The sequence below is a fragment of the Narcine bancroftii genome, chromosome 1 (assembly GCF_036971445.1).
Source record: "Narcine bancroftii isolate sNarBan1 chromosome 1, sNarBan1.hap1, whole genome shotgun sequence".
NCBI classification, from domain to species: Eukaryota; Metazoa; Chordata; class Chondrichthyes; order Torpediniformes; family Narcinidae; genus Narcine; species Narcine bancroftii.
Genome location: NC_091469.1, coordinates 213,772,565 through 214,000,465, shown reverse-complemented (window position 1 = coordinate 214,000,465; position 227,901 = coordinate 213,772,565). Strand labels below are relative to the sequence as shown.

The 227,901-nt window shown below is 41.8% G+C and overlaps 2 protein-coding genes and 1 long non-coding RNA gene across 5 annotated transcripts; 2 read left to right on the top strand and 1 right to left on the bottom strand.

The window, feature by feature from the left end:
* Window positions 1-27,173: 27,173 nt before the first annotated feature.
* Window positions 27,174-106,271, top strand: LOC138739008 (UDP-glucuronosyltransferase 2A1-like). Of its 3 annotated transcripts, XM_069890339.1 has the most exons (7): window positions 27,175-27,900; window positions 38,527-39,172; window positions 64,801-64,949; window positions 69,812-69,943; window positions 71,327-71,414; window positions 100,022-100,241; window positions 105,221-106,271. In XM_069890339.1, the coding sequence occupies exons 1-7, from the start codon at window positions 27,202-27,204 to the stop codon at window positions 105,501-105,503; spliced, it is 2,217 nt and encodes a 738-aa protein (XP_069746440.1). In that variant the 5' UTR covers window positions 27,175-27,201; the 3' UTR covers window positions 105,504-106,271. The 3 variants fall into 3 exon arrangements, with proteins under 3 accessions (XP_069746449.1, XP_069746440.1, XP_069746431.1); XM_069890348.1 differs by lacking the exon at window positions 69,812-69,943 and having other exon boundaries at window positions 27,174-27,900; XM_069890330.1 differs by lacking the exon at window positions 38,527-39,172 and having other exon boundaries at window positions 27,175-27,907.
* Window positions 106,272-112,138: 5,867 nt separating this feature from the next.
* Window positions 112,139-115,002, top strand: LOC138739005 (uncharacterized). Its single transcript, XR_011341946.1, has 2 exons — window positions 112,139-112,663; window positions 114,798-115,002. It is a non-coding gene; the product is annotated as an uncharacterized lncRNA (long non-coding RNA).
* Window positions 115,003-129,743: 14,741 nt separating this feature from the next.
* On the bottom strand, window positions 129,744-172,197 carry LOC138738996 (UDP-glucuronosyltransferase 2A1-like). Its single transcript, XM_069890316.1, has 6 exons — window positions 171,448-172,197; window positions 161,800-161,948; window positions 154,164-154,295; window positions 152,366-152,453; window positions 141,317-141,536; window positions 129,744-130,431 (listed from the first exon to the last, which is right to left on the bottom strand). The coding sequence occupies exons 1-6, from the start codon at window positions 172,151-172,153 to the stop codon at window positions 130,149-130,151; spliced, it is 1,578 nt and encodes a 525-aa protein (XP_069746417.1). The 5' UTR covers window positions 172,154-172,197; the 3' UTR covers window positions 129,744-130,148.
* Window positions 172,198-227,901: the final 55,704 nt, after the last annotated feature.

Genomic DNA, 227,901 nt, shown 5'->3' with positions numbered 1-227,901 from the left:
AATCATCCTCTGGGATATAAGCCTGTGCTGGTCTCCCAAAGCTCACTCAGAGTTACTGCTGCTACAGCCAGCCTGGTTCTGTGGAAGTCTTTGTGGATTAAAGCCTGCTGTACAATCTTTACCTTGTGTGTGTCTGATTCTGGCTAAGAGCGCTCCACAGCCAACCTCGAAGAAGGATCCTGCAGCTCTCCAGAAGGCAAGTGCACATGGTGCTTGAGAATATTTCAGAAAAAGAAGCTTATGAGACCTTAATGTCTCTACAGAATAATAAGGCACCAGGTGAAGCTGCTTTCCCATCAGAAATTTATAAAGAGTTTAAGGATCTATTAATACTTGTATTGATGGAGGTATTGGGTCAAATCAAAGAGATTTATGATCTACCTGAATCTTTTAAAACAGCATTAATAAATGTAATTCCAAAAAAAGGGAAAGATTGTTTACAGACTTCTCCATATAGACCTATACCATTATTGAATACATACTCTAAAATTGAACTGAAATTTTTAGCTAATAGGCTAGTTGAATTATTAATCAAAATTAATAAATTTAGATCAAACTGGTCTTATTAAAAATAGAAAGGCAGCAGATAATATAGTTGGAGATAATTATGAAAAGGATATAAAATTGAAATTGGACAAATACCAAGAAAAACTTTAAAGTATTGCAATAGCAACTGCAAAGAAATGTCTAGCAACATCATGGAAAGACGATAGAGGAGTGTAAGTAAGTAGATGCTATAATAAGATGCAAAACTGTAGACCTTTGGGAAAAATTACGTATAGTTTAAGGAATCAAGTTGAAAAGTTTGATAGTATTTGGAAACCTTTTGTGGATAATTTTCCGTCAACCTCTTCAATCTTATCCACTTATCTTAATTAGTAATTTTTGATAACTATTATGATTGTCTATGCTAATATTATTGTATATAAAATGGTAGGTCTTTCTTTTCTTTCCTTTTTTTACTTTTGGATGGGAGGGGATGAGTAGAAAAATATAAAAGTATTGTTTTTACATCATTGGTTATGGATATTTGATTAATGTTTTATTCATTTTTTTCTGTAATGATGCAAACAATTAAATAAAATTTATTTTAAAAAATGAATGTCCGCACTGTGATGCTGCCAGAAAACAATGAATTTCATCACTTGTTTGTGACAATAAATTCTGATTCTGATTCTTGTTCATTGTCCCTTCAGAAATCTGATGACAGAGGGAAAGAAGCTGCCTTTGTGCCACTGGGTGTTCGTCTTCAGACTCCTGTACCTCCTTCCCAATGGTAGCTGTGTGAAGAGGACATTGCTTGGCTTGGAGAGGGTCCTTGAGGATTGAGACTACTTACTGAAGACACTGCTCTTGTAGATGTCCTCAATGGAGTAAAGACTGGAGGGGGCATGGCAAGATGGCGTAGAATCTAGACGTGTAATCTCGACCTCTCTGGCCAGACTTTTAAGAACCCGTTTTCAACTTTTTGTTTTCAAGTTTAAACTTTTTAAAACTTAGTTTAAAGTATCAAGGAACTGTTATGGCCATTAATGGTAAAAAGATTATACCTCAAGTGCAGAAGAAACTACATTTTCGGAGTGTTGAACATTTAGGGCCTAAACAGCCTGCTGCAGCCTCAGGTTTACTTTCTTCCTTGCCTAAACCACAAAGATTGCCTGTGGGAGCTGAAAAAAATAACTACTACTCACCAGGAGAAGGACATTGCTGGCATTACCCATTCTCAGGAGGAAGGTGCATGTGCCCCCAAAGTGGATCCTGATTCTGGCAGCCTGCCGACTTTAATGGATGGAGCATGCAAGAAGATGACTCCATTGCTTGAAATGTCTCAGGAAGTTCTCCAACCTGAATATCTTAATCTCTTCCGTGAGTTTTTGAAACAACAATGGGTTGCGGGGGGAGACCAGCGTCGATCCCCTGAGGAAGTCGGGGTGCCGTCGCTGGGAGTCCAGACCTGCAGTAAAACTGTTAAATTGCCTGTTGTTGAGATGCAGCAGGAGCTGCAGTTACCTGGTTCTGCCACTACGTTAGAGAAAACAGGGCTGAGATTTTCTGAATTACAATGTAAACAGTTAAACGTTATCATCCAGCCTATGTTGAATGAAATGACTCAAAGGCTCAATTTAGAACTGAAAACAGTTAAAATACGTGTGGAAGCATCTTGTGAAGATTTAAAAAAATTTCAGGCTGCTTTTTTGGAATGTCAACAACAAGTGGCTTCTAATACAGAAAAAATGTTGGAGGTGGAAAAATCTGTTAAAGAATTGCGAGAACGTGAGAAGGAGTTAGAGAGGAAAGTAGATTATTTGGAGAATCAAAGTAGAAGGAATAATGTGAAGGTTGTTGGTTTGCCAGAAGATATGGAAGAACAAGATCCTCTTTGTTTTTTTACCGAATGGATTCCATAAATATTGGGGCAAGAATTTTTCTCTGGAGGCCTGGTATTGGAAAGAGCTCATAGAGCCTTAAGAAGAAGACCTCTGCCTGGTCAATCACCAAGACCCGTGATAATTCGATGCTTGAATTACTTGGACAGAGAAACAATATTTCATCTAGCAGTGCAAAATGCGAGACAACGACAAGCTCCGTTAATGATTCAGAATAGTAGAGTTTTTTTTCTATCCTGATTTGAGTCAAGAGGTTATTCAGCGTTGGCGTCAATTTTATCTAGTTAAAGAAGTTTTGTGGCGTAAAGGCTAGAAGTCTACTTTTCGCTCTCTGGCAGTGTTGAAGGTATTTTGTGGAGACTTTCAATCTCGTTTTTTTGAGAATGAGCATGAAGCAATGATTTTTGCTGGTTCATTGCCAGATGTAAGAGGACAAAGACGTAGTCCACCATTGTCTCCTTAAGAAAAATCTGGTTGTTCTGGAAATGGAAGAAATGGTAAAAATGGGAGAAATGGGAATGGAAAGAGTCCATTTCCTTGAAATGGAGTTTGGGATCTCTTGAATGAATAGAAGAACTTTCTTATTCTTACTTTATTTTTATGTCATTATGATATCTTGTTGTTATTCTTTGTTTGGCTGGGGAGGGAGAGATTTGCTCTATGTTAAGATTTTTAGTGAATTTTGGACTTTACTTAATATTTATGCCCCAAATGAAGATGATGAAACATTTATTTCTTTTTTTTTAAATTTTTTATTTTTCACACCATAAATCACATTAGCCATGATACACACTTTTTCTTTTTCACACATATACAGTGACTTTTTCTCCCCCCCCCTCCTCCCAAGCCACCCCCCCACCACCCCCCCCCCTCTCTCATCCATTTTAGGTATACAATCTAGGTTACATTAAACCAGTCAGACAATGTTGTCATTCAACAAAAATACACCAGAAATTCTACTGAGTCCATTCTTTTCTTTCCTTCTCCTTCCACCAACTTAGGTAATGCTTGTCCCCGGTAGGTTTTCGCTATTGTATTTAATGTAAGGCTCCCATATTTGTTCAAATATTTCAATATTATTTCTAAAACTATATGTTATTTTTTCTAATGGAATACATTTATTCATTTCTATATACCATTGTTGTATTTTCAAATTATCTTCCAATTTCCAGGTTGACATAATACATTTTTTTGCTACGGCTAGAGCTATCTTAACAAATCTTTTTTGTGCATCCTCCAAATCAATTCCAAATTCTTTGTTTTTTATGTTACTTAGGAGGAAGATCTCTGGATTCTTTGGTATATTGTTTTCTGTTATTTTATTTAATATCTGATTGAGATCTTCCCAAAATTTTTCTACTCTCTCACATGTCCAGATTGCATGAATTGTTGTTCCCATTTCTTTTTTACATCGAAAACATCTATCAGATACTGTTGGGTCCCATTTATTTAACTTTTGAAGTGTAATGTATAGTCTGTGTAACCAGTTATATTGTATCATACGTAGCCTCGTATTTATTGTATTTCTCATCGTTCCAGACCATAATTTCTCCCATGTTTCCTTTTTTATCTTTATATTTAAATCTTGTTCCCATTTTTGTTTAGTTTTACCATTTGTTTCCTCATTCTCCTTTTCTTGCAGTTTAATATACATATTTGTTATAAATCTTTTGATTAACATTGTATCTGTAATCACATATTCAAGGTTACTTCCCTCTGGCAAACTCAAATTGCTTCCTAATTTATCCTTCAAGTAGGATCTCAGTTGGTAATATGCCAGCACTGTATCTCCAGTTATATTGTACTTATCTCTCATTTTTTCAAAGGATAAGAATCTACTTCCTGAAAAACAATTTTCTATTCTTTTAATCCCTTTTTTTCCCCATTCTCTAAAGGAAAGGTTATCTATTGTAAAAGGGAGTAACTTATTTTGCATCAATATTAGTTTTGGTAATTGATAATTTGTTTTATTTCTTTCTACATGAATCTTCTTCCAAATATTGAGGAGATGATGTAATACTGGAGAAGTTCTATGTTGTACCAATTTTTCAATCCATTTATATTATATGTGTTCAGGTATCTTTTCCCCTATTTTATCTAATTCTAATCTCGTCCAGTCTGGTTTTTCCCTTGTTTGATAAAAATCTGATAGGTATCTTAATTGTGTGGCTCTATAATAATTTTTAAAGTTTGGCAATTGTTTATACCATTCTGTTAATTTATCTAGTGCTATCCTCAGTTTCCCCCCTCTCCATAAAAATTTCCTTATTATTTTCTTTAACTTTTTGAAGAATTTTTCTGTCAGTTGTATTGGCAATGCCTGAAATAAGTATAATATCCTTGGAAAAATGTTCATTTTAATACAGTTTATCCTTCCTATTAGTGTTAGTGGTAAATCTTTCCAATGCTCTAAATCGTCCTGTAATTTTTCCATTAGTGGATAATAATTGAGTTTATATAATTGGCCGAGATTTTTGTTTATTTGTACACCTAGGTATCTTATTGCCTGCATTTGTCATCTAAATGGAGATTCCTTCTTAAATTTTGAGAAATCCGCATTATTCATAGGCATTGCTTCACTTTTATTTACGTTTATCTTGTAACCCGACACTTCTCCATATTCCTTCAATTTCTTATATAATTCTTTTATTGATAGTTCTGGTTCTGTTAAGTACACTATAACATCATCCGCAAATAGACTGATTTTATATTCCTTGTCTTTTATTTTTATTCCTTTTATATTATTATCTATTCTTATCAATTCTGCTAGTGGTTCTATAGCTAATGCAAACAATAAAGGTGATAGTGGGCATCCCTGCCACGTTGACCTCCTTAAGTTAAATTGCTTTGATACATGTCCATTTACTGTTGCTTTCGCTAACGGTCCCTTATATAATGCTTTAATCCAATTAATATACTTCTCCGGTAAACTGAATTTTTGCAATACTTTGAACAAATAATTCCATTCTACTCTGTCGAAGGCCTTCTCTGCGTCTAAAGCAACTGCTACTGCAGGTGCTTTATTTCCTTCTACTGCATGAATTAAGTTAATAAATTTACAAATATTGTCTGTTGTGCGTCTTTTTTTGATAAATCCAGTTTGGTCTAAATTTACCATTTTCGGTACCTGCTCTGCTAATCTGTTTGCTAATAGTTTAGCTATTATCTTATAAACTGTGTTTAGCAAAGATATTGGTCTATATGACGCTGGTGAGAGTGGATCTTTCCCTTGTTTTAGTATTACTGTAATTATTGCTGTTTTACATGAATCTGGTAAGCTTTGTGTTTCATCAATCTGGTTGATTACATCCAGGAGGGGCAGAATTAATAAGTCTTTAAATGTTTTGTAGAATTCTATTGGAAATCCATCCTCTCCTGGTGTCTTATTATTTGGTAATTTTTTTATTATCTCTTGTATTTCTACTGTTCCAAATGGTTCCGCTAATTTATTTTGTTCCTCTATTTGTAGTTTTGGTAGTTCAATTTTAGTCAAAAATTCCTCTATTTTCCCTTCTTTCCCTTCGTTTTCAGTTCGGTATAATTGTTCATAGAATTCTCTAACGTTTTCCTTAATTTCTTTCGGATTATATGTAATTTGTTTGTCTTTTTTCCTTGATGCCAATACCATTTTCTTAGCTTGTTCTGTCTTAAGCTGCCATGCTAGGATTTTGTGCGTTTTTTCACCCAGTTCATAATATTTCTGTTTTGTCTTCATTATATTCTTCTCTACCTTATATGTTTGTAATGTTTCATATTTTATTTTTTTTATCCGACAATTCTCTTCTTTTAGTTGTATCTTCCTTCATTGCTAATTTTTTTTCTATATTTACTATTTCTCTTTCCAACTGCTCTGTTTCCTGATTATAGTCCTTCTTCATCTTGGTTACATAACTTATTATTTGCCCTCTAATGAATGCTTTCATTGCATCCCATAGTATAAACTTATCTTCCACTGATTCCGTATTTATTTCAAAATACATTTTTAATTGTTTTTCAATAAATTCTCTAAAATCCTGCCTTTTAAGAAGCATGGGGTTTAATCTCCATCTATAGATTCTTGGAGGGATGTCCTCTAGCTTTACTGTCAATATTAAGGGTGAATGGTCCGATAGTATTCTAGCTTTATATTCTGTTTTTCTTACTCTATCTTGCATACTAGCTGATAACAAAAATAGGTCTATTCTTGAGTATGTTTTATGTCTAGCCGAGTAATATGAATATTCCTTTTCTTTTGGGTTTTGTTTCCTCCATATATCCAAAAGTTGCATTTCTTGCATTGATTTAATTATAAATTTGGTTACTTTGTTCTTTCTGTTAATTTTTTTCCCAGTTTTACCCATATTTGAATCCAAATTCAGGTTGAAATCCCCTCCTATTAGTATGTTCCCTTGCGTATTAGCTACCTTCAAAAAGATATCTTGCATAAACTTTTGATCTTCTTCGTTAGGTGAATATACATTAAGTAGATTCCAAAACTCCGAATATATCTGACATTTTATCATTACATATCTCCCTGCTGGATCTATTATTTCCTCTTCTATTTTAAATGGCACATTTTTACTAATTAATATAGCCACTCCTCTTGCTTTTGAATTATATGATGCTGCTGTTACATGTCCTACCCAATCTCTCTTTAATTTCTTGTGCTCCAATTAAGTTAAGTGTGTTTCTTGGACAAATGCTATATCAATTTTTTCTTTTTTCAGTAAATTTAGTAGTTTCTTCCTTTTAATTTGGTTATGTATTCCATTAATATTTAAAGTCCTATAGTTCAACGTAGCCATTTTATACTTTGTTTATCTTCCCTTTCCGTTTTTCCATCATTACCTTTCCTCCTTTTCCATTTCTGTTTTCTTATTTTAAACCCTTTATAAGACAACATTCCTAAAACATCAAACATTTTCCTTATTCTCCTATTTATACCTTCTTTAGCCCCAATCTCCCCTTCCCCTCCTGAGTTGTCCTTTATCCCTTGTCGGACAACCACATCTCCCCTCTCCATTTGGGTTTGCGAATTCACTCGCAAGCTCAACTGATTTTGTAGTGACCGTAACACCCCCCCACCCAGCCCCCCCCAGAAAAGATTTCACTTTTCATATGTGACAAAGGTCACTCTTTTAATTCCCTCCTTATTCTCTCTATTACATTACCTTCCCCTATTAATTCTTGTCTATACTATCTATATTTTCCTCTAAATACAGATACATTCACGTATGCACATTATACCTATACACTCTTATACCTCTTTACCCACATACATATCAATCGTGATCATTTTTACTCTCATTACACGTCTTCATCCCTCAGTCTATTTTGTAATTGTTCTGCAAATTTTCGTGCTTCTTCTGGATCCGAGAATAGTCTGTTTTGTTGTCCTGGAATAAATATTTTCAATACCGCTGGATGCTTTAGTATAAATTTATACCCTTCTTCCATAAAATCGCCTTTGCTGTATTGAACTCCTTTCTCTTCTTTAGGAGTTCAAAACTTATATCTGGATAAATGAAGATTTTTTTGCCCTTTATACTCCAGTGGCTTGTTGCCCACTCTTACTTTTTCCATTGTCTTCTCCAGTACCTTTTCTCTTGTAGTATATCTTAGGAATTTTACTAAGATAGATCTTGGTTTTTGTTGTGGTTGTGGTTTAAAGGCCAATGTTCTATGTGCCCTTTCTATTTCCATTTCTTGCTGTAGTTCTGGACATCCTAGGATCCTAGGGATCCAATCTTTTATAAACTCCCTCATATTCTTGCCTTCTTCATCTTCCTTAAGGCCCACTATCTTTATGTTATTTCTTCTGTTATAATTTTCCATTATATCTATTTTTTGAGCTAACAGTTCTTGTGTCTCTATAGCTTTTTTATTAGATTCCTCTAATTTCTTTTTTAAGTCCTCTACCTCCATTTCTACTGCTGCTTCTCGTTCTTGCACCTTGTCCATTCTTTTTCCCATTTCTGATAAGGTCATATCTATTTTATTCATTTTCTCTTCTGTGTTGTTTATTCTTCTTCTTAAATCATTAAATTCCTGTGTTTGCCATTCATTAAATGACTCCATGTATTCTCTAACAAGAGAAAGTATATCATTTACCTTGCCTTTCCCTTCATCTATTTCACTTTATTCTTCCTCTTCTTCTTCCTCTGGGTTGGCCATCTGTTGTTTCTTTGTTGCCCTTTTCTTCTCTTCTTTCTTGTTTCCATTGTCTTCTGTGTTCTCTTCTTGCTGCAGGTGTTCTGCAGCTATCGTTGCCGGCTGTGGAGATCGACTCCCCAGCTGGTCCCCCCTCCCGTCGGTGTGTTTTTTTTCATGCGCATCCTCGCGCATGCGCGGTTGCGCACTTTTACTCGGCTCAACGAGCCATTTTTGTAGTCCAATTTCTACCGACCTGAGGGAGCGGGTTTCTCTCTCCACCGCGGTCCTCTTCGAACAGGTAAGGCCTTTTCCTTCTTCCTCCGTTGTCTTCTCTTCCTCTCTTCTTACCGTTGATTTCAATTTTTCTTTTTTTGTCGCCATCTTCTTTCCACCTTTATATTCACTTTTCTTTAACTTTTATTTCTGTGCCTTTGTGTTTTCCTTTGTTTTTTCTGACTTTTCTGGAGAGGGCTGGAGTTCACCGTCCGGCCACTACTCCATCACGTGACTCCTCATGAAACATTTATTTCTGATGCATTTTTATATCTGGGTCAGGCTAATGAGAATGTTTTAGTTGGTGGTGATTTTAATTGTGTTTTGGAACCTTTATTGGATAAGTCCCCGAAGAAAGTTAAGAAATCTAAAATGGCAGTTCAGGTTCAAGCGTTGATGAAAGATCTCAATTTAGTGGATATTTGGAGACATCTTAATCTGACAGAGAAGGATTTCTCCTTTTATTCAGCAAGACATGAATCATTTTCAAGGATTGACTGTTTTTTAGTATCGGCACATTTACAGGGGAAAATACAACAAGCGGAATATAAAAGTAGGGTGATTTCAGATCATTCTCTGTTATACTTTACACATATAACTTCTGAGAAAGTTCAAGTGGCTTATCGTTGGAGGTTTAATATAATGTTGTTAAAAATACGGAATTTATTGATTTTTTGAAAGAACAAATTAATTTCTTTTTGAAAGAAAATTCTAATTCTGTTCAAAGTAAGTTTGTAGTATGGGATGCTATGAAAGCTTATTTGAGAGGACAAATAATTAGTTATACTTCTAAAATAAAAAAAGAATCGATTAAATCAGAGTCTTGAGTTAGAGAAATGGATTAGTGAGTTAGAAAAGGAATTTCAGAGAGACGGTACAGAAAATCAGAAAATAGAATTGTCTAGGTTGAAACTGGAATATAATACTTTGCAGTCTTATCAATTTGAGTGTATGATTAACAAGACTAAACAACAATATTATGAATGGGGATTGAAAGCACATAATGTATTGGCATGGCAATTAAAGAAAGAACAGGTTTCGAGGACTATTAATGCTGTTAGACGGAATTCGCTTATTACGTATAAACCTCGTGAGATTAATGATGAATTTTCTTCATTTTATAAAAAGTTATATACATCTGATGGAAAACAAGAAAACAGATCGATTGATCTTTTTTTATCACAGTTGAACTTACAGACATTAGAGGATGAAGATATACAGGAGTTGGAAGCACCATTTACTGACTCGGAAATTAAAATGGCTATGATGGAAATGCCAAACGGTAAATCGCCTGGTGATGATGGATTTTCGGTCGAATTTTATAAAATTTTTTACAATGACCTCTCTACAGAGTTTGGAGATGTATTACATCAGGTTGGAGAACATTATGAATTGCCTGAGTCTTGTTCTCGTGCTTTAATTACAGTAATTCCAAAGAAAGATAGAGATCCTTTGAAAATATCTTCATATAGACCGATTTCCTTGTTGAATGTAGATTATAAAATTATAGCTAAATTTTTAGCGAATAGATTGGCTAAATTTTTACCTAAGTGGATTCATATGAATCAAACAGGTTTCATAAAGAATTAATATGCCTTGGATAATGTTTTACGTGTGATTAGTTTGATTAATAGATTTTGACAATCTTCAGACCATCCGATGGTGATATCTTTAGATGCCGAAAAAGCGTTTGATAGAGTTGAGTGCAATTTTCTGTTCAAAATTTTGGAGAAATTTGTTTGGTCCTTTTTTTACTGGTTGGATTAAGGCTTGATATAGTAAACTGGTAGCTAGAGGACTGATGAATGGTTTGATTTTGGAACCATTTAAACTGACCCGATCTACTCATCAAGGTTGTCCTTTATCACCAGCTTTGTTTGTGTTAGTGATCAAACCTTTGGCACAGTTGATAAGACAGAATACACATGTACAGGGTATGAAAGTTTTAGATGAGGAATATAAAATTAATTTATTTGCTGATGATGTATTGTGTATTTAATAAACCCAGCTCAGTCATTTTTGCATTTGAAGGAGTGTTTGATGCAATATGGACGTCTTTCTGGATATAAAGTTAATTGGGAAAAAAGTGAAATATTACCGGTTAAGAATATTCTTAATTTGAAATGGACGGATCAAATTAAGTATTTGGGTATAATTATGGATGTCAATTATCAATCTTTATATAAATTAAATTATGTTCCGTTAATAAAAAAAATTAAAACTGATTTGATTAAATGGAAAGGTTTACCTATTTATTTATTGGGTAGAATAAATACAATTAAGATGAATATTTTTCCATGTATACAATATTTATTTCAATCTGTTCCGTATTTACTTGATAATATTTTTTTTCGAGATTTGAATAAAATGGTTAGGGAGTTTTTATGGAGAGGTAAATTTTCAAGAGTAGCCTTGAATAAATTAACTTGGAAATATGACCTAGGGGGACTACGTTTACCACATTTTCAAAATTATTATGAAGCAGCCCAACTTAAATTTATTAGTTCATTGATGGATTTGGAACGGCCCCTGAGCTGGGGAAAAATTGAGATGGAAAATATCTTTGAATTTAAAATACATCAATTTTTGTTTAGATGGAATGTAAATTTGTTACAGCAACATAATGTGCTGTAATGGAAGATTCTAACTTGTTTTTTTAATTTGCAGCACTTGGTTCTGCAGAGCTGAGAACCTATTATTTTTAATTTGCAGCTCTGGGTTCTGCAAGGCTGAGAACCTGCTTGTTTTTAGAATCAGCAGACATAAGCTAAATTCCACCGAGGGGCCAGAGATGCTGTTATCTGTGTACAAGAACATTTAATCTTCCTGCTTGTTTTGGTCACAGACTGTCAGAAGCCTGGCCTTGATGCAAAATAAACCATTATGTTCAAAGTGATAAGCTGAAAATTGTTATTCGTTAGAAGCCTAGCATGCTAGCTTGCTAGCTTATCTTTCTTGCTGTACTGGGAATAGGTGCTTGGGTAAGCAGTTTTTGAGTAATATAAGCCATGGTCCCACTCCTGAAGTTTGAGACTCTCCGAGAAGTAACAACATCTCTCAGCAAGAAGAAGAAGAACTTCTGGAGTCCAGCCAATGTCCCGGTCAGGGGAGGTGGAGAAGCTGATACCAGCGCCCTGACAACCTACTACAAGTGTGCAGTCGTTGCCTTGCTTCGGCAGTTGGGACCAGTCCAAGTGTTGATAAGTATAGTTGGGAAAGGCTTGCATATTGTAGTGTGAAATCAGCTTTTGAATTTGTAATAAACATTTATATAATCCGAACTGCTCTCGGTGTGTGTGTCTATTTTCTTTTGTTAGCTCAAACACTGTGACCAATCTAAAACGAACAAAGTGAGAGGTACAAGTTTACCCAAGACAATTGGTGCAACAAGCAGGGTTGGTCTCAAGATGTTTCGCCAAAAGAAATAGGTGAGCGCTGAGCAGTTCTTGATTCCAGGATGGACTTACGATGGGTTTGGTATGTTGGCCAATACCCTGTCTTTGTTGGGACCACCCCTCAGTTGGGATGAGAAGTTAGATCCATCAAGTGCACCTCTGGGAGAGCGGGTTGCCACTCTCCTTCGAGAAAGTAAATTTCCTGATAAAAAGAGGACGCTGACGAATGGTTTTTGGCTGCTGGCGACAGCCTTATGCCACTCTGTTCAGTGTGAAGCAGAATCATTTAAAAAAGAAGTAGAATCTCAGCGCAAGAGAAAGCAATTAGAGGAGGAACTAGAAGCCATGCGACAACGCTGTTCCATGATGAGCGAGATTGTTCGCACCAGTCAGGACAGAGCCAAAGAATGGGAAGATAAGCATGTCCAAACGATCTGCCATAATATTAAACTCCGACAGCAGCTCTATGCAGATAAGGAAAGGCATGGCATAGAACCCAATCCATATCGTATTCATGCCTTGATAAGGAATGGTGACGATCCTGATGTAATTGAGGATTGGGATGGGAATATCTGGAATGACAATGGTAATAATGCAGATACCCTTCAGCATGTGTCTAACATACTACCCTCTCCACCTGCTGTTCACGCCCGCCCCATAAGGCAGCAGACTTCCCAAACAGACGGAAGGGGGGGATGATGTAAGGGTAGAGATTGAAGGGATAGATATCCCGGTCTCCCAAGTGGACCCAGGGGAAAATACCCAAACCCCTGCTTATGCTCAATGGCCCACCCCCTCCATGGGATGGCCTAGGCCTCGTCCTGTCCACTGGGCAAAGGACCCTGTGGGCCAAAGTGGGAGCAGAGGTCAAGAGCCGTCAATGATCCGTGACTTCTCTGTAAAAGAGCTGGCTGCCATTGGAGATCGATTTAGGCAAAAGGCGGGAGAAACTCTGGCAGCCTGGCTCCTGTGTGTTTGGGAACAAGGAGGGGGTAATGTATATTTAACCCTTGAGGAATTGTTGGGATTAGGAACATTGTCTACTGATATCCGGGTCACTGCTGAGCTGTGGGGTAGAGGGAGAGAGATGGATTACTTACTTGCCAATCTAGGGAATGCCCTGCTACGAGTATACCCATCACCAGTAGATTGGGATTTACATTTGCAGAACAATTGGGGAACCCCAGAGGAGGGTATAGCATTAATTCATCAACAGGCCCTGGCCTCTGCCTTGTATGCAGGGCGTTTGAGGCTTTGGGTACATGGGGGAGCCCTGATGAAGAGATATTCATGGCCAGAATGCATACCAGATTGGTTCGTTCCGCCCACCCACCACACGGGGACTGGTTCTGTCCGTAACTAGTCCACTAATTGGGCATCCTGTGTCTGAGGCCTTATCTGGGCTTCGAGAATTAGAATTGGGAGGTAAAATCCACTCACGTACAGCCCAGGTTAAATCAGACAAGCAGGATGAAAAGAGAGGGGCTGCTGGTAATAACGGACTGACAAGAAAGGACCTTTTTCTAACCTTGTTAAAGTTAGGCGTACCTAAAAGTGATATTGATGGGAAACCTACTGCAGTCCTTTATAAGAGAAAAGCAGGGGAACATCATCCCCAGCTGCTGAGTCCTCCTGGCCCAGCTGTGCCCTCTGTTCCCCAGTGCTGCTTATATCGAGTCGGCTTCTCCTGCTATAGTTACCCATGATGAGGTACAACAAATGGTTAACAAGGCTCTTATGGATAATAGTAGCATGTGGGCCTGGAAGCCCCCGAACCCTACTAAATCATGAAGGTGTGGGCAGGGCTCCCGTGTCTACACCATTGAGATACGGCGGATACACGGGGACCCACGGCCCTACATACTGTTAACAATCCATTGAGGTGGGGGTAATGACCGCCAATATTTGGCCTTGGTTGATACTGGTGCGGAGCACTCGGTGATTCCGGGTAACCCCGACCTCTGGACTGGACTGACCTTTCAAATAGAGGGGTTGGGAGGAGCGGTCACCCTTCCAATAATGAATTGGGTCCTGGCTAATGATGCTAATCTAAAGATCGGGCAGGCTCAGCAGTCTTCTATTGTTAAATGGAAGTGGTATATTCAGAGTTGTGCGACCAGAGGGCCTGAAGGGATGGGCCGCATACACGAACAGGTGGCTGATCTTCCGTCTCGTCATGAGGACGTTGAACCCACCTTGCCCCCTCCTTTACCCCTTCACCAGTTCAGTGGGGTAAACCATATGATTTGCTCACTCCAGCAGAACAAGAGGATGCCTGGTTTACTGATGGTAGCAGTGGGTGGGTGCAAGGAAAGCAAAAGTGGAAGGCAGTGGCTTACCATCCCAAGTCAGGAACTCACTTATCAGATGAGGGGGAATGGTGGCTCCAGTCAGTATGCTGAGTTGAAGGCAGTCACTTTACCACTAGATCCCCATGATCACCCTCTTCGCCTGTTTACTGATTCCTGGGCTGTGGCTAATGGACTTGTGGTATGGATGCCCGATTGGCAAAAGAACGACTGGATGATACATGACCGCCCAGTGTGGGGCACAGAGTTGTGGCAGCTGTTGTGGGATGCTTCCCACCACTGTGAGATAACCGTATATCACGTTGATGCCCATACCAATATGGCGACTAACATGGCACAACATAATGCAGTAGCAGATCAGCTTGCCACTATCAGCCGCGCCAATATCGTCCCCCTGGCTCGATGGGCACATGAACAGAGTGGTCATTTGGGGGAGAAGGGATCAGCTATGTGGGCCCGTACACATGCTTTACCCGTCCATCAGGATGATGTCCACAGGGTTGTGTGTACATGCCCAGAATGTCAGCTTGTGAAGTCCGTGTCATTCCTTCTGGTCCACATGGCTGAATAAAATGGGGTGCTCGCCCAGCTGTGGTTTGGCAAATTGATTGCATAGGCCCTAAGCCAGATGTATGGATAAATGTTTCGTCCTAGTAATGGTTGACACCTTTTCGGGCCTGGTTTTTGCTTTTCCCACCAAGACGGCTGACCAAGCTAGTACTATCCAAGGACTAAACCATTTAATTTCCCGTTGTGATGTTCCAGAGGAGATTCAGTCTGATAATGGCTCGCACTTCTCCGGGAAGGCAATCTGTGATTGGGCAAATGACAGTGGTATCTTATGGGTTCACCATATTCCTTATTACCCACAAGCTGCTGGGTTAGTTGAACGAATGAACGGCTTACTGAAGGAACATATTTGTTTGTTAACACCACTGGGGACCCTGAAGGGGTGGTGTCATGTGCTGCAGCAGGCAGTCGACAATTTGAATCATCGCCCTTTAAAAGGAGGTACACCTTTCCACCGACTTCTTCACGCTTCTGAACTACAGCCTATTCCAGAGGAAAACAATCATTGCCTCCCACTCCCGAACTAGAGAATGCCGGACAAAAGGTATGGGTGGCACCACCAGGTAGTGGCCCTCCTGTAAAAGGAGAAATAGTGACACCTGCCCAAGGTAACACTCAGTGGGTAGCTATTGAGGGACAGGATGATTTAGTCTGTTTAAACACTGAACGCTTATGGTATCGTGAGTGACATGTGTCAGGCTTCTTTGTTCCAGGTTCTCCGTTTTACGCTCCTGGTGATCTGGCTTAACAGCTGCTTTGCTGCCAACAATCGGATTTGTTATAACGAGGACGTTCCGAGGGAGTTGTCGTGGGAGACACAGTCTGGTGCATTACATCAAGGAAGTCCTCGGTCACCCACCTCAAGTGCAGCTTATATAGATATGTTATTGCCATTGTTGGTTCTTATATTTTGTTTGTAGATGGACCAACTGAAGGGGTCGCCCCCTACTTCTGTGATGGTCGTTTTTGTACTCGCTTCGTATCTTGTAATAACTCTGCTCCACCTGTTGCTAAGTGGCAGAAGGATTCCAGTTCTATGGAGGATTGGTGGTCTACCTCGCCATCAAACATTCCTTCAAATTTGTCTGACAATTCCTTTCTCCATGTTTCCTATGCATACGCTCACCGATTAAATCTTTCTGATTGTTGGGTTTGTACTATAGGCCCTTTGCATGCTGGTACAGGCATTCCCATGATCCCCATTCCTTTCACCCGAAAGGAAGTTGCTGCCTGGAAATATTTTGACCCCCTCCAAAGGCAGAATTTTCATTGATGTTGATCAGCCTGTGCCTGAGGAGGCTCGTTTCTTTAATTTGAGTGATATTTTGGGTATTTTCCGAGGATGGCATATTTCTACCTCCCCTTATAATATCACACCCCCCACTATTTTATTGTTTCCCAATATGTGAAGGGCTCTGTCTGTTTTTGTAAGTTCTCTGCCAAACCTACTAATGCACTGGGATTCAGTGATTGTCTGACATATTCCCTTTTTATTTCCAAGCCCCCTGTGAACAGGACTTATTGGGTTTGTGGGTCTCGCACCTATGCCTGGCTGCCCCTTACCTGGGGTGGTTGCTGCTATTTAGCATATGCCGTCCCCTACCTGCATCATATTTCCCGTTTGCAGGATCATCCCTTGCTTATGCGTATGTCACCTGTCCTTCAGCATAGACATGACCTCTCAGGTGCCGAGATTTTCTTTGGCGCTTTGATCCCAGGTTATGGCGATATTCGCATTTTCCTAGAGGTTCACAAGTTATATGATCTGATGAACTCTATTGCCAACGAGACATCTTTGCCCTTTTGTCTATCAATCAGGACCTTAGTGACCTTAATCATGAACTCTCTGCTGTTAGGACAGTGGCTTTACAGAATCGTATGGCCTTGGATTTTCTGTTAGCAAAACAGGGTGGCACGTGTGCCATTGTCGGTTCTGAATGTTGCTCGTATGTTCTCGATGTATCCACTAATATTTCTGTTATTATTCAGCATGTTTCGAATTCTGTTCGTGAGCTCCAGCGTCTGGGTGTTGTGGCCAACAAGGATAGATTGAGCCTTGGTTGGAATCCTTTTTCATGGTTAGCTGGTACATTTGGGGGGTTGGGCCACACTATTCTCCGTTGGGTGCTCCCTTTATTGCTTGTTTTTGTGATTATTGTAGTTTTGATTTCTCTTTTACGCTCTTTTTGTACTCTTATGCTTGTCAAGTCTCGTGTCTGACAGACTGTGACCAAGGGGTGGAATGTAATGGAATATTCTAACCTGTTTTTTTTAAATTTGCAGCTCTGGGTTCTGCAAGGCTGAAAACCTGCTTGTTTTTAGAATCAGCAGACAAAAGCTAAATTCCACCGAGTGGTCAGAGATGCTGTTATCTGAAGAAAGGACATCTGTGTACCAAGAACATTTAATCTTCCTGCTTGTTTTGGTCACCGACTGTCAGAAGCCTGGCCTTGATACAAAATAAACCATTATATTCAAAGTGATAAGCTGAAAATTGTTATTTGTTAGAAGCCTAGCATGCTAGCTTGCTTGCTTATCTTTCTTGCTGTGCTGGGAATAGGTGCTTGGGTAAGCAGTTTTTGGGTAATATAAGCCATGGTCCCACTCCTGAAGTTTGAGACTCTCCGAGAGGTGACAACATCTCTCAGCAAGAAGAAGAAGAACTTCTGGAGTCCAGCCAACGTCCCGGTCAGGGGAGGTGGAGAAAATGCTACCGGCGCCCTGACAACCTACTACAAGTGTGCAGTCGTTGCCTTGCTTCGGCAGTTGGGACCAGTCCAGGCGTTGATAAGTATAGTTGGGAAAGGCTTGCATATTGTAGTGTGAAATCAGCTTTTGAATTTGTAATAAACATTTGTATAATCTGAACTGCTCTCGGTGTGTGTGTCTATTTTCTTTCGGTAGCTCAAACACTGTGACCAATCTAAAACGAACAAAATGAGAGGTATAAGTTTACCCAAGACATGCGCCTATACTAAAACATTTAATGAAGTTATGGACAAAGAAAAAGAAAATGATAGGTTCTAGTGGTGAACTGTCGGCTTTGACTCCGTTGAATAATAATAATCAACTTATTTCTTTCTCAATACATAATTGAAGTTTATTACATTGGAGATTTAAAGGTGTGGAAAATTTCAGAGATTGTTTTAAAGAAGGTAAATTTTTATCTTTTGATCAGATGAGAGACAGTTATGGTATTGATAAGAATTATTTATTTCTTTATTATCAAATTCGATCTTTGGTAAAGCATGTGTTTGATAGAGATATGATTTTACCTGAAATGACTAAATTTGAGACTTTTCTTATGAAGGTACCAGAGAAGGGTTATTTTTCAGTTATGTATCAAATATTACAGGATGGTATGGACAAAAAGGGTTGGGATAAATCCAAAAGCAAATGGGAAGTGGATATTGGTTTTATTTTTTCCGAGGATGATTGTTTAGATATTTGTTACAATAGTGTAACTAAACTGATAAATGCATGCTATGCAATGCTTAATTATAATTTTAAAAAATCAATGATACTTAACACCTGGAAAACTAGAAAAATATGGTTTTCATGAATCAGATTTGTGTTTTAGATGTGGTAACGCTGTTGGAACATTTTTTCATGTGGTTTGGTCATGTATCTTTTTGGAAGAAAATACAATTGTTTCTGGAATACCTGTATAAGATTACCTTTAGCTCCGACAGTGTTTTTATTGGGTAGTTTGCAACCTCTGAAAGGTCTGGTATTAGATAAATTTTAACTTGCTTTTGTATATTTAGCATTATCTGTAGCTAAAAAATGTATTGCTAGTACGTGGAAAGATACAAATATGATTGATATTAATAGATGGCATAATGAGATGAAATATTGTTTAATAATGGAAAAAATCACATGTTTCGCATGACAATAGTTTTTTTAATTAATAAGTGGTTGCTATATTAAGAATATTTACATTTTGATTTACATTGATTAGATCTTAATATGTATGCTTAATTTTTCTTTAATTTTTTTTCTCTTTATGGCTCTCCTTAGGAGAGTTGGCTGAAAAGGGAGATGGTTTCCTTTTTTTTCTCTTTTTCTTTCTTTTTTTTATATATATATTAAGTATAACGTTCATGTTTAGTTTATTGTTATATATGTTACTTATTATCTGTATTTTGAATGAATAAATAAAGTTAAAAAAAAAATGGAGTGAAGACTGATGCCCATCATGCCACTGGCTGAGTTCACAACTGTCTGAAGCCTTTTCCTTTCCTGTGGATTGGCAACTCCGTGGCAGACAGTGATGTAACCAGTCAGAATACTCTCCGGGGTACACCCCTGTAGAAATTTGCAAGAGTCTTTGGCGAAATACCAGAACCCATCAAACTCCTCACCCAGGATGTTGATAGCCAAGAATCTGAAATTCTAAACCCTTTCCACTCGATGAGGACTGGTTTGCATTCTCTTGATTCCCCCCTAATTAAATTCCTTTGTTTTGCTAAGGTTGATTGCAAGGTTGGACTTGTTGTGACACCACTCAGCAAGCTGAACTATTTCCCTCCTGAACACTTCCTCATTCCTATCTGTAATTCTGCCAATAACTGTGGCATCATCGGCAAAGCTATGGACAGCATTTGAATTGTGCTTAGTGAGTAGAGCAGTGGGGTGCCTATGTTAATTGTCAGTGAGGGGAAGATGTTGTTTCCGATTCGTACTGACTGTGGTCTTCCAATGAGGAATTCAAGAACCAGTTGCAGAGGTGGGGAGGGTGGGGTGCAGACGCTCAGATTTTAGAGCTTGTTGAGCAGCACAAATGGCAAGGATGATGTTGAAAGCTGAGCTATAGTCAATGAAGAGTAGCTGATGTATGTGTTGCTATTGTCTAAGTGATTGAGAGCTGAGTGGAGAGCTAGCGATATTGCATCTGCTGTCGAGCAATTGTGACAATAGGCAAATTGCAGTGGGGCCAGATATATACTTCGGTATGAGTTAATTCTGGCCATGACCACCCTCTCAAATCATTTCATTGCAGTTAATGTGAGTGCTATTGGGCAATAGTCTTTGACGAAGCTCACTCCATTGCTCTGGGGCACTGGTATGATTGATGTTCTTTTGAAGCAGGTAGAGAGGGCATGGTGTGATGGCATAGGGAGAAGATTTGGGAAAACACCTACCGCTGGCAGAACTATTCAAAACCCGCTTTAAAGTTTTAAATTATCTTTCGAAAGTTTCAAAAATACTGTTGAAGTATCCTAGAAGCAGCTACGAAGAAAACAACAGGTCAACCAGCAATGAAAATGACTACTAAACAGTTAACAAGTGCTGAAGAATTTGGGCCTACCTTTGAAGTGGAGCTTCCAGAGTCGATTCCTCCTCATCCCCGTCCACAGCACCAGTCCTCCAGTAGGATCCAATCTACACCGGCGCTGACTTCACGAAGTGCTGAGGAAGTTGGCGCTGGCACCCAACGACGTCTTCCTCTGGACAAGAGGAATAATCATGCATGCGCGTTATACTGAGTGCGGCCCAGGCTGTGGGGGGACCTGACCTCTCTCAGTCCAGTGACCCTGGACTGGCGGGAGGAGGGTTCCGCACCCATAGTTGAGCTGAAGCGACTTCAGTATCAACGGAGGAGGAGGAAGCAGCCACAGGAAGAAGAAATGGAGAAGAAATGGGACTGGAAGAAGAAGAAGACCAAGGTATGGAGGAGCAGGAAACTGTTATATACAAGGGTAGGCCCATGGTTAAGCAGGCTTTAAAGTTTAAGTCTGATTCTCATCATTCAGATTCAACTTTACATATTAACTTATGCAGATGGAGAATTTGGCAATTCAGATGGGTCAAGGGTTTTCATCTGTGAAGGAACAGCTTGCTGATACGAAGGGGGAAATATCCTCTATTAAATTGGACATGGCTAAATGCTTGAAAGTGGTGGATAAGGTCAAGGATAAATTTAAGGAAATTGAAGAAGAATTTATTGATTGTAAAGATGATGTGGAACAATGTAAAGAAAAGATAGGACAGATGGAGGATTCCTTTACTGGCTGGGAAATTCAGAAAAGTGATTTGTTGAAGAAAATCAAAGGCAGAGAAATAATGTTAAGATTGTTGGTCTTCTAGAGGATTTTGAAGGTCCGGACCTGATTCATTTTTTTAAGAAGTGGAATCCCAAGGTTTTGGGAACAGAATATTGTACAAATGGTCTGGAACTGGACATAGAAATATAGAAACATAGAAGATAGGAGCAGGAGTAGGTCATTTGGCCCTTCGAGCCTGCTCCGCCATTCAATGAGATCATGACTGATCTTAAAGTTCAGTATCCCGTCCCCGCCTTCTCTCCGTAACCCCTAATTCCCTTATACTGAAGAAATATATCTAATTCCTTCTTAAATATATTCAATGAACCTGCATCTATTGCTCTCTGTGGCAATGAATTCCACAGATTCACCACCCTCTGGGTAAAGAAATTCCTCCTCATCTCAGTTCTAAATGGTTTACCTATTATCCTCGCACTATGGCCCCGGGTTCTGGACTCCCCTACCATTGGAAACATCCCTTCCGCATCCATTCTGTCCAGTCTTGTCAGAATTTTATATATCTTTATGAGATCCCCTCTCAATCTTCTAAACTCCAGTGAGTACAATCCCAAATTGCGCAATCTTTCCTCATAAGTTATTCCTGCCATTCCAGGTATCAGCCTGGTGAATCGCCCTTGCACTCCCTCCATTACAAGAACATCCTTCTTCAGATAAGGTGACCAAAACTGCACAAAATACTCCAGGTGTGGTCTCACCAAGGCTCTGTACAGCTGCAGTAAGGTATCCTTATTCCTATACTCAAACCCTCTTGATATGAAGGCCAACATACCATTTGCCTTTTTAACTGCCTGCTGTAACTGCATGCTCGCCTTCAGTGACTGGTGCACAAGAACCCTTAGGTCTCTCTGCATTTCCCCATCTCCCAATCTATTGCCATTCAAATAGTAATTTGCCCTCCGGTTTGTATTACCAAAAGTGGATAACCTCACATTTATCCACATTGTAGTGCATTTGTCATGTATCTGCCCAGTCCCCTAATTTATCCAAATCACACTGGAACTTCCTGACCCCCTCTTCCGTGCACACAACCCCTCCTAGCTTAGTGTCATCTGCAAATTTGGAGATATTACATCCAATCCCCTCATCTAGATCATTAATGTAAATTGTGAACAGCTGGGGTCCCAGTACAGATCCCTGTGGCACCCCACTGGTCACCGCCTGCCGTTTATCCCAATTCTCTGTTTTCTATCTGCCAGCCAGTTCTCAATCCACATCAATACCTTGCCCCCAATCCCATGAGTCTTGATTTTACATGCCAGTCGTTTATGTGGGACCTTATCAAAGGCCTTTGGAAATACAGGTACACCACATCCACTGGCTCTCCCCCATCTATTTTACCTGTCACCATCTCAAAGAATTCCAATAGATTTGTCAAGCATGATTTACCTTTTGTAAATCCATGTTGACTCTGTCCGATCCCTTCTCTGCTAGTCATATGCTCCGCCATTACATCCTTAATAATGGATTCCATCATTTTGCCCACTACTGATGTAAGGCTCACCGGCCTATAATTCCCCACTTTTCTCTACCCTCCTTTTTAAATAGTGGGGTAACATTAGCTACCCTCCAATCCATGAGTACTGATCCTGAGTCTATCGAAATCTGGAAAATAATTCTTAAAGCATCTGCTATCTGAATGTCCACTTCTTTAAGTACCCTAGGATGTAGATTATCAAACCCCTGGGATTTATCGGCCTTCAATCCCTTCAATTTCCCCAAAACCATGTCCTTAGAGATACTGATTTCTTTCAGCTCCTCCCTTGCATTAGTCTCTATGTTTAGCCAAATTAAATTCTTTACAACATTTAATAACTGCTTGACTCAAATCAGCGTTAAAAAAAGACTATTATTTTTAACTACTAAAGGACCCCGATTACTTCTTGCATTTTGATCAGCAAGTCTTAAAATCAACCCTCAATCTTGATAATGCAGACATCTAATAAACATAGAATGTGGAGCTTGACTAGGAAGAGATTCCCTTCTTATTGCTCAGTAAGCTCTGTCCAGTTCCAGACCATTTGTACAATATTCTGTTCCAGAAACCTCAGGAATCCACTTCTTAAAAAAATGAATCGGGTCCGGACCTTCAAAATCTTCCAGAAGACAAACAATCTTAACATTATTTCTCTGCCTTTGATTCTCCAAAGCCTCAATTTTCTTCAACAAATCACTTTTCTGAATTTCCCAGCCAGTAAATGAATCCTCCATCTGTCCTATCTTTTCTTTACATTGTTCAACATCATTTTTACAATCAATAAATTCTTCTTCAATCTCCTTAAATTCATCCTTGACCTTATCCACCACTTTCAAGCATTTAGCCATGTCCAATTTAATAGAGGATATTTCCCCCTTCGTATCAGCAAACTGTTCCTTCACAGATGAAAACCCTTGACCCATCTGAATTGCCAAATTCTCCATCTGCATAAGTTAATATGTAAAGTTGAATCTGAATGATGAGAATCAGACTTAAACTTTAAAGCCTGCTTAACCATGGGCCTACCCTTGTATATAACAGTTTCCTGCTCCTCCATACCTTGGTCTTCTTCTTCTTCCAGTCCCATTTCTTCTCCATTTCTTCTTCCTGTGGCTGCTTCCTCCTCCTCCGTTGATACTGAAGTCGCTTCAGCTCAACTATGGGTGCGGAACCCTCCTCCCGCCAGTCCAGGGTCACTGGACTGAGAGAGGTCAGGTCCCCCCACAGCCTGGGCCGCACTCAGTATAACGCGCATGCATGATTATTCTTCTTGTCCAGAGGAGGTCGTCGTTGGGTGCCAGCGCCAACTTCCTCAGCACTTCGTGAAGTCAGCGCCGGTGTAGATTGGATCCTATTGGAGGACTGGTGATGTGGACGGGGATGAGGAGGAATCGACTCTGGAGGCTCCACTTCAAAGGTAGGCCCAAATTCTTCAGCACTTGTTAACTGTTTAGTAGTCATTTTCATTGCTGGTTGACCTGTTGTTTTCTTCGTAGCTGCTTCTAGGATACTTCAACAGTATTTTTGAAACTTTCGAAAGATAATTTAAAACTTTAAAGCGGGTTTTGAATAGTTCTGCCAGCGGGATGTGTTTTCCCACATCTTCTCCCTCTGCCATCACACCATGCCCTCTCTACCTGCTTCAAAAGAACATCAATCATGCCAGTGACCCAGAGCAATGGAGTGAGCTTCGTCAAAGACTATTGCCCAATAGCACTCACATTAACTGCAATGAAATGATTTGAGAGGGTGGTCATGGCCAGAATTAACTCATACCAAAGTATATATCTGGCCCCACTGCAATTTGCCTACTGTCACAATTGCTCGACAGCAGATGCAATATCGCTAGCTCTCCACTCAGCTCTCAATCACTTAGACAATAGCAACACATACATCAGCTACTCTTCATTGACTATAGCTCAGCTTTCAACATCATCCTTGCCATTTGTGCTGCTCAACAAGCTCTAAAATCTGAGCGTCGGCACCCTACCCTCCCCACCTCTGCAACTGGTTCTTGAATTCCTCATTGGAAGACCACAGTCAGTATGAATTGGAAACAACATCTTCCCCTCACTGACAATTAACACAGGCACCCCACTGCTCTACTCATTAACACAATTCAAATGCTGTCCACAGCTTTGCCGATGATGCCACAGTTATTGGCAGAATCACAGATAGGAATGAGGAAGTGTTCAGGAGGGAAATAGTTCAGCTTGCTGAGTGGTGAAACAACAAGTCCAACCTTGCATTCAACCTTAGCAAAACAAAGGAATTTAATTAGGGGGGAATCAAGAGAATGCAAACCAGTCCTCATCGAGTGGAAAGGGTTTAGAATTTCAGATTCTTGGCTATCAACATCCTGGGTGAGGAGTTTGATGGGTTCTGGTATTTCACCAAAGACTCTTGCAAATTTCTACAGGGGTGTACCCCGGAGAGTATTCTGACTGGTTACATCACTGTCTGCCACGGAGTTGCCAATCCACAGGAAAGGAAAAGGCTTCAGACAGTTGTGAACTCAGCCAGTGGCATGATGGGCATCAGTCTTTATTTCATTGAGGACATCTACAAGAGCAGTGTCTTCAGAAAGTAGTCTCTATCCTCAAGGACCCTCACCAAGCCAAGCAATGCCCTCTTCACACAGCTACAATTGGGAAGGAGGAACAGGAGTCTGAAGACGAACACACAGTGACTCAAGGGCAGCTTCTTTCCCTCTGTCATCAGATTTTTGAAGGGACAATGAACAACAATCAGAATCAGAATTTATCGTCACAAACAAGTCACAAAATTCATTGTTTTCTGGCAGCATCACAGTGCCGACATTCATTTTTAAAATGAATTTTATTTAATTGTTTGCATCATTACAGAAAAAAATGAATAAAACATTAATCAAATATCCATAGCCCAATGATGCAAAAACAATACTTTTATATTTTTCTACTCATCCCCTCCCATCCAAAAGTAAAAAAAAGGAAAGAAAAGAAAGACCTACCATTTTATATACAATAATATTAGCATAGACAATCATAATAGTTATCAAAAATTACTAATTAAGATAAGTGGATAAGATTGAAGAGGTTGACGGAAAATTATCCACAAAAGGTTTCCAAATACTATCAAACTTTTCAACTTGATTCCTTAAACTATACGTAATTTTTCCCAAAGGTCTACAGTTTTGCATCTTATTATAGCATCTACTTATTAACACTTCTCTATCGTCTTTCCATGATGTCGCTAGACATTTCTTTGCAGTTGCTATTGCAATACTTTAAAGTTTTTCTTAGTATTTGTCCAATTTCAATTTTATATCCTTTTCATAATTATCTCCAACTATATTATCTGCTGCCTTTCTATTTTTAATAATACCAGTTTGATCTAAATTTATTAATTTTGGCAAAAATTCAACTAGCCTATTAGCTAACAATTTCAGTTCAATTTTAGGGTCTGTATTCAATAATGGTATAGGTCTATATGAAGAAGTCTATAAACAATCTTTCCCTTTTTTTGGAATTACTCCACCCCTTAATGCTGTTTTAAAAGATTCAGGTAGATCATAAATCTCTTTGATTTGACCCAATACCTCCATCAATATAGGTATTAATAGCTCCTTATAATCTTTATAAATTTCTGGTGGGAAACCATCTTCACCTGGTGCCTTATTATTTTGTAGAGAAATTAAGGTCTTATAAGCTTATTTTTCTAAAATATTCTCAGGCACCATGGGCACTTGCCTTCTGGAGAGCTGCAGGATCCTTCTTCGAGGTTGGTTGTGGTGCTCTCTTAGCAAGAATCAGACACACACAAGGTAAAGACTGTACAGCAGGCTTTAATCCACAAAGACTTCCACAGAGCCAGGCTGGCTGTAGCTGCAGTAAATCTGAGTGAGCTTTTGGAGGCCGGCACAGACTTATATCCTGGAGGGTGATTGACACCCAACCGTGTGGGGCTTGATCCCTTCAGGCCGACTGATTGATAGCCGGCCAGGTGTTGTCCTGTCCCCTTACACTCCTGCATACACAGGTGTTTTCCCCTGCAGTAAGCCGGTGGTGTACCACCACATTGGCCTCTCTTCTTTAGCAGCTTGTTTCTCTTGTTCAAGCTCTTGAAAAGTAACAGTTAGTTTATCTTTCTTAGGAGGCATTGTTTATTTCTCTAAAACCTTCCTATACCTTCCGCTTCTATTTTCTTTCAGTCAGTTCAGGCTTCTTAAAACTTTTTAAAAACTTTTTCAGAGAGAGCATGGAATTCAAGTGTAATACCCCCCACCCCACAACCCTCCCCCCCACCCACACAAAGTGCAAACATTGATATCAACCACCTTATAGCAATAAATAAATAAAAATAGCACTGCACAAAAAGTAAGGGGTATCTTTGGTTCATTGATTATTCAGGAATCTGTGGATGGTACAATGTACCGGACAATAAACTCATGATCTGATCGCAGCTCCTATGTTCTTCCACACACCCTTTTCATCCTTCCAATCCCTAAGTTCACGATCCACTCCATGATTTCTATGAGAAAAGATGTGATTTGTCTTACTTGTAAGGTGCGGTCATAAATTTGATGACTACAGCAGAGCACTCCTATTGACAAACATGAAGCTGATTTGGTTGCTTATGGCGTTCTGCTCCTTGCATAGATTCAAAGCGGGGAAGGTGCTGATCTGGTCTGCTGAGGGAAGCCACTGGATTAACTTAAAATACATTATCCACAAACTGCTGGCGAGAGGCCATGATGTTACGGTGGCCGTTCATTCAGCGACTGTTTACATCAACTTGACTGAACCCTCACTGATAAAGTATGAAGTGATTCAAGTGCCATTCACTCGAGAAAGGTTTGACAATTTTATGAATACTCTTCTGGACTTCTGGGTCTACGAGAAACCACAACTATCCCATTGGAGTTCATACAGAAGGTTCTCTGAAATCGTAGAGGACATGAAAGTGTTGAACAAACAGCATTGTGATGGGCTATTCAGGAACAGGACGCTGATGCAGAAGCTGCGAGACAGCAGGTTTGAAGTGGTGCTGATCGACCCTATGTTTCCCTGTGGGGACCTCCTGGCGCTGAAGCTGGGGGTGCCTTTCATCCTCACTCTGCGATTCACCCCAGCCTTCACTGCAGAGAGACTCTGTGGACAGTTGCCAGCTCCCCCTTCCTATGTACCGGCCACTCTGTCAGAGCTTTCCAATGACATGTCCTTTACTGAGAGAATTCAAAATGTTCTTTACATGATCATGTACGATTGGGTAATAAAACAGATGTGGCGTCACTGGGACTCCTATTACAGCGAAGTTTTAGGTAAGGTTTACCTAGTGTTAAATAGATCGAACATAAACTTGAAAATGAACATGTAGGTATTAAAATCTGTAATATGTTGAATAGACAGGGTACTGAGATGCGGTGTCTAAGGGACAGAGTTAGGGAACGAGCTGCAGCTCGGACAGGGAAGTGGTTGCATAGGGACCATGGGAGGAGGGGCAGTGGGTTACTGTTAGGAAGAGGAAAGGGAGGGGTCAGGTTCATGTGCATCTGAGTCTGAAATCCTCAGAAATTGGTATTCCACCTTGAGTACTGAGGAGGGGGAGAGTCAGACTATGGTGGGCAGAGGTGTGGTGTCAACCTCTGTGCCCCAGAAAGGTAAGGATAAAAGGAAAAGGGCGAGAGTCATAGGGGACTTAATGGTTAGGAGGACAGACAGAAATTTTTGTGGACACGATAAGGAAAACCAGATGGTGGTTTGCCTCCCTGGTGCCAGGGTCCAAGATGTGACTATGCGTGTTCAGAACATCCTAAAAGGAGCCTGAGGTCGTGGTACATGTTGGTACCAATGATGTTGGAAGGAAGGAGGAAGTGGTCATGCAGAATGAGTATAGGGAGTTTGGTAGGGAGCTTAAAAGGAGGACCATGAAGGGTGTAATCTCTGGACTGCTTCCTGTGCCACGTGACAATGAGGGCAGAAATAGAATCAGGTGGAGGTTAAACATGCAGTTAAAGGGGTGGAGTGAGAGACAGGGTTTCAAGTTCTTGGACCACTGGGACCTATACCGTAATGATAGGTTACATCTTAATCCCATTTGCTAGGGCTGTCTGGGGGTGGGGGGGGGGGGTGGTGTGGGTTAAACTAGTATGGTGGGGGACAGGGTTTCAAGTTCGGCAAGACAGCAGGGAGAGGGTTTGTAGGCTAAAGAAAGAGGTATGTTTAAATAATTTGAGGGTGGAACTGCAGGAAGTAAAAAGATGTTGTAGTGACAATTGTGAGAATGGTAGAGAGGAGGATAGGCAGAAGGTAGGATGTAGGAGATTCCTGAGATGTATTTATCTTAATGCGAGAGATGTGGATTGACACGTGGCATTATGATGTTGTGGCCATTAGCGATACGTGGTTGAAGGAAGTTTGTGACTGGCAGTTAAATATTCGAGGATTTTGCTGCTTTAGATGTGACAGAGTTGGTGGAGTAAGAGGGGGAGTTGTGGCATTACTTGTCAGGGAAGATATTACAGCAGTGCTGAGGCAAGATAGACTGGAGGTCTCATCGAGGGAGGCAGTGTGTGTAGAACTGAAAAATAAGAAGGATGAGGTTACTATTATAGGGGTATATTATAGGCCCTCCAAATGGGGAAAGTGAACTAGAAGAGCAAATGTGCAAGGAAATAGCTGAGATGTGCAATAGGAATAGGGTGGTGTTGGTTGGGGATTTCAATTTTCCAAACATAGATTGTGAAACGCAGTCAGTAAGAGGGCAGGATGGCTTAGTATTTATGCATTGTGTTCAGGATTGCTTTTTGCAGCAATATGTTGAGACACCCACTAGAGGGAGAGCAGTGTTAGATCTGTTATTTGGGAATGAAATGGGGCAGGTGACGGAGGTGAGCGTTGGAGCGAAATTCAGATCCAGTGATCACGGGTCCATTAGCTTTAGCTAATGATGGAAAGGGAGAGGTCAGGTCTGAGGTTGAAGGTCTTTGAGTGGGAGAGGGTCAGATTTGGAGAAATGAGAAGGGATTTGCAGAGAGTTGTGTGGGCTGATCTTTTAGCTGGAAAGGATGTAGAGGAAATTTGGAGGGCATTTAGGGGTGAGATTTTGAGAGTACATGATTTCTATATTCCAGTCAGCCTGAAAGGGAAAACCAAAGGTTCGAGGGACCCGTGGTTTTCTGGTAAAATTAAGAAATTAGTTTGGGAAAAGAGGGAGGCCTATACTAAATATAAAAAACAAGGGATTGAGGAGATGTATGATTGTTACTTAGATTGCAGGAAGTACCTTAAGAGGGAAATTAGAAAGGCAAAATAAAAGTATGAGGAATCCACAGCTAATAAGGTGAAGGTGAATCCTAAGGGTTTTTACAGATATGTGAACAGTAAAAGGTGGGTTAAGGATAGAATAGATTCACTGGATGATGGGACTGGGGGTGACCTATGTAAGGAACCATATGAAATGGGAGAAATATTGAACAATTTTTTCTCCTCTGAATTCACGAGGGAAAGGACCATTGGGCTATATGAGATAAGAGAGGCAAAGGGCTTAGTTATTGAGAGGATAGGGATTAGTAAAGCGAGGGTTTTGGAGCTTCTACGGTCAATAAAGGTGGATAAGTCTCCTGGTCCTGATGGGATTTTCCCCAGGACTTTAAGGGAGGCCAGTGAAAAAATACTGGGGACACTGACAGTGATTTTTCAGAGAGGGTTGCGAACATAGTTCCGTTGTTTAAAAAAGGCATTAGTTGTAGGCCAAGTAATTATTGACCAGTAAGATTGACTTTGGTGATGGAGAAGGTTATGGAGTGTATTCTACGAGATAGTATATATGCACATCTGGATAGACAGGGAATGATTAGGGGCACCCAGTATGGGTTTGTAAAAAGAAAGTCATGTTTGATGAACCTTGTTGAGTTTTTTGAGGAAGTGACAAAAAAAAAGTGAATGAAGGTAGAGCGGTGGATGTGATCTATTTGGATTTTAGTAAGGCTTTTGATAAAGTTCCGCATGGAAGATTAATAAGGAAGGTTCAGTCACGAGGAATTAGTGGAGAGATTGTGACATGCATTCAGAGGTGGCTAGGAGATAGACAGCAGAGAGTCATGGTGGACAACAGTCTGTCAGGTTGGAAGCCTGTGACAAGCGGGCTGCCTCAGGGATTGGTGCTGGATCCCTTGTTGTTTATCATTTATATTAATGATTTAGAGGAGGGTGTGGTTAACTGGATAAGCAAATATTCGGATGATAGTGAGGAAGGTTTCTTGGATTACAGAAGGATTTGGTTTGTTTGGAAGAGTGGGCTGAAAGATGGCAGATGGAATTCAATGTAGACAAGTGCAAGGTGCTGCATTTCGGTAAAAATAACCAGGATAGGACATATGCAGTTAAGGGGAGGGCATTGAGGCAAGCAGAGGAACAGAGGGACCTGTGGGTTATGGGACAGAATTCCGTGAGGATTCCCTTGTAGACAAGGTGGTTAAGAAGGCATATGGTATGCTGGCCTTCATAAATCATAGAATAGAGTATAGGAGCTGGGAAGTGATGCTGTGGCTGTTTAAGGCATTGGTGAGGCCAAGGTTTGGAGTACTGTGCTCAGTTCTGCTCTCCAAATTATAGAAAGGATATAGATAAGGTGGAGAGTGTTCAAAGGAGGTTTACAAGGATGTTGCCTGGCTTACAGCATCTGGATTACAGGGAGAGATTAAGGAGATTGGAACTTTATTCATTGGAACGTAGAAGGCTGAGAGGAGACTTGATAGATGTATTTAAAATTATGAAAGGAATAGATAGACTAGACATGAGTAGATGCTTTCCCCTGAGGGCAGAAGAGGTTGGAAAAAGAGGACATGAGTTAAGGGTAAGGGGGAAAAACTTTAGGAGAAATATTAGAGGATGCTTTTTCACTCAGCGAGTGGTGGCAGAATGGAATGATCTTCCAAAAGAGATAGTCGTGGCAGGGTCCCTTCTGTCATTTAAGAGAAGGTTGGATGTGTACATGGAGATGAGGGGATTGGAGGGTTATGGGCAGAGAGTGGGAGGGTAGAGTTAGTGGAGTTGTTCAATTTAACCGGTGCGGACTTGAAGGGCCGACATGACCTGTTTCCGTGCCGTAAACTGTTATATGGTTATATGGTTATTTTCATGCATATCTTTCACTATATCCCCTCAGTCAAGGCCAATTTTAATTTTTAAAACATTTAAATTTAGGCATACAGAACGGTAACAGGCCCTTTTGCCCCACTAGCCCAATTACACCCAAATGACCTGTGCCCTCCTGGTACACCTCCCTCATGTTAAGAAACTAATTAAATAAGCCTTTTCCATTTTGAATGCATCTGTGCAGGTACGTAAAATGCCATAAATAAACAAGAGATTTGTGTCAGCATAAATTCAAAATTAAAGAAGAAACATTAATGAAATCACAAGAATAAGAGAATGTGGGTTGAAGGTGAAATACTCAAAGGAAACATCAGGGGAAAGTTCTTCATACTGAGAGTTGCAAGAGTGTGGCATGAGCTGCAGGCTCCATATTAAACTCTGAAAAATTAGAACAGGTACATGGATAGGAGGGGTATGGAGGGATTTGTTCTGGGTGCAGGTCAATAAGGCAAGGCAGAATTATAGTTCCATACAGAGAAGTTGGGCTGAAGTATTTCTGTGCTGTTGTGGCAAAGCAAATTCTTGTAGTGTTGAACCTGCCCTGCTTGTCGTGCGTGGTCAGCGGGACAGCCGTGGCAAGGATGGCGTCGCGTGACCATCTCTTCTGGATGAAGCTGGAAAGTCGCATACGCGCTTGTGTCATCAGGATGCAACCGTCAGGACATAAGGGTGGGACTGAGATGGGGCGAGATTCAAATTAAAGCAGTTATGATACCAGAGCTCACAGTCTGTTGTTTCAGTCTCTTCGCTTCGCTGCGCTCGCTCACAACCCGCTGCATTGGTGACCCCTGGCGAGTCTCCATGTCCTGAAGACTCAAAACAATGGAACAAGCAGCTGTAGGTGCTGTTGCATGGAAGCTGCCAACTTCCTCGATAATCAGGCCCCACACTTGGTTCGGCCAATCAGAGGCCCAGTTCCAGATCAAACAGATAACCTCCGATTCGACGAGATACATCTACATCGTCAGCTCGCTCGACCAGGAAGCCGCCTCTCGAGTCAATTAACTCACTTAAGCACAGCTGGAGGAAGGTAAATACATGGGTCTGAAAAACCTCCTCATTAGCATGCATAGCCTCTCACAACACAAATGAGCAGCCTGGATCCTGAGCTTCTATGGCCTAGGTTATAGAACCCCCCTCTGCCCAAATGGACAAGATGCTCATGCTGGCAGAAGGGCACAAGCCCTGCCTCATGTTCAAGCAAGCTTCCTTTGAACAGATGCCCGAGGATATAAGACTCCTCTTGGCTGACACGGACTTCAGCGACCCCCGCAAAGTTGCAGCAGGGGCAGATGTTCTCTACTGTTGTAAATGCGAAGCCGTAGACTCCGTCAACTGTGTTTTGCGGCCACCACCGAGGACAATGCCCAAATCTAGTCCAACATGTGAGCAGGCCCCACCCCATCAAAGGACGGAGAGGCCCAATCCCAAATGGTGTTTCTATCACCAACATTTGGGGGACCTCTGCCCGCAGAAGACGTCATCCATGTTTGTTCCTGGGAAATGATGTGGCCAGCCGCCATTAGTGGCTGCAGTGGCTGGCCAACCAAATAGCCTTCTCAATGTCTGGCACAGCATCTCAGGCCGCAAGTTTCTAGTGGACAAGGGAGTAATTTGATAGATCGGTAAATTCTTTACTTGTGTATTATCAACTCAGTGTTGATAAGGGATATTTATGGCAAAGAGATGAGTTTACCTAAGCTAACGAAATTTGAATCTTTGATTTCCTTTATGCCAAAGAAAGGTTTTATTTCAAATATGTATCGAATGTTACAGGAAAGTATGGAAAAAGCAAATTTGGAGAAATCTAGAAATAAATGGGAACGTGATTTAATGTATATCTCAAGAGGATTGGGAGGTTATGTGTTATGCAGGGTTAACTAAATTGACTAATGTAAGATATGGTTTGGTTAATTATAATTGTTTGCATCAGTTATATTTGACTCCTGAGAAATTGAAAAAAAATATGGATTTAGTAATTCGCATTCTTGTTTTAGATATGGATTAAGTACTGGAACCTTTTTGCATGCAGTTTGGTCCTGTGATAAGGTACAACCATTTTGGGAAAAAAATTAGGTTGGTTTTGGAGAAATTGTTTAAAATTAAATTACCATTAGATCCAGTGATTTTTTTTTGTTGGGTTACCCAGTTTCTTTTACTGGATTGGGGTTGGATAAACTTTAAATTGCAGTTGTTTGTCTGGTGTTATCTGTGGCATGAAAATGTGTAGCAATTACTTGGAAAGATAATGTAGAGATTAATATAGTACGTTGGCATAATGAAGTGAGATCTTGTGTATACATATATATATATGGAGAAAATAACATACAATTTACATGATAATTACTCTTTTTTTAAAAAAATGTTGTCATCTTATTTAGAATATATGTGTTTGGAAATATCTTAAAACATTGTATATGTTTTATGATTTTTTTTTGGTTCTCCTTATGGGGACTGGCTGAGGAGGAGGGAGAGAGGGTGGTTTATTATATTGTATTTAGAACGCTTCCACCAGCGTTGTCTCCGCTCCATCCTCAACATCCATTGGAGCGCTTACATCCCTAACGTCGAAGTACTCGAGATGGCAGAGGTCGACAGCATCGAGTCCACGCTGCTGAAGATCCAGCTGCGCTGGATGGGTCACGTCTCCAGAATGGAGGACCATCGCCTTCCCAAGATCGTGTTATATGGCGAGCTCTCCACTGGCCACCGTGACAGAGGTGCACCAAAGAAAAGGTACAAGGACTGCCTAAAGAAATCTCTTGGTGCCTGCCACATTGACCACCGCCAGTGGGCTGATAACGCCTCAAACCGTGCATCTTGGCGCCTCACAGTTTGGCGGGCAGCAACCTCCTTTGAAGAAGACCGCAGAGCCCACCTCACTGACAAAAGGCAAAGGAGGAAAAACCCAACACCCAACCCCAACCAACTAATTTTCCCCTGCAACCGCTGCAATCGTGTCTGCCTGTCCCGCATCGGACTTGTCAGCCACAAACGAGCCTGCAGCTGACGTGGACTTTTTACCCCCTCCATAAATCTTCGTCCGCGAAGCCAAGCCAAAGAAGAATTTAGAATATATGGGTTTGGAAATATCTTAAAATATTGTATATGTTTTATGACTTTTTTTGGCTCTCCTTACGGGGACTGGCTGAGGAGGAGGGAGAAAGGGGGGTTTATTATACTGTATAAAAATCTTTTTCCTATTGTTATTGATTTTACGTTGTTTGATAAGTTTTTTTAAATAAAGTTTTTAAAAAAAAAGTTCCTGGTGGACACGGGGGCAAAGATTAGTGTCAAACTGCCTTGGTGCTCGAGATAAGCACTAGACCCCACGGTCCTTCCCATCAGACTTCCAATATGACTGCCATCCGAACCTTTGGATAAAGGCTTATTCCTGTACGCTTCAGTGACAGCACGTTCCAATGGTCCTTCACTCTTGATTCGGTGTACAAACCCCTGTTTGATGCAGATTTCCTCTGGGCCCACTCCCTACACATCGATCTCCAGGGCAAGTGCCTAGTCCACACTCAGACTTGCCACACGGTGCCCCTCGGCAGATCAAACAAACCGTACACTCAGTTTGCTTCCGTGGAGTCCAAGCACGACCAAAACGGCCAACTCCTTACAGACTTTCCCTCCGTCCTGAGCTCACAGTTCATGGCAGCCATGCTCAAACATGGCGTCCAATATCGTATCGCTACCACTGGTCCACCATGGCATTCACGTACCCACCGCCTGGCCCCAGACAAACAGGAGCTGGGCATTGTCTATCGTTTTGATAGCCCATGGGCCTCATCCCTCCACTTGGTGCCTAAGTCCAATGGCAACTGGAGATCCTGTGGTGTTTACAATGTCACAACGATGAAATGACACCGGACCACTACCTAATTCTCCATATCCAGGATTTCACAGCAAATCTTCACAGCACAAAATTTTTCTCCAATGTCAACTTAATTCGGGGATAACATCAGATTCCCGTACACCCAGATGATGTCCAAAAGACCACTATCATCACCCTGTTCAGCCTCTTCGAGTTCCTACGCATGCCATTAGGTTTAAAAACTACAGTGCAGACCTTTCAGTGCCTCATGGACGAATTCAGAAGAGACTTGCCTTTCCTTTTCATCTATCTTGACGACATCCTGGTAGACTGCAGTTCGCTTGCAGAACACATGACGCCCCTTCATCAGCTGTTCACTTGCCTTGCACAGTATGGCCTCACCGTTAATCCAGAGAAGTGCCAGTTTGGCTTCACGGAGATAGACTTTTTGGGCCACAAGATCACCCCAGCTGGTGCTACCACCCCTTTATCAGACAAAGTTGATGCCATCCGGCAGTTCACCAAACCAATGACACTGAAAAGCCTTCAGAAATTTGTGGGCATGGTGAATTTCTACAACAGGTTCATTCCTGCAGCGGGTAAGGTTATGCACTCTCTCTTCACATTAATGCCGGGCTTGTGGAAGGAGTTTGAATGGACAGAGGAGGCACACAGACTAAAGAATCCCTGGCCCACACTACGATACTGGTTCACCCATGGATAGATGTACCGACAATCCTCACTGTCGACACATCCAACACGGCCATGGTTGCTGTCCTGAAACAGTTCATTGATGACTCATGGCAACTCATCGTTTTCTTCAGTCAACACCTGCAATCACCTGAATTGAAGTAGAGTGCATTTGACAGAGAACTATTCGCCCTCCACCTGGCACCACTTCTGATACCTCCTTGAAGGTCGCCTCTTCACAGTCTACACCAACCACAAGCCACTTACTTTTACCTTTGCAAAGTCCTCCGACCTGTGGTCGGATAATTAGTTGTAGCCACTAAAGGGAATGGGTGATGAGGGTGGGGCTTAAATGGAGCAACCGCTGTGGGTGCAGCCAGCCAAGGATTTTATGAGGCTTTGGCTTAGCAGGCTTCCACAAACAGAGGTAGTAGGACAACCTTTTTGAGCAAATAAAACATTCAACAAGGAGGCACAGGAAAGAATAAGTTTTACTAATTTTTTTCTCTGTTTCATAGACAGCCAGGGGAGGTTCATGCTCCCCTTGCAGAATGTGGGTCATCAGGGAAGGCAACAGTATCCTTGGTGGCTTAATCTTTGAGAAGTGCATCTGTTACAAGCCCAGAGGACCCCAAAACCCAGCAGCAACAGAAATTCACCAAGACAAATGGTTACTTAAACAAAAACCGCTTTTAATGATCTTTAAACATGAAAACACGATCAAACTATAATTTATTACTATTAACTAATCGAACATAACTTATCCCCCTTCTAATTTGAAGTACATGTGTATGTAATGTAAGTTCAGTAAAGTTCTTTGATTCACAGTCTCACTTCTCAATTCTCCAAGTTCACTGGTTGTGGGCAATTCTTATACTGTGCACAGAATTTAACATTTATAAAGTTCACCGGGCTTTGGTGCTTAAAAGGTAAATAGTGACATCTCAGCAAGCTTCTTGTCAGTTTTCAGAGAGAGATTTGTTGTTCGCTGAACACCCACAATTGATTCCTTGTAACCAGCCACTTCAGTGTCTTGCTAAAGAAACTTGCCCCATCAGGGTTCCCAGGTGATAACCACTTTCTTTCAGGTCACCACGGAATTCCTTTTTGTTTCTCTTGTTTCATGTGAAACATTAGGCAGCCAGTCCTCTCCTCTCGTATGAACCACAAGGGCTTTGACCAGGCTGAACTAAGCACTCACAACCCATCTTCCCAATGGGGTTTTTCCACAAGCTTTCCAGCTTGTCCTGTTCCAGTCCCAGCTGGTGCTGCTGACTGTCGAACTGCAGAACTGAATTCTCCCTCCACCTCTCTCACCCAGAGCTCTCATCCAAACTCCTCCTCTGATCTCCTTCAACAGTTGTTTTTCAAAACAACAATCCATTAGTAAAGTCTCTTGGGCACTCCCCAAAGTTTTTGCAAAGGCCCCGCAGGATCCACCCTGTCTGGCTTGAGCAGAGCTCCAGTATTTTAAATGAGATCTGTTTTTAAGTGTTAATGTGTGATCTACACTAAGTAAAAACCTGCCCCAATTTATCTCCACAAAACATATCTATGGACAATACAAACTCAACATAATCTGTCACTCATTTAACATCAGATTGTAACAAACTATGCAAGGGAATTGCCCCTGGGGCGTAATCACACCTCGGAGGCACAAGGAAGGTAGACAAGAGAGAAAGGTCAGTGCAGTATATTTATGTGGCTGTTCCCTTCGATAACACCTGTACCTTTTTGGATATTGTTGAGCGGGATGACCTACCAGGTTGAAATCTGCAGGTCATTCTTGAGGTTGAATTCTCTGGGAAAACATTATTTTTGTTCCGAATGGTGCATTATGCTAAATTTAAACATTATTAATTCACATCCGATGGATTTTTAAACAGAGAAATTATAAGGAATAATACGTGATATCTGAAGTTCTGCATGTTGGTGGATTAAATTGGGACAGGTGTTTGACCAGGTTCACAGCCCACAGACAGTCACCCCAGCAATGGAAACATTCTGCCCAATTCGTTGGCTGGATGTTAATATTGACGTGAACCAAAAGAATTCAAGTACCTGAGGTCCAGTCCGGGATTTTTTAATTCCTTTTCCCTTTCGTGCCAAGATGAGCTTTGATTTCTGTACTAACTTATGTTGCGGCAACAGGAACTGGAGTGATTAAGGGGGTGGGGGTGGGTGGGGTCAGAGTCTGGGCTGGTGGGAGCCATGCAGCTCAGATGTCTGCTGGTAGCGATCCTCTCCCTGCCCTGTGTCGGTGCAGGGAAGGTGCTGATCTGGTCCGCCGATGCAAGCCACTGGATTAATTTAAAATCCATTATCCACAAACTGATAGAGAGGGGCCACAACGTCACGGTGGCCGTTCGGTCAGCGACACCTTTCATCAACTTTTCGGAACCCTCACCGATAACTTTCGAAATATTTCAAGTCCCATTTACCGCGAAGATGTATAATGATGTACTGATGGCAAATCTGGACTTCTGGCTCTACGAGAAACCACAACTATCCCACTGGAGTTCATACAGAAGGTTCTCTGCAGTGGTGGGGGAGATGGAAAAACTCAGCAAAGAGCAATGTGATGGGCTACTCAGGAACAGGACACTGATGCAGAAGCTGCGAGCCAGCAGGTTTGAAGTGGTGCTGATCGACCCTGTGTTTCCCTGTGGGGACCTCCTGGCGCTGAAGCTGGGGGTGCCTTTCATCTTCACTCTGCGATTCACCCCAGCCTTCACAGCAGAGAGACTCTGTGGACAGTTGCCAGCTCCCCCTTCCTATGTACCGGCCACTCTGTCAGAGCTTTCCAATGACATGACCTTTACTGAGAGAATTCAAAATGTTCTTTACACGATCATGTACGATTGGATAATGAAACAGATGTGGCGTCACTGGGACTCCTATTACAGTGAAGTTTTAGGTAAGGTTTCTTCTTTGGCTTGGCTTCGCGGACGAAGATTTATGGAGGGGGTAAAAAGTCCACGTCAGCTGCAGGCTCGGTAAGGTTTACCTAGTGTTAAATGGATCGAACATAAACTTGGTATTAAAATCAGTTGAATAGATCATGTCATTTTCATAGGTGCCCTTCATCATATCCCCTGAGACAGGAATCATGTTGAGAAACTCATCCAAATAATCCTTTTCCATTTTGAATACCTTAGTGCAGGTGCATAAAATGCTGTAAATAAACAAGAGATTTATGTCAGGATAAATGAGAAATTAAAGAACAAACTTCAATGAATATGCAAGAATAAGAATGTGGATTAAGGGTGAAATACTTAAAGGGAACATCAGGTGGAACCTCTTTACGCTGAGAGTGGCGAGACGATGGAATGAGAAGTGGTCACTGCAAGCTCCATTGTCACATTTTAGAAAAAAATTGGTCGGGTACATAAATGGGAGGGGCATGGAGGGTTATGTTCTGGGTGCAGGTCGATAAGGCAAGGTAGAATAAGAATTCTGCACAGACAAGATGGGCTGAAGGGACTATTTCTGTACTGTCGTGTTTCTTGGCGGGAATTGCAAGAGCGGGAATTGGAATGAGAAGAGGAGCATTTAAAAAAAAGCACTGGAAAATCTTGTTCAAATTTCTCCATTGGCTAATTAGCTGGAGCCACTAAAGAGCTTCACTGGAGTGACCATTGTGGTAGTGGCCAGTGTGAGAGTGGCACTTTGACGCTTTGCGTTGAGAAGCCTCGATGACTGGTGGTGCAGGAGTTGGGGTAAGTACAACCTTGTCGCGGAACAAAGGGATCTGCAAGGAACCCCAGGTAAGGATAGGTTAATCCCATGTATTTTTCTCTATTTAGGAATGGCAACCAGCAGGGCCATGCTTCTCTGGCAGAATGTGGATTGTCGGGGAAGCTAACATCATCCCTGAACACTTCATCTCTGAGAGGTGCATCCATCTGCAGGCCCTAACAAACCATTGGGGAATTGGAGCTGGTGTTGGATGAATTCTAGATCAATCGGGAGGACGATAGGGAGGAGTTACAGGGACACAATCACACCAAGGAGGCAGGAGGAAGGTAGATGGGTGGCAGGAGAGGGAAAGGGAACAGACAGGCAGTGTAGGATTCTCCTGTGGCGGTTACCTTCAGTAGTACATATCCCATTTCAATCTTTTCAATCTTCTTCAGCATGATGCTGAACCAAGCCATGAAAAACCTCAACAATGAAGACGCTGTTTACATCCGGTACCGCACGGATGGCAGTCTCTTCAATCTGAGGCACCTGCAAGCTCACACCAAGACACAAGAGAAACTTGTCCGTGAACTACTCTTTGCAGATGATGCTGCTTTAATTGCGCATTCAGAGCCAGCTCTTCAGTGCTTGACGTCCTGTTTTGCGGAAACTGCCAAAATGTTTGGCCTGGAAGTCAGCCTAAAGAAAACGGAGGTCCTCCATCAGCCAGCTCCCCACCATGACTACCAGCCCCCCCACATCTCCATCGGGCACACAAAACTCAAAATGGTCAACCAGTTTACCTATCTCGGCTGCACCATTTCATCAGATGCAAGGATCGACAACGAGATAGACAACAGACTCGCCAAGGCAAATAGCGCCTTTGGAAGACTACACAAAAGAGTCTGGAAAAACAACCAACTGAAAAACCTCACAAAGATAAGCGTATACAGAGCCGTTGTCATACCCACACTCCTGTTCGGCTCCGAATCATGGGTCCTCTACCGGCATCACCTACGGCTCCTAGAACGCTTCCACCAGCGTTGTCTCCACTCCATCCTCAACATCCATTGGAGCGCTTTCATCCCTAACGTCGAAGTACTCGAGATGGCAGAGGTCGACAGCATCGAGTCCACGCTGCTGAAGATCCAGCTGCGCTGGATGGGTCACGTCTCCAGAATGGAGGACCATCGCCTTCCCAAGATCGTATTATATGGCGAGCTCTCCACTGGCCACCGTGACAGAGGTGCACCAAAGAAAAGGTACAAGTACTGCCTAAAGAAATCTCTTGGTGCCTGCCACATTGACCACCGCCAGTGGGCTGATATCTCCTCAAACCGTGCATCTTGGCGCCTCACAGTTTGGCGGGCAGCAACCTCCTTTGAAGAAGACCGCAGAGCCCACCTCACTGACAAAAGGCAAAGGAGGAAAAACCCAACACCCAACCCCAACCAACCAATTTTCCCCTGCAACCGCTGCAACCGTGTCTGCCTGACCCGCATCGGACTTGTCAGCCACAATCGAGCCTGCAGCTGACGTGGACATTTACCCCCTCCATAAATCTTCGTCCGCGAAGCCAAGCCAAAAAAAAAGACATATCCCATTATGGATACTGTTGATGGGGATGATCTTCCTGGCAGTCAGGTCTCTCGCATAGAGTCTGGCCCTGTGATTGAGATAGAGAGGGAGGAGAGGGAGCAAGCAGCACTGAGAGGGGATTCCATAGAAAGGGGAACAGATAGAGGTTCTGTGGTAGGCTTTGAGATTCCCGGATGGTATGCTGCCTCCCAGGTACCAGGGTCTTGGGATATTTCAGATAGAGTTCATGGCATTCTCAAGAGGGAGGGTGAGAAGCCAGATGTAGGGACCAATGATGCAGGTTGGAAGGCTGATGAGTTCCTGCAAGGAGAGTTTAGAGTGGTTAGGTCTGAAGTTGAAGGACAAGATCACCAGGGTTTTGATGCACCATCAATTGCACAAAGACTGAAGTGATCGAAACTGAAGGCTTTTGTTAGCAAGTGATGGACAGCATCCCTGTGTTAGTCACTCACACTGACCCAGTCTCAAACTGGGGGCAGGCTTGTGGCAAGACAGCCTTTATGGGGAAGAAAGGGGAGGAGTCATGAGCTGGCCAGTGAGAGCAGGGTCAACCAGGAAAGGACATGTAAGTCACATATGACAAATATGTACAATAGTGGTTTCACCACATTCACCCACTCTTTTTAAAAAATCCCACGGTGTGTGATATGGTCAGCTGTCCCTCATAAGTTCAGTCTGTCTGGCAGTCTTCTTTGGCATTGTGACCAGTGAGACCCCATCCAGGGGCCTGCTGTGGTCTCTGTCAGTTTCAGCTGATCCATCCCTATAGGCTCTCAGGGGTACTTGGCTGAGCTGGGGGGTAGGGTGTGTGTGTCAACTGTCAGGTTGGCAAAGGTGGTAGGGGTTGGGAAGTTGGGGCCTGGAGAGCTAAGTGGGTGTGTGCCTGTTGGCTGGTTGTGGAGGGGAAGAGTCCAGATTTCTCTGTGTGTGCCAGGTCCTGGATAGATACCATGTCCTTGCACCCATCTGGGTATGCCATGTAGGCATACTGTGTGTTCGTATGGAGCAGCTGGATCCTCTTGACCAGAGGGTCAGACTTGTGTGTCCACACGTGTCTGTGGAGTAGGACCAGCCCGGTAATTAGCAGCCAGGTAAGTAAGGTGGTTCCTGACAATGATCTCCTGGGGAATGTAAAGAGTTTCTCATGAGGTGTTCCAATTGTGGCTAGAGACAGGAGAGACCGGGTAGCAAGGAGCGCCTCTGAGAGAACCTCTTGCCAGTGGGGGACAAGGAGTCCTTTGGACTTTAAGGCCAGTAGTACTGCCATCTTGACCCTGCCGTTTTCCCACTCTATCTGGCCATTCCCTTTAGGGTTATAGTTGGTGGTCCGACTAGAGGCAATGCCCTTGGATAGCAAATATTGATGCAGCTCGTCACTCATGAAGAACAAACTCCTGTCACTGTGGATGTAGCAGGGGTATCTGTAGAGGGTGAAGAGGTTGTTCAGTGCCTTATTGACAGTAGCTGCAGTCATGTCCAGGCAGGGATGGCAAAAGGGAACCACGAGTACTCATCGATGATTATGATAAAATACATATTGCAGTTTGTGGAGAGTAGGGGCCCTTTGAAGTCCATGCTCTGATGTTCAAAGGGGCAAGCGGGCTTAATCATGTGTGACTGGTCGGGCTGGTAGAAATGTGGTTTGCCCTCTGCACAGATCTGGAAATTTTTGGTCAGAGTCCTGATGTCTTCGATGGAGCATTGCGGGACTTGATAAAGTGGGGAAAAAAAGGGTAATCACTGGGTGGCAGAGGACGTCATGCAGTGCCTGCAATTGATCCATCTGTGCACTGATACAAGTCCATCAAGACAGGGCATCCGATGGCTCATTGTGCTTTCAGGGCTGATGCAGTATGTTATAATTGTAGGTGGAGAGCTTGATTCTCCACCTCAGAATTTTATCATTTTTGATTTTACCCCACTGCTGATTGTTAAAGATAAAGGTGACTGTCCATTGGTCAGTCAGCAGCAGAAAATGCTTTCTGGTGAGATAATGTCTCCAGTGCCTTATTTCTTCAACGATGGCCTGGGCCTATTTCTCGATGGAGGAGTGCCAGATCTGGGCTCTCTAGTGGGTGCGTGAAAAAAACACTGCAGGCCTGCCCACTAGTTAAGTGGCCAGGGAAATGTCTGATGCATCGTTCTCCACCTGGAATGAGGTGGATTCATCCAGTGCGTGCATCGTGGCCTTTTCAATGTCAGCTTTGATCTGGTCGAATGCCTCACGGGCATTTGCCGACAGCGGGAGAATGGTAGCCCTGATGAGGGGTCGGGCCTCCTCCACATAGCTGGGGACCCATTGAGCGCAACAAGAGAAAAACCCCAGGCCCCTTTTCAGGGCCCTGAGGCAGTGGGGAAGTGGAAATTCTAACAGGTGGCGCATGCGGTCGGGATCGGGGCTGATGACTCCATTCTCCACAGCACAGCCTAGTATAGCCAGATGACGTGTGCTTAAGAAACACTTCCTGTGGTATATGTCAAATTGAGGTATTGCGCGATGTGGAGGAATTTCTCGTTCTTTTCATAGTCCTGCTGGTCATGGTCACAGATGGTGACATTGTCAAGGTATGGAAAAGTGGCCCACATCCTGTGTTTGTCCACCATCCGATCCATCTCTCTCTGAAAGACTGACACTCCAATCGAGATTCCAAAGGGGACCCTCAGGAAATGATAAAGCCTGCCATCCCCCTTGAAGGTGGTATATTGGGAGTCATCGGGGTATGGAGACTTAAGGTCCATGGTGGAGAAGACCTTGTATTTTGCAATTTGGTTCTCCATGTTGGCTATGTGGGGCAGGGGGTATACATCCAGCCGGCTGAACCTGTTGATGGTCTGGTAGTAATGGATGATTATCCGGTGTTTCTCCCCATTCTTCACCACCACTACCTGGGCTCTCCAGGGGCTTGTACTCTGTGATGAGGTGTCTCACCTCTAACTTAATAAATGCACTGTCCATGGCACTATATCGCTGACTTTTAGTGGCGACAGGTTTATAGTCCAGGGTGAGATTGGCAAACAGGGTTATTGGGTTTGGGGCTGTTGGTCGGCCACATGGTGGTGGAGGAGGGGACAGAAGGTGGTTTAAAAACTGCTCATTACAGACCGTGAGAGGGAGGAAGGGCCGATCATACTCCATGGTGACACTCTTTAAGTTGCACTGGAAGTCTAATCCCAGTAGGATGTGGCAGTATGAGGAGTGTACGGTTACGATATACCATGCCCCGGACAGTCAGTGTTACTGTACAACAGACACGGACCTTTGCTGAGTGGGATTTGGACGCTAAGGAGACTCTATGACTGGTGGGCTTCACCCCAAGGGAGTAGTGTTGTGCAGTGTCTGGGTGAATGAAGCATTCTGTGCTTTCACTGTCAAATAGGCAAGTGGTGGGGCAGCCGTTTACCTGAATGTCCATCATGGCCCTGGAGAGTTGATGAGGTCCGACCTGATCAAGGGTTACCGATGCCAGAGTCAACTCATCATCTGAGAAGTGCCGTTGGCTGCCAGCAGACTGGTAAGAAGGCACTCGAGATGATGGCTCCCATGGTGTGCACGCGGATGCATCGTCATTCACTGGAAGAGAAAAGGGAGAAGGCGGAAGTACAGTTATCGAGGTCGGTGGTCTCAATGGCATGCATGTGCAGCCATGCCAGGTCTACGGAATTGGCGGTGGAAGTGACATCATTGAACGTGGCTGCCCCCACTCACATATGGCGCTGCTGGGCCATGGTTGGTTTGGACTTACAGACCTTCATGAAGTGTCCTTTCTTCTCGCAGCTGGAACAGACTGCATCGCTGGCAGGACAGTGTTTCCGTGGGTGCTTAGCCAGCCCGCAGAAGTAGCAAGTCGGGTGGTCACTAACGGCAGTGGTGGTCAGATCAGGGTGGGAAAGGGGTTTGCAAACCTGCCTCCCCAAATGGCAGCCCCCTGTGGTCCCCACGAGGTGGCCACATGCTCGTTGTGGATAGCTACCTCTAGAGTGTTTGCCAGTTCTTTTTTTTTGAATACTTAATTTAAAGTTTTAAATGTACAATGGATGCCACCTTCCCCCTCCTCCAAACCCCTATAACCCACCCACATCCCACCCCCAAAAACACAAAAGAAAGGAAAAAATGGAGATTTAACATCATGTAATTTACATATAATGAATATGTACAATAGCGGTTTCACCACAGGTTTTGACTCAGCAATGCTACCTTTACCAGTTTCTCGTGAGGTTAGAAATAAGAGGAGAATGCCTCTTAACAAATGGCTAAAGAAATTGTAGAAGGGAGGGCTTCAGATTTTTGGATTATTGGGCTCCCTTCCAGGTAAGGTGGGACCTGTGCTTGTAAGATGGTTTGCATCTGAACTGGAGGGGGACTAATATCTTTGGTTTGCTTGTGCTGCTCAGAGGGATTTAAACTAGATTTGAAGGGGAATTGGAACCAGAGTTCCAGAGTAGATAGTGGCGTGGAAGTGGAAAAAGATGACATTAAGTCTGCATATAGAGTTCTAAATCAAATGGTTGGGAATGGTGGAAATAATGCACTCCGTGCATCTATTTCAATGCAAGGAGTGTTCCGCCGCTCCAAGTCAGGGGGTCTTGGAACCGCAGGACCGTGATGGCAGTCCTGAAGCCTCGCATTTCCTCGTCAGACTTCTGGTCCCAAGTGAGCTGGTCGAAGTCGAGGCCGGGTGTCAGCGCACAGATGGTCGGTCGTGAGAGTGCATCGGTGACCACGCTGTCCTTCCCCGCCTTGTGTCGAATGTCAGTGGTGAACTCCAACACGAAGGAGAGGTGACGCTGCTGACGGATCAACCAGGGTTCCTTCAACATCACAAGTGCCTGGGTGAGGGGTTTGTGGTCAGTAAGATGGTAAAAGTCCTCCCCTCCAAGAAATAGCAGAAATGCTGCACCGCCAGATACATGCCCAGTAACTCACGGTCAAAAGCACTGTAATTGCACTCTGGTGGGCGGAGAAGCCGGCTGAAGAATGCTAGCAGCTTCCATTGTCCATTCACCTGCTGCTCCAGGATGACACCGACGGCTGTGACAGAGGCATCAACGGAGAGCACCACATGTAGGTTGGTGTGCGGGTGGGCGAACATGTTAGCCTTCTCGAGGGCATCCTTGGTGGCCTCAAATGCACTGTAGGCCTCTGGGGTCCAGGTGAGCATTTTGTGCTTGGCTGCAATGAGGGCGAATAGTGGCTGCATGATGCACGCAGCTCCCGGGATGAATTGGTTGTAGAAGTTGACCATACCCACGAACTCTTGCAACCCCTTGAGATTGTCCAGATGTGGAAACTCCTTGATATCAGCAACCTTCGTAGTGGCGGGTGTGGCTCCCTCGGTCATGATGATGTGGCCCAGGAATTGCATGGATACTTTCTCAAACTGGCACTTGGCTGGGTTGATGGTGAGGCCGAAGTCGACCAGCCAGGAGAAGAGGGTGCGCAGGTGGGCCTTGTGTTGCGCCCGAGCACTGCTGGCAACGAGGATGTCATCTTAAGTAAATGAAGACAAAATCCAGGTGCATGCCCACTGAGTCCATAAGGCGCTGGAAGGTCTGAGTGGTGTTCTTGAGCCCGATCGGCATGCAAATTATTTCGAACAAGCCAAAGGAGGTGATGATGGTCGTCTTGGGTATGTCCTCAATGTGCACCGGGATTTAGTGATATGTGTGCACCAAGTCAACCTTTTTTGAAAACTCTCGCACCATGTAGGTTGGCTGCAAAGTCCTGGATGTGAGGGATGGGGTAATGGTCAGGAACTGTAGCCTCGTTGAGTCATCACTAGTCTCCGCAGGGGCGGGAGATGCCAGATGCTTTTGGGACCAGGTGGAGCGGCGAGGCCCACGGGCTGTTAGACTGCCATATATTCCCCAGTTCCAACACGTGCGAAAACTCCTCCTTCGCCACTTGGAGCTTGTCAGGCAGGAGCCGGCGAGCCTTGGTATGAACCGATGGACCCTGGGTAGGGATGTGTTGGAACATACAGTGGCACGGTGAGGCAGCAGAAAACTGTGGCTTGAGGAGGGTCGGAAACTCATCCAGTACTTGTTGGAACTCGTCTCTGGGTATGCTGATCATGTCCATCTGCTGCATCTCTGTGTGGGAGGCGTTGAAGCGAATGGCCTGGAAAGTATGGGCGTCCACCAGGCGCCTACCCCGAATGTCCACCAGAAGCCCGTTGGCAAGAAGGATGTCAGCCCCCAGGTTGGCGGTCGGAAGGGATGAGATGGTGATCTGGAAGAGGTCTGTCTTGTCTCCATATGTCCGGATCTCTGTTGCATTGGCTGCACGAGGGGAGGTCCTCGAGGTCGGTTCCTGGACTCGATGGCCGTGGTTGGGATGATGCTGATCTGTGCCCCCTTGTCGATGAGGAACCGCCGGCCGCTGACTGAGTCCCGCATATAGATGAGGCTGTGTCCTTGGCCAGATGCCACAGCCATTAACAGCAACCAGCCTTCTCGTTTCCCTGGAACAAGCAGGGCTGATAACACTTCAGAGCCTTGTCTCCCCAGTGCTGCTGGTAAAAGCAGAGGCCTGGAGTGGATGCCGTGCCCCTGGTTATGCTCTTGGGGGACCCTGCAGTGGCCGTGGGCTTGGCTTGGTCATGCCCATGCCTCATGAACTGCTATACTGTCAAGCCCTTTGGGAATCGCTCAAGCCATAGCTCTTGGGCCTTCTGAGTGATCTTCCTCAGATCAGTAAAGCTCTCTTGGGCCAGTAACGGCCAGATGTCCTCTGGCAGATGGCCAAGGAAAATGCGCTCGAAGAGTGGGCAGTTGGTGTGATCACCCATGAGTTTGAGCATCTCGTCCATCAGCTCCATCGGGGACCTATCTCCCAGGGCATAGAGGTGCAGCATTCGAGCGGCATGCTGGAGCTTGGATTGTATGAGGGATCCAGTGATCACTTGCTTGATGGTCTCCTATTTGTCTTCGGTGGGTGGGTGCTGAATGAGGTGCAGCACGTGTTTGGTGGTGGCCTGGTCCAGAACAGCGACCACCTGGCCGAATTTGGTCATGTAGGATGAAATCTGACGGAGTTGAAACTGAGCCTCCACATGGCCGAACCAGGTCTCCGGCTCCTGAACTTAGAATTCAGGTAGCTTGGCGGCTATAGCACTGATCCCAGGTTCGCTCATGATGGGTCACCAATTGTAGCAGCAGCTACACTGCTACTGAACGAACACACAACCAGACGGGTTGAGCTCAGTGAGCAGAACTGATTTATCGCAGGCTGCTGGGCTGGACTTGTACTCCCAGCCCGGATCTGGCTGAGAACCGCGCTGGGGGACACTGACGTCACCCGGGCGTCACGTGGTCACCCAGCTTGGGCTTCTGAGCCCCGTGCTGAGAAGAAGGGGAAACCCTCCCCAACGGCGCCATTTTGGCTGGCTGTCTCGCCACGTGGACTACAAGTGGGGCCGGTTCGCCTGTATATTGAGGTACCAACTAGAGAGAGTGCAATACTGGATCTTCTTTTGGGGAATGAGACAGGACAGGTGACGGAAGTACATGTAGGGGAAAACTTTGGATCCAGTGATCATAATGGTATTAGTTTTAAGATAATTATGAATAAGGATAGGCCTTATCCTCGGGGTATAACAGGTATAGGCAACATGGAGCAAATGACGTCTTTGAGAAGTATAAAAAAATGCCAGAACCTGAAGAAGAAATCTGGAAGGCTAAAAGAAGAGCTGAGGTTGCTATGGTAGACAGAGGAAAATCCTATTGGCTTCTACAGGAATATCAAGAGCAAAAGGAGAGTAAGGGACTAGATATCTACAGTTTAGAAATTTATTGAATATGGTAATGTCTAATTATCTAACATACAACAACCAGATTTACTTGATCTTTGATCACTTTGATCAGTTACACTCCCTTCAGAAGGATTTAATTGGTACTATTTATACTATTTATACCCTTATCTGTCACCAAGGATAAGATTAGACAAACATGGAAGTTTAAACTTCAGCTAACATTATCTCCTGAAACATGGGGAAGAATTACCAGACTAGTTAATACCTCTTCACTTTGTGCACGTCATTCTTTAATATAGTTTAAAATTGTTCATCGAGTTAAATGTCTAAAGATAAACGAGCTCGCATCTTTCCTAATATGAGCTCCACTTGTGATAGATGAAATACTGAGGTGGCTTCATTGACTCAGAGGTTTTGGTCATGTTCCGTGTTAGAAAAATTTTGGAAAGGTATTTTTTAAACTCTATCAATGATTCTGGTTTTTCAATTACAACCTGACCCCTCAAGTGCTCTTTTTTTAGATATAGGTTGTTTATCTACTGCTCATATCGAGTGGTAGCTTTTTCCTCACTATTATCTGGAAGAGCCATTTTACTTAAATGAAAAGACACTGATTCTCATTATTTCAATGGCTTTCTCATGTTATGTCTTTCTTAAATCTGGAGAAAAAAAAATCAGGTCGTACTTTAGATACAACTACTAAGTTGAAGAAACCTGGAAGCCATTTCTTGATTACCTATAGGAGACATAACCGGTATTATTCTATGAATAAACTCTTCCTTTCCAGACATAATATGATTTTTGCTATTTTTGTTATTTGTAGGTGTGGAGTGGAATGATGTTTTAAACTATTCAACAGATCCTCGGGATAGACCGCCCAGATTTTTAATTTTTTTTAAAAAGTAGATTAGTTGTTTTTTTATATATAATTTTATAAATATTTCTTTATCTCTGTTTTATTTGTTTGAAGAATTGTTACTAATATGTCACATTTTCACTCTTTGGAATTTATATTTGATACTTATACTATGTAGACTTGGACAGACCATTTGTGTTAATTGTGTTATTTCCATTCTCCTTATGCTGTGTATATTATGACATGTTAAAAAGATTGAAAAAGAAAGGGTATTGAGGGTATAAAATTGGTCCACTTGAAGATCAGAGTGATCGGCCATATATGGAGCCAGAAGAGGTGGGGGAAATTTAAATTTAAATTAAAAATTTAGACTTACAGCATGGTGACAGGCCACTTTGGCCCTTGAGTTCATGCTGCCCAATTACACATAATAAGCCTACAATGCTTGTACATTTCAAACGATGGGAGGAAAATGAAGCCCCTGGGGAAAACCCCACGAAGCCATGGGAAAACATTCAAAATCCTTGCAGACAGCCGCATAAAGGCTGTAAAGGCGTTGTGCTAACTGTTACACCAAACGTGCTACCAACTTAAAACTTATTTTTTTTTGCATTTGTATTTACGCAGAAAACTGGCACTGAATTTAGGGAAGCAAACAAGCTGTGAGGTCATGAAACCCATATAAATTAAAGAGGAGGCTATCTTACAGCGAATAAAGGTGGATAAATCCCTAGGACCTGACAAAATATTCCCTCTGAGGAAATTTTGAGGGACATTAGTGTAGAAGTTGCAGGGACCATCAGATATATTTAAAAAGGCCTTATCAACAGGTGAGTGCCGGAGAATTGTAGGGTTACTCCTAATTTCCCATTGCTTAAAAAAGGCTCCAGGAAATTGGAGGGTGTTGATCCAGACATCAGTGGTAAATGATGTCAGGATCAACTTATTGGAAGTTGTTCCAAAAAATCTGATATTTCTTAGAACACCTTTGGATTTGAATATTTGGGGATGGATTAAAGATAATTAACATGGCTTTGTGCATGGTAGAGCATGTTTAACAAATCTTGCAGTTTTTCGAGGTGTTGACCAAGATAGTTGTTGAAGGAAAGGCTGCAGGAGTTGTCTTCATGGACTTTTGTAAGGACTTTGAAGAGGTCCCACATGGGAGGTTAGTTAGGAATGATCATTCGCTTGGTATTCATGGTGAGGTAGTAAACTAGATTTGATATTGGCTTTTTGCATGATCCAAATTTGAATGATTTGGATTGCTTGCACATAAAAATGTAAGGTTGGAGAGGACTTGCAATTTGGCCCTTAAAGTCTGCTCTGTTGTTTTCCTGTGTGATTTCTAATGACCTTGATTATATACTTGTACAGCATATGAACAGTCCTTTCAGCCCATCTTGTCCATGTTGACCATTGCCGGCCAAGCTAGTCCCATTTGGCTGCATTTGGCCCATGTCCCTCTGAACATTTCCTGTACATGTTTCTATCTGAGTGTGTTTGGTACATTGTAGTTACCTCCACCTCTGATACTTCCTCTGACTCCTCGTTCCATGTGCCCCCACCTTCTGTATGAAGAAAGTTTTCCTCTGGTCTCTGTGTAAATCATTTTCATCTCGCCTTAAATCTATTTCCTCTATGTTTAGATTTCCCTACCCTGGGAAGGGCAATTTTTGTTCACTTTATCCATGCTCACATGATTTTATCAACCTTTACAAGGTGATTCCAGAGACAAAAGTCAGCAATGGGTCAGACTCGATGGGCAGTCTGGTCAAGTTCCTAGCTCCTATTTCATATGGCCTTGTATCCTTCTCTGGGTTGGAGGCCAACATTGCACACACTGCTCTGAGTCGCCTCTCATGAAGTTCCATGATAAATACTGTGAAGCTTCATCAGTCTTGTGATCAAATCCCTGAATGTGCTTCCAGACACGAGTTGCCTCCATTATCATTAAGCAGCCCTACCTTTGCTCTCGTCATGCTTCTGTTCTTCACACAGGTATAGGACACCTTTAGGTTTTCCTTTATCCCACCTGCCAAGGCTTTCTCGTTCCCCTTCTAGCTCTCCAGCAACCTTTCTCAAGTTCCTTCCTGCTCACCATTTAATTCCTGTATGCCCTTCCTGACTTTGTGTACGCTTCCTTCCTCTTAACCAGTTGTCTCAACTTTGTCTTTCTCTGGTCCTATCATAATTTCCCTGATTCAGTGGGACAAATCTATCCAGAACCCAGCACAAGTAGCAAGAGGATTGGTGCTCTTGAAACCCCCACATGAGCCAATCAGGCACAGAGGGGCAAGGAACAGATTACCCCTGACATGCCATCCCACACATTTCAATCGAGGTCTTTATAACAATTTTTGGCCATTTGCTTTATATCGCTCAAAACCAGATGGTTGAAGTCGTGTTGATTCTACTTGACTGGAAATATGAGATCTGAGTCAAAGCTAGGCAACGGCCTGCTGGTCAAAACGGAGCTGAGGGAATGTTTCTTTTAAACGTTGCATCTTTAACTTGAGACATTTTGCTCTTGCTCTGCATTTCACAGTTTAATTGACACCTCTGGCTTCTCCAAACTTTTTTTGGTACTTTATCTAAGATCAAACACTGAATATAAGAGAGCAGGACACATTCTGCAAGAGAAACTTGGAAGGTGCAGCACTTCTGTTTCTCGATTCATCAACTCCCTTCCAATGTTTGATCTATGACGCTGCCACAAAACACCAAATCTCAAGGCTTGTTCATGACAATAAATTCAGATTCTGAATGGTTTTCCCTCCATGTGTGTCACTCCAACCTCTCCACAATGCATCAAAAACTTTGAGCATTTTCTCTTTCCCTCCCACAGCTCTCTGACTTGCTTTGCCCAAATTCCATGATATCTAAAGTGTTCCTTGTTTTTAAGGAATACAGTTTCTCCTCACCTGTGGTCAGTAAAGCTGTCATCCGCTTCTCCTCCTTCTCTCGGAGTTTTGCACTTGCACCTCTCCCTCCAAATGGAACAAGATTAGGGTTCCTCTTCTTCTCACCTTTCACCCCACTAGCCTCTGCGTTCCACACATCATCCTCCGTCATTTCCCCCTGGTGCAAATTGACACATCTCCCCTGCCTCTGCCCTTTCGGGCTTATGCAAGGATCACACTCTCCATGCCTCCCTTCTCCGCTTGTCACTCCCAACCCACCTCTCTGCAACTGCAGGAGATGGTCTCATACTGCCTCTGCAACTGCAGGAGATGGTCTCACACTGCCTCCTTGTCCAGCATCCAGGGTGCTGCTCGACCCACTGAGTTCCACTGTGTTCAGCCTCAGATTCCAGCATCTCCATCTCTGTGAGTGTATCCTGTAGTCAGAGAATCTTCCAGTAAAGTTGCGTGTCTATAGACTGTTAACTCTAGGGCAGCAACATTGATGAGACATCACACCAGCTCTTGAGAACGCAGGGAATGGAGGAAGGGTAACCATGTGCAGGCTGTATGGTTAGCACTGACATTGTAGGCTGAAGGGCCTGTTCCAGTGGTCTGTTCCATGGGCTATGTTTTATGTTCTATTCCCTAGAATGTCATAGACCATGAGTTTTCTTTGTTTGTGGTTCTGAATAATCATTTCTTCCTTGGTGGCTTTTTAAAAATGGTCTCATTCTATTTCTTTTTTCATTGGCTGGATGTGTCAAGTTGTTTCCTCTTACCATCCTGCGTTGTGGTGGTAGAGCTGCAGGCATTGTGACTACAGTGGCTCAGCCCATCCAGGTGGGTTTGGCTGTGACTATCTGACCGATCCTATGAAATGTGTGTTGTGTTGCCCTGAGAAAGAAGTATTCATGTCCCAGGGAGAAATTGGGTGATGCCATAGTAGTGATCATGCTTGCATGGCCACTAGCAAGGCCTTGATCATAGTTACCATTTGATTATAGTTGACTGTCACAAGGGGCTGACACAGAGCAGGAAGCTGCAGCATGTTAGATCTGTAATGGATGCTTGCAGCCTCATGGCCTGCCTCATGGTGCTGTTTACATCAACATAAAAGTAAAAAGCCTTTTCCTTCATCCATGTGTTGTCTAAGAACTCTCACATATGGATACAAGATAAAAAATGGTGTCAGAAGTTAGATGAAGGAATTTAGAAGGAAATACTTTAAAAGGTAAAATCTAAAGTCAGCAACTGATCAGTGAAGAGAGGCTAACACAGTAAAACATACTCCAATGAAACTTCAGCTGACAGGTAATGTGGCTGAACACTGGAAAAGATTTAAACAGCTTTTAGGATTGTATTTAGTGGCAGTTGGAGTGGAGCTGATGAGAAAAGCAATAAAGAGAAAGCATCAGTTCTATTACATGTTGTGGGTGATGAAGCCCTGGAGGTGTATACTAACTTCACATTTCCTGCCGAAGGAGCGAAAAAGAAACTGGAAAAAATAATGGAATAGTTTGAGGCACACAGTATCCCTAAATGTAACGTGACATTTGAGAGTCACAGATTTTTCATGTGTACAGAAAACGGAATAAAGTATTGATCAGTATGTGACTGAATTGAGAGGCAGAAGCAAAAGGTGTAAATTTTGTGGACTAACTGATTCACTGATAAAAGACAGACTTGTGTGTGGTATTCCAGATAATAGTCTAAGGGAAAGACTGTTAAGAGAGCAAATCTAGACTTGGAAAAAGCCATAGCACTCTGTAGGGCTACAGAAAATGTAAAAACACAGGCAAAAGAGCTGATCAGTGAAACTAGTTGCAATGTCGATGCAGTGAGCAAGAACAGACATAAACCATTTAACAAAAAGCACACCAAAATGGATAGAGAGGCGTGGCCAGCGAATAAAAACGAAAGGGACAATCGAAAGCCATGTTGTCGATGCGGTACACAGCACCTACCAAAAAAGTGTCCAGCGTATGGTTAAACATGCTATATGTGCAACAGAAGCAACCATTATGCCCCTTGCTGTAGGAATAAAGTACAACAAAGCAAGGTTCATGCAGTAGATGAAAGGGAGATATAGGAATTCTATGTAGATTTTGTGACTGAAAACAGGAAAGAAAACTGACTGGATGTTGAGATTAAAAGTGAATGACATATGTATTTCAGTTAAATTGGATACTGGAGCACAAATTAATGTAATATCAGACTCAGATTTTAAGAAAATTAGACCCAGACCAAAGATGTATGGAACAAAAGTGAAGGTGACAGGATTTTCAGGTACTAATATACCAGTGCAAGGAGAATGCACAGTCAAAGTGAAACACAAGGACAAAGAGCAAATGGTAGCATTCATCATGGTACCAAAGGATGTTCAGGCCATAATAGGTTTAACAGCCTGTGAGAAAATGAACCTGGTAAAAAGAGTCCTCATTGTGGAAAGTGAAGGAGAGGCAGTCTATGATGAACTCATGAAAGAGTACAATGACCTTTTTCAGAGTCTATGCTGCCTTCCAGGAGAACACACGATCAGAGTTGATAAATGTGTGCTACTGATAATACATCCGTGCAGAAAAGTTCCATTTGACCTTCAAAAGCCCTAAAGGCAGAGTTGGACAGGATGGAAAGCCTGAACATGATTCAGAAGATAGATGAGCCAATGGAGTGAGTGAGTTCCATTGTGGACAAAAAGAATGGAAAGCTTAGAATTTACCTGGATCCAAGAGATCAAAACAGAGCAATAAAGAGAGAACACTTTAAGCTTCCGACGCTTGAAGAAATCAAGTCACAGTTTGCAAATGCAAAGTTTTTCTGCAAGTTAGATGCACCATCAGGATTTTGGAAGTCAAAATTGGATGAAGCAAGTCCAAGAATGTGCATGTTCAATAGTCCATTTGGCAGATACAGATTCCTAAGGTGACCATTCAGAATTGCCTCAGCTCCTGAAATTTATCACAAAACTATCGATATAGTCTATGAGCACCTGGATGGAGTTGATCCCTCAATGGATGACATCATAGTCTGGGAAACCACGAGAATGGAGCATGATGAGAGACTAAGGAAAGTGCTGAAAGCAACAAGGAAAGCAAACCTGAAACTGAATAGAGAGAAATGCCAGCTTGGCATGACAGAACTAACATTTGTAGGAGATATTATTGTCAGTGAGGACATCAGACCAGATTCCAGAAAGGTGTCTGCCACTGAGACCATGCCAAGGCTACAAGCAAAAATGACGTACAGAGGTTTAATGGAATGGTCAACTATGTGGGTAAATTAATATCCAACCTCTCAGAAAAGGTGGCTCCATTGAGAAGACGAACAGAAAACAACATTGAATGGGAGTGGGATCATGACCATGAAAAGTCATGGAGGGAACTAAAAAAACTGCTCACAGAGGAACCAGTTCTGAGGTTTTACGACCCAGCGAGACCCATCAAGATATCATCAGACGCATCACATATTGGGCTTGGTGCAGTTCTTCTGCAAAAATATGACGACTGGCAACCCATTAAGTATGCATCATGCTCAATGACAGACACGGAGAAGTGATACACTCAAATTGAAAAGGAGCTGCTCAGCATCACACACGCCTGTGAAATATTTCATCAGTTTGTATCAGGACAAGCAATGAGTGCAGAGACTGACCATAAGCCCTTGACTGCATTGTTCCAAAAGCCATTAAATGAATGTCCACTTAGAATACAAAGAATGATGATTAGGCTGCAATGCTATACACAATGTAGTGTTCAACCCTGGGTAAGCTAATATACAGAGCTGTTGACAGAAGAGAGCCCACAAACACCAAAATGGATGAAGATGTGAACGCCTTTGTGGAAATGATCACAAGTGCACTGCCCATATCAGATGCAAAAATGGAGCTCATAAAGTCAGAGACAAACAAAGATGAAACACTGAGACAACTGAGAAAATACATCTTGGATGGATGGCCCAACATGAAGCAGGACTGCTCACCTGACATTTCACTGAACTGGAACTGTAGGGTGGAACTATCAGTGGTTGAAGACATCATCTACAAAGGTAGCAAAATCCTTATCCCAAAGAGTATGAGAAAAGAAATACTAAAAAGGATCCATGAAGGACATCTCGGAATTGAAACGTGTAAGAAAAGAGCATGAGGGGTGATGTACTGGCCAAGATTCAGCAATGATATAACAAATGAAGTGTCAAACTGTACAATATATCGGAAATATCAAGCAAGCAATCCTGCAGAACTACTATAGCCTCACCCAGCACAATGCAGACTTCACCAGAAGGTAGATGCTGACCTATTCGAATGTCAAGGGAAGGACTATCATGTAGTCACAGACTATTGCTCCCTGTATCCAGATGTGTGTAAACTGAACACCATCACTGCAGACACTGTAATAACAGGCATGAAAGCCATATTCTCTAGATAAGGCATGATAAGCAAAGTTTTGCAATTTAAAGTTCCAACAGTTTGCCAAAGAGAGGGACTTTGTACACACCATGTAAAGTCCTCATTTTCCTCAGTCCAATGGTCCAGTGGAAAAATCAGTACATACAGTGAAAACAAGGCAAAAGACAGTGGAACAGACGTCTACCAGAGTATGCTAGTATATCACACAACACCGCTCAAGTGTGGTATGTCACCAGTACAACTCCTTATGGGACCTAGGCTAAGATCAAACCTACCCATTCAGGAGAACCTCCTAAAAACAAAAGTTCAATGAACAACAGAAAGAAAAGCAAAAGTATTACTTTTTTTTTAAATTTTTTATTTTTCACACCATAAATCACAATAGCCATGATATACACTTTTTCTTTTTCACACATTTACAGTGACTTTTTCTCCCCCCACTCCCTCCTCCCAAGCCACCCCCCACACCCACCCCCTCTCATCCATTTTAGGTATACAATCTAGGTTGCATTAATTCAGTCAGACAATGTTGTCATTCAACAAAAATACACCAGAAATTCTACTGAGTCCATTCTTTTCTTTCCTTCTCCTTCCATCAACTTAGGTAATGTTTGTCCCCGGTAGGTTTTCGCTATTGTATTTAATGTAAGGCTCCCATACTTGTTCGAATATTTCAATATTATTTCTTAAACTATATGTTATTTTTTCTAATGGAATACATTTATTCATTTCTATATACCATTGTTGTATTTTCAAATTATCTTCCAATTTCCAGGTTGACATAATACATTTTTTTGCTACGGCTAGGGCTATCTTAACAAATCTTTTTTGTGCATCCTCCAAATCAATTCCAAATTCTTTGTTTTTTATGTTACTTAGGAGAAAGATCTCTGGATTCTTTGGTATATTGTTTTCTGTTATTTTATTTAATATCTGATTGAGATCATCCCAAAATTTTTCTACTCTCTCACATGTCCAGATTGCATGAATTGTTGTTCCCATTTCTTTTTTACATCGAAAACATCTATCAGATACTGTTGGGTCCCATTTATTTAACTTTTGCGGTGTAATGTATAGTCTGTGTAACCAATTATATTGTATCATACGTAGCCTCGTATTTATTGTATTTCTCATCGTTCCAGAACATAATTTCTCCCATGTTTCCTTTTTTATCTTTATATTTAAATCTTGTTCCCATTTTTGTTTAGTTTTACCATTTGTTTCCTCATTCTCCTTTTCTTGCAGTTTAATATACATATTTGTTATAAATCTTTTGATTAACATTGTATCTGTAATCACATATTCAAGGTTACTTCCCTCTGGTAAACTCAGATTGCTTCCTAATTTATCCTTCAAGTAGGATCTCAGTTGGTAATATGCCAGCGCTGTATCTCCAGTTATATTGTACTTATCTCTCATTTGTTCAAAGGATAAGAATCTACTTCCTGAAAAACAATTTTCTATTCTTTTAATCCCTTTTTTTTCCCATTCTCTAAAGGAAAGGTTGTCTATTGTAAAAGGGAGTCGCTTATTTTGCGTCAATATTAGTTTTGTAATTGATAATTTGTTTTATTTCTTTCTACATTGATCTTCTTCCAAATATTGAGGAGATGATGTAATACTGGAGAAGTTCTATGTTGTATCAATTTTTCGTCCCATTTATATAATATGTGTTCAGATATCTTTTCCCCTATTTTATCTAATTCTAATCTCGTCCAGTCTGGTTTTTCCCTTGTTTGATAAAAATCTGATAGGTATCTTAATTGTGCGGCTCTATAATAATTTTTAAAGTTTGGCAATTGTAAGCCTCCTTGTTTATACCATTCTGTCAATTTATCTAGTGCTATCCTCGGTTTCCCCCCTCTCCATAAAAATTTCCTTATTATTTTCTTTAACTCTTTGAAGAATTTTTCTGTCAGTTGTATTGGCAGTGCCTGAAATAAGTATAATATCCTTGGAAAAATGTTCATTTTAATACAGTTTATCCTTCCTATCAGTGTTAGTGGTAGATCTTTCCAATGCTCTAAGTCGTCCTGTAATTTTTTCATTAGTGGATTATAATTGAGTTTATATAATTGGCCTAGATTTTTGTTTATTTGTACACCTAGGTATCTTATTGCCTGCATTTGCCATCTGAATGGAGATTCCTTCTTAAATTTTGAGAAATCCGCATTATTCATAGGCATTGCTTCACTTTTATTTACGTTTATCTTGTAACCCGACACTTCTCCATATTCCTTCAATTTCTTATATAATTCTTTTATTGATAGTTCTGGTTCTGTTAAGTACACTATAACATCATCCGCAAATAGACTGATTTTATATTCCCTGTCTTTTATTTTTATTCCTTTTATATTATTATCTATTCTTATCAATTCTGCTAGTGGTTCTATAGCTAGCGCAAACAATAAAGGTGATAGTGGGCATCCCTGCCGCGTTGACCTGCTTAAGTTAAATTGCTTTGATACATGTCCATTTACTGTCACTTTCGCTAACGGTGCCTTATATAATGCTTTAATCCAATTAATATACTTCTCCGGTAAACTGAATTTTTGCAATACTTTGAACAAATAATTCCATTCTACTCTGTCGAAGGCCTTCTCTGCGTCTAAAGCAACTGCTACTGCAGGTGCTTTATTTCCTTCTACTGCATGAATTAAGTTAATAAATTTACAAATATTGTCTGTTGTGCGTCTTTTTTTGATAAATCCAGTTTGGTCTAAATTTACCATTTTCGTTTCCTGTTCTGCTAATCTGTTTGCTAATAGTTTAGCTATTATCTTATAGTCTGTGTTTAGCAAAGATATTGGTCTATATGATGCTGGTAAGAGTGGATCTTTCCCTTGTTTTAGTATTACTGTAATTATTGCTGTTTTACATGAATCTGGTAAGCTTTGTGTTTCATCAATCTGGTTGATTACATCCAGGAAGGGCGGTATTAATAAGTCTTTAAATGTTTCGTAGAATTCTATTGGAAATCCATCCTCTCCTGGTGTCTTATTATTTGGTAATTTTTTTTATTATCTCTTGTATTTCTACTATTCCAAATGGTTCTGTTAATTTATTTTGTTCCTCTATTTGTAGTTTTGGTAGTTCAATTTTAGTCAAAAATTCCTCTATTTTCCCTTCTTTCCCTTCGTTTTCAGTTCGGTATAATTGTTCATAGAATTCTCTAAAGTTTTCCTTAATTTCTTTTGGATTATATGTAATTTGTTTGTCTTTTAAATACCATTTTCTTAGCTTGTTCTGTCTTAAGCTGCCATGCTAGGATTTTGTGCGTTTTTTCCCCTAGTTCATAATATTTCTGTTTTGTCTTCATTATATTCTTCTCTACCTTATATGTTTGTAATGTTTCATATTTTATTTTTTTATCCGCCAATTCTCTTCTTTTAGTTGTATCTTCCTTCATTGCTAATTTTTTTTCTATGTTTACTATTTCCCTTTCCAACTGCTCTGTTTCCTGATTATAGTCCTTCTTCATCTTGGTTACATAGCTTATTATTTGCCCTCTAATGAATGCTTTCATTGCGTCCCATAGTATAAACTTATCTTCCACTGATTCCGTATTTACTTCAAAATACATTTTTAATTGTTTTTCAATAAATTCTCTAAAATCCTGTCTTTTAAGTAGCATGGGGTTTAATCTCCATCTATAGATTCTTGGAGGGATGTCCTCTAGCTTTACTGTCAATATTAAGGGTGAATGGTCCGATAGTATTCTCGCTTTATATTCTGTTTTTCTTACTCTATCCTGCATACTAGCTGATAACAAAAATAGGTCTATTCTTGAGTATGTTTTATGTCTAGCCGAGTAGTATGAGTATTCCTTTTCTTTTGGGTTTTGTTTCCTCCATATATCCAAAAGTTTCATTTCTTGCATTGATTTAATTATAAATTTGGTTACTTTGTTCTTCCTGTTAATTTTTTTCCCTGTTTTATCCATATTTGGATCCAAATTCAGGTTGAAATCCCCTCCTATTAGTATGTTCCCTTGCGTATTAGCTACCTTCAAAAAGATATCTTGCATAAACTTTAGATCTTCTTCGTTAGGTGAATATACATTAAGTAGATTCCAAAACTCCAAATATATCTGACATTTTATCATAACATATCTCCCTGCTGGATCTATTATTTCCTCTTCTATTTTAAATGGCACATTTTTGCTAATTAATATAGCCACTCCTCTTGCTTTTGAATTATACGATGCTGCTGTTACATGTCCTACCCAATCTCTCTTTAATTTCTTGTGCTCCAATTCAGTTAAGTGTGTTTCTTGGACAAATGCTATATCAATTTTTTCCTTTTTCAGTAAATTTAGTAGTTTCTTCCTTTTAATTTGGTTATGTATTCCATTAATATTTAAAGTCATATAGTTCAGCGTAGCCATTTTATACTTTGTTTATCTTCTCCTTCCGTTTTTCCATCATTACCTTTCCTCCTTTTCCATTTCTGTTTTCTTATTTTCAACTCTTTATAAGACAACATTCCTACAACATCCAAGATTTTCCTTATTCTTCTATTTATATCTTCTTTATCCCCAATCTCCCCTTCCCCTCCTGAGTTGTCCTTTATCCCTTGTTGGACAACCACATCTCCCCTCTCCATTTGGGTTTGCGAATTCTCTCGCAAGCGTCAACTGATTTTGCAGTGACCGCTATTTCTCCCCACCCAGCCCTCCCCAGAAAAGATTTCACTTTTCATATGTAACAAAGGTCACTCTTTTAATTCCCTCCTTATTCTCTCTATTCCATTACCTTCCCTTATTCATTCTTGTCTATACTCTCTATATTTTCCTCTAAGTACAGATACCTTCACGTATGCACATTTTATCTATTCACTCTTATACCTCTTTATCCACATACATATCAATCGTGATCATTTTTACTCTCATTACCCGTCTTCATCCCTCAGTCTATTTTTGTAATTGTTCTGCAAATTTTCGTGCTTCTTCTGGATCCGAGAATAGTCTGTTTTGTTGTTCTGGAATAAATATTTTCAATACCGCTGGATGCTTTAGTATAAATTTATACCCTTTCTTCCATAAAATCTCCTTTCTCTTCTTTAGGAGTTCAAAACTTATATCTGGATAAATGAAGATTTTTTGCCCTTTATACTCCAGTGGTTTGTTGCCCTCTCTTACTTTTTCCATTGTCTTCTCCAGTACCTTTTCTCTTGTAGTATATCTTAGGAATTTTACTACAATAGATCTTGGTTTTTGTTGTGGTTGTGGTTTAGAGGCCAATGCTCTATGTGCCCTTTCTATTTCCATTTCTTGCTGTAGTTCTGGACATCCTAGGGTCTTAGGGATCCAATCTTTTATAAATTCCCTCATATTCTTGCTTTCTTCATCTTCCTTAAGGCCCACTATCTTTATGTTATTTCTTCTGTTATAATTTTTTGAGCTAACAGTTCTTGTGCCTCTATCGCTTTTTTATTAGATTCCTCCAATTTCTTTTTTAAGTCTTCTACCTCCATTTCTGCTGCTACTGCCCGCTCTTCCATCTTGTCCATTTTCTTTCCCATTTCTGTTAAGGTCATATCTATTTTATTCATTTTCTCTTCTGTGTTGTTTATTCTTTTTCTTAAATCATTAAATTCCTGTGTTTGCCATTCTTTAAATGACTCCATGTATCCTTTAATAAGAGAAAGTACCTCCTTTATCTTGCCTTTCTTTTCTTCTTGTATTTCACTGTACTCTTCCTCTTCCTCTTCTTCTTCCTCTGGGTTGGCCATCTGTTGTTTCTTTGTTGCCCTTTTCTTCTCTTCTTTCTTGTTTCCATTGTCTTCTGTGATCTCTTCTTGCTGCAGGTGTTCTGCAGCTGTCATTGCCGGCTGTGGAGATCGACTCCCCAGCTGGTCCCCCCTCCCGTCGGTGTGTTTTTTTTCATGCGCGGTTGCACACTTTTACTCGGCTCAGCGAGCCATTTTTGTAGTCCATTATCTACCGACCTGAGGGAGCGGGTTTCTCTCTCCACAGCGGGCCTCTTTGAACAGGTAAGGCCTTCACCTTCTTCCTCCGTTGTCTTCTCTTCCTCTCTTCTTACCGTTGCTTTCGATTTTTCTTTTTTTGTCGCCATCTTCTTTCCATCTTTATACTCACTTTTCTTTAACTTTTATTTCTGTGCCTTTGTGTTTTCCTTTGTTTATCCCGACTTTTCTGGAGAGGGCTGGAGTTCACTGTCCGGCCACTACTCCATCACGTGACTCCTCACAAAAGTATTACTTTGACGTAGGAACAAAAAAACCTACCGGAATTCTACACTGGTGACCAAGGAAGGCTAAAAGACAAAACAAACATTTTATTTCATTCTGTGAACCATATCAATCAAAATACATACAAACATTAATACAAAACAAACTTAAGGACTCAGAAGGGAACTGTCCTTAGTGAAGTCCAGCCAAGATCGTACACCATTCAGACAGATGAAGGTGCTGTTCTGCAAAGAAATCGTCACAATCTTCAAATGGGACCAGCCACAGTAGATGGAAAAACGAATACTGTTGAACAATCTGAATGCACATCTGAGAAGACGTCATCTGAGGCAACAACTCAGATCCAAGGAAAATCAATCAGGAGATTGTCAAGACACATGAATCCTCCTAAGAGACTCATAGAGCAAATTTAAAGACTCCTGTAATAGAATGAAGTAGTGCGATCTTATTCACTCTTCACATTTTAGTGTATGTAAATATGAACACACAAAACAAGTTCAAAAAATGTTAACAACATTGATAATATTGAAAATGTTGAAGTTAAAAGTGCAGAGTTATACAAAGAAAACATGTTAGTTAAAAGTAAGCTACTTTTATTTTAAGAAAGGGAGATGTAATGGTAGTGATCATGTTTGCATAGCCCCTTGCAAGGCCTTGATTATAGTTACCATTTTATTATACTTGGCTGCCACCAGGGGCTGACACAGAGCAGGATAACAGATAGCAGTATGTTATCTGTAATGGAGGCTTGCAGCCTCATGGCATGCCTCATGGTGCCGTTTACATCAACTTTAAAGTAATGAACCTTTTCCTTCATCGATGTGTTGTCTAAGAACTCACACTTACGAATACAAGAAGAAACAGGTGAGAGGGAGTTACGGGAATCAGAACCTCATATGGGGGAGGAATTATGGAGCAGGTCATTAGCTCCAAAGGGTGCAGATGATGATTAGAGAAGGAGTAGGTTGGGCTGGAGAAGTCTTCAAGTGGATCAATCTTCATGGCCTTCAACATTTAGACCCTGCTGTATGGAGAAACTGGTGAAAATTGTTGAGTTTTATTGCAATTATGAATTAATAACTGGATTCTCAAAAACAATAAAACCTTCCATCTGTCCATGTTTGTTTACATCAGGTGAACCAACAACTCTCTGTGAGGTCATGGGCAAGGCGGACATTTGGCTGATTCGGACGTATTGGGACTTCGAATTTCCTCGCCCACTTCTGCCCAATTTTGTGTTTGTCGGAGGTCTTCACTGCCAACCATCAAAGCCCTTGCCTCAGGTAATCCAGACAAAAACAGAATAATGTTTACATCATAAAACAACAAAAGATAATACAGTGTTTCTGTGGGTTGATTCAGAATATATTCCTATGTATCATTGGTGCAGATATCTGACACTCTTCAGATCACTTCCATCTTAAAGAGATTATTCATTCATTAGTAAAGTTCGGATGGAAAAGGAGTGGACTATGATCCTGAATTATTTCTGAAATAAAGATAAACATAGTGGAAACATTGCAGGAGTCTGTGAAGGAAGCAGAGACAACTGCAACTGTGAATATTAACCTTTCATAACTAATCAACACTTCAGGCTTGAACACTTCATCCGGGAATGGAAAAATTCAGCAGGTGCCCGAATAAAATGGTAGGCAGAGTACCACGGTCCCAAAGTCAGTAAGTAATAGGTAGATAAGAGAGGAAGGGCACATCATAAGCAAGGGGAGGGGGGATGGGACTGTGACTAGAGAGAGATGGGGGTGGAGAAAGAGGGCAAAAGGAGAGGGAAGGCAAGGAGAATGGAGATTGGGCTAGGAGAAACCAGAGAAGTCGATGTTAATACTATCCAGTTGGAGTATGCCCAGATGGAAAATCGTGTTTTGGTAAGTCTGTTTTGAGTTTATCTTTAATTACTCTAATTTAAATAAAGAGGCAGGTGTTGGAGGCAGTTGGGGTGATCCTGTGCTCTAATTGCAGGATGTGGGAGGTCAGGGACAATACAAATGATGTTAATGACTACACCTGCAAAAGTTGCATCCAGCTGCAACTCATGGAAAAATATGTTAGGGAACTGGAGTTGCAGCTGGATGAACTGATGGAGCCAGAGGCAGTGATAGATGGGAGTTATGGGGAGGCAGTCACCTTTAGCAGACAGGAGTCAGGGAGCTGGGTGACTGTGAGGAAAGTGGGTGGGAGTATTCCTGTGGCTATTCACCTCAACAACAAGTATTCTACTTTGGGTACTATTGGGGGGAGGGGGGGAGAGATGATCTACAGGGGACGTCACAATGGTCAGGTCTCTGGCACAGGGGCTGGACCCATTGGCTTAGAAGGTAAGGGGGGGAAAGAGAAGGGCTCTTGTAGATGGGGACTTGCTGGTGAGAGGAGCAGATAAGAGGTTTGCTGGATGAGATCAGGGCACCTGGTTGGTATGTTGCTTCCCAGGAGCCAGGGTCAGGGATGTGTCTGATTGAGTACACGGCATTCTGGAGGGGGAGGGCGAGCAGCCAGAAGTCATGGTTAGAAGTGAGATGAGGTCCTGAAGAAGGATTATATAGAGTTAGGAAAGAAGTTGAAAAGCAGGACCTCAAGAATGGCAGTTTCAGGATTGCTGCCTGTGCCACATGCTAGCGAGGGTAGAAATAGAAAGTTGTGGAGGATGAATTTGTGGCTCAGGAGCTGGTGCAGGGGCAGAGGTTTAGACTTCTGGATCATTGGGATCTCTTTTGGGGCAAGTCTGACCTATACAAAAGGGACGGGCTGCACTTGAACTGGAGGGAGACCAATATCCTGTGGGCAGGTTTGCTAGAGCTGTTGGGGAGGGTTTAAATGAGTTTGGTAGGGGGTGGGAATCAGAATGAGAGTATGGATATTAATGGGGAGGAGGGGGAAGAACATCTAGACTGGAAGGAATGGAGGGGACAGAATGTAAAAATTAATAAAGGATGGAAAGTGGTAAAAGTAGATGGTAACCAAAGGAGTATTTGTAGAGAACAGTCTCTCAAGTGCATATATTTTAATGCAAGGAACATTGTAAATAAGGAAGATGAGTTTAAGACATGGACAGCCCCATGGAAATATGATAGTGTGGCCATCAGTGAAACTTGGTTGCAGGTAGGGTATTTTTGGCAGTTAATTATTCAAGGATTCAGTTGTTTTGGGCATGACAGAAAAGAGGGTAAAAGGTGTAGGAACTGAATTTCTTATTAGAGAGAACTTTACAGCAGGGCTGTGGCAGGATGGTTTGGTGGGATCATCGAGAGAGGCTATTTGGGTGGAATTGAGGATGTGTACAATAGATATAAACAGCAGGGAATAGGTGAATTGCTTGAGGAATATAAGGAGATTTTTTTTTTAAAAACCTTAGGAAAAAAATTAAAGGCTAAAATGAGATGTGAAGTTGCTTTGGCAGGGAAAGTTTAAAAATTAATCCAAACAGCCTCTATAGGTACATTTAAAGTAAAAGAATAGCGAGGGGTTAAATTGGGCCCCTTAAAGATGAGTGGGATAGGCTCTGTGAGAAGCCAGAGGAGATGGGTGAAATTTTAAAAGAATTTTTTCTTCAGTATTCACTAAGGAAAAGAATATTGAGCCAGTTGTAGTGAAGAAATATGATAGGGAGGTCATGGATAATATAAGGATTAATGAGGAAGTAGCGTTGGATATATAAAAAAAAAAGGTGGATATATCTCTGGGTCCTGACAAAATATTCATTAGGACCCTGAGGGAGGTTAGTGAACAAATAGTGGGAGCATTGATGGAAATATTGAAAATGTCACTGGCCTTGAGTGAAGTGCCAGAGGACTGGAGGGTGTCTCATGTTGTTTCTCTGTTCAAGAAAAGCATTCAAAAGTAAACCTGATAATTATAGGCCTGTAAGTCTGACATTAGTAGTGGGTAAATTAATGGAAAGTGTTCTTAAAGATGGTATATACAATTATTTGGAAAAACAGGAATTGATTTGAAGTAGGCAGCATGGTTTTGAACAGGGCAGATCATACTCAACAAATCTTACAGTTTTTCGAGGAGGTTTCTAAAAATATTGATGAGGGGAAGACAGTGGATGTTGTCTATTTGGACTTTACTAAGGCTTTTGAGAAAGTTCCCCTTCAAAGGTTAGTAAGGAAGGTGGAAACATTAGGGATTAATGATGAAGTAGTGAAATAAAAGCAACAATGGTTGGATGGGAGATGCCAGAGAGTAGTGGTGGAAAATGTCTGTCAAATTAGAGGCTGGTGACATGTGAAGTTCTGGGTCCACTGCTGTTTGTCATATGCATTAACGATCTAGATGATAGGGTGGCAAATTAGATAGTGCAGTGCGCGTCGAAAGAACCAAAGACTTGTTGATCCAAACCAAGGTTTTTATTAACTAAAAGACTGGAGCATATCACAAGAAGGTCAAGCAGTCCAGAATGACCTGGTCTGGCTAGGAGCAATCCTTTAAGACCTGCCAGTAGGTATGGCTACACTCTCAGCCAATCACAGTCATCCTACCCTACCATCTTTACAAATGTACATATACACATTGGTGATAGAATCTGTACTATCACAAATAGTAAATTTGTGGGTGATACAATGGTTGGCAGTGTTGTGCACAGTGAGGAAGATTATCAAAGCTTTCAGGGTGATGTAGGATGGTTAGAAGAGTGGGCTGGAAGATGGCAAATGAAGTTTAATAATGATAAATGTGAAGTGCTACATTTTGGTAGGTCTAATCAAAATAGGACATGTTAAATGGTAGACAATTGAGGAGTTCAGTGGAACAAAGGGATTTAGAAGTCATGGTACATAATTCTCTGAAAGTTGAATCACATGTGGATAGGGAGGTGAGGAAGGAATTTGGTATGTTGACTTTCATAAATCATAGTATAGAACACAGGAGTTGGGATCTTATGTTGAAGTTGGATAAGTCATTGGTGAGGCCAAATTTGGAATATTGTGCGCAGTTTTGATTGCTGAATTACAGGAATGATATAAACTGTATATATAGAGATAGAGAGAGGAGAGAGAGAGAGAGAGAGAGAGAGAGAGAGAGGAGGTTTACGAGAATGTTCCCGGAGTTTCAGGGTTTGAGTTACAAGGGAAAAGTTGAGCAGGCTGGGACTTTATTCCCTGGAGTGTAGAAGATTGAGGGGTGATTTGATAGAGGTATTCAAAATTGTATGGGGGACGGATAAAGTCAATGTGGACAGGCTTTTTCCAATGAGAGTGGGGGAGAGGCATAGATTGAGAGTAAAGGGGGAAAAGTTGAGGGGCAACATGAGGGGGAATTTCTTCATGCAGAAGGTGGTGTGGGTGTGGAATGAACTTCTAGCAGAGGTGATAGAAGCAAGATCGAGGTTAATATTAAAGGAAAAGTTGGACAGGTATATGGATGGGAGAGATGTGGAGGTTTATGGGCAAATGCAGGTCAATGGTTCTAGGTGGGAGAAATTGTTCAGCATGGACTAGAAGGGCTGAACTGGCTTGTTTCTGTGCTATAATCAGTTATATAGTTACAGTAGTGATTTTTGCCCAGACAGTGACTGATGTATCTTCCTCCCTATCCTAAACGTACTTTGGTTGGAGATCCTGCTTATAAGAAAGCATGTCACATGGCCCACCTCTCTAGACCCCTCATGATTATCAGTTCTTCCTTCAGCCCAGTCAGAGAACCACACCTTTGCCCATACAACCTCTTGTCACAATTGATAGTCCCTACCAGGTGAAACTTCTCTGCAACAGTAGCTATTAAAAGAGAGTAGAGACTGCACAGGCCTCTCTGGGGAGCAGGGATGGGGCAGCCCTCTCTGGGGAGTTGGAGTGGGACATCCCTCTCTGGGGAGCGAGGATGGGGCACCCTTCTCTGGGGAGCGAGGATGGGGCATCCCTCTCTGGTTAAAAACACAAAATGCTGGAGAAGCTCAGCAGGCCAAATAGTGTCCCTTATGGACCAAAAGCAAAAATACATGACTGACATTTTGGGCTTGTGCCTTTCATCAAAATGCTGTTTAACCTGCTGAATTTCTCTAGCATTTTGTGTTTTTACTTCAACCACGGCGTCCACAAAATTTTGTGTTTTATTTGTGTCTTATTGTGAAGTTTGTTCCCTCACGAGCCAAAGGCTGCAGGAGCTGTGTGAACTGATGCCTGTTGTTTATCAGGAGATGGAAGAATTTGTTCAGAGTTCAGGCGAGCATGGGATTGTGGTGTTCTCTCTGGGTTCCATGATAAATAACCTGACAGATGAAAAAGCCAACTTGATCGCTGAAGCGCTGGGGAAAATTCCACAAAAGGTTTGTTTCTCTTTATTGTTGCCCACCGCCTCCTTCCACTGGGACTGCTTTCAAACCATAGGGTTAATTTACCTAGGATCATTAGTGAACCTTCCAGACGAACCTGCCATACAGGACATTGTCAAAGCCTTGTTTCAGAACATATCTCCTGCGCCCATTGGCCTGACCTCATCAACGCTCTTGGTCACTTCAAAAATTGATTCAACTTGATCTGCCACAAATGAATCCACATTGACTACCTTGAATCAGTCTCTGACCATCCAAATGTTGGGAGATCCTATCCAGTAATTTTCCAAGCACTGATGTCAAGGACACACCTGTAGTTCCTTGGCTTGTCCTTGATTCTCTTGTGAAATAATGGTATAACATTCGCCACCTCCAGACTTCTAGCAGTTCACCCAAGCACAACGGTGATGTAAATGACTCAGCATGCATCTCTACAATTTCTCCTCCACCTCCCACATGGTGTGAGGTGCCCTTCATCCAGTCCTGGGGATGTTTCCAGAACTCTATTCAGAGCTAACTCAACTTCAAAGTAATTTTCTAACAGCTATACCCCAGATCTTTCTGGTCAATTGAGATAAATATATAATGCCAAATCTTAATTAAATGTGAAAGTGATTCTTTCATGAATGTAATAGTTTTGGTTGAAGTGATGGTCCTCAGTTTTTCTCTCTCTGTAACTGTTGCTGAGTATTGGCAGAATTCCTTTTTTTATTTCAGATCTTCATCATCTGCTTGTATTTTACTTCTGACATAACATTCATGTGGGAAAACCTGACCATTCTCAGCTTGCATTAGAAAATTTCTCCCCGTCCTCCCACATCGATGTGTTCTAATTACTTGTTCCACGCTAACCCACTGGGCCCGAGATAAAAAACATCAAACATAACGACATAACAGAACAGTCCAGGCTCTTCTACCCATGATGTTGCAGTGACTTTTGTTATCCTACTTCACACCAGTTGAGCCCTTCCCTTCCTCTTAACCAAAGGCCTTTACCTTTTGTGCACCTATCCACTCGTCAATCTTTTGAATGCCCTATTGTACCAGCCTTCACTGCCAGTAATGCAGTCCAGGCACCTTTCACTCTCTCTGATGTCTCCCCTAAGCATTCCTCCACTCACTTTAAATAGATATCCTCTGGTATTTGTAATTGTCGTTCAAGGAAAAGGTGCTGGCTGTCCACTCTCTCTTCAACTGTTATAATCTTATAGCTTGCCTCTCATCCATTGCTCCAGAGGGAAAGTGTCTTGGGAGCTGGTACACTTGTGGTCCTCTGTTGCAGGTACCACACAAGTCTACAGGAAGTTATATGCAATTTTCAGCTGATACTTCCTAAAAAGGTTTTCTGTTTTTTTCCTATGGACTGCTATCTTTCAGGTTCTTTGGAGATACGCTGGTGAAGCACCAAAGACACTGGCATCTAACACGAAGCTGTACAACTGGCTACCTCAGAATGACTTGCTTGGTAAGAGTGAGATGGTTTAATTTTCCATCCAATATTCTCTCCTCCTTCGCTCAAAGCTGTCAGAGGGGATTTGATTCCTTGCTGGACAGGGGTTCCATGAATGCAGCCTCTGCTCTGTGTGTGGGAGTAGCCATTGAATGTTGGGGAGCTCTTCCACTGGAGGTTGGATTACCGCTCACCTGATTATTCTTCACTCTAATGACACAGTTTCCAGGATAAGATCATTGGGCAGTGATCAAACACAAAAAAAATGGTAGGAATGGGCTCATTGATTCTTCAAGCAGTCTCTGCCACCTGTTGCTCAGTGGAAGTGGGTTTTGTTGGCTGAGCCAATGTCTCATTGCCCAGACCTCATTCCCTTGAGTCTTGGTGAGGTGCCCTATGAATCTGAGGATGGGGATATCTGCAATGTTGGGAGGGAGACCCTTGCAGTTGGTGCTCAGGGTGTGGAGAATGAGGAGTTAATGACTCGCATTCCACAGGATTCATGTTCTGGAAGACTTGCTGTCGTCCAGGCTTTTCCAGTTCAGTTCCTGCTCAGTGATGATCCAAGGATGTTGGTGGTAGGGGATTCGGTGTGGGGAAAGGCTCTGAATGTCAGTGGGGGGAAGGGTGGGGGGGGTAAGAACTTGGTTTTCCTTTGTTAGATTTTGTCATTGGCTGCAACTTACAAGAGTGCACCCATCTGCACCTCCACACAGACCATGTTGGGGAACTTGATCTGGATGCACTCGAGATCATTCAGGAAACTGAGGGGGTGATTGACATGAGTAACAATGAGGTTGCAGGATCAGCTAGCTGGGTGAGTGTCAAGAGAGTGTCAAGAAAGAATGTCAATCAGTGCAGAGTACCTTTGTGGCTGTTCCCCCTCAATATCAAGTACAGTTTTGGATACGAATAGGCAGGATGACCTTCCAGGGAAAACCCACAGCAGCCACATCTCTGGCACAATCTGGCTTTGTAGCTCAGAAGGGGAGGTTAGAGGGGATGAGAGCAATAGTGATAAGGGATTCATTGGTGAGATGAGGAAACAGGTAATTCTGTGGAAAGGATAGAGGCTCGGAGTCACGTGATGTAGTAGTGGCCGGTAGGAGAATAACAGCCTTGTCTAGAAAAAAAGAAATAAAGTGAAGAAAATACAAAGTTCAAGAAACACAAAACATAACAAATAAATGTTAAGTTGTGGAGAAAAGAAAGAAAATGGCACCCAAGAAGGAAAAAGTAAAACAACGGGAAAAAAAGAAGAAAAGACGATGAAAGAGAAAGGAGAAGGCCTTACCTGCATGAAGAAACAGGGAGCCGTCATGGAGAAAAGAGCCTGTTCTCCAAGGTTGGTGACGACCCCGCCTGCTGGACTGCAAAAATAGCTCTCTGAGTTAAACAAAAGCTTGCAACTGCACATGCGTGACTCCTCGCACATGCGGAGTGTGCACACTAAGGAAAAAGCGAACAACGATGGGAGAGGGGCACAGCTGAGGAGCGAACAAACACAGCGTGACCAGCTGAGGGATGCCCGACACCAGGGCTCTCAGCTGGAAGAAGAGGAAAGTGACAGGAAAGGAAGTGATATAAAGAACAACAGCAACAGGAGACCCAACAGATGACTAGCCTAGAAGAAGAGCACCAGCAGCAGGAAGCCAATCAAGAAGAAACCCAGAAAATTGAGGCAAGCAACTCAACAAGAAAGTCAGAAGAGAAACAGATACAAGAAGAACAGTATATAAATTTTTAAAAATTTTCAAGTACAAATTAGAGCATTTAATGAATGGTTGACATTAGAATTTAGTGAAATGAAAAGAAAAAGTACAGAAGAAAAATTGCGTAGAATAGAGCTGGTCATGACAGAAATAGGGAAAATATTAGAAAATGTGGAAGAAAAAGAAACGGCTGTAGAAATGGAAGTGAATGACTTAAGAAAAAAATTGGAAGGAAGTGACAAAAAAGTTAAAGAGGCACAAGAGTTGCTCGCTCAGAAGATTGATATAATGGAAAACTATAGTAGGCGAAACAACATAAAGATAGTGGGCCTAAAGGAAGATGAAGAAGGCACAAATATGAAAGAATTTATAAAAGAATGGATTCCAAAGGTCCTGGGAATGCCAGAAATACAGGAAGGAATGGGAATAGAAAGGGCACACAGAACACTAGCCTCAAAACCACAGGCAAAACAATACCAAGATCCGTTTTCGTAAAATTTCTGAGATACACCACAAGAGAAAATATACTGGAGAGGGCAAAGAATAAAATTAGAGAAGACAAAAAACCATTGGAATACAAGGGTCAAAAAATATTTTTTTATCCAGACATAAGTTTTGAACTCTTAAAGAAGTGGAAGGAGTTTAATACAGCAAAATCGATCCAATGGAAAAAAGGTTATAGATTTATGTTAAGATATCCAGCTGTGCTTAAAATATTTATCCCGGGGGAGCAAAGCAGACTGTTCTCATATCCGGAGGAAGCACGAGAATTTGCAGAACGCCTGCAGGACAGAAGGAGAGATGAAACAAGAACGATGAATGATGACAAAATGCATATAAAGATGTAAAAATAATGTATAAGTAAGAACTAAAGAAGGGAAAGAAAAGGGAAGAAAGGAAGTAAGGGGGGGAAAAGAGGGTGAGCTTTGTTATATGTGAAGATAAAAGTTTTTCTGGAGGGGGTTGGGTGGGAGAGAATAACAGTCACTGTGAAATCAGTTGACGCTTGCGAGCGGATTTGCAATCCAAATGGAGAGGTGAGTTGTGGTTGTCTGGCAAGGGGCAAGGGGCAACTCAGAGTGGGGGGGGGGCATTTGGGGTTAAGGGAATTTTAGATGTGGGAGTTGTTGAAGTATTATGTTTTAAAAGTGTTGTCATACATTGAGTTCAAAAAGGGAAAACTGAGAGATGAAAATGGGGTAAGGGGAAAGGTGGTGGTGAGGAAGCTGAAATGAAGTGTAAACAGAATATGAGATGGCCGTGTTGAACTATATTACTCTAAATATTAATGGAATACATAAACAAATTAATTGAAAAAGGCTATTAAATTTCCTGAAAAAAAGAAAAAATAGACATAGCATTTATGCAGGAAACACTTCTAACTGAAGTGGAACATAACAAATTAAGGAGAGACTGGGTAGGACACGTAGCGGCAGCATCATATAATTCAAAAGCCAGAGGAGTAGCTATATTAATTAATAAAAATGTACCAATCAAAATAGAGGAGGAAATAATAGATCCAGCAGGGAGGTATGTAATGATAAAGTGTCAGATATATTCAGAATTCTGGAATTTGATCAATATATATGCACCTAATGAAGAGGATCAAAAGTTTATGCAAGATATTTTTTTGAAGATTCTAGATTCGCAGGGGAATATATTGATAGGAGAGGATTTTAACCTTAATTTGAATCCAATGTTGGATAAAACTGGACAAAAGACTAGAAAAAAGAATAAAGTGGCCAAATTTATGGTTAAATCAATGCAGGAAATGAAACTTATGGATATATGGAGGAGGCAGCACCCAAGGGAGAAGGAATACTCATATTATTCGAGTAGGCATAAAACATACTCAAGGGTTGATATGTTTTTGTTGTCGGCCCATATTCAAAGGAGAGTTAGGAAAACTGAATATAAAGCTAGATTGCTATCTGATCACTCACCCTTGTTATTAGCAATAGAACTGGAGGACATCCCACCAAGAACGTATAGATGGAGATTAAACTCCATGCTACTTAAAAGACAGGAATTTAGAGAATTTATTGAACACCAAATTAAAATGTACTTTGAAATAAATATGGAATCAGTGAAAGACAAATTTATATTATGGGACGCAATGAAAGCCTTCATTAGAGGGCAGATAATAAGTTATGTAACTAAGATGAAAAAGGACTACAATCGGGAAATAAAACAGTTGGAAAGGGAGAGAGTAAGTACAGAAAAAGAACTAGCAACAAAAGAAGTTATAACAAAAAGAAGAGAACTGGCAGACAAAAAAATATAAAATACGAAACTTTGCAAACATACAAGGTGGAGAAGAACATAATAAAAATGAAGCAAAAGTAAAATGAGCTAGGAGAAAAAAGACAAAATATTAGCCTGGCAGCTTAAAACAGAACAAGCTAAAATAACTGTATTAGCATCAAGGAAAAAGGACAAACAAATTACATATAATCCAATGGAGATTAATGAGAACTTTAATGAATTTTATGAACAATTTTACCAAACTGAGAATGAGCAGAAAGATGATAAAATAGAAGAGTTTTTAAATAAAATTGAACTGACGAAATTGCAATAAGAGGAGCAAAACAAACTGACAAAACCATTTGAAATAGAGGAAGTACAGGATAGATTAAAAAAGCTGCCAAACAATAAAATGCCTGGAGAGGATGGATTCCCAATAGAATTCTATAAAACATTTAAAGAGTTATTCATTCCTCCTCTCCTGGAAGTAATGAACCAGATAGAAGAAACACAAAACTTGTCAGATTTATGTAAGACAGCAATAATTACAGTAATACCCAAGACGGGGAAGGATCCACTAATACCAGCATCATATAGACCAATATCGCTACTTAATTCAGATTATAAGATAATAGCAAAATTATTAGCAAACAGATTGCCTGACTGTGTACCAAAAATAGTAAAACAAGATCAAACTGAATTTATTAAGAAAAGACGAACGGCGGATAATGTCTGTAAATTTATTAATTTAATTCATGCAGTTCAAGGAAATAAGATGCCAACAGTGGCTATTGCTTTAGACACAGAAAAAGCCTTCGACAGGGTAAAATGGAAATATTTATTCAAAGTATTACAGAGGTTCAATCTACCAGAAAAATATATTAATTGGATTAAAGCATTATATAATGGACCATTGGCGAAGGTGACAGTAAATGGATATGCATCGAACCAATTTAAATTAAGTAGGTCAACTAGGCAGGGATGTCCACTATCTCCCACACTGTTCGCTTTAGCAATAGAACCATTGGCAGAACTGATAAGAACAGAAAATAAAATAAAAGGGATAAAAATAAAGGAGAAGGAGTATAAAATCGTTTATTTGCAGCTGACATCATAGAATACTTAAAAGAACCAGAATTATCAATAAAAGAATTACATAAGAAATTGAAAGAATATGGAGAAACATCGGGGTACAAGATCAACGTAAATAAAAGTGAAGCGATGCCAATGAGTAATGCGGATTACACAGAACTTAAAAAAGAATCACTATTTAAATGGCAAACACAAGCAATCCGATACCTAGGTATTAGATTAGATAATAATTTAAGACACCTGTACAAATTAAATTATCAGCCATTAATGAAGAAATTACTCAACTTAGAACATTGGAAAGAATTACCACTAACGTTGAAAGGGAGGGTAAATTGCATAAAAATTAATGTCTTCACAAGGATACAATAGTTATTTCAATCGTTACCAATTCCCTTAACAGAGAAATTCTTCAATGAACTAAAGAGAATAATAAGGAAATTTTTATGGAAAGGGGGGAAACTGAGGATAGAGTTAGATAAATTAACAGAGTGGTACAACCAAGGTGGTTCGCAGTTACCAAACTTTAAAAATTATTATAGAGCAGCACAATTAAGGTATTTATCAGATTTTTACCAGACAAGGGAAAAACCAGATTGGACTAAGATAGAGCTAGATAAAATAGTGGAGAAGGTACCAGAACATGTACTTTATAAGTGGGATGAAAAGCTGGTGCAAAATAAAAGCTCACCAGTACTGCATCATTTACTCAATATATACTCACTTAGAAAGGAAAAAAAACAAATTACCAACTACCAAAATTATTATTGAGGCAAAATCAGCCTAACCCTTTCACGATAGATAACCTTTCTTTTAGAGAATGGAAGAGAAAAGGAATTAAAAGAATAGAAAATTGTTTTTTAGGAAATAATTTATTAACATTTGAACAAATGAAGTACAAATATGGAATAACCCATGGTACAATGTTTGCAGATGATCAACTGAAAGCCTACTTAAAGGATAAATTGGGAAACAGACTGAGATTACCAGAAGGAAGCAGCTTTAAATATGTGATTACAGAAACAATGATAATAAAAAGATTTATAATGAACATGTACATCAAGCTGCAAGAGAAGGAAAATGATGAAATAAGCTATAAACCCAAACAAAAGTGGGAAAAAGATTTAAACATAAAGATAAAAAATGAAACATGGGAAAAGTTATGCTCTGGAACGATGAAGAATATAATAAACACAACGTTATGCATGAAATAGTATAATTGGTTACACAGGTTATATATCATGCCCCAAAAGTTAAAAGAATGGGATCCAACAGTATCAGATAGATGTTTTCACTGTAAGAAGGTAATGGGAACAAGAGTACATGCAATTTGGGCATGCGAGAAAATGAAAAAGTTTTGGGAAGATCTAAATCAGGTATTAAATAAAATCACAAAAAGCAACTTACCAAAAAATCCAGAGATCTTTCTTCTAAGTAATATAAGTAAAGAATTAGGCCTTAAACTGGATGAAGCGCAAAAAAGATTTATTATTATAGCCTTAGCAGAAGCAAAAAAATGTATAATATCAACTTGGAAAATGGAAGAGAGCTTGAGAATACAGCAATGGTTCATGGAAATGAATAAATATATTCCATTAGAAAAAATTACATATAATTAAAAAAATAAAGTCACATTATTTGAACAAATTAGGGAACCATACATGGAAAATAACAGAGAGCACTTGCCTCGGACCTTCAACCCCTAAAATGATAGAATGAGAAGAAGAAAAAATGATCCAGTTTGTAAAAGTAGATGACACAATTTTCTTGTTTATTTCATTGTGTGATGACATTGTTTAATGGGTCTATTGTATTTTATATGTTGAACGTTTGGTGGGTTTGGAGGGGGGTGGGAAGGGGGGAGGGAAGGTGGGGGGGAAAGAGGAGAAAATGCCACTGTGTATATTTAAGAGGGAAATATTTGTACGTATATTGATTGTTATGGTTCACAGTGTGAAATATTTTTAAAAAAATAAAGGATAGAGGCTCTCGGATGGTATGTTCCCTCCCAGGTGCCAGCGCAGAGATGTCTCTGAGGCAAGAGAATTCTTTTTTTTTAATATTTTATTTTAGTTTTTTTGATCAAGGATTAACCATCACAAATATATAAAATAAATGAAAAGGAATCATTGATACAGATTGTTCAAATTTCCAAAACAGAAAGACCCCATCCCTCCTCCCCAAACAAAAACCTTCATGAACAAATAAATAATAAATAATAGAATGAAGAAAAAGAAAAGATAGAAGAAAGAAAGAAAAAAGAACTGTTGGGATTCAGATTCCAGTTCAGAAAGTCCAGTTCTTTTTTTTAAACCTAGATCTCAAACATGGGAGAAGAAAGTAGTTTGAGTGACTAAATCATTCAACCCTGTATTTGTAAATATGGCTGCCATAACTGCCAAAACATATCATGGCAGGGTGTGCCACAGCGAGCAATGGAGGTTAGCTGTGGTGATTGAGAAGAGTGAAAGAAACAAGTAGAGTCCAACAATGTCTCAGTGTGAACTAATTTGCTCCAAAACTACATACCTGTGATTCAAACAACCATGCTCTTTGGATTCTGGTGCGTCCCACAGGTTAAGAACCAAACCAAAGTTGGGGTACAAAGCACATGTTTATTTCGGGGATGCAAACGGGGCAACAGGAACAATATGTTGGGCAAACCTCTACATACATACACACACAATACCTAAGGGATAAATGTACACTTCAGATAACAAAGGAGGAGCCAACAGAAGACTGGGGGAAATTACATGAATATACACATTCAACAGTTAGGATCAAGATGATTACATGCCCCCACCCCTTGACTGGTGTGGACACGGCTCTTGCTACCTGGCCTCAAGATTCATCCCAACTCAGTGTGAAAGGTGCTACTTAACGTGCCACAAAGAATCCAAAGAGGCAGAACAAAGTGGCTGTAGGGCCAATTGATGAAGTAGACAAAGACGATGCAGTCAAACAATATTCTTGGCTTTTATTAGCAGAAACGTATGGTATAATAATGAAAGACAATGGGTGCGTACACGGTTATACCCAAGGGGAGTGTCTTTAATGGTAGAGATAATGCACAGCCAATGTTAGTACAGCAAGGCTTGCCAGAGGGGAGACAGGCAGCTTAGCAGAGATTCACCACATTCTTGCCCTGACAGAAGAAGGGTTAAAATCAAAAGGACAGTTGCAAGGTAAAAGTTAAGCAAGAAATACATGGATACCATATTTGGCATTGAGAATTATCTGACAACCAAATTACGCCAGTAACTAGCAAAGCAATCAAAATATAATGAGAAGTATTATAAATGCTGCAGCCTCTCAGGTTGTTTACAAATTCTAGTTGACTTTCTCAGAGGAGCCGGTGCAGGCCTTGTATACTTTGCAACCTTGGGAACTGATACAGGTCCTGGATCTGTAGTGTGGGAAGGTTGGACGTCTAGACCCACTCCAGAATCGCCAGCGAGAGGCAGTGGAGCCTCAGCATAGCCATCTGAATGCTTAAAAGGGGTCACAGGCTGGGGGGGTGGGGGTGAGTCCAACCTCTCAGACTCACTTTGAGTAGGGGTGTGAGGAAGGGGCGAACCAGGCGGGGCCAGATCTCATAGGGGTACAGTGTCAGTGCTCCCGTCTGGGAATTTAACATGAGTATAATTGGGGTTAGTATGCAGTAGCTGAACTAATTGGACTAGAGGGTCTGTTTTACACATCCGAGCGTGGCTCTTTAGCAGCATGTTCCAGGCTCAGATAAACAGACTGGCCAGTTCATCACAGTTCCTGATTTCCTAGGAAAAGCAAACATATGTTCATGAGGTGTTTGATTTATTGCAGTACACGATAAAGACCGAATAGAATGTAGCGCCTCAGGCAGCACCTCCTGCCACCGGGTAACAGGGTAACCATGTGTCTTTAAAGCAAAGTTAAGTCTTCCAGACTGTAGCGTTAGCCCTTTCGACCTGCCCATTGCCCTGTGGGTTGTAGCTTGTGGTGCGGCTTGTGGCAATCCCTTTTCGTAGCAGGGTTTGGCGCAGCTCAGCGCTCATGAATGCTGAGCCTCTATCTGTATGAATGTAATTGGGAAAACCAAAAATGCTGAAAATTCTGTCAAGCACCTTAATGACAGACGCTGACGAGATGTCAGGGCAGGGTATCGCAAAGGGAAATCTTGAATATTCATTGATTGCTGTAAGGAAATATACATTTTTGTTGTTGGAGGGTAACAGCCCTTTAAAATCTAAGCTAATCCTTTCAAAAGGTCAGGTTGCCTTGATGAGAGTGGCCTCCAGAGCTTTGAAGTATTGCTGTTTGCATTCTGCGCAAACAGGACAGCTTTTAGTCAGTTTTCTAACTTCTTCCAGAGAGTAAGGAAGGTTGTTAGTCCTTATGTAGTGGAAGAATCTCGTGACCTCTGGTGGCATAGTCTGCTATGGATCTCTTTTAGCCTCTCTAGCTGAGCAGTGGCAGTAGCTCGTGACAATGCATGAGAGGAATCATTTAACTTGCCATGTCTGTACTGGATCTCATAATTATAAGCTGAGAGTTCTATTTGCCAGTGTGCCATCTTATCATTTTTGATTTTACTTTTGTGTTTAGTACTGAACATTTAGGCTACAGATTTTTGATCAGTGACCAAGATAAATTTTCTCCCAGCTAGAAAGTGTCTCCAGTAGCGAATAACTTCAATAATAGCCTGGGCTTCATTTTCAATGGCAGGATGTTTAAGTTCAGGTCCGCGTAACGTGCAGGAGAAGAATGCCACCGGTCTGCCCTTTTGATTAAGGTTTCTTGCCAAAGCAAAATCTGTGGCATCAGTTTCCACTTGGAACGGGACATCCTCGTCAATGGATGAAAGTGCAGCTTTGGCAATATCAGCTTTAATTCTCTCGAAAGCTTTCAAGACCATTGAAGAGAGAGGAAAAGATTTAGTGTCAAACAGAGGTCGTGCTTTCGTAGCGTTGTCACGTACCCATTTGCAGTAGTAGGAAAAAAAAATCACATACACCTTTTAAGGGCTTTTGCCGAGTTTGGGGGTGGTAACTTCTTAAGGGGGGCCATTCTTTCCGGGTTGGGGCGGATTTCACCCTTGTGGACAATGTAGCCCAGAATGGGCAGCTCTGTCACGTTGAAAGCACATTTATCCTCGTTAAATAATAAAATTGTTCTTTAGCTGTTGCTAAAAATTTCTTTAAATTGTTGTTGTGCTTAGCCTGTGTTTTCCCACAGATAATGACATTATCCAGATAGGGAAACGTACCCTGCAACTCATACATTCTAACAATCTTATCCATTTCCCTCTGAAACACTGACACACCATTAGTGACTCCAAAATATACCCTTTTAAACTGATATAACCCCCATCAGCCTCAAAGGCCATATAGGGTTGTTCCCTTTTTTTAATGGGGATTTGGTGATAAGTTGCTTTGAGGTGTCGATAGTGGAGTACACTTTGTATTGCGCTATCTGATTAATCATTTCATTGATGTGTGGCAGGGGGTAGGCATCCAGGTTAGTGTAACGGTTGATAGTCATTTCTTAGTGTGATTTTTCATAACTACCACCTGGGCTCCCCACGGATTCTTACTGGGTTCAATCACTTCCTCTTTAAGCAATCTCTGGGTCTCAGCTGTCGAGCGCGCCGAAAGAACCAAAGACTTGTTGATCCAAACCAAGGCTTTTATTAACTAAAAGACTGGAGCATATCACATGTCGGTCGACCAGTCCAGAATGATCTGGTCTGGCTAGGAGTAATCCTTTAAGACCTGCCAGTAGGCATGGCTACACTCTCAGCCAATCAGTCATCCTACACTACAATCTGTATATATACACATTAGTGATAGAATCTGTACTATCATATTCACCTCTTCTTTGAGAACTGACCCTGGGGTGGATGGAGGTTAGGTGCTGTGCCGATGAGGCGGCCTGACCATCCGGCGTGACTGCCGTGGTGCCGGGATTGGGGTCACTGGAGTCGTGCGGCTGGCTTGTAGGGTGCGGCCAATGCTTCGCTCAATTCCACCATGGCGTTGTCGACAGTCTGGCCTGAGCTGGTGGGGTGGTGCTGGTCCCTCTGTTCAACCACATGACCTGGGGGAGGAGGAATTGGGGGAGGTTGGTTTAAAGGCACTGCTGCATCTGATCCGGCTTGGGCTAGGTCCCTTACCGAGACTGTGTCCTCCCACCCGTCCATGTACTCAATGTAGGCATAATGCAGGTTCACATGGAGCAGAGTCACTCGGTCAACCAAGGGGTCATTCTTTGAGTACCGGATGTGGCATCGTAGGAGGACTGGGCTGGGAACCATGAGCCATGCCGGTGTGGTTGTTCCTGATTTGGATTTCCTCGGGAAAGAGAACATCCTTTCATGGGGGATGGCATTGGTCGCGGTGCATAGGAGGGAGAGGATGGAGTGTAGGGCACGTCCTGCCAGTGAGAGGTGGGGAGACCTTTGGACCGGAGGGCAAGCGTAACCGCTTTCTAGATGGTGGCATTCTCTCTTTCAACTTGCCCATTACTGTGAGGGTTATAGCTGGTGGTCCTGCTTGAAGCAATACCACGCTCCAGAAGGTACTGCCATTGCTCTGCACTCATAAACGAGGACCCCCTGTCACTGTGGATGTAACTGGGGTACCCGAAGTTGGCGAAGATGCTGTGCAGGGCCTCTATGACTGAGAGGCAGTCACATCCGAGCAGGGCACAGTGAATGGGAAGTGGGAGTACACATCGATGACGGTAAGGATGGAGGTATTATGGTTGGTCGATGGTAGGGCCAATTGAAGTCCACGCTGAGACGCTCAAACGGGCGGGTGGCTTTGATGATGTGGGTGTTCTCCGGATGGAAGAAGTGGGGCTTGCACTCAGCGCACATCGGGCAGGCTTGGGTCATGGAGTGAATCTCCTCGACCGTCTAGGTTGCGAGCTTTGATAAAGTGTGCGAACCTAGTGACCCCTGGATGACAGAGCTCCTCATGGAGTTTCTGCAGCCTGTCCAGTTGTATGTTGGCACAAGTCCCCCTGGAGAGCGCATCTGGCAGGTCGTTGAGTTTACCAGGCCAATACAGTATGTCATAATTAAAGGTGGAGAGCTTGAATCTCCACCTGGCGATTTTGTCATTCTTGATCTTACCTCGCTGGGTATTGCTAAACATGAAGGAGACTGTGCGTTGGTCAGTCAGCAGTGTAAAGCGCCTGCCAGTGAGGTAGTGTCTCCAACGACGTACTGCTTCGACTATGGCCTGGGCCTCCTTCTCGACAGAGGAGTGTCAGCTCTCAGGACCCTGGAGGGTTCTGGAGAGGAAGGCTACCCGCCGGCTGGCATGGTTCATAGTGGGATACATCGCTCTCGACTTGGAACGGGATGGAATTGTCGATGGCATGCAGCGTTGAAGCAGCGATGTCCGATTTGATGTAGTCGAAGGCCGCTCTGGCTTCAGTTGACAGGGGGAAGGAGGTGGTCTTGATGAGTGGCCGTGCCTTGTCGGCATAGTGTGGAACCCATTGGGCATAGTAGGAGAAAAAGCCCAGGCACCGTCTGAGTGCCTTCTGGGTGTGGGGGGAAGGGGAAAGTCCATGAGGGGATGTATGTGGTTAGGGTCAGGCATGATCACCCCGTTCTCCACCACACAACCTTGAATTGCGAGCCGAGTGGTCTGGAAGACACACTTGTCAAAATTGTAGGTCAAGTGCAGCCAAGTTGCAGTCTGAAAAAATTTCTCAAGGTTGGCATCATGATTCTCCGTGTCATGGCCGCAGATGGTGACATTGTCCAGATACAGGAAAGTAGCAGTCAGCCCGGTGTGGTCCACCATCCGGTCCATTTCCCGCTGGAAGACCGTTATGCCATTTGTGACCCCAAAGGGTACCCTGAGGAATTGATACAGCCGCGCATTCTCTATGAAGCCTGTGAAAAGTCAGTCTTCTCGGTGGATCGGGAGCTGATGATAAGCCAAACGTAAGTTAATGGTGGAAAACACGTGGTATTGGGCGATCTGATTCACCACATCCGTGATCCGTGGAAGAGCGTACGCATCCAGAAGCATCAAGCGGTTGATTTTCTGGCTGTAGTCAACCACCATCCGTGGCTTCTCTCCGTTTTTAACAACCACTACTAGGGGCCTCTAGGGACTTGAGCTCGATTCGATAATGCCCTCGTCCAGCAGTCTGCACACCTCGCTTGTGATAAATTTCCTGTGTTCATAACTATATTGCTGGCTTTTGGTGGCCACAGGTTTCCAGCCAAGGGTAAGGTTTGCGAAGAGCACTGGCGGAGCAACTCGGAGGGTGGAGAGGCTCCAGGTGAGGCCCCGGGGTGTGGGGTCAGGTGGCTCAGGCTGATACTGGCAGGAGGCTTTCGGGGTGGAGTGGTTACAGGCAGAGAGTGGAGCATGAGGCCCCCCCAAAGTGCAGGGAAACGGTTTGAAACTGGCACTGAAAATCCAGTCCCAGCAGAGCAGGGGTGCACAATTGGGGAAGGACTAATAGTTTGAAGTCTTTGAATGTGATGCCCTGGACTTTCAGGGTCGTCACGCAATACGCCTTTACCCCAGTCGAGTGTGATCTGGTCGCCAATGAAATACTCTGGGCAGTGGGGAGAATAGCCGGTCTGCAACGGTGGGCCAGGTCCGGGCGGATAAAACTGTCAGTTGACCCCGAGTCAAATAAGCAATTGGTATAGTGTCCATGCACTTTAATCAGTTCCATTGCTTTTGTGAGGGGTTGGGGGAAGTCCTGGTCGAGGGTTTTTGATGCAGAGACTTGTAATGGGGACAGTGGAGTCCTGCGTGATGATGTCATGCAACGTGTGCGTGATGACGTCACGCAAACAGTTGGGCCTGAAGAGACAGCGTTGAGGAGTTGGTGTTGCTGCCTGCAGCCTGCAAGGGTTGTTGGGGATTGCTGCTTGCTGTCGGGGGTGGGACAATCAGTCGGGCAGACGTCGGCAGTGTTTACCGGGTCGGTAGCATTGGGTCCTCAGTCGGCAGCATCGGTGAGTACCAGATTGATAGCGTCGGTCGCGGTGGCATGTCCCTGGTGGCAACTACTGGAACCTGGCCTGCTATCTCGGTGGTGTCGGGTCCCCAGTCGGTAGCAGCGGCAGGTGTGGCGTGTCCCTGATCAGCAGCGGCGGCGGGTCCCTGGTCGGCAGCGGTGGCAGTGATGGCAGTGGTGAGCTCAGCGGTGATGACGGCAGCAGGTCCCGCGTCGGCAGCGGTGGCAGCCATTGAGGTCGGGGCTGGGGCCTGGTCAGACATTGCTTCATGAGGGAGGGTGGACGGTCATTGCAGCGATGGTGGGTTGTACGTTCTGCGCTCGGCGTTTGCCCCATGACGTCAGTTGTCAGAAATAAAACTTCTCACACATGAGTCTCTTTAAAACTGATGACACGACAAGCTTTATTTACAAGTCTGCAGAGTTGGACTTAACTGGCTTCTCACCAGTTAAGCCCCGATACATACAGTGCATTGATTTTTATACCTTTATTATTTGCCCTTCCCCTTCTTATTAATACTGTTTTAATTGGTTAGTATTACAAAAACATTCTAAGTATAACTGCATTATTAATTATCACGTTCGTTACGTACGCTGTGAACTCTACATTCACTGAATTCTGTTTCTCACACTTCTTATCAATCCTTTGTCTCCTGCATGTCTCTCACTATGACCATGAAAAGATAGGTTTAAAAAAACATATTCAGCAGCTCCTTCTGTCCTTGACTGCTAGTAAACTCTCTGTCCATTCTGGCTTCCCTGTTTATGATTAATCATCACATTTTAACTTAAGTCTTTTTAACCTAAATTCTCTATATCACAATCCACCCCTTTCTCTCTTTAAAATGTGTTGAATATATGTATAGATATGAATGGTGATTCTAAGCTGTTCCATTCATACGTTCGACCTTCCCTGAGCTTTGTGGATGCCAAGGGGTATGTAATTTCCAAGAGACCTGTAATGCATCACAAATCAATTGCTGGATTTTTGAAGAAAAATGTGGACCCCTGTCTGAGTCTATAGAATCCATTATACCATATCTGGGGATTATCTGCTCTAGGAGGAGGCGAGCTACTGTAGAGGCTGTAGTATTTATTGTTGGGAAGGCTTCTACCCATCGGGTAAAGTGATCTATTATCACCAACAGATATTTCCATCTTTGAACTTGAGGTAACTCTGTGAAGTCGATCTGGATACGTTGAAAAGGGCGTATGGCTAATGGTTGACCTCCCATGGTCCCTGTCCTCATTATCTTCTTATTAATTTTTGTGCATAGGTAACAATTTTGCACCTCTTGTTGGGCCAAGGTGTAGATTCCCTTACACACATATTCTCGAAGCACTGTGTCACATAAGGCTTGAGTGCCCCAGTGGCTCTGTTGATGCAGGTGTTTTAAAATGTTGCGAGTTATTTCTTTATTTAGAACAGTTCTTCCATCTGGTGTTTTCCATGTTCCATCAGGTAATTGGCTTGCGCCCAGCTGATCCATGTTCTTTTCTTCCTTAGCAGTGAAAATGGGAGCTGTCTTTATGCCTTGCCTTATTGGGATTAAAGTCAGCAAATGGACTTCTTGTTGCATGGCTGCTCTTTTGGCTTCTTCATCAGCCAGTCTGTTTCCAATTGCTGTCGGGTTATCTCCCCTTTGATGGCTTGGTATGTAGACCACTGCTATTTCTTGGGGTAATGTTAAGGCTTCTAAAGTCAGAGTAATCATCTGTTCGTGTGCCAATTCCTTTCCTCTTGATGTAATTAGACCACGCTCCTTCCAGATCTTACCAAAGGTATGCACTACCCCGTATGCGTATTTGGAATCTGTGTAAATCGTTCCAATTTTCTTTGCCAGTATTCTGAGGGCTCTCTGCAAGGCATATAGTTCACAGGATTGTGCTGACCAGCTTCCGGGTAGTCTCGTGGATTCTACTACTTTCCAAGTATTTCCTTCTATTATAGCATACCCATTTCTTCTCATTCCGTCAACACATCTGGCGGAGCCGTCAATGTAGAATTCATATCCTTCTCCCAGCGGAGTATCGCAAAGGTCTTCTCGGGTCTTGGTGTGAAGATCTGTCAACTCGACACAGTCATACTCCACCTCTTTCTCTGTTTCACTGCCGTATAAAAACTGAGCTGGGTTGCAGCTATTAATTTTTGCAAACTGTAAATCTTCTCCAACCATTAAAATGGTTTCATACTTTAATATACGAGAATCAGTCAGCCATCGATGGGCAGTTTGTGTTAATAAAACACTCACAGAATGGGAGGTGTACACAGTCATCTTTCCTCCAAAAGTAAGTTTACGTGCTTCCTCTACCAACAGAGCAGCAGCCGCTACTCCCTGGATACACGTCGGCCATCCGCGAGACACTGGGTCCATCATTTTGGAAAGGAAAGCCACTGGGTGTCGCTGACCACCTTTTTCTTGTGTTAAAACTCCCACAGCTGTTCCTTGGTTATGAGTGACAAATAGCTGGAAGGGCTGTTTTAAAGAGGGCAGAGTGAGCACTGGGGCTCGTGTTAGGCGATGTTTCAAGTCCTCGAACCATCCCTCCTCCTCCTGGGTCCATTTCAATGGATAGTCATTTTCATTTGTCAGTTTATCATACATAAACTTCACCAAAGCTGAGTAGTCCTCTATCCATAACCTACAGTATCCTAAGAGTCCCAGGAATTGTCTTATTTCCTTCTTATTACGGGGTAAAGGCATTCTAGTGATTCCCGCAATTCGTTCAGGGGTAATTCGTTTCTCTCCTTTACTTATCTGGTGTCCCAGATATATCACAGTTTTCTCAACAAACTGTAACTTGTTTCTGGACACTCGTAGACCCTTTTTCCCCAGATAATTCAAGAGTCTAATGGTCTCTCTCCTCATTTCTTGTTCCTTGGGTCCTGATAATAGTAAATCATCCACATACTGCATTAGTTGGGAATCATCAGATTGTGGATAGTCCATCAGGATTTGTTCTAGCATTTGTCCAAACAGGTTTGGAGATTCAGTGAACCCTTGGGGCAATACAGTCCACCGAAACTGTCTCCGTCTACCTGTCCATGGATTTTCCCATTCAAACGCAAACATATCTCTACTTTCCTCTTCTAACGGACAAGTCCAGAAGGCATCCTTCAAGTCGATAACACTAAACCACTCATGGTCTGGGGGAATCCGACTCATAATAGTATAGGGATTAGGCACCACTGGGTGGCGGGTCTGAACAATAGCATTCAAACTTCTTAGATCCTGAACTAGGCGATAGGATCCATCTGACTTTTTTACTGGGAGTATAGGGGTGTTATAAGGTGACATGCATTCTTCTAATAGTCCGTCTCGTATTAAAGTCTCAATTACCGGCTGTAGCCCTTTTCTCCCTTCCAAAGAAATAGGATACTGACGTTTCCTTACCAGCTGATGACCTGGTATTAATGTGACATGTAAAGGTGGGATGTCCAGACCTCCTCGATTTCCCTCCTTATACCAGACTCTCTCGTCAATCTGCTGTTCATCCTCTTCCTTTAAAGCGCAGAGGTGGACTCGCACTTCTCCGTCCACAGGGAGAGCACCCAAACCTAGGAGAGCCTGTAAGTCCCTTCCTAGGAGGTTAAATCCAGCCGAAGGTAATAACAAGAGGTCTTGTACCCCTTCTCTTTCTTCCAGTTTCACTGTTACTTGGGGAATTATTGATACCATTCTGGGAGCTCCTTCTATCCCAGAAATTGTCAAATTACTTTTTATAGGCTCAGTTCCGATTGGCACAGTTATTACACTACTTCGTTCCGCTCCTGTGTCCACCATAAACACCACCTCTTCTCCCTTGGGACCAATTTTTAGTTTTACCAGGGGTTCCCTCTTATATTTGGTCCCTAACATTTGGAACCCCTGACACCCCTAATCTTCTTCCATAAGTTCGAGGGCACGCAATTCCCTCTTGTATCGGGGGCATTCCCTCTTAAAGTGTCCTTCCTCATTGCAGTAATAGCATTTAACAAATCTCCGGGGTCTTCCCTCTCTTGGATATTTTGGATTGTTTAGAGGAAGGTTTTGTTTTCTTTCCCCTCTGGATTCAGCATTCATCTGTCGGATAGTCTGTACCATAACCTTTGTCGCCTTCTTTTGATCTTCTTCTTCTCTCTGCACATATACTTTTTGTGCCTTTTTTAACAGTTCACTTAGGGGTTTTTCACTCCAGTCCTCCTCCTTTTCTAGTTTCTTTCTAATGTCTTGCCATGATTTGGAAACAAATTCAATTCGAATAAGCTGTTCACCCATTGGTGTACTAGGGTCCACACCAGCATACTGTTGGACATTCTTTCTCACCCTCTCCAAAAAATCAGTAGGGGACTCGTCTTTCCCCTGGTGGTTCCCAAATGCCTTGGTAAAATTGTGACCCTTTGGCACAGCCTCCCGTATCCCTTTAATTGTCCACTCTCTATATTGTCTCATACTTGCCAATCCCTCGGGTGTTCGTTTGTCCCACCTGGGTTCATTTAAGGGATATTTTTGTTCATGGGGTCTAGGGTCCCCAGGTTGTTCATATTCCCACATGAGGAGGGCAGCCCGTCGAATCATCTGCCTCTCCTGGGGTGAAAATAATGTTCCCATTATTGCCTGCATCTCTTCCCACGTATATGTGTTTGGTCCCAAGAATTGGTCAAGCTGTTCAGCCAGTCCTATAGGATCTTCCAATAACTTTTTCATTTCTTTCTTAAATCCCCGCACCTCTGTACTAGTTAGGGGAACATTCACATATCCCGTTCCCCCTCCCGGTCCTCCCATAGGAACTTCTCTCAGGGGATTTAGGTTTATTGAAAACTTTGATGGTCCTGGACCAGTCTGGGATCTTGTCCAGGGTCGGTTTACCGGTGGAAGTTTAGGGTCCGACTCCCTTAATTCATCCTTTTTATCCCGGCCCCCTTCGGGGCAATCAGATTCATCACCTTTCCCCTCCAGTAATAAGCTTTCCTCGGGCGCAGTAGGCACCGGGGGAATATAAGGAGGGGGAAGGTTGTCCAGAGGTTCCCATTTCTTTTCTCCTGCCACTCTCAATTTAAAACATTCTGTTAAGGATCCTGGCCAGGGAACCCAACAAAATGCATATGCTGACTCTTCTTGATTCACCTTTGGTCTCGAATTTACATATATGTTTAATGCTTGTCTAACCCAATCCTCATCAGATCCAAATTTCGGCCACCAGACCGAGGAACCTTTAATAGGTTGTTTTGACCAAAGGAGACAATATTGGACCATCTTTTTCTTGTTTTTGTCCCGATATCTTTTACTATCCCAATTTTCAAACATTCTCCCCAAAGGGCTGTCAAGGGGTACTCCCAGGAATTGTCCTGAATTTTCAGACGAGCCCTTAGATTTTGATCCTCCCATTTTCCCACCTAGATCTGTTTATCGTTGCTGAGGACCCTCTCGCTCTGGACCCTACTCCCTTCCTCTCAGACGCCTCGTCGGAGGTGCTGTCCCTCCTTCTGAGGTTTTCCTGGGGTTGACCCCTCTCTTCTCGGCACTTCGTCGGAGGTGCTGTCCCTCCTTCGGTTACCGCCGAGGTTTCCCTGGGGTCTATCCTAGAGTCCCGCGACAGGGTTCTCACACAACGACAAAAGATCTATACTTAATCTATTCCGTTAGGTTTTTATCCAAACAGGTGTATCCCGTTACACCTGTTACCCAATCCCCACACCACAATCGTAAGTCGTCACTTACCGGTGTCTTCCCGGGGATTGAACCGTCACCCTTCTCCTCTCCGTCTTGTCGTGTCACCCTGTCCGGATACCACTCGCTCAAGCCGCCCGAAGCGACGAGCAAGGGACTAGGAGCCGCTGAACTCAGCGGGGTGCACCGCCTCCGATGTCCCTCTTCTCGCCTCCCCTCACGGCCGGAGTGTAGATCCCGGACGAGCCCCCATTTGTCAGAAATAAAACTTCTCACACATGAGTCTCTTTAAAACTGATGACACGACAAGCTTTATTTACAAGTCTGCAGAGTTGGACTTAACTGGCTTCTCACCAGTTAAGCCCCGATACATACAGTGCATTGATTTTTATACCTTTATTATTTGCCCTTCCCCTTCTTATTAATACTGTTTTAATTGGTTAGTATTACAAAAACATTCTAAGTATAACTGCATTATTAATTATCACGTTCGTTACGTACGCTGTGAACTCTACATTCACTGAATTCTGTTTCTCACACTTCTTATCAATCCTTTGTCTCCTGCATGTCTCTCACTATGACCATGAAAAGATAGGTTTAAAAAAACATATTCAGCAGCTCCTTCTGTCCTTGACTGCTAGTAAACTCTCTGTCCATTCTGGCTTCCCTGTTTATGATTAATCATCACATTTTAACTTAAGTCTTTTTAACCTAAATTCTCTATATCACATCAGTCACTGCCGTGCAGCGGAGCCCTAGTTCTCATTGGACTAGAGCTCTGAGGAAGAAGTGGCAGCTGACAGGCCGTCGGTATGCTGGGGGCTATTAGGGTAGGGGAGGGCATTTAACTTACATTAGAGTGTGGGGTTCAGCCCCGAGAGCACATGTCCATACTTAAGTCTGCAGCCTCCATTGTCTCTGCGATCTGGATCACGTCCTCTAGGTTTTCTTCCCCCGTGTTCTAGCAGGCGCTGCCTCACCTCATTCGATCAAAACCCAGCCACATGGGGATCCCGAATGAGTTCGTCTGTGGTCTTCGCAGCAGTTCTGTCTGTGCAGGCACAGTCCCTGCCCATTGCCCTTAGTGCCTGAATATAAGCTCTACAGGACTCACCGGGCTGTTGCCTCCTTGTTGCAAGTTTGTACCGAGCATAAACCCTGTTCACTGGTCGCTTGTAGAGTCCTTTCAGCACCTTCATGGGTACGCCGTAAGTGGTCGCGTCCTGGACACTCTGGTAGACTCTCAGGGACACCATAGTCATCAATATTAGTAATCGACAGCTGTCCTCTATCACGGCAGGGTCAGAGAGCTATAACTATGTTTCGAAGCATCTCACCCAGAGCTTAAAGTCATTCGAGGCTGTAGCTGACTGTGGGTCGACGTTGAGGTGTTCCAGCTGTAGCATTCGATCCATCCCTCCAAAACCTTTTTAGTTAATAAAATTGTAAAGCACGTTGAAAGAACCAAAGACTTGTTGATCCAAACCAAGGCTTTTATTAACTAAAAGACTGGAGCATATCACATGTAGGTCAACCAGTCCAGAATGACCTGGTCTGGCTAAGAACAATCCTTTAAGACCTGCCAGTAGATGTGGCTACACTCTCAGCCAATCACAGTCATCCTACACTACAATCTGTACATCTACACATTGGTGATGGAATCTGTACTATCACATCAGCTTTGATAAATTCACAATCCTCCTTGCTGTAAGAACGGCTCGTAGTAACGATGGGCCGACACTCGGGATAAATCACTGAAAAGCGAGGGACCTTTGATCTTTAATGTGGACAGACCGCAGTAACTAGCACAGGGGATGGTAAGTGTAGGTAGTGGCCCATCGAAATTTAACATTACACTTTTCATCTGAGATTGAATATCCAACCCAATAACACAGGAGCACAGAGCTCAGGCATAACAAAAAGCCAAACATCAGCAAGGCAATGTCCCTGCAAGTTTAAAATAACTTTACACTTGTCCCCTATAGTTTTTGTAAGTTCACTACTAGCCATAGATATCTTTCAGTTTGGTTTGCTGGATGTCTCCACAAATTTAAGGCTTTGGTGACTTTCTCGTGGATTTAGCTGTCAGTTCTCTCTGAGTCTATTAGGCAATCGAGAGTCTCACCATTCACCTCTCCCTTCATAGTCGACCGTTCCAATCCGTAACATCCCCAAACTTTACAGTCAATTGAGCTATCACAGGGGAAATTTGTGCTGATCTCACCTCGACGTCACTGGAACTTGATTCAGCCAGCTCGTCTGAATATTCCTCCTTTTCACAGTTGCAATCCATTCCTGCAGCTGCAGGATGAATTTTCTTGGCGCTTCCCTTCTTCTTCTTGTCAGTGGGAGTACTCTTCTCCTTGCACACTTTAGTGAAGTGGCCGAGTTTCCCACAATAGCTGCAGGTAGCAAATTGGGCCAGACACTTCTGTCTGGGGTTCCAGCTCTTATTACACAAGTAGCATTTGCCAGGGGTTTGCCTTTTTCTTTCCTTCGGGGTTCCAGCACTCCTGGATGTTTCCCTTTCAGTTTCTAGCATTTCACTGGACTGCATGGCACTTCTCAGTGTTTTGGCTAGAGTGCCTGCCCGATCGTAGGTTAAAAGCTCCGTCTCCAGCAGCCTCTGTCGGATGTAACTGGAGTCGATTCCGTTGACAAAAGCATCCAGCTTCAAGGCATTGCGGTGTTGTTGCACATTGACTGCCCTGACATCACATTAATTTGCCAGTGAGTCGAGGTCTAGTGCATAGGCGGCATCACTTTCCACGGGTTTCTGGCGTCTAGTCAGCAACTGGTGTCAAGCAAGCATTACGTTCCTGGTGCCATGTAGTAAGCAGTCAAACATTCCCAGGCCATAGCCCGAGTGGTAGCTCCTAACATTGCAGCAAAGGGGACTTCACCCAGCAGGGAATTCAGTTGGCCCCACTTTATCGCCTCATAGACCACATTGTTTCGAGTCATGTAGTATTCGATACAAGCAATCCAGTGGTTGAAAATTTCTCTGGCCTTCAGGGCCGACTGGTCGATTATCAGTCGCTCTGGCTTGAGTGCTACATCCAATTTCTGTTAATAAAATTGTAGTGCCAGTTGAGGAAGTAGACAAAGACGATGCGGTCAAACAATATTCATGGCTTTTATTAGCTGAAACTTATGGTACAATAATGAAAGACAATGGGTGCATACACGATTATACCCAAGGGGAGTGTCTTTAACAGTAGAGATCATGCACAGCCAATGTTAGTACAGCAAGGCTTGCCAGAGGGGAGACAGGCAGCTTGGCAGAGATTCACCAAAGGGCACATGGTCCTTTTTAGTTCTGCAGGCAGTAGTGGGGGGCCAATCACTTGGGGCAGTCTGGGCCCTGTTGACTGATGTAGCTAATTGCTTGAAGTCAAGTGCAGGGGTCAGCCAAGGTGATTCACCTGGGCCAATTGGGTGAAGGTCAGGGCTGAGTCTGGGCAGGCTGCCTGGACTGCAGTACCTGGTAATTTAGGTGGGCCAATTACAAGGGTCACCTTAATGGCTTGGGGTGAATCTTTGACCTGTGTCCTCCGAACAGGAGGATAGCAGCGCCACCAGGTGATGGATGCTGCCTCTCCATTACATGCACCCTTTCCCTTTATACCCCGTCCGTGTTCAATAGAGCAGCAGTGATGTGGTCTTCTGTGCATGGCTTGCCCTGCATCTAAAACCCCGCAAGATGCTGTCGATTGCTTTCCTGTCTGCGACTGCTGAGGCCAGTTTGCTCGTTGCATAGGTGAGCCACGCTATGTAGGTGCGACGCTACATGAGCCCCCACCAGAAATAGCATCAGTGGTGTCAGTGGTCATTCAATGTCCTTTTTACAAGGTCTGCCTTGTTTGCAAGGGGTTGGAATCATAACTGGCTATTCAATATCAAGGTGTGTAGGCTTGAGGTGGTCCACCATAAAAGTTTCTTGCTGGTCCACAATGTCCAAGACATAGGTCATTTTGTTGTGCTGAATTATTTTATAAGGCCCTTCAAGTGGCCATTGCAGGGGTGTTCTGTGCGGTCCTTTGTGGTCAAAAACAAAACCACCCCAATGCATGTTGTCAGGTATGTATCATGGTACCATTCCATGGTGTGATGTGTGTTTCGGGGCCAAATTCCTTGGCCTCTCCCTGAGTTTTGTGAGGATCTCTGTAAGTGTGTTGTCTTGCTTGTGCAATTCTGGAAGGAATTCTCCTGGTATGGTAAGCGCAGTGCCATAGATCAGTTCAGCTGAAGATGCTGTCAAATCCTCTGAGTGCTGTGTGAATTCCCAGAGGACCCAGGGGAGTTTGCCCACCCAGTCTGGTCCTTGGAGGCGTGCTATCAGGGCAGATTTTAGGTGACCGCGGAACCGTTCCAGCAGTCTGTTGGACTGTGGGTGGTATGCTGCCATCCTGTGGACCTGAGTTCCCAGCAGTTGCACTACTGCAAACCACATGATTGACATGAATTGAACTCCTCTGTCAAAAGTGATGTGGGCAGAAAGACCGAATTGTGCAACCCAGGTTACGATGAGCATTCTGGAACACATCTCCGTCGCCATGTCTGCTATGGGAACTGCCTCTGCCCACCTGATAAATCTGTCCACCCTCATAAATGAGTACCTTGATCCTCTGGACACTGGTACTGGGCCAATGATGTCTAATGCACATGCTCAAACCTCCTATGTGTTGGTTGAAAAGTCTGTAGTGGTGCTTTTGTATTTTGGAGGTTTGGCAGTGCATGCATGTTCTGGCCCAGTGCCTCACCTGCTTCCGGAGTCTGGGCCACACAAAGTGACTGGAAATTATTTTGACAGTTGCCCGGATTGAAGCATGGGTTAACCGGTACAAGGTATCAAAAACTTGGCATCTCTAGGCAACAGGAACAATGGAACGGGTTGTCATGATGAAACATCACAGAGAATTTTAATGCCCCTTGGTCTGATGGGCACGTCCTCTAAATGGAGACAAGTGACCATAGTGTAGTACGTAGTAGTGTTGACCTATCATTGTGCCTTTGCTTAAGTGGTAAAATCCACTCCTGGTGACAAGGCGCACACTGACTGGGTTGCATCCGTGAAAATGCTCTGGCAACGACGTTGCTTTTCCCTGAGATGTGCTTGAGTGTAGTGGAGAATTCAGATCTGTTTGACCAGTGACGTTGCTGGTGCACAGACCATGGATCTGACACTTTAGCAAACACAAAGATCAAGGGTTTGTGATCCATGAAGATCGTAAACTCCCTTCCCTTGAAAATGCCGGTTTGCCAAGTACAGTGTCAGCCATTCCCTAACAAATGCATTATATTTCATCTCTGGGGGGCTCAAATGCAGGCTGAAAAAGGCTGGTGGCTAACATTGGCCATTCCAGAACACCACCTACTGCCACTTCGGAGGCATCCACTGTGAAGGCTGTTGGGACATCTACTCATGGGTGGACGAGGTGTGAGCTTTGCCCAGGGCAATTTTTGTTTCAATGAAAGCCTTTGTCATCTCATCTGACTGCTCAACCTCTTTGGATTTAATAGCAAAGGAAAAAAGAGATGACATGATCTGGGCCTCAGATGGAATAAACTGGTGGTAGAAATGAACCAAACCAACAAATTCCCGCAATCCTTTAACTGTGTCAGGCATAGCAAATTGTGGGATGACTTCCACCTTTGATGGTAGTGGTATGGCACTGGCAATTGATACAATGACCTGGAAAATCAATAGTTGACAACCCATATCAACACATTGCTGGGTTGAATGTGAATCCAAAATTGTTGATATGGCAGCAGAAAATAAGCAGGTATTCCTGGTGGGAGCGGCTGGTGACCAGAATATCATCCAGATAGATGATCAGAAAATCCAAACCATGATCTCCGTGTCCACGAGGTGCTGGAAGGTTTGTGTCCCATTTTTAAGACCAAAAGGCATTTGAAGGAACTCAGAGGCTGAATGGGGTGATGATGGCAATCTTTGGAGTGTCTGCTGGATGATCCGGGACCTGTTGATACCCTCTTGACCAAATCAATTTTCAAAAATATATGTGCTCCTTGTAAGTTTGCTGTGAAATCTTATTTGTGCTGAACCAGGTATTGGAGGTGGTTGCATCATTCAACATCGATTTAGGAACCGTGAGGAGTGAAGAGTCCCACGGGCTGCCTGACTGCCGTCCTATCCCCATTTCCTCCATCCTTTGAAACTCATTCTATGTGAGTCAGTGCTTGTCCAGGCCTGGGCATGTAGGGGATGTCCCTCCATGAGGATGAAAACCATCACACCACGTTTGGGTTCTGCCGTTGAAAACTGTGGTGTGATGATGGAAGGAAATTCTGATAATACTCTGGCAAATTTGTTAACAGAGAACATTACAGAGTCCAGGTGTGGAGCTGGCAATTTTGCCACCCGAGGGAGAAAATCTGAAAAGCTTTAGTGTTGACCAGCTGTTATTCTTTAAGGTCCACTAACAAACCATGCACACAGAGGAAATCCATGCCCAGCAAAGGTAGCAATACAACGACCGCGGTAAATGCCCATTTGAAATGGCTGGCACAAAATTGTATCAGGATGGTTTGCATACCATAGGTCTGGATGATACTGTTGTTCGCCGCCTTGAGGTCCGGTCCAGCCTTTCTTTCCCAACCAACCAATTTTCCCCTGCAACCACTGCAACCGTGTCTGCCTGTCCCGCATCAGACTTGTCAGCCACAAACGAGCCTGCAGCTGACGTGGACATTTACCCCTCCATTTACCCCTCCATAAATCTTCGTCCACGAAGCCAAGCCAAAGAAGATTGTCGCCCAAGGGTGTGAGGACACATGACATCTGCACCTGTGTCTACTAGGAACCTGTGCACAGAGTGTCTGTCCCAGACATAAAGGAGGCTATCCCAGTGGCCAGCCACCATAGCCAATAGCGACAGCTGGCCTGTTCATTTCCTGGAAACAAACACTGTGGTCAGCATCTGCAGACTCCAGATTCCCACCAACCAGAACTTTCGCCATCACTCGTTGTTGACACTACCGGTCTTGTCGCTGGGGTGTGTCGAAGTTGTGTCCTTGGACGAGACGCAGAACTAATTTAAGCCCTGGCTGTGTCATATTGCTTTGCGCCCCAAAGAATGTCTGTGTATCTGGCTACCCTTCATGGATTCATGAAGTCCTCATCTGATAGAAAGAGGTAGATACCTTTGGGCACCTGCTCTAGAAAGATTTGTTCAAAATCAGATTATGGTCTAAGGTCACGTGCCAGCATATCACCCATCAATGCTGACAGCACCAGGTCACCCAAGCAGTCTTTACGAGATAAACATTCAGCCTGTTTGTGGTGTGATAGGCCAAATATCTCTAACAGGGCCTTGAGTGCTTTATTTGTGTTGTTTTCTAGAGGCTGCTGTAGAAAATAATCTATTCGTCCTATTGTTTCTTGGTCGTGCACAGCCACTACATTCTTGGCTTTGTCTGCAAGCATGTTCCTGACCTGGAATTGACCCTCTGCCTGCTGAAACCATACTAGTGGCTGAGTTGTCCAGAATACTGGCAGCTCCAGGGAAACTGCGTTAGCGTTGCTCATTAATTTTGGGTTCAAACACTTTTAAACTGTTGAGGGTCACCAATATGGCAGGGGTGTGCCACAATGAAGCAATGGAGGTTGGCTGTGTGGACCGAGAAGTGTGTAAGAAATTAGCAGAGTCCAGCAATGAGTCAGTGTGAAATCCTTTACTCCAAAGCCAAATTCAAACACTTGTGCCCTATCCCGTTAACCCCTGCGTCCGGCGGGTAGAAGTGACATGGGCTTCCGGTGAGAGACTTGCCTCACATCTAAAACCTAGCAAGATGCCGTCGGTTGTTTTCCTGTCCACGACAACTGAGGCTGGTTCTCCTGTTGCATAGGTGAGCTGCGCTATGTAGGTGCGACACCATGATATTGTATTTTTTTTCCTTAAATTGTAAGTAATTTTCTCCAGGGGAACACAAATATGCATTTCCTCATTCCATCGGGCTATGTCCAGAACGGAATCAGACTGCAATCCATTTCCTGGCCACTGCTAACTCAATCTTAAGAAATTCGAATTGGTACCTGGACAGCCTCATTTTAGGTCTTATGTCCACAATACAGAGAATTCTTGTGACTACCTTTTTTAGTTCCTCACCCCATTCCCATGCCTACATGTCTGTCCATGATTTCATGCACTGCCAGACTGAAACCACTTGGAAATTGGTAAAATACCTTGTAACCCATCTGGACAACCTCCATTCTCAGAGCTAATGCCTCCCCTAATCGATTCTCACCTTTCCTCCTCTATTCATTTCTAACGAACACATTTTTTCTGTTGGTCTGTTCTCGTCCTCCTGCCTTTTCTTTCCCACAGCCTTTTAATTCAGGCACTTGCTTTCTACTCGTACCTTGAAGACCTCAAGCCTGAAACAGCAATTACAGGTATCTACCTTTGACTCCTATAGTCACTGTTAGATCTACTGAATCCCTCTATCTTTTCTGTGTTTTATTAACATGATTAGTACACTTGCAGATGCCACCAATATTGGTGGTGTAGAGGACAGCAAGGAAGGATATCTAAACTTTAAAACACTTTCTGGATCAGTGCGGAGATGGACCAATATGTGGCAAATGGAATTTAGCTCTTCAAAGTGATAGGTGTGGCACTTTGGGAAGTCAACCCAGGAAAGGATTTGTACAGTGAATATGAGGGCCCTGGAGAGTGTTATAGAACATGGAGACTGGAGGGGAGGGAGGGAAGTGGTGGTTAAGGTACATAGTTCCCTAGAAGTGGTGACTCAAGTGGACAAATGCTGAAGAAGGTATTTGATACATTGGCATTCATTGGGCAGGGATGGGACCTCACCAGCTAGTTGAGGTAGCTGTCTAACCAGCAGGATAGTTGAGCTAATCACAGTTTAGTTGGTGTGAGGCTTAATGTGTAGTTTTTATTTTCTATAAATTTACTTACAGGGCATCCCAAAACAAGAGCATTCATCACTCACGGTGGCACCAATGGGATTTATGAAGCAATTTATCATGGGGTGCCCATAATTGGCATTCCTCTATTCGCTGATCAGCCCGATAACATGGTTCACATGAAAGCAAAGGGAGTGGCCGTGGTCCTGCAGTTTCCCACGTTGACCAGACAGGATCTGGTTGATGCTCTCAACACTGTAATCAACGACACAAGGTAAGGGAAAACAAGCAAGCAGAATAAATTTCCAATTGACTAAAGAATGCAGGTCATTGGACTATGGCTCAGATACAAGGGGAAAGACAGGCTATTGTAAGATGCAGATCTGGAACAAAGCACATATTAATAATTTCAGGAACAAGTCTGCCTTATTAGCCCTTTAAATCTGGGGGTTGTCTGCTGGGTGAGCAGGAAGAACTTTGTTCTGTCTTATATCACTGTAGTGAACTGGGATTAACGAGAGGTATCCTGTACTGGTGACTGTTCCCGCCCCCTGTCCCCTCCTCCCAGGGTCCATCTATAACCCTGGTATCCTGACTAAACCAAGAACCCCTCTTAAGCCTGTTCATGAACCCTACCTGTGTTGTAAGCTAATAAAAGTGTTTGTTCTCCCTCCAGTCGAGTGTGAGCTTTTATCTACTCCACAATTTAATTAGCTTACAAACAAGGATGGAGGTGTTACTTAAGTCAAGTATGCTGTTAATAGACCCCCCCCAGTCCCCTGACGCAGCTGAGGAGTTTGCATATTGGCTAGACTGCTTTCAGGCCTACCTTAATACAACCAGGAACATCTACCATACAGACCTGGTCCAGAGATTGGCGCTCGTCTCACGAGTAGGAATACAGGGGTACGCAGTCATCTGAGACTGCCCGACGTATGAGGCCCCGAGCAAGGACCTAGCAAGGCACCAGCTCACCCTACGCTGCACAACCCAGAGAGTTAATTGACGACTACCTGCTGGATCTGCGGAAGATGGCTAAGAAGTGCCGGTATGAGGCTGCTTCGGGCCATGTCCGAGAAGATGAACAGATCCAGGACACTCTGGTCGAAGGGGTCCACTCAGGGTACGTGAGGCAGCAACTGCTTGAGTCAGGAAGGAAGGACCTCGCTAGCTACATCAAGCTGGCCAAATCGCTGGAACAGGTCAGTTTTAAGAACTACATCCTTGAGACCAACGAACGAGCACACTTGGGTGAACACCTCTAAGGACCAGCTGCTCCTGCTATAACAGCCCCTGCTCTAACGGCTGCCACTTCCTGCATCAGGGAGTGCTTTTTCTGTAGCAAGGGACAGCACCTCCATGCCCGCTGCCCAGCCAAAGACTCTGAGTGCTCCAGCTGTGGGAAGAAGGGACGTTGGGCAAGGATCTTCCACACGAAGGGAAGTCGGGGGAAGTCCATGGGCTGTACTGCACCTGGACATGATTCCGTCCCAAGTCATCTGCCCCAGACTCTCCCAAGATCACTTGCTGCACAACCCACTGCCTACGGAAACAGCGCAAAAAGGCTTGGCAGCCATCTTGCAGTGACCCGATTTTTGAATGCAGCATCATTAGGTGGAGGGCAGCCATATTGCCGTGCCATGAGGTCGGCACAATCTTATCTTCACAGGTCGACTCAGGATGGAGAGGCCCACTCAAGGGAAAAAAAAGGCATTTCCGGCAACCTGGCATCGCAGGTCCTCGACCAGAATAGTTCTCACCAGCTCAGCGACTTAATGGTGACAGTGAAGGTAAATGGACATTCGACCAAGTGCCTGATTGACACAGGCTCCACAGAAAGTTTCATGGACTGTGCAGAAATATAACTTAAAAATGTACACCTCCAATTACCAAATCTTCCTAGCATCCCAGTCCCATTCAGCATGTGTAGAGAAACATTGTATAGTTCACCTGTTGTTTGTGGGGGGTAATTCTGTAAACTTCACCTGTACATTTTAGATGAATTGTGTGCTCCAATATTGTTGGGTCTGGACTTCCTGTGACGCCTTAAAAGCATGACCTTGGAGTTTCTTGTTCCCCTACACCCGGTAATGGTTCAGAACGGAGGGCCCTCAAAACCAGAACTTACTTGCAACCTCTCCATCCTGAACATCGAAACCCCCCCCCCCACTGCCCCCCACCCTTTTCCAAACCTGTCTGCTGATTAGAAGCCCATCACCACCAAGAGCAGGAGGTACAGCCCAGCAGATAGGGAGTTTATAAAGGCTGAGACCCAGCGCCTGCAGGAGGAGGAGATCATCGAGCCAGCACCAGCCCATGGAAAGCGCAAGTGGAGGTAGTAAAGGGGGAAAACATATCCAGGTTAGTGATTGACTTTAGCCAAACAATTAATGGATACACACTCCTGGACACATACCCCATCCCTCGCATTTCAGACATGGTCAATGATATCGCGCAGTATCGGGTCTATTCGACCATCGACCTGAAAGCTGCCTATCACCAGCTGCCAATCAGTTCCAAGGACTGCCCGTACACGGCATTTGAGGCCAATGGCCAACTCTATCAGTTCCGGAGGGTTCCTTTCGGTATTACCAATAGGGTCTCTATTTTTCAGCAGCAGATGGACAGGATGGTGGACGAGTACGGGTTGAAGGCTACCTTCCCCTACCTTGACAATGTCACCATCTGTGGCCACACCGTGGAAGTCCATGATGCCAATCTCTAGAGCTTTCTCCATGCGGCGAGAGCCCTGAATCTCACCTACAATTCTGACAAATGTGTATTCAGGGCTACACAACTGGCTATCCTTGGCTACATGGTGGAGAATGGCACCATCGGCCCTGACCCTGATAGGATACCCCACCCATTAGAGCTTCACCTCCCTGGGACCACAAAGGCTTTGTGGAGATGTCTGGGGTTTTTCTCATATTACACCCAATGGGTCCCTCAATGAGCTGACGAGGTTCATCCCCTCTTAAAGCCACCACTTACCCCCTTTTAGCCAAAGCCCAGATGGCTTTTAATTATCTCTAAAGCTACATTGTGAAAGCCACCATGCATGCAGTAGACGAGAATGTACCTTTCCAAGCGGAAAGTGATGCTTCGGACCTATCCCTGGCTGCTACTCTCAATCAGGTAGGCAGATCAGTTGCTTTTTTCTCACGGATGCTTCAAGGTCACAAGCTACGGAACCTGTCTATGGAAAAGGAGTCTCAGGCCATTTTAGAAGCCGTAAGGCACTGGAGATACTACCTGGCTGATAGTCAATTTATGCTCGTCATGGACCAGCGCTCTATAGCATTCATGTTCAGGAATGTAAGAGGGGCAAAATAAAGAGTGACAAAATTGCTAGGTGGAGGATTGAACTCTCTACATACAATTTTGACATCGCCTACTGGCCCAGGGCGGTTAACCACCCTTCAGATGCTTTGTTCAAGGGATGCTGAGCCTCTGCAGACACCGGTCAACTGCAGACCATCCACAATGATCTCTGCCATCCAACGGTCACCCGCATGGCTCATTTTGTCAAGTCCTGGAACTTGCCCCACTCAATAGAAGACATCAGAGGCATGACCAGGTCATGCCAGGTCTGTGCTGAGTGCAAGCTGCACTTTCTTCACCCCACGAAAGTGCTCCTGATTAAATCATCCAGGCTCTACGAACAGCTCACCCCTCTCCCCTCCATGAACAGGAACATCTACTTTTGGTCATCAATGTTTACTCCCACTTCCCATTCCTCATCCCGTGCCCAGACACGTCTTCCTCGTCCATTATGAAGTCCCTAGACTCTATTTTCACCCTGTTCATGTATCCTGGCTATATTCATAGTGACCAGGGCTCAAAAAGCCCTCAAAAAGGTAGTGGACACAACCCAGGACATCACAGGAGTAAAATCTCCCCACTAATGAGTACATCTATAGGGAGAGCTGCTGTCAGAGAGCAGCAGCAATCTTCAAAGACCTCGTACAACAGGCAATCTTACTCCATCTTCTGACTCGTCACACAGAGGGCAGAGAAACTCGCTTCGAGGATCATGAACCATGCTGGTGCATTATTAATAAAAGGGAGGGGAATCTTCAGTTTCACCTCCCAGTAAGGGGTTTATCCTATCGCTACCTATTTTAAATTAAAAGGTTCAGTGAACTCATGGAGTTACCACTTGTAATGGCATTGATTTACCACAGCTTACAAACAAGAATAGCTTCACTTGATTCTTTCAGCCACCATGAAGTTGCCAATCATTTTTTTATTCACTGGTCACAACATTGCGTTTTTCAACTCCCTAAACTCCACCCCGCTACATGCCTTTGACCTTCTCATTGGCTCACTGCCACACGGATGGTCCTGCCAACCACTCTCCTCCTCCCGACAAAGGTAGGTATGCGACACAACAACCTTCAGAACCCAAATCATTTGGTCAAGTTTGGTGCTATGGAGTCCCTCATCCAGAATGCATCTTCTACTCTTTCTTGACTTGGTGGAGTTTGATTTAACAGTGAAGAGGAAATGCACAGGAAGTGTTGCTTTGAGGTTTGGCTTACCCCACTAACCCAGAAGGAACAGGTATCGGAACTGAACGCAGTGAAACCATTTCATCAAAACTCAGCCTGAAGTTATTGACCTTGGAACTCAAATCTTGCCAACTACTGAGCAGTAATCTGACTACTTTTGAGCTCTGTGACCTGGAGTGTTGACCATTGAGCAAGTGGGCCAACTGCACACATACCGTTGATTTTCTGAAGTTGTTTTCCCTCAATAGATTGAATTGCACAGGGGAAAGTAAAACAATATGCTGAACTAATGCAATGTTCAGGAGAAGTTTCACTAACAATTGTGAATTTATCACCTTCTTTGATCTTTGCTGCCTTGGTGTTATATTCTGTGCAGAATACTTCCATTATATTGTAATCCTTCACCTTGAGCCTCATGGACCATTAAAGACTAAATATAGCACCCTTGTCCTTAAAATTCATTCCTGGTCTTTATTTAGGATTTGCTGTGTTCACCCCCCGCCCCACCTTAATTCCAGCTTGTTCTCCATCCCTGACATTCTACCCCTGAACCTTCACCTGAAGGCCTCAGCTCCAGATTTGTGTCTATGTCAGTTTTTGTCCAATTACATTCTGAATTGTAATGGGAAATTGAATTAATTAAAGACTCCATGTCAGTGGAAGCCAATTTAAAGATGTGTGGCATCAACTGGGACAGAGTAACGGGGCAAAACTGGAAAAGTAACTTCTTCTGTTCTCTTAGGTACAAAGAAAATGCAATGAAGTTATTTCAAATTCAACACGACCAACCAACGGGTCCACTGAACAGATCGGTATTCTGGATTGAGTTTGTAATACGACATGGAGGAGCTAAACATTTGCGACCTGCGGCGCACTCTCTCTCGTGGCCACAGTATCATTGCCTCGATGTGATGGCATTTCTCGCTGCCTGTTTCGCAGTTTTTCTAATTCTTCTCACTAAATGTTGTTTGTTTTGTTGTAGAAAATGCATGCACATGAAAGTACAAAAAGACAAAATTCAATGAGTTTACAGATCACTTAAAATTTCCTCACGTTGGGATTTTGTTTGGAATGTCTGTGGTTATAATTTTAAATGGCACTGAGCTTCATGCCTCCATCATAATCGGCTCAGGATGAAGTTCATTTTAGTTTGTGATTACAGTGTTTCCAATGATTTAACTGCTTTATCAAATCAGCAAGTTGTGCAAATTGTCTGTGCTTCAAGAGCGCTGGACTTTAAATCCACATTTTAGGTTACTGATTCTTGCGATCTGCAATGTCACTGTCAATACCTATTATCATCAACCAAGATGGTCATTTGGATCAGTAGATGGTTTTATTAATGAGAGATCATGGCGGCACAGTTGGCGTAGCAGTTAGCACAATACCTTTTTAGCGCCAGCAATTCGGACTGCACCTGCGTGCGAATCCCGTGCTGTCTGTATGGAGTTCGTACATTCTCCTGTGTCTGCGTGGGTTTTCTCTGGGAGCTCCAGTTTCCTTCCAGCGCTCAAAAACATACTAGGTTGTAGGTTATCGGTTTGTGAATTGGGCAGCATGGACTTGTAGGGGCAAATTGGCCCGTTACAGTGCTGTATGTCTAATTTTTTTTTAAAATTATATATGTTTGTCAAATTTGGCAGTCACAATCAGAATCAATAAATGGGAATCAGAATCAAAATTTATCATCATGAACATTCTTTGTTTTGTGGCAGCATATTGTGCAAAACAGGTGCAGAAATTGCTTTCAATTATATTTTACAAATAAATATATATATTGTTGTAAAAGACAAGATTGTGAGGTTTTGCCTGTGGTTCATTGTCCATTAAGAAATCTTTCTTTTCATATTATTTTCATTCATTTTAAACAATACAATTTTTTCTTAAATGAATATCCATTATGAAATGCTATTAAATGTCAAGACATATATATATTGAAAAACACATCCATCAACTATAGTCTGGGTAGTATATTGTATTCAAACAGAAAAGAATAAAAAGAGAAAAGTGAGGAAAGAAAAAGAAGGAAAAAAGAAGAAAAATCACATCGCTTGCCCTTCCCACCATTCGTTGTATGATATTACATATCTTAACATTGAAATAAAAGCAAAGGGAGAAAAAAGGAATTAAAGAAAAGATATAGGTCAAGCAGTCAAATTATGTTGAAAAATTATCAAGTGTGAAGATTGTAAAATCTGAAATTTTAGACTTGAATTATTCACTTTTCCATATTCAGGCAAGATATGATGTCCCTGTGGTGAATCTCTGCTAAGCTGCCTATTTCCCTTCTTGCAAGCTTTGCTGTACTAACATTGGCTGTGCATTATCTCTAACAATGGGGTTATCTATCAACTTAATTGAAAGAAGTGGAAATGAAGAACCAAGAAGCACTAAATTAGAAAATTTTTTAGGGGAATTCAGCTCAATAGACACCTATAATGGACAGTCAGTACAATGAAAATATTACCAAAATGTAAGACATCGTATATTGACCACCCAGTAATAACACCTAAAGTTAGACAGCCATACCACCATTCCTCTTGGGTTTCTGTAAGAAAACTTTATTTAGACAAGGGGGTGTCTACCCTTCCATATATAAGACAATATAACCGAATCAAGAGAATCAAAAGATTATTTAAGAACGAAAATTGGTACATTGAAAAAGATGCAAAAATTTAGGCAAAATATTCATTTTAATAGAATTAATACAGCCAACTAAAGATATAGACAAAGGTGACCACTTAAGTTAAAGATGTTTCACTTGTTTGAGCAAAGTAATAAAGTTTTCCTTATTAAAGAAGAATATGATTTTTTGTAATTGTAATACCAAGAGACGTAAATTGGTTTCTATCAATCTTAAAAGGAAATCCAACATACATTGATGAAGGAGAATTTAAAGGAAAGAGTTCACTTTTGTGCGGATATAATTTATAAACTGAAAATTGACTAAATTGTGAAAGTAATGATATGGTAGGGAAGAAACTGGGTCTGAAATGAAAACTAAAAGATCATCTGCAGAGAGAGAAACTTTATGTTCGATCCCCAACCTCCATAAACCTGAGACATCCATACACTCTCAGAGTGCAATTGCTAATGGTTCAATGGCCAAATCAAAAAGAAATGGACTTAAAGGGCACCCTTGACAGGTGGCATGTTGCAAATTGAAAGGCTGTGATTGTTGTTAATTAGTAAGAATTGTAGAGTTGGATGTGAATATAATAATTTAATCCACACATGTCAAACTCTGGCCCGCATATTATATTTGGCCGCAAGATCATTTCAAAAATGTATTAGAGGTGGCCCGCCCTGCAGCGAGAGCCAATGCTGTTTTTTTTGATAATGTCACCCCCACCATCCTCCCCCTTCATTGCACATCCTTCCCCATTGTAACACGAGAAATTGTAACACGAGAAGTCTGTCAATGTCATCAGCCGGCAAGCCAGTTGGAAGGCTCCCCGCACAACCAGTCACTTCTCCCACCTGTCGAGCGGTGCGGCGGATGGGCGAGCGCCTGTGATTTCCTGTCGGCGTGACGGGCATGGCAGGCTGCGCACGGCCCCCGGGCCGTGCGAGCCCCTTCCTGCTACCTCCGGACGGCCCTTCCACAGCGCGAGTGCACTTCTCCCGGTCGCCACGGCCTTCAGCACTTGCACCCGTGTGGACCCCAGAGATGGCTGGTTCGGCCCTGCACGTGAAGAGAGAGATGGTGGCTGTCCCCAAAGGCTGATCGGCAGCGCGCTGGGCCTGAGTGGGTGGGTAAGCAGGGGGGGCAGAGGGTGAGGAGTAATGGGCAGGGGAAGTTATGATGGTGCAAGGGGCAGTTAGAGGGAGAGATGAGTAGAAGGAGGGGTGGATAGGGAAGAGGTAAAAGGGGAGGGGCAGGGCGAGTAGGGGAGGGGTGATTAGAAGGTGAGAGACGGGTAGAGGGAGGAACAGGTTGAGGGGAGAGGCAGTAGAGGGGCATGTATAGGATGGGGTGGGTAGAGGCTGAGCGAGTGGAGTGAGGGGTGAGTAGATGTTGGGAAAAGGACTGGTCAGGTAGAGGGATGGTGGGTTGAGGGTGAATAGAGGCCTAGAGCCTGAGGAGTGAGCAGGAAATGCTGAGTCCTGATGCAGGCCAAAATGGACACAGCCTATGAATGCTGACTACATCTCCACAGGGACCAAATATGTTTCCCTCAGGTCAAGCAAAGGGTGAACTTGAGCTACCTACTCCTGACCTGTAACATTATCCTCCTAAAGTTATATCCTAAAGTTTAACATTACATATGTTGAAAGAAGAGAAAACATGCAGATGTTGTTGAAAACTTTCATTAAATATTAAATCGGCCCTCGACTTAGTCCAAGTTTTTAATTTTGGCCCTCCGTGAATTTGAGTTTGACACCCCTGATTTAATCCATGTAATAATATCAGTACCAAAGTTAAATTTTTCTAAAATCACAAAACAAACTGACCATTCTACTTGATCGAATACTTCTTCTGCATCCAATAAGAGAACACACTTGATAGCCTTGTTAGAAGGGAAATAAATAATATTCAATAAATGATGTATGTTAAAATAGGAATACCAATTTTTAATAAATTCTGTCTTGTTTTCAAAAATAATTCGTGGTAAAGTATTTTCCATCCTATTGGCCAAAACCTTTACTAAAATTTTAACAGCAACGTTCAGTAGAGAAATTGGCCTATTGGAGGAACAGTCTGTTAAATCTTTACCCTTCTTCACTATTAAATATATTCAAGCTTTGTTGAATGATTCTGGAAGTTTATCCTCTTTAAACAAATCCTCTAACACCAAGCCTAAGTAAGCTGACAGCAACTTAGAGAATGATTTAAAAATTTCTACTAGAAACTCGATGGGTTTCTGACTGTAGATTTCCCAGTCTGCAACAAAGAAATAGTAGCCATTATTTCCTTCTGCAAGATAGGCTCATCTTGTCTAGTTTGACTATCCAAAGGAATAATGGGAATATTTAATCATTCTAACAAACATCATCAAACTACTGTCATTTATACACCCAGAAGGATAAAGTTGAGAGTAAAATTTCTGAAATGAGTCATTTATTTCAGAATGATCTGATATTATGTTACCATCATCTTTATAATATGTAGTTTAGCTCCAAATCCTATCAGTTGCTTAGCCACAAACTCACCAGATTTATCACCATGAATGTAAAACTGACTCTCACCCTTCAAAAGTTGACATTCAACTGGATATGTTGAGAGAAAATCAAATTTAGTTTTAAGTTCGATCTGTTTTTTTATATAATTCCAAATTTTTTAGTTTGAGGATATTGTTGATCTATTTGTTTGACTTGGTTAATTAACTCTAATCTTTCTTTATTTGTCTTCCATTTTATCATTAACAGTAAATTAATAACTTGTCCCCTGAGAAAAACTTTCAAAGCATCCCTTACAACTAAACTAGAAACCCCTGGTGAAATATTAGTATCAAAGAAGAAAGTTAGCTGTTCTTCCATAAATTTATCAAAGTCATCTGATGGTGGAGGGGAAGAAGCTGTTTTTGTACAGCTGGGTGTTCGTCTTCAGGCTCCTGTACCTCTGTCCTGATTGTAGCAGTGAGAAGAGGGTGAATCAGGGTCCTTGATGATCATGGCAATTTTCTTGAGACACCACCTTTTGTAGATGTTCTTAATAGAGTGAGGACTCATGCGAACACCATCTACAACTTTGCAGATGATACCACGGTATAAAGGAAGGTGATGAGTTAGCATTCAGGATGGAGATTGAAAACTTGGTAGGTGCACCAACAGCAACCTTGCATTCGATGTCAACAAGACAAAGGAGCTGATTGTTAACTTCAGGAAAGGAAAGCCAGAGGTGTACAATAGAGTGATCACTGGGGGATCAGAGGTGGAGAGGGTGAGCAAATTTAAAAGTTCTTGGGTGTTACTATTTTGGAGGCTCTTTTCTGGACCCAAAGCACTAATGGCATTGTGAAGAAAGCATGTCAGCACCTCGACTTCCTCAGGAGTTTACGGAGGTTTGATATGACACCAGAAACCCTGGCAAATTTCTACAGAGGAGCGGTGAAAGTGTGCTGACCAGCTGCATTATGGTCTGGTATGAAAACACCACTATCCCTGAGCATGAAGCCCTGCAAAAGGTAGTGGACACAGCCCAGGACATCACAGGAAAAACTCTCCTCACTATTGAGTACATTTATAGGGAACGCTGCTTTTGGAGGGCAGCAGCAATCATCAAAGACCCTCACCACCCAGAACACGCTCTGTTCTCTCCCTGCTGCCATCAGGAAAGAGGTCTAGGTGCCACAAGACTCACACCACAAGGTTCAGGAACAGCTGCTACCCCTCCACCATCAGACTCCTCAATGACAAACTCAATCAGAGACTCATTTAAGGACTCTTACTTGTGCACTTTATTAATTTTCTTTTGTTCTTTCTGTATTGTACAGTTAATTTGTTTACATTCTTTATCTGTTGACAATTCTTTTTTTTGTTTACATGTTTACACTGTGTACAGTTTATTTTATGCATGACCAATTAGTGGTAATTTTGCCATGCCCATAGGAAAAAAGAATCCAAGGGTTGTATGTGATGTCATGTATGTACTCTGACAATAAATAGGAAATCTTAATCTGAATGATGGTGTTGACCATGTTCACGTCTCTCTGTAGTCTTTTCCTGTCCTGTGAATTGGCACCTCCATACCAGACAGTGATGCAACCAGTCAGAATGCTCTCCACAGTCCACCTGTAGAAATTTTCAAGACTTTTTGGTGACATACCGAATCTTTCAAACTCCTAATGAAGTATATCTCCTAGTGAGTCCTCATGATTGCATTGACATAAATCAGAATCAGAACTTATTGTCACGAACAAGTCATGAAATTCGGTGTTTTGTGAAACCATCTTAGTGCAAACATTCATATTATAACATTCTTACAACATTACTATAAATAAAAAATATCACACCGCTGTGTACAAGTGGGTTAATTGTGGATTTTACCTGGTTACCCACCCAGAAATAGTGCAGTGTGAAAACGTTGGACTGGGCATGGCAGGACAAAATCAGCTGGGCTCCGAGACCTGGGTAGGGGGTAACTCTTGGAGCCCAGCCAAGTTCACCATCTATTCGACTACTGGCAGTGTGAAACAACAAATGGCTTACCAGGTAAGCTTCGTGACATCAGCTCATGCATACACGTGTCACATAGGTATCTAATTGGGGGGAAGTTTGAGTACAGAGGGAAGTGTGGAGAGAAGATCAGTGAACTGTGTTTTTGAAAATGTGCTCGCGACGTCTTTTACTGCAGTTTCACTTCCAGAGTTTAGATATTAGATCATCTGTCAGATTCTGTCAGTTTGACCTCTGCATATTTAAAAAAAAACGTTAAATCAGCCTTTCAGTTTGCGAAATGTTTTACTGCAGTTCAACTTCTAGAGTTCTGATTTCAGAGCATCTGGCTGACCTTGTTCGGATAGTTAAAAAAAACCTTTAAATCAGCATTTCTTCTTGCAACGTGTTTTACTGCAATTTCAGTTCCAAAGTTTTGATTTCAGATCATCTGGCAGATTCTGTTTGGATATTTTTTAATGTATTAAGACTTGTTTTCAGATGACGTTTCCAGGTTCAGTGAGGCATAGAAGATTAGGCTGCTGTTCAGGAAGTTAGGCACTCGAGAACACGAGCGCTGTGTAAACTTTATTCTGCCAAAACTTCCCCGGAAGCTCAGTTTCCAGGAAACACGATGTAATGGCAGAAGTATTCGGTGAACTAACATTAGAGTTCAACATTCAGTATCTGTTTTTAAAAATGAACAAGAAAGATACCAAAAAACATTTGGCATACGCGAGTATAGTAAATCGACAGTGGGAGAATTTTAAACTCTACGCTGACTGAAGACCAGTTCAAGATGCAGACCTCAGAACGCAGTTGCTGGCAAAGATTGAGCAGGAGTCTGACATGACCCTTCAAAAATTAACTGCCGAATGCCAATGCTTCATTAATTTTAAACCAGACAGCAAAATGGCGAAAGTGGCACAACCATCTTCAAGTCGTGTCCAGACAGTCAAGTCAGCAGACCCTGCTAGACCAAACATAAGTGTGACTGGCCCAGCCAAACCACCCAGTGCCTGTTGGAACTGCAATGAGTGACACTACGCTCGTTACTGCCCGTACAGATGGCAGTGCTGCAGTAAATGTAAGTGTCGGGGACATAAGACAGAATGCTATAGAACTGGCAGATGGAAAACACACGATAAGTCGCTTTACACATAAAAGTGAAACCAATCAAAATGACTTTAAAGGTGGAAAACGTCGAATGCAGGAAATATGTGAAAGTGCAGATTAATGGCATCCCAGTTAGGCTTCAAATTGATAGAGGGTCTGACATTAACCTTTATTCATTGGAGCTAGAAGGTTGAGGGGGGATTTGATAGAGGTATTTAAAATCATGACGGGGATAGATGTGAATAGATTCTTCCCCTTGAAGGTAGGTGAGATTGGAACGAGGGGTCATAAGTTAAGGGCTATGGGACAAAAGTTTATAAGTAACATGAGGAGAAACTTCTTCACTCAGAGAGTGGTGGCTGAGTGGAATGACCTTCCGAAAGAGGTGGTTGCAGCAGGGTCAATTTTGTTATTTAAGAGAAGATTGGATGAGTGCATAGATGGGAGAGGATTGGAAGGTTAATGACAGGGAGTGGGTAGGTGAAACTAGTGGAGTTTTCTTAAATCGATGCTGACTAGAGGGGCCGAGATGGCCTGATTCCATACTGTAATTGTAATATGGTTATATCAAAGAGAATGTGGAAACAGGCTGGTCAGCCAGAGTGGTGACTCCAACTGAAAACACAGCATGGAATGCTTTGGGTGTGAAGGGGGGCCTGAAGTTGCTAAGCAAAGTTGAGTATTCCATCAGCTTAAATGGCACAGAAGGAAATATCCTAACCTCAATCTCATGGGTCTCGAAAGGTTGAACCTACTGGACTGTCCACTTAATGATATTTGTCTAAAGTTGGAAGTGGCGCATACCCCAACAGCGGCAAATACAGCACAAGAGTTGCTGGTTCAGTTAAACCAACGCCATGCGCAGGTATTTTCCGAAGGCCTCGGACGTTGCACTAAAACAAAGGCGAAACTGTCTTCTGCCAAATGTGAAACCAACTTTCAAGCCAAAACGACCTGTCTATACACAGCACTGCAAGAAGTGGAGCAAGAACTGGAATGGCTGCAACATGAAGGAGTAATTGAACAGGTCAACTCCTCACCATGGGCTACACCTATCGTGATGGTGAATGGATCCATACGTCTGTGTGCTGATTTTTCAACTGGTCTGAATGCAGCATTGGACACTCATCAGTACCCACTGCCATTCACTAAGCTGAATGGTGGCAAATGCTTTACGAATATTGACAGGTGGAGATTGGTGAGAATCCAGAGAATTGCTAACCATCAACATGCACTGTGGACTGCTCAGGTGCACCTGTCTACCATTCGGAGTAAAGACTGCTCCAGTGATCTTCCAACAGATCAGAGACACAACGCTGAACGATGTTCTGGGAGTTGCAGTCTACCTGGATGACATCGTGGTCATGGGACCAAACGCTCAAGAGTTGTTTGAATGTCTTGATTGTGTTTTGTCCCGTGTAAGAGACCATGGTTTTCAAGTGCATCCAGAAAAATGGCTATTTTTCATAAAGTCAGTGAAATATCTGGGTTTCATCATGGACGAACATGGACAGTGTCCAGATGCACAAAACACTGATGCAAAAAAAAACCAGGAATCAAAAGGCCATAGAACATACAACACGGTCTCTAACCGCCGCAGTGCATAACTATGGACCAATTGAAAAGGAGGCTCTAGCAATTGTTTTTGCAGTGAAGAAATTCCATAATTATTCTATGGATGGCAATTCATTCCTCCGACAGATCACAAGCTGCTCTTAGCAGTATTTTGTTCAAAGAAAGGAATTCCAATTTACACGGCAAACCAGCTGCAAAGATGGGCAACCATGCTACTTGGGTATGATTTCAAAATTAAATGCATGCTGACCACAAGTATCGTATTGTCATGATTCATTAGTGAACTGGAAACAGAGCCGGAAGATATTCTTGTCACGGAACTCTCGGTAGAGGCAGAAGTCAACCAGGTATTCAAAGATGTTATTAACTCACTGCCGGTTACAGCAGAAAGAGTCAGACAAACAATGATCAAAAATGACACTCTTCAAGAGATAATGTGTTACCATTATCTTGTCTAAGGATAGAAATTCAGCCACTTTTCAAAAGACGAGAATCATTAACAATCTCTAATGGCTGTCTTTTGATTGCAGGAAGGATTGTGATATCACAAACTCTGCAATCAGCAATCCTAAAACAGTTTCACAGGGGACATCTTGGAACAAATCGAGGAAAAGTACTTGGACAAAGCGATGTTTATTAACCTCTGATAGATGACCGGATTGAACAAGGTCAAGTATCCGATAAGACTCGGCTGTGAAATTCCCTGTCAAGATGAATATACATTCCTGGCCACAACCAAGCTGGTCATGTCTTCATTATACACTATATGCTGGACCAATTAATGGGAGTATTATCTAATCATAGAGTATCCATACTCCAAATGGCTGAGATCATCAAATTATCCTCCCCCCCACTCCCCTCCAGTTCCTGCTTCTCCTGGCTTCGCCTCCTCCTGTTTCCTTCTCCCCTCTCCCACTTCTCCTCCCTGCTCCCCGTTCCCCCTCCTTCCCCGTTCCTCACTTGCCCCCCCACCCCTCTCCACTGCCCCCCCCACCCCCAGTCCCCAAGCATAGTGTGGACCCTGTGTAAAATTTCAGGCAAATTAACCTCTCTTCTCCCCTTAACCAGAAATTCCCCATAATCCTATGGTGGGTTAGGCCAGACCTACCCACATACACATCTGTGAAGCTGAAACCACAATATATTGATTGTCACACTGAGGACACTCATTTGCACAGACAGACGATTTTAACAAAGTCAGGATGTTTCGTACCAGCTCTTGTGGTCAACAACAGCTTGAAGAATAATGGTGTCCCCTACAGTAGTAATAGGATGATACATCCTCCTGTGGGCCAATTATAGGAATAAGTGTGCTGTCAATGGCACTAGCACACATTGGATACTTTTTCTCTGCAAACCCGTTGCTTGTCCTCTGTAGGCATGCACCACTTGGCAGCTGGATGAAACGTTTCATAAGGGTTGACCTCAAACCGAAAGTCACAGTGGATATACCCACACCAAAAAGAGCACTGATGGATTGAGGCTCTCATGGGACAACATACCACCATAAAGTGATGGCAAGCCGGTCCTGAGGTTCCAGAGGCCTTCTGAAAATACAGTCTTCTCGGGGAAAGTCAGCGTGGCTTTGTGAGGGGAAGGCCATGCCTCATGAGCCTAATTGTTTATTGGAGTGGTAACAAAAGAAATCGATGAAGATAGAATGGTAGATGTGGTGTGTATGGAATTTAGTAAGCCATTTCATAGGAGACTCATTCAGAAAATCATGAGATATGGGATACACGGAACTTTGGCTGTGAGGATTCAGAACTGGCTTGCCTGCAAAAAGCAGAGTGTAGTAGTAAATGGAATGCATTCTGCTTGGAGGTCAGTGACTAGTGGAGTTCTGCACAGATTTATTCTGGGACACCTGCGCTTTAAGAATTTTATAAATTACCTGGATGAAAATGTAGAGAGATGGGTCAGTAAGTTTTCAGATGATATGAAGGTTGGAGGTATTATGAATAATGTAGAAATTTGTCGTTGGTTACAACCGAATATAGATAGGATGAGGAGTTGGGTAAGAAAGTGGCAGATGGAGTTCAATCTGGATAAGTGTAAGGTGAAGCACTTTGGGATAGTGATAGGATTCTGTGCAGTGTGGAAGAACAGAGAGACCTTGGGGTCCAAGTCCATAGATCTCTCAAGGTCGCAGCGACGGATGATAGAGCAGTTAAAATGGCTTGTGGTGTGCTGGCCTTCATTATCTGGGGGATTGAGTTCAAGAGTTGTGAGGGAATGTTGCAGCTCTATAAAACTTCAGTTAGTCCACACTTGGTATATTGTGCTCAGTTCTGGTCGCCTCATTGCAGGAAGGATGTGAAGGCAATGGAGAAGGTGCAGAGGAGATTTACAAGGATGATGCCTGGATTGGAGGGAGTAAGACTAACAGAGCTAGAGCTTTACACTTTGCAATGAAAGAGGATGAAAGCTGACTTAATAGAGGTCTACAGGATTGTGGGAGGCATAGATGGGGTGGACAGCCAATACCTTTTCCCCAGGGTGACAGTAGCAAGCACCAGAGGTCATAATTTTTTTATTCAGAGAATAGTGGCTGCTCGAATGCATTGTCAGGAATGGTGGCAACACTAGTACAATAGGGACATATAAAAGAATCTAAGATAGGCGCATATATATAATAAATATAACAGGTTATGGGTATGAGGCAGGCAAAGTTTTGTTTGTAGTTTGTATAGCTCAGCACAATATTGTGGATCGAGGGCCCTGTTCTGTGCTGTAATGTTCTACATTCCATGTTCTCGGAGATTTCTGAAATTTTTGCCAGGATTAGTGAGGCTGAGTTATCATGCCAGACTGGAAAAACAAGGTCTATTTTCCTTGGTGCGTACGTGGCTGTGAGAGGATCATATTGAAATTTCTAAAATCATGAGGGGCATAGATGAAGTGGATAATGAAAGTCCATTTCCTGGAAAGGGGGAATATACAATGAGAGGGGACAACTATAAGGTGAGGGGGTTGGATTTAAAAGGGACATGAGGGGTAGTTCTTCAACCAGAGCAAGGTGGGCATATGAAACCAGATGTCAGACAAAGGGGTGGGGGGTAAGCACATCAGTTTCCTTTAAGCAACACTTGGATAATTCCATGGATGAGAGAGGATTGCAGGGGTCAGAGTCAAATGTGGGTGTGGGACTAATGCAGGAGGGCACAATGTTCGGTACAGACAAGCTGGGTCTGTGGGCCTTTTATATGCAGAGAAGACTTAAGAGGATGTTGCCAGGACTTAGGAGGTCTGAGCTATCAGGAGAGGTGAATGGGCTAAGGCTCTATTCGTTCGACCACAGGAGGATGAGGTGCGATCTCACAGACGTGTACAAATTCATGAGAGGAATAGATTGGGGGAAAGCAGAGTCTTTTGCCCAGAGGAAGGGATTTGGTAACTCTAGGATATCTAGGTGAGGGAGGAAGAATTAACAGGAAACTGTGGAGCAACCTTTTTACACAGCGGGTGGAGGCTGCTGGAGGGGGTGGTTGAGGCAAATACTATTGCAATGTTATAAGAAAAAATGAGCAGATGCATGGATAGGATGGGCTTATAGGGATGTGGGGAGGTACGTCCTGTGTGGATGGGACATTTTGGTCATTGTGGACAAGTTGGCTAGAGGGCCTGTTTCCACGATGTGTGACAGTCTCTGGGAAATGTTCATGGCAGGTCAGAATGTTATCGACCAAGGAGGAATATGCAACGAGAATAATTTAAGCCACAGACACCTGCGGCACTATCAGATATCTCACATGGCTTCTTGAACCCTTGTGGATGGTTTCTGTTGGATGTGTATATACATTCGGCTGAGTGAGGTTAAAGCCATCGTGGTTTCTTTGAAGTAAAAAAAAATCAGATCAATTCTTCATTCAAATTTAGATTTAAAATAAGAAACGCCAAAATGCTGGAGGAACTCAGCTGGTCTCGTAGCATCCACAGGAAGTGAAGATATTTTACTGACATTAAGGGACTGAAACCTTTTTCAAAGTATAAGTAAAGAACAGGAAGGCATCAGAATAAAGACTGGAGATTGGCTGGGGGAGGAGTCCAGGCCAACAAAAGGTGTTTATGGGATATGATAAGAGGAGAGGTGAAAATTGATTTTGGCTCTGTGAAATGAGACAGAGGGAAAAGGGGAGAGAGAGAGAGAGAGAGAGAGAGAGAGAGAACGAGAAACAGGTAGAGGAAAGGCAAGAGGGGGATGAGGTGATGGTTTGGGAGGGAAAATTTAATGGAAACTGGAGAAGTTGATGTTAATGCCATTTGATTGGAGGGTGCCCAGATAAAAGATGAAGTATGTTGTTCCTCCAAATTGCAAGTGGTCTCAGTCTGGCAGTTCATGAAACCAGACATATATCTGATGGGTTGGACTCCTCCTCCTCTCAGTATTTAGTCTTCCTTCTGATGCCTTCCTGTTCTCTGCTTCTTCCTTAAGCCTGAAACATCAGTAATATGCCTTTAGCTTCTATGGACGTTGTGAGACCAGCTGAGTTTCTCCAGCATCTCTGTGTGGTTTTTTTTTTTACTTCCATCACAGCATCTGCAGACTTTCGTGCTTCACTTGAAATTCAAGAGCACAGGAAATGTCTGATTTTGCTTAGTACAGGGAATTAATCATTCAAATTCAATCAATTTGGACTGTGAATGGTGAGGGAAGCTTTAGGCTGCAATGAAGTGAGAATTCCAGGCTGTAGAGAGGCCCATTTCTCCAACAGATTTGAGCTCTTTTGCTTGTGTAAATGAAGATTCATGTGCACATTTTCACGTTTTTGAATTGTAGGTTGAGTTTATGCAAGAGATATCAATGTCCAGACAGCTGTTACTATAGATCTGGATCATTCACGACTGTATAAATATCCAATACTGGTACGTACAAACACTTACAACTGCATAAATACCCACCACTGTTATATACATTAATGTTCGGTCATTTAAATACCCACCATTTGCACATACAACAATCGCGACTGTCTAAATACTCACGAGTGGTACTTACAACAATGCTCAACTGTATAAATACCCACCATCAGTGTGAAAAGCCACACTCAACTTTATAAATACCCTGCATTCATGTGAGTGCCCATTTTAATTCTACACCCAACTCCTGCACTGACATGTCTGTCCATGGCCTCATGCTCTACCAAACCAAGGCCACCCGTGAATTGGAGGAGCAACACCTAATATTTCTTCTGGACACTTCTCCGGTCTTTTCCCCTCTTTCCATTTCTAGAACCGCCCCCTTCCCTCCTCCTGTTTGTAAGTCTGCCCTCCTTCCCTTATCCTCTTGATTGTAGAACTGTGCTCCTCCTCGCCCTTCCATCCCCTCCACCATTTTGTTCGGGCATTGCTGACATTTTTCTCATACCTTGATGAAGGGCTCAAGCCCAAAATATTGGTTATGTATCTTTATCTTTGCTATATAAAAGACACAATTTGACCTGCTGAATTTCTACAGCATTGAGTCTGCATCTGTTATATCCAGAGCAGTCTCCTCTGAATCAGCAAGTCTTTCTCCTGCTTTGTAGTCCCCACCTATTTACTCCTCTTATAACAAACCAATAAATCAGCCTGGTCATTCTTAGCTGCACTTGCTCTCTCCTTGCATTCGGAAAGGAAACCTGTGCAAGCTATTGTCCAGGTGATCTCAGCAATGCCCTTTCTAACTGGAACAACACATCTTCACTCGTGTCCTCTACCCCTTGAAATAGAGGCTGGAACTGATTAGCCTCTGGATTTATTTTTGCAACAGACAAGGACATCCAAATCCCTGTGCAGAGCAACAAGATTCACTCTCTCGCCATTCTTAAAAAAGCATCTGCCTTTCTCTTTCTTCTGTGAATGTTGGCCTCAATGATTCCGTGTTTTATTCCATGTCCCCATTTAACTTGCCTGTATCATTCTGAGCTTCTCCTCATATTCTCACAGCCTTGCCTGATGTTGTTGTTGGAGTGGTTGAGGCTCACACAAAGCTGATGCAGTGAAGCTGCATGACACAGGCTTGCTGCTCTCTAAATGACCACAAGGCACCAACTGCGGCGTGAGGGAGGCCATCCGTTGGGCCCTTCAGGGAGCAGCAGGCCTGCGTCATGCAGCATACTGCAGCGGCCTTGTGAGCGCGTTGATCCTGACATATCAATTCTAATGAAGGGGTCACAGAGGGAAAAGTACCTCAGATCAGCTCCATCAGAGAAAACGACTTGGTTTAATTTCATCACATCAATAATACAGGATACTTTTGATGATGATCAAATGAATAAAGCTCACCATACTTGATCAATATGTATTTTATATTCTGTCCAGGATGGGCGGATTTTTTTTTGTCTTCTTCTTCCAAAGCCACATGCCACTTAATCGTGAAGGCTGGTTCCTGTATAGTAGAGGAAAGTTGTGTTGTATTTTTTTTATCAGTACTTTTTGGGGGGAATATTTTTCTATTTCTTTTTAGGGGTTTCCTACTTTTCTTTATTTGGAGATTGTGGCGGCCCACTGCCGTGGTGATCGAGCTGGTTCTCCGGGTGATGTGCGTAACCAAAGGCCAGCAGCCCACTCAGTGGAACTAGCCCCAACAAGTGAACCGGTGGGCAGACGGCAAGGACAACTTAAAGGGCAGCGACCCCAAAATGGTGCAGGCCTTGCTACGCAGCCAACAGACAGGGACAGCGCGCGGGGAAGAAGGTATTGTCATGCAAGAAGATACCCACTTCTATTATGCATGTTGTGACATCAGCCAAAGGGGGCCACAACAGGAATAGTGCAAGTATAAAAGTCGGCTCTGAGTCCTAATAAAACACAGAGCTTAACCTGACTACACTGGGTGTGTGTGTGTGTGTGTGTGTGTGTGTGTGTGTGTGTGTGTGTGTGTGTGTGTGTGTGTGTGTGTGTGTGTGTGTGTGTGTGTGTGTGTGTGGGTGTGTGTGTGTGTGGGTGTGTGTGTGTGTGTGTGGGTGTGTGTGTGTGTGGGTGTGTGTGGGTGTGTGTGTGTGTGTGTGTGTGTGTGTGTGTGTTTCAAGTAGTGCACGGCTACATTTAGTGACCCCAATGGTTTAGATGACATCTAAACCCAGCGATGAGCAAACAGGCAGCAGTCAACGTGGGAGATCTCTAGTTGCTGTGTGGTTTGATCAGGCTGAGGCATAGTTTCAGATCTGGCAGATCACAGTAGAGTCCGTCCACCCGGTAATACCACATGGTGAGCACCCTGGACTAGGACAGGACGAGCCAGGTGGACAACTTCATCCAGGAACTCCCATCGGAAGGCGCTTACACCACCTTCAAGGTCATGCTGATCGAGACTTTCGAGTTCTCATGACGTGAGAGAGGGCACATCTGCTCCACTTGGACGGGTTAGAGGAAAGGCCCCCTTCAGCTCTCATTAATGAGATGCTGGCCATCCTGGGCAAACTGAGCCCTGCATCACGTTCAAGCAGGCATTCCTGAAGCAACTGTCCAAGGACGTCCAACTGCTCCTGGCTGACACGGATTTCAATGACGCCCCCAGAAAGATGCAGCACAAGTGGACATTCTGTTGAAACAGAAGAGACTCAGCGTCCATCAGGCTCATCACTAAAGCCCACAACCAGACCCATGCAGACCCGCCAAGAGGACAGCAGCCCCACAGAGCAGATGATCCCAACAACCAGTGGTGATTCTACCACCAGAGATGGGGTGCCGGAGCCCACCGGTGCAGACCGCCATGCACGTTTCAGGGAAATGCCGGGGCTAGCTGTCGACAACTAATGGCCATGATGGCTGGCCAACAAGACAGCCCCCTGTTCATTTGGGACCGCCAGTCTGGACGATGTTTCCTCATAGACACGGGAACAGAGGTCAGCGTCCTGTCCCCATCGGGACATGATACCAGGAATAGGCAGTCAGGCCCCACACTGAGGGTTGCCAACAACAGAACGATCTGGACCTATGGTACCCGCAAAGTCCAACTGCAATTGTGTGATAGTACAGATTCTATCACCAATGTGTCTATGTACATATGTACAGATGGTAGTGTAGGATGACTGTGATTGGCTGAGAGTGTAGCCACACTTACTGGCAGGTCTTAAAGGATTGCTCCTAGCCAGACCAGGTCATTCTGGACTGGTCAACCTACTTGTGATATGCTCCAGTCTTTTAGTTAATAACTGCGTTGGTTTGGATCAACAAGTCTTCGGTTCTTTCCACGCACACTACAAGTTGGGAGGCAGCCATTGATCATGGGTGTTCATGCTGGCTGCAGTGGAACCGCTTCTCCTTGGGGTAGACTTCCTGTGTGCAAGCGAAAGAGATTGGTCCATGCCAATATTTTTCAAACCTTCCCCCTCAAAAACGCCAAGCTCCCAGCACTCCACCTGGACTCGATGTAGCAAACAATTGATGAATACGCCATGGTCCTGGCTGAGTTCACTGCAGTCCTCATCCACCAATTCACCACGCTGATGCCCCCACGTGGTGTACAGCACCATATCCTGACCCAGGTCCTGCCACGCCACGCAAGAACAAGATGCCTTCCTCCGGAGAAGCTACAATTGGCAAAGGAGGAATTCAAGAAACTGGAGGAGCTCCGAATCGTACGGTGGTCGGACAGCAAATGGGCTTCTCCCCTACATATGGTGCCCAAAGCAACTGGGGGCTGGAGACCATGCAGCGACTACCACCGACTCAACAAGGCCACAACACCAGATCAATACCCTATGTCGCACATCCAGGACTTAGCGTCTAACCTACACAGGGCAAGGATCTTCTCCAAGGTAGATCTCATGTGGGGATATCATCACATATTGGTGCACCCCGATGATATCCCCAAGACCACCATCATCACCCCATTTGGCCTGTTCGAATTCCTTCAAATGCCGTTCGGGCTGAAGAACGCGGCACAGACTTTCCAGCGGCTAATGAACGCTGTGGGTCAAGATCTGGATGGCACCTTTGAGTACCTGGACAACATCCTCGTGATGTGCAGAAACTAACAAGAACACATGACGCATCTCCACAACCTCCACACCTGACTGAGCGAGTTCGGCCTGACGATCAACCCAACCAAATGTCAGTTTGGGTTGGAGGCCCACAACTTCTGAGGCTGCAGGATAATCAGGGAAGGAGCTACACTGCTACCCAGCAAAGTGGAGTCCATCCGGAAATTTCCTAGGCCCAGCATGACCAAGGGACTACAGGAGTTCGAGGGGATGATCAATTTCTATTACAGGTTCACCCTGGATCATGCGGCCCTGTTTCCCCTGGATGGCGAAGGACATCACATGGGACAAGGAGTCAGCAGAGGCCTTCATGAAGGCCAGGGAAGCCCTGTCAGGCACCACTCTCCTGGCACACCCCAGGGTAAATGCTCTAACGGTCCTGACAGTGGATGCCCCAGGAACGGTGATCAACAGAGTTCTAGAGCAGCAGATCGAAGGAGATTGGTGGCTGCTGGCTTTCTTCAGCAAACATTTGTGGCTTCCGGAACTGAAGTCCAGCACTTTGCGACAAAGAACTGCTGGTGCTGTACTTAGCCATCCGCCACTTTAGGTACTTCCTAAAGGGCAAGTTTTTGACATACGCCTTGGCTAAAGTCTTGGATCCCTAATCAGCCTGCCAGCAATGACACCTGTCTTACATCTTGGGGTACACCACAGATGTAAGGGACATCTCTGGCAAGGACAACATGGTGGCCAATGCACTATCCAGACAAAGTATCTATGTGCTATCAAGAAGAGTGGACTTCATGGCAATGGCGGAGATGCCCCATTACAGGACTCCCATATCGAGACTACAACTCCAGGATATCCCAGTCAGCACAGGTAACACCACCCTCCTGTGCATTGTGGCCACTGGCCAGGTCAGTCCTATCATCCCGGCTGCTTGGAGACAGCAGGTTTTTGATTCCATCCACGGACTGGCTCACCCATCCATCAGGATGGTCTCGCTGGTGGCGAGCAAGTACGTGTGGTATGGATTGCAGAAACAGGTCAGCGGGTGGGTGAAGGCGTCCATGCAGAGCCAAACAACCAAGTACAGCATCACACCAACACCCCACCTCAACACTTCGAGCCCGCAGAACAAAGGTTGGACCACGTCCACGTGGACATAGTAGGACCTTTACCAGTATCCCAGGGTTTCTGCTACTTGTTCATGATGGTCAACCAATTAACCAGGTGGCCAGAAACAGGCCCACTGGCGGACACGTCCACAACCTTGTGTGCCAGGGCCCTCCTATCGTCCTGGGTGACATGGTTTATGACACCATCCTACATCACCTCCGACAGAGGGTCCCAGTTCACTTCCAGCCTGTTGTCCGATGTTGCCAGCTTGTGGGGCACCGAGCTGCCCCACACAACAACCCACGGTCAAATAGGTTGATGGTGCACTTCCACAGGCACCTCAAGGCTGACTCATGACCAGACTCCAAGGACCTCACTGGGTAGACAAACTACCTTGGGCATTGTTGGGTATCTACACGGCACTCAAGGAGGACCTCAAAACCTCTTCACCAAACTCTTCTATGGATCTCCACTGGTGGCCCCGGGGGAATTCATACTGTCCCAGGTGGACAGCAAGAAGCAGGCTGATGGAAAGAGTCAGCAACCTGGCCCCAACTCCACCTTCCAGGCTCAGACACACAAGAATCAACATACCGAAAGGCCTACAAGACTGTGAGTATGTTTTCATTCACAAGGTTCCACATCATCCAATGCTGCAGAGGCCATATGAGGGTCCGTACCAGGTCACTGGTAACAACGAGCCACGTTTGAGCTGGAGGTTAGAGGCAAGACGAAGGTTTTCACCACGGACAGGCTAAAGCCAGCACACCTCAACCTGGTGCACTCGGTCGAGACATCAGCACCATGCCAGAGAGGCAGGATGCCAAAGCCTGCAGAGGATCTGCCTCCGGGCACCAAGGACAATAACAAGGACAACATCACCAGTCCGTGGGGGGGTCATGTGGTGGCCCACCACGGTGACGGATGAGCCGGCACTCCAGGAGATGAGCACAACCAAAGGCCAGCAACCTGCGCAGCAGCACTGGCCCCAACAAGCGAACCGGTGGGTGGACAAAAAGGGCCGCTTAAAGGCCAGTGACCCCAAAATGGCACTGGCCTTGCTGCACAGCCAACAGACAGGGACAGCGAGCGGGGAAGACATGCATTGTTATGCAGGAAAGTACCCGCATGCAGGAAACTCACTTTTGTTATGCATGTGGTGATGTCAGCCAAGGGGAGCCACGGCGGGAGCAGTGCAAGCGTAAAAGTCGGTCATGAGCTCTAATAAAACTCAGAGCTTAACCTTACTATACCATGGGTGTGTGTGTCTTATTTCAAGTCGTGCACAGCTACAAGATGTTATTTGCTGTGGGGCAAAAACTGCTGTGGGGCAAAAAAAAGAAAAAATACTACAGGATACTTTGGAGAGGGAGCAGAGGAGAGTTATCAGGATGTTGCCTGGGTTAGAGAACATGTCATATGAAGCAAAGCTTTTCTCTTTGGAGTGATGAAGAATGAGAGGAGACTTAATAGAGGTAAACAAGATTGTGAGAGAGATAGGGTGGACAGCCAGCAAATTTTCCTCAAATAGCAAATACCAGAGGACATCTATTTAAGGTGAACGCAGGGAAGTCCAGGGGCGACGTCAGAGATAAGCTTTTTACACAGCGAGTACTGGGTGCCGGAATGCATCGCCAGGAGTGGTAGTGGAGGCTGGTACAATAGGGACATTTAAAAGACTCTTAGGTAGGCGCATGGATGCAAGAAAAATAGAGGGCAATTGGTGTGAAGTGGGGAAAAGTTAAATTGTTGTGGAATAGGTTTACACATGTCGACAAAATATTGTAGGCTGAAGGACTTGAACTGTGCTGTAATATTCCCTGTTCTGTGTTCTAATAATAGTAACGTTGTGAAATGTTTGACAATCCTATAGCTTGGAGGAAGGAATCCGTGATTTTTTCACGAGTGCAGTGCCATACGTTTGGGTGTCCCCTGCACGATGTGATATTATCATAACCAAAACCAGGAGAATTCTGATCTTAAGTAAAAAACAAAAGTTTGCAGACGTTCTGGCTGAAGTAAAAACGCAATGCCATGACTTTAAGGAAGGGCTCAAACCTGAAACATTGGTGAGGTATCTTTATCCCTGCTGTACAAAGGACACTGTTTGACCTGCTGAGTTTCTCCAGCATTGTGTTTTTACTTCAATTTCTGATCTGAGTTGTGTCAGCTGTTCTAAGGCTGGTAAATGTTTCCTGTTTTGCTGCAGGATGCAGCATGTACGAACGTCATCAGTGATGCTCCATTTCCATCACATCATCTATCTAACCATCACACAGCAATGCTACTCATCTACCAGCCCTTTGAAGGGAGTGTATACTCTCATCCTCCCACTGCTAACACAGCAGTGTTTCATTATTCTGTATCAGTTGTTGTGCCCTGTTAGCCAGAATCAGACACACACAAGGTAAAGACTGTACAACAGGCTATAATCCACAAAGACTACCACGGAGTTAGGCTGGCTGTAGCTGCAGTAACTCTGAGTGAGCTTCGGGAGGACGGCGCAGGCTTATATCCCGGAGGGTGATTGACACCCGACTGGGTGGGGTTTGATCCCTTCAGACCGACAGATTGACAGCCGGCCAGGTGTTGTCCTGTCCCCTTACACTCCTGCAGGTACAGAGGTTGCCCCCTGCAGTAGGCCGGTGGTGCACCACCACATCAGCCCAACTTGGTGAGGACAGTCAGTAGCCGGAAGAAGAAGCATTCCCATCTGTCCTGTCAATGCTCCCATGATTCAGCTGAATGATAGGAAACAATATTCTGGAAAGTTGAAACAGCATCTAAACAAAATTTAAATTCAGGAATTCCAATTCAGTGAAAGAAAATCAAAATGGCATTACAAATGAAATAACACAGCCGCAGAAACTTACAATAAAGATTGTAATCAAGTAGCAGAATTACTCTTCACAATGAAATGAAACTGTCTTTATCTGTCATTAGATAAGGATGCATGGATTTGGGGTAATATTTCAACATGAAAAGAGGATTGGTTACCCAATAGAAGGGAGAGAGTTAGGATAAATAAGTGGTGTAATCAGTGGTGAATGGAGTGCAGCAGGGGTCAATGCAGGGCCTACATCTGTTCACAATGCACATTACAGGGTTGATGTAACCGTTAGTGCAATGCCTTTACAGTGTCAGCGATTGGGACTGGGCTTCGAATCCCACACTGTCTGTAAGGAGTTTGTGTGTTCTCCCTGTGTCTGCATGGGTTTTCCCCGGAGGCTCCAATTTCCTCCCATCTGTTCAAACGTACTGAGGGTTTGGGTTAATTGGGTGTAATTGGGCAGCATGGACTGGTGAGCTGAAAGGGCCTGTAACCATTTAAATTTAACATTTAAAACATCTGGAAGAAAGGACTAAGTATAGTGAATCAAATGTTGCTGATGGCACCAAAGTGAGTGGAAAAGTAAATTGTGAAGAGAATGTGCAGTGTCTGCAGAGAGATATTGATAGGTTCAGGGAGTGGGCAAAAATCTGGCCGATTAAGCACAATGGGTAAATACAAGATCGTCCATTATGGAAGAAAACACTAGAAGATTGGACAGTTATTTAAATGGTTAAAGATTGCAGCATGCTGTTGGGCAGAGGAACGTAGCTCCATGTGTGTGAATCGCAAAATGTGTTTGCAGGTGCAACAGGCAATCAAGTTGGTCTTCATTGCTGGAGGGATTGAATTGAAGAGCAGGGAGATTCCTACTCAGGGTAGGAACAGGGTACTGGTTCGGCTGCACCTGGAGCACTGTATACAGTTCTGGTTGCCTTATTTGAGAAAGGAAATACTGGCTTTGGAGGTGGTACAGAGGGGGTGAACCAGATTGATTCCAGAGATGAGGAGGTTAGCCCCTGAGGAAAGATTGAGTCAACTGGGACTGTAATCACTGGATTTCAGAAAAAAATGAGAGGGAATTTTATAGAAACAAAAATAAGGTAGAAGCATAGAAGTTGTTTCCACTGGTGTATTAGACCAAGGAATATTGAAAATATAGCCTCCAGGGTTGGAGTAGTAGATTTAGGACAGTGATGAGGATAAACTGTTTTTCCAAGAGAATAATGACACTGTGGAATTCTCTCCCCAAGGAGGTAGTAGACGCTGCCTCAATTTATGGAGTTGCGATACAGTAAGAAAGCATTCTGCAATGTAAGAGAATTTAGAGTTATGGAGAACAGGTGGATGTGGAGCTGAGACCATGGTCAGACCAGCCATGATCTTATCAAAAGTTGGAGCAGGCTCGATGGGCAACATGGCCAACCCCTGCTCCTATTTCTTATGTTCTGTTTATGTATCTTACCCTGGCCCTTTCCTCCAAGTTATAAGCACCAATTGTAAATAATTGAGGGTAAAGATATGATTCTTGAGGAACTCCACTACTTCCATCCTTCCAACATGAAAATTGCTCATTCAAAAGACTCTGCTTCCGACATGGTAATCCACCTTCAATCTGTGCTGGTACCTCCCCAATCCCATCTACTCATCTCATACACCAATCATTTATGTGGCAACTTGTCAAATACCTTAGGGAAACTCAAATTAACTAATGTGAGATAAATCAGCTCATGAGTGCTAGCACAACAATGTTATAAAAACTAAGGAAATGATTGTGAGGAAGAGGAAACCAAGAGAACACAAACCAGTCCTCATGGAGAGGTCATATAAAGATCTTCAAGTTCCTGGGTGTCAACATCTCTCCAGATCTATCTTGGGGCCTTCCTGTCGATATAATCATGAAGAAAGCTCACCAATGGCTATACTTCGTAAACAGTTTGGTGAGATTCAGTATGTCACCAAAGACTCTTGCAAATCTCTGCAGGTGTACTAAAGAGAACATTCTGATTGGTTACATCACTGTCTGGTATAGAGGTGTGATAATACAGATTCTATCACCAATGTGTATATGTACAGATTGTAGTGTAGGATGACTGTGATTGGCTGAGAGTGTAGCCACACCTACTGGCAGGTCTTAAAGGATTGTTCTTAGCCAGACCAGGTCATTCTGGACTGGTCGACCTACATGTGATAGGCTCCAGTCTTTTAGTTAATAAAAGCCTTGGTTTGGATCAACAAGTCTTTGGTTCTTTCGATGCAGGAAAATGCCAAAGAGGATTGTAAACTCAACCAGCACCATCATGGACATTAGACTTCATTCCATTAAGGACATCTACAAGAGGTGCTGTCTCAAGAAAGTCGCCTCAATGATCAAGGACCCTCATCACCCAGGCCATTTCTTCCTTTCAGGAAGGAGGTGGAGAAGCTTGAAGACAAACTCACAGTGGTACAAAAACAGCTTATTTTCCTTTGCTGTTAGATTTCTGAATGTACGATGAACCACAGACATTACCATCTACTTTTACACTATTTTTTTTAAAAAAGGTTATTATTGCAATTTTTGCACCTGTAATGCACAAAAATGCTGCCTCAAAACAAGGAATATTGTGACACGTTCGTGACAATAAATTCTAATTACCATTTATTGATTCCAATTGTGACTGGCATATTTATCAGACGTGACCCCCTTGGATTGATGACAATCTGCTGATCCAAATGACCATTTTGTTTGATCTTGATAAAGGATTGCAACATCATTCCAACAGTATATGATAAATACTTTCAATTGCAATGCAGATCACAAGAATCATGAAACATTGTGCTCTTGAAGCACAGACGATTTGCACAACTTGCTGATTTGATAAAGCAGTTAAACCATTGGAAACAGTGTGGTCACAAACTAAAATGAACTTCGTCCTGAGCCGATTGTGATGGAGGCATGAAGCTCAGTGCCATTTAAAATTATAACCACAGACATTCCAAACACAATCCCAACGTGAGGAAATTTTAAGTGATCTGTAAACTCATTGAATTTTGTCTTTTTGTACTTTCATGTGCATGCATTTTCTACAACAAAACAAACAACATTTAGTGAGAAGAATTAGAAAAACTGCGAAACAGGCAGTGAGAAATGCCATCACATCGAGGCAATGATACTGTGGCCACGAGAGAGAGTGCGCCGCAGGTCGCAAATGTTTAGCTCCTCCATGTCGTATTACAAACTCAATCCAGAATACCGATCTGTTCAGTGGACCCGTTGGTTGGTCGTGTTGAATTTGAAATAACTTCATTGCATTTTCTTTGTACCTAAGAGAACAGAAGAAGTTACTTTTCTGGTTTTGCCCCGTTACTCTGTCCCAGTTGATGCCACACATCTGTAAATTAGCTTCCACTTGCATGGAGTCTTTTATTTAATTCAATTTCCCATTACAATTCAGAATATAATTGGACACTTTTACTTTCAAAGGAGATTTTTGCAGGCGTCAGAACTACTGTGCTTTGATATGATCCATTGGTGGTGGCATTGCTTAGATGTCTATCAGATGTCCGTTAGCATGCTTGCACTTCTGTGTGTCTGACACAGACACAAATCTGGAGCTGAGGCCTTCAGGTGAAGGTTCAGGGGTAGAATGTCAGGGATGGAGAACAGGCTGGAATTAGGGTGGGGGGAAGGGGTGAACACAGCAAATTCTAAATAAAGACCAAGAATGAATTTTAAGGACAAGGGTGCTATATTTAGTCTTTAATGGTCCATGAGGCTCAAGGTGAAGGATTACAATATCATGGAAGTACTCTGCACAGAATACAACACCAAGGCAGCAAAGATCAAAGAAGGAAGTGAGGGGGGGCGTGGCAAGATGGCGTAGGGAACAGACGTGTCTTCCAGACCTCTCCTGACTCTGATTTATTGTTTTGTCTTTAAGTGCCCATTAAAGTTCTTTTAAAAGTTTATAAATAATAAGAGGTGCTGGATCAGTGCCTAGTGGTTTATATGCAAAAAAAAAGGTAAAATAAAACATCAACAGACTGTTAAAAAACTACATTTTCTGAAATTGTCTGGGCCTGCTTGTTTACAAGAAGCCAAGACTCAGCGTAGAATGGATCCAGAAGAAGACGTACAGAATTCGGCATTGAAACGCCGTTTTATACCAGTAAGGCTCTCTGAAGGTCGCATTCAGCAGCTTTCGGAACAAAGGGCTGGCCGGCTGCCAATATTTCACACAACGGCCACTGTGAATGCTGTTACTGAGACTTTGACAGTTGAATCAGCTGGGGCGCCACCAGCTGGAGAGTTAAAGAGCTGTCATTCGACTGCTACAGTGGTGGCACTGCAAAATGCATCTTCAATTACAACGGTTTTTCCAGACATCGATTCAGTGAAGATGATTAAAGAGATTTGGCTTAAATATAATCCTGATCTTCAGTCTCCTGGCATTGCTGGGGGGACTTTGAGAGGGATTTTTATACGAAGTCAAACTGCTAGAAAAGATACTAAATTAAGGGAAGAGACAGAAGATCCCGTGGTCTCTAAGGAACAGCAAGACCCCATTATGCCTGAATCTACTTCTATTGAAATGTTTGTTAAGGATCTTGAAGATAAGATGTATTCTGTATTGAGTCACTTAGCTAATTTTGTGAACCCGTTTATTTCCAAGATTAATGCGATAGCGGAAGCCATTAATGGAGCTTTTAAGCTTGAAACCATTGAAAGATTTGAAATGTGTGATCAAGGTTTAGTCGATGTACAGGATCAACTGCAAGATGAAAATAGAATAATTGAAACATTGCAGATCCAAAATAAAAATTTAGCAAAAAAGGTTGATTATTTGGAGAATCAATCTAGACCAGGGGTGTCAAACTCAAAGTCACGGAGGGCCAAAATTAAAAACTTGGACTAAGTCGAGGACCGAACTAAATATTTATTGAAAATTTTCAACAACATCTGCATGTTTTCTCTTCTTTCAACATATGTAATGTTAAACTTTAGGATATAACTTTAGGAGGATAATGTTACAGGTCAGGAGTAGGTAGCTCAAGTTCACCCTTTGCTTGACGTGAGGGAAACATATTTGGTCCCTGTGGAGATGTAGTCAGCATTCACAGGCTGTGTCCATTTTGGCCTGCATCAGGACTCAGCATTTCCTGCTCACTCCTCACGTTCTAGGCCTCTATTCACCCTTGACCCACCATCCCTCTACCTGACCAGTCCTTTACCCAACCTCTACTCACCCCTCACTCCACTCGCTCTGCCTCTACCGACCCCATCCTATACACACCACTCTACTGCCTCTCCCCTCAACCTGTTCCTCCCTCTACCCGTCTCTCACCCTCTAATCACCCCTCCATTACTCGCCCTGCCCCTCCCCTTTTACCTCTTCCCTATCCACCCCTCCTTCTACTCATCCCTCCCTCTAACTGCCCCTCGCACCACCATAACTTCCCCTGCCCATTACTCCTCACCTACACCCTCTGCCCACCCCTGCTTACCCACCCACTCAGGCCCAGCGCGCTGCCGATCAGCCTTTGCGGACAGCCACCATCTCTCTCTTCACGTGCAGGGCCGAACCAGCCGTCCCTGGGGTCCGTGCGGGTGCAAGCGCTGAAGGCCTTGGCGATCGGGAGAAGTGTGCTCGCGCTGTGGAAGGGCCGTCCGGTGCCAGTCGCGTGGGGCTCGCGCTGCCTGGTGGCTATGTGCAGCCTGCCAAGCCCGTTGCGCCGACAGGAAATCACAGGCGCTCGACAGGTGGGAGAAGTTACTGGTTGTGCGGGGAGCCTTCCAACTGGCTTGCCGGCTGATGACATTGACAGACTTCTCATGTTACAATTTCTCGTGTTACAATGGGGAAGGATGTGCAATGAAGGGGGAGGATGGTGGGGGTGACATTACCAAAAAACTGCATCGGCTCTCGCTGCAGGGCGGGCCACCTCTAATACATTTTTGAAATGATCTTGCCGGCCAAATATAATTATATCGCGGGTCAAATTTGGCCCGCGGGCTAGAGTTTGACATGTGTGATCTAGACGGAACAACGTGAAAATTGTTGGTTTGCCAGAAGGCATAAAAGGACCCGATCCAAGATAATTTTTTACTGAATGGATTCCACGAGTGTTAGGACAGGATAAATTCCCTGAAGGTTTAATACTGGAACGTGCTCATAGAGTTTTAAGAAGAAAATCTTTTTCAGGATAGAATCCAAGACATGTTCTGATCCGTTGTTTAAACTATTGTGACAGAGAGACAATTTTACGTACGGCTATTAGAAATGCCCAGCAAAATAGATCTCCTTTGATGGTTCAGAATAATCCTATTTTCTTCTATCAAGATTTGAGTCAAGAAATTATGTTTCAACGACGCAAATTTAATTCTGTGAAAGAACGGTTGTGGAAAAAAAGACATAAGGCAACATTCAGGTATTCTGCGGTACTGAAGATTTTTCAGGATGGAAATCAGCCAAAGTTCTTTGACAATCCTAAAGAGGTTATGGACTTTGCTCAGTTTCTACCAATCATGCAGTTTCAGGAATGATGTAGTCCTTCAAGGTCTCCAAAGAGAGTAGAGATATAAGGTGGGATCCAGTTTTTTAAAAGAAATGGAAGCAATGGTGACCGAAGTGGAAACGTTGATTTAAAAAAATAAATCTTTTATCTGTTTTTTTGAGAAGAGTTTAAATAGTTTAAATAATGATGATAGTTTAATGAAATGGGAGTTGGGAGAGGGAACTGGTGGGCACTAGTTTCCAGAAGTCATCAGCTACCTGTGAGTAATCTCACACTCAATATTCTGGGGGAGTTACCGCTTTGGGCGGTTTAAACAGGAGGAGGTAGTTGTGACCTCCGACCTGTTTTTTTTTTCTTTTTAATTTTTGGGTTAAGAAGTGAAGGGTTTTTTTTATTAGTTTTTTTTAAATAAATAATTTTTTTTAACTCTTTTTGTTTTCCGATTGTAATTGAGAGGGAATTATGAGGTTTTTTCTCTCCTTTTTTTTCTCTTTTTTCTCTCTTTTTTAAGAGGATGATGTCACAGAAGATAATAAGTGAAAAATTGAGGATGTTGAATTAGATGAAGAGGAAGATGAGGGGAAAGGTGATAAGAAGAAAAAGAAGAAAATCAAGTACAAATACATTGAGGGAGAAGAGTTTAATAAAATTAAGTTAATTTCGATAGAGAATTTTGAAGATGATATAAATGAAGAATATGGAGAATTTTATAAGAGTTTGAACTTTTTTTTCTTTTTTTTATATAAGGGGAGGGGAAGGGAATAGAAAGTTTATCTGATTGTTTTTCTAAGGGATGTTTTTGTTCTCTTGATGAATTATAAAGGAAACTTGTTATTAATGGAAATTCTGTATTTATGTATTATTAATTATGATTTTTTTGTATAACAGATATGTGGTTGATATATGATATTAAAATATTTGAACTTAGTTTTAAAGTGGATTTCATTTGTTAAATACATGTATTATGTTTGATTTAAATATATGTTTAAGGGTATTATTTTATTATTGATATTTTTTTTGTTAGTAATTTTTTTTGTTGTTAAGTTTTATCCTTATTTTTGTAAGTGGGGTTTTTTCTATTTTATTTACAACATTGTTAATTAATTCTTCACTCTTTATTTTGAGGGGAGGGTTGGACTAATTTTAAATTAGATGATTAATGTTGTGTTATAATTATTGGGGGGTTAATTTGTGTAGTTTAATGATGTAGTATTCTAATTTTTATTATCTTATTTTTTATTATTTCTTTAAATGTAATTTTTATTTTATTCATGTCATAAAATTTTAAATAAAGTTTAAAAAAAAAGGAGGTGATAAATTCACAATTGGCAATGTGGAATTATGGACAAGAAGAGAGTTTTGTTTAATGACCTTTGTTTGGTGAAACTTCTCCTGAATATTGCATTAGTTCAGCATATTGTTTTACTTTCCCCTGTACAATTCAATCTTTTGAGGGAAAACAACTTCAGAAAATCAACAGGGTATGTGTGCAGTTGGCCCACTTGCTCAATGGTCAACACTCCAGGTCAAAAGTACTCAAATTTCTGCTCAGTACATTGGCAGGATTTGAGTTCCAAGGTCAATGACTTGAGGCTGAGTTTTGGTGAAATGGTTTCACTGTGTTCAGTTCCGATACCTGTTCCTTCCGGGGTAGTGGGGTAAGCCAAACCTCAAAGCAACACTTCCTGTGCATTTTCTCTTCACTGTTAAATCAAACTCTTCCAAGTCAAGAAAGTGTAAAAAATGTATTCTGGATGAGTAGCACCAAACTTGACAAAATTAATTGGGTCCTGACGGTTGTTGTGTCGCGTACCTATCTTTGTCGGGAGGAGGAGAGTGGGTGGCAGGACCATCCGTGCGGCAGTGAGCCAATGAGAAGGTCAAAGGAGTGTAGCGGGGTGAGGTTTAGGGAGTTGAAGAATGCAATGTTGTGTCTAGTGAATGAAAAAATGATTGGCAACTTAATGGTGGCTGAAAAAAAACGAATAAGGCTATTCTTGTTTGTAAGCTGTGGTGAATCAATGTCGTTACAAGTGGTAACTCCATGAGTTCACAGAACCTTTTAATTTAAAATAGGTAGCGATAGAATAAACTCCTTACTGGGAGGTGAAACTGAAGGTTCCCCTCCCTTTTATCCTCTGCGTGACGAGTCAGAAGACGGAGTAAAGTTTACTTGTGAAGCGTCTTCCATATCAGATTGCTTATAGTATGAGGTTGGGCTGAACTGTCAGCACTCCAGACCGTTACATAGCAGGACAGTTCCAATCAGTTGCCTCCTTGCATGGCTCAGAGGCTGAGGCAGGGAATGGGGTGGGGTGGATGGTTGTTATGGTCACGTACTTACCTTCATCGCGAGGAGAAGAGTGAATGTCAGGATCACCCATGTGGCAGTGGCCTGAGGAGTTTATCTGGGTGGGGTTTGGGGAGTTGAGAATGCAATGTTGTGTCCAGTGAATAATAAAATGAAGGTCAGCTTCATGGTGGCTGAAAGAAACAAGTGAGGATATTCTTTATTTGCGTGTAAACTGTGGAAAGTCAGTGCCGTTACAAGGTCATAACCTCAGACTGGGTCTGTGGGAGGTGGTGAATGAACAGACCTATGGCCGATGATCTGTCCATGATTCATTGGTGGAAATGACCACTGCATAGCTCTTGTGAAGGTAAAGGCCTGTCTTCATGCTGATAACACCTTTGATTGTGTTGTGTAGCATTACACACATGCTCAGTGGGATCAAGCAAACCTCAGCTTAAAACTGTGAAGCATCACAAGCTGGACCTCAATCAGCATATCCCGCATCCCACCATTATTATCCAGTATGGAATTCAGGAAGATGTGCTGAGAGCAGAAAGGGCTGCCAAGAGCCAGAAGGGGTGCTGAAGGCCTCGAGGGGTGCTGACAGCAGCGCGGGAGGAGAATTGCTGAGATGCATAAAAATGAAGGGGTTCAGCTGAGTGAAGCTGCAACACAGAAATGTAAGCATTCTAACTGACATCTGAGAGACGTCTAAGCAATGCCACCACCAATGGATCATATCAAAGCACAGTAGTCCTGACACCTGCAAAAACCTCCTTTGAAAGTAAAAGTGTTGCGGTGCCTTCTTCATGGCTGCCTTGAGTTTTTGGCCACAGTAGAGGTCCTCTAATGTCTGGATGTCAAGGAACTTTAAGGAACTGATCCACTCTCCTGCTGTTCCCCCAGTGCGTCAGGTCCCTCAAACACTTCTTCCTGAACTCCACAGAAGCTCCATGATCTTACTGACGTTGAGAGCAAGATTGTTTAAGTATCTCTACAATTCTATGAACAGGGTCAATACAACACACTCAACAATGTGGCATGTTGACCAAGGATGTGTAGAAGGAAATGTAGAAGGTTGTGTTCATAGGGTAAATGTAGAAATGTGGAAAGTTGTGTTCATAAAAAAAAGAAAAAGTTTACTCAGTCAAGAAGCTCGCACAGAACAGGGTATATGTTTAAAAGCTAACAAACCTCCCAGACAGGAATCATTTTCACCTCTTCTTCAGAGCCCCCCCCCCACCCCCCTTCCAGGCTCCAGATATCCTGATACTTGCCTGATATCTTTAACACAATAGTGCTACTACTGATTGAGTTACTACCTGTTAGACACAATGTGAATTGTCAATAAGCATCTAGCAACACTGATGGTGCCTCTCAGTCCCTGGTTGATATTTTTTTCTGCTCAGAAGTTTTGGCCACCATTGTTAACTTCAATAATTTAAGATTAGAATGAAACTAGCCATTTTCATGTGTTAATTGGAAACCAGCAATCAGGCAGTCAGAAGATGGATATTGATATGTACTAAGAGTAATCCATCCAGACTTCTGTTGATTTTTGTATACAAGAAGGATGACTTAATTATGGCCTGTACGTGAAAAAAAAATTTCTGACAATAAATCATTTCCCTATCTTTAGGAAGAGAATATGCAAAATGTAAAACATGAGTTGTAACAATACATTCAAAGACATTATATCCTATTTGTATGCAGGAAAATGTCTTAAATATTGTACCCTGTGACTGTTTTTTGAATGGGAATAAACCGTCTCAGTGAGGCATTCTTGTCTTCCCAACACTACAGATTGCTCATTCTTGCTAGTGTTATTCAAATAAAGTCTGTTTGAATTGTACTGTTTGACTTGGTTCTACTCTTTGTACCTTGACAGGAGCCCGACTATCATAGATGTGCTTTCCAACACAAGCAACATAGTGGTACTGATAGAGCCACTGGTTTATGTGCCATTGACCCAGGTTCAATTCTGATGTCGGAGGCTGTTATCCTTTGACATCTGCTAGGGGTTTAACACGGTCATTCCTAAAAGACTGGTGGGTAAACTATCCTCGCTGGGCTACTACACTCCTCTCTACCACTGGAATCTGCACTTTTTGACCAGAAGACCGCAGTCAGTCCCGTTTGGCAGCAAAATCTTAAGCCCCACCATGGCGAGCACTGGTTTACCTCAAGGCAATGTGCTCAGCCCATTCCTGTTCAGGCTGCTGACTAACAACTGCCCTGTTCAGTTCAGATTTCAGATTTATTGTCAGAGTACATCAAATCCAACACTGAGATTCCTTGTCCTGTGGGCGCAACATTATTACCACTAATTGGAAGTGCAAAAAAATCTGTACACAGCAAAAACATGTAAACAAAGAACTGTAACGTAGAAGGCTAAGACGGGATTTGATAGAGGTGTTTAAGATAATGAGAGGGATCAACAGAGTTGATATGGAATGGCTTTTTCCCATTGAGAGTAGGAGAGATGGATACAAGAGGTCATGGGTTGAGAGTTGACGGGCAAAGGTTTAGGAGTAACATGAGGGGGAACTTCTTTACTCAGAGAGTGGTTTCTGTGTGGAATGCGCTTCTGGGAAAAGTGATGAAGGCATTAAAGAAAGAGTTGGATAAATATATGGATGGGAGGGGGTGGAGGAATATGGGCAGAGTGCTGGTAAGTGGGATTAGAGGAGAGTACTTGGATCAGTATGGACTAGAAGGGCAAAATTGTAATTGTAATTGTAATTGTTATATGGTTATATGGTTAATGAATGTAAACAAACTGACTGTTCAATACAGAGAGAATAAAAAAGAAATGAGTCTCTGATTGAGTTTGTTGTTGAGGAGGGGCAGCAGCTGTTCCAGAATCTGGTGGTGCGAGTCTTGTGGTACCTAGACCTCTTTCCTGATGGCAGCAGCGAGAACAGAGTGTGTGCTGGGTGGGGTGGGTCTTTGAAGATTGCTGCTGCTCTCCAATGGCAGCATTCCCTATAGATGTACTTATTAGTGGGGAGGATTTTCCTGGGATGTCCTGGGTTGTGTCCACACCCTTTTGAGGGCTTTACGTTCAAACTGAATAATGATGCAATGATGAGTCGACTTACAGAGATGAGGTAGGAAGGCTTGTAAAACAGATAACAACCTGATTCTCAACATGGTCAAGCCAAAGGAGATGATTGTGAATTTCAGGACAAAGGTTGACAATTCTCCTGTACACATGAATGGTTCTGCTTTGGAGAGAGTGGAGAGTGCAAATTCCTTGGTGCACATATAATATACAACCTATCCAGGATACACACCCCCTCATTAGTGAGGAAGGTGCTGTAGTGCCTATACTTCCAAAGAAAGCTGAGAAGGGCAAAGCAACTGGCCCCCATTTTGACAACATTTTGCAGGTCCATAATGGAGAGTGTCCTGACTGGGGCATCATTGTGTGGTTTGGTAGCTGCAAAACATTAAGAGGAAGTGCAGGGAATGAAATACAGAGGGTCATCAAAACACCCGAGAAGATTACTAAGGTCTCCCCTTCCTCTACTGAAGACATTCACTGGGATAATTGCTTAAACGGGGCTCAATTAATTATTGAGAATCCTTTCTATCCAGCACACAGTATCTTTGGCTATTACCATCACAGAGGTACAGGACCATCAAGTTCAGGACTGCCAGGTTGGGAAATAGCTTCTTCCCACAGGCAGTGAAATTGCTGAACAGTATCCTGCAACCATGATATATAATAGACTGATAAATAAAACAGAGTAAACAATCTATATACATTTATTTTTTCATTGTATATTTTCTCATGCATGTCAATATTAGGCAATGAGTATTTTGTGTGTTTATGTGTGTGCACCAGAGTCTGGAGAAACTAGTTTCATTTGGTTGAATATGCCCTACCTGATGATAATGAACTTGAACTTGAAAGGTGCAGCCAATGCTATCCCCCATTGGTCTAAATTAGTGATTTCAAACTGCCCCCCTAAGCTCACATTCCACTTTAAGTATCCCCAATGCCATCGGCGCTCCACTATTATTGAGGTATTGTTCAAGTTGGAACGTGATTGGATAGAGAAAGTTTGAAAACCACTGTCTCAATCGTACCTAATTGACTCGTTATGCGCACAGATTCATAACTCCAAAGGAAATGGGCCAATGACATTTCTCAAGCAAAACATTTCAGTAACAATTGGGGCTAGAGCAGTGATTCTCAAACTTCCCTTCACATCTACATACCACCTTAAACAACCCCTTACTAATCACAGAGCGTCAATGGCATAGGGATTGCTTAAAGAGGAATGTGAGTTGAGGGGGCATTGGTCTCAATTCTTCTTTGGAAAATCAAACAACACATGACAAGACCAAATATTTCTCTGGATTTTTTGAAACAGCGGGGATGGTTTTAAATTTCCCAGAAGAGTAAAGGGGCACGATCGGTACAAAGAAAAGGGTGGATCTCATTTGAAAGACTGAATGTATTTTGGGGATCCCCATACCAGGAGTTAATTGGAGAGCATTCTGCATGGATGGAGCAGAATGGTGTCAGGGATGGCGGAGTTGAGTGAGGAAGAGCCGCTTGAGATACAAACATGATTTCCACTTGAATAAGATTTTATTTCATGAGAATTTTGGGATTAATTTTATAAGTCATTTGCTGTGTTTAGTAAATTAATTTTGGAAGAGCTCCCTACTGCAATGTCAACTAATTCTCTTTTAGTTTTTCTAATGCCTTGTCAAATTGCCAAAATGTGTTACTCTGTAACCAAACCCTACTCCGTGTCACCAGTCAGGTGTTAAATGCCATTGATAATGTTACACTGAAAGGAGCATGGTTCTCCAAATCACAGACTATCACTACAATTATGAACCTTGTGCGGGATGAACTTCATCACAATGACATCATTGTGAAGCAAAACATGATTAGTGTAGCAGTTAGCGTCACTGTGTTCAGCGCCAGGGACACAGGTTCAGATCCATCGCTGTCTGTAAGGAGACAGTCTACACTCTACACATTCTCCCCGCGACCGCGTCAGTTTCCCCCACGTGCTCTAGTTTCCACCCACATTCCAAAGACTTTGAGGGTTTGAAGATAATTGGTCAGATGGGTGTATTTGGGCGGTGCGGCTCCTGATCCCGAAGGACCTGTTAATGAGCTGTGCCTCTAAATTTATTTTTAAAAAGTGGGAGTGATATAAGACAGAACAAAGTTCTTCCTGCTCACCCAGCAGACAACCCCCAGATTTAAAGGGCAAATAAGGCAGACTTGTTCCTGAAATTATTAATATGTGTTTTGTACCAGATCTGCATCAGACAATAGCCTGTCTTTCCCCTTGCATCTGTGCCATAGTCCAATGAACTGCATTCTTCAGTCAATTGGACATTTATTCTGCTTCCTTGTTTTCCCCTTACCTTGTGTCGTTGATTACAGTGTTGAGAGCATCAACCAGATCCTGTCTGGTCAACGTGGGAAACTGCAGGACCACGGCCACTCCCTTTGCTTTCATGTGAACCATGTTATCGGGCTGATCAGCGAATAGAGGAATGCCAATCATGGGCACCCCATGATAAATTGCTTCATAAATCCCATTGGTGCCACCGTGAGTGATGAATGCTCTTGTTTTGGGATGCCCTGTAAGTAAATTTATAGAAAATAAAAACTACACATAAAGCCTCACACCAACTAAACTGTTAACTGGATTAATCTTCGAAATTATTACAAAGCTTGTATTTTATTTGTTTGTGGGTGCAGATATCACTGCCAATGGCAGCATTCATTGGCCTTTCCCAATTTGCTCTGAACTCTGGGGGTCAATAAGCAGCATTCATGCTGGTGAATCTGGAGTTACTTAACAAGCTTTCCCTCCGAGTGGACCAGATGGGACTTCACAACAATCTCATATTTGAGACGACTGCTACTTTGCGTGGTCCTATTTTTAATTTCCAGATGTTTTGTTTCATTATTACAGTCAAATTCCCATGTTGCCAGTGGTGGGATTGACTTCATGAGGCTGCGTCACTCTTGTCACTGGCCCAGTAATGTAACCACACTTACTGAGATAGGTCCGAGACAGGAAAATGTAGGTTCAAGCTCTATTCCCAAGTCGAGAGGAGACACAGGCTGAGGTAACAGTAAAATGCTAGTGCTGGAGATGCCACCTCAGCGCAACATGTTGAAGTCTGATTTAGCCGGTAGAGGAAAGAACAGTGTTTGAGCCATAGAGTCAGACAGTATAACAGCAGATTATTTTGCTCATGCTGATCAATCCATATTCATTCCACCTTCCAGGACTTGGCTTGTAGCATTCTTTGCCTTGGAGATCTAAGCACCTGCCTAGACACACCTTAAATGCAGACACAGGAAACTACAGAGGCTGGAGCATAACTTCAATGCTTTTTCATACAATGCCCTGACGGATTAAGTCCGACATCCCAGATGCCTTCTCGCCCAGGTAACAACCTCTGCTGCCACCTTCAACAAATGTAACACAAACAGGAAAATATCTGCCTTCTTCTAAAGTCTCTATGACCCTGCATTTACTGGTAGTACCCTTGTCTCACTAATTCTCCCCAAATCTATCACCTCTTCTGAATTGAAGACATACTGCATAGAACAGGCCCTTCAGCCTAACATGTCTATGCTGACCTAATTGGCATTCTGGACTTTTCCATTTGCCTGCATTTGATCCAAATCCATCTGAATCCTTCTTACCCATGTATCTGTCCAAATCTCTTGTGATCATGGTGACTGTACCCTTTTCTCCTGCTTCCTCTGGTATCTCAATCCAGATACAGACCACTCTCAGAAAGTTGACCCTCAGGTCTTTCTCACTCACTTTAAACCTCACCCACTAGTTCTAGAACTTGCGCGCCCTGGAGAAAAAACAGTGAGCTATCACTTTATCCATGCCCCTCATAATTTAAAAGCTTCAAGAAGGTTAGCCCTAAGTCTCTTTCGCTGCAGGGAATAAAGACACAGCCTATCCAACCTCAGCCCCTCAGCTTCTCCTTTGCAACCTTTCTGATTTATTATTCTCCTCCTTCTTGGTGAGGTCCCAACCATTCCCAGTAAAGGCCAGCATACCAAACATCTTCTTAACAATTCAGTAACCCCTTCCAGGGAATGATGCACCTCTACACCCAGGCCTCCCTGTTCTACAGCACTCTCCAGGGCCCCACCATTTACTGTGTAAGTCTTGCCTTGGTTTGCAACACCTTGTACTTGTCAGAATTACATTCCATTTCCACTCTTACCCCCACCTTCCCAAATGATCCACATCCTGTTGTAAATTTGGAACTCCTTCCTCACTGTCAACTGCACCACCAATTTTGGTGTCAGCTGAAAATTTTCAAATCATGTGAACTACATTGCCCTCCACATCATTACTCTAGGTGACCAGTGCCGTACCTGGTTACAGGTCTCCAGTCAGAAAAAAAAGTAATGTTTTCTCCACGACCCTCTGCCTCCTTCCAGCTTGATAACTTTCAATCCAATGGATCAGCTCACTTTGAATCACATGTGATCGAACCTTCCAGACCAACCTGCCATGTGGGACCTCGTTAAAAGCCAAATACATGATATCCACTTCGCTGTTCTCATCAATCCTTTTCGTCACCTCTTCAAAACACTGCATCAGATTTGTGAGTTACAATCTCCCATATATCGATGCTGACTAACTGATACCAGTCCCCGACCATCCAAATGTCAATAGATTTGATCCCTCAGAATCGCCTCCAGCATCTTTCCAATGACTGGCCTGCAGTTGTCTGCCTTGTCCTTGCTGCCTTGTTAAATTATAGCACAACATTCACCATTGATTCATAGAAGCATAGAACAATACAGCACATAAACAGGCCACTTTAGCCCTTCTAGTTTGTGCCAAAACATTTTTCGGCCTTGTCCCACTGACCTGAATCCAGTCCATACCACTCCATACCTCTCTCATCCATGTACCTGTCCGAATTTTTCTTAAATGTTAAAATTGAGCCTGCATTCACCACTTCAGATGTCAACTCATTCCAAACTTTCACCACTCTATTTGTGAAGATGTTCCCCCCCCCCATGTTCCCCTTAAAACGTTTCCCCTTTCACCCTTAATCCAGGTCCACTGGTTTGTATCTCACCTACCCTCAGTGGAAAAAGTCGATCTACATTTAATTTCTCTATCTCCCACATAATTTTAAATACCTCTATTAAATCTTCCCTCATTCTTCTACGCTTCAGGGATAAAGTCCTAACTTGCTTAACCTTTCCCTGTAACTTAGTTTACAAGCAACATCTTGTCTGCACTATTTCTAAGGTTGAGGTCTTCCATTCCAGGACATCTGTGAAGTTTTCCTTCTTCAAAACATGTGATTTCATCTGGAGCCATCAACTCAGTGCTTATCCATATCTTCCCTCTTTCCTGCACTTCTGCCCTGTCCAACTCCTCCCCTAAATACAACATCAGCAGAATTCCTCTTACCCACACCTACCACCCCTCGAGCTTCCACATCCAACATGGCATCCTCTGCAATTTCCCTCACCTACAAGACATTTACTCCCCAACCTTCCCCTTTTGCAGGGGCTACTCCCCCCGGGTCTCACTCATCATCCTCTTAGTGGGTATGGGTTATTGCCAGAAATGCTACTCTTGCACCCACATCTTCTCCCTCACCACCATTGAATGTGCCAAACAGCTATTCCAAGAGAAGCAAAGACTCCACTTGTGAATCTGCAAGGACCATCTCCTAAATCCGAAGCTCCTGTTGTGGCCTTGTCTACTCTGGAGAGATGGTACAAAGACTGGGCTATTGTTTTGTTGAGCACCTTCACTCTGTTTGCTACAATAATGGGAACATTCCAGTGGCTAACTATTTCAATTTTGCACATGGCTCATGCGTCAACAAACCAGAAATTGGTGAGTTACAATTATTACAAGTATTACGAGCTCCCATTTGATTTTAGTGTGACTGTTACTTTAAGGATTAATAAATCAAGCTGCAGACATGCACAGCTTTGGAGAGACTGGGATGGTAACAACTCATACAGCATTTACCAACTTTGCAATTTTTGGAGAAGAGAGGAAATGTGTTGCTTTTCCAGGGACACAGGTGGAGAGAGTCATGTGAGTGAAAAACATTAAAGGAACAGCACACGCTCTGCTCAATGGCCAGTTTAAAGGAACAGCACTGTGTGAGAAGCAACCATCTGAAGGAAAACTGGTGGAGTGGCTCTGTGTGGTGATCAACAATTTGTTTCATTCTCCTTGTCAGGGGAATTATTGAGCCACATTGCGACCAAAGGAAATGTCACTGTGATGGAATTGTGCCTGGGTATTAGAAGCATAATGGAAATGAAGCAAGTCAACAAGGATTCATGAGTTTTAGGCAGTCTGGTCACTCAGTCTCTCCCATCTCCTTCGTGATTACTTCTTTGCATCAGTTTAAGAGTCTTCATGTCAACACTGGATTTCTAAAACTGAATTGTACCAGAATTCCAGAATTGTACCAGAATTCCAGAATTGTACCTATGCTGTAATGGTTTTTGGATATCACACACACACACACACACACACACACACACACACACACACACACACACACACACACACACACACACACACACACACACACACACACACACCACATGTATGTCTATTTGCACATAGTGGGAATCAAGTTTTGAAAAGTTGGATATGGTGTTATATTATTAGTAATTAATAATTAAAATGTTATTTTAATAATAACACTGTCTTGGTGAATTACTATTGTTGCTGCTCTGAGACTTAACCACATCATATTCCGCCTGGACATTCTCCAGTTTCTGTTAGACCCCTCTCCTTCTCCTATCCATCTGTGTACTTTCCGCCCACTCCCTATGATCTCCTACCTGTTAGCCTGTGCTCCTCTCCCTGCACATTCTTCCCTCTTCTCCTCTCCTCCTGATCTTTTTATTCAGGCATCTGCCTGCTTTTTGTACATATTGTAGCTGAAGGTGCCAGATTCAAAATGTTACATGTCTTTACCTCCTGTGGATGCTCTGTGACCTACTGAGCTCTGCAGCACCTTTGCACAATGTTCACCCCCTCAGTCTTGCAGCACTTCACCCCAGGCCAATGGTGTTGAAAGTATCTCAGCAAGGGCTTCTGTAATTTTTCTTTTTCCCTAGCTTCCCACAAGGTGAGAGGAACCCCTTCATGTGGCCCTGCAGATTGCCCACTGTAATGGCCAACATCTCCTCCCTGGTACCTCTAACGTGGCACAGGACATCACAACCTTTTTGCTTCATTCATGTACCTGCAGACTCGTGTGTTCACACCCAAGTTACTCCTGTACATTGCAAATTGTAAGGCTCCCAGAACCCATCCCTGTGGAACGTCGCTGGTCATGTGGTTTCAATTACTATACACCCACTGCTGTCATCATCTCCCTCCTGTTTTGAAGCTAATCTTGATACCACAATTTGCTCTGGATCCATTGGGACCTATCTCCCCTGTCAGATCTTGTTCATGACTTAGTGAAGTCCATCTGAACCATAATTATTTCTCCCATCTCACAAACCTGATTTGACCCTTCTAGTCTGTGGTGAAACATCATTCTGCTAATCCCACTGACCAGCACTCATTCCATAACCCTCCAGACCTCTCCCATTCATGTAGCAATCCAATGTATTCTTAAAACTTAAGAGTGAGTTCACATTTATCACATCAGATTGCAGCTTGTACCACACTCCCACCACCCTCTGAATGAAGAAGTTCCCCCTAATGTTTCCCCTAAGCCTTTCCCCTTATACCCTAAAGCCATGTCCTCTCATATTTATCTCTTTTATTTTGAGCGGAAAGAGCCTACTTACATTTATTCTGTCTATACCCCTCATAATTTTGTAAACCTCTAACAAATCTCCCCTTATTCTTCTGTGCTCCAAGGAATAAAGTCCTAATCCGTTTAATCTTTCCCTGTAACTCATCTTCAGAAGACCCAGAAACATCCTCATAAATCTTTTCTGTGGACTTTCATTCTTACTGATATCCTTCCTATGGTTTGAAGACCAGAACTGCACACAAAACTTCAAATTTGGCCTCACCAATGTCTTATACAACCTCAGCATAACATCCCAACTCCTGTATTCAATACTTTGATTTATGAAGGCCAAGATGCCAAAATCTTTCTTTACAACCATGTCTACCTGTGATGCCACTTTCAAGTATTTATATATCTGAGCTCACAAAGATCCCTTTGTTCCAGGACACTAAGAAGGAACAGTAGGGCACTGTCCTTCCTTATTGCCCTTCTATTTACTATGTATGTCCAAAATGCAACATCTCACAATTGTCTGCATTTAATTTCATCTGCCATTTTCTGTTCCATTTTTCCTGTTGGTCCAGATCCCTCTGTAAGCTTTGAAAGCCTTCCTCGCTGTCCACAACACCTCCAATCTTAGAGTCATCAGGAAAATTGCTGCTCCACTTTCCCACATTATCATCCAGATCATTGATACAGACAACAACAATAGTCTCAACACCGATCCCTGAGGCACACCACTAATCACAGGCTTCAAGTTTGACCTTCCAAGGTGCATTGCTTCACACTTTTCTGGATTGAACTTCATCATCCACTTTTCTGCCCAACTCTACATCCTGTTGTAATCCACAAAAACTTTCTACATTATCCAAAATACCTCTGACTTTTATATCATCTGCAAACTTATTGACCCACCCTTCTGGTTGAGCTAAGTGTGTTTGCAGATGACATGAGGTTGGAGGTGTGGATTATGCAGAAGATTGGTTACAAGGTTACAAGAGAATATAGACAGGATAGAGACAAGAGGAAAGTTTAGGTGAGACGTTAGAGATACTTTTTTTTTACACAGAGAGCAGCGAGTGCCTGGAATATATTGTACCAGGCTGGTACAATGTGGACATTAAAAAAATTTTAGATAGGCACATGGATTAATTAAAAATAGAAGGGTTATAAGTGTGTGTTTGGGAAGGTTTAGATTGTTATGTTTGTGTATAAAATGCTGTAATGTTCTAAGTTCCACTTCTTCATCTAAGCCATTTCTAAAAATCACAAAGAGCTGGGTCCCAGAACCAATCCCTCTGGAATACCACTAGTCACTGACCACCAGACAGAATATATTCCATCCACTACTACCCTCCATTTTCTGCATGCAAACGTATTTCAAATTGAAGCAGCCAGTGCTCCATGGATCCGATTCTTCATGTCTTTCTGAATGAACCTATCATATGGGGCTTTGTCAAACACTATACTGAAATCCATATCTATTGCCCTTCCTTCATCAATTTGTTTTATTACCTACTTAAGAAATTTAATTTGACTTATGAGGCACAACCAGATCCTCACAAAGTCATGCCAACTATCCATAAGACCAGAAGATATAGGAGCAGAAGTAGACCACAGCCTTTGAGTCTGCTCTGCCATTCCATGATGAACTTTCCCTCCCCCCACCTTCTCCCCATAGTTTTTGATACTCATATTCAGATGTCAACAAATCTCTGCATTAAATACACCAAATGACATGGCCTCCATAGCCACCCATGGTAGTAAATTGCAGAGGTTCACCACTGTGGCTAAATAAATTCCTCTGAATCTGTTTTAAATGGGCACTCTTAAATCTTGAAATTGTGCCATCTTGACCTCAACTCCACTACATGGGAAATAACTTTGCCACATCGACTTTATCTAGGTCTTACAACATTCAATGCTCCTTCTATGAGGTTTCCTTGCCATTTTTCTCAACTCCGTCCGCGAAGCCAAGCCAAAGAAGAAAAAAAAGAAGGTGTACCATCCAGGAACTATCTCAGGTGCCCCTTCATTCCAGATGAGTTTCGAGCAAGATTTTCACTTACAAAAACTATGCTGACTTTGGCCAATCTTGTCATGTACCACCATGTACTTTGTAACCTCATTCTTGACAATTAACTCTAACAAATTCCCAACCATGACCACAGGTCTACAATTTTCTTTCTGCTGCCTCCCTCTCTTTTTAGATAGCAAGGGTGAGCTTTGCAATTTTCCAGTTCTCTGGAATAAGACTATACTCTTCCTCATGGTCCTAAATCCTTTCTCAAAAATTCCTCTCCAAGAGTTTGCCCATCACTGACATAAGACACATTGATTTACAATTTGCAGGATTCTGCCTCTTAACTTTGTTGAACAAAAGACCATATTTGACATCCCCCAATTCTCCAGTACCTCTCCTGTGCTCAGGGAGAATGCAAAGATCATAACTAATGCTCCAGCAATCTCTTTCATTATTTCCTCTATTAACCTGAGGAATTTCATATCTGGTCACAGGGGCTTATCTATCCATATACATCTTTTCAGAATCTCCAACACTTCTTCTTTCTCAAGTTTAACATGCTCCAACACATGAGCTTGCCCATCTCATTGTCCAAGTTCCCCCTCCTTTGAGAACACTAAAGAAAAGTATTCATTTAGGACCTCTCCTGCCTCCTCTGCTTCCAGGCATATGTTCCCCCTTTATCTGAGCTTTCCTCACTCCAGTCATCTTCTTTTTCTTCACATACATGTCAAATGCCTTTGGGTTTTCCTCAATATAATTTGGAAAGGCCTTTGCATGACTCCTTCTAGCTTTCCTGAGGCTCCTCCTTCCTGGTTACCTTGTAATTCTTTTTTTTTTTCTTGTTACCTTGTAATTCTCATGAGCCTTTCTGACTTTGGCTTTCTTCACCTTATGTATGCTTTCTTCTTCCACTTGACCAGGTGTCACAGTTCATTTACCTCCTCCCTTTTCCCTATATCAGTGGATCAAACCTGTCCAGAACTCCACACAATTGGTCCAGAAACATCCTCCACATTTCTTCTGTGCTCTTCCCGACAAAACCTATTCCCAATTTATTCTCCCCATTTCCTTCCTAATACCATGGTAATTTTCCATTCCTAAATTAAATACTTGTCCATTTCTTGTCATGCTCCTGTCCTTGTCCATATCTATATTAAATGTTAGGGAGTAGTCACTGTCTCCAAAATGCTCAGACACTGAGAGATCTTTCACCTGACCAGCTTCATTACCCAATGTGATCTCTCCTCTTCTGGTTAGTCCACATAATGTGCCAGGAATCCTTCTTGGACACAGCTAACAAATACTGCCCCATTAGAGCCTTTTGCATGAAGGAAATTCCTGTCAATATTGGGGAAGTAAAATCTCCCATGGTAACAGCCTTGTCATTTTTGCACTTCACAATATCCTTTTTTTCTCAATCTGTGATATTATCCCTGATTAGCAATGCCATTCCCCTGCTTTTACCTCTCTCTCTGTCTATTTTGCAACATCTAAACCCCAGAATTTGCATCAGCCAAGCCTCTGAAATGACCAGTTCCATGTACTGATCCATTTTCTTCCTTAATTCCCCTAATTCTTTATCTTGCAATAAACACCTTTCAGCCCATCCAAATGACTACATCTATGCCCCATTCACAGCCTATGCTTCCTCACAAACTCACTACAAGTTGCATCTACCTTTCAACAAGTACTCCATCAACTGGCTGAACACTCTGGTTCCTGTCCCCGTGCCAAGCTAGTTTAAACCCTGCTCAACAACTCTGGCAAACTGAACTGCAACAACATTGGTCCCTCTCCAGTTCAGGTGCAACCCATCTCTTTTTTCACAGATCATACCTTCCACAAAAGAGATCCCAATGATCTGCAAACTGCACCTCTGCTCCCTGCACCCTCTCCTCAGCCATGTATTCATCTGTCATAACTTCCTATGCTGCAGAAGCAGCAATCCCGAGATTAACCACCCTTGTAAGCTTGCTTCCCTATATTCAGCCTTCAGGGCCTCATCCCTTTTCCTGTCTTTGTGTTTGTTAAAAATATGTACCACATCTCGCTGGCTCACTCTCCCTCTCAAGAATTTTCAATTAAAAATGTATTTGAAAAAGAGACTGGGAGCAGATTTGAGACTCCCTAAACAAAGTCAATTTGAAGAAATAACAGGTACATTTTTTGCTAAGAAAAGTATTAATAACATGTATATAAAATTACAAGAAACTACAAAGAAAAAAGGATTTAAATAAATCAAAAATCAGATGGAAGAAAGATTTAAATATACAAATTCAGGAGGGGATTTGGTCAAAATTATGCTATGAAAGTGTTACGAATTCAGTAAATGTTAGATATCAATTGGTTCAATATAATTTTCTTCATCAATTGTAATATACTCCACATCAGTTAAATGGACTCAATCCTAATTCCAAATAAGTGTTTTCGATGTGCAAAAGAAATAGGGACTTTTTGTATTCAGTGTGATCTTGTGAAAAAGTGGAAAGGTTTTGGAATGAACTGAATTTATTATTAGGGCAAATTAGAAAGATTAAGATACCAAAGGATTCAAGAATATTTTTACTTAGGGATATCTATGAAAAGGATATAAAAGTGAAATTGGACAAAAAACCAAGAAAACATTTTTAAAGTATTGCAATAGCAACTGCAAAGAAATGTCTAGCGACATCATGGAAATGTTAATAAGTAGACGATATAATGAGATGTAAAACTGTAGACCTTTGGAAAAGAATGAAGTATAGTTTAAGGAATTGAGTTGAAAATTTTTATAGTATTTGGAAACCATATATGGATTTTATGGATAATTTTCCATTCACCTCTTCTATCTTATTTACTCATCTTAATTAGTATTTTTTAATAACAATTAATGATTGTGTATGCTAATATTATTTTATATTAAATAGTAGGTGTTTCTTTTCTTTCCTTTTCTTACTTTTAGTTGGGGGGGATGGGAAAAAATATATAAAAGTATTTTTTTTGTGTCATTGGCTATGGATATTTGATTAAAGCTTTATTTATTTATTTTTCCTGTAATGAAGCAAACAATTAAATTAAATTTAAAAAAAATAATTCTCTGGACTCAATCAGAGACATCTCTACCCAGCTCCTGGGAGGCAACATACCATCCGAGAACCTCTATCCCCTACAGTCACACACAGAACAACCTCCTGCCTCCGAATCTCTTCTCCGTTCTTCTCACCAATGAATTCCTAATCAATATTGCACTTCTTCTTTCTAATCTTCCCTTCTGAGCTATAGAGCCAGACTGTGCCAGCGGCATAGCTGCTATAGTTTTTCCCTGGTATGTTGTCCACCTCAACAGTACCCAAAATGGTGTACTTGTTATTGATGGGAACAGCCACAGGTGTACCCTCCACCAATGGACTGTTCCTTTTCCCTCTCCTGATGATCACCCAGCTACCTGCCTCCTCAGTGTGACTGTCTCCTTGTCGATGGGGTGAAGAATAATCAGGTGAGCGGTAATCCAGCCTCCAGTGGAAGAGCTCCCCAACATTCAATGCCTACTCTCACACACAGAGCAGAGGCAGCATCCATGGAACCCTTGTCCAGCAAGGAACAAATCTCTCCTGACAGCTTTGAGCGAAGGAGAAGAGTATATTGGATGGTAAATTAAACCATCTCGCTCTTACCAAGCAAGTCATTCTGAGGTAGCCAATTGTACAGCTTCGTGTTAGATGCCAGTGTCTTCGGTGGTTCACCAGCGTATCTCCAAAGAACCTAAAAGATAGCAGTCAATAGAAAAAAAAAACAGAAAACATCTTTAAGAGCCATAGGCTGAAAATGGAAAATTCCTGTAGACTTGTCTGGTACCTATGACAAATGTCCACAAATATACCAACTCCCAAAACACTTTCCCTCTAGAGTAATGGAGAATGTGAAGCATCATAAGATTATGAGGTGTTTAGATAGGGTGAACGGCCAGCATTCTCTTCCTGGGGCAACTTTAGCCGATAGCAGAGAATATGTATTTAAGGTGAATGGAGGAATGTTTAGGGAACACACCGGAGATAAGTATTTTACTCAGAATGTGGGTGCCTGTAATACATTGGAGGGGGTGGTGGTTTAGGGTTGTAACAGCAACATTCAAAAGTTTCTTTAATAAGCAAATGGATGTATGCAAAATAGAGGGTTATGGGTGTGAGGCAGGCTGGATTACATTGGTGTGGAATAGATTTGCAGAGATAAGGTCAACATTAGCATGGTTGGCATAGCATTTGATGCAATGCCATAAAAGCACCAGCGATTGGGGGATCAGAGTTAGAATCCCACACTGTCTGTGGGATTCTCCCTGTGTCCAGTTGGATTTTCCCCAGGAGTTCCAGTCTTCCATCACCATTCGAAACATACCAGGGGTTGTAGGTTAATTGGGTGTAATTGGGCGGAACGGGGTAATGGGCCGAAACAGCCAGTTACTGTACTGTATGTCTAAATTTAAAATTTAAAACTTAAATTTAAAAAAATAATTTAAAATATAAAATCGAAGGGCTGAGGGGGCTGCACAATGCTGTGACGTTCTATGTTACTGATCACATGTCCAGTGGGTTAGCGTGGAACAAGTAATCAAAACACACCAATGTGGGAGGACGGGGAGAGATTATCTGATGCAGGCTGAGAATGGTCAGATTTTCCCACATGAACATTATGTCACAAGTAAAATACCCGCAGATGATGAAGATCTGAAATAAAATAAGGAGTTCTGCCAATACTCAGCAACAGTTACAGAGAGTGAAAAACTGAGGACCGTCACTTCAACCAAAACTCTTACATTCATGAAAGAATCACTTTCACATTTAATTGAGATTCAGCATTATGTATTTATCTCAATTGACCAGAAAGATCTGGGGTATAGCTGTTAGAAAATTACTTTGAAGTTGAGTTAGCTCTGAATAGAGTTCTGGACACATCCCCAGGACCTGATGAAGGGCACCTCACATCATGTGGGAAGGTGGAGGAGAAATTGTGGAGATGTTGGCTGAGACATTTACATCATCGTTTTCATCGGGTGAACTGCCGGAAGTCTGGAGGTGGCGAATGTTCTGCTGTTATTTCACAAGAGAATCAAGGACAAGCTAAGGACAAGCGTGTCCTTGACATCAATGCTTGGAAAATTACTGGAGGAGATTCTGAGGGATAGATTCTCCCAACATTTGAGCGGTCAGCGACTGATTCAAGGTAGTCAGTGTGGATTAGTTTGTGGCAGAACATGTCTCACAGATCAAGTTGAATCAATTTTTTGAAGTGACCAAGAGTGTTGATGAGGTCAGGCCAATGGGCACAGGAGATATGTTCTGAAGCAAGGCCTTTGACAAGGTCCCAGATGGGAAGTTGATCTGGAAGGTTCATTAACAATCCAAGGTAAGTTAGCCATTTGGTTTCAAAGCAATCCCAGTGGAAGGAGGCGGTGAGTAACAATAAAGAGAAACAAACCTTTTGTGGAATTTTCCCCAGTGCTTCAGCGATCAAGTTGGCTTTTTCATCTGTCAGGTTCTTTATCATGGAACCCAGAGAGAACACCACAATCCCATGGTCGCCTGAACTCTGAACAAATTCTTCCATCTCCTGAAAAGCAACAGGCATCAGTTCACACAGAGCTCCTGCAGTCCTGGGCTCTTGAGGGAACAAATTTTCTCAGTGTGCACAAGGCTGTTTAGCAATTGGACTCTTGTGTCCACCCTCCAGAGAGGGACGTGTGCTTTCTCCCTCTGGAGATGGACTTGCATTCTCACCCTGTGGCAAATGAACTTTGTTTACAAGCTTGTGGAGAGGGATTTGTGTTCGTCCCCTCTTGAGAGGGATTTGTGTTCCTCCTGGACTTGCGAGCGGGATTCAACTTTCTCCGCCCTCCTTTTAATAGCTTTTCCCCATTTTGGCTGGGATGAAGACAATTGTGATGAGAGATTGGATGGGTGAATGTGTGGTTCTCAGACTGGGCTAAAGGAAGAGCTGATAGACATATGTATGAACATGAGAGCCCTGGAAGGGGTGGTCATAAGACATGCTTTCTCATAAGCAGGCCATCCAATCTGAGATGCCATAGGTTTAGGATAGGCAGGAAAGGACATCTGTCAGTCACCACTTACACTGAGGACTTTCCAGAGATGGGGGAGCATGCAGTAAGGATGGGGGCTCATGAGGAGTCACCTGGGATTGTGTATTCATTTGATTAGAAGACTGAGCGGGGATCTTGCAGAGACATAAAGTTAAGAACTGAATCCATGAGATAGAAGCAGGGAAGCTTCTTTTACTGTTTTTTTTTTAAACTTTATTTAAGATTTTATAACATGAATAACATATAGGATTACATTAAAAAAAATTAAGAATAAAATAATAAAATTACAACACAGTATCAGTAATCTAAATAAACTATACCCTCCCCAATAATTATTACACATTAATAACCCAACTCAAATTAGTCCAACCCCCCCTTCCCCCCAAAATAAAGAGTAAAGAATTAATAAAGTTAATAATATATGTGAGAAAAAAAACCACTTTCAAAAAAAAAACAAAAACATAACCGATTAAAATACTAACAAAAAGAAAAGTAATTAATACTAAGATATCAGACTTAAAAAACATATTTAAATCAAACTTAAATGCATATATTTAACAAACGGAGTTAAGATGAAACATATATTTAACTCAAACTTAATATAAAAAATTAGTAAAGTTAGTAACATTATCTATCAAAAATTCTTAAACAATAATCAATTCTTAAAAAAAAATTGTAGCATGAAAAAAAGGATGAAAAAAAAACTTTCTCTATAGAGATAAACCTTCACCAAATATCAACTAACTTCACATCTATCATCATATTAGTCACATAAACCACCATCTTAAAACAAAATTCAAACTTTATTAAGCATTGTACAATTCAATTTTAGTACTCTTCCACCATTTTTCCCTTTTACTCTTAAATAGTTATCCAATTAAAGCTCCAATACCACATTTAAATATCCCCAATCATTACGTTAAAATTCAGATATCCAAATAATAAAAACACATCTACAACGAAATCTATATCTTCAACAAATAAACCACAAACAAAATTCAAGCCTCATTAAGAATTGTACAATTCAATTTATAACTTTCACCATTATTCCCTTCGTTCTATGACTATAATAGCAAAATAGTATACACAAGAATTACCACACCTTTCACCTTAAAGTTAAAGAAAAAAATTTAAAAAAATTATCCATCCCATTCACATTTAAATTTCAGATATTCCTTATCTACTGAATAAGCTTTACAAAAAAAACCACATCAATTTTTAGTTTTTTAAACAATCAAATACTTTCTTATGCTTTTTTTTTATATTTAAGCAAAAAAACCCCTTCACTCTTTAATCTAATAATACAAAAAAAAGGAAAAAAAACGGGTAGGAAGTTAAAAATGCCCCCTCCCATCTAAACCGCGCAATGCGGTAACTCCCAAAAAAAAATGGGTGTGAGATAACTCACACGTAGCAGATGACTTTCAGGAAATAGTTCCTATCCAGTTCTCTCCCCCAACTCTCACTTCATCTTAAACTAACATCATCATTATTTAATATCCCTTTTAAAAAAAAAATTAGAAAAAAAAAGGACAACTCTTCTTTTAATCAGCTCCAACTGCCGAGTCACCATTACAACCATTCCTTCTTGGAGCACGGCTCTTTTTTTCCATCTCTTGTCTCCTTAGAGATCGCGGTGGACTATGTCTCTGTTGAAACGGAGTAATTGGCAGCTCTTGAGCAAATGCTATAGCTTCCTTTGGAGAATCAAAGAACTTTGGTTGGTAACCATCTTGAAAAACCTTCAAAACAGCTGGATATCTAAAGGTTGCCTTGTAACCCTTCTTCCACAACAACTCTTTAGCAGGATTGAATTCCCGTCATTGGAACATAACTTCTTGACTCAAATCCGCATAGAAGAAAACTTGATTATTTTGAATCATCAAGGGTGATTTTCTCTGTTGTGCATTTCTAATAGCCACTCATAAAATTATTTCTCTGTCGTAATAATTCAAGCAACGAACCAAAACAGGTCTTGGACTTTGACCTGGAATAGATCTTCTACACAAGGCTCTGTGAGCACATTCCAGTATTATACCTTCCGGGAAATGTTCTTGACCCAGCACCTGCGGAATCCATTCAGTAAAAAATTTTCTTGGGTCTGGTCCCTCCATACCTTCCGGCAAACCAATAATCTTTATATTGTTCCGTCTGGATTGGTTTTCCAAATAATCAATCTTTTTCACCAAATTTTTATTTTGAGTTTGTAAGTCTTCGACCATTTTGGTCACATCAAAAACTTGATCCCGTATTTCGTCTATATCTTCTTCACACTAATTAAATTTATCTCTCACTTCAAGCTTAAAAGCTCCAAACTCAGCCATCTGTTGAGAATCTAATTTCACCAGAGTATTAAACCTAGTACCAAGTTCAGTCATAATCTTGGATAATCCCTGCATTGTATAAGATAATTTAGATTCAAGATTCACAAAAATCTTATCAATTGGAAGAGATTTTGGCTCAACAGATTCCTGCTTCTTCTGCATAACCTAAGGATCTTCTGTTCCTTCCTTCATTCTGGTTGCCTTCCTTGTAGTATGACTGCGTGTGGAAACCCCAGCCACAGCCTCTCCAGCAGTGACTGGAGGACGCTGGCCGGGGTTTTCCCCAGTCCATAATGTATTAAGTTCTCCCAGTACATCAAGTTGTATAGTTTCTTCTATCTCAAGAGGTGCAGTTTGCAGTGCTACCACTACAGTTGACAAATGCCTTTGAGAAACTCTTTGTTCTAAAGGCTGTTTGGCGCCCTCTTTAGGGGGCTCTACTGATGTAACATAGAGCTCCACATCCGAACACTGTACCTCTCTCCTGGGATCCATTTCACGCTGAGTCCCGGTGTCTTTCCTGCAGGTAGGCTCCAAAACTTGAACTTTTGGAAAATGTAGTTTTTTGATGATCTGTTGTCGTTTTTTTTTTGCTCTTTTTCATCAATTGTACCATCATAAGTTAAATTAACAGCACTGAAATTATCTAAACTTTTAAAGAATTTTAACGGGTATTTCTAGACAAAACAATAAGATAGAGTCAGGAGAGGACTGGAAGGCACGTCTGATCCTTACGCCATCTTGCCACGCCCCCGCTTCTTTTACTGGTTGATGAGACTGGAACGGAGCATGGACTCAAAATTCAAAAGTAGACAGAAGACAAGAGGGAATTTCCTGTTGAGCCTACTCCACCATTCTATCAGCTCATGGCTAATCTGCCCATGGACTTACCTCCACATGTCTTTTGCCCAGAACCATTCATTACCCTTCTCATTGTGACTTTAATACATTTAAGGAGGTAGCCTAGACTGCTTCCTCACAGAGAATTGTACAGATTCTCTAGGCTCTGGGAGAAGCAGTTCCTCCTTATCTCTGTCTCAGATCTACTGACCTGAATCCTAAAGCTCTCTTCCAGTTCTCATCTCACCTACAAGTGGCCACAACTATGCTGCTTCTATCTTATAGAGAAATTCAAGATTATTATTATCATATAATTGTATAAGGGCAACTGGATGAAACAGCATTCTTTGGTTCTGGGCGTAAAAACAAGCAAACACATATATAGACATAACACACATATTTATAAGTGATTTATAAATAAATATTGTTAAATAAATAGTAGATTCTTAGAGGGGTTGTATGAGCAGTTCATTAGCCATTCACTAGTCTTGCTACCTGTGGGAAGAAACTGTTTCTTAGCCTCATGGTTCTGATACTTCTGTGCCTCTTTCCCAATGGGATTAGTTGGAAGATGCTGTGTGCAGGGTGGTAGGGGCCCTTAACAATTTTGCGAGCTCTCTTCAGACAACGATCCCTGTAGATCATGTAAATGTGGAGGAAGGAGACCCCAATGGTCCCATCTGCCAATCTTATGGTCCTGTAGATTGACCTTCGATCCAATGCTCTACAGCTACCGTACTCCACTGAGCTGCAATGTTTTCGATTGAGCTCCTGCAGAAAGTTGACAGGATTGTGGCCGGTAGCCTTGCCCACCTCAGTCTTCTCAGGAAGTACAGTCACTGCGGCACTTTCCTGACAAGTGAGGAAATGTTGTGTGTCCGGATGTTGTGTGTCACTACTTAAATGGACTCCAAGGAACTTGGTGCTCTCTACTCTCTCCACTACATGATGATGAGAGACCTGAAGAGGACTTTGTAGTAGAGGTTTGTTGTTCCTGGTCCTATAAAGTCCACAATCATCCACATTGGGGCTCAGGTTGTTATTCTTACACCAACTATTTTCCAACTATTCTCTGTAATGTTGTTTCTGATGAGGCCAACTACTGTGTGTCATCTGCAAACTTGATGACTCTGTTGGAACTGGATCTGGCTTTGCTATCATGGGTCAGTAGGCTGAGTACACAGCTCTGATTTATACCTTTCATAATTTTATATCCTTTTATAAAGTTCTCTCTCATTCTTCAGAAATCCACTGAGAACATTTCCAGACAACTCAGTCTCTACTAAGAGGCCAACCCTCTCATCTCTGAAATCAAACTGGTGAACCTCCTCTGCACCACCTCCAAAGCCAGTATGTAAGGAAACCACAACTGCATGCAGAACGCCAGATGCAGCTCATTGCCACCCTGCACAGTTGCAGCAGAACCTCTCTGATCTTAAATGCAATCCCTCAGCAATGAAGGCCAACATCTTATTTGTCTTCTTGATGATGTGTTGCACCTGCCCACCAACCTGCTGAAATTCATGCACAAGTTCTCCTGAGTCACCCTGCACAACAGCATGCAGCAATTGTTTACCATTTCAATAAACCGATCTTCTATTTCTCCTTCCAAAGTGGATGACGTCACATTTACCAACATTTGTACTCAATTTGCATGTCTCTACCCTTTGCTTCAGCCTATCCATATTGCTGACCAGACTCTCTGCATCCCCTGCACAATTTGCTTTTCCACTCAATTAAATGTCAACAGCAAACTTCCATTTTACACTCTGTCTGCTCCTCTGAATCATGCATGTTTACAGTGAATGGGGCTAGACAACCTTCTTGTCAATGAATCAGGTAATAAATAGCTCCCTGCAGCTCTACTAGCTCTACCAGTCATTATGTGATAAGAGTTTATTGTCATATAGATGAGTACAAAGTACAGATGCACTGAAATTCTTACTTGATGAAGCTACTCAGGGATATAAGGTGCACCAATGATTACAGTAGAAATTTTGTTCCCGTAATATTCCAGGAAAAGAGAGGATACAAAAGAATAAATATTCACAATTGTAGTTATTTCTGCTTCCTTCACAGAGAGTACTGCAATGTTTCCACTATGTTTATCTTTATTTCAGAAATAATTCAGGATCATGGTCCACTCCCCTTCCATCCAAACTTTATTAATGAATGAATAATCTCTTCAAGATGGAAGTGAACTTCAAGTAGGTTTCAGTTGGTGGTATGCAAACATTGTACCATGAGTTATACCATATTTGTTCTTCATTTGTTCAAAAGATAATAATTTATTTCCCGAAAAACAGTTTTCTATCCTTTTGATCCCTTTTCTCTCCCATTTTCTAAAGGAAAGGTTATCTATTGTGAAAGGGATTAGTTGATTTTGCATCAATATTAATTTTGGTAGTTGATCATTTGTTTTATTCCTTTCAACGTGAATCTTCTTCCAAATGTTGAGCAGATTGTGCAGTACTGGTGAATTCCTATGTTGCACAAGCTTTTCATCCCACTTATCTAGTATATGTTCAGGTACCTTCTCCCCTATATTATCTAGCACTAATCTGGTCCAATCTGGTTTTTCCCTTGTTTGATAAAAATCTGATAGGTATCTTAATTGTGCTGCTCTATAATAATTCTTAAAGTTTGGTAACTGTAAGCCCCCTTGTTTGTACCATTCTATTAATTTATCTAGCGCTATCCTTGGTTACCAGAAGGAAGCAATTTTGAATATGTGATTACAGACACAATGATAATTAAAAGATTTATAACAAACATGTACATCAAACTGCAAATTAAAGAGAACGAGAAAACAAGCTGTAAACCCAAACAAAAATGGGAACAAGATCTAAACATAAAGATAAAGAATGAAACATGGGAAAAGCTATGCTCCAGAACTATGAGAAATACAATAAACACGAGGTTACGCATGATACAATATAATTGGTTACACAGGCTATACACCATGCCCCAAAAGTTAAATAAATGGGACCCAACAGTATCAGACAGATGTTTTCGCTGAAAGAAGGAAATGGGAACAGCAATACATGCAATTTGGGCATGTGAGAAAGTGGAAAAGTTTTGGGAAGATCTAAACCAGGTATTAAATAAAATCACAAAAAGCAACATACCAAAAAATCCAGAGATCTTTCTTCTAAGTAATATATGAAGTCAAGAACTTGGACTCGATTTGGTTGGAGCACAAAAAATATTTATTATGATAGACATAGCTGTAGCAAAAAAATGTATTATGTCAACCTGAAAATTAAAAGATAGCCTGAAAATACAGCAATGGTACATAGAAATGAATAAATGTATTCCATTGAAAAAAAAATAACATATAATTTAAGAAATAACTTCACAGTATTCGAACAAATTTGGGAACCGTACATGGAACACAACAGAGAAGTCTTACCGCGGACCTCCACCCCCTAAAATGGCAGAAGGAGAAGAAGACGAAATGAACTGACCCAGTATGTAAAAGTAGAAGACACAAATTTCTTGTTAATTTTCATTCTGTAATGACATGGTTTAATGGGTTTAATGTATCATATAGGTTGAATGTTGAGTTGGTGGGGAGGGGGGTGAAGGAGGGAGGGGGGAAAAAGGGGAGAAAATGACACTGTGTATATTCAAGAGGGAAATGTTTGTGTGTATTTTGGTTAGTATGGTTCATAGTGTGAAAAATTTAAAAAAAATGTAAAAATGCGAGTGAACTGAAGAGTGTCAGATATCTGCACCAATGATACATAAGAATATGTTTTGAATCAGCCCACAAAAACACTGTATTATCTTTTGTTATGTTTCTGCTTGTTTTATGAAGTGAACATTATTCTGTTTTCATCTGGATTACCTGAGGCAATGGCTTTGATGGTTGGCAGTGAAGACCTCCGACAAACACAAAATTGGGCAGAAGTGGACGAGGAAATTCAAAATCCCAATACGTCCGAATCAGCCAAAGGTCCGCCTTGCCCATGACCTCACAGAGAGTTGTTGGTTCACCTGATGTAAACAGAGATGGACAGACAGAAGGTTTGATTAATTTTGCATTATTCTTGGGTATCCAATTATTAGTGCCATTATCTGCAGTAAATTTAATGTTTCACCAATTTCTTCTTAGCTCAGGGTCTAAATGCTGAATGCCATGACATGAAACCGCAATGACAACAGTCAATCAATTCACTGACTGTGGCCAAGTTCCAAAAATCTAGTCCTGCCCATCAGTGCCCCTCCCCCTGCCCCTCCCCCCCACCTCCCCTGCTTTGCATGGATCTCTGTTGCCAACGTTTCACTGAATGTTACAGTGACATCAGCTTTATTGACCAAAGACTTCCATGTTGAAGCAACTTCGCATGTAAAGATATTCACTTATATTTATTTTCATTGTGTGATTCTGAACCACTGAACACCAAGCACTTTCTTTTCCATTTGTCCAAAACCCCAGTTTAATTTACAACCCACAGAAATTCTTCTCTCAGTTTACTTGTCCCAGCCTCTCCAAATATATCAATTCCTCCCTTGCTGATGTATTGTCAAATCCCTTAAATGACCTCCATGAAATTATTCCATATGTTTCATCTCATGAGATTCCCAGAAACTGCAGTCCAGTCCCAATGATGGATTTGTAGAGTTACAGCATGGTAACAGGTCCTTCCGGCCTGCAAACCCATTTAACCAATTAACCCTAGAGGCCTTTAGGACTGTAACTATGTCTCACACAAATTTATCATTACTTTTCTTTTTTTTTAACTCTCTGTTTTCTTAACAATACCCAATTATATTGGCTGTCTTCTGACTTTATCACCTGTTCTGCACTTCAAAAACAATTAATATTTGTAACTTTTTCTTTCTTCACAAGCTCTCAGTATTTTTTTCCATTTCCTGCAAAGATTAATTTTCTTTGTTTTGTCCATCTAAAAGGAAATGCCAATCAAAAGTTCTACCAGTCAGGTTTTGTCTCCACTGTCCTGAAGTTTGTCATTAACTGACAGTATATCAGTTTTCCCATCAGAGAGCTAATTTCGATCCTCAACACCCCATAACTTCTCAGCTTCTGTATCCACCTCTGATCTCTTACCTGAAGCCTATGCTCCTCCCCTCCCCTTCCTTCCTCCCTCATCTCACGTTGCTTGAAAAAGAGTGACACTTTAAATATTGGGAAATTTGGGGAAAGCGAGGGACAAAGCTGTGAGAGGGAAAGAGCCACAAGGTCCTAATGCACAGTAAAGACGATGGAATGTCGAACTTGGAGGTACCACCATTGGGGTGGAGGTAATAAATCAAGAAACAGAAATGCTGGACCTTCTGGTTTCTCTAGCAGATTGTCCTCTGATCCCTACTGTTCTCTTAGCACAGTTTATGATCCAACAACAGAGAAGCCGGAAGTGTCAATTAAACTGTGAAATAGAGACCAAAACCACAATGCCATGAGATAAAGAAGCAATATTGTAAAGTATCATTCTTTCAGCTTCATTCTGATCAGTGGGCACTTATTTAGCTTTGACTCAGATCTCAGATGCCCAGTCAAGTAAAACCAACAAGATTTCGACCATCTGGTTCAGTAAGATACAAACTAAAGTGCCAACTCTGGCTTTGACAGTGGGCAGAATACTAGTTGATGTGATGGTATTAAAAGATATCTTAAGACCTCATGTGTGAGATGGCATGTCAGCAGTAATCAATTCCTTGGCCCTCTGAGCCTGATTGGCACTTGCAGAGTTATGGCTAAGGGATGCATGGTTGACAGAAGAGGTGAGGCATTTACTGAAGAAGATGAAGAAAGCATACACAAGGTTTTGAAAGCAAAAGTCAGGAAGGGCTCATGAGTGATATGGTAGCCAGAAAGGATTTATAAAAATTAACTTAGGAGAGCTAGAAGAGGCCCCTGTATGAATGGAGAAACACAGGGAACCCTGTACTAACGGAAAAAAAAAACACAGGAGGCCCTGTACTAATTAAGAAACGGGGAATCAGCAATCCCTCAGTTGGACATCAGGCACGTGGAAATGGCAAGACCCTATAATAAAGGGTATAATTACGGAACCTCAAAAAAAGAAGAAGATTGAGAAGATCAACGTGAATTTATGTAATTAAAACCATCCTCATCCACTGGGGTTCTGTGAATGAGGAGGAAAAAATAGAGGAGGTGTCTGTGGATTTTTAGGATACTGATGATACTGATCCACAGGACATTGGTCAAGGGGTTAGAACACATTCAGTTGGAGTTAGATAATGATCTGTCTGAGAATAAACTGAAAATAAATGGGCTTTCCTGTGATGTCTGGAGTCCAGCAGGGAATAGGCACACTCTATGGTATAGAGGACCACTGTACACAATCTATGATTAGAACAAGATCTAAATAAGCTGCAAAGGTGGGCAAGGAATGGTAGATGGGATTTAGATCTGACAAGTGTGAGGTTAAATCAGTGCAGGACTTACATGGTGAATGGTAGGGCCCTGGATAGTGATGTACAAAAGAAACACACACACTCACATTGTGGGAGGTTAAGCTCTGACTTTATTGAGGCTGGAAAAGCTCCTTTTACACAGTTGGATTTCCCGCCATTTGGTTGATAGGCTGACATCAGCTGCATGAATAACAAAAAAGGGATTCCCACCCATGGGAACATGCTTGCATATGAATACCTTTCTTCCCTAGCCTGGTTTTGCTCTGTTAGCTGGGCAGCTTGGCCAGGATAATTTTAGGACTGCTGGTTTTGCACTGCCCCAGCTTCCAACCACATTGGGTCACTATGTTAGAGATCGCGTAAGTGAGTTATGCCGCTGTTTATTACTGCAAGTTGTGCTGGACTGATCGCCTCGGTTGTGGGCCACCACATGACCCCCCATCCAAAGAACTGGTGCTACAGTTCATAGTGTCCTTGGATGCAATCCCCAATGTCTTTGCCAGTCTGCCTCCACGGGTTGTGTTGGGTCCGTGTGTGCCAGCTTGAGTCTGTCTGCAGTGAAGACCTCTGGTTTTCCCCCAATGTCCAGTTCGAAGGTGGCGCCATTGTTCTGGATTACTCAGAATGGGCCTTCATAGGGCTTCTGTAGCAGTGGACAGTGTGACCCTCTGCACACAAACATGCACACAGTCTTTGAGGTATTTGGAGATGTTGAACTTGCCCTTGTCCGAAGGGTGGGGTTGGAGCCAGATTATCGACCTTTTCCCGCAGCCTGTCCAGGAAGGTGGTTGTATCCTCCTGTTCACCTCTGTCCGGTGGGACGAAATCCCCAGGGATCATGAGTGGAATTCCATAGATGAGCTCGGCAGAGGATGTGTGGATGTTTTCTTTTGGTGCTGTTCAAATGGCCAACAGTCCCCACAGCAGTTCTCCACCCAGTTGGGGCCATTGAGTCTTGTCATAAGTGTGGTCTTGACATGCCTGTGGAAGCGCTCCACCATCCCGTTGGACTGCGGGTAGTATGCTGTCGTGTGGTGTAGTTGAGCACCCCACAGGTTGGCAATGTCAGTCCACAGGCTGGAGGTGAATTGTGCACCCCTGTCAGAGGTTATATGGCATAGTAATCTAAACCTTGCTACCCAGAATGAGAGGAGTGCCTTGGCGCATGACCTAGTGGATGTGTCAGCCAGGGTAATTGCTTCTGGCCACCGGGTGAAATGGTCAACCACCCATGAACAGGTAGCGAAACCCTGTGAGACTGGTAAAGGCCCCATGTTGTCCACATGAACGTGGTCAGTCCTTCGTTCCGTTGGCTTGAAAGGCTTGGTGTGCTGCTGTACCTTGGCTGCTTGGCACTGCATGCACATTTTGGCCCACCCTCTCACTGTTTCCATAATCCATGCCATGCGTACTTGCTGGCCACCAACTGGACTATGATCCTGATTGATGGATGTGCCAGCCCGTGGATGTCACCTCCATGCCATTGGGACAATAGATCGAACTTGTCTGGTGGCCACATCACATAGGAGAGCTGACTGTGCTGACTGGGATGTCCTGAAGCTGCAGCCACGTGATGGCAGTCCTGTACTAAAGTATCTCGTCGCCCTGCTGCTGTGCCTTCGCCAGTGCCACGAATTCCAGTCCGTTGGCCAGAGAGTGGATGCTCTGTTTTGATAAGGCATCTGCAACCATGTTGAGTTTTCCTGAGATGTGCCCCACATCAGTTGTGTACACCAAGATGCAAGACAAGTATTTCTGTTGGTGGGCTGACCAGGGATCGGAGATATTAATCTGGGCAAATGTCAGTGTCTTGTGGTCCGTGAAAGCCCTTCCCTCCAGGAAGTACTGGAAGTGGCGGATGGCTATGTGCAATGCCAGTAGATCTCTGTCAAAAGCACTGTACTTTAGCTGAGATGTTTGCTGAAGAAAGCTAGCCAGCACTAACTTTCTTCTATCTGCTACTCAGAACTCCACCAATCACCGTTCCTGAGGCATTGACCATGAGGGCTGTAGGTGTGCCTGGCCTGGTGTGGGCCAGGAGTGCAGCATTAGTCAGGGCTTCCTTCACTTCCACGAATGCTTGTGTGGAGTCGTCATCCCAGGTCAAGCCCTTCACCTTGCTAGTCATCAGGATGAAATGTGGGCGGATGGTTCGAGCCGCTGCGAGGATGAACCTGTGATAAAAGTTGACCATCCACATGAACTCCTGCAGTCCTTTGGTCGTACTGGGCCTCAGGACGTGGCAGATAACCTCTACCTTGCTGGGTAGTAGCATAGCCCTATCTTTGGTAATCCTGTGGCCCAGAAAGTCAATTGTGCTTAGTTCGAACTGACATTTGGCCAGGTTGATAATAAGACCGAACTCACAAAGGCAATTGTAGAGGTTTCAGAGGCACTGAGGATGTTCCTGCCGGGTTCTGCTCACCACCAGGATTTCATCAAAGTCGACAAAGGTGCCGACCAGGACTCAGCTCACCATGTCCATCAGTTACTGGAGGTTCTGTGCCACAACCTTGAGCCCAAGTGGTATCCTCACGAATTCAAACAGCCCAAATGGAGTGATGATGGCTGTCTTGGGGAGGTTGTCAGGGTGCACCACGATTTGGTGGTAACCTTGCTCCAGGTCCATTTTAAAGATTGTCGTTCCATGCAGGTTTGCCGCAAAGTCCTGGATATGCAGCACAGGGTAACGATCTGAAGTGGTCGCTTTGTTGAGCTGGTGATAGTCGCCGCTCAGTCTCCAGCCCACAGATGCTTTTGGCACCATGTGCACGGGAGAAGCCCATGGACTATTCAATCGCTGAACCATGCCTAACTACTCAAGCTTGCAGAACTCCTCCTTGGCCAGTCAGAAGCATGGAGCAGTCGACCCTTGGTAAGGATGTGATGCCTGATGCAGTCTCGGAACATCTCCACCATGAACTGAGGGAAACGATTGCTGGGAACTCAGCTAGTACCTTGGAGAACTCATCATCTGAGCTGTGGATGGAGTCCAGGTGCAGTACCAGGAGTCCAGCGCCCCTCAGTGCAAAGGTCTGGAATGACTCCGTGTGTATGAGTCTCTTGCCCTTAAGGTCACTAGGAGTTTGTTGGCCTGCAGGAAGTCCACTCCGAGTAGCAGTTGTTCCACTACGGCCAGTGTGATCTCCCACCAGAAGAGACTGCCTCCGAACTGCAGCTCGGCCCTACGAGTGCCATAGGTCCGTATGCTGCTGTTGTTGGCAGCCTTCAAAATAGAGCTCGCTTTTTCCAGAAGATAATGGGGAGGATATGTGCCATGATAGTGTAACTAAAGTGACCAATGTACGATATGGAATGGTCAATTATAATTTTTTACATCAGTTATATTTGACTCAAGAGAAATAGAAAAAGTATGGGTTTAGTAATTTGGATTCTTGTTTCAGATGTGGAATACGTTCTGGAACTTTTTTACATGCAGTCTGTCTATTTTGGGAAGAAATTAGGTTGATTTTGGAAAAGTTATTTAAAATTAAATTACCATTAGATCCATCGATTTTTCTATTGTGATATATGTTTCTTTGAAAGGATTATGGTTAGATAAATTTCAAGTTGCTTTTGTACGTTTGGTGCTCTCTTTAGCACGGAAGTGTGTAGCTAGTACCCAGAGAGATAATGTGGAGGTTAATATTTCACGTTGGCATCATGAATTGAGAACTTGTATTACTATGGAAAAAAACTACATCTAATTTACGTGATAATTATCCATTTTTTGTTCAAATATGGTCTCCTTATTTGGAGTATATGAATCTAGACATACTTTGAAATATTTTTTATATTTACTGTATTGTATTTTATATTTGGCTCCCCTTAAGGGAGCTGGATGAAGGGGTGGGAGGGTTTGTGAGTTTTTTTTATATGTAAAAAAAAATATTTTTTTTTCTATTTTTCTTTATCATTGTCAGTTGATTGTTATCTTTAAATAAAGTTTTTTTTTAAATGGGGCTCACTTGCCTGTGTCTAGTGTCCAACCCTGTCAGGGGCATCACACTGATCTCTGCTTCTGTATCCACCAAAAAATGTCTTCCAGACAGGAGGTCTCATACATAAAGCAGGCTCCCTCAATGGCCAGCTGCTGTGGCCGTTAGCGACAGCTGGCCTTGTCGTTTCCCTGAAACTCGCAGGGCGACTGGCATTGGTGCCACAACTTTAGTCGTAGAAACACCATCTCTCCTTGGACTCGTCCCTGCCCCTTGCCTGCCGCTTCTTTCCAGGGCCTGCCTTGGTCTGGTTGTAAGACTTCATGACGAGTCCCACGGTAGCCGAGCACTTCTGTTTCAGCTTCCACAGAATATCTGCCCATGTTGTCACTTCCCAGGGGTCGCTGAAATCTGCGTCAGCCAGGAGCAGTTGGATGTCTTTGGGCAGCTGCTCCGAGAACGCCTACTCGAACATGATTCAGGACTCCCAGGAGGTCCAGCATCTCATTCATGTGTACTGACGGGGATCTGTCCCCTAGCCCATCCAGGTGGAGCAGCCATGCCCCTCTCTTTCGCCATGAGAGTGCGAAGGTCTCAGTCATAGCTCTTTGAAGGCAGTGTAAGTGCTTTCCAAAGGCAGCTTGTGGATGAGGATGCCACTCTGTCTGCAGTCTCTGGGTGCTGACCACATGGTAGCACTGTGTGGTCTCAGATGTGATACCCCGAATCTGGAACTGAACCTCAGCCTGGTCGAACCACACGCCAGGTCGAACTGACCAGAAGGTCGGGAACTGGAGGCCAACTGTGCTGATTGCTGGTTCATTATCCGTCGCTGGGTTTAGATTCTGTCTAAACCGTTGGGATCACCAATTGTAGTCGACTGCTACAAAGAAACACACAGTGTGGGAGGTTAAGCTCTGACTTTATTGAGGCTCGAAGTGCTCCTTTTATACAGTTGAATTTCCCACCATTTGGATGATAGGTTGACATCTGCTACATGAATAACAGAAATGGGATTCCCTCCTGTGGGAACATAATTGCATTTGAATACTCTTCTTCCCCAGCATGGCGTTGCTCTGTTAGGTGGGCATCCTGGCCAGCGCCATTTTAGGGCTGCTGGTCTTGTACTACGCCAGCTTCCAACCGCGCCAGTTTTCTGCGCTAGGGGACACGTTAGTGAGTTATGCCACTGTTTATTATCGCACATTATGCCAGCCTGATCTCTGCAGTTGCGGGCCGCCACAGACCAAGGGTTACACGTTCACAGTTTGCTGTAAAAATAGACAGGGATTGGCATGTTTTGTTGATGACACTTCCCAGCTTCTAATATTTCCCAAGCTCAAAAAATGTCACCTTCCAAGAAAAGTAAGCCTCGATATTCCGAATTATATCTTATTCATCCAAATAAATCAAACTTTGTAATTGCAGCTATAATTTTTCAATGATAAAAGCAAATAAACATTTTCATAGCTTCACCCTTCACTACGATGAATATTGTAAATGAGAAAGAGACTCAACTTCAAACAAATATAAACTAATTAAAATGATAATAAATGAGTAATATCGAATAATAATGGTGATGAATAATAATGATAAATTCAAAGAAAGGTTTCTCGAGTGAGCTTCCATGGTCATTCTGAGAATGAGAATGAGCTCCTTGTCCACTCGGACATTACGACATATGGTAAGTATGGTAACTCTGCCAAAACAATTAATCCTTAAAGGGATAGTCATCAAACAACCCTAAATCATAAACAGAAGGTTTTAACCTCTACATACTTGCTTTCACCAGGATGGGCACTGGCTACAGGAACAGGGACATCACGTAACAAGACATTGGTGAGGCCACTAGGACTGTGTGCAGTTATGGTTCCCTGTTGTAGGAAGGGTGGCAAAAGGAAGGGGTGCAGAGAGGTTTCATGATAACATTGACCAATGGCTGGAATACTGAAAGGCTGTGGAGGTGATGATCTTTGTCTCTTAAGCCACCTTATGAAAGTTGATTAAATCAGCAGCTGTGGATAAAAGGCGCCTTTTCCCAGGGTACAGGAATTAATCTAAACATAGAGGAAATAGATTTAAGGTGAGATGGAAAAGATTCTCACAGAGGATGGGGGCACATGGAACGAGGAGCCAGAGGAAGTGGCAGAGGTGGAGGCGGAGGTAATAACAATGTACCAAAGGCGCTCGGGTAGGAACATGGACAGGAAATGTTCAGAGGGAGATGGGCCAAATGGGACTAGCTTGAGACAACTTGGTCAACATAGACAATATGGGCCACAAGGCTTGTTTCAAATGGTGTACCAGTGTGTAAGTGAGATCAATGGAAATTGCACAAGAAATCAACAGAGCAGCTTTTAGAGCCACATTGCCAAGTCCTCTCCGACTTCTACATTTTTAAGCATAAACAATCAAAATCATTCAAATATGTATCATTCAAGCATTGCCTTGATATTCTGTTGTGATCCAAATGTTCAAATACAATGAGGTTCATGGGAAATTGAATCCAAAATTGACTTGCTAGTTGGAGATTCAGAATTGTTCTGATTGGACATCTGAGAACAGTAATGTTCCAAAGTGATCTTTTCTGGGTGTTTTGATGTTCAGACAACAGCACTGCACAGACACAGGCTCTTCGGCCCATCTCATTTGTGCCAAACTATTATTCTGCCCAATCCACAGCTGCACCTGGACCATATCCCTCTAGACCCCCTCCTACCTATGTACCTATCAAAATACTTCTTAAATATTAAAATGGAGCCTGCATTCACAACTTCATCTGGCAGCTTGTTGCATGCTGTCACCACTCTCTCAATGAAGAATTTCCCCCAAATATTCCTGTTAAACATTTCACCTTTCACCAACAACACACATCCTCTTGTTCCTGTATATTCATTATTTTTTATTCTTTCAGTTTCAAAATTATCCTCACATAAATCTCTTGCTTATTTACAACATTTTATGCACCTGTACAGTTGCCTTAAAAATGGAAAAGGCTAATATGATTAGTTTCTCAACACGGGCCCTGTCTGAGGGGATATGGTGAAGAGGAGGCATAAAAATAATATTAATTCCACTATTGATTTAGCATATTACAACGTGCTCATTTGCAATTTTGTGCTTTGTTCAAGCAATTTAACACTAGCAAACCTTACCTAAAATTTCACTGTAATAGGAGTCCCAGTGACGCCACATCTGTTTCATTATCCAATCGTACATGAGCGTGTAAAGAACATTTTGAATTCTCTCAGTAAAGGACATGTCATTGGAAAGCTCTGACAGAGTGGCCGGTACATAGGAACGAGGAGATGGCATCTGTCCACAGAGTCTCTCTGCTGTGAAGGCCGGGGAGAATCGCAGAGTGAAGATGAAAGGCACCCCCAGCTTTAGTGCCAGGAGGTCCCCACATGGATTTACAGGGTCGATCAGCACCACTTCAAACTTGTCATCTCGCAGCTTCTGCATCAGTGTCCTGTTCTTGAGTAGCCCATCACACATCTGTTTGCCAAGTGCTCTGGTCTTCTCTATGAACGTGTTGAACCTTCTGTACGTTGTCCAATGGGATAATTGTGGTCTCTCATAGATCCAGAATTCCAGAATGGCCTCCAGAATATCATTATACATCTTGGAGGTAAATGGTACTTGAAATACTTCAAACTTTATCGGTGAGGGTTCAGAGAAGTCGACGTAAGATGCTGCTGAATCAACAGCCACCGTGACGTTGTGGCCCCTCTCCATCAGAAGGTGAATAATGGATTTTAAATTAATCCAGTGGCTTCCTATAGCAGGCCAGATCAGCACCTTCCCTGCACTGACACCGTGCAGGGAGAGGAAGGCCACAAGTAGACATCTCAGCTGCATGGCTCTCACCAGCACCAGCCCAGAGCTGCATTTATACTCTGACCTCCATAATCTCACAAGATATAAACTCCCCATATTGTGACTCTGTTTGGGGGACAAAGTTCATTTTGGCTTGAAAGTGAAAGGGAACAGAAAAATCCCGGACCAGAATACAAAATGTTGGAATTTGTTCAGGTTCAATGTTAATATCTAATTGGGGAAGAGGTATTCTAGTGTTGGGATGAGTGTCTGTGGGCTGAGCCCTAGTCAAACATTGGTCCCAATATTACTCCACCAACATGCATAAGCATGAATATCACTTATTCCTGACAATTATTCTGCTTGATAATCCATCAGATGTGAAGTAACAATGTTTAAATTCAGCGGAATGCACCATTGTGAACAAATGTAATGTTTTCCCAGGAGAATGCAACCTCGAGATTCACCTGCAGACTTCACCAGCTGGTGTCTCAGAGGGGAGTGTTTTGCACAGAGAGTAGTGGGTGACTGGAATGCATTGCTGGAGTGGTAGAGGCAGGTACACTAGGGACATTCAAAAGAATCTTAGATAGCCACATGGATGTAAGACAATTAGAGGGCTATGAATGCGAGTTAGGAAATGGTTGTGATCTCAGGATTGCTACCCATACCACATACTAGAGAGGTTAGAAAAAGGAGAATAATATAACTTAACATGTGGCTAAAGACATGGTGCAGGACGGAGGGCTTCAAGTTTCTGGATCATTGGGCTCTCTTCCAGAGAAGGTAGGACCTATTCCAATGGGATGGTTTGCATCTGAACTGGAAGGGGACTAATATCCTTGAGAGAAGGTTTGCTAGTGCTGCGCAGGGGTGGGCGGGAAGGGGGTGTTTAAACTAGATTTAAGGGGGAGGGGAACAAGAGTGCCAGAACAAATAGAGGAGTGGAGGAGGGAAATTATTATATGAAAATTGCATGCACTATTCGAAGTCAGAGGGTTGAACGTGGTGGAAATATTCTCAGGTGAATCTATTTCAATGCAGGAAGTATTGTAGAAAAGGCAGATGAGCTTTGAGTATGGATTGGCATGTGGAACTATGATATTGTGGCCATTAGTGAAACTTGGTTGCAGGAGGGGCAGGACTGGCAGCTCAATGTTCTAGGCTTCTATTGCTTGAGATACAATAGAACCGGGGTGGGTGAGGGGGGTGAAGAATGAAAGGGGGAGAACTGGGGTTGCTCATCAGGGAAAATGCCACAGCTGTATTCAGGCAAGAGAGACCGGGGGCTCATCTACTGAGGCTATATGGGTTGAGCTAAGGAACACATGGTGTTGTAGTATATACTACCCAATAGTCAGCAAGAATTTGAGAAGAAAGTCTTTAGTAGACAGCTGCAAGAAATGTAAGGTTGTAATAGTAGGAGACTTTGACTTTTCACATATTGACTGGGACTCTCATACTGTATGGCTGGATGGCTTGGAGTTTGTCAAATGATTTCAGGTAAATTTTCCAAATCAATATATAGAGGTACCAATATTTGTCTATTCATAACCACTTTTGCTTTTGACTGATCAGCACTGTTCTTATCTAATTTACAAAAGTATTTGGAATTACAAAAGTATTAAATGTTTTAAACAAAAAAATCCCATTCCAATCTATCAAATGCTTCCTCTGCTTCTAATGCAACCACTATCACTGTTATCTTTCTATTTATCAAACTTTAAAATTTAGCTCTATTATCTGCCACTCTTCTATTTTTAATACAACCAGTTTCATCAATATTTATTAATTTTGGTAAAATATTGACTAATTGATTAGTTAATATTTTTGATAACATTTTATAATTTGTATTCAATAATGATATAGGTTTATATGAAGAAGGTTATAAATAATCCTTTCCTTTCTTTGGAATAACTTTTATTGGTGCTGTTTTAAAAGATTCTGGTAGACCATGTACCTCTCTCATTTGGCCTAATGCCCCCGTTAATACAGGTATTAATAACTCCTTAGACCCTTTACAAAATTCTGGTGGAAAACCATCTCACCTGGCACTTTATAATTCTGTAATGGGACTCATAAACTTCTATTTCAGAAAAAAGTATTTGACAAACCTAATTTTTCATCTTCGTCTAACACAGGGAATTTAACTTGTCTCAAATACTCTTTGATTTTATTATCATCTTTTGAAGATTCTGATTGATAAAGTTTGACATAAAATTCCTTGAAATTATCATTTATTTCCTGCATTTTATAAGTAATCTGACCAGTAGTTTTTTTTTAGTAGCAGTTATTGTTCTAGAAACTTGTTCTGCCTTTAATTGCCATGCTAATGCTTTATGAGCCCTTTCACTTAATTCATATTTTTGTCACGATTTCATAGTATCCCTCTCCACTCTATAAGTTTGTATTGTATTAAATCTTAATTGTTTTGATTCTAACAATAATATTTTCTTCTCATTTTTTGCACTTGTATTTCCTTATCCAATTTCATTATTTATTTTTCTAACTGACCCACCTCTTTCACATATTCTTTCCTTACATTTGAAGTATAACTTATTATTTGACCTCTTAAATATTCTTTCATAGAATCCAATATCATAAACTTACACATTACTGAATCATTATTAGTTTCTAGAAAAAAATTATCTGTTGTCTCATTGTTACGGAGTCCAGAGGACCCCAAAACCCAGCAGCAATAGATATGCACTACAACACAGGATTACTTAAACAAAATTAGATTTTAATTATACTTGAACAAGAAAACAGAATTGAATATACTTACTTAATATACCCAACTACTTAATCCCACCCTCCAATACTAAGTGCAGGTGTGTGTAATGTATATTTAAGATTAGAAAAGTTCTTTGGGTCACAGTCCAATCTCACTGGTTGCAGGCAATTCTTGTACTGTGCACAGAAGTTAGCATTAACAAAGTTCACCAGTCTTTGTGCTTAACAGGCAAATAGTTACCACTCAGGAGGGTTCTTGCTGGTTTTCAGAGAGAGATTTCTTTTCCAGGACATCCACAACTGATTTCTTTTCAATCAGTCTTGCTGACGAAATTTGCCCCCTTCAGGGTTCTCCAGGTGATCCTCTTTCTTTCAGGTCATCTTTCAGATTGCCAGTCTTCTCCTTTGACCAGACAGCCTTCCAAAGTTTGTCAGCTTTGTCCTTCTGGAAATAATTTCTGGACTCCTCTCCCTGTGTCACACCCTCGCTCTCTGAGAGCAAAACAGCTCTCTCCTGCCTGCAAAGATCACATGCTCTGTTACAAGATCATACCAGCAACCATATCACACAGAGGTAACGATGAACAATTACTTTATTAACAAAAATATTCACCTTCAAATTTTAATTCAAACATCCTCCCTTTTATAACAATGCCCATTGGTTACTATAGAAATTTCTATAACAGTGTAAAATTAATAAATTCCCCAGCCTAAATATAAGATATGTAATTAAAGTCTAAGCTATATTTCCAACCAGTCTACAGAAGAATCTTAGACACAAAACAAACACAAAACACACAAGTCTCACAAAACTTCGATCTCAACCAAAGCAAAGATCATAAACAAAATTCAGTTTGTTTGGTAAACTGAAGCCAAAAGATCTTTGAGAGAGAGAGTGAGAGAGCACAAAATTCGAAGTGGTCTTTTTGTGTTGCTGCAGAGAGAGGAACAATGGCTTGGTCTGGATCCTTCTGGCTGCCTTCGGAATGTTCATCCCTTTTTGAAATCCCAACATTCTAAACTGTCCTCCAGTCCATGACTCATGCTCTGAGCCTTCTTCCACTCCACAGCATCCCCAGTGGTGGTTTATCATCCCAGTCCAGAAATGTTTAGATCATTTTCTGCACATGCTCAGTCCATCTCCCACTATCTCAGCAGTCCACGTTCACCTTGGCTCTTAAAGGCAAATTGTCATTTTTTAACATAAAACCACACAACACATAGGTCAATACACAACACAGAACTCTGTAACACTCTCCCAGGCAAGGTGCTGTTGATACTTTGTTGCCTCCTGCAAAAAGCATTCTGCAAAAGTCCTGCAAATATTCTGTGTTTTAAAATGTGTGTGTGCAAGCTGCTCTAACAATTCCTCCCAAACCACCTCTAAATACTCTGTCACACTCGTAAAGTCACAAAATTCTTTTTTCAGTAATGTTGATTTAACCTCCACTTATAACCTATCTTTTGTTCTTCCAACAAATTTGACAAGATTAAAGGTGAATGATCTGATATAACTCAACCTTTTGCACTCTAAACTGAAATTGTGTTGAAATTAAAAACATGAATATGTTTTGTGTCAAAAAGAGTTAAAAGAGTAATCTCTTTCACTTGTATGAATTCTTCTCCATATACCCACTAAACCCATGTCTTTCTTTTTTGTTAGAAAGGTCTTCAAAACAAGGTTTCCCATTGTCACCTTTTTTATTTGCTTTAGCAATAAAGCCATTAGCATAAATAATTAGAATTGATAAAGAAATTAAGGAACTTGGGATAGGTAATAAATAACAAAATTAGTTTGTTTTCAGACAATGTTATAGTATATTAAACAAGACCAGAAGTATCATTGAATAAGTTGAATTTGAGATTAAAAGAATATGGATTAGTATTGGGTTATAAAGTTAATGATGATAAAAGTGAAATGATGCCTATGGTTGATGTGGATTATTCACAATGAAAGAGATTGACAAAACTTGTGGCAAAATGAAGCAACTAAATAAATAGGAATAAAAAAATAATAGAAATAGAAATAATTTATTTAAAGTTACATTATTTTCCACTATTGAAAAAGATAGATGAAGATCTGAAAAGATGGAAAGATTTACCAATAATGTTAATAGGATGGGTAAATTGTATTAAGATGAATATTTTTCCAAGAATACAATATTTATTTCAATTATTACCCATTCATGTACCAGAATTATTTTTTGGGGGCTTTGAATAAAATTATACAAGAATTCATTTGGAAAGGTAAGATGTCAAGAGTTGGTCCTGAAAAATTAATGTGGAAATTTGATCAGGGAGGACTAAGATTACCAAATTTAAAAATTATTATAAAGCAGCTCAATTGAGATTTTTGTCCTCCTGTTATCAAATGAATGAGTAAACAGCTTGGGTTCAGATTGAAATGAATAAAATTGGAGTGTGACAAAGTATTTAGAGGTGATTTGGGAGGAACTGTTAGAGCAGCTTGCACATACACATTTTAAAACACAGAATATTTGCAGGACTTTTGCAGAATGCTTTTTGCAGAAGGCAACAAAGTATTGACAGCAGCTTGCCTGGGAGACCACGTGATCTTTGCAGGCAGAGGAGAAGAGTTTTGCTCTCAGAGAGGGAAGGTGTGAAACAGAAGGAGAGGAGACAGAAATCAGTTCCAGCAGGACAAAGCTGGCAAACTTTGGAAGGCTGTCTGGTCAAAGGAGAAGACTGGCAGTGTGAAAGGTGACCTGAAAGAAAGAGGATCAATCGGAGAACCCTGAAGGGGGCAAGTTTCATCAGCAAGACTGATTGGAAAGGAATAAATTGTGGATGTCCTAAGGAATCTCTCTCTGAAAACCAGCAAGAACCCTCCTGAGTGGTAACCGTTTGCCTGTTAAGCACCAAAGACTGGTGAACTTTGTGCACAGTACAAGAATTGCCTGCAACCAGTGAGATTGGACTGTGATCCAAAGAACTTTTCTAATCTTAAATATACATTATACATACCTGCGCTTAGTATTAGAGGGGGGATTAAGTAGTTAGGTGGGTTAAGTAAGTAGGTTAAGTAATAAGTTAGAGTTTAATTCTGTTTTCTTGTTCAATTATAATTAAAAACTACTTTTGTTTAAATAACCGTGTTGTAGTGCATATCTATTGCTCCTGGTTTTTGGGGTCCTCTGGACTCTGTAACACGAGAAACTAACCCATAATAAATTTTGTATAAATGGAAGAGTGACTTGTTTAAAGGAAATATGAAAGTACGAATTCTAAAACATATAGTGAAAATACAGAATGGGATTCATATGGAGAGAGGGATTAAAAATTATCAGTACCTAAAATGTTGTTAAAACAAAATCAACTTATTCCTTTCACTTTGAATAATTCTTTATTTAATAATTGATATAGTAAAGGTTTGCAGAGGATTAAAGATTGTTCTTTGGGATCTTCTTTTTTAACTTGTGAGCAAAGAAAAGATAAATATAATATACAAAACAATACAATTTTTGCATATCACTAATAAAACTTGTAAGTACAAATTAGGAACAGATTTGAGACTCCCAAAACAAAGTAAATTTGAAGGCATAATAACAGATCCTCTTATAATTAAGAAATTTATTACTAAATATGTATGTAAAATTACAAGAAACTACAAGGAAAAAAGATTTATATAAATCAAAATTACAATGGGAGAGAGATTTAAATATACAAATTCAGAAGGAAATTTGGACAAAACTGTGTCAAGAGAGGGTTACAAATACAGTTAATGCTAGATATCAAATGGTTCAATGTAATTTTCTCTGTCAGTTATATTATACTCTACATAAATTAAATGAGGTTAATTCTAATTATTCGGATAAGTGTTTTCGATGTAACAAGGAAGTAGGGACTTTTTTACATTTGGGTTGATCCTGTAAGAAAGTGGAACGATTTGAGTGTATTATGAAGATAAAGATAAAAAAGATCCAAAAATATTTTTATTTGGGAATATATATGTGAAAAAGATATACATCTGAAATGGGATAAATATCAAGAAAAATGTTTAAATATAGAATAGCGACAGCCAAGAAATGTAGAGCAGTAACATGGAAAACGGAGATTTTGGTAAAGGAGACAGATGGCAGACTGAAATGGAAAATTGTACACCTTGAGAAAAAAATACTTATAGTTTAACGAATCGAACTGGAATCTTTTATATAATTTGGGAACCATATATGAATTTTATGAATAAAATTCCATCCACCTTTTCCATCTTGCCCGCCCCTCTCAGTTAGAAACTATAAAAAATAGTCAATGAATATTATATCTGCTAATAATATTATATATATATATAGAAGTAGATGTTCGTTTTTCTTTTTCTTTCTTTGGGGGGAGGGGATTGGGGAGAAAAACATTTTTGTATCATTTTGTATGACTTACAATAATTACTATATTAGTAAATCATTTTTTTGTAATGATGCAAATGATAAATAAATTTTCAAAAATATATATAATGGTACCAACTAGAGAGAGTGCAGTACTGGATCTGCTATTAGGGAATGAGACAGGACAGGTGACAGAAGTATATATAGGGGAACATTTTGGGTTCAGAGTTAATAATGCCCTTAGTTTCATTTTAATTATGGAGAAGGATCGGTCTGGGCCTTGGGTTCAGATGCTAAAATAGAAAAAGGTGAATTTTGAGGAAATGAGAAAGGATCTAGAATGTGTGCAATGGGATAGGCTGTTTTCTAGCAAGGATATGTGAGGTAAGTCGAGGACCTTCAAAGGTGAAATTTTGAGAGTACAGAGTTTGTATGTTCCTGTGAGGATCAAAGGCGATGTTAACAGACATAGGGAACCTTGGTTTTCAAGGGATATTGGGGATCTGGGTCAGAAAAAGAGAGAGGTCTATAACAGATAGAGAAAAACTGGAGTAAATGAGGTACTTGAAGAATATAAAAAAATGCAAGAAAAACTTCAAGAAAGAAACCAGGAAGGCTAAAAGAAGATATGAGGTGGCTTTGGCAGAAAATGTGAAGGAAAATCTTAATAGTTTCAACAGGTATATTAAGAGCAGAAGGATAGTAAGGGACAAAATTGGTCCCCTTGAAGATCAGAGTGGTCAGCTAAGTATGGAGCCAAAAGAGATGGGAGAGGTATTAAATTTTTTTTTTTTCAAATCTGTATTCATTCAGGAAAAGGACACAGTCATCGGAAGTAAGGAAAACAAGCAGGTCTTGGAACCTATACAGATTAAAGAAGAGGAAGTGCTTGCTGTCTTAAATCAAATAAGAATGTATAAATCCCCAGGGCCTGACCAGATATTCCCTCAGACCTTGAGGGAGGCTAACGTAGAAATTGTAGGGGATCTGGCAGAAATATTTAAAATGTCCTTAGCCACAGATGTGATGCCAGAGGCTTGGAGGGTAGCTCACATTGATCTGTTGTTTAAAGAAAGCTACAAAAGTAATCCTGGAAATTAAAGGCCTACGACATTAGTCGTAGGTAAATTATTGAAAGGTGTTCTAAGTGATCAGATATACAAATATTTGGATAGCTAGGAACTGATGAGGAATAATCAGCATGGCTTTGTGTGTGGTAAGACATGTTTAACTAATCTTATAGAATATTCTGAGGAGGTTATCAGGAAAGTTGATGAAGGAAAGGCTGTGGATGTTGTCTGCATGGACTTTAGTAATGCCTTTGACAAGATCCCATATGGGAGGATGGTCAGGAAAGTTCAGACACTAGGTATTCATGGTGAAGTAGAGAACTGTAACAATGGCTGGACAGGAGAAGCTAGTGGATGATTACTTCTCAGACTGGAGGCCTGTGACTAGTGGCGTGCCTCAAGGACGGTGTTGGGACCATTGTTGTTTCTCTTCTATATCAATGATCTGGATGATAATGCGGTAAATTGGATCAGCAAGTTTGAAGATGACACCAAGATTGGGGGTGTCATAGACAGTGAAGAAGTTTTTTCCAAGTTTGCAGAGGGATCTGGACCAGCTGTAAAAATAGGCTCCAAAATGACAGATGGAATTTAATGCATACAAATGTGAGAGGATTTGCACTTTGGAAGGACAAACCAAGAAAGGACATACATAGTAAATGGTAGGACACTGAAGAATGCAATAGAACAGAGGGATCTGGGAATACAGATAAATAATTCCTTGAAAGAGCTGTCAAGGTGTATTGGGTTGTAAAGTGAGCTTTTGGCATTCATAAATCAAAGTATTGAGTACAGGAGTTGGGATGCTATGTTAAAGTTGTATAAGACATAGGTGTGTGCAAATTTGGAGTATTGTGTGCAGTTTTAGTCACCTAACTACAAGAAAGATATCAATAAGGTAGTAAGAGTGCAAAAAAAGATTTACTAGGATGTTGCCCAGACTTCAGGAACTGAATTACAGGGTAAGATTAAACACATTAGGACTTTATTCGCTGGAGTGTAGAAGAACAAAGGGAGATTTGATAGAGGTATTTAAAATTATGAGGGGGATAGATAGAATAAATGTAGATAGGCTTTTTCCACTGAGAGTAGTGAGATATAAACCAGAGGACATGGGTTAAGATTGAGAGTGGAAAAGTTTAGGGGGATCTTCTTCACACAGAGAGTGGTGAGGTCGTGGAATGAGCTTCCAGCTGAAGTGGTGAATGTGGTGGTAAAATGTTAAATTTTAACATTTAAAAAGAATTAGGAGAGCTACATGGATGGGAGAGGTGTAGATGACACTTCCCAGTTTTAATATTTCCCAATCACAAACATGTCACCCTCCAAGAAAAGTAAGCCTCGATATTCCGAATTGTATCTTATTCATCCAAATAAATCAAACTTTGTAATTGCAGCTATAATTTTTCAATGATAAAAGCGAATAAACATTTTCACAGCTTCACCCTTCATAACAATGAATATTGTAAATGTGAACGAGACTCAACTTCAAACAAATATAAACTAATTAAAATTATAATAAATGAGTAATATCAAATAATAATGGTGATGAATAATAATGATAAATTCAAAGAAAAATTTCTCGAGTGTTACTCTCTTTCCATGGTCATTCTGAGAATGAGAATGAGCTCCTTGTCCACTCGAACATTACGACTTATGACATCATAGTAACAAAACAATGAATCCGTAAAGCGAAATCATAAAACAAGATTTTAACCTCTACATTCCAGCTCCTAATTATTATAATAGACATTAATGACTAATACATAATAATTAGTATCACAGAGACAAAAGTAAATATCAAATTAAAAATCAAAACTTTCTGCATCTTGTAAAAGACAGATTTTAGTAATAGGTTAATTTAAGTAACCAGTTCTTGTTTTTAATCCACACTTGCTGAAAGAAACCTTTCTTATCTGGAACTGTATCCATAATTTTCCCCAGAAACCAAGAATTTAATGGTGCAGAATTGTCCATAATAATTAAAATGTCTCCACATACAAAATTGCATTTAGCTTTAGACCATTTTTGTCTTTCTTGTAATGAATGGTAATCTTTAACCCATCTTTTCCAAAACAAATCTGCAATAAACTGCACTTGCCTCCATCTGCCTCTGGCATAAATATCTTCTTTTTGAAATTGATGTGGAGGCATTAAAGGTTTAGATTTAAGAAGTAAAAGTTGATTCGCTGTAAGTGCCTCAATTTCATTTGAATCGATAGAAAATTTAGTTATTGGACGACCATTTAAAACAGCTTCTATCTCACACAATACTGTCTGAAGATTGTCAGCATTCAGCATTTGATTATTTAAAATTGAATTAAGAATTTTCTTGATTGATCTAATAATTCTTTCCCATACATCACCATGTTGTGATCCTGTAGGTGGGTTAACTATCCAATTAATTTCCTTTTGAAGTAATGAATCATGAATTTGATGTTGATTCCAATTTTGAATTGCTTTTCATAACTCTAGTTGCACTCTGTAAAATTAGATCTATTATCAGAACTTAACTCCTTCAATTGACCATGTCTGGTGATAAAACGCCAAAGAACATTGATAAAAGAGTCTGCATCAAGTGATGATGCTGTGGTGAATGTCTGCCAAGCTGCCTGTCTCCCCTCTTGTGAGCCTTGCGGTACTAACATTGGCTGTGCATTATCTCTACTGTTAAGGACACTCCCCTTGGATATAACTGTATATGCACCAATTGTCTTTCATTATTGTACCATGAGTTTCTGCTAATAAAAGCCATAATTATGGTTTGACCACATCGTCTTTGTCTACTTCATCAACTGGCACTTCAATTTTATTAGCAGAAATGGATGCTGTACTCAAGTCAGAGCGGCTGATAATCGACCAGTCTGCCCCGAGGGCCAGAGAAATTTTCAACCACTAGATTGCTTGTTTCGATTACTACATGGCTCGAAACAACGTAGTCGATGAGGCGATACCATGGGGCCACCTGAACTTTCTGCTGGGTGAGGTCCCTTTCGTCGTAACTCAAGGACCTACCACTCTGGCTATAGCCCGGGAATGTCTGACTGGTTACTATGCAGTGCCACGGAATGTGGTGCTTGCTCGACACCAGTTGCTGACTAGATGCCAGAAATCTGGGGAAAGTGATGCTGCCTATGCACTAGACCTCGACTCACTAGCAAACGAATGTGATGTCAGGGCAGTCAATGTGAAACAAGACCACAATGCCTTGAAGCTGGATGCTTTTGTCAATGGGATTGGCTCTAGTTACATCTTACAGAGGCTGCTGGAGACAGAGCCCTTAACCTATGACCGGGCGTCACTCTAGCCAAAACACTGAGAAGTGCCATGCGGTCCAGTGAAATGCTAGAAACTGAAAAGGAAACATCCAGGAGTGCTGGAACCCCGAAGGAAAGAAAAGGGCAAACTCCTGAAAAATGCTACCTCTGTGATAAGAGCTGCCACCCCAGACAGAAGTGCCTGGCTCGATTTGCTACCTGCAGCTATTGTGGGAAAGTCAATCACTTCGTTAAAGCGTGTAAGGCGAAAAGTACTCCCACTGATAAGAAGAAGAAGAGAAGCACCAAGAAAATGCATCCTGAAGCTGCAGGAATGGAAGACAACTGTGTAAAGGGGGAATCTTCAGATGACCAGGCTGAATCAACTTCAAGTGACGGCGAGGTGAGACCTCTTGTGATAGCTCAATTGACTCCAAAACTTGGGAGATGTTATGGACTGGAATGGTCGACTATGAAGGGGAGGTGAATGGTGAGACCCTTGATTGTTTAATAGACTTGGGGAGTACTGACAGCTACATTCACGAGAGCGTTGCCAGAGCCTTAAATTTGCAGAGATATCCAGCGAACCGAAAGATATTGATGGCTTGTAGTGAACTTACAAAAACTGTATGGGACAAATGTAAAGTTACTTTAAATTTGCAGGGACATTGCCTGGCTGATGTGTGGCTCTTTCTTATGCCAGAGCTCTGAGCACTGGGGTTAGATATTCAATCTCAGATGAACAGCGTAGTGTTAAATTTTGGAGGGCCACTACCCACACTTACCATCCCCGTGCTAGTTATCCCCTGAGTGTCAGCTGATTGCCACTAAGAGCCGTTCTTACAGCAAAGAGGATCGTGAGTTTATCAAAGCTGACCCAGAGACTACTTAAAGAGGGAGTAGTTGAAGCTAGTAAGAATCCATGGTGGGCCCAAGTGGTAGTCGTGAAAAATCACACAAAGAGACGACTGGCTATTGACGACAGCCAGACAATCAACCATTACACGAACCTGGATGCCTACCCCATGCCACGCATCAATGAAATGATTAATCAGATAGCACAATACAAAGTGTACTCCACTATCGACCTCAAAGCACCTTATCATCAAACCCCCATTAAGAAAAGGGAACGGCCCTATACGGTTTTTGAAGCTGATGAGGGGTTATAACAGTTTAAAAGGTTACCTTTTGGGGTCACTAATGGTGTGTCTATGTTTCAGAGGGAAATGGATAAGATTGTTAGGACTTATGAGTTACAGGGTACGTTTCCCTATCTGGATAATGTCACTATCTGTGGGAAAACACAGGCTGAGCACAACAACAACTTAAAGAAATTTTTAGCAACAGCTAAAGAAATCAACCTTATATTTAACGAGGGCAAATATGTGTTCAACGTGACAGAGCTGCCCATTCTGGGCTACATTGTCCGTAAGGGTGAAATCCGCCCCAACCTGGAAAGAATGGCCCCCTTAAGAAGTTACCACCCCCCAAACTCAGCAAAAGCCCTTAAAAGGTGTATGTGATTTTTTTTCCTACTACTGCAAATGGGTACGTGACTACACTACGAGAGCACGCCCTCTGTTTGACACTAAATATTTTCCTCTCTCTTCAATGGCCTTGAAGGCTTTCAAGAGAATTAAAGCTGATATTGCCGAAGCTGCACTCTCGTCCAATGACGAGGATGTCCCGTTCCAAGTGGAAACTGATGCGTCAGATTGTGCTTTGGCAGGAACCCTTAATCAAAAAGGCAGACTGTCATGATAATGAATATGCATGATATGTATTAACCTGACTGGAAGTCAGATGGTATGCACTGGAGGTGGAGGGTGCAGGGTGATGAAATAAGGGAAGCAGGAAAATAAAGACACTGAGATGTTCAACTGGTAAAGCATGTGGTGATGGTGTTATTAATTTCACATTTCGGGCCACAAATGTAACATTGGCGACGAGGATAAACATTTTGGATTTTAAATGTGATAAACGTTTTGGATTTTGAATCGGTGGCTTTGAGCTGGAAGGTTTTCTTCATGGCAGTCACAGGAGCTGAATTTCTAGCACTTCGAGGTGTTCCTCATTTTGACCCGACAGGTGATGCAAGCACTGTGAGTGTGAAGTGGAAGGCATGGCTGGAAGAATTTGAAGCCTACGCCGACAGTCGTGGCCTATTTCTCGATAGCAGTACGGCGGAACAGAAAGCGCAGCGGAGGGCATTACTTCTCTTCACCACAGGACCCGCAGTTCGGGAAACTTTTAAGACGCTTTCGAATACTGGAAGGAAGGAGGAATACCAGAAAGCCGTAGATGCATGAATGCACACTATGTGGTGACACCGAATGCTACATTTCAACGCCATTTGTTTCGCAAGACAAAACAAGAAGATGGAGAAACGGTTGCCCAGTACGTGACAAGATTGCGACAATTGGCTGTGGGATGCAATTACGTGGTAGCTGATTTGGACAACCAGTTATTGGATCAAGTTGTGCAGCACTGCAGATCAGACAAACTCAGAAGGCGACTGCTGGAAAAAGGGGGTGAGTTGAAACTTACCAATGCTTTAACAATGGCTGCTGCATTAGAGGCTGTTGAGGGGCAATTTCATACCGTGAAATTGAAAGACAACTCAAGCCAGCCCAGTAAAGACAAAGTTGGTCAACAAGTAAATAGGCTCTCGCATAGACATAGCCAGCCAAGAAATATGCCGACACATGACTTGGAGTGTTACAGATGTGGAAACAGAGGTCATTTTGGAAAAGACCCATGCTGCCCAGCAAAAGGCAAAGTTTGTAGAAAGTGTGGAGGTAAGGACCAATTTGCAAAGAAGTGCAAAAGCAAGTCAAATGCAAACCAGAATAGGAAGAGTACAGCTTCTAAGGGCAAAGCTTGGGGGAAAGGAAAGTATCCTGGAAAGAAAGACACTATTCGCCATATAGAAGGTGACCCAGAAAGTGACGATGATGATGACAACCAGGATGGGCAGAAATACTATCAGTTTACATTGAATGATGTACATCATGAGAAGGTCCCAGTGATAATTGGTGGTGTGACAGTTCCGGTCATTGTAGACTCAGGCAGTGACAGTAATGTAATTGACCGACATTTATGGGAGAAATTGAAAAGAAAAAAGATCATTTGTACATCAAGGAGGTGTTCAAAGAAACTGTATCCATACACAACAACCAAGCCATTGCAGACCATTGGATGTTTCACTGCGACTGTTGAAGCTGGTGGCAAGTACACTGAAGCAGAGTTTGTTGTCATAGATGAGAGGGGAGAACCATTGCTGAGCATGGCGCAAGACCTGGCAATACTTCATATTGGAGCTTGTGTCAATTCAGTTCAGTCATACGAGGATATGAAGCAAGAATTCCCTGCAGTTTTCCAGGGAGTAGGAAAGCTGAAAGGTCGACAACTAAAGCTAGCAGTGGACAAAACAGTCAAACCCAAGGCGCATCCAGTGCGCAGAACTCCATTTGGACTTCGTGGGAAAGTCGAGGCCAAAATCAAAGAGTTGATCGAGCAAGACATTATTGAACCTGTAGAACATTCAACACAATGGGTCAGCCCAGTAGTGATCGTGCCCAAACCAAATGGTGACATAAGACTGTGTGTTGATATGAGGATGGCCAATGAAGCTATAATTCGAGAACGACACCCCATACCAACAGTGGATGAAGTACTTCAGGAGTTAACTACCAGTCAGGTGTTCTCAAAAATTGATTTAAAATGGGGCTATCATCAATTAGAGCTGGACCCAGAATCCAGGGACGAGACAATATTTGTGAATCATTGTGGATTGTACTGGTACAAGAGACTATCATTCGGCATCAATGCAGCTCCTGAGATCTACCAGTATGAAATCCATCGAGTGATTCATGGCATTCCTGGAGTTGCCAACATTTCTGATGACATCATAGTCCATGCAGCTACAAAGGAAGAGCATGACAGACGGTTGAGGTGTGTGCTATCCAGACTACAGGGGGCAGGCCTTACCATGAATGGAGACAAGTGCCAGTTTGGTGTCTCAGAGATGGACTTCATGGGATACAGGCTTACACGGGAAGGACTGAACCCAGCTGATGCCAAGGTGAAAGCTGTTGCAGATGCACGTGAACCCCAGAATGCAATGGAGATGAGGAGCTTCTTGAGATTGGTTAATTATTGCGCAAAGTTCATCCCTAACTTTGCTACACTGGCAGAACCACTGAGGAAACTAACCAGGAAAGGTGTACCATTCCATTTTGGCTCTGAGCAGAAGGAAGCATTCACGGCTCTGAAACAAAGTCTGATGAATGCCGATACTCTTGGGTATTATGATCCGGCTAATCAACCAAAGTCATAGCGGATGCTAGTCCTGTTGGTTTAGGAGCCGTGTTGGTCCAGATGCATGATGTGGGACCAAGAATCATTGCCTATGCCAGCAGATCTTTGACAGATGTGGAAAGGAGATATTCTCAGACAGAGGAAGAAGCATTTGGACTTGTATGGGCCTGTGAGAGATTCCATGCATATTTGTATGGCATTAAATTTGAACTCATCACGGACCATAAACCATTGGAGGTGATCTATGCTGCCAGGTCCAAACCGTGTGCCAGGATAGAACAATGGGTGCTCAGACTCCAACCGTACAAGTACAGAGTAGTTCACATTGCCGGGAAAGCAAACATTGCTGATCCGCTGTCCAGATTGTTGAAAGATGGATACCCACAATCCAAGTTAGAATTGGGGACAGAAGCAGAGAGTTTTGTATGCTTCGTAGCTATTCAGTCGACACCGGAATCTGTGACAACGAGGGAAGTCGAGAGAGAGTCCAAACATGACCCAGAACTCATGGAAGTTAGAGAATGTATTCAAAGTGGACAATGGGACAAGTGCATTCACAAGGCATATATTCCCATTAGAGACGAACTTTGTTGCATCGGGCAGTGTGTATTGAGGGGGTGTAGATTGGTGATACCACAGAGGTTGAGACCGAAGATTGTATCATTAGCTCATGAAGGACACCTAGGTATTGTTGGTACCAAGCAAAACCTCAGAAGTAAAGTATGGTGGCCAGGTTGTGGTAAAGACGCAGAGAAATTCGTCAAAACCTGCCATGGGTGTCAACTCACAAGTAGGAGTAATCCTCCAGAGCCGATCCAGAGTACGCAACTCCCGACAGGACCGTGGATCGATGTAGCTGTTGATTTTCTCGGACCTTTACCAACTGGTGAGTTAATCATGGTAGTGGTAGATTACTTCAGCAGATACTATGAGTACTCGGTGATGAGGTCAATGACCACTGAAAAAACAATACAAGCATTGGCAGAGATCTTTGCGAGATATGGATTGCCTGTTACGCTATACTCTGACAATGGTCCACGGTTCATTTCAGAGACGTTTGCTCATGCAGAAGGACAGAACTGGAGAGAAGCATTGCTATCCTATGTAGCTGTCTATCGGGCAACGCCTCATGCAACCACAGGAAAAAGTCCAGCAGAAGTACTTTTTGGGAGGAAAATCCGCACAAAAATGCCCGAAATAAAGGAAATCAGGGACAACCAGGAGATGAGGGACCACGATGCTGAAAAGAAGGGAGCAGCAAAGCTGTATGCAGACTCGAGACGTGGGGCCAGGTACTCAGACATCATGTCTGGAGATAATGTTCTGGTGAGGCAAGAGAGTGGTGGTAAGCTAGACACACCTTATTACCATCAACCCTACATGGTTGTATCCAGAAGCAGCAGTATGGTGACAGTCAAGTCTACAGCTGGAGTCCTGTACAAAAGAAACGTGTCTGGTGTAAAAAAGTACCAATCCAGAGCGACACCGAGTGAAGTGGTTGGATGTCCAATACGAGATGCTCAACCTGAGGGACCAGATGGTGTTCCAGAGGTAGTTACCAGCATTCCCGATAAAGTGGCCAGAGTACCAGAAACACCAGAGGCCACAGCGAGCAGTGTTTCCGGTGCTGAGGGTGAACAACCAAGTTGCGACAGTAGCATTGCAGGAAGGCCGAGACGGGACAGGAAACCACCTAAGCGATATGAAGATTTTGTGCCATATTTCTAATCTTGCCCGCATTATCACGAAAGTGAAAGTTTGTGATAGTTGGAATGAGTTTCATTGAAGCGCAGTAATGTTACTCACCAAGGAAGAGAAATAATAATGGGAACATTTGGACAGTGATTTGATCAATACATCATAAAGTACATGTATGAGTGCTGTATGAATTGCATTTTTGTTTAGTCGACTATTTGGTATTAAATGAAAAAAAACAAAAGTATTGGAATTTAAACATGGGAGGTGTATAAATTTAAATACTTACATTTTGCATTGGAGGTGAGCATTGTATTAATATAATTACAGAAGAACAGTTGAGCTATTATATTACATTTAGTTATAACATGTTTATGTTACATTTTGTGAAGAGGGAATTTGAAGTTGTTTTTTTGAATTTGAAGTTGTTTTGCTGGTTCAGAAGGCAGAAAAATGCGATTGATAGTGTTAAAGTGTTTACATTTAAACATAAAGATATAAAGTTTTTTTCTGGTGAAAGGAGGGATGTCATGATAATGAATATGCATGATATGTATTAACTTGATCGGAAGTAAGATGGTATGTACTGGAGGTGGAAGGTGCAGGATGATGAAATAAGGGAAGCAGGAAAATAAGGACACTGAGATGTTCAACTGGTAAAGCATGTGGTGATGGTGTTATTAATTTCACATTTCGGGCCACAAATGTGACACAGACCTGTGGCATTTTTCTCCCCCCACGTTACGCGGACATGAACTTAAACATCCTGCCATTGAAAAAAAAGCCTAGGCTATTATTGAAGCTGTTCGCTACTGGAGACACTTTCCAGCCAGCAGAAAATTTACTCTTGTCACTAATCGGAAATCTGTAGCCTAAATGTTCAGTACTAAACAGAAAAGTAAAATCAAGAACGATAAGATGGCACGCAGGCGAATAGAACTCTTAAGTTATAATTATGAGATCCAGTACAGACCGGGCAGGTTAAATGATCCCTCTGACGCATTGTCACGATCTGCTGCTGGTGCTCAGCTGGAGGGGCTAAAAGAGATCCATAGCAGACTGTGCCACCCAGGAGTCACGATGTTCTTCCACTACATAAGAGCTAACAACCTTCCTTACTATTTGGCCCCTCGGTGGAATTTAGCTTATGTCTGCTGATTCTAAAACACAAGCAAGTTCTCAGCCTTGCAGAAGTAAAGGCTGCAAAAGTAAGAAACACGGTTAGAATCTTCCATTACAATCATTTACAAAAAGAGGATTTAACTTGTAAACACAACTTGTTTTGGTACATTCAGATCCTTCTTCAATTTTGATATCACATTATCAAATGCTTTGCTTTGACAAAAATGAATTATCTCTAATTTAACATTCTACAATTCATCAACTGTCAGAAAACAGCTCCTTTGAGACTTCAAATTTTCTTTCTTGATATGATGTAAAAACATAGCCTTTAATCTGAAAATCCATGCTACTGTCTTTTTCAAACAAAACCACAAGGAATAGTAGCAAATTAATCAAATAATCGGATATTCCTCATTTGATATTTGAATTGTATTCACATTAGTGTTTTGGATTTCTAGATCCACCATAGAAATTTCCTTTAACTCTTCTGGATTTTGAGGCCAATCTTCTTGAGATTGCAAAAGAAATTGAGGACCGAACACCCAGGTGTTGGCTTTTCAGAAATGCTTGATCTTTTGATCCTCGTGAAGCCACATCAGCTGGATTATCCACTGTTTTAACATATCTCCATTGATTAACATGTGAAACGTTCTTGATCTCATTAATTCTGTTAGTCACAAAAGTATGAAGCCTCATGGTTTTTTTATTAATGTATTTCAGCATTGATGTACTATCTGACCAAAACACAGAATTGGCTAACTCCATCTGCAATTCCCTTCGTAATATAGTGCCCATTTTGCTCGCCATAGTAGCGGTCGTCAATTCCATTCGACGTGTGGTGACTGGCTTTAATGGAGCCACTGACTATTTCCATTACTAATCCACAATGTACTCACTCTTGGTTATTTCGCAGTAGGAAATTACTGAAAGTATCAAAACCACCTTCGCTTGCATCACAAAATTGGTTTAAAACATGTCGACTTCAGAACTTTCTAACATTTTAAGAATCTCAATCCAATTCATGTAATCTTATGTGATGCATTCTGGTATAGTTTCATCCCACCCAAATTTTCTTCATCAAAGTTCTTGCAGAATTTTCTTGGCTATTAATACTACAGGTGCCATTATTGCCAAAGGATCAGATATTGAGCTTACCAATGAAAGAATACCACTTCTTGTAGTTACAAGCCCAGAGGACCCCAAAACTCAGCAGCAATAGATATTCACCAAGACAAATGGTTACTTAAACAAAAATTGCTTTTAATTATCTTTAAACATGAAAATACAATCAAACTTTAACTTATTACTATTAACTTACTTAACCTAACTTAACCTCCTTCTAATTCTAAGCACAGGTGTATGTAATGTGTGTGTGTAAGTTCAGAAAAGTTCTTTTATTCACAGTCCAATCTCACTCTCACTCCTCCAAGTCACTGGTTGCAGGCAATTCTTATACTGTGCACAGAATTGAACATTTATGAAGTTCACCAGGCTTTGGTGCTTGAAAGGTAAATGATTACCGCTGTCGATTTTCAGAGAGAGATTTGTTGTTCCTGGACACAAACTGGTCCCTTTTAATCAGCCACTTCTGTGTCTTGCTGAAGTAACTTGTCCCATCACGCTTTTCCTGATGATACCCTCTTTCTTTCAGGTCACCACAGAAATCCTTTTTGTTTCTCTATTTCAAGTGAAACATTAGGTAGCCAGTCTTCTCCTCTTGCATGAACCACAAGGGCTTTGACCAGGCAAAACGAAGCACTCATATCCTGTCTTCCAAATGAGGTTCTCCCACAAGCTTTCCAGCTTGTCCTGTTCCAGTCCCAGCTGCTGCTGCTGACTGTAAAACTCCAGAACTAAGCTCTCTCTCTCTATCAGAGGAAAACCTTGTTTCACTCCCTCTTCTTGCAAAACCACATGACCCTCTTAGAACGGCAAGTTGCACTCCAGACAGCCAACAATCCATTAGTGAAGTCTCTTGGACACTCCCCAATGTTTTTGCAAAGGCCCGCAAGAGCTGCCTTGTCTGGCTTGAGCAGAGCTCCAGTATTCTAAATGAGATCTGTTTTGAAGTGCTTATATGTGACCTACACTAAAAAAACCTCCACCAATTTATCTACCAAAACATATCTATATACAATACAATCACAGCATAACCTGTCACGTTGTTAAAGGATGTACTCTCAAAACAATTTTTAATTTAAGACATCAGATTGAGCACACCATTGCACTCCCAGAATTCCTTTGACAGGTAGAAGGTCACAATCCAAGTCAAGTTGTTTTATCTTGTTTGCTCTTTCTGCCTCAGGAATAATAGCCAACACATCTCAACTGTTGCTAATCCATTTCATAAGGAAGAAACTTCCTTTATTACAGATCGCTTTTAACTCATGATAAAGATCTATTGCTTCTTTTTCTGAAACCACTGAAGTAAGACAATCATCAACATAGAAATTATTTCTGATGATACTAATAGACTGAGAACTAAATGCTCTTCATTATCTTCAGCACATTTCCTGAGAGCAAAATTTGCACAACTCAGTGATGAGGTTCCTCCAAGTTAATGAACTGTCATTCTGTATTCAATCATATTTTTACTGTAATCACCATTAGGCCACCATAACAATCATAGAAAATCACAATCTTCTGATAGTTCTTTCCCTTTGATGAAACATCGCTTCAATATTTGTTGCAATCACAATAGGGCTCTTTACAAAATCTTATCAAAACACCTATTAAAGTACTGGTTAAGTACAGACCTTGTAAAAGTTGAGAATTTCATGAAACTTCTTGAAATGATGATCCACAATCAACTACTACATGTAGTTTATCCTTTTGTGGATGTATAAATCAATGAGGTAAATACCATTTTCTACCATCTTTACGTTCCAAGATATCTTCTGATATCTTTTCCACATAAACCTTGGTTATCATATCCGACATGACCTTGGTATATTCCAAATGAAAGGATGAATTTCTTTTGATTTTTTTTCAAATTCAGCATACACTGTTCTGCAATTATTTTATTATATGGCATACATATTTCTCTTTACTTCAAAGGTAATGCTATACAGTAATGACCATCAACATGTTTCAATGAATTAGAAACTAAATCCAGAAACTGTTTATCCTCCTTCGAAGGTTCTTGAATATCTCTGTGACATTCAGGGAAATCTATTTTAAACTGTTGTTCCCCCAGATCATTGAGTTTGACAACTGAAATTCTGTTGATATTAACATTCAACAATTCCTGATCATTGTACATTTTTCCTCCGAATGGTCTGTTAATTGTCCATCTGGGCAATTGTTCTCATAGCATTAGGTCCATCATTTTGACTTCTTATTATTTCAAGAGGTTTGAGAGCTTTTGGTACATCTAATCCAATTAACATCTCAATTTTAGCATCAATCTTTTATATGAGCCCACTGTTTGATATCATTCTGAGATGGAATATTCTCCTTATTCACAGGAGAAGTCTTTTGAGTATATATACTTGGAAGATCGCAAAATTCATTGGTATTCAATCTGGCAATCTCTAAACCTAAAACTATATTAGTTTCAATGTTCCTTTCATCATTCATTGTCTTCAACAAGATCTGTGATCTTTTATGATGAAGATTAAGTTTATTCATCAATTCAACAGTACAAAATGATGCTGTACTTCCTGGATCAAGAAATACATAAGTCTTCAGTATGAAGGTTCCTTTTTTAACTTTAACATGTACAGGAACTATTGAGAGAGCCTTGTCACCGGCCCCAGTAAGACTGTTTGTCTGAACCGAAGCTGAAGCATTCTCTTTGATTGTGTCTTTAGTCTTGGATTCAAATTGTTTGACTTCCTTCCCAACTTGACTTCCTTGAATATGCAGTAATTTGGGATGCTTTAAACTGCATATCTCACAATTCAGTCTCTTGTTACAAGTTTTGCTGATGTGTCCTTGACACAGGCAGCCAAAGCATAATCCATTCTTCTTTAAAAAGGTTAATTTCTCATCATGTGACTTTTTCTCCAATCATGAACATCTTTCTAAAGCATGCTTCTTTTTCCTTTTGAAAGTCTTGTTGTGCATTCATATTTTGGCAACTTTTGACTAACTCCTTCACTTGTCCTCCAGTATACTGTTCCAAGTAAAAAAGACAATCTTTAGCATTTTTAGCACTTTCAATGTGATATTCAAAGGATTTCATGAATGTCAGATATTGTAATGGATCTCCAGTAAAAACTGGAACTTCCTTCTTGGGTAAACTGTATAAACCTTGTTGCTACACTAACATAGCAGAGATTTCATTTTGTTTTGCTGTGAGTGATATTATATTGCCTTATCCACCATGGCTTACGACTGATTGTCTTGTTGTGAATGGAGCATACAAAACTTGAACTGGTGCCATATGTGTAGGACCTTAACTTGTAAGTGATGGTATTGGTGGTGATCGTTGACTTGTAGCTGGTTCTCCAGCAACATGAAGAGATATCAATGGTTGAGTATGATCGAGATTGAATGTTGCTAGCTCTTTCCATAGGATTGGCCATTGTCATTTGAGGATTAACACTAGAACTTCTCCTTGCTCGAGTATATTTATTTCTTGTGGCTACATTAACCAAGGCTCTGCTGGAAGGTTAGGTGCTACCCCTTTGTGTTTGTCACTTTGAGAGACAAATCTTACAGAAGGCTAAGCTAATGCTTTCACTTTGGCCATATTCATAGCACGTTGTTCCTCAAGTTCAAGTCTTTTCTTTTCTCTATTCAATAATCTAGTTTGTTCTTCACTTACCATTTGAAACTTCAGTTCCTAATTCTTGATTTCAGCTTCTTGCCTCAGTTGCTGATTCCTGATTTGAACCTTTCTATCCTCTATAGCATCTTTTCTCCAACCACTGTTGTTGTGCACAGAGTAGCCAAGTCTGCTTGTGCCTTAGCATGCATAGCTGATGTGCTTGAAGCATGCAAAATTGTACTTGCCCAAGATGCCTTTGAAGACTTTGAAGATCTTCCTGTGATACACTTGGAAATACAATCATTAGGATTCACATCTGAACTTTCAGATGACACAACATCAAAGGGACTTTGCAACATACATTTATCTGTTCCAATTCCACTAACTTTTAAACCAGTTAATGAGGCCTGCAGTGCTTTGTCAGAGTCTTCTTGCTTGCTAGTTGAAGCCGCTTCTTCTTTGGCTACTGGCTTAAACATCCTAAGTGTTGTCAGTCCACCTTGCTGGCTCAACTCACGATCAAACAATTCTTTGAGAGAATCTGTTTGCTTGATGTCTTTAGCCCGACAAGACCTGCTTATCCATCTTGGGCTCTTCACACTCCAACTTGGCGTTTGCCCTGGCTTCTGGTTCCTGGGAACTGTAAATGAATTTTGTGTCTTACTTGGTCCTTTTAAGAGAGTTGCTTTTGGTTGAACTGACTCTGTGGTTCTGCACACAAGCTTTCTTATATCAAAGTTTATGTTTACAAGACATATTCTGGTTTCCTGCCAATTTTGCTACCAGAGCTGTGGCATTTCTTTTTCAAAGATGCAAACTGTCTGGCCAGTCCTTTGTCTCAATTTCAAATTGCACAATTCACAGACAGGTTCTCACACTTCTGGAATATTCTATTATTACTGTGTGAATGTCTCTTGGCTTTAAATCAAACTGTTAATTCTTTCAGGCAAATTTTATGAGCCTTTCTTTCAAATAAAGTTCACAGTTAATTTTTTTCTTTTAATCAAAATAATAGATAACACTTTTCTTATTCTAATATATCTTAATTTCAAAGTATCATCTTCCAAAGTGTGATCTACGATATTCCAAATTTCTATCTCTTTAATCCAACAAATCAAACTCTGTGGCTGTTACTTTACGTAGTTTTAATTCATTGATAGAACAGATAAAAATTTGGAATCGCTTCACATTAAAACTTTCATAACAGTGAATAACAAAGCATTTACTAGATAGAGATAGCAAAAGCTTAAAGAGACACAAAAATTCAAAGAAATTTTTTTTGTGCTTGCGCTCCCTTCACATCTTGTAGAATAGAGAGTGGCACTTAGCCTGGTGGATATTATTACCTATTACATCATCATCACTATGGTAACACTACAAACAATAGTTCTCTTAAAGAGATGGGCACAAAATTAACTCAATATAAAAAACACAAGGTTTTAACCTTTGCGCTAGGGCATCAATACCTCTGAGCGGAAATCCCTGCAAAAAGTAGTTGACACAGCAGGAAAATCTTTCTCTACTATCGAGAACATTGATATAGAATATTGTCATCGGAGAGCAGCAGCAATAATCAAGCATGTATGTCACCCAGGACATGCTCTGTTTTCGCTGCTGTCATCGGATGAGGTGCCAGAAAAATAGAATGTGGCAAATGTTGTGCCTCATTTCAAAAAAGGATGCAAGGAAAAGCCCAGAACTATGGCCCAGTGAGCCTAATATCTGTGGTTGCTAAGTTACTGGAGACCATTATGAGAGACAAGATATACATGCACCTGAATAGACGAGGGCTGATTAGGGAGAGTGTCACGAGCCCAGAGGACCCATAAACCCAGCAACAATAGATATTCACCGACAGATGGTTACTTAAACAAAATTTGCTTTTAGTTATCTTCAAACATGAAAACAGAATCACACTTTAACTTAACTAACCTAACTTAACCCCTTCTAATTCTAAGTGCATGTGTCTATGATGTGTGTGTCAGTTATATTTCATAACACGGCTGACTGTGCTGTGACCTTACACATACCAAATTGTTACTGCTGATACATATAGAATGTTTTTGCCCATGTGTGATGTAAAAAATTTGAATACAGTTCTAAGGACCTGTTTTAATTTTCTTTTTAATTTACAGAACAATTACTGGAGGTGTTAGATCTTGAGCTCTCCGGACTGTGGCAATCCCACCACAATTAATACAGTTTCAGATATCACTCTTCAAGGTTAAAAATGGGAGGGGGGGTGCGAGCGTGGTGTGATGGCGTAATGGGAGATGTGGGAAGGCACCCCTCCTGACAGAATTGTTAAAAATCCAACATTAAAAAAGTATTTAAAAAGTTATAAGAAATATTATTAAAATTATCAACAGTTAAAATGAGGAAAACTAAAACACAGTTTGGAAAAAAAGTGACTCAGAGACAACAAACAAACTTAGAAGAGGTGAGGCCTACCTTTGAATCAGAGCCTGGGGACTCGATTTCAGCCAGTCCGCATCCCCAGCGAAAACATCTGCATCAAATGTAGTTGACTCCGGCCCTGACTCCCCAGAGCATTGAGAAAGATGGCACCAGAGCCTGAAGATGTCCTCCTCCCAACCAAGAAGATCAAAAGTGCACATGCACGCTACACAGCGTGTATTCCACCCCGCGGAGGGGGAGTGCGACCTATCTTGATCCAGCGACCCTGGATCGTCAAGAGAGGGGCCCAAAACTCGGGGGCAGGTGGAATTGTCATCTCGATCTATAGAGGAGGAAGAAGGAGACATCGCTGGAGGATTTGAAGAAGAGGATATTTCTTTGCCTACTGAAGAAGAATCAAGATATCAAGATGGGCCTACTCCTAAACAGTCAGAAGGATCTCAGATTGGTTATTTGACTAAACAGATTGAGGCTATATCTAAACAAATGAGCCAAGGCTCTTTGTCAATGAAACTTCAATTTATTAGTGTAAAAGAAAAAAAATTCAACTATGAAAGCTGATGTTGCAAAATTTGCAAGTGTAGTGGATAAAGTACAGGTTAAAGTTAAGAAATGGACTTGAGAGCTGTCTCGAGTGCCTAAATGGAGATAGACTTTTTGATTGTCATGTTGAAGGTGAACAATGTTAAGAAAAAAAATAATATGAAGGAGGATTCCTTTACTGGTTGGGAAATTCAAAGAAATTACTTATTAAAGAAAATTGGCACATTAGAGAACCAGAGCCGTAGAAATAATGTTAAAATTGTTGCACTCCTGGAAGATTTTGAAGATTCGGATCCAGTACCATTTTTGCAGAAATGGATTCCTGATGTTTTGGGCAAGGAGTATTTTCCAAATAGTTTGGAATTAGATAGAGCTCATCGAACACTTAGAAAGAAACCTCTTCCTGGTCAACCGCCACACTCTATTCTAATTACATGCTTGTGTTACCAAGATAAAGTAAACAATTCTGTTTTGCAGTTCAGAATGCAAGAAAACATCAGGGTCCTTTGGTGATTAAGATTAGTAGAGTTTTCTTTTATGCAGATTTAAGCCAACTCATTATCAAATGCTGGAAAGAGTTTAATCTGGATAAAGCAGTTTTGTGGAAGAAAGGTTATAAGTTTGCTTTCAGATATCCAGCAGTGTTAAAAGTTTTCTATGGAAAGTATCAAACCCAATTCTTTAGTGATGAAGCTGAAGCTCTGGTATTTGCTAATTCTTTGCCAGAAAATAAACAGCAAAGAAGTCAAAGATGTTTTTCTCAGCAGCCACAATCAGCTCAGGGAGGGAAGAAGAATGAGTGCCTAAATCAGTGTGAATCAGCTGAAATTGATATTAATGGTGATCATGTTAACAGAGATTTGGAAGAAGTTTATCACACTTGAACTGTTTTATTTACTGTCGTCTAATGTTGTTCTGTTTGGGAGATGTGGTATTTGTTGCTTCTCCTTTCAAAGTTGTTAGCCACTTAGTGACGTAGGTTACTTCCCATGCGGTAGAGGGAAGTAATACTGTGGTACAGTATTTTTTTGGGGGGCGGAGGATGGATTTATTTTTTCTTTTGAGGGTTTTTTCTTTTTTTGCTTTATTAAGAAGATGAATATTGTATAATAGTTGATTGGAGCTTCACTGCACAAGGTAAGGAGGTTTTAAGATTAAAATAAATAAGATGTCTAATTTAATATTTGCCACATTTAATGTTAACAGACTTAATAACATGATTAAAGGGATTAAAAGGAAGGCTTATATTAAAAAAATTTAAATAGATATTGCTTTTTTACAAGAAACTCATTTAACTGAAAAAGAACATCAGAAATTGAAGAGATTGGGTTGCTCAAGTTGTTGCTTCATCTTTTAATTCTAAAGCAAGAGGAGTTGCCATTTTGATAAATAAGAAATTGTCATTTAAATTGGAATCTGTTATTGAGTCGGTTGGTAGACTTTTAATTGTAAATTGTAAAATTTATTCCGAATCTGGACTCTTATGAATATTTAAGCACCTAACGTGGATGATGAAAAATTTATACAAGATTTCTTTTTTAATTTATCACAAGCATATGATAAAGTTATGATTGGAGGTGATTTTAATTGTTGTTTGGATCCATTGTTAGATAAATCTCCAAAACCAGAAACTAGAGCTAAAATGGCAAAAAATTGTATTAACTTTAATGAACAAAAATGAATTTGGTTGATATATAGAGAAAGTTAAATCCTAAAGAGAAAGATTTCTCTTTTTATTCATTTTGATATGACTCTTATTCTAGAATAGATTTATTTTTGTTATCGGCACAACGACAAGGTCAGATAGTATCTGCTGAGCATAAAACTAAACTTTTATCAAATCATTCTCTTTTATTATAAAAACATGTTGAGTTTTTTTAATTTTATGAAAGATCAAACACAGCAGTTTTTAAAGACAATGTAAATTCTGTTAATAGTAAGTTCATATTTAAGAGAACAAATTATTAGTTATATTTTAAAATTAAGAAACAACATATAGCTGAAGTAAATAAATTAGAAAAGGAAATTGAATCCTTAAAGAAAGATTTACAACAGAATTCAACAGGTTAAAAAGATACAATTGGTTAATAAGAAATTACAATATAATTCATTACAGACTTATAAATTTGAAAAATGATTACAAAGAACTAAGCAGAAGTATTATAAGTTAGGGGAAAGAGCTCATAAAGCTTTACCTTGGCAATTGAAATCAGAACAAGTATCAAGAATGATAAATGTTATTAGAAAAGATTTAGATATTATGTATAAACCTCAAGGGGTAAATGATATACTTAAGGAATTTTATTAAAAAATATACACTTCTGAGGCTATGAAAGATGAAGTTAAGATAGACAATTTTTTTAATCTGATCTTCAATTGCATTCATTAACTAATTAGGAAATTGAGGAGTTGGAGACCCCTTTTACTCAAAAAGAGATTTTAGAATCACTTAAATCAATGCCTAATGGGAAATCTCCAGGTGAAGATGGGTTTATGACTGAATTTTACAAGAAATTTCAAGATTTATTGATATCTTTATTGATTGAGTTTCTTAAGCAAGCTAAGGAAACTCATTCTTTACCAGATTCTTTTTCTCAAACTATTATTTGTTATTTTTAAGAAAGATAGAGACCCTTTGAAAGCAAGTTCTTATAGACCTATATCTTTGTTAAATGTTGATTATAAAATTGTAATGAAAGTTCTACCCAATAGACTGGCAAGGTATCTAACTTCTTTGATTCATATAGATCAAGCTGGATGATTATAAAATTGTAATGAAAGTTCTACCCAATAGACTGGCAAGGTATCTAACTTCTTTGATTCATATAGATCAAGCTGGATTTATTAAAGACTGATATTCTTCTGATAATATTACAAAATTAATTAGTTTGATAAATATTTAGATGCTGAAAAAGAATTTGATAGAGTGGAATGGGGATTTGTATTTAAAGTGTTGGAAATTTTAAAATTTGGACCAGTATTTATGAATTGGATTTAAGTAATATATAGAAAACTGATGGCTAGAGTTGTGATGAATGGGAAAATATTATTACTGTTTATGTTAGAGAGGTCTACTTGTATTTGTCACTTGTATTGTTTGCATTGATAATTGAACCTTTTGCACAATTAATAAGATGAATATTAAAGGTATTCAAGTGAAATTTGATTAATTTAAAATTAATTTATTTGTGGATGATGTTTTGATTTATTTAAAAGAATCTTTGAGATTTTCATCTGATAGATTGGAACAATATGGAGTAATATCTGGTTATAAAATTAATTGGGAAAAAAGTGAAATTATACCATTAATTGAAGATGATTATTCTCCTTGTAAGAATATTGTTAAAAATGATATGAAAGCTGATAAAGATTTGAATCATTTATACAACTTAAATTATTTACCTTTATTTTATAAAATTAAGAATCGATGGAAAGATTTACCAATAACATTAATAGGCAGGGTTAATTGTGTTAAAATGAATATTTTTCCAAGGTTATAATATATTTTTCAGTCCATTCCTTGTAAAGTTCCTCAAAAATTTATTAAGGATTTGAATTTGAGAGTTAGGAAATTTTTTATGGAAAGATAAAATGCCAAGAATCTCATTGCAAAAATTAACATGGAAGTATGATCTAGGAGGTTTACAACTTCCAATTTTTCAAAATTATTATAAGGCAGTACAATTAAAGTTTATTAATAAAATGTTTGATTTGGAAACTTAATTGATAGGGGGAGATATTGAATTAAATTGAATTTGTATATAAATGGAATTTGAAGGTGTTATGTCAATATAATTCACCAATTTTGATGAATTTTATGAAAATATGGAATAAAATAAATGAAGAGATCGATACATGTGGTAAAATTTCTATGAAGACACCTTTGTATCAGAATAAATTTTTTGATTTTACAGTTAATAATCAACTTTTGAAAATATGGGATCAAAAAGGAATTAAATGTGTACAGGATTGTTATGAAGCAGGTAATTTTAATATATTTTAAGGATTGAAATAAAAATATGAAATACCATTGAATACTTTTTTTGATATTACCAAGTTAGAACTTTGTTAATGGATCAATTTAGAAATACTATGAGGTTGCCTAGACAGACTAGTTCTGAAATTTTAATTATGGATGGCCCAGTTAGCGTAGTGGACTGTGCAATGCTGTTACAGAGCCAGCAATTGGAACTGGGGTTTGAATCCCACGCTGTCTGCAAGGAATGTGTATGTTCTCCCTGTGTCTGCGTGGGTTTTCCCTGGGAGTTCTGGTTTCCTCCTACTGCTAAAATCATACTGGGGGTTGTACATTAATTGGGTGTAATTGGGCAGCACATTCTCATCGGCCAAAATACCCTGTTACCGTGCTGTATGTGTAAACTAAATTAAATTAAAAATTAAATAAAAATAAAAAGTTTAATAGACAAAAATACTATACTGTACTTTATAATGAAAAAGCTTCACTTACATGAATATATAAACATTAAAGCATTTTGCTTCATTTTCAGTCAGATTCTTTGAAAACATTTAAATGTCACTGCATCTGCAGGTTCCACCTCCAACCCATCCCATGGAGTCACCTGAAAGATGAACAATAAACAAAGTAACATCCACTCCTCCAAGTTTATATGGACAAAGCCTCTGAACAGGGTGCATTTTACTGAGCAGGGACAAGGAGACAATTAAGAGACTCACCTCAACAGTAAGTGGCATCAACCAGCTCTTATTTTCCTTGATTTCTTTTGCTGGCGAGTTGCTTGAATTTGAGATACCAGGGATTTTACTGTATTTTGTTTACTGCAACAGTTTTCATTGGTAGCAAATTCCATACTTTCATAATTCTTAGGTGAAAGACATTCTTTCTGAATTCCACATTGGATTTCTGGGCTACTTAGGTCATAATTGTCTATGCTTTTGCAGTCAAATAGAAAGATTTTCTCTGCATCCTCTCTGTCAACAACTTTAGTGCACACTCTCCAACATCTCTACATGCGTTGACAACCAGAAGTGTAAACAACATCTTTAAGAGTGGTCTAGCCAAAGTTCAATGCAGGCTGACTATAATATAGCTAACAATTATCACATTGAATTTTATCCCTCTGGAGATAGACCCTAGTGTTTAATGTATTCAATAACATTGCTAACATGGCATACGTTTTAGTAGTTGGTGTGTTTGTATTCCAAGATCCCATTATCCCTCCACCCTATCATTACTCAGGGCCATACAGGTCATGTGACACTGACCCCCACCTATCCCTGACCAAAGTGCACAAGTAATATTGATCTATGTTGAGAAACAAACATCCGCACTGTATCTCAGTGCATGTGATAATAAATTTAAACTTGAATTTCAATCTGCAACCATCTGGGAAGTGTTGGTGTTCAGAGGGACCTGCGAATCCTCTAAAGTAGAAGCCTCTACTTCCTCTGGAGTTTGCAGAGGTTCAGGATGACAGAGAATATAGATATGTTTTTGGGAGATAAGTTGGGAAAGGTTTGTTAGAGTAGGTTACATACAAACACTTTAAAACAGATATCTTACTTAAAATACTGGAGCTCTGCCCCATGCTAGACATATCAGGGCTTCACAGCTTTTGCAAGAGCTTTGAAGACTGCTCAAGAGACTTCAATAACAGCCAGCAGACAGCAGCTGGGACTGGAACAGGACAAGCTGGCAAGCTTATGGAAAGTCCATTTGTAAGATGGCCTGGTCAAAGCCCTTGTGGCTCATGCAAAAGGAGAGGACTGGCTGTCTAATGTTTCACTTAGAATAAGAGAAACAAAAAGGAACTCTTTGGTGACCTGAAAAAAAAAGAGGTTATCATCTGGAGAGCCCTGAAGGGGCAAGTTTCATCAACAAGATACTGAAGTGACTGATGGAAGTATATCAGTTGTGGATGTCCTGGAACAACGAATCTCTCTCTGAAAACTGACAAGAACCTTGCTGAGTGATAACCATTTACCTTTTAAACACCAAAGCCTGGTGAACTTTATAAATGTTAAATTCTGTGCACAGTATAAGAATTGTCTGCAACCAGTGACTTGGGGGAGTGAGAAGTAAGATTGGACTGTGAACCAAAGAACTTTTCTGAACTTACATGCGCATTACATACACGTGCGCATAAAATTAGAAGGGAGTTAAGTAAGTTAATAGTGATAAGTTAAAGTTTGATTCTATTTTCATGTTTAAAGATAATTAAAAGTAACTTTTGTTTAAGTAACCATTTGTCTTGGTGAATATCTATTGCTGCTGGGTTTATGGGTCCTCTGGGCTCGTAATATCGGTATGTCATTAGAAACCTCAGTGAACTTCTACAGATGTGTAGTGGAAAGTGTGATGACTAGATGGATCATGGTCTGTTATGAGGACATCAATATCTCTGAGCAGAAAGTGCTGCAAATGTAGTGGACACAGTCCAGTACATCACAGACATAACTCTTCCTACATCGATAAAATCTACACCGAACATACCATCAGAGAGCAGCAGCGATCATCAAGGATGTGCACCACCAGGACATGCTGCTGCCATCAGGAAAGCAGTATAGATGTCACAATACATGTAGCACCATGTTCAGGAACATTTGCTACCCCTCCACCATCAGACCCCTAAATAACAAACTCAGTCAGAGACTTATTTAAGGACTCTTATCTTCCATTATTTATTACTGAATATTTTATTTCTGTATTGTGTGGCGGCAGCTACACTGCTACTGAAAGAACACACAACCAGACAGGTTGAGCTCAGTGAGCAGAACTGATTTATTGCAGGCTGCTGGGCTGGACTTGTACTTCCAGCCCGGACCTGGCTGAGAATCGCGCTGGGGGGTGCTGATGTCACCCGGGTGTCACGTGGTCTCCCAGCGTGGACTTCTGAGCACTGTGCTGAGAAGAAGGGAAACCCCCAACGGCGCCATTTTGGCCGGCTGCCCCACTGCGTGGATTACAAGCAGGGCTGGTTCACCTGTCTTGTGGTGTGCCGCCACAATTGCAGAGTTTGTTTACATTTCTCATTTTTATATACCTCTCTTTTCCTTGAGTACAGTTTGCACTACTGATAAGTAGAAATTCTGCCTAGCCTCCAGGAAAAAGAATCTCAGGGCTGTATGTACTCTGACAATAAATCTGATCTTTGAACATGAATCACTGAAAGCTAATATGCAGTTACAGCAAAAAATGTAAAAAAGACAAATTTTTGTTGACCTTTATTGCAAGAAGATGTGAATTGTTAGAACCAAGGGGTTAAGTAATCATAGAAAATATGCCTATGTACTATTCATTATGTATTCATTAATCCAGTACTCTGCAACAATTTACTATTTACTTCAAGTATACTGTTTAAGGGAAATAGGAATGCAATTAAGTAACAGCCACAGTTACCACATTGACCACCGCCAGTGGGCTGATAACGCCTCAAACCGTGCATCTTGGCGCCTCACAGTTTGGCGGGCAGCAGCCTCCTTTGAAGAAGACCGCAGAGCCCACCTCACTGACAAAAGGCAAAGGAGGAAAAACCCAACACCCAACCCCAACCAACCAATTTTCCCTTGCAACCGCTGCAATCGTGTCTGCCTGTCCCGCATCGGACTGGTCAGCCACAAACGAGCCTGCAGCTGACGTGGACTTTTTACCCCCTCCATAAATCTTCGTCCGCGAAGCCAAGCCAAAGAAGACAGTATGTAGCAAAGTTGGCTGAATATAGTGTGCAGAATTTGCTGTCTCCAAACACAAAAGAGAGAAAATGTATGAACCAATGGGGAGAAATGCTAAGACATGAGGAGGTGTTGAGAAGAACAGAAGACTTTGACCAAATGAGAACAAAGAGTACCATGACTGAAAATGTCCGAGACAAAGAAAATGTAGAAACCAATTCAGTAGGAATGTTAAGGCATAAGGAGGTGTTGAGTAGAACAGAAGGCTATGGCCAGATGAGTACAAAGAAATAATTAGAAATAATATGGGGTAAGAATTGATTTCTGATCAAGACAACAGGATTAAGGATTAAGATGGGAGCCTTGAGGATTAAGATGGGAGGTCTACACCCTAGATAACTGCAGAGCAGGAAATTGCTTGAGCTAAATCTTATGCAAAGAATCTAGCAAAGAAAGCCAACTTTTATTCAGTGTAATAATGTTGATCTATCTAAACAGTCCTGCATCGGACTTGTCAGCCACAAACGAGCCTGCAGCTGACGTGGACATTTACCCCCTCCATAAATCTTCGTCTGCGAAGCCAAGCCAAAGAAAAGAATATAAACAGAAGAGACTGGACAGTAGGAGTCAGTCTTGGGGAATAGCTCACTGAGCAGGTGACCTATGAACTAACGACTGAACCAGAACTCTGTTAAGCTTTATTCTTGTGCTGTGTAATAAACGGATTGTTGAACCGAATACCTTCTCCTATCACTTAATTCAACGAGCACGCTGGACTCAGACGACACATAGACTAAATTGAGGGTAGGGTAAAGCCAGAGTCCGACAATTTGGTAACCCCGACGTGATGAAGATGGAGAAGTGACGGAAGACAAAGAGACGAAACACCAGTCGATTGTGGTGTGGTGATAACAAGTAGCCACTCAACAAAAGGAGGTAAGCAGACACCTGTTTAAACGAAGTTCTGCTATTGGCAACGATAAAATTGTGCGTTGTCACTACTCTGCAAAAGTCCTAGTAGAAGCCAAGGAATAAAGCTTAAAAATCCGGGGGTTAGAGTCCCCTGGAGAATCCGGGGGTTAGAGTCCCCTGGAGAAAACGGGGGTTAGAGTCCCCTGGAAAAAAACTGGGGGGTTAGAGTCCCCTGGAGAAAACGGGGGTTAGAGTCCCCTGGAAAAAAACAGGGGTTAGAGTCCCATGGAAAAAATGGGGGTTAGAGGCCCCCAATAGGAATATGGGTTAGAGTCCCCTAGTAAAGTCATAGATATAAAAGTTAAAGGTCTTGGCTATTTAGTTAACATATTGTATAAGAGTTATTTGTTTTTGTATTGCATAAGAGTTATTTGTTTTAGTATTATGTTAAGTTTTTCTTTTGTGGTTACGAGAAAGCGTTAAGGTTCACAGTAGGTTAAATGGCAGCGAAATTCTACCAGGTGAGAGACTCATTGAATTATGAGGTCTGAAGGGAAAAAGATAGGAACAAAAGATGGAAGGAGAATTAGGGGAATGTCAGGAGTATGGGGGATGTGAATGGATTCCTCCATCTGTAAACCAGCAGTGGGAAAAAACAAGGAGTCAATTGCTGGGAGGACTGCGAAAGGGGGAGGAAGGAATGGTTATGAAACAGTATGATCAGATATGGAAAGAGCTGCAGAGTCAGGGGAAGGTGCCGCTAGGATTAGAAAAAAATCAGGCTTGTATGGTATCTAGGAGAAGCCAAAAGGGAGGTGACAAAGGAGGTACAGGAACACGAGAAAAAGGGACAAGGGTCTATCTTGAATAGAAGAAAATTTAAACAACAGAAGGAAGCGAAGGAACAGAGAAGGGCAAATTTACATAATATGACATTGGCTTGCATGGCTGTGGAAACAAACCTTCAGCATTCTACTAAAAAGGCATCTCCTATCACAAAGGAGGAAAAGGGGAAGGAAGTGATAGGGGAGGTTAAGCTATCAGCCCCGCTCTATCCAAAGTTACCAGAGACGTGGCCACCACCTTATCCGATTCCCCAGATGCCAGTGATGCAGATAAATGAGGGAATAGTGAATGTCACTGAATTAACAGGTCACGAACTCCAGGAGGTGAAAGAGAGACTTAAAGTAGTTGTGCAGGAAAGTGTGGAGACAATAAAGGAATTGACGAAGGGAATACAGAACGATGTATGTAAAGTAAGGGAAACTAGTATGCGAATGGAAAAGACAAATGAGAGAGAGCAAGAACAGACACTTGAGAATGCCTTCTCGGTAGGAATGTCAGAGGATCACTCCACCCCTTTTACAGCTTGGGCTGTGGGAAATACAGCAGGTAGAAATGGTCGCAGGAACCACTAGGTGCCCTGATGCCGAACCATTTGCAAAACATGCTACAGCACTAGGAGGTGCAATGCGGGATAAGTTTCCCTTTCACCTCGGTGTCATGCAGTCCCTGACATTTTCCATTAAGGAGGATGAGGAGATCTCGACCTTTTTAAGTCAGTGTAAAGAGATTTGGACGGATAAAGTCGGAGTACACCCAGCTACAGGACCCTTGCAAACTATACTATTTAGGTCTGCCGTAATGAACGGGTTGCCAGCTGTAGTCAGGGAGGAGTTAAAGAATAACCCTGATATTCCTGGTTGCTCGACTGAGCAATGGGAAAAACATTTGACCCATCACATGAAGCGTTATAGGGCTAAGCAAGAGGAGGACAAACAAAGTACGGAGTCTGCACAAGTGCAACTCCTTAAGCTCCAATTGGAAGAGGCTAGGAAAAAGGCCAATGAGGCAAAAAAGAATCCCTCAAAATGTGCAAACCAGATGATTCAGCAGCCACCGCAACCACCACAAGGGAATAATACGTATTGGCACTCAACCCAAATTGGGCACCAGGTTCCACCTATGGGAACAGAACTGGGGGTCCAATGGGGGGATTCCAAGGAAAAGGGAGGTCAGGGTGTTCCACGAATGCAGCCAGCCGTATGCTTTGGATGTGGTCAGCCATGACACTGGAAAAGAGAGTGCCCCCTAATATGCGGAAGGGGATATGGACCACTACAATATGAACCTTGGGTACAGCCCAGAAATCATCAGTACCACCTCCGATACATCAAGCAACCCATGCGGCTATAGCTCCGACAGGACAATTCCCATTGCTGATGGAGGAGGAGCAATGGTGCCAGCAGTGACGGGGCCCGAGCTCCCAGGAGCAGGCTGAGTTGGCAAACCCCTTTCTGCAAATAAAAGTGATGGACATGGAAGTATCCTTTTTAGTAGATACGGGTGCCAGATTTTCAACACTTCCCGGCGCTGAGATTCAATCTAAAAAATCATCCTCTAGCGTCCAGTTGATAGGGTTCTCAGGTACACCAGAAAATCTGCCGTTTTCTACACCACTAGTCAATTCTGTGGCAGGACAGACTTTCACACATCAATATATTCCGTCGGCAATGTGCCCTACTAATCTTTTGGGCAGAGATCTGCTGGTCAGGGGGGCGTGGCAAGATGGCGTAAGGATCAGACGTGCCTTCCAGTCCTCTCCTGACTCTATCTTACTGTTATGAAGTGAGAGTTGGGGGAGAGAACTGGATAGGCACTATTTCCTGAAAGTCATCTGCTACGTTTGAGATATCTCACACCCATTTTTTTTTGGGAGTTACCGCATTGCGCGGTTTAGACGGGAGGGGGTATTTTTAACCTCCTACCCGTTTTTTTTTCCTTTTTTTTGTATTATTAGATTAAAGAGTGAAGGGTTTTTTTGTTTAAATATAAAAAAAAAGCATAAGAAAGTATTTGATTGTTTAAAAAACTAAAAATTGATGTGGTTTTTTTTTGTAAAGTTTATTCAGTAGATAAGGAATATCTGAAATTTAAATGTGAATGGGATGGATAAGTTTTTTTTAATATTTTTTCTTTAACTTTAAGGTGAAAGGAGTGGTAATTCTGGTGTATATTATTTTGCTATTTTAGTTATAGAACGAAGGGAATAATGGTAAAAGTTATAAATTGAATTGTACAATTCTTAATGAGGCTTGAATTTTGTTTGTGGTTTATGCTCCATTTGTTGAAGATATAGATTTCGTTGTAGATGTGTTTTTATTATTTGGATATCTGAATTTTAACGTAATGATTGGGGATATTTAAATGTGGTATTGGAGCTTTTATTGGATAACTATTCAAGAGTAAAAGGGAAAAATGGTGGAAGAGTACTAAAATTGAATTGTACAATGCTTAATGAGGTTTGAATTTTGTTTTAAGATGGTGGTTTATGTAACTAATATGATGATGGATGTGAAGTTAGTTGATATTTGGTGAAGGTTTATCTCTATAGAGAAAGTTTTTTTTTCATCTTTTTTTTCATGCTACAATTTTTTTTAAGAATTGATTATTGTTTAAGAATTTTTGATAGATTATGTTGCTAACTTTACTAATTTTTTATATTAAGTTTGAGTTAAATATATGTTTCATCTTAACTCCGTTTGTTAAATATATGCATTTAAGTTTGATTTAAATATGTTTTTTAAGTCTGATATCTTAGTATTAATTACTTTTTCTTTGTTAGTATTTTAATCGGTTATGTTTTTGTTTTTTTTTGTAAGTGTGTACTTCCTCAGATAAGGCCAAACTGTATACGATCATTGAATTGTGGTCTCACCAGCTGCAGATCTGTTTAAGACATCTTGCGACTCTTGCATTCTGTCAGACTCTGGCTTTATCCTACCCTCAATTTAGTCTATGTGTTGTCTGAGTCCAGCGTGCTCGTTGAATGAAGTGATAGGAGAAGGTATTCGGTTCAACTGACCCACCAAAACATGGTCTGTGTTTGACCCATACCTCTCCAAACCTTTCCAATCTATCCATCTCTCTATATTCCTTTTACACGCTATAATTGTACTTGCATCTATAAGCAGCTAGATTTCAGTGCCCTTTCCGCCGGCAGTTTGAGCAGGTTGCACTACATGCAGGAAAGTGCTTTCGGGAATGCCCACAGTGGTTGCACCTCATGTGCTCGGCAGCTGCAGCGGCCGTCAGGGGCAGGGGCCCTGAATCCCAAGATGTCACTGCCCATTTTGCATATCTGGGGGCCACATGGCCCATGGCATAGGCCGCAGCATTCTTTTGGGCCATCTCCATGGCCCAGGCTATCTGCACGACCTCCGGTAGGGACCAATCACTCTTCTCCAGGAGTTGTTCATGGATGTATCAGAGGCTATTGTGGAGGGCGTGGAGGTGATCTACTTGCACTCTGGTGCAGGTTCCCCTGGACAGTGTGTCGGGGGCTCATTGAGCTTACCCAGCCAGTACAAGATCTCGTAATTATAGGTGGACAGCTTAATTCTCCACCGCATGATCTTGTCATTCTTAATTTTGCACCACTGTTTGTTAATAAATATAAAGGCGACGGCTCTCTGGTCCGTCAGCGGGGTGAATGGCCTGCCAGCCAAATAGTGCCTCCACTGGTGCACCACCTTCACTATAGCCTGTGCCTCCTTCTCCACTATAGCCTGTGTTCGGGGCCCTGCAGGGTGGACGAATCTGGCCTGGCCACTAGCCTGCCTGCCTAGTTCAGTGGTGAAGTCAAGCGAATCACCCTCCACTTGGAACGGGACATACTCATCCATGGCGTGCATTCCTACCTTGGAATTCTCAACCCTGATGCTCTTGAAGGCCTTATGGGCCTTTGCCAATGGGGGAAAGGTTGTGGTTTTCACCAGGGGTTGGGCCTTGTCAGCATAGTTGGAGCCCCATTGTGCATAATTCGAAAAAGCCCCAGTCACCTTTTTAAAGCCTTGGGATTCTGTGGTAGAGGTAATTCTAGGAGGGGGTGCATGCGCTCAGGTTCGGGGGCAATTACACCATGTTCCAGCGTGTACCCCAGGATTGCCATCCATTCCGTGCTGAACACATACTTCTTCTGGTTGTATGTTAGGTTGAGGGCTTTCGCAGTGGTCAGGAACGTTCGTAGGTTGTGGTCGTGTTCTTTCTGGTCATGGCCACATATAGTGATATTATCCAAGTGTGGATAAGTAGCTTTTAACCCATTGTCATCCAACATGCAGTCCATTTCCCTTTGGAACTCCGACACTCCATATGTGAGGCCAAAAGGAAGCTGTAAGAATTGGTACAGTCTACCATTGGTCTCAAATGCTGTGTAGGACCAGTCCTTTGGGCAGATAGGGATTTGATGGTATGCTGACTTGAGATCTATGGTCAAAAAGACTCTGTGCTTTTGCGATCTTATTCACCATGTCATCAATTCGGGGCAGAGGGTAGGTGTCCAATTGGGTGAATCAGTTGATGTCAATCGCTATCTGGTTCTTTTCTGTCCCCTTTACTACCAGCACCTGTGCCCTCCATGGCCTATTACTGGGCTCTATTATGCCTTCCCTCAGCAACTGTTCCATCTCAGACAATGAATCCCCTGTCCTCCGGGCTGTACCATCTACTCTTAGTGGCCACTGGCCTACAGTCTGGAGTGAGGTTTTGGAACACTGGGGGGGAGGGGACACCCGCAGGTGGACAATCCGCAGGTTGGTAGTGCTGCCTCGCCTCCAGGTGCGCAATTGGGCCTCTCCAAAAGTGGGGGGGTGGGGGGGGGGCGGCACGACCTCCCAGAACTGGTCGTTCCTAACTGCAATTGGGGGATGGGGAAGTCAAATTGCATCAATACTCCTTGTAACTGGCACTGGATATCCAGTCCCAAAATGATGGGCACGCAGAGATGGGACATCACCAACAGTCTGAAATTTTTGTATTTCATCCCCCGCATGGTTAGGTTCACATGCCACTTCCTGCGGATTTCTATCGAGAGGGACTCGGAGGCTAGCGATACCCAGCATTTCACAGAGGACACGATCAGGGAGTAATGCTCGGCAGTGCCCAGGTGTATGAAACCCTTGTCCTCCCCATTTTGAACAGGCAAAGCGTGGTATGACTACTTACCCCTATGTCCATCATGGACCGTCCCAGCTGGTGTGGTTGACTTTGGTCCAAGATGATCGAGGCTAAGTCGGTTCACTGCCTGGACCCACTGCTTCCGTGTTGTTGACTCAGCGGCCCTCAAGATGACCGCCCAGGAGATCGTGAAAATGACCACCCCCGTGGATCGCACATGGTGGGGCCCGGAAGTGAAGCCAGCATTGACATCCCTCCTTGTTGTGACATGGGCCCGGAAGTTCCGTTCTCCACAAATGGAAGTGAAGACATACCCTTGCGAAGTGCCCTTTCCGCCGGCAGTTTGAGCAGGTTGCACTACATGCAGGAAAGTGCTTTCGGGGATGCCCACAGTGGTTGCACCTCATGTGCTCGGCAGTTGCAGCGGCCGTCAGGGGCAGGGGCCCTGAATCCCAAGATGTCACTGCCCATTTTGCATATCTGGGGGCCACATGGCCCATGGCATAGGCCGCAGCATTCTTTTGGGCCATCTCCATGGCCCAGGCTATCTGCACGACCTCCGGTAGGGACCAATCACTCTTCTCCAGGAGTTGTTCATGGATGTATCACAGAAACCCCTCAGCCATAAAACATAGAACATTCCAGCACTGTACAGGCCCTTCAGCCCATGATGACATGCTGACAGAGATTTTTAAACCTACTCAACAGTCTAACCCTTCCCTCCCTCACACCCATAACACTCTGATTTTCTTGCATCCATGTGCTTGTTGTTGAAATCACCCCCTTATCTCAGCCTCCACCACAATCCCCAGCACCCACGACTTTGTATGTAAAAAACTTGCCCCTGATGTCTCCATAAAGTTCCTCCCCTCACCTTATGCAGATGTCCACTGGTATTTGGTACTGACCATCTGGAAGAAAGGTGCTGGCTGTCCATCCTTTCACCCTCGATTTTTCCACCCTCTACTAAGTTACCTCTCATCTTTCTTTGCTCCAAAGAGAAAAGCCGTAGCTCTGTTAACCTTTCCTCATAAGATGCATTCTCCAATCTAGGCAAATTCCTGGTCAATCTCCTTTGAACCCTCTCCATAGCTTCTATATTCTTCGTGTAATGAGGCAACCAGAACTGAACACAATATTCCAAGTGTGGTCGAGCAAGAATTTTATGGGACTGCAATGTTATGTCATGACTCTTGAACTCTATTCCCAGACCAATGATGGCCAGTATACCATAAACCTTTTTCATGGCGCTGTCAACTTTCCCAAGAACCTTGAGAGATCTATGGATTTGAACTGCAGGGTCCCTCTGTGTTTCCACATTATTAAGAATCCTACCATCAACCATGAACTCCATCTTCAATTTCAATGTTTAGTGGAACTCTCTGAAGCAGGGAGCAGTGGAGGTAAAGTGCAGGAGTGGGGGTGGGTGGGGGAAAAATGACAGGGAGTGGGCAGTAAGGTGGAGATGATTTCATGGCCAGAACAGCTAAGACTTAATTGAGGGGCAGAGCAGGCACAACAGGCCGAATTGCCTCCTCTTGCTCCGCTTTCTCACATTCATTGGGAATCACCTCTCCTCCACCCCCAATGTCAAAACTCCTCAAAATCGCTCCTGGTTTTCTCCATTCCAAGGAAAATAAACTCGGGTTCCTGGATCTTCCTGCAGAGCAGTTTCCTCCTGGGGGGCATGGCAAGATGGTGTAGAAAGAAGATGCGCAGTTCCACCTCTCCCCAGTTGGACTAATTAGTGCCCGAATTTAAAAGTTGTGAAAATGATTAAAAATAGTTTTTATAGGTTTCTGAACAGAGGAGAATCAAAATCACTACAAATGTGAAGAAATCCAAGACACAGTTACAGAAGAAACTACCTTATAAAAGTGTGAAAAAATTGAGGCCTACTTACCAAGCTGAAGCCACAGAGTTTACAGGAGTTCCCAAGCCTCAATGTATTCAAGGCTGTCTGAGTATAACTCCGGCGTCGATCTTGAAATCGCAAGATGGCGCCGTTCTGTTTTGAGTTCGGCCGGCTCTGACTCACGTGCTCAGCTTCACCCTCGACCGAGTGGGGACAGTCGCACGAGCCCCCTGTACTGCCTGGTGGTCTAGGGGCGCACAGTTGGAAGACACGCCTGCGCAGTTGGCGACGCTCCTGGGCATATGCGGTGTGTCGCGTGTTCGGAAACTTCTGGACAAAGTGTGGGTCGTGGGGGATCCCGGATGGCAGTGGACTGACGAGGTCGGCGTCCTGTAGAGTGGGGGGTCCAGACCCGCAGCTGCACTGGTCTAGTGGCAAGCGTGACTGAAGAAGAAGGAAGTCCTGCCTTGCTGGAATCAAAGGCTGGGATTAAGGAAGATAAGTCTCAAGAAGGAGTAGTGGAACCTGGTCTGGATTCTGTATTTACGATTTTGGAAGGGATTGCTCATCAGATGGAAAACATGTCAGTACAGATGTCTGCACAGTTAAATCATGGATTTATGGAAATGAAAATTAAAATGAATAATATTTGTGAAGAAATGTCCTCTATGAAGAATGATATGAATGTGGTTAAAAGAGATGTTAATAGATGAATAAAGGCAGTGGATACTGTACAGAATAATTTTTTTTTTTAATTGAAGAAACCTTTTATGAATGTAAAGATTAAGTGGAACAAAATAGAGAAAAAGCAGAGGACTCTTTCATGGATTGGGGGATTCAGAAGAAGGAACTGTTGAAGAAGATTGATTCTTTAGAACATCAAGGTCAAAAGAGTAATGTAAAGATAGTAGAAGAATTGAAGGCTCGGATCAGTAAAATTTTTCAAGAAGATGATTCCCGATGGGCTGGGTAGTGAATTTTTTCTGGATGTTCTGGAACTGGATCGGGCACATATTTCCGGGCCAACCACCACATGTAGGTTTGATTCGTTGTTTGAGATACCAGGATAGAGAAATGATATTGGGGATTGCAGTATAAAACGCTCGACAAAATCAGACTCTAAAGATGGTTCAGGGCAACAGAATGTTTATTATGCTGATTTGAGTCAAGAAATTATTAAGAGGCATAGAGAATTTAATTCAGCTAAAGAAGTATTGTGCAGAAAGGGTTATAAATTTGCTTTTTGTTATCCTACTGTATTAAAAGTCTTTTATGGAAATTTTCAGTCTCAATTTTTTGAGAATGATCATGATGCATTAATCTGTGCTAATTCGTTGCCAGATTTATGAGGAAGTGGACGGTTACCGTTATCGTTGCCTAAAAGGAGGGTAAATGGGAGTGGGAAGAATGGAAAGAAGGTTGAACTGACGCAGAGTCTTCTTGATATTGAAGATCCGGAACAGTCATTGGGACTGGAATCACTGGGTTGAATGTGTTTGATTAAGTACTTTGGAATAGTCTGACTGGGGTGGGGGGGTGGGGGGGTGGATGCCACTAGTGGGTTTTAACACACCCAGATTTTTAGGGAGTTACTACATTATTGTAGTTTGTTATTGAGATTTTTTGTTGAGGTTTTTTATATATAAGAGGGGAAGGGTTATTTTATCAGCAGTGGGACCATGGCTTATATTATCACCCAAAAGTTGTTTACTTCAGATCTTATCTCTTTGGAAGGAGTCACGTGATGGAGTAGTGGCCGGATGGTGAACTCCAGCCCTCTCCAGAAATGTCAGAAAAAACAAACGAAAGCACAAAGGCACAGAAATAAAAATCAAAGTAAAGTGAATATAACGGTGAAAAGAAGATGGCGACGAAAAAAGAAAAGTCGAAACCAACGGTAAGAAGAGAGGAAGAGAAGACAACGGAAGATGAAGGAAAAGGCCTTACCTGTTCGAAGAGGCCCGCGGTGGAGAGAGAAACCCGCTCCCTCAGGTCGGTAGAATATGGACTACAAAAATGGCTCGCTGAGCCGAGTAAAAGTGCACAACCGCGCATGAAAAAAAACACACCGACGGGAGGGGTGACCAGCTGGGGAGTCGATCTCCACAGCCGGCAACGACAGCTGCAGAACACCTGCAGCAAGAGGAGAACATAGAAGACAACGAAAACAAGAAAGAAGAGAAGAAAAGGGCAACAAAGAAACAACAGATGGCCAACCCAGAGGAAAAAGAAGAGGAAGAGGAAGAGTACAGTGAAATAGAAGAAGAAGGGAAAGGCAAGATAAAGGATATACTTTCCCTTATTAAAGAATACATGGATTCATTTAAAGAATGGCAAGCGCAAGAATTTAATGATTTAAGAAGAAGAATAAACAATACAGAAGAGAAAATGAATAAAATAGACATGACCTTATCAGAAATGGGAAAAAGAATGGACAAGGTGCAAGAACGAGAAGCAGCAGTAGAAATGGAGGTAGAGGACTTAAAAAAGAAATTAGAGGAATCTAATAAAAAAGTTAAAGAGACACAAGAACTGTTAGCTCAGAAAATAGATATAATGGAAAATTATAACAGAAGAAATAACATAAAGATAGTGGGCCTTAAGGAAGATGAAGAAGGCAAGAATATGAGAGAGTTTATAAAAGATTGGATCCCTAGGATCCTAGGATGTCCAGAACTACAGCAAGAAATGGAAATAGAAAGGGCACATAGAGCATTGGCCTTTAAACCACAATCACAACAAAAGCCAAGATCTGTTTTAGTAAAATTCCTAAGATATACTACAAGAGAAAAGGTACTGGAGAAAACAATGGAAAAAGTAAGAGAGGAAAATAACCCGCTGGAGTACAAAGGGCAAAAAATCTTCATTTATCCAGATATAAGTTTTGAACTCCTGAAGAAGAGAAAGGCGATTTTATGGAAGAAAGGGTATAAATTTATACTAAAGCATCCAGCGGTATTGAAAATATTTATTCCAGGACAACAAAACAGACTATTCTCGGATCCAGAGGAAGCACGAAAATTTGCAGAACAATTACAAAATAGACTGAGAGATGAAGACGTGTAACGAGAGTACAAAAGACTGCAAACTAAAAAGACATAAGTTTTGGGCTCCTGAAGAGGAGGAAGGAGTTCAAAACATCGAAAACGATCTTACGGAAAAAAAACTATTCTCGGATCCAGAGGAAGCAAGGAAATTTGCAGAACAACTACAAAACAAACAGAGAGATGAAGACATGTAATAAGAGTAAAAATGACCACGATTTATATGTATGTGGGTAAAGAGGTATATGTGTGTATATGTATAATGTGCATACATGAATGTATCCGTAGTTAGAGGAAAATATAGATAGTATAGACAAGAATTAATAAGGGAAGGAAAAGGAATAGAGAGAATAAGGAGGGAATTAAAAGAGTGACCTTTGTCACATATGAAAAGTGAAACATTTTCTGGGGGGGGCTGGGTGGGGGGGTGTTACGGTCACTACAAAATCAGCTGACGCTTGCGAGTGAATTCGCAAATCCAAATGGAGAGGGGAGATGTGGTTGTCCAACAAGGGATAAAGGACAACTCAGGAGGGGAAGGGGGGATTGGGGCTAAAGAAGTTTTAAATAGGAGAATAAGGAAAATGTTTGATGTTTTAGGAATGTTGTCTTATAAAGGATTCAAAACAAGAAAACAGAAATGGATAAGAAGGAAAGGTAATGATGGAGAAACGGAAAGGGAAGATAAACAAAGTATAAAATGGCTATGTTGAACTACATGGCTTTAAATATTAATGGAATACATAACCAAATTAAAAGGAAGAAATTGCTAAATTTACTGAAAAAAGAAAAAATTGATATAGCATTTGTGCAAGAAACACATTTAACTGAATTGGAGCATAAGAAATTAAAGAGAGATTGGGTAGGAACCGTAACAGCAGCATCGTATTATTCAAAAGCAAGAGGAGTAGCTATATTAATTAGTAAAAATGTGCCATTTAAAATAGAAGAGGAAATAATAGATCCAGCAGGGAGATATGTAATGATAAAATGTCAGATATATTCGGAGTTTTGGAATCTACTCAATGTATATTCACCTAACGAAGAAGATCAAAAGTTTATGCAAGATATCTTTTTGAAGATAGCAGATACGCAAGGGAACATATTAATAGGAGGGGATTTCAACCTGAATTTGGATTCAAATATGGACAAAACTTGGAAAAAAATTAACAGAAAGAACAAAGTAACCAAATTTATAATTAAATCGATGGAAGAAATGCAACTTTTGGATATATGGAGGAAACAACACCCAAAGGAAAAGGAATATTCATATTACTCGGCTAGACATAAAACATACTCAAGAATAGACCTATTTTTGTTATCAGCTCATATGCAAGATAGAGTAAAAAAAACAGAATATAAAGCTAGAATATTATCGGACCATTCACCTTGATATTGACAGTAAAGTTAGAGGACATCCCTCCAAGAATGTATAGATGAAGATTAAACCCCATGTTACTTAAAATGCAGGATTTTAGAGAATTTATTGAAAAACAAATTAAAATGTATTTTGAAATAAATATGGAATCAGTGGAAGATAAGTTTATACTATGGGATGCAATGAAAGAATTCATTAGAGGGCAAATAATAAGATATGTAACCAAGATGAAGAAGGACTATAATCAGGAAACAGAGCAGTTGGAAAGCGAAATAGTAAATATAGAAAAAGAATTAGTAATGAAGGAAGATATTACTAAAAGAAGAGAATTGGCGGATAAAAAATAAAATATCAAACACTACAAACATATAAGGTGGAGAAAAATATAATGAAGACAAAACAGAAATATTATGAACTAGGTGAAAAAATGCACAAAATCCTAGCATGGCAGCTTAAGACAGAACAAGCTAAGAAAATGGTATTGGCATCAAGGAAAAAAGACAAACAAATTACATATAATCCAAAAGAAATTAAGGAAAACTTTAGAGAATTTTATGAACAATTATACCGAACTGAAAACGAAGGGAAAGAAGGGAAAATAGATGAATTTCTAACTAAAATTGAACTACCAAAACTACAAATAGAGGAACAAAATAAATTAACAGAGCCATTTGGAATAGTAGAAATACAAGAGATAATAAAAAAATTACCAAATAATAAGACACCAGGAGAGGATGGATTCCCAATAGAATTCTATAAAACATTTAAAGACTTATTAATTCTGCCCCTCCTGGAAGTAATCAACCAGATTGATAAAACGCAAAGCTTACCAGATTCATGTAAAACAGCAATAATTACAGTAATACTAAAGCAAGGGAAAGATCCACACACACCAGCGTCATATAGACCAATATCTTTACTTAACACAGATTATAAGATAATAGCTAAATTATTAGCAAACAGATTAGCAGAGTATGTACCGAAAATGGTAAATCTAGACCAAACTGGATTTATCAAAAAAAGACGCACAGCAGACAATATTTGTAAATTTATTAACTTAATTCATGCAGTAGAAGGGAATAAAGCACTAACAGTAGCAGTTGCTTTAGACGCAGAGAAGGCCTTCGACAGAGTAGAATGGAATTATTTGTTCAAAGTATTGCAAAAATTCAGTTTACTGGAGAAGTATATTAATTGGATTAAAGCATTATATAAGGGACCATTAGCGAAAGTGACAGTAAATGGACATGTATCAAGACAATTTAACTTAAGCAGGTCAACACGACAGGGATGCCCACTATCACCTTTATTGTTTGCGTTAGCTATAGAACCACTAGCAGAATTGATAAGAACAGATAATAATATAAAAGGAATAAAAATAAAAGATAAGGAATATAAAATCAGTTTATTTGCGGATGATGTTATAGTGTACTTAACAGAACCAGAACTATCAATAAAAGAATTATATAAGAAATTGAAGGAATATGGAGAAGTGTCGGGTTATAAGATTAACGCAAATAAAAGTGAAGCAATGCCAATGAATAATGCGGATTTCTCAAAATTTTAGAAGGAATCACCATTCAGATGGCAAATGCAAGCAATACGATACCTAGGTATACAAATAAATAAAAACCTCGGCCATCTATATAAACTCAATTATTATCCACTAATGAAAAAATTACAGGACGATTTAGAGCATTGGAAAGATTTACCACTAATACTAATAGGAAGGATAAACTGTATTAAAATGAACATTTTCCCAAGGATACAATACCTATTTCAGGCATTACCAATACACTTGACAGAGAAATTCTTAAAGGAGTTAAAGAAAATAATAAGGAAATTTTTATGGAAAGGGGGGAAACCGAGGATAGCACTAGATAAATTAACAGAATGGTATAAACAAGGAGGCTTACAACTGCCAAGCTTTAAAAATTATTATAGAGCCGCACAATTAAGATACCTAGCAGATTTTTATCAAACAAGGGAAAAGCCAGATTGGACTAGATTAGAACTAGATAAAATAGGGGAGAAGGTACCTGAACATATATTATATAAATGGGATGAAAAATTGGTACAACATAGAAGTTCTCCAGTATTACATCATCTCCTCAATATTTGGAAGAAGATTCATGTAGAAAGAAATAAAACAAATTATCAATTACCAAAACTAATATTGACGCAAAACAAGTTACTCCCTTTTACAATAGATAACCTTTCCTTTAGAGAATGGGAAAAAAAAGGGATTAAAAGAATAGAAAATTGTTTTTCAGGAAATAGATTCTTATCCTTTGAACAAATGAAAGATAAGTACAACATATCTGGAGATACAGCGCTGGCATATTACCAATTGAGATCCTACTTGAAGGATAAATTAGGAAGCAGTTTGAGTTTGCCAGAGGGAAGTAACCTTGAATATGTGATTACAGATACAATGTTAATCAAAAGATTTATAACAAATATGTATATTAAACTGCAAGAAAAGGAGAATGAGGAAACAAATGGTAAAACTAAACAAAAATGGGAACAAAATTTAAATATAAAGATAAGAAAGGAAACATGGGAGAAGTTATGATCCGAACGATGAGAAATACAATAAATACGAGGTTACATATGATACAATATAACTGGATACACAGGCTATACATTACACCTCAAAAGTTAAATAAATGGGACCCAACAGTATCTGATAGATGTTTTCGATGTAAAAAAGAAATGGGAACAACAATTCATGCAATCTGGACATGTGAGAAAATTAAAAAAATTTGGGAAGATCTAAATCAGATATTAAATAAAATAACAGAAAACAATATACCAAAGAATCCAGAGATCTTCCTCCTAAGTAACATAAAAAATAAAGAATTTGGAATTGATTTGGAGGATGCACAAAAAAGATTTGTTAAGATAGCTCTAGCCGTAGCAAAAAAATGTATTATGTCAACCTGGAAATTGGAAGATAATTTGAAAATACAACAATGGTATATAGAAATGAATAAATGTATTCCATTAGAAAAAATAACATATAGTTTAAGAAATAATATTGAAATATTCGAACAAATATGGGAGCCTTACATTAAATACAATAGCGAAAACCTACCGGGGACAATCATTACCTAAGTTAACGGAAGGAAAAGGAAATGAAAAGAATGGACTCAGTAGAATTTCTGGTGTATTTTTATTGAATGACAACATTGTCTGACTGGTTAAATGTATCCTAGATTGTATACCTTAAATAGACGGGAGGGGGGAGGTAGGGAGGGTGGGATGGGAGGAGGGAGGGGGGGGAGAAAATGTCACTGTATATGTGTGAAAAGGAATAAGTGTGTACCATGGTTAATGTGATTTATGGTGTGAAAAATAAAAAATTTAAAAAAAAAGATCTTATCTCTTTGAACAAATGATTTAATTATCTTCAAGGTCTCCTGACAGTCTGCGACCAACAAAAGACAACTGCATCTCTGGGCCTCATAGAATTAGATAATGTCTACTGATTCATATGCATCCCTGGGCCCTATAGTGTAAAGTTAGGTAATGTCTTCTGATGCAACTGCATCCCTTCTTGCATCAGCTAGTCTAAATCCTCCATTACATTCCACCCCTTGGTCGCAGCCTGTCACTTACGAGACCTAACAATCATTTGAGTACAGAAGGAGCGAAAAAGAGAAACTAAAGCTATAATAAGCACAAAAATAAACAATAATGTGAGCAACCAACGGAGAATATTGTGGTCCAACCCCCCAAATGTACCAGTTAACCATGAAAAAGGATTCCAATCAAGGCTCAAACTATCCTTGTGGGCCACAATACCCAGACACTGGAGCTCACAAACAGATTTTGAAACATGCTTAACAATATCAGATATATTAGTGGATACATCAGGCCATGGCCCCCATGGGCAACTCCCTCGGAAAGTCCTCGACATTACAAATCCAATTGCTGGCATCAAAGCAGTGGTTAAGCAAGATCAGCAGGAGAACAAGATGGAGGACCTGGAACAAAGAAGCCTGACTTATGTCATTCACGATGCCGTAAGCGTTCAGTATTTAAACAAACTAAATCATCCTGTCCCTCAATAGCTACCCACCGAGTGTTACCCTGAGCAGGTGTCACTATTTCACCATTTACAGGAGGGCCACTACCTGGTGGTGCCACCCATACCTTTTGTCCGGCATTCTCTAGCTCGAGAATGAGGGTCAATGACTGTTTTTCCTCTGGAATAGGCTGTAGTTCAGAAACGTGAAGAAGTCGGTGGAAAGGTGTACCTCCCTTCAAAGGGCGATGAATCAAATTGTCGACTGTCTGCTGCAGCACATGGCACCACCCCTTCAAGGTCCCCAATGGTGTTAACAAACGAATTTGTTCCTTCAGTAAGCTGTTCATTCGTTCAACTAACCCGGCAGCCTGAGGGTAATAAGGAATATGGTGGACCCATAAGATACTGTTGTCAGTTGCCCAATCACAGATTGCCTTCCCAGAGAAGTTCGAGCCATTATCAGACTGAATTTCCTCTGGTACATCATCTTCTTTGTCTTGGCTTCGCAGACGAAGATTTATGGAGGGGGTAAATGTCCACGTCAGCTGCAGGCTCGTTTGTGGCTGACAAGTCCGATGTGGGACAGGCAGACACGATTGCAGCAGTTGCAGGGGAAAATTGGTTGGTTGGGGTTGGGTGTTGGGTTTTTCCTCCTTTGTCTTTTGTCAGTGAGGTGGGCTCTGCGGTCTTCTTCAAAGGAGGTTGCTGCCCACCGAACTGTGAGGCGCCAAGATGCACGGTTTGAGGCGATATCAGCCCACTGGCGGTGGTCAATGTGGCAGGCACCAAGAGATTTCTTTAGGCAGTCTTTGTACCTCTTCTTTGGTGCACCTCTGTCATGGTGGCCAGTGGAGAGCTCGCCATATAACATGATCTTGGGAAGGCGATGGTCCTCCATTCTGGAGATGTGACCCACCCAGCACAGCTGGATCTTCAGCAGCGTGGACTCGATGCTGTCGGCCTCTGACATCTCGAGTACTTCGATGTTAGGGATGAAGGCGCTCCAATGAATGTTGAGGATGGAGCGGAGACAACGCTGGTGGAAGCGTTCTAGGAGCCGTAGGTGATGCCGGTAGAGGACCCATGATTCGGAGCCGAACAGGAGTGTGGGTATGACAACAGCTCTGTATATGCTTATCTTTGTGAGGTTTTTCAGTTGGTTGTTTTTAGCGAGAAATTAAATGGTTTAGTCCTTGGATAATGCTAGCTTGGTCAGCTGTCTTGGTGGGAAAAACAAAACCCAAGCCCGAAAAGGTGTCAACCATTACTAGGATGTAACGTTTACCCATACAGTCTGGCATAGGGCCTATGTAATCAATTTGCCAGACCGCAGCTGAGTGAGCACACCGTCTTATTCGGCCATGCACACCAGGAGGAACGGTGCAAGCTGGCATGCTGGGTGTGTCTGCACGACCATGCAGACATTGTTCTGATGGATGGGTAAGGCATGTGTATGGGCCCATATAGCTGATCCCTTCTCCCCCAAATGGCCACTCTGTTCGTGTGCCTATCGAGCCAGGGGGACAGTATCGGCGTGGCTGATAGTGGCAAGCTGATCTGCTACTGCATTATGTTGTGCCATTTTCGTCGTCACATTGGTATGGGCGTCAACGTGATATACGGTTATCTCACGATGATGGGAAGCATCCCACAACAGCTGCCACAACTGTTTGCCCCATACTGGGTGGTCATGTACCAGCCAGTCATTCTTTTGCCAATCAGGCATCTATACCACTAGTCCATTAGACACAGTCCAGGAATCAGTAAACAAACGAAGAGGGTGATCATGGGGGTCTAGTGGTAAAGTGTCCGCCTTCAACTCAGCATACTGACTGGAGCCATCATCCCCCTCCTCCAATAAGTGTGTTCCTGACCTGGGATGGTAAGCCACCACCTTCCACTTCTGCTTTCCTTGCACCCACCGGCTGCTACCATCAGTAAACCAGGCGTCCTCTTGTTCTGCTTTCTGTACCATCTCTTCCGTGGCCCCTTGGATCATCACATCATCAATATAATGGTGAATTGAGAGGGAAGGCGATACTGGCACCATCTCCAAATCATGGGCAATTAGGCTGTGGCAAATAGTGGGAGAGTGTACATAGCCCTGAGGGAGGCAGGTGAAGGTATACTGACGTCCCCTCCAGGTAAAGGTGAACTGATCCTGTGAGACCTCGTCTATAAGAATACTGAAGAAGGCATTAGCGAGATCAATGACAGCATACTGTGAGAAACAGAAGTACCTTCACAGAAATTGCTCGAGACAAAAATTGAGAACAAAGAACATTTATTATACAACAATGCAAAGTTGGGTGCTTTCCCCTTACCCTGGGAATACACACATACACTGGGGCTCACCTAACTTTTATACAGTTGATTTCAGTATGGAAATACCCTCCCCCTTACATTCTTCTGCCTCCTGGATGAGTTTGGCATTAGGCAATCCTGTCTGCCTACGTGCTGTTTCTGTGAACTTGGAGGACCAGGGGGTTTCCTGTCGGTGTCCCATCCTGTCATTATCCTCATTGTCCTTATTCACAAACCTGTCTTTGTTCTAATTCACACCTTCCCGACTCTCAGGGCTACAAACTTCTTATATGCAGAACTTGCTAATTCTGTCTAAGGCTAGAAGACCCTTATCTTATCCAAACTAACTTTACTTCCTACATTCTATTATCTTTTATCTATCCTTATCTTATTCATACTGGCGAACTTGCTGATTCCGTCTAAAAGGCTAGAAGACCCTTATCTTATTCAGACTAACTCTACTTCCTACATTTATTATCTATTATCTATCCTTATCTTATTCATACTGGCGAATTTGCTGATTCCGTCTAAAAGGCTAGAAGACCCTTATCTTATTCAGACTAACTCTACTTCCTACATTCTAATATCTATTCTTATCCTATTCATACTGGCTTTATTCATTACACATATATCTATACTAGTTTCCTCATCTTCATCTTCATATTTTTATATCAGTTTTACTCATCTCTCACAATCCTCACTTTTCTTTTAGCTATGCTTCGTGACTTCTCAACTGGAATGTATTACTTGTAAACTTGGTCCTTTTCCCAGCTGGTCAGTAAACGAACTGCAGTCTTAGCATCATCAGACAGAAATAGGGAAACATACATCCCTTGGGTTATAGTGTTCTGACGAGGGGTTCGTTGAATTAAATACTGCACACAAGTCTTTAGGCAGGGGAGCACCATAATGGCCAGGATAGCGAGTCCAGCTGCTATAAGGGCTGTGGGTATCAGACTCCAGCTACAAATAAAAAGTCTAGTCCATCCCACACTGGATCGGGGTTGCCAAGTCTGAACCTGGGCATGGGAAGATTTTCGAACTCCTAAAGAAGTGTCTTTAACCGCCTGACCGTTGTGAGCATTGTCATTAACCAGTCTTTCACAAACGCTGCCTTCAGCAGCCAACGAGTAATCGAGAGCCAGGCGGTTTTGTTGAACTGTGGCTCATATCTGTCATCTTTCTTCAGCCCATAAATTCAGGGCCATTGCTGTCTGTTCGGTGATGATCTCCAAGGCTGCCTGGAGTCTAATTAAACGATTTCAATGCCAAGCAGCTGTGGTGTTCTGGAGCAGCTTACGTAGTTTACAGCTGGAACTCCCCTTACTGAGGTGGTGCTTAACATTCCGAATGTCTGTGTGACCCAAAGGATGCTTTACAGGAGACCAAGTTGGGGATGGGTGCTTCTTGTCACTTAACCTGTGAGTTGCAGCTTGTCTGCGAACATTAGCATAAGTATCACTGAACCTGTGAGTTGCAGCCTGTCTCTGAACATTAGCATATGTATTCACGCTATCTCTGCTACATGTACAATCCTGACTAACATTCTGTCTGTCTTTGTCCCACCATCTCCTTTGTGCTATCCCTTTAAAACTCCTCTTTTTAATACCTGTAGAGGCCAAAATACAAATCAAATCTACTCCTCTAGAGCCGCTCTGTTCCCCTGGTCCATGTTGGGATCCTATATTAACCCATACCTCACTATGATTATACTCTATATCTGTGCCCTGTCTACATTCTAAAGGTAAATAATTGTCACCTCTGCTGCCCTTGTTCCAGGAGGACTTAATACATTGTGAGCAATTTGGTGATTTCCCAAAAATTGGGAACCAACAAGAAAATAAAACAGCAAATGGTAAAAACAACATTACAGCACTTTTTCCCGGTGTAGTGTAACTTTCAGATCAGAAGGATGAAGGACTGCACGCCAGGTGGAGGGTAGATTATCAATGTCGTTAGTCTGTGGTTCAGCAGCTCGTTTAATTCGTTGGATGTGGCTCCATCCCTTTTCTTTCGTTCGTACGGCAGTGTCTGTAATCAAAAGTACACAATAGGGGCCATCCCAGACATGTTTTAGTTGGTGATCTTGCCATGCTTTTACATATACCCAATCACCAGGTTTAATAGAATGAATAGGATACTCCAGGGGTGGAGTTTGAGCTAATAAACCCTTCTGTCGTAAGTCATGGAGAGAAGTAGAAAGTCCCTGTAAATATTTAGATATGTATTTGTCATTAGGCTCAGGGATAAGGGTATCAGTGTGGAATCCCATGTAAGGAAGACCAAACATCATTTCATATGGTGAGACAGCATGGTCCTTACGAGGAGCTGTGCGAGTCCTAATTAAAGCTAAGGGTAAGCATTTAATCCAGGGGAGGCCAGTTTCCTCATGAAGTTGAGTGAGCTGATTTTTCAAGGTCTGATTCATTCGTTCAACATGGCCT

Coding starts and splice junctions, on each gene's coding strand:
- LOC138739008 (XM_069890339.1), top strand. CDS start 27,202: ATGAAGCTGATTTGGTTGCTTATGGCGTTCTGCTCCTTGCATAGATTC. Junction 39,173..64,800: donor CTATTACAGTGAAGTTTTAG/GTAAGGTTTCTT, acceptor TGTTTACATCAG/GTGAACCAACAACTCTCTGT. Junction 69,944..71,326: donor TGGGGAAAATTCCACAAAAG/GTTTGTTTCTCT, acceptor GCTATCTTTCAG/GTTCTTTGGAGATACGCTGG.
- LOC138738996 (XM_069890316.1), bottom strand. CDS start 172,153: ATGCAGCTGAGATGTCTACTTGTGGCCTTCCTCTCCCTGCACGGTGTC. Junction 161,949..171,447: donor CTATTACAGTGAAATTTTAG/GTAAGGTTTGCT, acceptor TGTTTACATCAG/GTGAACCAACAACTCTCTGT. Junction 154,296..161,799: donor CATCAAAGCCATTGCCTCAG/GTAATCCAGATG, acceptor GTTGCTTTTCAG/GAGATGGAAGAATTTGTTCA.